The sequence below is a fragment of the Artibeus jamaicensis genome, unplaced genomic scaffold (assembly GCF_021234435.1).
Source record: "Artibeus jamaicensis isolate MK-2021 breed Jamaican fruit bat unplaced genomic scaffold, CSHL_Jam_final scaffold_1019, whole genome shotgun sequence".
Lineage (NCBI taxonomy): Eukaryota > Metazoa > Chordata > Mammalia > Chiroptera > Phyllostomidae > Artibeus > Artibeus jamaicensis.
In genome coordinates, this window is record NW_026522025.1 from 14142067 (window position 1) to 14384566 (window position 242500).

Below are 242500 nucleotides of genomic sequence, written 5' to 3' on the forward strand. Positions count from 1 at the left end.
TCATGGCCATGACCAACTGCAAGTCGGGCTAGGAAATTAGTCCAGCTGTGTGCCCAACACAGAGAGACACATACATGGATATGGGCGAGCACCAGCCTTCATCGTCACAAAGGTAAAATAATACCAAATACCATAATAAAAAATGCACAGCAAATAGAGGGGAGGTAAAGGCTCCAATTTTTACCATGATTATACCTCAACTCCCAAAGGGGAGTGAGTATACATTCTAAGTCTTGAAAGCATGCCCACTTTCTCCAAAGGAGCCACACTACGACCCTAACTATTGCAAAGGCGATCTCTAGTAGAAAAGGTGTGTGGGCTGCAGACCCAGATGGGAGGCTGGTTTGAGATGGCCATTGCTGTCCCATGCGGCTGCAGCTTGGCCCCTCCTGCAGCCCATCTTATTTCGATTTACCTGTCACCATCCATTGCACAGCCTCCTCAATGGAGTCTTCTCAGTGGACCTAAAACTTGACACTTAATTTTTTTTTTTTATTATACAAGTAAGATCCCCTCATAGAAAGCTTGAAGAAAAGAAAAGACAGACATGAAGAAAAAGATCATTTATCATCACTTAACTGGATTGTCATGTTCAAAAAGGAGATTGAAGAAGGAAGGGGAGGGACCCTCAGAGCATGCCCTGTCGGCCATTCCCGGGGTCCTGTCCTCCACAGTGAAGGCCTCTCAACCCCGTGTCTGTAACCACTCACCCTGTGTTCCAACCCCCATCCACTAAGGCACACAGTTATACTCTGAGCCATGTGACAAAAACATCCAGGAAGGTCCTCTGCCCTTTGCCAGGTCTCCCAGTGTCCACGTAACAGTTCCTGTCACCCTGGTCAGGTGGCTCAGTTAGTTGGAGTGCCATCCTATACACCAAAGGCTGAGGGTTTCATCCTCCACGAGACTGCATATGGGAGGCAGCCAATCGATAATTCTCATATCAGTGTTTCTCTCTCTCTCTCCCACTTCATCTCTCTCTAAAACCAATAAGCATTTCCTCAGGTGAGGGTTAAAAAAAGTAAAGTTCTTCTTTAATAGAGAAGAGTTGAATACAAAACCCTTTAGTTATGTTCTGTGTCATTTAAAAGGGGAAGAGGGAATTAGAGTCATTTGAACATTTGCTTTTTGCCAGGCAAGCTTAGATGCTTTATACATGTAATCTCATATTTTTTGTCTTTAAAATACCCTCTGAGACAGATATTAATTTCCCAACTTTACAGGGGCGAAAACTAAGTCACAGAGAAGCTAATAACTTGCTCAGCATTGCCCAGAAGGGGTCAATTCTGTGCCTTTAATCCGTCTTCTCAGTGCCCCTGAGCTCCAGATATGACAAGGAAGATGAGGGAGGAGGGTTTCTGGAAAAGCTCCTACGAAGTGGTTGGTGTCTGGGCCGTGTGAGGCTGCACGGTAAGTTTCAGGTCCAAAAACATTTTGAGGCAGAGCTGTGTCCTCTCCGAGGTATCCAGCGGGTGACCCACCCCGTGGACTGCTGCTGTAACCCCCTCTCCTTCTGCCCTTCCAGCTGAGAGCGGTAGTGACTTTCTGCTGTTGCTGTTTTCTCATGATCACCACTTCCCTGTGATAAGAAGTCTCTTTGTTCTGATTTAAGACACATGCAGAGTGCATACATTTTTATTGAGAGCCTCCTCTTTGCCAAATCCATTGCCAAGTGCAGAGAATCCTGTGATAAGCCGAGTGTCAGATGCGAGAATGGGGAGCTTTAGTCTGTGAAGGAAAGACAGATTTTCAAGCACGTATTTTTAATACAGTATGAAAGGAACGATGACAGAGCTATGTGTAAGGTTTTGTGGGAACACAAGGTCATGGTTAGTTGGCCAGGCAAGAGCAATGGCTCTCTCTCTGTATCTTCCATGACTTTAGGTCCTCTGTCCTCTGGAGACCAATGGACAATAGACCATTGTGTCTAGACCTTCGAGATTATTGATTCAATCTCTTCATTTTACAATGGAGGATATGCAGGCCACATTTATTCAGTCTTTGCTTTCCCCGCCCCTGTTTGCATCACCCCTCTATGCCCACCCCCAAACAAGAATTTGTAGGAAGATAATCCCAACGATTCATTTTAGTAGTTACATAACTTTGTGTGGTGACTGATCCTCTTTCTGCCCAGTTCATTCATTAGTAAGTGGGTTGGTAATGGTTCCCGTCATTGACCACCGGCTCCCATCTCACTCAGAGGGAAGTTGCAGCCTAGCAGTGTCCTACCAAGCTCTCCTCAACCCTCTACTCCTTCAACTCCCAGCCTCTTCTCCTGCAGCAGACCTCCTCGCTCTCTCTCTTCCATCCACTCCTGTCCCCACTGTCCCCTGCCTCGCCCTTCAGCCCTACCAGGCTCACTCTCAATGGAGTACCTTTAGTCCAACAGATCCAACACTTCCTTCTGCCTGGCACGCTTTTCCCTTGGGTCCCTGCACAGCTGACTTCTTTCTCTGTCTTTGTCTTTGCTCACATTTGTTCTCTCCACCGGATTGAACATGACCATCCTATTTCAAATTGTAAGCTGCCCTGGCTGGATAGCTCATTTGGTTAGAGCATCATCTCTATATGCTGAGGTTGAGGGTTCAATCCCTGGTCAGGGCACATACAAGCAATTAAGGAATGAATAAATAAGTGGAAAACAAATAGATATTTCTCTTTCTCTCCCTTTTTATAAAAATATCATAAAATTAAAAAACAAACAAAAATTGTAACCCGTCCCAGTTTCTCCTTCCTCCACCAGGATTTCTAGTCCCCTCACCCTGCTCTACTTTTTCTTTTATTCATAGTACTTATATCTTCTGTCAAACTTCCTGGCTTGTTTATTTTACCTACTGCTTACTGTCTGTCTCCTTCTCCCTCCCAGAAGAACGTGGGCCCCACAGAACAGGATCTGTCCCATGAATCCCAAGATCCTACGGTAGTATCTCAAAGGCGGCAGGTGCTTATTAGTTAATGCTCATAGGTTGTTGTAATAAATAAGTCATGTGTGTAAAGTTCTTAGCACAGTGCACATCATGAGGTATTAAAAAAAAGCAACAGCTCACATTTGCTCCTTGCCAGGTGCTGTTCCGAGTGTTTACACACATCTCATTAAGTTTTCATAACAGCCGCAGGAAGTGGGCACTTATTATCCCCATTTACAGATGAGAAACTGAGGTACAGAGATGTTAATGCGACTTTCTAATGTCACTGTGCCAGTAAACTAGAGTCAGGAAGAGTGTGGCACCAGGGCCTGTACTTTTAATAACTACGGCACTCTACCTCACTCAATAAACATCATGTATATGTTTAGGTCAACTGAAAAATGAATCGGCGTTTTTGAAGGCCTGAATTAGTGCTATGACAAAGCGCATTACAGTTACATTATAATGTATGAAGTGGGCCAGCAAACTCCATACTGGACTTTCTCTCTCTTCTTTCATCTTCCCACCTCACCCCCTCTTTGCACCTGACACCTGTGTTGACAAATCTGCATTGCAGACAACGGATTCAATCCGCTTCCATCCTCCCCACCAGCTGGCTTCACACACAGATTTGGCAGGAAGTAAGGCCCAGGGGTTTTGTTGCCTTTAAAGTTCTGAGATCTTACAAGTCGATGCATCATTTATTAGTACAACATTTACAAAGCAGTTGCTGGGATTATTGTCAACAGAGTACTGCCACACCAGTTTTCCCTGAAATCTCCCAGCATCCCAGGGTAATTGGAAATGCTCTGCTGTGCACACTCAGGGCAACTAGTATTATGCCCAATTTACAGATGAGGAAAGGGAAGCTCAGATAATGGAGTGACTTTGTGTAAGGACATTTCAATGGCAAGTAAACTAGATAGACTCAATGCAGCATTTTGATGCCAAGCCTCGTGTCCTGTTCACATCACTCAGTGGGAGAGAGAGGCACGATGTTTAGGGTGTGCACTGTAGGTGGTACTCAAAAAAGGTTTCTATGGTTTTAATTTGTGCTGTTATGATTTTGCCTTTGAATGACTGTCCCCCTTTTTGTGCCTCCATTTCCATTTAGTGGGCCTCTTGCAGAACCCCAGTTTTTATGAGGAGTGTTCATTCAGTACAGTGGTTCTGCTCCCTAATTCTGAGACCTGGGTGTAACCCCACATATTGCTGGTTGGGGTTATTCTTTGGCTGGTGGGAGGCTGTGGTAGCTAGTTCCTGAAGGCAATTTCACATTATTCTGCCTTCCTCTTGAGTGTATGTTACTCCTCCCTCTAAGAGGTGAAGCTTATGACTTCCCTTGAACAGCTGAGCCTATGACTGAGGTGATCAATAGAACATGCAGAAAGTACTTTTTGGGGACTTGAGCCAAGGCATCTGGGGACTTTTGAGCCAAGGCTTTAAGAAGCCTAGCAGTTTGCCTTTCCAGCACTGATGGCCACCCCACGACAACGCACCCCTCACTGAGGATCTCTTTCATCCCTCTCCAGAAGAGGAGAGGAGATAGGAGAGGAAGTGCCTGGTGCGGCAGAGCCCCGATTCCTACTTCAGCATGCTCAGGATGCTATCAAACCACCACCATCTTTAGCCGTGCATGAACGGTGGCTGTCTGTGTTGGCTGTTCTGCTGTCCTCCGTCAGCCTACAGGAGGAAAAGCCAGACTTCCAGGAGGATGTTTCTTCCGAAGGAAGCTGCACTAAAAGCACCCGAATCAAGACGAGCGAGGAACTGTCCCAATAAACACATTTTGTGTATATTTTAAAAAAGGAGTCTAGCAGTTTCAGCGTTCTTCTTTTGGGAACCCAGCCACACGCTGTCAGGAAGCCCAAGCAAGCATGTGGAGAAGAAGTGAGGCTCTTGGTGGAGCACCCAGCTGACAGCCAGCAGCGTACTGTGAGCTGTGTAACTGAGCCATCTTAGACATGGATCTTCAAGCCCAGAGCTACTGCAGCTCACATCCTGAGGAGCAGAGATGAGCTGTCCCCTCTGAGCCCTGCCTAAACTGCAAATCATTTGCCAACAAATAAAGTTGCTTTAAGCCACTAAGTTTGGGGGGTGATTTATTATGTAGCAAGAGATAATTGAAACAGATCTCTTAGAAGCCCCGAAAACACTGGACATGCCCAGTTTCCTCCTCTTTCACACTAGATACTACTGAAAATGTCAGGGTCGGGAGGCGTAGGTACTGCTTTTTGAATCCTGACTGGATCATAATCTTGTAAACTGGGAGAACTTCAGATAGAAAAATAAGCTTATAGAGGAGACTGCTGTTAATTGCTTCCTGTGCTAATAACAGTCCTATCGGCATTGCCACTGGGGGAACAAAACACTGGAAGGCACTGGAGACGACTTTAGGTTGTACAGCTGTGTTTACACTCTGGGACTCTGTAAGGAAACGTAGCTAACAGGACCGCTCCAGCATAATAGGAGACACAGAACTAAATCCTGAGGTTTGAAGAGTGTGATCTTCACTAAACATTGAGATTTTCCCATTTCTCTTTCTTTAGACACACACACATTTATTTGTGGCAAAAGCAGGTGCCGTTGCTTTTTCTCTCTCATTATCTCTCTAAAAGGACATAGTATTGTAATAAACGACCATTTATTGACTCTCTTCAATGCTTCTCAAATTGAATAGAATAGTAGAATGTCACAAACCTGTGAGGTGGGGGCTCTTGACTATCTCCATTTTGCGGATGGGGACCCCCAGACTTAGAGAATGTAAGGGAGCTGGGTGAGAGCTCATAGCTAGGAAGCGGCAGAGCGCCCTCTCCTACCTCTCACACATACACACACACACACACACACACACACACGTGTGCACACACGAGGACTCTGGTGTCCCATCGACTTTGACGACTGACAGTTTCATCTTTCTGGACCTAGCCTCAAAAGCACAATGACATAATGAAATTCAAGAGTTTTGTTTTTGTTTTCCGGTTATGCCCAGTGAGTCAGATGTACAAATAAGTGGGCTTGTTTCGCATTTTTGACATTTGAAAAGAAATTCCATGTTGCGAGTGCTCATGAATGTGCCTAAGGGCACTTGGGTGTTTCTGTTCGGGTGGCAGCTTCTCTGAGGCCGCATTCTTTCCCCATGGACTCCAAAGGCTGCAGAGAGGCTGCCCCCTGGATCTGCCTGGAGCGAGCTGTGACTGTGGGAGCCAGAGACTTCTGGCCTTGTGTTAGCTCCAGGCTGGAGCAGTGCCACGAAGTCACATGATGTTTGGACTAAAAGGGCAAGCCAAAGAATGTTTCTTTCATCCTTCCCTGACCATTGAAGTCTAAGCGGTGAGCAAGTGGGCCCCTCCCAGGACTCTTCTGGTCCACTGCATGTATCAGGACAACGGAAGAAAAGGTGAATCTCTGAGCCAGGCCCACTGGAGCTACTAACTCTTAGTGAAAGTCAGGACATACGGGAAAGGATGGTGGGAGACTCTGGGAGGATTTGTCTATGTCATCTTTTTAAATCCCCTCTATTAATGGAACTGGAGGTGATGGTGGTGATTAACAGAGGAAGCCATCAGGGGAAGGGACAGAACCAATATTTCACAGACAGTTTGGGTAACCAGTACTAGATTCCAGGTGTCCTAACCCCGAGTCCAGGTAAGAAGTCCCAGGAAGAGAACAAACCTTTGTCTAGGGCATTAGTTGGTGGTATGTGGCTGCTATTCCTGCGAGGCTTTGTTAATTAGATTATTTCCCCTAAAAGCCAATTTTTTTTCAGACTTCACTTTGGGTGCCATGGAGCATGAAGGCTGGTGCAGAAGAAAACTCAGTCTGCAGCCGACAGACAGAAGGGACACCTCTCAATTGTCACCCTCCTGACAGTCTCTCCCACCTCCCTTCTTTGTTTCATACTTATATCTTCCTATACTTCTGGATTAGAGAAAGAATAAAATAGGGCTGTCTTGTGCTTACTTTTAGAGTGTCACTTATCTGAACCACTGAGGGACTCATTCCAAACAGGAGAATAATGCAGCCAGCCCTCCCTGACTGTCCAGGGTCCCTGTGCCCCTGTGACCTTTTTTGAGTCCTTCATGCTTCCTCCCTGAGACCTGGCAGATGAGCCTTGGCCTCCCACGGTGAGCCAGGGGCTTCGGGAAAGGTAGCGGAGCCACAGAGGCATGGGTCTAGGTTGGATCTTGGCTCAACCCCATTTTAGATAATGGAGTGAACTGTACAAAATTATAGAGATGTAATTATTTTAAACGATTAAACTTTTAATTTTAAAAATAATTATAAATCCACATGTAGGTATAAAAAATAATAGAGAACCCATGTACACTCTTACCTATTTGCTCATAATGGTAACATTGTGCAAAGCTAATGTCAAGGCTATAGGCTAATATCAAGGCCAGTACATTGACATTGATACATTGATATAGGCAAGATACAGAACAGTTCCCAGATCCCTCCTGTGGTTCTTTTACAACCACTCTGCCTCCCTGTCAATCACTATCTGTCCTCTATTTCTTAATTTTGCCATTTCAACAATGTTCTGTAAAAGTATGTAAAAATTACATGTAGTATGTAACTTTTGAGATTGTCTTTTATACCCAACATAATTTCCTAGAGATGCATACAGTTGGTTGCCTGTGTCCAAAGTTTGTTACTTTTTGTTTTTATTTTTAATCCTCATCCAAGGTTATGATTTTATGGGTTTTCGGGGAGGGGGAGAGAAACACCAATGTGAGAGAGAAATATGGATCGGTCGCCCCCCTCCCCCACCACATCAGCCTTGACTGGGGATCAAACCCACAACCTAGTTATACGTCCTGACCAGGAACAAAACCTGCAACCTTTGGTACATGGTACAACGTTCCAACCAACTGAGCCACTTGGCCAGAGCAAAAATTTTTTACTTCTTATTGCTGAGTAGTAAAAAGTAATCCACGGGATGGATGTGCCACAGCTTGTTGAATCACTCACCCATTAAAGGACATCTGGGTTGTTCCCAGTTTGGGCTATTACAAAGTTGCTATCAGCATTTGTGAATAAGTTTTTTTTTCCTTTCTTTTTTTCCCCTCCCCTGGGGTAATTACCCAAGAATGCAATTTCTGGTTTTATAGTGGTTGTGTGTTTAGTTTGATAAGAAACTGGAAACTCCTCCAGAGTGTCTGCGCCATTTCCCATTCTACCAGCAAAGTATGAGTGATCCAGTTTTGCCAACCACATCCTCTCCAGCATTTTGGTCTTGTTACTCTTTTTCATATTAGCCATTCTGATAGGCGATATCTTATTGCAGCTTTAATGTGTATTTCCTTAACACTAAGGATGATGAGTATCTGTTCATGTGCTTATTTGCCATCCATATATTCTCTTTTGTGAAGTACCTATTCATGCCTTTTGCCTATTTTCTAACTGGGTTGTTTTTTAAATTTGAGTTTTGAGACTTCTTTATATATTCTAAATACAAGTTCTGTGGTGGGTGTGTGGTTCACAAGTATTTTTGCCTAGTCTATAGCTTTTCTCTTTCTCTTAACAGGGTCTTTCACAGAGTAAAAGTATTTAATTTTAATAAGGTCTAATTTATCAGTTTCCTCTTATGGATTGTGCTTTTGGTAACAAATCTAAGAACATTTTGCATAGCTTTAGGTCCTAGATTTTTTTCTAAAACTTTTTTACATTTAAGTCTGCAATCCATTTTGAGTTGAGTTTTATAGAAAGGGTGAGGTTTAGGACAGGGTTCTTTTTTGTTGTTGTTTCAATTGTTCTAGCACCATTTGTTGAAAAATCTATCCTTCCTCTATTGTACTGCTTTCACACCTTTATCAAATATTAGTTGGGCATGTTTGTGTGGGTCTATTTCTGGGTTATTTATTCTGTTTCATTGATTTCTGTATCGATTCTTCTGCCAATACCACACTGTTTTGATAACTATAGCTTTATAGTATGCCTTAATGTCAAGTAGCGTAATCCTTATCACTTCATTTTTTTCCTATGGAATTAATTTTTTTAATCCCTACCCAAGGACATGCTTATTGATTTCTAGAGAGAAGAGAATGGGGGTGGAGGCAGGGTGAGAAACATTGATGTGAGAGAGAAACTTTGATTGGTTGCCTCCTGCACATGTTCAGACAGGGAACAGAACTTGACACCTAGGCCTGTGCCCTGACTGGTTTGGAACCTACAACATTTTGGTTTAATGGGAGAAGGCTCCAACCGACTGAGCTATACTGCCAGGGCTTAAATTTTTTATTTTTATCGTTTTACTTGGGAATAAATTTTAAACTTACAGAAAAATTGTAAGAGTAAAAACAGCACAAGACATACTCATATACTCTTTATCTACAGTCACCTATTATTTATATTTTGCTGAAATTACTGTATTGTTTGAGCCCTCCCTCTTTTTTTCTGCTAAACCATTTAAAGAAAGCAGAGTTAAATGCATCATTCTTTTTTATCCTAAATACCTCAATGTGTACTTCTTAGAAACAGGGATTTTTAACATAACCACAATATAGTTATCAACTCTAATAAATTTATCATTGATAAACACTCTAATCTGCTATCCATATTTCAATTTTTTTTTGAAAATTGACTCAGTAATGTCCTTAAAGTGTTTAAAAACTCCATCACAAGGTCAGCCTAGAATCAGGCATCCCATTTAGTTGCCATGTTTCTTACCTTCCTTCAATAGCTAACATTCCCTCAGCCCTTTCTTCATCTTTTATGCCACTGACGCTTTTGAAGACTATGCGCCCCTCCCCCCTTAACCAACTTTTAATAGTTCAGGACTCATTTAGATTTCCCCATGACTAGATTCAGGTGGTGCATTCTTGGCCAAAGTATTACAAAAGCGGTGGGTCTTTCTCAGTGTGATGCACCTGGAGGCTCTCCATTTTCACCTGCCTCCACAGGTGCTGTTAATTTTGATCATCTGGCGAGGTTATTCACTGAGACTTGTTTGGGCCTACAAAGATGGCAATTTCATGATTCAGCCCAACATATAACCTTTATTAAGGTTTTACATGTGAAGCCTGATCGCCCTGATGCTCTGCTTCCTCCATTAATTAAGCGCGGCTATTAATGATTTCTCTCCCACGAGCATCACTGGGAGAGTTAAATAAGGTAACGTGTATAATTTGGTCCATGAAAAGCACTCCATAAACATTAGTTATTATTATTGCAGCAAGGCAGTGTTGAAGGAATCTTGGTTTTGATCTTCGTCTCAGATTCTCCCAGTTCCAAGCAAAATCAGGACAGAGACAAAACGGGGCAGCAGGGCATCTGTCATTCAGTCTCCTCCTCTGGTAAATGGGAAAAAAAATCCCTCCCACTCTACAGGTGTGCAATGAAGCTGAATGGCATGTATGTAAAAGTCCGCACATAGAATGTCTTCAAAAAAAATCAAGCGATTCGTAATCTGTTGTATGAGAAAAATAGAAATATCTGTCAGACAAAAAAAATCTCACAAAATGTGGGGCCATTCTGAGGCAGTAGCAAGGGATGACAAAATATAGTTAGAGCCCAGGACTTGAGAATCGCCACCATTTAGCAGTTGTGTAATCTCTGGGCAGACTACTGAGTCTCTCGGAGCTTCCCTTTTATCGTTGTAATCTGGGGACAAAATCAAGGGTACACCCCTTAAGAATTTTCTGTTAATCAACGACGCCTAACAGTACCCGGGCGCCCCATCGACACCTCCTGAACCAAGGACGAACGGCTGAAGACTCATCTGTAAACCGCCCAGCGCTAAGCTCTTCTGGGCCTTGCGCACCGCAGTAGCGCCCACGCCGGGCCGGGCCGCACCCCGCACGCACCGCCCCAGCAGCTGCCGCGCCCCCCACCCCGCCTCTTCCCCTCCCCCGCCCCTCCCCCGCCCCTCCCCCGCCCCCTCCGCGCCCCCTCCCCCGCCGGCCGCAAGCTCCTCCCCCGGCGGACGCGTCTGCTCCGGCGACTGCCCGGCACCTGTCAGACGCGCGGCAGCGGGGGAGGCAGGAGGCGACCCTCGGGCGGCGGCGTGGGAGGGGCGCGGGCGCACAGATGGGAGCAACTGAGAAGGGCGGCAAGAAGAGCCGGAGGCTGTTTTCTTCTCTGCGGCCGTGGAAGGCCACCCGGCGGCTGTGGAGGTCGCGCTCGGCTCCCAAGGCGGCACAGGGTGAGTGTGGGCGCGGCCAGAGACCTGTTACCGCGCGCGGCAGGCGCCGGCCACCGACTGCGGCGACTCTGGCGGACTTCTCCGCCCCTGGAGCCCGCGGGCGGGGGGGGGGGTGCGGCCTGTGGGTCTGGCCCCGCGACCCTGCACTGCGACCCTCGGCCGCGGGAACGAGACCCGTCCCCAAGCTCCCCCGGGCCGATCGACCAAAGTGCAGGGGCCGGTCTCAGCCCTGGATCCTGTAACCGTCTCCCGCGGGCCCAGGTGGTTTCATTTCATCTTCTGCAAAAGTCCTTGTCTGTCCTTTTGGCTGTGGACAGAAGCAATCCACGGTGCCTCGGGGACACAGTCTCACTCGGGTTTGCATCTGCCAGCCCCTGCCCCCAACACCTGGCGGGCACCTGCAATGCAGTACTGGTTGGGGGAATGAATCCGGACCCGATGCTACCTTCAAGGTCCTCCCCATCGGACCCACATCTTTCCAGCCCGTCCGGGGTGACTTCCCCTTATCTCCTAAGCTCTAGCCACAGTACACTATTTCCCAAACACAGCACCTGTCCTCATCAGAGCTTCAACTCACACTTCTTCGGTCACAGACGCACTCCATTCGTTCATTCCACAGTCTTTATCCAGGCCCCCTGTTTGCCAGGGCCTGGAGTGAATAAGGGAGGCAAGGCCCCTGCTCAGGACCACTTTTAGAGGAGGAAAGAAAATTACACACATCAAACAGGTAAAAATTCCCCTTAGAAACTGCTCTGTGCACTTAGAAGGCCTTAATCAGACAGGAGAGGAGAAAAGGTTTCCCTGCTGGTGGACAGGGAAGGGCCCCTGAGCAAATGCAATGTAAATTGAGACCTGAAGTGTGTTAGGAGTTACTCCAGCATGAAGCCGGGGAGAGCTTTCCTGCCAGAGGGAATAGCAAGTGGAAAGGTTCCCAGTGTGCAGAGGGAAAGTGAGGGACGCAGCTTGGATCAAGGTCTGGGGGGCCATGCCCAGGAGTTTGGATTTCATTCTCAGTGGGTTAGGAAGCCATTGAAGTATTCTGTGCAGGGACAGGACATGGTCTGCTGGCTCCCTGCCTCCTCCTCTGTATCTGCAATGGCCATGCCTTCAGCTTTCAGCCTGGCCAGTTCCTACACATCCATCAAGACTAGCACAAATGCCATCTCTGTAAAATCTTGCCTGGGGTTCCTGCCACCTGTGGCCTCTCTTTTAGTGTCTAGTCACCCATAGGACATTTGTTGCTGTTCATCTGGTATTGTAGATTCCACGTTCTCCTCCATTTCATCTTGGCATTTCACTCTAGTCAGGATTTGGTACTTTGTAGATATCTGTTTGCGTGTGTGTGTGTGTGTGTGTGTCCTCTCTTGTGCTTGTCATGTGTTTCCACCCTCTGAAGATCCTTCTGAGACACTAACATGCCTTGTTCTAAAATGGCTGATCGGATCCAGGGCAGAGGCCAGACTGCACGAGCCCTGCCGGTGATGCGGCTGGCTCCCTCCCACCCCAGGGTGTTTTGAGGATTAGATGGATTAATGAGTTAATAAATGTGAAGTGCTGGCACATAGTAAGCATTCTAAAAATAAATTTGACAAAGAGCAGTGATAATTATCTTTCAGACATTTATTGTGTTAGAAACAAGCTTTTCTGTTGTCGGTAGTCAGGGAGATTCTGTGGCTTGGCATTGTCCTCTTGGGGCTTTCAAAGATGTGTGATTACTTTTGTCAAAACACCAGTTAAATTCCTTCCCCACTGGCATCAGGAGCCGTTGGTGAAACTTAGTAGGGCCAAACCACCCATCTCTCCAGCTTGCCTGAGCAGTTGAATAGATTGGGCGCTGCAACAAGTACACCTGGAGTGATCATTTCATGCCCCGTGTTGTTCTAGGTGTTGTGTGAATATTTACAAAAGAGGAATAAATGGATATTGCCAGTGAACCAGATTGAGTTAGAATCAGTTTCCTAGTTTTATAATTTTAAACACCAGTTCTATACTGTACACACAGCCATCTTCTCCTCCTTCCTCTGCTCCTCTCCTAGACTTCACCCATTGCCACTCTATACGGCTCTTTACGCAGGAGCTCGGCTGCTCACTACATTTCTCTCCATCCCCATTTCCCGGTACAGCCTGGGGATGAGATCATTATAATGTCCGATGTTACATAATACTTTACAGTGTACAGAATAGGTCAACTACAAAAGCCCTGGAAGGAGGGAGAGAAGATGATTTGTTTCCTCATTTACAGTTGAGGAAGCTGAAACAAAAAGATAGAGTGACATGCAGGAGGTGACGTGACGGGGGAGTGGCAGGCTCAGACCTGAGTACCCATATAGCACCTTTTCTGCCACATCTCCACTATCTATACTCATGGAAGGGAGAAGTAAAATTAAAACATATCATGCAATGAAAGAAATCCACAGTCCAGTCTTGATTTTTTTAAAGGTAGCCTGAAACTCTCCTGAGGCTGTCACCATCACTTTGGACATCCAGAATCATATGCTTTGGTGTCAGACTGTGATCTGAATGTGCCACTAATAAATGACATGCTAATAAGCTGTGTGATCTTGGGCAGGGTGCGATACCTTTCTAAATTTAAAAATCCTTTGTATATCAAAGGAAAAATAAAGATGATAATGCCTGTGTCATAATGTTACTGTGATGAGTTAGTGTTTCTAAAATCCCTAGTACGTAGTACTGCACAGGTAGTGGTAGTCATTTTTATTAATATTAATTCGGATCTGCCACCATATGATCATACTCCAACTATGTTCAGTTGTGGGGCTGGAAAGTTCAATGAGCTATGGGAGAAAAACCACAGCTGGAAGGTCTTTTGGGACAGCTAATACCTTCTGAGCCAACCAGGGGGTCTTCCACATCAACATTCTCCTTTCCTTTTCCTTTTCCTTTTCCTTTTCCTTTTCCTTTTCCTTTCCTTTCCTTTCCTTTCCTTTCCTTTCCTTTCCTTTCCTTTCCTTTCCTTTCCTTTCCTTTCCTTTCCTTTCCTTTCCTTTCCTTTCCTTTCCTTTCCTTTCCTTTCCCTTTCCTTTCCTTTCCTTTCCTTTCCTTTCCTTTCCTTTCCTTTCCTTTCCTTTCCTTTCCTTCTTTCTTTTTTTCCCCTTTTTTTACAAAAGGCAGCAGTTTTGTGAGAAGTAACATACCTTCTGGGGACTCCTGGCATCTTTTCAGCTTAACAGTGTCCTGGACCATAGTGGACATTCAATATGTATGTTTGTTATGCATGAATCCTCTAGGAGATACGTGTATCTGCAAAGAGAATGAGTCTGAAATTTATAGTGTGAACACCAGTGACTAAGTATAGGAGAAATACCCAGGAGGACAGTTACTGGGTAAAAGGTATATGCTTCTTTAATTTTGAAAGGTATTGCTCAGTTTACTTCAGAATATTTGAGCTAATTTACCTCTTTCCAGTAGTGTGTGAGATTCCTACTGTCAGACTTTTTAATGCTTGCCAGTTTAATGCATGTGAAATGGTACTGCATGGTTTCATGTTGAATTTCCTAGACGAAGCTGAAGGTTTTTCACATGAAACCGGTCATGTGTGATCCACTCTGAAATGCCTGTTTGTGCCTTTTCCATTTTTTCCCTTGGTAGTTCGTCTTTTTCTTATCTACTTATAGGATTTCTTTGAATATTTCAGATACTAATCATTTGTTGGCTTATATGTCCAAACAATTTAAAACATATACCTCACTATGCAAGTGCTTCTAAATGGGAACACGAGCAAGCTGAGTCCACTGAAAGTTAACCCCTGTATGCCCCCATCCTTTCCCAAGAACCATATATTAGTCAAATATTGAAGCTTTTAGGTTATAGAAAAGGGAGCGAATAGCTGGCGGAACAATTTCGCGAGCAGTAGACTTGCCTAGCTCTTGAAGTGATGGTAGAAAATGGGTTCTCATTAGAAATTACCTCCCCCAAACCCTACTGGAGTGAAGAGCCCTTTCCTGAGCTGCGATATTCCCTGGGAAGACACAGATTGGAACTAGAGTCAGTCTCCATCACAAGATAATGCTTTCCAGGACAAGTTAGTTGGAGAAGGGGACAGCATTTGCCAGGAGATCTGTGGTTTCATCCCTCACTGTCATTTTCTGGCCATATGTCCCTAAAAACAAATCACATTGAGTGGAAATAATGATCCCTTCCTAGGGATATTGGAAAGGTCAAATGAGATCCTAAATATAAAAGGCTATGTAAATATAGGGTATATTTTCTAGGCTCTTGAAATAATGGCACTGCCTGAGTGGGAAAACCTTTTTGCTCTACAATCTTTGGCCTATCCCTTCCCCTACCACCTGTTCTGCATACAGGTGCATGGTTATAGAGTAGTAGTTTTTCCACTGTGGTGTCTGGGCCAGCAACATCTCCATCACCAGGAATTTGTTAGAAATGCAAATTGTTGGCCCCACACTAAGAGCTACTGAATCAGCCACTCTGGATGTGGGGCCCGGCCATCTGTTTTAACAAGCCCTGCAGCAATTCTGACATGTGATAAAGTTTGGGAACCACTGGCCTGGTGGGTGCAATGTGCCAAGGCTTTAAAATCAGCAGATGTGGGTTTTAAATCTTAACTCTCCCATTTGCCACCTAGTAACATGAGCAAGTTACTAGACGTAGCTTGGGCTTCCGAGCTCTCATCAATAAAAGGAAGATGATCTGTCCCTCCTGGGGTTGTTGTGAGAAGGAAATGACGGGAATAACCTTGGTTCCACTACTTTTTCATCTAAGTGTCCTTTTCATCTACGTGTTTTTCCTGCCTTTTTTTCTCATCTAAAAAGATGGAATGACAAGAGTTAACATGTACACACTGCTCACTATGTAACAGCCACTGTCCTAAACCTGTGCATATTTTTATTTTATTTAATTCTTACAATAACCCTGTTTTACAAGCTCTAATTTGCAAATGAGAAAACTGAAGCACAGAGAGGTTAAGTAACATTTCAAAAGTTACACAGCTAGTTAGCTGGAGTTCAGACCCAGGCAGTGTGCTGTAAAAGTCCTTGCTTATATTAAATTTAATTAAATAAATAATAGATATAACTTACATGTATTATTTATTTAATTAATTTATTGTTTATTATACTTATAATAAATAAAAATAATAAAAGTCCTTAAAGATAATGCTTGGGAAGAATAAATTCTTTATTAGTGCATGATAACCATAGGAAGATTGCCTGAACACAAGAGGTATTTCATGTGTTAATTCCCTTTCCCTAGTCCCATGGCCTGGCTTCCTGAGATCTTATCTAGCTTTTCTTAGAATCATGCCACCCTCTTCTGCCATGACTCTAATGACAAACCTCCACCCATCAGTAGGCAATTTTTCTCTATCACTTTATCACCTTTTTTATGGTCACTTGGATGCACTCACTGAGCAAAACAAACAGAGGCTTGGCTTGATGGGGGAAGACGGACTGTGGTGGTTCAGGTGAAGCTGCCCTCCTGTCAGACATGTTTTTGGAATGATGACTGAGCTAGGAGAGGTTCCAGGCAAGTGGTTGAAAGATCACTGGATCTGCTAGATTTGGGACATAGTCTCCTAGTTTCTTTTAAAATTTTTTTATTTATTGATTTGAGAGAGAGAGAGAGAGAGAGTGAGCACAAGCATGCAAGCTGGATTTGTTGTTCTACTTGCTTATGTATTCACTGGTTGCTGTTTGTATGTGCCCTGACCCGGGATCAAACTCACAACCTTGGTGTATCAGGATGATGCTCTAAACCAGCTGAGCTACCAGGCCAGAACGGCCTCCTAGTTTGTTTTGCTCTCAAATTTCTAAGGAAATGCAAAAGCCTTTTTTTCCCCTCAGTCTTTCTTCAGATTAAAATGTACAGCTGGGAAGTTTAACTTACTATATTACAGCAATGTTTTTTCTTTCATTTTTATTTTGCTGGGACAATAAAAAGCCTGTTCTCGTTCAATTCAGAAATCCACTGGTTGTTCTTGACGATTCTGTTTGGTTTTGCTCTCAAGATGGCCTCCTTCACTGGGCATGACTCACCAGTCTAGTGACTCATAAGTGGCATCTAACCAGACAAGGGCTGTGCAGAGCTGTGAAGAGACTTGGTGGGCTGTGGAGCCCACCTGAAGCTCTCCATAAACCAAGTTATTGAGATGGAGCATCATTTTATTTTTTGGAAAATTATATTTTATTGATTAAGCTATTACAGTTGTCTCAATCTCTTCTCCTTTGCCTCCCTCTGTCTGGTACTGCACCCTCCCCTCCAGCTATTTCCCCACCTTAGTTCATGTCCATGGATTGTGCATATAAGTTCTTTGGCTTCTCTATTTCCTATACTATTCTTAACATAACCCCTGTCATTTTTGTACCTACCAATTATGCTTAATTCCTGTATCTTTTTCCCCATTCTCCTTCTTTCTGCTCCCAACTGATAACCCTCCAAATTGTCTCCATATACATGATTCTGTTCCCATTCTGCTTGTTTGCTTAATTTGGTTTTTTAGATTCAGTTGTTGATAATAAAATGGCGATAAAGTGGTTTATTGCCATTTTAATGTTCATAGTTTTAATCTTCTTTTTCTTAAGTAAGTCCCTTTAACATTTTCTGTAATGAGAGCTTGGTGATGATGAACTCCTTTGGATTTACCTTGTCTGGGGAGCACTTTATCTGCCCTTCCATTCTAAATCATAGCTTCGCTGGGTAGAGTAATCTTGGTTGTAGGTCCTTGCTTTTCATCACTTCTAGTACTTCTTGCCAGCCCCTTCTTGTCAACAAAGTTTCTTTTGAGAAATCAGCTCATAGTCTTATAGGGATTCCTTTGTAGGTAACTCTGCTTTTCTCTTACTGCTTTTAGGATTCTTTCTTTATCTTTAACCCCTGGCATTTTAATTAGATGTGTCTTGGTGTGGTTCTCTTTGGGTCCCACTTGTTTGGGACTCTCTCTGCTTCCTGGACTTGTATGTCTATTTTCATCACCAAATTGGGGAAGTTTTCTTTCATCATTATTTCAAATAAGTTTTTAATTTCTTGCTCTTCCTCTTCTCCTTTTGGCACTCCTGTGATTGGGATGTTGGTACATTTAAAATTGTCCCAGAGGTTCCTAAGCCTATCCTCATTTTTTTTGAATTATTTTTTCTTTCTGCTGTTCTGATTGAATGTTTTTTCCTTCCTTGTATTCCAAACTGTTGGTTTAATTCTTGGCTTCATCCTCTCCACTGTTGGTTCCCTGTAGATTTTTCTTGATTTCACTCAGTGTAACCTTCCTTTCTTCCCTTATGTTGTGGCCGTACTCAGTGAGTTCTTTGAGCATCCTCATCATCACCATTGTGAACTCTCCATCTGATAGGTTGGTTATTTCCATTTTGTTTAGTTCTTTTTCTGGGATTTTGTTCTGTCCTGTCATTTGGGCCATGTTTCTTTGTCTCTTCAATTTGGCAGCCTCTCTGTGTTTGTTTCTGTGTAGTAAGTAGAGCTGCTTTTACTGCCTGTCTTAGTATTGTGACCTGTTGTAGAAAAGGTACCTGTAAATTATATGGGGTGGAGCCTTAGGTACTTGCCAGGGCAGGGAAACCCACTTCACCACTCTTTGGCTGTATGTGGCTCTATGTGGCTCTGAGTGGGTCACCTCACCTACACCTTGTATCAACTGACACCTTACCAGCTGTTGCTCTGTTGCTGAATCCCAGGGTGGGTGGGTCTGAGTAGGTTCTAAGACCATGTGGGCCCTTTAAGTGGAGTCTCCTGAAAATCTGGCATTTTTTTTTCACTGCTTTACCCCCTATTGTTTTTTACAGCCAGAAGTTATGGGGATTTATTTTCCCAGTGCCTGTCAGGATGAATGTGGCACCTTTAAACCCTTGGTTGTTGGACTTCCATATAGTTCAATCTGGGTGTTGTTTTGAGGTTTAGTTACAATTCTCTTTGTGGTTGTGTGAGGAGGTGATGTGTGTCTACCTACACTTCTATCTTGCCCAGAAGTAGAACATCATTTTCATTGATACATATTTATAATGGTCCTTGTTACCAGTTTATTTGAAGTATGGGGTCTACCAAAGACGTTGCCTTGTTCTGGAAAGCTCCAACGCTTGAGTCTGTCTAAGGAAGAAAAGTAAAGGCTCTTTTCTTTGAAGAGGTCTTCAAACCTCTTTTAACCTAATTTTTATTTTATTTTATTTTTAAGATTTTATTTGTTTATCTTTAGAGGGGAAGGGAAGGAGAGAGGGAGAGAAACATCAATGTATGGTTGCCTCTTGCATGTCCCCTGCTGGGAACTGGCCTTCAGGGAACCGGCCTGCAACCCAGGCATGTGCCCTGACTGGGAATCAAACCTCGATTGTCTGGTTCACAGGCCCGCGCTCAATCCACTGAGCTACACCAGCCATTAACCTAATTTTTAAAATAAACTATCAATTAAGGATGGACAGAACAATGGACAGATAGGCACTAAAGCAAATATAGCAAAATGTACTTGAAGATGGAGTTCACTGTGCAATTCTTACAGACTTTTTTATGTTTGAAACTTTTCAAAATACCATGTTGGGTAAAATGCAGGTGCCCTTAGAAATGACCACACTCTCAAAAAAACGACTTCCTCTTCAATATAAATAGCTGTCCTCCTCAGTCCTCCCAGCCTTAGACTTTCTTCCTGGGAAGCCTGCTTGATTAAAAAGGGCTTGGAGTGAGACTGGCAGGGAGTGAGGCAATCTTTTATGCCAAGGGCTTTATATTATTCCTGAGATGCAATGCTCACAGTAACACTGGCTAGTTATTATTCTCTGCATTTTATGAAGAAACTGAGGTGCAGAGGGGTAAATATGACCCAGGTCACAAGGCACTAATATTAGTTTGTAGCATTTATGGAGCCCTTGCTTTATGTGTCAGGCCATGTGTTAAATACTTTACATGATTAACCCCTATGAGCCTCACCCAGCCCTAGGAGGTGGGTACCATTATTGTCTTCAGCAAGAAATAGAGACTCAGAGAGGTGCAAAAACATGTCTCAGCTTACTGAAAGGACCGGTAAAGGGCAGAGCCCATGTTTGAACCCAGTCTCTCCTGCTTTAGAGCGCCTGCCTAACTATCCAGACCCAAGGCTTGGCATTCCTCTCCCTAATTCAGTGAGTCAGCATACCTTGTGGAACCCTCTTGCCCTGAGACCATAGCGCTTTGAGGACAGAGAATGTTTTGTTCAGCGCTGTCTTATTCCCAGTGTGCAGAGCAGTGCCTGGCACAATGCGTATTTATTGAATGAAAGAGTGAATGAATGGTGGCTTCTCACCACCTACTTCATCCTTCACCCTGCTAGTCTCTAAAGGTGCTCCTACTTGGTACACGGTTAGGCTGTCCTGGAGTTGGTCCTGGGAGAGAGAGATACCTGTTATTTTAATGTCACTAATGGGCCAATGTTGTCATTGGACTTTTATTGTCAAAGGGAGCAGAAAGGTATTATCCACTGCCAAGGAAAAATGGGAGCAAAAATTAAATACTTAAAATTTCCTTCAAATTTCAGGGAGTCTTTAAAGCGTGGCAGCTAGAAATCAACTCCAGGACACCTACTGGCCACAGTGGCTTTCATTCTGTAGCTGTTTTTAACTCTTGTGCTGTAGTAATGAACTGGTAAACACTAGTAATTAGTTCTCTTAAGTGTGCCCAAGCATGTTGATAATTGTACCTTACATTTATATAGGGCTTAGTTACAAAGTATTACAACTGTTCTCCCTTTTGATCTTCTGAACAACCTGGTACCTGCACAGGCAGGTATAATTAGCCCCCACACTACGGATGAGGAAACCCGTGCCAGAGAGGCCGAGTCAACTGCCCTGCACCGCTCAGTTAATACTGGTTGAGATAGGTCTTCAACCCCCTTGCCTCAGCTCCTCCTCCAGCAAATGTTCCAGCAACTTCTGAGGATGAGAGCAGTAGGTGGGTGTATTTCTTTTTGTTGCTCTTCATCCAACTTGGTGAAGTCCTGTATTGGGTCAGTTAATCTTTTTGGATATCTGTGTGCCAATCTCTATAATGGGGGAATAAACACCACCCATCAATGAGTGTTTTGGAGCTTGTGAGGATTCCAAACTTAAAAAACAACTTCAGAGTGAAGATGTTGGAAAGGGCCCATGTGATCCTGACCAGTTTTCCATGAAATAAGTGAACTATCACCTCTCCTGACCACCCTATCTAAAATGGCACCTCTGCTCCCCCATAACCATGCTTTTATTTTTCTTCACATTATTCATTGATATATATATTTATATTGGTTTGTTTATAGTTTATTTGAGTCCTCCCACAAGACTATAATAACCATGAGAGCATGGACTTGGTCTGTTTTCTGTGTTTCTAAATTCCCAACAAGTAGAATAGTGCCTGGTACAAATACTGTTTGGAAGAAGGGAGGGAGGAAGAAAGGGAGGGGGGAGGAAAGGAAGGAAGGAAAGAAGGAAGGAAGGAAGGAAGGAAGGAAGGAAGGAAGGAAGGAAGGAAGGAAGGAAGGAAGGAAGGAAGGAATGAATCTGAGCTGTATAATGATTGAAAGTAAGGTTGAATTGGATGATTGAAATATTTGCGTGAATCTTCCTTGCCCTTAACAGAGGGGTCTAATGGTCTGGTTCCCTCATATCTATTTCTGGCTTAGCCACTCAGTGGCTTGAAACCAATCACTAAAGCCTTCTTGAGTATCAACTTACACTTGGGTGAAATGGGCTCAATAGCCTATGTCCAAACAGCATTGATAAGTCATCATATTATGCTGTATGCCTCTGTATTGTAACAGCCTGTGAGCAGCTTGAGGACTGAGGTTGGTCCCCTTCACTGTTGTATCCCCAGTACTTAGCAGAGAGCCTGGTGTACATAGAGGTAAAAGAAATGTTTGCTGAATGAGTGAGTATGTAAGAGGAAACAAATCACGGGGGTCGCAATCCCCCTCCAAAGTTAAGGTCTCCATTTGAAAATAAGCCTGGTGCACGGCACATATATTCCCCTTTCAACTTGAACCACATCCCTTCAGAGACAAGGAGGTGCTAAACAATTGGCTCCCTACTTAAGGAAAGAAAAGGCATTCTTAGACTCCAGATCCAGTTCCATGCCACGTTTTGGAATTTGTGTTTACGTCTGCCTTCATCCCTGTCCTTTCCGCTCCAGTATAAGCAAAATTATAACCCTGCACACTGACTTGCATGCAATTATCAGAGACCCAGTGCTCCTCTGTTGAGGGACGTGGCCCCTGAGACTGCTGACTGTCTGTGAGTGACAAATCAAAAGTCAGGGTTGCAGAATCATCTGGACTTTCCTGCTCATTTGCAGCAGAGGGAGGAAGGAGAGAATGAAAGATTCTGAAAATAAAGGTAAGGGCCCAACTGCAGAGGGGAGGCAAAAAGATGCTGGAGATGAGATGGCACTCCATGACAGGCTTAGTTTGTATTAATGACTGATTTAGCATTACTGAGCATATATCATTTTAAGTCTAGTTATATAATAAACATGACTTTTTTTTTTAAAGACTGACTGGCTTCTAAAAATATGCAAAAATTAAAATGACTGTCTTCTGGTTTCCAAATATTGTGTCATTCAATTTTCCTTTTTTTGTGCTCCTGAATAGAACTGTATATTTGCATTCTTCATTTAATCTTAGCTGAGTAACACGTATTTCTATTTCATGGATTTTCTTATGATAGCTACCAGGGTTTTGGTAATTTTATATTGGGAGTATTCACAAGAATTAATATGTAGGTTTTCAGTGCATCATTGGAACTGGAATATCTGAAATACTTTGGCCTTAAAACAGTTTGGGTTCTCAAGAAAAGTGGTGACTGAGAATCCCTTAATGAACATTAATCTTTTTAGGAGGACTCAGTGGGGAGCTTTCACTGACCTTCAGAACTGTTTATCTTGTAGAGAGATATTCGGATACAAACTGCCCCCCCTCCCCATTCTTCTAGGGAGCCTGCACTCCCTAGGTCCCTGATATGTTAACATTCCCAAACCCCCACCCCCCAATCATTCTAATTCCTTTGGGGGTATGGTGGAGGAGGGAAACGATTTAAATGAAAACTCAGGAAAGAAGAGGGCTCACTGAAAATGAGCCAAGCAAATTTTAAGGTCAACCACAAGGATTATGGAGGATTCTGGGGTTTTATATTCTGAGACTCCTTAAATTTTCTGCCGCAACTCGGGGAGGAGAGTAGACCCCAAGGTCTTAGGAGGCTACACGTGCTCCCGATCGGATCTCCAGGACGGAGCCTTTCCTTTTCGCAGCGTTGGTCCAGCTCCTGGTCCGGAAGGAAGGCGCAGGGACCGCAGGCTCCCAGGGAAAGCTCCCGTGTGGCCGCCAGGGCAGAGGACGCCATCTCTGCCCCTGCATGGCCTGCTGCTGCTGCCTGAGTGCTAATTTTAGGGTTTGCCTGCTCCCGCTTTCCCAGCGCGCTTTCTCGGTTCTCTGCGCGTTTTCACAGTTCTCTTCCGGGAGCCACTGCGCATCAATTTGCACCTAACCTTCTCCCCCCACCTCACCCGTGCGCTCTGCGTTAAAGTAGGCCCCGGCACTTTGCCCTTGGGCATCGGGGCTTGGGTGCGCAGGTGGAGGCTGGCAAGCAGCACCAGGGCAGGTCACCGGCATCCGAGTGAAATTGTTTAGGTTATCTGTGAAACAACCCAGGCCCCAAACCTTGCTTCTTGTGCGCCTGGCTGCCGGCTTGGCTTTCTCCTGACCTAGTCAGTCTCTCTGGCTTGTTAGTAAGACTCCACCTTGTGATGGGCGGTAACGTTTATTGCAAATTAAAAATAAGAAAAGAAAACAAAACCCAAAAAACCACACGCAGCCTGATGTCAGTGGGGAGTCTGGTATTTCAAGCTACCAAGCTGTTTGTAATGAAGGCTCTTAAGCCACCTTACAGTCTGTAATTGAGACTTAAAAGGGGGCTGGGGTAGCTGGTGCTGGTAGTGGTAACATCTAATGGGCTGTGGATCATTCATATCCACATATTGCTCTCTGTGGTTTGGATGTTTAAATTTTGATGAAGCGAGCTTAGCAGAGAAGAAAACAGCTTTGCATGGGCCCGGTAGGTGGGAAGAGGGTCTATCCACTACTGTTTCTAAGCCAGCCTCTCATGGACAAATAAAACCTGTGTATGTAATCCAAGTATTTTAATGAACTCAAGGAAGACGTTAGCTTGTCCTGTCCCCCCTACCCCCAGCGGCTGGAGAAAGGATTTATGGAAAGAAAAAAAAATTGTTTATATGCCATGTTATGCTAGGCCAGTGGCATGATTTTGAACAAGCTAAGACTGCTCCAACTGGAGGCTCAGGTAATGGTTAATATTCACCATGGTTTGGAATCGAAACACTCCCAGTTTCTCAGTGTATCAGCACGTTGGAAGTTTCAAATCCCAGCTGCTTTTTGAAGTGAGTTAGTATTTAGAGTTTTTGTTTCACTTTGTTTTGGAAAGAGCCTTTTAGGTTCTGGCTTGTTCTGCCACGAACTCACTAAGTGACCTAGGACTATTTTTTTAGATCTCATTTTCCGTATCTCAGAAATGGAGACATGTTAGACTAGATCACTGTTATTCAGACAGTGGGTGGTAAGAAAGCCATTTTAGCAAATCTCAAGAAACCTTTAGAAAGATGAAATTGAATAGAAAATGGCAGAAATCATTGCCCATGGTAAGGGTAGATATTGTTCCCTGAAACTTATGTTCTAGGTACTTATGTTTGTTTTGGTATATAGGTATGGGCTGTATTGATGTCAGGTTCTGTTTTCCACTGTGAATCCCAGTCAGAAAATTTGAGAAACAATGAAATAAATGATAACTTTTTAATTTGGTTTGCAAGGAGTCTGTGAAATGCAATTTTATATGACTGTCTTTTTTTGCTTTTATATGAGAATAGCTATAGTTTTCCTTAGATTTTCAAAGGGGGTACAAGCCCCCGAACAGGTTATAAATTACTGTATTTCTCCCAACCCTCTTCCTAGCTAATTTCTTAGAGATTAAAGGATCCATTCAGGACTGGGAGGCGGTTAGGTGTTGACAGAGACCAGCTGAGAGTGTGATGTGAGGTGGTGGGGGGCGTGTGCAAGTTGAAGAGAGGATGTGACCATGGTAACTACACGCTGACAGTTCTTCATAGGTTCCACAGGATCGGTTGGTGACCTGGATGAGAAACATAAATATACTAAAAATCAGAGTCTTTGTGCTGAAAGGTACCACAGAAAAATTATTAAAATGTTGTGAATTGTTTGGAAGTCATTTCTCCTTGCAAAGACCAAAAATGAGTCAGGTAAAATTTTAAAAGGTTGACCGGCAAATAAATACTCAGGATGCTGGTCAGAGAAACTGAATTTCCATAAGCTGCCATCACATGACTCGTGTTCAGTAAATGTTAAACCGTAGTTTAATGAATGCCTTTCTTTCCCCTGTTTTTGGTATATGTTTCCCCTGTTTTTGGACTGTCTTAATTAAGACAGTCTGGCAAGGCTGTCTCATACAAGAGACATTGTGTAACATTTAGCCAGCGTAGCTCAAAATGCTTTGCAAGCCAGAAGAAACATGTATGAGACAACTAAGAAGAAAATAGTTGAATGAATTAATAAGTAGGTATTGGCAAACATGGCAGCTAATTCCAATAATAACCATAGCTCCTGTTTAATGAACCACTAGTATGTGAAAAGCTGTCTGCAAGGAGCTTTACATGTTGTCACAACTTTGCAAGGTAGTGGGTATTTTGCATGTAAAAGAAATGGATTACGAAGTTTGCACAGGGACGCAGTTAGTATGTGCAGAGCCAGGATTCAAACCCAGGTGATTTGACCTCCCAAACCATCCATTCACATGGCTGACAAGGGCTGGAAAATAAGTAGTGCGGTAAACTGGCCGAGTTTTGAATAAAATTTTCAACATCATTAATGTTAGAATTAGTTTAATTACTATAAAAGGAAATGTGAACCTTAGGAAATGACGGCTTTTGATTAATTTTCTAGATTGCATTTATTTGGAAACTAGACATCTTTAAGCTCAGCTCTGAATTTTCCTTTTATTTAGTAAGTATTTTATGCAACAAATCTTTAGAAACAGATGAAAGGACAGGAGTGGAAAAATTGAAAATTTGGGTGGAAATTTTTTTTTCTGCAAGAGTTCAAGGCAAATAGTTCTCTTTCCAATTTCTCTGTTGTTTTTCTGTATTTTATCTCAAAATAACAAACATGACATTTTATGAGCAATGAAGTTATGTGTAGCATGTTTTAATGTGGTAGAACTGGGATTAGAACATTGGTCTATGCTAGTGGTTCCTGAAAGAATTGGATTGTTTGAAATTTACTACAGAGTCTGACTGGGAGTTTGGGTGTGGTTAGGTGCAGACTTTTAGGGCCTAAATGGTAAAAAGACCTTAGTGTCCATCTCCCAGTCTGTAATGCAAAATACAGTACATGTAAAGAAATCCAAAAACACTGTGTTTTTTCTTAATCATCATGCTTACCTTGGTACTTTTAGAGAACAGATTCTTTCCAGGGTTTTTTGTTATTGCTTCTTGTGATTGTGTGGATTGGGGAAACGATGTTTTGGCTGGGGCGATCTGTAAAATGGCTGAGTGATTTTTCGGGTGTCAGGGCAAGCATGCGTGAAAGCTGGGTTTACAGACTGGTGTGTCTGTGGTTTGCAGTTGGGAATGGTACTGCTTCCCACGGGAAACTGGAAATATGCAGGGGACTGTAGAAGCATTCACTGGGCAGACACCAGAAATGCTCAATGTACGGTGATGCTCCAGACTCTTCTGTCCCGTGACAGAGTATCTCATGGTCTGTGCAACTTTCGAATGTTTTGCTGAAGAGGTAAGTAAAAACTTTCTGAACTTTTCTGAGCCGGGAACATAAATTGATTTTACATATACCCTACAATTTCCAGGATTAAAAATGATATGTAAATTAGGGAAAGATTGTACTTAATTTTATTCAGAACATCACTTACCCAAAGTGACACCACTTGTATGTGAGACTCCAATATAACACCCCTGTCTTTTTCAGTGTACTGAGGCACCCATATCTGACTACTTTTTTATGTCCTCTGATATAGTCCTGCTTCATCATTTACATATTGAAATCCATATTGTTTTATTATAATTTTTCTTCTCTTTTATATTATAGTTGATGTGAAAAAATTTTGTGTTAGGTAGGTTATTTTATCTTTGAATTTCATTTTGAGATACTAAACAGAGCTATAAAATATGTTTTATATTTATACACATTTGTGTTACTCCATTTATAAAATTACTTTGTCCTCCTTAATATTTTTCAAAAATTTGAGCCAACATTAAAACTTTTCAAGATTATGTATTTAACTCTGTACTTTTGGTTCCTTAACAAATTTTAGAACTACAGCAGTGACATTGAGCTGAGCATAAATTTCTCTCTTTAAGTGCAGAAATACTGGGATGTAGGCATTATAAATCTAAAAAAAGTCATCATTTAAAATTTTTTGTGATACTGTAACTGGTACTTTAAAATTTAATTTTCTTATTGTTGCTAGATATAGAAATATAATTGATTTTTTAAAAGATGTTTAAAAGATTGTATTTATTTATTTTTTGAGAGAGGGAAAGGGAAGGAAAGAGGGAGAAAAACATCAATGTGTGGCTGCCTCTCACACACTCCCTACTGGGGGCCTGGCCCACCACCTTAGGCATGTGCCCTGACTGGCAATCAACTGGAAACCCTTTGGTTCGCAGGCCGGTGCTCAATCCACTGAGCCACACCAGACAGCCAAAAATATAATTGACTTTTATTCATTGATTTGTTCAATGTCCTTGGTAAATTCACTTATTATTTTTAATAGCTTTTAGATTTTGGGGGTTTACTATGTAGTCATTTGTTTTTCTATGAACACTGATAGTTTTATTTCTTCCCTTCAAATCTTATACTTTTTATTTCTTACTGCACTAAGATCTCTCTTGCAATATTGAATAGAAGTAGCAACTGCAAGTATCTTGTTCCTCATCTCAGGAAAAACTATCGATCTTTTATCATTAAGTATACTCTTTGATGTAAGATTTGTAGAGATATCTTCTATTTCTACTGTGCTAAGTTTTAGAAATTGGTGCTGAGTTTTGTCCAATGTTTGTCTGTACTGTGATGATCATGTGGTTGTTCTAATTTATTCTGTTAATATGATGAATGACATTGATTTTGAGTGTTAAACCAACTTTGCATTTCTCAAATAAACTAAGCAGTTATGGTAAGTTTTCTTTTTTATATATTACTGGATTTGACTTGCTAATATTTTCTTGAGGAGTATCTTTGTGCATGGGAGATATTAACTTGTAATTTTTTATTGGTGTGGTCCCCTTTTCAGGTTTTGACATCAAGGTTTTGCTGAACTTATAAAACAAGTTAGAAAGTATTTTCTCAGTTTCTACTCCCAGGAGGAGGAGTTTAGAGAGATGGGAATCATTTAAAAATGTCTGGAGAATTCACTGGTTAAACCATATGGGCCTGGAAATTTTGTTCTGGGAAGGTTTTAAATTATGAATGCATTTACTTTAATAGATATAGATTTATTCCAATTTTCTATTTTTTTGTGTGTGTTTTAGTAGGTTGTATTTTTCTTGGAATTTGTTGATTTCATCTGAATTTTCAAATTTACTGGCATAAGGTTTTCTTTATATATACTCTCTTGTGATCTTTATAAATTCTTTAGGTTATGTGATCTTGTCCCTATTTTTTATTCCTGATGTCAACATTTTTCTTTTCTACTGGTAATTCTTATTTTTTTCAATATATTGATGAAGTTTTATGAATTTTATAATCTTTGCAGATGACTAGCATTTTTTACTTGTTTATGGTTTTTTGCATTATACAGGGGTAGGCAAATGTAGGTTTACAGTTGTAATGAAAATAAATAATACTATAATTGATAAATAATAATGCAAGAGTAAGCACTGTGTTTTGCAAACTCACAACTGTACACCTACTTTTGACAATCGCTACATATTTGTTTTCTGCCTCTAAAGTCTACTTATTTTAAATATAGTTTGGTTCTAAATTTCTGAAAACTTTTCTAGTTTTTTGAAGTGGAAGCTAAAGTTTTATTTTAACAAATGTTTTTACTTAAAGGCTATACATTTCCCCCTAAGCATAGCTTTAGCTGCATCCTGCAAATTTCATGGTGTATTCTTATTATCATTTAATATACTCCATAATTTTCATTGTGATTTTTTTTTGACCCACAGAGCAACATAGAAATTTACTTCTTGATTTTTAAGCAGTTGGGGAGTCTCTAGTTATCTTTTTGCTCTTGATTTCTAGCTTACTTTTAATGTGATTAGAGAACATAGTTGGTTGGCCAGAAAGTATGTATGGTTTTTACTATAAAATAAAATCCACATTTTTCACTTTCACCAATAACTTCATTTATTTGATATTTTGTAGATGTCGGCTATCTTCTGCTATTGGCTACTAGTGAGTAGAGGCCAGGGGTGCTGCCAAACACTTTCAAATATATAAGACAGTGCCACAGCAAAGAATTAGTGGACCAAAGTATCAGTAATACCAAGAAACTTTGCAAACCACTTTTGACATGTTTGATTAGTCACACCATCTTCTCCATACATGGCACAAATATTTTTTTTGCATTTCAGTTACCTTTTTTGAAATAATAAAGCATCATATGCTGAAAATGTTGCATATTTTCTTCCATCTTCAATATTAAAATGCACAAAAATTCAATTTTGATAAGTTTTTTTGTTCAGGAAATGCAATTCAATTAATAACAAATTTTTGAAAAGGAAATAGAAGTAGGAGACAGGGTGGTATATGTCAAATGGTATAAAATTTTGGTTATATAAAGGGAATATGTCCAAGAGATCTGCTGTACAATATGGGGCTTGTGGTTAACAGTAACACATTATAAAAAGTATTGTCACCATAAAGTGCTGTAACAATTAAGTATTATATATTTATTTTTAAATATAGTTTATTGATTATGCTATTATAGTTGTGACATTTTTCTCCCCTTTATTCACCCCTGCACCCCTCTCCCACCAGCATTCACCCCACCTTAGTTCATGTTCATAGGTGATACATAAAAGTTCTTTGGGTTCTCTGTGTCCTACCTCCCCCTATTTTATGCTTACCAATTAAATTTCTTATTCCCTGTACCTTCCTCTCCCATTTTCCCCTCCCCTCCCCCACTGATAACCCTGCATGTGATCTCCATTTATGTGATTCTGTTCCTGTTCTAGTTGTTTGCTTAGTTCATTTTTGTTTTTATTTTCTTAGATTCAGTCATTGATAGTTGTGTTTGTTGTCATTTTACTATTCGTATTTTTTATCTTATTTTTCTTAGATTATTCCCTTTAACATTTCATATAATACAGGCTTGGTGATGATGAACTCCTTTAACTTGACCTTATCTGGGAAGCACTTTATCTGCTCTCCCATTCTAAATGATATCTTTACTGGATAGAGTAATCTTGGATGTACGTCCTCACCTTTCATAACTTCAAATACTTCTTTCCAGCCCCTTCTTGCCTACAAGGTTTCTTTTGAGAAATCAGCTGATAGTCTTATGGGAACTCCTTTGTAGGTAACTGTCTCCTTTTCTCTTGCTGCTTTTCAGATTCTTTCCTTCTCTTTAATCTTGGGTAATATAATTATGATGTGTCTTAATGTGTGCTTCCTTGGGTCCAACTTCTTTGGGACTCTTTGAGCTTCCTGGACTTCCTGGAAGTGTATTTCCTTTGCCGGATTGGGGAAGTTCTCCTTCATTGTTTTTTCAGATAAGTTTTCAATTTCTTGCTCTTCCTCTTCTCCTTCTGATACCCCTATGATTCTATGATTTGGAAGTTGGAATGTTTAAAGTTGTCCCAGTTGGAATGAGGAGGTTCCTAAGCCTCTCCTAATTTTTTTTTTTTTCGAATTCTTTTTTCTTCATTCTATTCTAGTTGAATGTTTATTTCTTCCTTCTGCTCCAAATCATTGATATGAGTCCTGGTTTCCTTCTCATCACTGTTGGTTCACTGTATATTTTTCTTTATTTCACTTTGCATATTCTTCTTTTTTTCCTCTACCTTGTGACCATACTCACCATTTCTGTGAGCCTCCTGATTACCAGTGTTTTGAACTCTGCATCTGATAGGTTGGCTACCTCCTCATCGCTTAGTTCTGTTTTTTGAGGTTTGATCTATTCTTTCATTTAGGCCATATATATTTTTTTTTGTCTCGGCATACCTATTATGTTGCAAGGGGCAGAGCCTTAGGTATTCGCTAGGGTGGGGAAATCCACATCTCTAAGTTGTGCTGTATGTGGGGGAGAGGTCTGAGAAGGAACAATGCCGTTCACTTGGCTCTTGGCCAGCTTTCAATCACTTCCCCTCTAGCCACAAACAGATTGGGCCCTTCTGGTGCTGATTCCTGGGTGGGTGGGTTTGTTTACATTCTGGGACCCCATGAGTCTCTACAGTGAACTCTCCTGCGAGGCTGGGAGTTTCTCCCATTGCTGCAACCCTCAGAGGTCTTTACAGCCAGAGGTTTGAGGCTCTCTTTTTCCATGCTGGAACCCTGGGTTATACAGTCTGTCTCACTCCCCAGTTGTTCCTCCTGGTTTATCCTCCCCCATCTGCCAGCCACTGCCTTTCCCAGTCTACCAGCTGCCACCTTGCCATGAGTCCTCTCCACCCTGGCTCTGCCCCTCAACCAATCTGGATGAATGTTTCTTCTTGGTTGTCAGAGTTCCATACAGTTTGATTTCCTGGAAGTTCTGGTTGTTATTTGTCTTTAAATTTCTTGTCCTTCTTTTGGTTGTGTGAGGAGGCAAAGTGTGTTTACCTATACCGTCATCTTGGCCGGAAGTCTAAGTTTTTTAAAATTGCATGGCGATATGACAGCTGTCATAATACAGTTTAACAAAATTGCTTTGAGTGAAGTTAAAGGCAACTAAGCACTACTACAGCAATTGTATGGAAAAAATTGTATGAACTTTTTGGCCAGCAAAATACTTTGGATTATTTTAGTTCTTTGGGATTGGTTGCCACTTGCTTTGGGGCCCTGCTTATTATCAATTTGTATATATGTTGTATGTATTCTTTAGAAGGAGGGGCATACTTAGGTTGTTTAGTCCCATATTCTAATATGTCAGTTGTGTCGTTTTTATCATAGACAGATCTGCTTGTCCTTACTATTTTTTTCCTTATTCAATTGGTTCCCAGGAGAGGGTTAAACTCTCCCATTATGATTTTGAGTTTACCTGTTTTTCTTTTTATATTTGCTAACTTTTGCTTTATTTAACATTGAGGCTGTTATTAGGTGTGTATTATAGAAGTTTAGAATTGTTGTATCTTTATTATGAAATGTGTCTATCTCCAGTAATACTTTCTGCCTTGAAGTCTACCTTACTAATATTAATGTAGCCATACCTGGTTTCTCTGGGCTAATTTATACATGGTGTATCTTTTTCCATCTTTACACTTCAGTTTTTCTGTGTACACCAATTTGTTGCCTCTTGTATGCATCCCCACTGGGGACTGCACCCACAACATTAGCATGTGCTCCGACCAGGTATTGAACTGGTGACCTTTTGTTTTATGGGATGATGCCCAACCAACTAAGCCACACCAGTCAGGGCTCTTTTAGTACCTATTTACTATAAGAGAATAGCATCATTGTTTTTGGTCTGAAAATGAATTAATTTTCTCTTTGATTTTTAAGATAATTTTATTGGGTGCAGTAGAATTCTGGGGAAGCAGATTCCCTCTCCCCACTCCCATTACTGTAAAGATGTCTCCTTATTGTCTTCTGGTTTCATCCTTCCTTGGAAAAGTTGGCTGTCAGTCTTATTTTTGTCATTAATTTTTGTTATTTGATGTTGCATCTTTTGTCATTTGACTATTTTTAAAACTTCTCTATCTGCACTTGGCTTTCATCAATTTTCCTAACTGGTGGTTTTTCTTGTATTTATTATATTCTGTTTGCAGTGTCTGACCCTTCTTGCGTCTGTGTAGCTTGAATTTTTTTTTTGTAATTCTCATAGTTGTCTGCCACTATATTTGAACATATTATTTCTGCTTCATTTTCTTTTTTCTTTCTGGGATTCCTACTTTTAGGAACTTTTTACCCTCCCATGTATTTTCTGTATTTTTAGAACTTTTCTCTTTTTATCAGTTTGATTATTTTTTTACTATCTAAGGGTTCACTGGCTCTCTTTGCTGCATCTAATTTATTATTACACAATCTATTAATTTCTTGATTTTATTTTGTATTTTTTACTTCTAGAATTTTTATTTTATTTAAGAAAATAGATACTCCATATTGTCAATTATTTCCTCAAATATATTAATCAGTCATTTTATTTTATTGTTATCTTTTTAATAATGAAAAAAATTTTTAAAGATTTATTTATTTTTAGAGAAGGGAAGGGAAGGAGAAAGAGAGGGAGAAAAAAACATCAATGTGTGGTTGCCTCTTGAGTACCCCCTACTGGGGACCTGGCCTGCAACCCAGGCATGTGTTCTGACTGGAAATCAAATCAGCAACCCTCTGATTTGCAGGCTGGCACTCAGTCCCCTGAGCCACATCAGCCAGGGCCATTTTGTAGACTTTTAAAGTTTGCCTGCTCTGGTTTTCCCTAATCCTAGGTCCCAGGAGTACTGACTGAGAGCCTAAGATATTTCCCTTGGCAGCTCCTAACGTCCAGTTTTTGTCTTGTTAGTACTGTGGATTCACTGAAAACTCCACTCTGCAAAATGTTCATTCTGCTTCTCATCTCCTTTTTTTTTTTTTGCTTCTGAGCCCCTTGCCCTGTGCAGCTTCTGTTAGTAATACTGCAAGGTGAAAGCTCATGTCAGGCTGGCTTCTCTGATTCCCTGTAGGGTGTGATTTTTCAGTCCTGAACTTAACTTTTTGTCTCTGCAGCCCCGTAACAGTGTCTCAACTTCTGACTTGTACAGGCTGCTCTCTGCCTGTTTCTAACTTCTTACTACATACAAAAATCAGCAAATAGCCTATGTGGGTAAAATGGGCTTTCAGGGAGGTGGCTTACCTCAGGGAGCTTCTTGCCTCTCTGTGATCTGGCTCCCCAAATCCCGACTGATCAGTAGGTCTCCTGTTACTTCAAAGAGATGTTTCTGGGTTTTATTTGGCTTTTCTCACTGCCCTCCACAGAACTGTTGGTTTGCTATAATTCACTCTATTATAACTGGAAGTTAAATCACACCATGGTGTTTTTTAAAAGTGTGGACTATATTAAAAAATAAAAATAGCAGAACGAAGAACCCAGATACCAATGACATTTCAAACATTTTACATAAATAAAAAAGGCATGTATAATTGATTTCTAGCTACTGTTTCTTGCTTATTAAAGCTTGCCAATATTGTCTTTTCCCATATTTTCTCTGAAATGATTACAAAGTTGTGTTGCTTTTTCCCAGAGAATATGGACTTCTGCATTAGCAGTAGCCCTCCACCCACGTTTAATACTTTTGTGTCTTTATTTATCTGTGACTGTCAACTTTCACCTCCCAAGTTTAATACTGTTCTTAAAGTTAGGAAATAACTTGAATGATAAAGTTACAAAACATTCCAGAAAACTTGTTACCTTAGCTTTTACTCAACCTTTTCCCATAGCTGAGAATGTATCTTTTTAAACATCCTTCTCAGGATGCACGGTGATGTATAGTGCTAGTTGTACCCACGAGCTTCGTGTCATTGCCCATGTCCTTAGTCTCTCAAATGCAAGTTCAGGTCATTCATTCATTCATCTTATTTTTTAGCAATAGACTCTCCTTCTTTCTCAGATACACACTAGGATAGTTCTATGTTAGGACAATAAATAGCTCTACTCAAATGCGACCTAAAAGTGAAGGGTGGTCAGGTGATTGGTGCATTACCCAAATATGGAGCTATCACATTACCCAGATTTTTCTATTAAGGTTAAACAAACGAACACTTATTTTTCAGATGTGTTTCTCTACTCCAATGTTGGTAATGTTCTGGTACGTAATCTGGTTGCTGGTTTTTTAAGGTACTATTTGTGAAAATTCATTGAGCTAAAACACATGATTTGATCAGACTTCAGTGTGTCTATTACACTTCATTGGAAATTTTAAAATGAACTAATGTTGTTAAATACAAAAAAAGTGCCAAGGACAAAGCAGCTTGAGAACCACTGATCAGGTTCAGTGTCCGGTCTCAGAATGACTAGGGATGGGGAAACTGAAGCTTAGAGAGGGAAAATTATTTGGGGGTTGGAGGGAGAGTCACATATAGCAGGGACTGACTCTCAAGCCCGTGAGTAGTTCTGTCTTACTTTCCTAATGGGTTGACTCTGAAAGGGGATGGGGAAAAATTGGAGCTGGATGACATTCTCACAACCCCGAATGCATCTCGCATGAGTCATCATTAACTCCCAACTCTTTTTTGCCCTCTTAAACCTCTTCCCTGGTCATTTGAAAAGAGATACTTTTATCTCATGTGAACTTGGAGATGGTTATTTTAGTACCTAAGAATCATTTGACTGCATATGCTTAGAAAAAGGGTAATTTGTGCCTGTGAAATTCAACAACAGCCCAGCACAAGGTACTTTGTTTCCCTTTCTAAGCCATTTTTAGTTTGGTGCTGTATGGTTTAAATTTAGAATACTTTCTCCAAACTGGGGGTGGGGGTGTTGGTACAGAGAATGAACTGAGCTGTGACTCCTGCGGCTGCAAGTTAAATGGTGAAGTCTGGAAACCACTGTTACAGGAGAGGGCTCTCAAAAGAGGGGGATGCAGGAGAGCAGACTTACCTTAATTGGGGTGGTGGGCAGGGCGGGAGAAAGAAGCAGTGGGAGGTATCTCCTCTTTCCCTCCTGCCCCATGGGACTTGGCCTCCCAAGGATGTGGTGAGGGTATTTTGTACACACACACACGTATACAGACATGCACACACACAATGGCACACACATATAGCTTGGCTTTGAATTGGCGGTATGTCATTAAGTTATCCTGATTTGTTTCACTTCTTGAAAGGCTAGATTTTGAGTTTCCAACATTCGGTTTCTCCCACCTGGCATATTCCCCTCCCCCCTTTCAGTTCTCCTTTTTCAAATAGTAGTTTCCTCTGGAAGGATTTCTCCGATTACAGTCCCCTCCCTATGCCCTGCTTTATAACACACTCCTAACATGTTGTGCTTTCCCTTTCATGTCCTTTCCTATACTTTCAATTAGTAGATTAAATTTGGGCACATTGTAGGCCTTCGGTACTGTAAAATGGAGGGAGGAAGGAAAAAAGGGATGAAGAAAAGGAGAGTGGGAGAGGGAAACGTGGCAAGGGGCCCACGTTCGGACCCTTCCTCTTGAACTTAACAAGGCGGAGCCTCAGTTTCCTCATTTTCAAAATTGAAATAGTAATACCCAGCTTATAGGGTAGTTATGAGACTAAAAATAATATATTAAAAGAATCTAGCAAGTGCCTGACACATGGTAGGTACTCCATACATTGTAATTAAAAAGTGTATATGTTTCTGCCCTGGCTGGTGTAGCTCAGTGGATTGAGCGCGGGCCTGCAAACCAAACCACCGTGGTTGGATTCCCAGTCAGGGCACATGCCTGGGTTGCAGACCAGTTCCCAGCAGGGGATGCAAGAGACGCAACCACACATTGATAGTTCTCTCCATCTCTCCTTCCCCTACCCTCTAAAGATAAATAAAATAAAATCTTTAAAAAAAACCCTATAAGAACCATTTGTTATTCTATCCCTTGGAGATAATTGCTGTTAAAATTTGAGTGTGGGCCCTGGTTGGTATGGTTCCTTGGTTGGAGTGTCTTCCTGTACACCAAAAATTCGCCAGTTCAATTCCTGGTCAGGGCAGCTAGGTTGTAGATTCGGTCCCCAGTTGGGGCACGTGTGAGAGGCAACCTATCAATGTTTCTCTCTCACATCAATGTTTCATCCTCTCTCTCCCTCCCTTCCCCACTTCTCTAAAATCAATAAACATGTCCTCTCGCGAGGATAGAAAAAATTTGAGTGTATTCCCTCTCTGATAAACGTATATATCCATAAAAGTGCTTTACTTTGTTGAGCTCTGTTTTTGTCACTTAACATGACTACCTTCTTTCCACATTTTTAGTATCTGAAAAATACTACTAAATTAACAGTATTTTATAATACTACCTTGGCTTTCAGTTTTATTTAAAAGGAGATTTAGACACCGGTGCTTTTAACCAAACTCCACTTAGTAGGAAAATGTGTTTTGCTTTAGGAGGATAATTGATATTCCAGAGTAAATAAATAATATAGTAGATAGGGTACATCTTGACTTTTTCTTTTATTATTCTTTTTTTTTTTAAATGACATTGCTTGTTTATTTTGGTGGCCTGGAAGATTTTTTAGATTTTTAAAGAAATGAGGCAGCTAGGTGGAATGAAAAATTTGTTGTTCTAGAAGTTAAGAGATCTGAAATTTTCCTACTAATAGTCCAGTTATTGACTCACCTTAAGTTAGTCATTTCACGTTGCACTGTGCTTGTCACAAAGGTGATATCTGCCCCAGCTTGTGTGGCTCAGTGACTTGAGTGCCTCTTTGAACCAAAGGGTAGCCAGTTTGATCCCTAGTTGGGGCATATGCCTGGGTTGTGGGCCAGACCCCCAGTGAGGCATGCACGGGAGGCAACCACTCATTGATGTTTCTCTTCCTCTCTTTTCCCCTCCCTTCACCTCTCTCTAAAAAAATTAAATAAATAAAATCTTTAAAAAACCCCAAACAAAGGTGATGCCCATGATACATTTGTGGAATCATTTCATGTGTCCCCCAGCTGCCGCCTGGGGGACTGATGAGCATGGGCTGCATGAAACCGACTCTTACCGTGTGTGCGTTGTGCTCCCACAAAACCAGAACCTGATTTTCATTGTGTTAATTAGTACTCTGCATTAGTCATTTGAATAGCAAAATTCCAAATTGGCTAGAACAGTGGCCATCTGAGTTTGTTTTTGTGATCATCTACAGATCACTTCTTACGATTGAAAAACTCATGGACCATCTTTTTCATCTCGTTTGGTTAAGTGTGGGAAACTAGGGCGGAAATAATGAGAGGAATTGTGGGCTTAATGTAACTCCAGTGAGCCGATGCATACAGATTTAAAATCTTAACTACAGAAAGTAGGTTACTAATAAATTTAAGAAAGAAGTTACCGAGACTTCCAGTCAAAATGGTGGTGTAGGTAAACGTGGTACTTGCATCTTCCTACAACCACATCAGAATTACAACTGAACTATAGAACATTAATAGCCACCTGAAATCTGGCTGAACCTGGGATTTAAAGAAGAAGCCACATTAAGATAAGTAAGAGGGGGCTGAGACACCAAACAGATTTGTCCCATACGCACATGTGATGGCTAATAATCAAGAGATCTCGAATACAGAGGTCTCCCCTGAAAAGCAAGGGGTCCCAGCTCCACATGAGTCCCCCCAGCCCAGAGTTCCAGTGCCAGGAAGAGAAGTCCCCATAACTTCTGGCTGTAAAAACCAGCAGGGATTATGGCTGAGTGAGATGGAGGGCTTCTGGAGTCCCAGGCATTCTCTTAAAGGGGCCATGCATGGACTTGGACTCCCTCTGAGTGCCAGTGCTGGGAAAGACACCAGAGATACGTGGAACTATATTTTCTGGCATCCAGGCAAGAGCTGGGGGGACAGCTTTCAGCCAGACAAAAGTGCTGCCAGAGGATATTTTTCCTTTTCTGAGCTGCCTCCCCTATACACACAAAGAGCCAACAGGTGAGGGTCATATGTGAGTCTTCATCAACCAGGCTCACCCCAACCTGGTGGTTCCATTAGACCCTGTCCCTGTCAACCTGTGGGCCCACCCAACCTGTTTCCAGTAGCTTTTCCATACAAATGGCCTGTCTTGGCTCATGGTTTAGACCTTGCTAAAGTCTCTGAAGCAAGCAACCTTAGGCATCATAGTGCCTGATAACTCACTATAAGTGGCTTGGGCTCAGCACTAGCAGCATCTAGCCTTGGTTCACAGCTTGGCCTTGCCTAGGCACCTCCAAGCCCAGCACAAGTAGCAGCCATCTGAAGATCACTTTGCAGTTTATGTCTGGTGGCCCTGGGAAGAACATAGGCAGGGGCTGATCTTGGCTTGTGCCTCCCAGGAGGACCCAGAGCCAGCATACCCAGGGTGCCCCTGGGTGCTTCAGATCATGTCGAAGCATTACCCAATCATCTCCAAAAGAGACACTCAAGAGGTGGATTCAGCAGACACCGGAACCTTGCTGAAGTAAGTCTTGCTCTGTGGGTTGGGCCCCTGCACAGCTGATACTCCGTGATGATCGGTGGTTGGTGATTTCAGTTAGTCCTTGAAGCTAGTTGGCTGGGAATAAATCCCTCTCATAGATGTGCCAACAGCAATCAAAGCTCAACTACAAGAATAGGGTTCCACGGTCCACAAAGGGATGGGAGGGTGGTGCGTGTGGAGTGCCCAGCTCGGGTGATTGAAGAGGTGGTGCCACTGGACCCTACAGAACACCTACTACATTAGGCCACTCTACCAAGGCTGGGAGACATAGTAGCTCTACTAATACATAGACACAAACACAGGAAGGCTGCCAAATGAGGAGACAAAGAAATATATTCCAAATGAAAGAACTGAACAAAATTCTAGAAAAAACAACTAAATTAAAGGGAGACCAACAATCTATTAGAGGCAGAGTGCAGAAAACTGGTTATAAGAATGCTCAATGAATTTAGAACTTTAACAGCATTTTTAAAAAAGGGCATGGGAACTATAGAAAAGTCAGAAATGATGGATACACTAACTGAAATGAATAATCTACAGGGAATCAACAGTACAATAAATGAAGCAGAGAATCAAATCACTGATTTGGAATATAGGGAAGCAAACAAGACCCAATCAGAATAGAAAAAAGAGACTTCTGATCAAGATGGCAGCATAGGCAGACATGGCTCACCTCTTTGCACAATCACATCAACACTACAACTGAAAGAACAAACATTGCTCAGAACCATCAGAAATCCAGTTGAATAGAAGGCTGATAACTATGGAATTAATGAAACCACATTCATCCAGACTGGTAGGAGAGGCACAGGTGCAGAATGGGCTGGTCTGTCACCCACATGTGGTAGATGAAAACTTGGGAGGGATATCTCAGGAGCAAGGAGTCCCAATGACAAACCAGGGACCCCAGCCCAGGGTTCCAGTGCCAGAGACGTAAGTCCCATAACTTCTGGCTGCAAAACCCAGCAGGGATTGAGTCAGTAGAAAGAAACTGCTGGACTCTCAAGCAGTTCCTTTTAAAGAATCCACACGAGGATTCACCTACTCAGACTCACTCCCTCTGAGCTCCAGCACTGGGGTAGCAGCTTGAAAGGCACTACTGGCATGCAGGGAGAAACTGAAGTCTCTGGTATTCAGGCAAACAGAGGCCATTGTCTCTTTTCTTAACCCTCCCCTATAGAGCTGGCAAGCTGGTGCCCTGTCTGAGACTCATTAACCTGGCTAACACTGTTTGACCCACCTTGGAGATCCTTAGAGACTCCACCACACCCAGTTTATTGGTCTACCCAAGCTGCTGTTCTGTATGAATTGCTGGTCATGGTTCATACTTCACAACTTCCTAAGTCCTCTCAAACAAGCAACAACTGGCCTCAGTGAGCCCCAGGTCCAAAACTAGCCGCAGGCAGCCTAGATTCACAGCTTGGCTTTGCCTGGGAATCTCCAAGCCCAGGACAAGTAGCAGTCATCTCTGATAGATTTATAGCTCAGTCAGGGTGGGCCTAGGCAAAACACAGACCTTGGCCTGAGAGCCGACCTTGGCCTGCACCACCCAGGAAACCCTAGGGCCAGCACACTCAGTGGACAGATACACACCACATCAGAGCACCACCACCCTCCCCCGGCACAGCAGATCCTACAGAGGGTAGAGGTTGGTGATAAGTGATCACAGCCAATCCTTGCAGCTGACTGGCCTGGGTAAATCCCTCCCATTAATCTGCCAGTAGCAACCAAGGCTCAGCTACAAAAGGAGGGTGTACTGAGCCCACACAAAGGGCTCACATCGAGTACCCACCTGGGTAATAGGGGAGGCTGTGCCACTGGACCCTGCGGGACACCTGCTACATGAGGCCACACTACCAAGACACAGAGTCAAAGCAGCTCTACCTAATACATAGAAACAAACACAGAGAGGCTGCCAAAACAAGGAGGCGAAAATCCTGGCCCAAATGAAAGAACAGATCATGGCTCCAGAAAAGGAGATGAACAAAATGGAGATAAGCAGTTTACCAGCTGCAGCACTCAAAACACTGGTTGTAAAGATGCTCAAGGAACTTAGTGAGGACCTCTACAGCATAAAGTAGATCCAATCAGGAAGGAAGGATACACTAACTGAAATAACAATTTTTAGGGAAACAACAATAGAATGGATTAAGCTAAGAATCAAACTGATGATTTGGAATATAAGGAAGCAAAAACAACCAATCAGAACAACAAGAAGAAAAAAGATTAAAAAAAAAAAATGAGGGTCGTATAAGCAGCCTCTGGGACAACTTTGATTATTCCAGCATTCACATCATAGGGGTGAGAGAAGGAGAAGAGAAAAAGAGCAAGAAACTGGAAATCTATTTGAAAAAAAATGAAAGAAAGCTTCCCTAATTTGGTGAAGGAAATAGACATGCAAGTCCAGGAGGCAAAGAGTCCCAAACCAGATGCAAAGAGGCCTACTCCAAGACAAATCGATTAAAATGCTAAAGGTTAACAATAAAGAGAAAATTTGAAAAGCAACAAGAAAAAAGAAGTTAGTTAACTACTGAGAAGTCCCCATAAGACTGTCAGCTGACTCCTCAAAAGAAACTGAAGGCCAGAAGGGATTCATAAATATTCGGTCATGAAATGCAGACACAGCCAAGATTGCTCTACCTAGCAAAGATATCACTTAGAATCAAAGTATTGATAAAGAGCTTCCCAGACAAGAAAAAACGAAAGGAGTTCATCATCGCCAAACCATTATTATATGAAATGTTAAGGGGACTTATTTAAGAAAAAGAAGATCAAAACTGTGAGCAGTAAAATGGCAATAAATACATATCTATTAATAATTGAATCTAAAAAACAAACTGAGCAAGTAAAAGGAACAGATAGATTCATGGATATGGAGAACATTCTGATGGTTACTAGATTGGAGCAGGGTGTGGGGAAGGGCTGAAGAGGTGAGGGGATTAAGAAGTGCAAATAGGTAGTTACAGAATAGCCATGGAGATGTAAAGTACAATATAGGAAATGGTGTAGCCAAAGAACTTATACCTATGGACATGAACAATGGTCAGGGGATTGCCTGATGGAGCTGGGGAGGCTGGGTGGAGGGGACAAAGGGGGAAAATCAGGACAAATGTAATAGTGTAATCAATAAAATATAATTTAAAAAGATATCCAATAAATGAAGATAGAATAAGGAGCTTCTGAGACAACTTCAAGCATATCAACATTAGCATCATGAGGGTGCCAGAAAGAGAATAGAGAGACAAGAAATTGAAAACCTGTATGAAAAAATAATGATAGAAGACTTCCGTTACTTAGTGAAGAAAATAGATACATAAGCCCAGGAAGCGCAGAGAGTCCCAAACAAGATTAACCTAAAATGGCTCATACAAAGACACATTGTAATTAAAATGCAAAAGGTGAAAAACAAACAGAGGATCTTAAAAGCAGCAAGAGAAAAGCAGTTTGCTTCCTACAAGGGAACCCCTTCCTGATTTCTCAACAAGGGAACCTCCTTCCTGATTTCTCAACAGAAACTGCAGGCCAGAAGAGATTGGCTAGAAATATTCAAAGTGATAGAAAGCAAGGACCTACAACCAATATTACTCCAACAAGAAAAGCTATCATTCAGAATCAAAGGACATATGAAGAGCCTCCAGACAAGAAAAAACTAAAGGAGTTCATCACCACTAAATCAGTATTACATGAAATGTTAAAGGGTCTTCTAAGAGTTTGAAAAAAAATCAAGATAATGGCCAATAAAATGGCAATAAATACATATCTATCAGCAACTGCATGTGAAAAACAAAATAAGCAAAGCAGCAGAACAGAAACACTCATACATACAAAGAAGATTTTGACAGTTGCCAGATGGGGAGGAGTTTTTGGGGTGGGTGTAAAGGTGAAGGGATTAAGATATGCAAATTGGTTGGTATAGAATAGTCAAGGGGATGTAAAATACAGCATAGGGAATACAGTCAATGATATTCTTATAACTATGGATGATGTCAGATGGGCACAAGATTTATGAAGATGATCACTAGTAAATTGTGTAATCACTGGGGTGTACATCTGAACTAATATAATATTCTATGTTAACTGTAATGGAAAAATAAGTGATTTAAATAAAAAATAATTTGCTGCTTACTTATACTACGTACTAACATTATGCTAAATGCTTAGTATATTTTATCCAATTTGATACTAGTGGTAATTATGAGAGGCACGTATTAATGTACCCATTTTATTGATTAAAACATCGAAGATCAGAATCGGGAAATAATCTACTCAAAGCTAGTGGGTAGTAGATCCAGGATGTCAACACAGGTTTCTTGGATCCCACAACTTATGTTCTGTGTGCTGTTGTGTCTCTTTTGACAAAAGCAGAAACTGCCACACTGAGAGTTAACCCACAACTTATGTTCTGTGTGCTGTTGTGTCTCTTTTGACAAAAGCAGAAACTGCCACACTGAGAGTTAACGTCCACTTGAAAATTATATTTTGAGAGTTATCTTTAAATTATTCCTGTCTCATGTAAAAATGCAGAAACTGGTGAGTGAATGTATGAAATTTCGGGTGAAAGAGTGGATATTTTATCCAAGAGTGGATGGAGTGGAAGTACCATGTGTATTACTGTGACAGTTATACTAGTGCACTTAAAATCAGATATTTATAATGGTAGATTTGCTGGAAATTGAGCTTAAAAGAAATGAAAAGTCTATTCAAAAATTGCAGGCAAATGAGGGAGCACAATGTAAAAAATGGAGGGGATCATGAGCATGTGAACAACATAATTAAAAACTGATATTATATTATAGTTCCTAAATGAGTGGAGTAATGAGATACAATAATAGTTCGTTTTGGCCTCTCTCCCTTTCATCCTTACTTGAAGGTCCTTCCTCAGTGACTGTCCAGTAATGGTTATTTATTCCTGCTTGCAATGTATTTCCTTTTATTCATTTTATCTCTTTAATCCTTGGGGAAGAGGCTCATTTTATTAAGCTTCATAGTTTACGTGAAGAGTAAGTCCTTTCCTGTTTGCCTGCCCTCCCTCTGCTCTGCCATTTACTTTGAACAGGATGCAGACACATCTCATGAATGCTGGAGGTCTTAGCAGTCAGAATGTCAACATTTATTTTAATTCCTTAGCCTTAAACTGTGCCTGACGTTCCCTTGTCCAATGGGCCTCTTAATGCTCTCTCCACAGAATAAACCTCTGGTCTTCTGGGGTCAGGGAATGGTACCTGCCCAGTTGCCTGAGCGAGGGTTGGGGGGCACTGAGGCTCTGCCTTCACCCTGGGGTTCACCACATCACTCAGAGGTGGGGGTGCTGTCAGATCTTGAGTTCTTAGGAGATTCTCTATTTTAAGCCAGCTTGCGAGCTTAGGTTTTAGCTTTCTTGATTCTGTTTTTAGTCTTCCTATATTATTGCTAGGTTCCTCTGAACTCATTAAAAAAGGGTTAAAAAGTTTGAAGGAACAGCAAGATCCAGAAGCTTAACTCTAGCATGAGAAATTTATAACTAATGACAGCACTGGAAAAGGGCAGATTAGTGATACATAAAAGCAAATAAGAACACTACACAAATAGGCATATTTAATCTTCTCGGGAGATGAACTGGTATGTTTTGGCTTCAGAATTCTGCATATTGAGTTGTGAGTATGATTATGTCCTGAGAATATCAAACTTTTAAACAAACTTTTAAATTAAGTTCAAGTAAAAGTACATGCAGCTTCTAAGTGGACAGGTTGTTGATTTTTTGTAAAGTTAATACATTTGTGAAACAAGCTTCCAGATGAACTAACAGGACATTACTAGCAAGCCAGAATCCTCTTTCAGTCACTACCCATCCTCCCGCTCCTGCTAAGTGTAACTACTAATCTCAGGTCTAACAGTGCAGAGTTTTGCTTGTTTTTGAATTTTATGTAAAGGGAATCATTCCATATATAATTTTTTGTTCCAGTTTCTTTTTCCCAGTGCTGTTTTGTGTGGTACTTGTAGTTCATTCATTCTCATTGTTATAGAGTGCTCCTTTGAGTGAATTAATCATTATACTATTTTTATTTTAATTTTGACAGACATTTGGGTAATTTCTAGTTTTGGTGTATTATAAGAAAACACCACTATGAACACTCTCTAATATGTCTTTTGGTGCACATCTGTACATATTTTTGTTGGTTATATATGGAGTGAAACTACTAGGTCATAGAACGTGAGTACGTTATGCTTTAGTAGATAATGCCAGTTTTACAAAGTTGTTGTACCAGGTTTTACTCCCACCAGCCTTGTATGTGAAATCTACTTGCTCCATATCCTTACCAACATTTGATACTGTCAGTCTTTTGAATTTTAGCCATTTTGGCTGGTGTGTAGGAGTATATGGCACTGTAGTTTTAATTCAAGTTTCCATGGTAAATCTGAGATTAAAAACCTTTCTTAGAAGTTTATTAGTCATTTGTATGTTTTTTTTGTATGTGACAAAAACCTGATTATGACTTTTGCAAATTTTCTGTTGGATTGTCTATGTTTTTCTTATTGATTTGAAGATTTCTTATTGAATCATATATTCTAAATATGAGTCCTTTGGATATATGTATTGCAAAGTCTTCTCTCATATGGGGCATGTATTTCATTTTTTAAAGTGTCTTTTGATGACCAGAAAAATTTTAATGTAACACACTTTACTAATTTTTGCTTTATAACACTACTTTTTGGGTCCTGTTTAATAAATCTTGGCTTGCCCCAATGTCATAAAGATACTGTTTTCTGTATTTTCTTATAAAGACTTTATTATTTTAGAGTGTATGATTTTAAAAAAATTAAATGCGTAAGTTTACCTGTCAACCTGATCTATTGAAAATAGTTAAGTACTGAACAAGTTTAAATAATGGCTTTTCTACAGCTCCTTACTGTGTAATTGGCAAGGCCAATTAGCATTCTCAGCTTAATGTTTTCCTCTATAAATGGGAATAATAATATGTACCTCAAAGTATTGTAAGCATCATGTCTATTTAAATATAGGCTATTATTAAAGATCTGCTATTGTGACAGACATTTTTGGAACAACTGGGGATATCTGGGTGTACATGGGATATTAGACAGCCTTAGGGAATTATTATTATTCCGTGGTGTGTCAGAGACGTCCAGTACTGGGAGATGCACAGTGAAGAGCTGAGAGGTAAATATGTCACAGTTCATCTTTGGCAAGTTCAGCAAAAAAGAAAACCCCTCAAACATCTAGATACAGAAGACTGGTGAAATGTTTTCAATTGTTGAACCTAGGTATTAGATATGTGGATATTCTTCATGTGAAATTCTTTCAAATTTTTGGCATGGTTGAAATTTTTATCACTATCCAGGGAGTAGTTAGTTATAGCATTCCTTTATCTAAAGCAAAAGGTACATGAGGACATAATTAAATTGATTTTGAGTAACTTGGCTTAGTCTATCTGGGAAATGAGTTGAATATGAAAAAAGAATAAAAAGTGACCTATAGCATTACATGCTGGAGTGGGATAAATCTGAGCTATGTTGCTGGGAATATGAGGAAGGAGAACGTTAGGAAGGTATCTGGGATGAACTGAGTACCCATTAAGCTAACTGTGCTACATGGTGTAAGTATTATCACCTTCAATTTAAAAAGCATCTTTATGAGGTAGGTCATATTAGAAAAGTATGGTATGTTTTTGATAACTTGGCTAATACAGCAATTGGATGGTGGAGTCAGGATTTGGACCCAGATCTGTATTTTATCTATCTCCTTTCCTATTTACACCTAGATCTGTATTTTATCTATCTCCTTTCCTATTTACAAATGGAGTTAGTTGTTGTTGTTGTTGTTGTTGTTTAATTACACAAATGTTATGCTTTTCACTATAGAAACTTTGAAAAATACCTATGTATCAGGTTTGGGAAAATAGATATATATTAATTACGTTTGGTTGCGTAACAAACCACCCCAAAACTTAGTGGTTTAAGATCATGTACATTTAGTCAGCTCACAGTTCTGCAGACCAGTAGGTAGGCTCAGCTAGGTAGTTCTTCTAATTGGGGCCAAGCTCAGCTTTGGTCAGTAAGACTCACTCACAGGCCTGGGGTAACTGGGCCAGCTTCCCCATGTGTTCTCCCATCCTGGAGCAGAGTAGTTGGGGCTTGTCCTGGAGGAGAAGAGGAGCCAAAAGAGCAAGCAGAAGTCCAGCCAGCAGAAGTCCAGTGAGCAGAATTCTACAAGGCCTCTTGGGTGTAGACTCAGAACTGGTACTCAGAACTGGAAAAATAACACGTCCCCGTGTTCTATTATTCACAAACAGTATCCAGCCCCAAGAAAATATTCTTTTTTAAAAGATTTTATTTTTAATTTACTTTTAGAGAAAGGGGAAGGTGGGAGAAAGAGAGAGAGGGAAACACTGATGTGTGAGAGAAATGGCAGTGATTACTGCATGCCCCCAACAGGGGACCTGGCCTGCACCCGAGGCAGGTGCCCTGACTGGGAATCAAACCAGACACCTTTCAATTCACAGGCCTGCACTCAACCCACTGAACCACATCAGCCAGGGCAAAAAATATATATATTTTTAAATGCTTCCTTTTTTTCCCCCAAAATTTTAAAAATTCATTCTATAGGTAGGGGAAGGGAGGGAGAAAGAGAGGAAGAGAACACTGTTGTGAGAAAGAAGCATCAGTTGGTTGCCTTTTGCATGTGCTCCAGCTGCGGATTGAACGCACATGCACCCTGACTGGGAATCAGTGGTGACCTTTTGGTTTGTAGGATGATGCCCAACCAACTGAGCCATACCAGTCAGGGCCCAAAGGAAATATTCTCTTTATATAATAATATTTGATTGATTATGCTATTACTGTTTTCCCAGATTTTCCCACTTTGCCTCCCTCTGCCTGGTACCCCCGATTCCCTCCAACAATCCTCCCATTTAGTTCATGTCCCTGAGTCGCACATATTAGTTCTTTGGCTTCTCCATTTCCTATACTATTCTTAACCTCCCCCTGTCTCTCTTGTACCTATCATTTTATACTTCTTAATCCCTGTACCTTTTCCCACATTCTCCTCTTTCCCCCTCTCAACTGATAACTCTCCAAAGGATCTCCATATCTATGGTTCTGTTTTTGTTGTTCTTGTTTGCTTAGTTTGTTGTTTAGATTCAGTTGTTGGGATTTGTGAGTTTACTGCCATTTTCTTGTGTATAGTTTTGATCATTTTCTTTTTCTTAAATAAGTCTCTTTACCATTTTATATAATAATGGCTTGGTAATAGTGAATTCCTTTAGCTTTACCTTGTCTGGGAAGACTTTATCTGCCCTTCCATTCTAAATGATGGCTTTGCTGGATAGAGTAATTTAGGTTGTTGGTCCTTGCTTTTCATTACTTTGAATATTTCTTGCCAGTCCCTTCTTGCCTGCAAAATTGCTTTTGAGAAATTAGCTGATAGTCTTATGGGAACTCCTTTGTAGGTAACTCTCTGCTTTTCTCTTCCTGCTTTGAAGATTCTCTCTTTATCTTTAACCTTTGGCATTTTAATTAGATGTATCTTATTGTGGTCTTGTTTGGATCCAATTTATTTGGGACTGTGTACTTCCTGGCCTTGTATGTCTATTTCCTTCACCAAATTAGGGAAATATTCTTTCATTATGTTTTCAAATAAGGTTTCAATTTCTTGATTTTCCTCTTTTCCTTCTGGCACCCCTACGATTTGAATATTGGTACTTTTGAAGATGTCCCAGAGGCTCCTTACACTATCCTCATTTTTTTAAATTCTTTTTTCTTCTTGCTGTTCTGATTCAATATTTTCTCTTTCCCTATGTTCCAAATCATTGATTTGATTATTTGATTCATCCCTTCCACTGTTGACTTCCTGTAAATTTTTCTTTATTTCACTGAGTATAACCTTCATTTCTGCCTGAGTCTTTTTTTATGCTGTTGAAGTACCTAAATGAGTTCCTTGAGCATCCTGATCAACAGCGTTTTGAACTCTGCATCTGATAGGTTGCTTATCTCCATTGCATTTAGTTGTTTTTCTGGAGTTTTGTTCTATGCTTTCATTTGGGCCATATTTCTTTGTCTCCTCACTTTGGCAAGTTCCCTGTGTCGTTTCTGTGTGTTAGGTGGAGGTGCTTAGACTCCTTGTCTTAGTAGTGTGGTCTATTGTAGAAAAGTACACTAGTAAGTTGGATGGGGCGGAGCCTTAGGTAATTGCCAGGGCAGGGTAACCCGAGTTGCTGCTCTGTGGCTCATGGGGTGGGCCCAGAGAGGGGGCAGTGCCACTGCCTGGCCTCCGGGGTTTCGTCTGGGAGGAAGCTGTTTCCTGGCACTCACCCTGATGCCAGTTTCTGCACTTTCTCCCCGTGTGCCACTGGTGCCCTTCCAGCTGTTGCTGTGATGCTAAAGCCCAGAGGGAGTGAGTCTGCATAAGTCCTAAGTCTTTTGCAGGCCCTTTCAAGGGTACTCCTATGAATTCAAAGTTTTCTGTTGCCCCAACCCTTACCGGGTTTTATAGCCAGAAGTTATGGGCACTTACCTTCCTGGTGCTAGAGCTCTGTGCTGGGTGGTCTGGTGTGGGGCTGGGTGCCTTGCTCCTGAGGTGTCCGTCCTGATTTTTATCCTCCACACGTGGGTGTGGGACCACCCATGTCATGTCTCTTCATGCTTCTTTGAGCCTCTCTGTGTGTTTCTGCCCCTTCTGTCCACCTGGATGAACGTGGCTTCTTAAATCTGTGGGTGTTGGACTTCCATATAGTTCAATTTTCTGATGATTGTGGGTGAAATTTGTTTTGTAGTCTAGTTGTAATCTTTGCTGTGGTTGTGCAAGGAGGCAGGCCGTGTTTACCTTCTCCTTCACCTTGACTGAAGATTTTATTTATTTATATTTTTAGAGAGAGGGAAAGGGAGAGAGAAAGAAAGGGAGAGAAACATCGATGTGCCAGAAAATATTCTTTAAAAATGAAGATAGATAATTTATTTAGAAAAATTATCTGGAGTGTATGAATTTCCTACTCAGATCAAAAAGTAAAAAATTTGAAACTAAGGTGATTTCAACATATTACAATTCTGTGTGTTTTCCTTAACTCAGTAGAAGTGGTTTTATTTGCATAGGAAAATAACAGTGACCACTTTATTTACTGAACTCATATTCAGCAGTGTGGTGGAATGCTAAGAGCTCTGAAATGGATTGGGCAGAAAACCAGTCCCCGGTATGTGGTTGTAGCTCTGTGGCCTTATGCAGTTATAAATGTAGTAGTTAACCTTTGCTGGGTCCTAAACAATATACAGAGCAGTTTCCCATGTGTCTTTCATGGACTCTTCCCAGTGGCAGTAGTCATTCACTTGTTTGACAAGTATTTATCAGGTGTCTGCACTGTGTCAGATGGGGAGTTAGGTACCAGACGTGGCCCACACTCTGATGTGGGAAGTCATACATCTAGCAGGAAATCTCAGCATAGTGCATTGTAAGTGCGTGTTCAAATAGGTACAGTGTTGTATGGGACCACATGGAATTATTGTTGGGAACCGCCCTGCCTGGTTCCAGAAGCTGTAACCCCCCCATGGCTAAGGCTGAGTGAGAGACCTTGAGACCCTAAGCCACTGAGGAGATGAAGCTTATCTCCCTGGCACGCGCGCCACCTCTGCCCCTTTTAATTCACCCTGCCTGGCCCCCAGTGGATGACCGGTTAGCCAATGATGGGTAAGATTCCTCAAGGGAGGGATGACCTAAGATAGGCATGGTCACGAAGGGGCACTCAGGGAAGGACTTGGGAGGCTATAGAAAAAGGGGGTGATGGACCCTGGCCCCTCGGCTTTGACATAGCCTGAGTCCTCATTCTGTCTGCAAGAAGTCTCTTAATCTCTTGGCTGCCTTACTTCCCCTGCCTGACTTAAGCCTGAGACAAAGCTTTAAGCCTGAAACAATGCTGGAGGTGGGTGTAGACTGTGCTGGAAAGGGTGGGTTCCCTGGGGCTATCAGGCCTAAGAAAGAATGCATAAAATTCTATGAAGTCTACTTTTCTAATATGCTCAATTTAAATGATAAGGGTCCAAGCAGGAAGTGAGTTTGTTCCCCAAAGTTTTATGGCCCTTTAACCATCTGACCCTGACTCAGAATAAGCCCTCAGAGTTCTTTGAATGTTGTCTGTTTGATCATTACAGCCTGACAGTGATTGAGCTTTATGCATATACCCTGTATTCCTATGCAAATTAAGCCCAATAAAAACCTGTCAAGGGAAGGGTGGGGTGCTCTCCTCTTGAGAGAGTGGCTGTGCTGTCCCTTTTTCTCCACAGGACTTTGGTGGTCCACGTGAATTTGTCCTGTCTCATCCATAATGCTGTGGACACTGTGGACACTGTGGGCCGGTGTCTGCATCAAATTATATCTAACTTGGTTTGAGAACTTTGGTAGTTTCCTGGGGAAGTGCTGTCTATGCAGGGATCTAAAGGCAAGCAGGAATTGTTCGGGCAGGGGAGGGTAAAGAAGGTCTATGGACTTAGAGGCAGGATGGGGGAGGGGGAGAGGGAGAGTGGGCTGAGTCTCCAGAGGAATCCATCTGATCTTAGAATGTGAGGGGTCCATTATGTTAAATACCATAGAATGAGGATGATGGAAATCTTTGAATAGTTTTAAGCTGCTGAGTCACATAATTGGATCTGCATTTTTGAAAGCACAGATGTGAATCAGTTTGCTCACTTCTCTGTCTCAATTTTCTTATCTCCAAATTGAAAGGGAGCTACCCTTCACAACTCCTTCAGACTTTAATATACCATACATTCCTTCCGTTTGGGGGAAACTTAATTCCAGGCTGATTTCTAGATTTCTTGAGTAGCAAAGCTTCAGATCACAACTAGTGCTTGACGAGGTGAGTTTGTGGGGATGGTGGGGTGAGAGTGGGGACAGGAAGTTGAATGGACTGAACATTTCCACTGGAAAATATGAAAATATGCAGGTCTCTCTGGCAGTCTCCTGAAAGGCACCTGGTGAGTAGCTTTAAACTCTGAGCAGACAGATTAATGTCACTTTGCGCTGCTTGGTATTTTACAGAAATGAAAGTGCTAAGATACTTATTGATGAAATGATATGAAGTCTAGAATTTGCTTTAAAAATAGTGAGGTGTCTATACGTGTATGTAAAACATAACTGGCCATGACTTGGTAGTTGTTGATACTGAATGATGGGGACAGATGGGCCCATTATATAATTTTCTCTATTTTGTATATGTTTCAAAATTTCCATAATAGAAAGTAAAATGCTAAAATAATAAAATAAGATGCTCCAACCTATTGCTCAAGTTCCTCATTTACTTTTAGCACAAACGGAGTAATAGGCTCTTATTTGGCCATATTGAAATAAATAGACTCAGAACCACTATGGCATAGATGTTGACACTTTGCTTTAAGTTCTGGATCAACTTTGATGGCTTAACATGTTCCGGACTGCACTATTTTGGCAGATCAAAGAAAGACCGCATGCAGGGAGGGGGCAGCTCTCCTAGGGAGTTCACTGATGACATAAATCACTGGTCTGCAACCGTGGGCTGGGTGTGCCTCAGAAGGCAGTCCCTGGGTAGCAGGTGAGGTGGAGAGATCACTGGCTTCAGAGTTATGCACAGTAGACAGTGACAGGAAGTAACAAAGGTAACATTCATTGAAACTCTACCTGCCAAGCACTAAGCTAAGCTTTTTATATGTTTTATATCATGCAATTTAGTAGCTGCCCAAAGATGCTACTGTTTTACAGATGAGGAAACTGAGGCTCAGAGAAGTTATGTAATTTGTCCATGATCACACAGACTTATATCATTCCCAGTAAATGTTGTGATAAATAAATACCTAAAATCCAGTGGTTACCTTGCATTTTGTATCATAGTTAGGATTAGGTTTAGGCGCACATAACAGAAAAAGCAAAACAATAATGGCTTAAAACAAAATTGTTTCTTTTTCTTTCATTTTTATGAAGTCTAGAGTAATCAATATAGGACTGCCATGGTTCTCTGGGGATCAGGTTTCTCCTATCCTGTTGCTTCATTGCCGAAGTCTTCCATTTGCAAAGTTACCTCGTGGGTGGAGATACCTGTTGGAGCTCCATGTTTTACCCAGAAGAAAGGGGAAGGGGATGAAAGAAGAGCTTACCACCCACCCTCCCTTTTAAGGATGCATATTAGAAATCGCACTTACTCTTTTTGCTTATGATACAGTGACGAGAACTTCGTCCCATGTCCATACCTAGCAGATTTTAGAAAACTTGCATGTGACAGGCCTAAGACATGAAAGAAGACTGAGAAATATATATTCATACTGCATGACCCTGTGCCCAGATAAAGATCAAGGTTCTGTTGGCATAGAAGATGGAAAGGAATATCGGGGATCACGAAGGGTCCCTGCTTAGCCCCCACTCAGCTGCATTTCGGAGCTCTGATCTCCTTGGGTACGACATGGGCGTGGCAGTCCTTTTCAAAACACCTTTCACATTTCAGTGGGTAAATACATACATAAGAAACCCAGGCTCTTAATTTAGTGCTCAGGAAATTCTGGTTCCTTCTCTCCAGTTAGATACAGTCAAGTGGGCAGCAGGGGTTTGGTGCCTTAGGAACTGCTTGGAGACTGAACATTCCAAGAATTAGCTCTGTATTCACGTGGGGGTGACCACTGCCTTCCTCGTCACCATTTGCCACATGCTCTAGGGCTCAGAATCTTTCGGCACAAAGAGATGACAGAGAATAAGTATCCACATTTTAAGGATCTTTGCATAAAATCATATATAATGAGCTCAGGGTCAAACGTGGGAGTATCTAGGGTTTAGGAAAACTTTCACTTCCTAAAATAGTTTCCCAGAGTCAGATTTGTACCTGACTTTGGAAACTATTCACCCTACACAGTTTTTCATTCTGTTTTTCCCAGGAATGATGGTGATTGAGCACAGAGCCAACTTATGGTGGTTTGTTGGTACCTGTCCATTTGAGAAGCTGAAATTTCCCCGCTTGCAACATGACAGATGAGAGGGACAGGTGCTTTCAGGAGATACTCTTAAAATGGTAATGTAGGTATAACATTGTTACACCATGCGCCTGTCCTTGAAAAGTCAAGGGTACATTAAGTGTTACAAATGAAACTGTGTTTGAAGTGTGCTTACTGATGGTACCCAGGGACAGTGTTCCGTCAGCTAAAACGGCCTCCCAAGCAATTGTTTGTATTGTCATTCAATTAGCAGATACTGTTGAGGGTCTACTGCTTAGCAGCCACTGTGTCAAGCTGGCAAAACTTGATAAATACTGTCTTTACCTACTAGAGTTGCTCAAAATACCTGAATTGTAAGTAGACACTATTCTCAAGCTAACGTAGTCAAATAATAAAATGTGTTACATCAATTCTAAAAGTTTTTTCTCTGTTAACATTTATGTAGCTTGAAGCATCTTAAAATTGATAGCATGTCGTGTGTGTCACACTGCATCAGTAGGATAGTTCCCCTTTTTTAATGCTGTGATTGAAAATGGGTGATTTCACCCTGGCTGGTGTGGCTCAGTCAATTGAATGCCAGGCTGTGAACCAGAAGGTTGCTGGTTTGATTCCTGCTCAGGGTACACGACTGGGTTGCAGTCCAGGTCCCCAGTTGGGGGTGTGCCAGAGGTAACCATTGATGTATCTCTCACATGTCAACATTTCTTTCTCTTTCTTTCTCTCTCCCTTCCCTTCTCTGTAAAAATAAAGTAATAAGATCTTTAAAGAAAGAAAAAGAAAATGGATAATTTCTTAGACGTGATGGAATACAGTATTTGAGTAGGGCTTTAGTGTTTTTTACATGCTTACGTGTAACTTATTTCATTTGATTCTTCCTATGAGGGAGGAAACGTAGTTTTCTCAACTTTATAGAGAGGAGCTGTGGATACGAGTGGTGAACAGATTACAGAAAACTGGCATGTGGCAGGCCCAGAACGCAAACAGAGTTGTACTTTTTGCTCCAAAGCTAGAGTTTTTCCACCATGCCTTGATGTGTTTTTAGTTAGCATACACACATATTTATACATATACATGTGCGAACACAGAGGTCAAGCTTTTTTTACATCTAGAAGCTTGCTTTTAGTGTAAAAAAATGTTTTTTTCTTCTAGCGATTTAAAAGTAGGGCAAAAAGTAGCCAAGTATCAATTTTCAGGAGCTCAACATACAATTTCTCTAAAGCCAGATGTTTACAGAACAAGACCACCTGCTGGGAAGCCACATTAATGGAAAACTTTCAGGTTTCACTGAGCAGAACCTCCCACGCGAGTAGCAGAGCAAGGGTCGTTCCCATAATGTGCACAAACCATTTTTCACATCGACCACTGGAGTCACCTCTTCAGACTGGCCCGTGGCCAGAGCAGGAGTAGAAAGAGAGGAGTTGGAATCCTAACCGACTGGCAGCTGTGTGAGCCTGGACAAGTTACTCACCCTCTCCAGTATGCCTCAAAATAAGGATGAGAGCTTTGCAGGGCTGTTGGGAAGGTGAGAGTGAAGGTAGTTAAGGTACCTGGCAAATGGTAAGTAACCAACAGCAGTTATTTTTATTACTACTAGAGCTTCAAGGACACACAGGTTTCAGGGAATCATCTTAAAAAAATATATCCTTCCTGGAAAATTTGTCCTATTTTCTGGAAAACCTAGCACTCCTTCAGGCACCTGGAACAGACAATCTCATTCCTCAGGAATGTTGTAAGAATAGTTGAGATTTGTCTTCCATTAAGCACTGTCAGCTCACCTTGGCTGGTGTGGCTCAGTGCGCTGAGTGCTGGCCTGCGAACCAAAAGGCCACTGGTTTGATTCCCAGTCAGGGCACATGCCCGAGTTAATAGGGCAGATGCCTGGTTGGGAGTGTGTGAGAGGCAACCAATTGATGTTTTTCTCACACACTGATGTTTCTCTCCCTCTCTTTCTCCCTTCCTGCTCCTCTCTCTACAAATGAATAAAATCTTTTAAAAAATATCAGCTCACTCAGTTTTTTTCTAGCATACTTCCTTGTCTCTCTTATGTATTGCTCTGTCAGCAATTTTTAACCTATTCCATTTCATGGCACACAGAAACTAATTACTGAAATTCTGTGACACACCAAAAATATATATTTTTTTGCTGATCTGACAAAAATAAGTACAATTTTGATTGATTTACAAAACATAATATAATAGTAATTACCTACCCTTTTTTGCTCCACAGTTACTTTTTAAAAAGTCAGGTGCCTATATTTCTATATAAGGATTTCTGGCACCAACGATTAACCAATCAGACACAACCTTATTATGTAATGTGACCAACAAGATGTAACTCTTGTTACTTGACCTGTGTATTTACAGTTCAAGACAGGGCATTCACACCAGACAGATATTCTTCTGTTGTCTGTTGTGATGTTTTACTTTGGCGGTTTAAGGGAGAAGAGGTCAGTGCTCCTGACTAAATAGGTATTGCATGTCTTAAAAATTCTTGTGGCACACCGGTTGAAAATCACTGCTCTATGTGTTACTCTTGACAACTGCCACTATTTATGTGGATGTTCTATAGAAAGACCTTGATTAACTGGAATTTAGCTACTGGAACACTTAATGTGGTCATGATTTTCCCCTCTGGGCTTCATTTAGAGAAGGCAGAGAAAAATGACAACTAAAGATTTGAGAAAGATAGGAAAATCATGTAATTTAACACCTTTGATTTTATTGCTAAAAGAAAGAGAATGATTATTAGGGCCACTCTGCTGATTAATAATACAGGCAGCAGAGGATTCCCAGCCTAGTGTTCTTTCTTCTGGACTGTAACCTAAACATACGGCTTTTGGCATTTGTCTTGGTGTCGTTGCTCCTCTGGTTTTGGCCACTACACTGCAGGTCTCAAAGTCAAATGCTTGCAAGGGCTGACAGTGGGAATGAGTGGGACAGACTGGGTATCATACACTGGCAAGTGGCGATGAAATGTGGCTCTCACACTGAAGCCTGTCTACCTCCTATGAAGGCATCTAACCTAGATTCCTTTTTTTTTAAAGTACAGGACAAACAAAACGTGTGGGGACCAGTTTGAGTACTTTGGTCTCAGTTTCAGTACCTTGTGCCAACCATATCCACAGGCCGTATTCAATAAGGAGATAATCTGAATTATGTACCTCAGGCATGTTGCCAACAAAAGTTTCAATGCTATTCATTGATTTGTATTAGCTAAAGCAGAAAATTGAAGAAGTGCATTTTGGTTAACTAGTCATAATACGTTTTGCAACAGAAAGAACACAGCAGGAGCTCTGCCCTCCTTTACTGTCTGGTTAGCCAGAATTCTTTGGTGTCCAATTGTCCAAGTGAATTTAGAAATCACCGTATGTAGGTCATTAACAATTGGGAAAACTGGGATCTTTCAGTACTGGAGGTTCGGCCCTAAGTAGACATTCAAATATTTAATGTCAGGACCTGTAGTGAGAAATATATTTATATCTTCTTTTGAGCAGAAACACACACATGTACACATACAGCACAAACCCAAAATAAAATTTCAAGAAACAGTTTCTTACCATGTGCCTAAACTGATGTTTTCCTACCTGTTTCATATTTATTAAAATAATGGTCATGAATTGCCAACCACATGTAGTTTTAAAAAAAATCACTAGCCCTACCTGGGTAGCTCAGTTGGTTGGAGCATCGTCCCCAGGTTACCAAGGTTGTGGGTTCAATACCCAGTCAGAGCACGTGCAAGAATCAACAAATGAATGCATAAGTAGAGCAACAGATCTCTCTCCCTCTCTCTCTCTCTCTCTCTCTCTCTCTAATAATCAGTAATTTAAAAAAATTTAAAAAGTCACTAGAGTAGGTAATTCCAGTATATTTTAATTTATTCATTAACTTATTAATTCAATAGATATTTACTCAGTCTCCAGTGAGCATGAAGTGCTCCTTTGGGAATCATGGGATACACAGACATGACAAAACATGGATTTTTGTTCTCAAAGAGTCCAAAATCTAATGAGAAAGACATGTATGGAAAAAACAAGGCAGAACAAACACTTTTCTTTTTATATGACACTTTTATTATCATACATCATAATGATAACAAATTGTTTAAGTAGGCAGGACAGAATTTAGCCTAATTTTACAGATAGAAAATTGCATTTTTGAAAAAATGACTTACCCATATGAAAATAGCAGAACAGCCATGATAATCGCATTTGATAAGCACTTACTATTATTATTGTAGGTACTGATTTAGTTCTCACTCTACTCTTACTCTTATGGTACCGTTATCATGCTCATTTTACAGAGGAGAACAGTGATCTGGAGAGGTTAAGGAACGTGCCTGAGGTCACAGAACTGAGAGTCTCAGGAACTAGGGTTCGGTCCTAGAAAATATTATTTCAGAACCTCAATCTTAACCAATGTGTTATAGTTCCTGAAGTCAAAAAGCACAGATCATAATTCCAGAGAGGTCGTGTCGTATAGTCATCTTCTCCTATCCCGACCACAAAAGTAGTGTGCCATCTGAAGTGACAGGAGGGCGTTTCAGGGGTGGAGGAGATGGGGAGGAATAGAGGCTGGCTCCTGAGCATTCCTCAGTGTGGAGAATCTTCACCAGGTTAATAGGACAGAAGTCAGCATTCAAAAGGCAAAGGGAAAGAATGTTTTCCCCCAAAGAAGACATCTAATCCTTTGGCCCTGCCCATGTGTGATGGGATATTCTTGAGATAAGGTAAATTATGGAACAAACTTGATCTTGGGAAAACAGGAGAGTTTGGCTCTCAATGTTCACTTTGGGTTTTACCAGCACATCTCCCTTCTTTAAGCGCAAGTTCTCATTCAGAATCATACAGATAAGTTTCCACTGGTGTAGTCCCAGAAAAAAACACTTAGTCTTTGTTGAGTTCCTCCCATTCGAGGAATTGGGATTGTCAAGCACTGAGAGAGAGTTGTGTCCAAGCCAGATCGATACTCATAATGATAGAGAATATTTATGCAGTACTTACTATAGAGTAAGGTGTTAGGTACTTTTTATGATGCTGTATTTTATAGGGTAGAAAAATGGGATCTCCGTGGATAAGCAAACTCTTTATGAATTTGATCTTAGGATAGTAAGCAAAACTTTAGTGTTAAAATTGGCATATATTCCAATTTAAGCCCCATACTAATTTTTAGATTTTGTGAATTAAATCTAGCTATTGTATTTTCCTGCCTCGATATATTCTTTATGCCCCTAATTTTGTAGGGCTTTTAGTAGTTATTCTGATGGATTTTATTTATGTTAAATTAAGAGTAAAGATAAAAATAAGATGGTCTCTGTGGCCCATTCATGTTTTTTCCTCTAAATTTGAAAACTGAGGAGACAGATACCCAAAAATACAAAGGCATATGTTTCATCTAAGTTTCTTCCAGCAATATGTCTGCAACTCTGAAAACAGCTGAGCAAAAATAACTGAGTGTGCTCTTTTTGAAAATAATAATTTTCACTTTTCAAAAATAGTCTCTAAATTCCCTTAATCCAGTGATTATAAATCCAGAATTGGTCAAGGCACATGATGGACTCTGGGTTTATACTATCCCTGAGGGTCAGTAATAAATTAAAAGAGAGGGAAAGGTATAGAAAAAGATTATTTAAAATGTAATTGGAAAAGATTTATTTACTAGACTTTACAGAGTATTACTTCAGTCAAGTGACTAATGTAGCTCAACCTGACAGATTTGAAAAATTGAAAGTATAAAAGTTGTGTTTAAAATTCTATTAGAATTTTAACTGTCACCACTCAAGTTGTTTGATCTTGTAAATGAGTATCAACTGCTTTGTGATTCAGGTCAGACCCTGCCTTCCGTGGGCACTGCAGTTAGGAAAGCAGCTGGTCAGGAACTGGAGACAGAAGTCAGCAGTCTCGGTATCTCTTGATTCATCCTCTTATTGCAGGAATTTGCGTTTGAGTGATCCTTAAATGGAAAATGTATCCCAACCCAAATAATTTATTTTATGTAGAATTATGTACAGCTAGAGCTTCCAGAAAGCCCTTTGGGTCCCAAATGATCTGGACTGAAGTCTCTTCGATGATATAGTTTGATTTTGTGTCTGGAGGAGATCAAAGTCAGTCATAATAGCAGAAGAAAGTCATGAAAAGTGAGAAGAAGGCAAGGCTGACTTCGTGTCTGGGCTTAAGCAAATTTTACACACATGTGCTTTTTTTTGCTTGTTTTGGTGATGAAACTCTGTCATGACTTTTGAGAAGCTCACTTAGTCATGCCAATCCTAGCGGGGAAAAGGATCATTTTTAATCAAGATTTTCACCTGGCCTTCACCTGAAAGGATGAGAATGATGAATGTCTCTGCAGTCCTATTAATTCGGGTGAAAATGAACATTTGGTAATTACATTTTGAGACTCAGAGTTATACCCAGGTTCTGTAAGGCTTGAAACTTATACACTGTTGGGGTCCACTTTAAGAATAAGAATATGAAATCACAAATGTTGAGTTAGGTACATAGCCTTGAAAGGGGCTTCTGCAAAGAAGAGGCCCTGACCTGTAAGCTTCATTATCTTCATGATAAATTCTCCTCCAATAATGAGTGACTGCTTTCCTTGCCCCAAATTGTGAAAGAAAAAAATGGGAAGGGGCTAGAGAATGGAAAGAAAATCCTTGTTTAGCTTGCTTCCCAACCAACCCCTCAAGCCAGCTGAGTGGTTTGGTCCTTTCCCCAAGTCCCAAGGTAAATAATGTCAGATCTAAAATTGCGCCTGATGAAACTGTGCTTCTCACGCTTTCTCAATTTATTTCTTCAATGGATAGTTACTAAACATGTACTCACTAGGTGGAATGGACCCTAATTGCCTCCTAGCGTTAGAATAGCGAGATCTTTGATATCCACATAGGGATCCCCGTTATGTGAAATGTGCAAAAATACTGCTGTTTTTTTCTATTCTAGCATACATATAGCGTGACTTAAAATACGTTCTTTTTTCTGTTCAGTTGAGTTGCAAGTCCATCCTCCAGGACGGTAATCGTCGGAGTGGCTTTGACTTGCCGAATCTTCCAGCAAATATAGGTTAAGTTATACGAAATGGGCGTGCCTGGATCTTACCAAGAGACCCCCTCCTCCCCAAAGCTTAGCAGTCAGAGTCACCCAGCCCCTTTCTTCTTTACCTCACCCTCGAAAACACCCTCTACTCCAGTCGTAGCCGTCCCCTCCCCTTCCCACCCCGCCCCATTTTCCGCCTTCAGCCCACCTCCCTGAGAATCTCCCCTCCTTTACTCCCTCTTTTTTTCCTTCCCCGTGGGCCAGTGCTCTTGGAGCTGCCCTGCTGTGCGGTGGGGCGAGGTGGCGACACCCATAGGATTGCTTCTGGGCACTCTCCAGCCAGAGGGTGGCTAGCGCTGAGCCTGGAGCTCGGCAGGGCCCCGGGCAGCGCGCCTGCGGCCGCGGCCGCGTGCCCGCCCCCTCCGGCTCTCCCTGCCCCCTCCCTCCTCGGTTCTTCCCTCCCTCCCTCCCTCCCTCCCTCCCTCGCGCCGCTGGGCGCCGGGAGCCTCGGTCTGCCCAGGGCGGTGGCTTCGTGCACCCCGCACAGCGCCTCTACGGTGGCCGCTCCCTCTTTCCGTCCTCTTTGCGTCATGTCGGGCACTTGATAATTTTTTTCTTTCTTTCTTTGTTTTTTAAAAAAATTTCTCCTTTAGTCCTTTCCACCTTCCACCTCCTCATTCATTTCCCAGGTCGATTTTTTTTTTTCTCTTCTCTGGGTTTGCTCATGAGCCTCCTCGGGAGCTACCGGAAAAAGACCAGCAACGATGGTTACGAATCCTTGCAGCTGGTGGACAGTAACGGGGACTTAAGTGCGGGGAGCGGCGGGGGTGGCATCAAGCAGAGAGTGAATGTCGGGACGGCGGCGCGGAGTCCCGCCCGGCAGCTTCAGGACCGCGCCAGCACCATGGACAGCTCAGGTAGTGCCGCCCTCGGGGAGCGCCGGGCTGAACTCTGCGCGGCCCTCCCCAGGCTCCCACCCCAGCCACAGCCTGGGAGAGGCCGGATAGAGGCGAAGGCATCGAATACCACCAGGGTGTCGCGTCTCTAATTTCTCTAGTCCAGGGAGCTAGGAAACGTTAGAGCAGTCTGGAGGCCCAGTGACCTTAATGAGCACCTCTTAATCTTGCTAGGCTGCTGAATTCACCAGTCGGGAGCCGGGAGGGGAGGGTTGGAGAGGAGAGGGGAGGGGATGGCTCGAGGAGCGGCTGGGAAAAGGGCGGGGAGAGGCAGCTGCTTTCCTCTCGGTGCTGCTTGAGCGGGAGAGGTGAAAGCGCTAGTGCAGCCTGGGGACGGTATTTATTCCAATTGTTCTGGTGATGCTGATGTTATTTGCGGTTTTGTGAAGCTCTGCCTATTCTCAATTCTGCTGTCTAAGGTTAATGCTGATTCTTGAGCAGTTTTTACCTGGGATCTAGAGCCCTTTTACAAAGCTTTTATGATTTGCACAATGAAAGTTTTTTTTTTCTTCCTGTTGTTGGTTTTGATCTTGTTTATACTTTTGCATTGAGTATATTAATATTTCATAAACCTTTACATGTAAGGAAAATGGAAATGCCTCCAAACTTTGTATCTGGGCTTTCAACTGTCTTCTACAAAGCATTTTTAACACGTTGGATTTCACTCTTGAAAATTCTTTTAGTGATTTCCATAGCGAAACAGTCATTTAATATATCCATGTCGGACCAGGAGTATTATTATAGCTGCTTATTACTTTTTCAAGGAACTGGGATCTGAGGATTGTTTACATAGAGATAATATATAATTGAAGTGCTCAGTGGCTTCTACATTGATAAGTTTAATACTGGACAACTGAGGACTCCAGAGGGAAGGTTCATGTCGGGTTGTTTGGGAAGTAACAAATTTAATTCCTGCACTTTGCAAACAAAAGCTTGCTTCTGTTTAATTGTATAATGGCTCTCCTTGGGCTACCATTTTGTATTTTTCTCATCCCATAAGAGGGATTAAATGTTGTCAACAAATGTTCAAGTATTCTGACCTGGAAACGAATCTCACCCTTGCAAACTCTCTTTGAAGTTAGATAAGGCATCGGTGGGACGCTCTCTCAGGGTCTCAGCGTCACTTTAAAGCTAAGATGGGACAGATGGTTTCAGAAGCATTGGTATTGATGTTGTATGTGGTTATTTGATTTATGTTTTTCCAAATCTGTGATGTATCAAAGTCCAAACCATCTTCAGGCTGCATGTCATCTCCTTTAAATCTTAAAAAATTTCATGTACTCTGGATGATCCCACTGTAATTCTTCCTGGAACCCAGTGGGCATGTAAACAAATAACTGAAATGAAAATGAACAGTTTCCAAATGAGTGTGGAGGTGTCCCACTTCAGGGAAATGAAAAATTGGAGACATTTTGTGTGTTTAACTTTTATACGAATTTTCATTTTTTCAAATTGGAATTGGTGTTTAATGTAGGTTACACTCTAGAATAAATTCAGCACATTTCCTGGGCTTGTTATATGCCAGTTGCCGTGCTAAACACTGTAGGGAATACACTAGTGAATGAGAGACACTTCTGGCCTCCAGGAGGTGGCCATTTAAGAGGGCCAGTAAGTCAATCACATAGCAGCCTATGGTAAAATCCTGTCTCTTTAAAAAGTATCTTTTTCACTAAATGAGAGGTTTCGAATAGGTATAGAGAAGAAGAGTTCATTGTCTTGATGAACTATTGTAATGGGAAAGCATTGCTGTTAAGAATATTGTTATCTCTAAAGTGCTATTACTAAGAAAATTGATTATTCAACTTGATCACACTAGCACTATAGAAGAGGTTGCAGGGATTCCCCTTCTAGTTCGGGGAATGCTGTGGCTTTGTTGTGGCAATACTGTGTATATAATGACTATTTTGATGCGTATTTGCAATTGGAATGCAGTTTGGGAGGGTGCTCTTTGTTCAGTTTGAACGTGGGATTGCACCCTGAGAGTGGGGTTTCTTTTAGCAAGTTCCCTGGTTTATTTACTAGTGCAGCTATATCTGTCTTGTCTAATTATAGTTCTTTCTTCTAAGATTCTCAGTGAGTGGCCTTGCACAGTGTAAATGTATCCATTTGTTTAAGATATTTAATTAAACTCATGGATCATCTCTAAAGTAGCATTAATCTGCCCATTTATTTAACTGATTGCACTGTTACATACCGCAAAGGCTAGGTGGTTCATGGAGCTTTTGCTCTAACAGACATATTTATGAATGGAGAACATGAGTTGAGGTCCCTCTCACTTAGTCTTAATAGTACCTAGTGTGTTTATAGCTATTTGTAACAGATAGAACACTTGAACAGTAATCTTACTTCATTTCCCCAGAATTGTATTAGGTAGAGTAAGCAGCATGTGCCTGTGCCTAGAGATTTGGGATCAAACCTCTGCACTATTGTTACCAGCTGTAAAACCTAGAAAATATTTAAGCTAGTTCCCATTACAAAAGAAGAATCATATTAGAGCTTTAGTTGGAGGCTCAAAACAACATGAGAATATATTTGCATTTTTCTTCACCTTGCTGTCTGTGCCATTTCTATCAAATGAGGAAACTTATTCTTAGACGTGGTGGGGGACTTGTTCAAGGTAAAATAGCTATTTAGTGACAGCCAGATTTGGGTATCTGACTCTAAGGTCTAAGTTTTTCCCCAAAGAGACAGAACTAGACTGTCTTTTTGTGCAGGCATACTGACCGATTGCTGAAGTGGTATGCCTCTTTCCCCTCCATCTTTAGATGAGTGTTTTTAGAGGGACAGGTGCAGAGGAGTGTAATAACTGTCTAAGTCAACAGATTCTCAAGTGGTAGATTCCAAAGCAACCCCATAGCTGGGTATAACTTGCAAAGCTCTTTACCTGCTCTGGCTCACTTTCTCTTCATTTAGATTTGTTGCTAGAAAACATTGTCATTCAAAGGTCATCCTCTCATATCCTAGTGGCACTTCAGCTATCCCAATTCGTTAGCTCTGAAATCCCACATCTCTCTTGTGTGCATTTCACCTTCCATGGAAAGTAGAATTTGCAAAAGCAGAACTCCCAGTTTTTTAGTCACTGAAGTGTTCTAGCGGTAGGCTTTACTTACCAAATTCATAATGACAAGCCATAAAGCAGCAGGCCAATTAAAAGTAACAGGATAATGAAGGGTGCTGAAATCCTTTCATGTTTCATGTGGATCTGATTGGAAACAAAAATTACTTTTAACGAATACTATTCTAAGTAGTGTTCAAACACAGGCTTTAACTTAATGAAATCTTTATTTGGGTAACTTCATACATCATTGAAATATTATAATCATATATGTACTAATATTACATAGGAATAACTGCTCACTTTAAGGGTCTTGTAATTTGAAGGCAAAGTTGGTGCAGCTAAAGTTTAAATGTTACTGGATAACCGTGTACAGATGCACCTCTGTCAGATTTCAAACTCTTGGAGACTGCCAGGCATTTAAGACTTAGAAAGGGAATCACTTGAATCAAGCTTCTAAAAGGTGGCCATAGAGCCTGTGATGCACACCTGTCTGTGACAGTCTTCTGAGGCAGTGCCTTTGGACAGTTCACACTGGTATAGAGTTCTTCCTTTTATTTTGGCAAAATCTGTCTTTCAGCCCCCTAGGTACAAATGAATCCAATCCTGTATCCATATGGAAACCCTTTGAAAATCAGAGAATAGATTCTGTTTCTCCTCTTAGCCCAGTTCTCTTCTAGGCTAATCCCACCTAGGTTCTTCCCCTTTTTCCCCCTGCATAATAACTCTGTATAAAAAGTACTCCTCTAACCCAGGCTGGTGTAGCTCAGTGGATTGAGCGTGGGCCTGTGAACCAGAGGCCGTGGTTCGATTCCCAGTCAGGGCACATGCCTGGGTTGCAGGCCAGTTCCCAGCAGTGGACACACGAGAGGCAACCATACATTGAAATTTCTCTCCCTATCTCCTTCCCTTCCCCTCTAAAAATAAATAAATAAAATCTTTAAAAAAAATAAAAAAATAAAAATAAATAAAAAGTACTCCTCTCCTCTCCCTGATTCTTTAGGCTTTTGCCTCAGAGATAACCTCTATTGAAAGTGTATGTGGCCCTGGCTGGTATAGCTCAGTGGATTGAGCACGGGCCTGCGAACCAGACATTTGCAGTTTGATTACCAGTCAGGGCACATGCTTGGGTTGCAGGCCGGTTCCCTGTAGGCCAGTTCCCAGCAGGGGATGCACGAAAGGCAACCATACATTGAAAAAAAAGAAAAGAAAGTGTATGTGTGTGTATACATCATATACAAATGTTATATATATGCCATTAAAATTGTAATAAAATACAAATTCAAAGTTGTAACCGTGCACATTTACATATATTGTTCAGTAATGCTTAAAGATAACAGTAACTATAGTTTAATGATTGTAATCCATGCATTGTGCTAAACAGTGTACATAAGGCATTTTATTTAACCTTCATAAGAATTTTTGAAGGTAGGTGACAGTTACTTTCCTCTTACAGGTAAATAAACTAGGTTAGGCAAGTTGCTCTAGGTTACATAGGCTCTCCTTGTTCTGTACTGTGTAAAATGCCATAGAGAAATGCCCATAAGATTGCAAGTGAAGAATTTAGCGGCGAGTGTTTTTCTATTCGCTTCTTTCCCTGAGGTAAGGAGAAATAGGAGTGTCTCGGGTAACTGAAATGAGCGCAGTTGTTTTTCAGTTTGATCTCCTGCAATAAAACAAACATCTCTCTGGACTTAAACATAACAAAGAATTTCAAAGTGCTGGAAATGGAGGAGATAGAGAAAGAGCAGTGTGGACGGAGACCGATTGAATCCTGGTATGACACAGGGAGAGAAATACAGCTGGGGCAGAAGCAGGTTTGCAGTTGTGAATACACAAAATGCAGTTTATTCTTGTATTATTGTTTATTGGTTAGTGTATATTTTCCATATGAGAAACTGTAAACTTACTTTTGCCCCACCCTGTATAATTGGTTCAGCTTTCTAAATTTAGGGACCAATGTCAAGCCAATAAAAATGAGTACCTGCTGCTCCTAACATTAAAGTTCAAAGTATCTTTTTAAAATTTATTATTTTATTTTTATTTTTAATTTTTAATTGTTTTATTGTTGTTCAAGTACACTTGTCTGCATTTACCTCCCACCACTACCCCCCCCCACCCCAGCCATCCCCACCTCCCTCCCCTGTTTCCACTCTCCCTTGGTTTTGTTCATGCGTTCTTTATAGTTGTTCCTGAAAACCCACCCCCATCTTCCCCCCATCAGAGTATTCTTAACAGGACATCAAAGCCCATCCTGGTACCTCTTCAAGCCAGCCCAACAGAACTTCTTGACTTTTCTTCACTGATAGGTCCCCTTCCCCACTCTATCTCTGTGCTGTTGCAAACGCTCTTCCCTCAGCTTAACCAGCCTCTCCAATAGCCATCTAGATCTCTCTTTCCCAAGTTACCGCCTATTCATTCTTCAGGAGTTGGCTCTAGTATCTTTAAACCCTGTAGGCTGCGTGAGGCAGCCATTCTCCATACCCCTCAGCAGCCTGTGCATCCCTGCCATAGCTGTTATCTCTGTGAGTGCTGATATGCTGGCTGGCCCATCTCTCCCTCCAGACTGTGAGTAAAGTTCAGAGCAAAGCTGTGTCTTATTCACCTTTGCTTTCTCATCACTGCTTGGCATTTATTAGGAGCCTAATAAATACTTGTCGAATGAATGGAAGCATGAACAGATTTTGAATATTTTTAAAGGGCATTTATAATGAAATATGTCCATCCAAACTAAAAATAATCATACAGCTAGAATTTAACAGAAATGAGGCCAGAGTTGAAAGAAATGAAACCGTTGGCACAAAGCTAGACCAATTCATTAATGAGCATGTTTCATATGCAAGGACCCGAGAGGGGAGAGAAAGATGATTAATCCATAGTCGAGAACCCCAAGAGTTTTGTAATGTGGAAATGTAAAGAAATAATTAGCTTACCAAAAGAGTGGGCCCTCTTGACCAAAAAATGCAAACTACTGTATGATTCATCATCCAGGTACCACTTTTTTTTTTTATCAGAAAGAAAAAGAAACACTAAATGTATACAATTTCTTTTAAACAGGCTAACAGTAGACGACTTACCGTATTTTTTGGACTATAAGACATACTTCCCCCCAAATTTGGGAGGAAATGGGGGCACGTCTTATAATCCAAATATAGTTTTACATTTACACTGGTGAAATATTATTTATGTTATTAAATATTTGACTGCATTTTTTGCTTCAAAATTTTTTTCCTATTTTCCTCTAAAATTTAGGTGTGTCTTATGGTCTGAAAATATGGTAGTTACTGTAGATCTGTGTTTCTTCATTATTATCACCAAGTTGGACTCTTAGCTATTTTCAGGTTTAGTATTAAAAATTCTTTGTATACTCTTTGGCTATCTGCAGTCATATGTAAGTTTTATGGTGACCTACTGCTTTTTATAACCTGCACTCAACATCTTGAACCTCTGTAGGAAAGAATCTATAATTTCGAGGTGAATCGAAGAATCCCTGGAGTTGCCTTGGCTGGGTCGTTTGTTTGGTTGGAGCATTGTCCTGTGTAGCAAGGGTTGCAGGTTTGATTTCCGGTCAGGGCACAAACCTAGGTTGCAGTTTCAGTTCCCAGTCAGAGTGCATCTGGGAGGCAGCCAAATGATGTTTCTCTCTTAATAGTGATGTCTCTCTCCTCCCACTTCCTCTCTCTGTGAAATCAATGAACATATCCTCAGGTGAGGATTGAAAATAAAAAGGATCCTGGGGTTTATATTGTACATTTTCTTGTTGGCAAAACTTGTAGTTCAGGAAAAAAACTAAATTATAGTTATTGCATATTAACAACATCTCTTGACATTTACTTGGAAGCTTTTGACAGAAAGCTCAGTATCCAAGGAATAAGTCCTTCACAGCCCAAAGAATTAGAAAATTTCACGACATGCGCCAAGAGATCTGGCAGTGGTCACTACCTTTAACTGCTTTACCTGACATGTCACAGGCCGTAGCCTGGACCCAAAATATCATTTTATTTCAGTAATGCATCAGTGCATAATTTTAAGAGGTACCAGGGTTAGAAATTAAAATGCAACCAGGTGGGGTGTTAACAATGTACATAATCCCACCCAGGAAGCAGTCAGATGGCTCAGTGCAGAAAATTGCTTTGTGGTGTTGCAGTGTAGTTTCTACCTGGCGGCTGGGAAGTTTGTCTTGGCTTATGTTATAAGCTACTTCCTGATTTTAGAAATGTTAAGCTGTGAAAGAAGTGTCCATCTGAATTGGGTATATTTGGCCAACAACAGGACTATAAAGTCATATAGTAATAGATCTAATAAAATGCTTTGGAGATGGAGAGAAGGAGCCACAATTTCAACCAGAAGGACTAGGGAGGTCATAGTGGAAAGTGGTGCTTGAGCCAGAAGTTGGTAGGTGGAGAAGGAAAGAAGATTATTTGGGGCTGAGGGCTAAGGCACAGTGGAATCATCATGCATGATGTGTTGAGAGAAACTACATTTCAACCTTGACTCTGGAGCTCACAAAGGTGGGAAGTTCTACGGTGGGTGGTGCTGGGAAGAGAGACTGAATCCAGATCAGGGTGAGCCTGCAGAGGAGGTTGGCTTTATCTTGTAGGCAGTGGGAGGGCACGGAAGATTTGGGAGCAGGGGTGAGGCAGGGCCGAGTTATCCAGTAGGCGTAGTGCCTGGGGACCACCATAATCTTAAGGTGAACAAATATGTTTTAATTTTAATTTCTTTAAAAAACCAGAATTTCTAAAGTGAGTATATCATTTAGGAATTATTCTTTATACAAATGTAATTTGTATTTATATTTATTTTTATATTACTTACATTTATATTTATATGAATGGGCACTTGAAGGAAAAAGTACCCAGGACCTACAAAAGACTTACTGCAGGCGCAGGGAGAAGAGTGGAATGTGTGAGTCCTGGAGGTAATTTGCACGTATGTGAAGGTTGAAGCCCATCTGTGGTTGTCAGCTGTGTCTCATTTCCCTGGGAAGTCAGTTGAAAACACGGGCTCCTGGGCCCCGGGAATTTCTGGTTTAGTTAGGGGGGAGGGGTGCACTGCCCGGAGGACAGCGAGAATACTGTGGGACAGCAGGACAGTGACTGTGGGACCATGGAAGAAAAAGGCAGCTCTGGAAAACATCACACAGACGAATGGACAGACTGACAACTGACCGGATGTGGGGTGGGAGATTTGGGGAAGCTAGAAACATCTAACCTGGATGGCAAGAGAGGAGGGAATATTTCCAGCCTTGGCCAGAAAGGGAGAACGTGACCAGCTGGTTTCCTGTGCTGCAAAATGCACCATGGGCACACCTTGTGGAGGGCTGAATATGCTCTGTATGGTTGGCTCAAGGCTTTCAGCTTTTTGGTAGGCTGCCCATTAGGCTGTGCAGATCTTCAGGGGAGCGCCAAGGAGTGGGCGGGAGGCAGTGGCAGGCGCTGTGTTTGCCTGGGGGAGGGGTCAGGTAACCAGTGGAAATGCTAGAACTGAAGCTCTCTGGCCCTGGGCTGAGTCCAGGCCCGGGCCAGAGGCTAGCATGGTGTAGGGTGGCCAGCCTGCCTTTATGTCCATTCTCCCTGGGCAAGCCTCTGGTTCCTTGCCTGGTGATGTGGGCACAAGAAGAGAGCTCAAATGCCAGTGAAATTTGGAGGACAATTATTGATGCAGGAATTTTTGGTCTCTATGGAAACACACATGCCTGGAAAAAACCCCGACAAAACCTGACCCTAGGACTGCCTTGTACTAGCATTCGGCCACTTTAGCACTGCAGCAAAAATCTTAGCAGGACAGCAGTCCTCCTTCCTCCCTTTGTTCTTTCACTTTCTCCCTCTCCCACAGTCCCCCTTCCTGCTCTTCTTTCTCCTTCCCCTCCATCTGTGACTCCCTTGTCCCTCTCTCCTTTGTCTCTGCCACTCTTCTCTCTTCTCCTGCCCTTTCCTGTGCAGGATTCTCCCCTCGGCCCCTGCCAGTGAGTCAGCGTATTTGGGAGACTTGGTGCCCATGCCATAAGGTGTGTGGATGACTGTAGGTTTGGGGGTTGTGTGTGGGTGTGTGTATGACTTAGATCCCAGCTTGCTGTGTGCAGTACAATAGGTGTGAACACTGGTGTCACCTTCCAATTTGGGTAACTGTATCTGACCTACCTAAACTTTCACTTACTGTTTCAATTAGCAAAGTGTTTTACACTATGGCTTGGTGATGAGACGTTTCATAAGCCTCCATCCCAGAGGTAGCTGTGTTTCATTCAAGTGAAGGAAAGAATATTGCTTACTGATTTGCAACAAGGGAGTGCAAAATATTATAATAGCTTGCCATTTTACCCTTCCTGTATCTCCAGCCTCACTCCTGCAGATCCTTCTCTTCCTCTCCCCTGTTGCTGAAGCCCAGATAAATTGCTCTATTTTCAACCCTTCCAAGTCCGATTTTTGGATGCTTTTGAGCTATGTGGGTATCAGGGAATCATGAGTCAGAAACCCCAGATATAAGCTCTGGCTTTGTCATTTACAAACTGAGACCTTGGGCAGGTAATGCAAGTGAGAAAAATTATACTGACCTGCCTGTTTCACAGGCAAGGTGAAATGTGAGAATGTAGATGAAAGCACTCTGGGGTGAATAACTAACCTTTGATTTCATAAATGTCTCCCCACCGCCTGCTCTGCGCTGGCAGTGTTCGAGGCACCAGGGTACAGTGCAGGACGAGACAGATGAGACCTCAGCACTTTCCAGCTTGCATTGTTGTGCAGAAGATATACCATGAACCAGGAAACCAAGATAAAGGATTATGTCACATGCTAACTGCTGCGAGGGGACCGGAGTGAGGAGCGAAGCACTCAGGGTCTGGTGGGAGGAGGGTGGCCTGTTCTCCAGACCCTGATCAGGAAAGCTTTTCTGAGGAGGAAACATTCGAGCTGACACCTGAAAAAACAGAAACAGACAGGAAAAAAAGAACTGCGTGTAGAGCAAGCAAATGTGAAGACCTAGAAGAGAAAGAAACTTTTGTAGAAAGGAGTAGGTAAGTGGTGTAACTGGCATTTAGTGAGCCAGGAGGCAGTGGCTGCAAAGGAAGTCCGAGTTGTGTTTTTAATAGATGGTTCTGACTGCTTGCATTGAGAAATAATTTGAGGTGGCTGTATGGGCTGAATTTGAGGTTCCAGCTCATTGGCTGGATTTACATGGCACGGATGAAGTCAGCAGCAGTACTGCTCCACATTCATGGTCAGCCTTTATTTTTTTAATTTTTTTCTCAAGTTCAGGTGAACTAACATTTTCATGGCATCTTAGCTTTGGCAACATGCTTTATGATAGGCTATCATATCTGGTTGTTAACAATTAACCAGTGAAGTAGGGCCAGCAACAAAATGTTTTATAGATGAGAAGCTCGTTTAAGTTCAGTGAGCTGATACACAACCACGCCAGCAGCATGGCCCAGGTCTTCTGACATATTGCAGAGTGACAGAGCTGGCAAAGGAGGCGAACTGAGTCTGTGCACCCCATGGCCAAGATGTGTCAGCTCCTTTAGGAGGGGACCCGCTAGAGGAGCAGGACAGGAAAAAAATGGCTTTTAACTGCTAGGGAAATTAGCTGAGGTTTCCTAAAAAATATAGAAGGATTTCATTTAATTATTGGTCTTAAAATGCAGCCCTAATTCCCCTGGCAGAGTAGGGTAGGAGCCGGCTTTGTCTCTTGGTGTGCCAGGAAAGAGCTGTCTCCATTATGCCTGTCACTGGCACGTACAGCCTGTGAAGCTTTCACACACTGTCCTGTTTTGTGAGCCTTTGCAGTCGCAACAGAAGCCAGTTCTGTTTCATATGCTGCTTTGTTTTCAAACCGTTGCCTGAGAGCAGGGCTTCTTGGATCTTAAGAACCAAACCCAAACCCAAACCCAAACCCAAACAAAACCCCATTTTTGCTTATACCGTGATACATATTCATGAAAAAAATTTTAACAGAACAAAATTCAGAGAGTGATATAACAATGAAAGTAAAACTCCATTTCCTTTCTCCCCAGTTTTTAGTCCTGCTCTCTAGACATAATTAATATGAATGGTTTCTGGTACATACTTACAGAATCCTCAATGCATATGTAAGCTTATACATAGCCATATAGACATAAGCAGATTCCTGTACACCACATATACATATGTACACATTCATAAATAATGTATGCCTGTCTGTCCTGGAATCCTATTCATGCCAGTGTGTAACCTAGGTTTTACTCCACACCATGTCCCGGACAACTTTCTGCATTGGTACCTAGAGATGCACCTACCTCATTTTCTCTAATGACTGCTTTGAATTCCACTGTCTCAGTTCCTTTGTCAATAGGCAGTAAATGTCTGTGAGCATATTTTTCAGTAAACTGCCTATGTGGTACACTGCTGGGATAAATTCTTAGAAGTGGAACTGCTAGGAGAAAGAGTATGTGTGCTCCACATTATGATAGATCTTGCCAGTTTGCTGTCTTGGAGCCTATACAAACTTACATTCCTACTAACAGCGTATGAGACTACTTGCTTTCCACATCCATGTCAAAGCTGAGTATTATCAGACCTATTTATTTCTGGCAGTCTCATAAGTGAGAAATAGTGGTAATGGTTCATTTAAAAGTGGTATTAAATGTTGATACTCCCTGAGTTATTTTTGCTGTTGGATGAGTTTTAATTATTATTTTTTTAATTACAGAGGTAATGCATTTTTAGGACAATTTAGAAAATGCAGAAAAGGGCAAATAAAAAATGATTAATAAACTTATTTCCCATGGATGACCATTGTTAACATTTTGACATGTATCCTTTTGTCCCTCATCTGTGTGAAATTTTTTTCTGCCATAATTGTCTTGGCTCCTCAGTGATCGTGGCTACTATTTTTCGAGTAGAAAACTGCAACACAGGAGTGTAGAGAGCACTGGGATTGGCACTAGTGGTTGTTCTGGATTCAGGTTTTGGTGTCACTGACCAGCGCTGTAACCTGGGACAAGTCATTTTACCCCATGAGCTCCTCTGTAAAACAGATCATGCCTTTCTCGTTATATTGTTAGGAAAATCAAATGTGACAAGGTGTAGGAAGGTGCCTACTGCATTCCCTGCCCTAGAACAGGTGGTTGGTGTTGGCTGTATCAGGAGGTTGAAGCTAAGTGAGACCATGTTGGGAATATTTTATTATCCTGAAGTTTCTTTAAGGTGGATCATTTTTCTCTGCATTTTACTAGGTTCTGAGCATTTTTTTCATTATATTCATTCTGGGATTGTTCATAATCTTTAAGGCTATTTGTGGTCACCATAATGTGGTCTTCATAATGGTGTAGGATATTGATCACCAGTCAACAGCTTGATACATTATTGGTGCTCAGGCCAGTTTAAGGGCAATTTTGAAGATGCAGGATGAAACCTAGGAACATTCCAAGGATGAAGGAAAACTTGCATTTATGTTCTAAGCCTGATTAAGCATTGCTTATTTTTCTATCTTTATTTATTTTTTCCCAGTGTTCTTGTGAAAGCTAGTTCATATAAAGCAGTTGTTCTTAATGAGGGACTCTTTCATGTCCCCTGCACCACCCCCGGCAATGTCCAGAGACACATGTGATTGTCACAGTTGGTGATGGGGGGGATGTTACTGGCATCTAGTGAATAGAGGCCAGGGTGCTGCTAAACACAGCTCCACACAATAAAGAATTATGTGGCTCAAAATGTCAACAGTACAAAGATCGAGAAATCCTGTTATAAAAGGGATGGATGTATTGAATATGAGTTGAAAATAGCACAAGTGGCAAAGTGTGGGTCCATGCCCATCAAGTCGATGGTATGGTCAGTGCTACAAATTAAACCATATGTAAGAGGAATTTCCTCCTGGCTGCAGGAGAGATAGCATGGAAAAAGACTAAGTTGTAAAATGGCTCGGTTTAGGTACAGTTATTACTGGAGGCAGCCAAAGTATGAGAAAGTTTAAGTCCATGTCTCAGTTTCGGTGGAACCCAAGATAGACTTCCTGTGTCCATTCAAGCATTTATTCATTCAGCAAACACTATTAAGTGACAAATAGCCCAAGTACTGTGCTGTGAGATTAAAAAAGAAAAGAAATTAAAGCCCTGGTATCCTCCCTAGAGGAGCTTAGAAGACAGTATTATTGCAGTAAACAGCTCGCATCTGAATCTGTGTTTCTGGCCTCAAACCCTGCCTCCGCCACGTCCCTCATTTTAGGATAAGGTAAGGAGTATCTGCCTCACCTGATTGCTGGGATGATTCAGGGTCCACGTAGAGTGTTTAGAAGACTGTCTAGCTTAATATAATTTTAGTTGTTTTTGTTATTTCATTTCACTATTATTACTAGAATCCTGGAGCCATCTGAATGATCTGGTTTAAGGTTTTCCAATTGAATTAGTACTAGCCTCCATTTCTCAATAAACTCTTATCCAGAATGGCAATGTACGAAATCCACGAAAACAGAACAATGCTGGTTAAAATGAGGATGGGAGGCCAGACACTGCTTTCTTGGGAAAACTCACTTGTCTACCCCCAAAAGTGGTTTCTCGTGCATAACTGCAGGACATGCAGCTCTGTAGGGCCCCAGTTTGATAACTGCTGATTTCATCCAGTCTGTTCATATTAAGAGAGAGGAAGTCATTTAAAGGGGGGTGGATAAGGCAAGTACATGCATACCTCTGTGTGTGTGCCAAACGCAGAAATGATGCTCCATGAAGGAGTTCAGAGAAGGCAGCGACAGGCTCTTCCTTTTTAGGTCATATTTAGGGCTGGTTTTGAAGGATAGGTAGGATTTGAGCATTTCAGATGAAGCTGAAGCTGGAAAAAGTAATTTCAGAGGAAGAAATAGAATGATAAAGAGATGGAAGGAAAAGCATTGGGGTCTTTATGCAGGTCTTAGTAAATTATCTTTGGCTGCAAGTAATAAAGTTCTCTCTCAAACCATCTTAATTGAAAACCAGAGAGAGGGAGTTGTAAGTCACAGGGCACCTCTGGACCTCAGATCAGAACACGGAGCCTGGCTTCGCTGGGGCCTGGAACTCCCGAGCTGAGAGCCTCTGGGCCATCCCACTCTCTCTAGTGCTTGATGGTTCTTGTTTTGCTCTCTCTTATGCATTTGCTTTATTCTCTCTCTGGAAGTCAGCTTTCTTGTCTTCTCTGTGTACCTGGCTTCCCCGAAGTTCCCAAGTTTTCATGTCACCGATTCAAGCAGTCAGTCTTCATGGATCATCTGTCTCTGAATCCGAAACTCTAAATTCTACCCGGAAAGAATCCGATTGTCTCAATACGTGTTGCTTGTGCTCCTCTCATCCAATAGTCATAGCCAGAGTGGGGAGTGTGAGGAGCCTGTCTTGCCCTGTTCTCCCATCCAAGTACTAACCAGGCCCGACCCTGCTTAGCTTCCGAGATCAGACGAGATCAGGCGCGTTCAGGGTGGTATGGCCACAAACTATCTTGCCCTGTTAATATGGTTGGCAAAGCCCTACACAAAGTTGAAAAAGGAACAGACTGACCCTCAAGTTGCACTTAGTAGAGACAGGCATTTATGTATCTATAACAAAGTGGGGGGTAGATGATACAGGTGAAAAGTAAGCAGTGGCTTGATAAAGGCTTCTGTGAAGAGGGACATAAGTGCCCTGGCCAGTGTGGCTCTGTTGGTTGGAGCATCATCCTGTAACTGAAAGATCAAGGGTTCAACTCCCAGTCAGGGCACATGCCTGGGTTGTAGGTTGGATTCCTGGTCCAGGTGTATACAGGAAGGCAACTGCTGCTGCGCTCTCTCTCTCATCGATGTTTCTCTTTCTCTCCCTTCCTCTCTTTATTTGCAATGACAAAATGTCCTCAGATGAAGATTTTAAAAAAGGGGGAACACCCAGTGCTGGCCCTGAGGTGAAGAAGAGGATGAGGCAGGGCATTCCAAACAGGAGCTGACTGGAAAGGAGGGAGAACACTGAGCTTTGAGTAACAGTGAGCTGCCGAGTCCCTGTATGTGCTTCAGTCACTCGTTCAGATGACAAATATGTATTGAGGACCTGCTAGGAAAAGGATATGTTTACGGATGAAGAAACTAAATTCAAATAGTTCAGTTACTTCCCTAGTGTCAAGAGAATTAGAAATATGAATGAATATCGAGAATGTTTCCATCTTAAACCATTTTTTCTCTATAGTTTCTTCATTGTTGCTTTTTCTATTTGATTCTACAGGGCCAAAAGTGACTTCTTAGAACAAGGTTCATGGCTCATTGTTTCCCCTCTCCCCCACCTGAGGATATGTTTATTGATTTTGGAGAGAGGAAGGGAGAAAGAGAAACATCAATTGATTGCCTTCTGTACCCACCCTGACCGGGGATCACATCCGCAACCTAGGGATGTGCAGTGATGGGGAATTGAACCCCAAACTTTTGGTGCACAGGATGACGTTCCAACCAAAGGAGCAACCTGGTTGGTGCTGTTTCTTTCTTTTTTTCCCAATAGTTGTTGAAGTGGTACCTTGTCCTTGCCTCCCAAAGTGAGAATAGGCACACGTTGTCCCTAACCATGAAATGACTTATGTGTGGGTGTATATCTTATGAGGCTTGTTCGGTCAGATGATTTCCAAGATCTTTTCTAACTTTAACATTTTATTATTCAGTGACTTGTTCTCTTTCATCTTGGTAATGTCTGCAGCCAGTTAGATTTAATTTATTGCAGAATTACTTATAATAGTGACAAAGTTAAAGCTGCCTAAAGTGTTCCAAAATAAGAGATTGGTTCAGATAATTATGATATGCCTAATGGTATGATTAAATAGCCATCAGAAATAATTGTTTAATGACATTTTTAACATAATGGGAAGATCTTTGAAATACAAAATTTTGTAACAAATAAGAAACAAACTACATGCTGAATTAAGCTACATAAACACACATATACTTATATAATCACACAGGAAAACCATCGTAAGGATCTATAGTATTATAAAAATTAAGGAAGTAAATCAAAATAAAAAAGGATTTTGGGGCAGTAGGGTATGAATAACTTTAACATTTTATTTTTATGTGTTTTGCCACAGTTTCAATAATGAATTTGTATCTCATAACTGCAATTTTATATAACTATATTCTTTTTTTCTGTAGCTATTTATATAACTGAAATTTTTATTGAAATTATTATAGATTCACATGTATTGATGAGAAACAATAGAGAGATCCTTGTAAACTATGCTTGTTTCTCCCAATGGTAATATATTTCAAAACTGTAGTATAATATCCAGTCAAGCTATTGATGTTAATACGTTCCACCTCATCCCCCCCTGGTTTCATCTGTCTTCCTGCGTGTGTGCTCTCTACTGTTTATTGCCTGTGTGGGCTCGTCCATCCACCACCACAGTCAAGGTGCTGAGAAGTTCCGGCACCACACAGAGCCCTTATGTTGCCCTTTTATAACCATATCCACATCCACCACTATCTTTTTAAGAAATGTAGTGAATGCAAATGTGTAGGGCATTTAATTTATTTTGCTTTTTCCTTTGAGGCCATAATTGTAGAACCGGGGAGTTGGAAGAACATAGCAGTCTTATTGGTCACATCTAATGTGGGAATTTCAGAGGCAAGTGGGAGGAGAGGTTTAATGATTATCCGCCTTCTTGCAAACACCGTGCCAGCTTGAGCTCTCTCCTCGCCCTACACCCCAAACACGTTTGCTTCAGTTCTCACTTTCTCTGGAAAACCCTTATCTGACCCTCTAAATCTGGGTCAGCTGCTGCTTTTGTGGGCCTTGACTATATTCTGTATTTTCTTCTTTGTGCACTTTAAAAACATTTTATTGATTGATTTTAAAGAAAGAGAGGAAAAACGAAAGAGAGAAGGGGAGGAGAGAAACATCAGTTTGTTGTTCTACTTTTAATGTACTTATTGGTTGCTTCTTGTATGTGCCCAGACCAGGGATCACACCCACAGCCTTGGTGTATTGAGATGACACTCTAACCAACTAAGCTACCCGGCCAGGACTCACTCCTCTCACCTTGTAATTGCTCATAGATAAAACATATTGCGTGGGCAGATGAGCCTGCGCTAGTTCTTTCCAACCCTGTTTTTCGATGAGCCTCCAACTGCCAGCTCTCTGCCCTGACTCTTTGCCAGCACTTCACAGCATTTATGTGGCCAGCCGAGTTTATTTAGGCCGTGCAGCGACTTGGCCAGTCCACAGATTGCAGCCCTGTATCTGCTGGTACTTACGCTACGATAACTGACTCATAATGTTCTGAGCTCTTCACATTTTTTCTCTGTTCCTTCTCCATTTCTAAAGCTAATATGATACTGATGATGACTGACATAGGCAGCTATGAACCTAGCACTGTGCTACGCACTTGACATGCATTATCTCTTTTAACACGGTATGTCTCAACTTATACTTACTATCCTAGTTTTTAAAACGAGGAAATGGAGAGTTAAGAAAGGTAAATGCCATGTGGCCAAGTAAGTGACAGAACTGCATTGAAATCCAGGGTTGTGCACTGCCCAGTCTGTACGAAGGAGCTGAGCCTGTTTTAACTCCGTGGTCCTCCCAAAACTCAGCACTTCCTCTAAGAGCCTGTCTAGCCTCTGACTGAACTCTCCCAGTCAGGTAACTCAGGGCTTGGGAAGGTAGCCATTATATTTCAGGACAAGAAACATCGCTAGGAAGTTGTCTTTGATGTTCAGTGGAAATTTTCCCTTCACTCTCTCAGTACTATGTGTCACTGGGTTGTAGTTTTGTCTGTGGGGGTGACTTTTCTCACAAGTCCCCCCCGTCTGCAATGGATGAAAGTAAACAAGACAAGACATGATCTGCTTGGGGAGGAGAGGTGGCCAGTTTCTCAGAAGAAAAAGGCCTGGAGCAGCCAGTTTCTCTGAGGAAAAAGGGCCTTGAGCTCCCTCTTCCAGGACCTTTTATTGGGTTGTAATACACAGGAATACAGGGCGGCAAGGATCAAACAGTAGATAACATTTCAAAGAAATCTGAGGGCTTAGTCTGAGTCAGAGTCTATCAGGAAGAGAGTTTTGCAGAAACTTTAGGGTTTCCTGCTTGAACCCCTAACATATGAATGAAAGCACTCTTAGCAGAGAGGATTTCACAGGTTTTTCAGGAAGTCTTTGTGATGCCAGATTTGCCCCATCCTCCACTCTGGCAAGGCAAGGAGCTGCACCCCTCCCCATCAGGTATTCAGGCTTAAGGGGATTAGAGCCAGGGAGCACTTCTCCCAGAGGACGTGGGGACTTGGGCTATGTCACACTGGGCGGGGGGGGGGGTCTGGCTTAGGTTGCCCCTCCCGCTGTGAGGGGTCTTACCTGTCATTGACTTCCGACCAAGCTTTGGGGGCAGAGAGGAAACTGAGGCATCATTTGCTACCAGAGACAAGCTTTGTCTTCTGTGGCTCGAATTCCAGAGGTCACTCACTCTTCCTTAGCCATGGGGCGGGGTGGGGGGGGTGTAGAGTTACAATTCCTGAAACCAGGCAGAGTGGTCCCCAACATTTGTCCCATGGTGCCACACAAACCCCTCTGAATCTGTAGCTCCCCCATGTTATAGCTAGAAGGGGTTTGAATGATTTTCTGGTTTCTCTATTACAGATGAGGAAACTAGAGTGCAAAGAGAGGAGGCCTGTTCAACTTACTACTGTTGAGGTGGTTGAAACCTAATGCTATTACTCTGGCTTCCCTTTCTCCTTCTGGCTCTTACAGTCCTTGCTCATGAGGTGTTTTTTGGGATCTTTCTTTGCCCTAGTCATTCTGCTGTGGACACCTTCCAGCTGGCCACTGTCCCTCTTGTTTTTGGAGATGATCTCAATATTCCAAATTTAGGTTGATTGCCTGAAGTCCTAGAGAGGATACATAATTCTGCAAGGAACTATGAGAACCTATAATGTGCCAAGGTCTACCACATTCTGCCTTTTTTCTTCCTTTTTCCACATTATCCACAATATTTATGAAGCTATAGGTTTGGTCATGTGTAACAAAGGCCATCCAAATTATGGCTTAATTAGATGAAAGCTTATTTCTTGCTCATATAAAAGCCTGATCTGAATGGCACCTCTAATCTATAAAATAACTAGTTCCATGGCTCCTTCTGTCCTGTTTTATGCTCCATAGTGTGTTACTCTCTTTCTTGTTGTGTGAGATGGCCAACCAACACCTTTGTTTTCCAGCATACATTTTCCCTCTAAGCAGCACCCTGGAATTTGCACTCTCAGTTCCACTCACATCCCATTGGTGGGGACTTAATCACATGGTCACACTGTAGTGAAGAAGGGAAGCCTGGGAAGTGTAGTCTTTTATTCTGGGAAGCCACATGACCAGATAAAAAATATTTTTAAGGAAGAAGAAGGAGAGAATGGATATTTGTTTGACCAGTAGCAGTATCTGCCATACCCCTGTTTTTATTTCAGCACTAGGAAACAGGCCCCAGGTCGGTACTCTGGAACCAGTGGCCTGCCAGGCTCATAAAATTCCATTTTTAGGAAAGATGATGAAACAGGAACTCTCACTGAAGTCAAGAGAAATTCTCAAGACTTCGTGAAAGACTGAAACTCAGTCTTTGGTGAGGAGGTCAGAGTGGCAAAAACAGCTGTCATTTATTTGGGACTTACTATTTATTTGCCATTCATAAATTAAATATTTTTTTGTGGTTAGGATTTTTTAAAGGTATATTTTATTGATTATGCTATTACAGTTGCCCCCAATTTTTTTCCTTTATACCCCCTGCAACCCTCCTCCCTCCAGCATTCCCCCCCACTTAGTTCATGTCCATGGTTATACATGTAAGTTCTTTGGCTTCTCTATTTCCTGTACTATTCTTAACCTCCTCTGTCTATTTTATGCCTATCAGTGATGCTTAATCTCTGTCCTTCCCCTCACCATTCTCTCCCTTCCCTTCCCCACTGATAACCCTCCATGTGATCTCCATTTCTCTGTTTCTGTTCCTGTTATAGTTGTGTGCTTGGTTTTTGTTTTTAGTTTTTTAGGTTCAGTTGTTGATAGCTGTGAGTTTGTTGTCATTTTACTGTTAATAGTTTTTGATCTACTTCTATTTCTTAGATAAGTCCCTTTAACATTTTATATAATAAGGGCATGGTGATGATGAACTTCTTTAATTTGACCTTATCTGGGAAGCACTTTATCTTCCCTTCCATTCTAAATGATAGCTTTGTTGGGTAGAGTAATCTTGGACGTAGGTTCTTGCCTTTCATGACTTCAAATACTTCTTTCCAGCCCCATCTTGCGAAAAGGTTTCTTTTGAGAAATCAGCTGATAGTCTTATGGGCACTCCTTTGTAGGTAAATGTCTCCTTTTCTCTTGGTGCTTTTAAAGTTCTCTCCTTATCCTTAATCTTGGATAACTTAATTATGATGTGTCTTGGTGTATTCCTCCTTGGGTCCAACTTCTTTGGAACTCTCTGAGCTCCCTGGACTTCCTGGAAGTCTATTTCCTTCCTAAGATTGGGGAAATTTTCCTTCATCATTTGTTCAAATAAATTTTCAATTTCTTTCTCTTCTTCTGTCCTTCTGACACCCATATGATTAGTATGTTGGAGTGCTTAAAGTTGTCCCAGGGCTTCTTAAGCCTTTACCCATTGTTTTGAATTTTTGTTTCTTCATTCTGTTCTTGTTGGATGTTTATTTCTTCCTTTTGTTCCAAATTGTTGTTTTGAGTCCTGGTTTCCTTCCTGTCACTATTGGTTTCCTGTATATTTTCTTTTATTTCACTTTGTATAGCCTTCATATCTTCCTTCTTTTTGCAAGTGAACTCAGTCATTTCTGTGAGCATCCTGATTACCAGTGTTTTAACTCTGCATCTGACAGGTTGTTTATCTCTTCATTGCTCAGTTTATTTTTTCTGGAGTTTTGATCTGTTCTTTTATTTGGGCCATATTTTGCCTTGGGGTACCTGTTATATTATAAGAGGGTGGAGCCTTAGGTATTCACCATGGCAGGGCAACCCCTTTGCTTCATTGTGGTTCTGTCTGTGGGGGAGGGGTCAGGAGGGAACAATGCTGCTTGCTCACTGAGCTCTTGCCCCACTTTTGGTCACTTCCCTCACTTCCCACGAGCCAACTGTGCCCTTTCCAGTGCTGATTCCCAGGTGGGTGAGTTTGTGTACATTCTATGATCCTGTGGGCCTCTCCAACGAACTCTCCTGTGAGACTGGGAGTTTCACCCACCTTCACAACCCCATAGCATTTTACAGCCTGAGGTTTTGAATCTTTAGTTTTCTGGTCAGCCATGCCCTGCCTCGGCCAGGTGGTCCGCTGCCTTGATGTGAGTCCTCTCTGCCTGGCTTCCCATCCCCGCCCCTCCTACTGTTCTGGATGAGTGGTTCTTTCTTAACTCTTTGGTTGTCGGAGTTCCATGAAATTTGATTTTCTGGCAGTTCTGGTTGTTTTTTGTTTTTAAATTGGTTGTTATCCTTCTTTTGGTTGTGTGAGGAAGTGAAGCATGTCTACCTACACCTCCATCTTGATTGGAACTCTCGTGCATTACATATTTAATACGCATTTTAATATGCATTATCTTATTTAATTCTCAGAAGAATCCTAGGTGACAGGTACTATTATTAATCCCTAGTTTTACAGATCATGTTTTCCAGAGAGATGAAGTAACTTCCCCAAGGTCACATAGCAAATTCATGATGACACTGCCACTCATTTATCTGGGTGCCCTCATGTCCTGTCATTGCCTTCTCTACTTTGATGTCATACAAATCCAAGTTGCTAAGACTATACTTTCAGGGATCATTTCTATGGTTCATTACAAGTTGCTCATTAACACTTTATAAAGCACTCTCATGTCATGTAATAATCAGACACTTTTAAATATAACCTGAGCAGGAAGTGTTGTTTTTAATAGGTTATGAGCCCCAAGTTGAAGGGCTGGATCTTACATCCTGTTTGCTAACTCTGAGCTCAGATCAGAAAAAAATGTATGGTGACTAAACTAGGAAAGGCTGTTGTCCTTGAGCCACACCTTGCTGTCAGCCGTGCTCCTCGGGGTATTTTCTTTTGCACGAGGAAACAGGCGTGGAGACATCAAAGGACTTATTACACATGGCAGAGTTGAGATTTGACTCCACGTTAGTCTGATGCCAAACTGGAAATCTGAGTTTGCCCACCGCCTCATGTTCATTATTTCCCTGGGCCTGAACTCTGTTTCCTCGTGTTCCGGAGTCTCTCAGGATGTCCTTAGACTTGGTGCCAGGCCTGGGTCTGCCAGCCTTGCTGTGCCTGATTAGAGACCGTAGGCTCTGATTGATCACAGATCTTTCTCGACCCTGATTTAATGATAGCCTTGCTTTTTAACATTTCGGTTTTTTTCTCCCTCTTATAAGTATGATGAATGGGTTATACATTACAAATATTAACCATATGGCATTCTGTGAGAAGACCATATCTCTACGATCAAGTCCCTTTCCCAACCCCAAATCAGGATATATTGACCACAGGGTATTTCAGAATAACAAATACTTGGCAAATTATTTGTTTGTGGGGTGGTGAGGGGACACCTTTCAGAATAGGTAGCATTTACAGTAGGGCATTTGGGAGAATGAGAACAAATCAATCATGAAAAGAGCCTGAAAGAGGTTTCTCATAGAAGGAATAATAGAGGTTTTCTAACAAAAGCAAATGCCCTCATTGGGGAAAATGGAAAACAGGCAAGAAGTATCAGGCTGGAGCCTTATGTATCTTAGCGTCTGTTTGTTCCAGAAGGGGTGGCAGGACTCATTGTGAGTGGTGCCCCCACCCCATGCCCAGTGGAGAATTAGGGGTTATTTTTGGACAAGCCTCAGTGACACCTTCCTGCTTGTCAAATTCTCCCTTTCTTAGGTATATTTGGAAGAAAGAGCAACAATGTCCTTGATGAATCATTGTTATCTTTTGCTTTACTAAACTCACCTTTGAAAGTGGTCATATTGATGATGTTCCTTTCAGAATTCTTTTGTAATACCCCAGGGACTTTGAAACTAAGAAAGGAGCAATGTTTTTGATATCAGCAGTGGTTTATAAAAATATTCAGCTTACCCTTTCCTCTTAAAATTTATTTAAGCACTTAAAGGGATAGAAATCAGATGATTATATCAGCCTCAAACCTGGAATTGATAGAAAATTGGAGGCTGCTCAAAGGCTGTTCTGTGGGCAGAGCGGCTGAGCTGCTCTGAGAACAATGGCAGATTCTTTTATTTATAGTGACTGGAGCCCCACAGATGTGCAGCACCTGGCAGCAGCCCATCAGTCACTGGCAGATTTGCACATGGTTCCCGTTTGGGCACCTGGGTTCTTAATCTGATGTTAATTCAGCCATTCATTTTAAAGTTTATAACACACATACCAAGATGTTCTTTTTTTAAAAAGCAAGCAAAAGAACACAAATCCACTAATTAATTGTGGGGATTTGATAGTACATTCCGGGCTTATTCCTTATTTGCCCAGGCTCAGCAGAGATCTTTTGATGTACTTCCAATAAAAATAAAAATAACAGCTTGGTGAAATAAATGGGCTCTTAGGTAGAGAACTGAAGTCCTAGGAAGAGCTTATCTTCTAATTGCATTGCTCTTTAGCATTGACCACGAACACAAACCTTCAGTGCCTTATTTTTAGATTATAGAGCACTTCCATAACATCACTTCACTTCACAACTGCTGTATGAGTTTAATTATCTTCATTTTATGATTGAGGAGACTGAGGCTTAAGAGGGCTAAGTGACTTGCCCAAGGCCACAGCAAAGCCAGCAGGTGACAGAATTAGGGCTCCACCCCAGATGTGGTTGTGCGTACAGTTATAACTCCTGAAAAACACAGCAGCTTTAAAATCTTAAAAAACACCAGTGCCATCTTTAGGACAATGCCTTATAGATTGGGTATTGTTTTAAACATTTTAAGGAAATAACTGCAAATTCTGTTGCACACTAACCCTACATGCTTTCTATAATATCCCTGGGTCCAGAATTCCTCAAGACTATTTGACTTTCCCTCAAGCTTTACTCTTTAACATAACCTTGTGTTCGGTTGTATCGGATGGAATGCAGAGCCTGGAGAATCATTCTCAAGGATTTTAGGTTGTTTGCATGACCTTTTTAAAGAAGAAGCATGGATGATGCAGCCACTATAGAAAACAGCGTGGGATTCCTTAAAAAATTGAAAATAGACCTACTGTACGGCCTAGCAATTCTGCTTCTGGGTACTTATCTACAGAAATACAAAGCACTAAGTTGAAAAGATATATGCAGCCCTAGGTTCATTGCAGCCTTATCTGCAATAACCAAGATAACTGGTTATGGGAGCAACCCAAGTGTCCACTGATAGATGAATGAGTAAAGAAGGTGTGGGCTCTGGCCGGTGTGGCTCAGTTGGAGTGTCATCCCATAAACTGAAAGGTGGTGGGTTTGATTCCCAGTCAGGGCACAGGCCTAGGTTGCGGGTTTGGTCCCCAGTTGGGGCCTGTGTGAGAGGCAACTGATCGGTGTTTCTCTCTCACATCAGTGTTTCCCTCCCTCTCTCTCTGCTTCCCCCCCCACCTCTCTAGAATCAATAATCAAGTCCTCAGGTGAGGATTAAAAAAAGGAAGAAGAAAAAGGTGTGGCTCATATATATAGTGGCATATTACTCAATCATAAAAAGGAATGAAATCTTACCATATCCAGCAATGGATATGGACCTAGAGGGTATTTTGTTAGGTGAAAGAAGTTAGACAGAGAAAGACAAATAGTGTATGATTTTACATATATGTGGAATTAAGTAACTTATTTGAAAAATTTTTATTTATTTACTTTTAGAGAGGGGAAGGGAGGGAGAGAGAGAGAGAGAGAAACACCTCTGTGTGGCTGCCTCTCACGGGATCCCTGCGGGGGACCTGGTCCGCAGCCCAGGCATGTGCCCTGACTGGGAATTGAACTGGCAACCTTTGGGTTCACAGGCCGGTGCTCACTCCACTGAGCCACACCAGTCAGCGCCTATATGTGGAATTTAAAAAACAAAATAAATGAACAAATAAAAGAGAAACACACTTGTAGACCCAGAGAACATTTTGATGGTTGCCAGACGGGCAGAGGCTGGTAGATGGATGAAAAAGGTGAAGTGTAGAAGTACAAATTTCCAGTTACCAAAGTAGTGACGGGATGTGCAGTGCAGCATAGGGAATATAGTCAGTAACATTGTAACAGTTATGCGTGGTGTTAGATGGGGTAGCAGGCTGATGAAGTAATTACTTCATAAATTATATAAATGTATAATCGCTGTGTTGTACACCTGAAACTGTACGTCAGCTGTAATGGAAAAAATAAAATTTAAAAAGAAGCGTAGATATGAATAGAAATAAATAAAAAATCTATTTCACAAAGTAACATAGGCTTCAACCATGTCTATCTGATTCACTCATAAGAAATTCTTTTGAAGACATAGTTTTTTATCTCTTGGACGAGCTCATTGAGGACAAGATGGCAGTTTTGTTGTTAGGTAAATTCCACTACCCCTGCTTTGGGAGAGGGCCATGACAAAACTGTATCAAAATAAAAAGAAGACTCCCAAGAGATTATACTTTGCAAGATTTTGCAGGCAGACATGAACACTGCAAGTATAAGATGTATTCACGTTCAACACAAGAGCCAGGAGAACATAAATTACAAAAAAACCCTTAAACTGACAGCCTCTGGCAAGATGGTAAATAATATGAGGCCTTGTAGAATGGCTTTCCTTAGGATAAGGCACAGAATGTAACACATGGAGAATTGCTGCTGGAGGGAAGGCAACACAGATCCTCCAGACAGCTCAGGAAACCTAGGAACCTGAGTGCACGTGCAAAGTTCTCGAGAAAGCAGGAACCGGGGCTGCTGGGAGAACTGCCTGTGGTTCTTCCCGACGGGAACAAAGAGCTTGAGGACGGGGAGGCACACGGGAGGTGAGGCTGTAGAGGTAAGCAGCCCCCAGCTGATTCAAGGCTTTGAAAACCCAGTTACCTGGAGTCCCTGAAAGTTTCTAAGAAGGAGAATGATCAGATGACGTGTTCACTTGAGCAACATCCCTTTGGAGTAGAAGAGAAGGGCGCTAGGCTGGCAGTAAGATCAGTTTGCAGGACAGTTAGGAGACTGGAGGTGCAAGTGGCCTGAACTAAGGTGCCAACTAGCAGTGGGTGGGAGAAAGGTGGAGTGGATTTGGTGTTCGCCTGTACGAACTGCAGGAGGGGACAGGTGGTGCTCAGATTTCTTTGTATCACCCATTCTTGCCCCAGCCTCCTCTGTCATAAAACCTTTCTTGCCACCCGGGTACCAGATTCTTTCCTAGTAGCCACTCCCACCCCAAGTTGCTAATGCTTTGGGGGGGGTGGTTATTCAAAGAATTTTGTGGGCAAATAATTGCCTTTTGTGTATGTTCATATCTCTTTATGCGGGGACATTTTATTCTAATGCAGAAGGAAACAACTGTGTTAAGTGGCTAACCAGAAGTGTAGTGGTTCAGCTTCTTCAAATTAGAAGGGGATAGACCTTCTAATGTGTATCCATATAAACGCCAAAAATACCTGTGCTGCTTTTAATATGGTAGTGAAAGTGGTAAGAATGACTATAACTGAAATCCGAAGGCCCGTTCTGTATAGCTTGAGGCTCCCTATGACCTTCAAGGTAAAATTTGAGTATCTTAAAGGAGCATGCACACATTGCATAACTGGTTCCTACCTACCCCACCACTCTTCGCTCAGCACTCTGTGAGGTGTCACTGACTACTTCATAGCTCAGGATTCAAGGTCAAAATCAACCATATTTATTGAGCCAGACACTTTGGAAAGAGCAGTGCCACAACAAACCATATCTGTCCTTTCACAGAGCTCCTTTTCTAGTAGGTGGAGACAGAATAAAATTCAGTTTTCAAAAATATCATGAAGAAAAATAAAGTAGAATAAGGAGATGCAGGGGTGGGGGGAGCTACTTTATATAGGATGATCTAGAAAGCCTCTCTGAGAAAGAAACATTTAAGCAGACTTGTGTAGAAAGTCTGAGAGAAAACCAGCCATGTGGGGATCTGGGGAAGAGTGGGATGGTGAGTGCCAAGGCCCTGGGGCGGGAATGCACTGAGTACAGGAGTGCTGTGGCTGTTGAGGGGAGACAGGGAAGGAGAGGCAGGAGATAAGGCTGCAGAGGCATGCAGAGCACAACTCTTCTGGAGCCTTGTAGGCCATGATAAGAATTTTGATTTTTACTCAAGTGGGATGGGAAGCCATTTTAAGCAGAAGAGTAACATGATTTGCCTTATTTCTTAAAAGAACACTTTTGTTGCTCTCTATCTGACAGATTGCAGGGAGACAAGGGTGGAGGTGAAGACACCAGTTAAGTGGCTACTGCAGTAATTCAGGTGAGAAATGATGGTGACTTAGATCTATGGCTGGAAGTACTATAGGTAGTGAGAAAAGGTGGATTATATGTATCCCTGTGTGTACATAAAATCTATATGTTATATAGTATGATATATCATTTGTATACTATGCCAATATATGTAGCTTTCTAATTTCAAATACACACACATATGTATGAGGGAGAAACAGCATAAATAGAAAGCAGAAACCTATGTCTCTGTCACCTAGCTTCAACAATTTTCTACTCATGACCAATGACATTTCATCTGTACCTGCCTCTCTGGATTATTGTGAAGTAAATCCCAGATAAAATACTAATTTATTCTTAAATGTTCAGTGTGTCTCTACAATGCAAGGTTTCCTTTTAAAAACATTATTACAATATTCTCATCACATCTAGAATATTAATAGTAGTTCCTTTAAGTAATGAAATGTCCACCTTGTTCAAAACTTCCCAAGTCTTTTAACTGGGAGCCTTAATTTTCTCTGATTACAGTTTGTTTGAACAAGGATCTGAATCATGTTCATGCATTGGCAATGGGTAATGTTTCTTAATTCTCTTTATCTTTTAAAGTTTCCCTTTCATCTCTTTTTTGTCCCCGTGCAATTTCTTGGTTGAAAATCAGGTTACTTGCACTATAAAGACCCCCAGCATCTGGATTTGCTGAAGGCAATGCCTGTGGTGGCACTTAACTTACTTCTCTCTGTCCCCTGTGTTGCCTGGCAGTTAGATCTGGAGGCTTGATCAGATTTAGGTTCAGATTAGATTTTTGCAAGACTGCTTTGTAGATCGTGTTTTGTATTTCCATGGAGGGAGCATGGTGCATGTTCTGCTTTTGCGATCACTGCCTAATTTCATTATTTTATTAGGAGTTGCAAAGGCAGGAAAAGAGTTGATTCTTTCCCCTTACCAGGGGAAAAACATCAGAGATAAACATAAAATAAACTAACATATGAAATAGAACCAGGCTTATAGATACAGACAGATTGACAGTTGTGAGAAGGGAGAGGTGTTGCAGGGCTGGGTGAATAAAGTGAAGGGATTGAGCAAAAAACCCAGGACCCAAAGAACTCATAGACACAGACAGCAGTTTTCTTTTCTTTTTTAATTTATTTTTTATTGATTATGCTATTACAGTTGCCCTGATTTTTCCCCTTTGCCCCAACTTCCTTAGGCCATCCCCAAACCATTGTTTGTCTCCATGGGTCATGCATATTCTGTGCTTTACCTCCCCTTGTCTGTTCGAAACTACCTATTTGTGCTTCTTAATCCCCTCACCTCTTCACATTCCTTGATACCCCCTCCCATTTGGCAGCCATCAAAATGCTCTCCGTATCCATGATTATGTTTCTGTTCTTTTTGGCTTAGTTTGTTAGATTCAGTTGTTGATAGATATGTATTTATTGCCATTTTATTGCTTATAATTTTTATCTTCTTCCTAAATAAGTCCCTTTAACATTTCATGTAATAATGTTTTGGTGATGATGAACTCTTTTAGTTTTTCTTGTCTGGGATGCACATTATCTGTCCTTCAATTCTAAGCGATATCTTTGCTGGGTAGAACAATCTTGGCTGTAGGTCCCTGCTTTTCATGACTTGGAATATTTCTTGCCAATCCCTTCTAGGCTGCAAAGTTTCTTTTGAGAAATCAGCTGACAGTCTTCTGGGGATGCCTCTGTAGGTAACTAAATGCTTTTCTCTTGCTGGATTTAAGATTCTCTCTTTAACCTTTGGTGTTTTAATTATGATGTGTCTTGGTGTGGGCCTCTTTGCATCCATCTTGTTTGGGGTTCTCTGTGCTTCGTGGACTTGCATGTCTATTTCCTTCACCAAATTGGGGAGGTTTTCTGTCATTATTTTTTCAAATGGATTTCAAATTTCTTGCTCTTCCTCTTCTCTTTCCAGCACCCCCATGATGTAAATGTTGGACCTTTTGAAGTTGTCCCACAGGCTGCTTACACTATCCTTGTTTTTTCGGATTCTTTTTTCTTCTTCTTGTTCTGATTGTTGTTGTTGTTGTTGTTTTTGCTTCCTTATGTTCTGTATCATTGATTTTATTCTTGGCCTCATCCACTATACTGTTGTTTTCCTATAAATTGTTCATTATTTTAATTAGTGTATCCTTTGTTTCTGACTGGATCTGTTCTATGCTGGTAAGGTCTTCACTAAGTTCCTTGAGCATCCTATAACCACTGCATCTTATAGATTGCTTCTTTTCATTTTGTTTAGTTCTTTGTGTGGAGTTTTGATCCGTTCTTTCATTTGGGCTGTGTTTCTTTGTCTTTTGTTTTGGCAGCCTCTTTGTGTTTGTTTTTATGTATTAGGTAGAGCTGCCATGACTTCTTGTCTTGGTATCATGGCCTAATATAGCAGGTGTCCTGTGGGGTTTAGTGGCACAACCTCCCCTATCACCCAAGCTGGGTACTCAAGCAGTGCCCTCTGTGTGGGCTGAGTATACCATCCTCTTATAGTTGAGCCTTGATTGCCGTTGACAGATCAGTGAGAGAGATTTATCCCAACCAGTCAGCTGCAAGGACTGGCTGTGACCACTGACCACCAACCTTGGTCCTCTTTGGAGGATCCACTGTGTAGAGACATGGTGGTAGGGTGCTCTGATGTGGTCTGTATCTGTCCACTGGGTATGCAGGCTCTGGGATTTCCCAGGCGGTGCAGGCCAAGGTCAGCCCCCATCTGTGCTCTGCCATGGGCCATCCTGCATGAGCTATAAAGCAATCCGAGATGTGTGCTACTTGTGCTCAGTTTGGAGATTCCCAGCAAAGCCAAACTGTGAATCTAGTCTGGATTCTGCTAGAGCCAGGTCTGAGTCCACTTAGTAAGTAGTATGGGTGCTCAGGCATCACTGAGGCCGGCAGTTTCTTGTTTGATAGGATTTAGGAAGTTGTGAAGCATAAGCCAAGACCTGCCATTCATATGGAAAAGTCACAGTTAACAATTTGGGTGGAGCCCCAAGTTGGGTGAGACAGAGCCTCAGGGGATCTCCAGGGCAGGACCTACGGTGTCGGCCAGGTTAATAGTGTTTCAGATATGGCACTCACCTGGGGCTCTATGGCTTTATTGGGGTGGGCTCAGAAAGGGACAAGGGTCTCTGCCCAGCTTTCTATCTGGGAGAAAACTGGCCCTTTTCAGTGGATAGAATTAGAAGCAAATTTTTTAAAAAAGACAAATACCTCATGGATTTATAATGATACTTCCAACTCATATTCAGGAACTTTTTAAAAAACTTATTTCATCAATCTTTTACACCACTATCTCATATCTATAGCCCCTTCCTCCAATGCAAGAATCCTGGTTTTTAGTTACACCAATGTAGCTACTGGTTTGCTTGTGCCATAATACACAGCCACAGAATATCAGTACCAAAACTAGCACTAAAACAGTTTAAGGTTGTAGGGTTGGTTGTGTTTTTTGGTCTGCATATAGTTGTTGTTGTTGTTTTTAATTTTTAAAAAAGATTTTATTTATTTATCTTTAGAGGGAAAGGGAAGGAGACAGGGAAAGAAATATCAATATATGGTTGCCTCTCGTGCATCCCCTGCTGGGAACTGGCCTGCAATCCAGGCATGTGCCCTGACTGGAATCAAACTGTGGTCCTTTGGTTCGCAGGCCCACACTCAATCCACTGAACTACGCCAGCCAGGGCATATTTCTGTTTAAGATGGTTACTTTGTGCCTCAAAGTCACTTGAGATAATTCCTTAGTGTGGCTATATCATCAGTTTGATACTTAGCTGGATTCATTTGCCTCTCAGTTTGTAGGGGTTGCTTTTCAAGTTGTGTTTGTAGTTATGTAGCGTATTTACATAGTTCCAAGTTCAGCACTGTAAAATAAGTTGTATTAGAAGAAATCCAGCTCCTGTCTTTGCCTCTATGTCTCATTGGTAATTTTATATGCCACCCCCCCCCCCATGTCCATCCATTCCATCTTAGAGAAGCAGGAGTTCTACACACATTTTAGGTTCTGGATAAAATTTGAAGGGAGCACAGATAATATTTCCCAAAAGTGAGTGTGTGGTTTGAGACTAGGGTTAAGATCAGTACCCTGGGGTATGGCTCAATCAGCGAATGGAGTGGAACCCCCTGGCCCCGAGTGCCCTCGGGCATCATCCGTCTCGGTCAGCCTCACTCCTCCTCGCAGACTCTGTCCAGCTTGCCTTGCCCTCGGGTGCTCTTCTCTGTGTTGCAGTGATATCCGGTGCATAATAACATGGCCCTTCCCGAGTGGTATATATTTTTTCATTATGCTTGTCCAGTCAGTGGACTATGAGCAGTTTGAGGGCTGGGACAGTGCTTTCTTCTGTGTTGCTACCACCTAGCGCAGAGCCTGTAACTGAGTAGCAGTTCAGCGCATCCATCAGTAAATGACTAGGCCAGGTACAACACTAGGTTCTTTCATAGATGTTTATCTGTGGTCTTCAGCTTCTGCCACAGGTAGATGCTGTCAGTCCATTTTGAAGATGGAGAAATTGAGGCACAGAAAGGTTGAAGCAGCTTGTCTGAAGAAACAGCTAGTGAATTGTTGAGCTGGAGTTTTGACCCAGGTCTGATGCCAAAGGCACACAGCCCCAGCTGTTTTCTCCTGGTGTAGTCATTTAACAAGAGGTGTGAGAGACTCTCCACAGTGCCTTTATTAACTCCGTGACCTTAGAAAGTGAGGAAACCTCTCTATTTGTGTTTCCACATCTACAAAATATAAGCTAGTCATAATATATTCTTTGTAGGGTTGTAAAGCATTTAAAACAATGCCTGGCACATAGTAGGCACTCAAATGTTAGCTGATTGTTAATTTTATTATTTATTTATTTTTAAAATTATTTTTGTTTTTATTTTTATCCTCACCCAAGGACACACTTTTTGGTTTCAGAGAGAGGGGAAGGGAGGGAGAGACAGAGGGAGAGTAACATCAGTGTGAGACAAACATCGATTGGTTGCCTCTCGAATGTGCCCCAACAGGGGACCGAACCTGCAACCTAGACATGTGTCCTGACCAGAAATCAAACCCATGACTTGCAGTTTATAGGACAATGCTGAAACCAACTGACCCACTGCAGCCAGGGCATTCGCTGTTTTTAGTAGCAGAATACTGGGATGCTCTTACTATCAGTGTCTACAGCTCTGCACTCTGCACCATGTGTGCAGTGTTATCTAACCCTCCCAGCTTGCCTTTTGGGAGCACACTTTGAGTTAAAAAGGCAAGATGCAGATGTTAAAGGTTATAAAAATGGGCAACTGGTGAGTGGGGAGTGGTCATTCAATTTGAGAGTGATGCCCAGGTCAGTGAAAGAGGACAGAACAAGTTTGCAGCTGACCAGCCCGTTATATACCAGCCCCTCAGCAGGGCTTCACAGACAGAAATAGAAAGCAGAAGCCTTAATGGGGACTCGAATGCTTTTGTTTGACTGCTGCCACCCTTAGTGTCACTTAAAATGTCATGTCCTTTTGGGGAGACTCCTCCCCATACCTTGCCCTGTAGCAAATTGCATACATCAAAGTTTAGCTCACGTTTTATAGTCTGAGATTCATGAGTCACCTGGTATCGAGAGACCTTGGGGAATAGCTAATGCCACCTTCTCATTTTATAGACGAAGAGACTTGGCCCAGAGAGAGAAAGCCAGCTACTTAAGGGCACACAGGTATTTGGAACATAAACTTCTTTGGTTTCTCTCATGGGTCAGATCATGGAAATTCCCTAATGCCCGGGCTCATGCCCGGGAGGCAGTGGGCAGCAGTGAGGAAGTGCAAGGGGGAGAGGCACTCGTGCTGCCCCCACTTCCATGAAGAGCACAGTGACGGTGGCTGCTGCCCAGAGTTGGGTGCCCCCAGGGCATAGCCATTTGTGCTGCCCGGTTAGATCGGGTTAGGTCTCCTAGGTATTTCAAGGCCATCCGCCCATGCACATGCTATTGACGATCACACTGCAACCTCTGCTCTTCTCTCTGTCAAATGTGAAATTAGGGGCATAGGATTTAGTGAAGGGGCATAGGATTTAGAGCCAGGCAGACCTGGTTCATGTTCTGACCTGCTAATTTTTAGAAATGTGACCTTTTTAGAAGTATTTAACTTTCTTGAGCCTCAATTTCCTCCTTTGTAAAATGGCCATCATGATATCTTTTACATGATATTCGCCATTTTACTCTCTGGTTGTTTTAAGGATTAAATATGAACGCATACGTGAAACACCTGCCAGGTAAAAAGTGCTCCGTAAACGGTAGCTCCTCCCTCCCCCTCTCCCCAACCCTCACCTACCTTCACTTAAGATCACTTATTCTCAGTGAGGAAGTGCGGCATAGGGTCGGGTCTGTGTTGTTACACTGTTACTGAACAAGAGGTCCGAGGGAGGGGGCAATATCTGGCCCACCTAGGGATGCCAAATATTGCTACATAGCAGGGGCCCCTCCCAAGGACGGTATAGTAATATCTACTGAGCTCTTCTGTCCGCCGCTGATTGGAAAGACATCTCTCAATGCTAGAGATTTGTGAAAAGGAAACAAATGTTTATTTAATGCTATTCAGGCCTAACGCCTCCACTAAAATATCAAAGTCCTTTATGGTATACACCTACACCCACACAGCTCCCTTCTCCCACTGTCCCAACTCCAGGTACCGTAAATCAGGAAAAGAGCACACGTCTGTGTTGCAGGCCACTGGCACCGTCAGCTGTGTCACCATGCAGGAAGGATCTCTCTCTACTTAATCCAAAGTACTGTGGTACCCTCTCGTGGTCCACTGGCAAAGAGTTCTTTGTACCCAGTTCCAGTCAAAGTCTCTCTTGCTTTCCAAGCCACACGGCCAAAGGAGGCATCCCAAAGCCGCGTGGGCCTCTTCTACCAAAGCTGCAGGGGTTCGCACTCCACCAAAAAAGCATGTGGCTTTCTTCTTCACCTGGCTGCAGGGATCTCCATTCTGGCAAAGCTGCGTGGTTTTCCCTTTCACCTGGGCAGTTCTCCCCTCATGTCCTGGAGCCTGTCTTTTCCAAGCTCTCTTGCAGGCACCTCTCTCTCTCCCGGATGCAGGCACTCTCCCTCAGGAGTGCAGCCCCTAGTTCCATCCTGGGTCCCAGCCACTCCCTTCTCCCTGGCTCAGAACTTGGCCACAGCTATTTAACATATGTATGAAACCAGTTAAAGGTTATAGATATGTTAAATAGTCATTCCAGAGGTTAGCTGCAAAACCGTTGCTATGCAAAACAGCTCTCAATGGCCCTGCTCCATTTGTCCCTTCCCCCTGGAGGGGGGAGGGTGAGGACATCCTATATGTCTCTCCAAAATTCCTATATATTTTGAATTCTGGACATCATTCCAAATCTTTTTTGCCACCCCCCCCCCCCGCTGCACCCTATATCAACATTTCCATGTTTATCAGAAGCACCTGAGGGGTGATGAAAGATGCAGACTTTGGGCCCCACTCTCAGATATTCTGATTCAGAAAAAATATGTACTCTGCATTTTTAACAGCATCCCAAGGTATTTTGATCTGAGGTCTTGGCACCTCTGCATTCTGGAGTCAGACTTAGCATTGAATCCTGGGAACCTCTTCTACTACTGCTTGCTGGGCTTCTTAGTTGGTCAGGTTATGTAATCTCTGAGCCTCATTGTGGCATCTGTAAAGTGGGACCAACTTAGCCTTTTTTGCAGGGTCCTTGTAAGGGTGACATGAAGTGATACATGTGAAGCATCTTGCTTGGACCTGACACATAGGGGAGCCCAGTGAAAATTAATTTCTCCCAGAACTACTGCAATTTGCTTGTCCAGTTATGCTACACACAGACTGGCGTGTTTGAGAGGTTGAGTGTGGACTGAGATCAGATACCAAAGGGCCAGAGTGCCCTTTTCAGTCTGTACAAAGGTTCTGTATGAGCCAGCTGAAACCCTGTTTCCTCCTTTTAAAGAGGGAAACCATAGTTTTTTGATCCATTCATTTGCTGATGGGCATTTAGGTTGCTTCCAGCACTTGGCTGTTGTAAATTGTGCTGCTGTGAACCTTGGGGTGCATAGGTTCTTTTGGACTGGTGTTTCAGGACTCTTAGGGTATAATCCCAGTTGTGTAATTGTTGGGTTAAAAGGCAGTTCCATTTTTTTTTTCTCTGAGGAAAAAAACTATGGTACATTTACAGAATGGAATTCTACACAGCAGAGAGAAAGGAGGAGCTTATACCCTTTGCGACAGCAGGGATGGAACTGGAAAGCATTATGCTGAGTGAAATAAGCCAGGTGGTAAGGGACAAATACCATATGATCTCACCTTTAACTGCAACATAATCAAGAAAAGAAAAAAGCAAACAAAATATAACCAGAGACATTGAAATTAAGAACAATCTAACAATAGCCAGGGGTGGGGGGGACAGTGGGGGGAGGAGTTTTCAGGAACTACTATAAAGGACACATAGACAAAACCAGGGGGGAGAGTGGAAGCAAAAGAGGTAGGTGGGTTTGGATGGGGTGGGGGGAAAATGCAGACGACTGTAATTGAACAACAATAAAATAATTTAAGTTTAAAGAAAGAAAGGAGGAAACCAAATCTGTAAAATGCGTCTGCTAGCCCACTCTCACCATTCTTCGGGTTTTGCAGAGGATACGTTACTCGTGAAGGAAGGTGCTTTCAGCCTCTTTCAGCCTCTCGTGCTGTCCCTCCTTTACCAAGACCTTTCTGTGGTCATGCCCACCTTTGAAATCTCAGAGCCTAGGAGCTCTGATCTTGTTATCTGGGATCTAAAAGGCACCAAGGGAGACCAGACAGTGCTAATGTCTTATCAGCTCTGTCATACATAGCCTCGTCAAAGAAGGCCGTGACCCTGGCTTTGTCAGCACTAATATGATTTTATACCTTAAAGGGATTTGACAATGGGCAGGTCTGCAAAGTCCGTAGAATGGTTTCTGCAGGGAAGATGGAGAGCTCATTCACAGGCTGGTTCGAGCTCTTGCCCACCCCTTCTCCTGTGCTTTGCTGCCATCAGTGAAATGGTTCCGCACGTGGCTGGTGGACGTGAGAATCAAAGTCAGAGCAGCGGCTGCCGACCCTGAAGACAGTGTGTGCCTACAGGGCGGATGGCATTGGGCAGCAGGAAGAGGCTAATTTCAAGAGGCTAATTTCCATTCCCACACCCCTCCCCATAATTCTAAAAACTCTGTATACTTTTCAGAGTCAGTTTGAACTTCAAGCCTTTTGGGATTTTCTAATCTCCCTTCCCTCCCTCTCTAATTTCTAATTTAAGAAAGAACATCTTAAAAAATATATATATATATACACACACACATATGACATATGTTATGTAAATCTAAGGTGTACAACATGTTGATTTGATACATTTATATATTGTGGTGTGATTGCCATTACAGCAATACTTAGCACTTCTAGCATGTCACATAATTATAGTTTCTTTTTTTGTGGATTGAATAATTAAGATCTAGTCTCTTAGCAAGTTTTATTATTCAAGCTTGATTATTATAATTATTGTCTATAATAACTATATTGTACATTGGGTCTCTAGGATTTATTTACCGCTCATTGCAAGTTTGGACCCTTAAACATATTTCCTACCCCCTCACACTCCAGAACCTGGTTATCACCATTTTACTCTCTGGTTTGGCTTTTTCAGATTCCACACATGAGCAAAGAGCATCTTAAGCTGCTGCCAACAGCCCTTTGTGTGGCCAAGTCCACACGAGGGACTGTGAGCATAGCTAGGCCTTGGCTTTCCTTAGCTGCCTGTTACAGTTTCAGAAGGCCACTTTCTTCCCGTTGTGCCTTCCGAGCACCTGCTGGTTAGCAGTTTTTCTCTCCTTAGTGTCTGGTCTTAAACACATACTCGGATCATGTACAGAGCAGAACCTGATCGGGATCTGGGAATCTATTATCCAGCAGTGCTTTCTGGTTCGACTGTTTCCCTTCATGGTCGAAGCTTTTAACTAGTGCGAGTGTAGCAGGAAAATGTCATGAGAAGAACACAGGCTTTGGAATGAGACAGACCTGGGGAAGAGCCCTGGCTCTGTGTCCGTATTTGCCCCTCGGGTCCTCAGTTTGCGCATCTGAGGAAAGGGGATAATAGAACTTAACTTGGCAACATGATTGTGAGCATTAAATGAGATAATGGATATAAAGTTCATAGTCCCAGTTTCCAGTAATCAGAAGATGATTAATAAATGATAGCTACCACCATCATTACCTTGCAACATTTCAATGCAACTGTAATTGGTTTAAGGCCGAAATGGAGCTCATGGTTTTTAACATTTAATTCACTTTAGTTCAGTGTTCTATTTTGGACTGTTTACCCTGGTCGGTGTCCTGCTTGGTGCATGGTACAGATACCATGGTACGGTATAAATCAAGCCCTGTCTCTGTTCTCACTAAGCTCTTCATGCTCATTCTCAATTAATTTTGTCTTATTGCAGCTTCCAGGAAAAGCATTCCCACACCCCTCCCCATAATTCTAAAAACTCTGTATACTTTTCAGAGTCAGTTTGAACTTCAAGCCTTTTGGGATTTTCTAATCTCCCTTCCCTCCCTCTCTAACACATGACACACTCTCTCCATTCTCCCAATTCTCTGAGGAAACTGCATGCTATCCAGGTGCCAGTACCCTCTGTGAGCAGTGCCTTAGACAAATTGGTCACCATCGCAACATCCCCTCTTTCCTCCTCCAGTGGAGACTTACACCCATCTCTCTGTGCTGGGTGGGGATTCCTGCCTGCAGATCTCTGTCCCAAGAGCAGGTGGATCCGCACAGATCAGACTACGGGAACGAGAAGAGGCATAGAATCTTTATCTGCCAGATGCCAAGCAGAGGCAGAAACTGCCTTGAACTCAGGGAGTCTCTGGCTGTGCAGTGATTTGTCTGTGCTGTTTGTCTGTGATGCCTTTCTGCAGTCTGCAGAAGAGAAGCCACAGCTCTTTCCTGTTCCCCCCCTTCTGGCTCCTTATGGTAGTGGGTGATGCTGAAGATGAGATGATGATACGGCTACTTCTTATGGCACATTTCTTGAGTATTTATATATATGTTCATATAAATATATATATATTTCAGTTGAATGTATTAAAATTGTTTTATATATTGTATATAGGATATACAATAGCCTATATTTTATATATATATATATGTGTGTGTGTGTGTGTGTATATATATATATGTATGTATAAAAAACTTAACAGTTACTACCTCAAAACTGAGGTGCAGAGAGTTTATGAAGAACCCTTGAGCATGTGGAGGACAGGAGAGATCTGAAATGATGGTGAAGGGCTCTCCAAAGCATGACTTCAGACTCTTCTGAGAGTTGGGTAGCTAGTATGCCAGGGAAATAACCAATTACCTGTCTCCTCAGCAACAGCTAATGTTTGGCTTCTTTGTTATTGGTGTATTACCATCATTTTTCATGCGGGTGAAGAAATTTAATCCAGCTGGCAGTGCCATGCCCAAGATTCAATTAAGTCCATGATTTGCAATTAGTGGGCCCCCATGCCCAGTTTGAGGTCATAACATCAATCTTGCTTTTATTTTAGGATTTCCACTGTCATGATGTATAGCCAGTCTTGTCAGAGTTATTGGAGCATAATTAAGCCAGAAAGACAGCCTGAGCAGTGAGTTAACATGGAAACCGGGAAGGGACTCCCTTTCTTTGCTTGGGAAGCCTGCCTCAAGTAGCACTGTGAGGATTTCCCTCTGAGAACCATTTCTTGGCTGTCTCATCTGTGCAGTCGCAATCCCCCTATTTTGAAAAATCTCCAGGCAGGGAAAGCATTTGAGAGTCCCTGTTGGTGATCCATTGTGAGCAGTGTTTTACGTAATTCAGGTGACACCACATGCACCTCCACCTCAAGCTACCACTTTCTAAGTTGAGAATGTAGCAGACAGTATGCTCTTACAGATGGTGGAGTTAATCTTTGTGATGATCCTACGAGGAAGGTATCATAGTCTTCTCTTTGCATAAGGTTATAGATAGTAGGTGGCCTTTCCACTGAGTCAGTGGAAGAACATGGCGGTTCCTAGACGCAGACCTTCCCCACGTGCCTGCTTCTTTCCTTTTCTCATGGATGTTTTGCCCATAGGATCTCCTTTACTTTCCCATATGGGAATAAGGTAGGCATGCATAGGCTGATACTACTTATGATTGCCTTTCAGATGGCACATGCTTCTCTGTCATTGTGTCTTTTAAACCTCACCACGTTCTAGAAGGAAGATACTCTGCCTGTGTTACAATGGAGAAAGCTGAGACTCAGAGCGATTACACTGTTACAAAGGTAGTAAGGAAGGGCCAGTGCCATAAATCCAGGTGTGCTTATTTGCAAAGCTTCTGTTCTTTCACCCTTATCATGCTGGTGCCAAATGCTTCTTCTCTTTTTCTGGTTCTCCAGGAGTTTTTATTGTTGAGTTGAGGCTTTTGGCACAAGTAGCACATGGAGGGTCATTTTTTGAGTGGCAGGGTTTTGAAGAGAGGCTATGAACCAGTCTGCTCCCCAGCAGGGAAGGGTATGCCCTTGAGGTTTAGCACAGTCTGCCAGACTTGGGTATTCTCTAGCCCCGCCAACCCCCATTGTTGGCTTTGATTGAATTTTCTCAGTGGTTTTCCCCCTTGAGAAGGCAGTGGTCAGACCTCTATGAGAATGTCTCTACAACCCAAGTCCACACCAGACTTGTCCTGGAGACCAGTGGAGCTGAGGAGTTACAGGTTCTTTTTGCACTTAGGTAGCAGCTTTTCCTCCAAATGCTTGCTGTGGGTTTTTCTTTTTCTTTTGTTTTGTTTTTGTTTGTCCCAGGATTCCCCTTCAGAGTGTTTCTGCATTCTCTGTTTAGTTAGCATTACACATGTCCTCAGTTTGAGTTTGCTTTGCCTCATTGAGCATTTTAATGCTTGGCACAGCTTATTCACAGACCGCCTGTCGGGGGTTCCTACTAATGCATGTATCTGATAAATAGATACTGAAGGTACTGCCTTGAAATTTCCTTCAGGTGCGCTGAGATGGAGCTCTGGCTTTTGAAATGTGCCCTAAAGGGTGTACTCTTCCTGGGAAATTCCACTTGCCTGAGACAATATTAATCTGCTCTGTGAATAGCTTCTTGGAAGTCTCTTGATAACCATTTTTGTCATTTGTCATGTCAGTGTGACAACCAACCCCACAAGCGGTTTACTGAGAGCAGGGAAAAGTTCTTACTCTTTAGCTTGACCCTCAATCGTTCTGGGATCTGAGGACCACTCACCTTCTCAGTCTTGCCTCTCTTTCTCTCTAACGCACCTTCTACCTCTTCCTGGTTCCCTCAGGAAACAGCATGGTACTCAACTTGCAGTGTGGTGCCCTAGACAAATAACTTATCATCTGAGTCCCCTCCTTCCTCATCTGTTGAGTGGACACAGTGATGTCCAAATCTCAGTGTTCTAGCCTGGTCCCTGGTACGACTCTAACTGGTGCTCAGGTAGGCTCCTTTCCCTGTTTATGCCTGTGCTTGACTTGGTGGTCTCTTGACCTGTGCTTGCCCTCCCCCCTTAGTTTAAAATGACCTGTAACTTATTTCTGCCCGAACTGCAATTTAAATGCCACCTCTTTCATGAAGCTTTTCTCTTTCCTCTATCCAGTCACCTGCATCCGTCTCCTCAAGCTGGAAAGAAGCTCCTCTAAATTCCTGTCCACTTTATATGCCTGTATATGTATAATAATACTTGGTGAGTCCTTGCAAAGGAAACTAGTTACTAGTATGTCACAGCCCTATGAGAGATGTTAGAGAAAAAATATTAATGACTTTAAAAATACTTTTCAGCCCTGGCTGGTGTAGCTCAGTGGATTGAGCGCGGGCCTGTGAACCAGAGTATCGCGGTTCGATTCCCAGTCAGGGCACATGCCTGGGTTGCAGGCCAGTTCCCACAGGGGACACATAAGAGGCAACCATACATTGATATTTCTCTCCCACTCTTTCTCCTTCCCTTCCCCTCTCTCGAAAAATAAATTAAAAAAATATTTTTTAAAAAAAGAAAAACACTTTTTGGTACTAAGTGGGAAAAACAGCAGGTACAAAAGTATATATAATATGCTATTATTTCTGTGTATGTATATACAGAAAATATACGTATGTGCACATTGTCAACAGATGGTTGTTTGCAACAATTCAGCACCACCAGGAAGCCCCAAGTTGGTGTTCCGTGAAGGAGGAAGCTATGTTCAGTGAAAAGCTGCTCAATCGTGATGCTGCACGGCTGTGAGGTGACTTTGGGGGCCTGGCGGCTCTGGGCCCAGGCCCCTCTCTGGCTAGATAGCTCTGCTCTGCTCCTTGATGGTCTGTTTTGCTCTGCTCCCTGCTGGCCTGCTTTGCTTTGTGCTGTGTTGATCTACTCTACTCTGATCCAATAAAACATCTTCCATATTTCAGCTCTTCAGCCTAGCCTGGAAAACAGTTTTCAGTTTTTCGGTGGAAAGGGAAAGTACACTTTTAGAGCCAGAGGGAGCTGGATTATACAGACAGAATTCCCTGTCCCTGATCTCTTGGTTGTTTTGTCCTCATGCAGATGAGGACTCCAAATCCTCACTGGTTTGGCCCAACAGGCGCTGTCCTGATTGGTCAGAGTAGAGTTGCTCTGGCTGGTTAGAACTGCACAGCTTCTGTGGATGGGGAAAGCCTTAGTCCTACAGAATTCCAGGGGCTCCTTTATAGGGGCTGGCTCAGATGTCGGAAACACACTGCAGGTGGGCAGTTCGGGGCAGGCTTCTTCCTGCAGTGCCGTGTGTGAGAGGCCTCTGTGTGGAAATGGCTGCTGGGCTCTGTTTTTTCAAATTTGAGTCCGGTTAGCCCCCAGGAGCCCTTTAGGTGTCTTCTTTCTTGGGGTTTACAATATACAGAAAAACACAGAACTAAAATGCAAGGATATACACTTCTCTAACATGCTAACGGTGGTTACCTTTGTTCTCTCGTTTTAGTTTCTTCTCTGTTCCAATTTCTTTTCCTTTGGTTTTAGTGACCCTCGAGTGCACAGAGCTGTGGTAATCATACTACCTCGTGGTCTTTACACTGCACACGGCCACCCTCTGGTTTTAGTCTAGATTTTCTTTTTTTCTCCCTTCATCCCCAATCCCATCCTCTTTTCTAAGTCACTTGCTTTTTTTCTAGAATGATCTTGAAATATGTCTTTAGATGTGCCCAGATTTTCCATATTGAATATGAATGACCTCTGTATTATATATTTATACCATGACAGAATAAAGTTTATAGTATATATGATACGTAACAAAATATAACAAAAATAAATAAAATATAACATTTATTAATATAGGTATATACATCTGAATGAAAGCTTTTGTTAAAGTAGAAACCAACCCTGGCTGGTGTAGCTCAGTGGGTTGAGCTCAGTAGGCTATGAACCAAAGGGTCACTGGTTCGATTCCCAGTCAGGGCACATGCCTGGGTTGTGGGCCAGAGCCTCAGTGGGGGCCACCTGAGAGGCAACCACACACTGATGTTTCCCTCTTTTTCTCTCTCCCTTTCCCTCTCTCTAAAAATAAATAAAACTGTTAAAGTAGAAACCAGAATTGATATCTCTGTATTGTATCTCCTTTCATTCCCCTCCCCTCAACCTCACAATCTCTCTCTCTCTCTCTCTCTCTCTCTCTCTCACACACACACACACACACACACACACACACACACTTGCTGACAGGCACAACTGCACTTACAGCTTGAAGATCCCAGTATTCTTTATTGCTTACTGCTTGATCCCTCCCTTGAGCTCTGTGATATATCGTTATGCGTGGAGTTTTCGCTCTGACTTGTCTAAAATAAGTAAGCACAGTTTCTGTTTCTTAGCACAGCACAGAGCTTTGTAGAGAACGGCCGTGGCAAAGTAAATAGCTCTGTAGGGTCAAGGATGGCATTTTGTGGCGATCACTGTGTTTGTCTTATCTTCTCCCAGTCTGGGCACCCTATTCAGGGATACAGAGAGGGACACAGGCTTTAAAGAGATGTGTTTGCGTGTGTATACCCACAGGTATATATGTCAGAAATGATCAAATATTTGCATTCTAAATATGCGCAATTTCTTTTATGTCAATTTCATGTGTCAATAAAGCTGTTTTTATTTTATTAAAAATTCGTTTTGTTTATTTTTAGATAGAGGGGAAAGGAGGGAGAAAGAGAGGGAGAGAGATATTTATGTGAGAAAGAAACATTGATCAGCTGCCTTTCACACATTCCCTGCCTGGGGACCAATCCTGCAACCCAGGCATGTGCCCTGATGGGGAATTGACCTAGCGACCTTTCAGTTTGTGGGATGACACCCAACCAACTGAGCCATACCAGGCAGGGCATTATATCTGTTTTGTAAAAACATTAATCAGCAATAATTGGGGAAAGTCATTTTACCTTCCTGGTGTGTCCATTTGAGGCCCATTTCTGATGCCCATTAAGTAGTGAAATGTTATACATGTGTACAGCTTCCTCTCACGGGTCAAGCAGGACTTGCGCTGCTGTGATCATCTGTATCTGACCGTAGCTGAGCAAATGGAAAATGCATGGCATCATACTTAGCTATGTCCTAGCTAGTCTGCCTCTTTGAGACACAGCTTCCTTATCTAAAAAATAAGAGCAAAACTGTCTTTTAGTTTTATTGTGTGAATACTGTACATTCTTGCATAGCATTTAGCATGCGGTAAGGCTCCTTTGGTGTATGTGTAGCATATGTGTGGGTTATATGTAGTATATGGTATATGTACATTGATGCTGACGGTTTCTGTCCTATGGAGAGTAGTGATTGGATCTTTCTCGAAGAAGTCTGCCTGCATTGATAGCTCCAGAATTTCTTCCTAGGAGGAGCTAAGAGAAGAGAGTCTCATTGGAAGGAGACGGGGTTGAGGAACATCTCTTAGAGCTTAATTGGATAACAGACATTGTTTTCTTAAAATTCTATGTGTCTGAGGATTATTTGGGAGGACTGTTATTCTCTCTGTCACTCTTTGAGGCCTCTGTTGTGCCCCCTCTTTCTAGTAAATGGAACTGAATGAAATGTTGGAAAGAAGATTTCTGATTCATTTTTTTTCTTTGCAATATTCCTTAAGCAGGCCATGGGCCCTTTGTTATCACCGTCCTCCATCATGGACAGGGTCAGATAACAATGAGGATGTTTTCTCTGTTCCAGACAATGACACTAGTAATTAGAGGGAAAGTCATAGTCCATTTAATGCAGTTTAAGACCTGACCTTTTGGTTAGACTGAGGAGAAAAAAATTTTGATGGTCCCTCACTTCCTGACATGTGGTGGGCAGAACCCATTCTATTTCTTTAGAGTTCCTTTGGGGCTTCTGATCTCCTTAAGTAGATTTGATTGGATTTATTCATAATGATGGAGTGTTTGACATAACTATCTCTTACATAGAAATGTTTTCCTGACTTACTGTAAACGCTTAAAATATTTGTTGAATCATATTAAGCAATATCCATATATGTTTTATATGAGAGTTTATATTGGCTAGAGTTTGGATCGGCAACTCTGGCCTGATTCCAATGACCCATGACAATATTTTGCATTCACTTAGCTGGAACTTCCCTAGCACTGACAGCCTGCTAGTGGCCCTGTGCCCTGCCTTTATTCTACACAGAGTCAGTTTTAATCTTGATGTGGTCTTCACTTTGACTGCATTTTTTATTCTCTCTCTTTTTTTTACATCTTGGATTCTTTGGGGGAAGAGAAGTTAGTAATGATTACTTAATCAGCTCCTGTTGTCTGTCTGAAGGTAAAAATTTCTCCCTGATCTGCTCATTGAATATTAGTCTTCTATACAATAAAACTATTGTAGGGTTTCATGAAGTCCCTATCTCTTAAGCAGGCAAGCTTTGTGGGTGCTAGAAGATACAGGGCTGGAATCAGAAATTCAGAGATATGTGAGGAGACTTGGAAAGCATTTGATTATATTTGCCAGTTAAGCAAAGACCAGGTCTCTGCCAAGGTTTACCTGTTTGGTGTACCTGGCCACCCCTGCCATCTTCTTTCCGATTCTTGTATTCTATAGCAGCCCAGTTTTGCGTATATTTATTGAGTGATTACCGGGTACTCCGTTAAGATTTTAGACGGGTCTGAAGAAGCATGAAACATGGTCCCTGCTATTAAAAAGCCAGAGACAGTGGGGTAGTGGGTGGGGGCACACTCATTCACAAATAATTCTAACACAAGTCAGATTCTTCTGAATCCCAGGTTGGAGGCACAAAGTGAGGTGGGAAAATGGGGGCATGAAGAACAAAGTCCCTCATGAAAGAACACAGGATGGGGAGGTGGATAAAGGGAGAGGCTTGTGGTTCAGCCAAACGTAGGTCCAAGCTCATTCTCCTGTGATTGTTAGTTACTGCAGTTCACCAAAGCCTCAGTTTCCTCAGTGGGATGCCTGCCTGCCACTGTGCTTAGTTCTGAGGGTCTAATTTCATAGTTTCTGAAAACTGCTTAGCAGAGTGTATAGTCTGGAGTACACGTTCAACAGATGGCCTTTTTACAATGATGATTGTGTCAGAGGTTTTTAGAACTGGAGGGGACTTAGGGCATCATCTAATTTATTCCTGTTTTTATATTTTTTGAGTCCTTGAATGTCTGATTCTTCCATAGCCACTAAGCTGGGGCTGATCCTTCCACTAAGATTGTGAAAAATGGGTGTGGAAATACTGTACACACTGATTTGATGGTATCAGTAGTGATAATAAAATATTTTATAATTGATATGATAATGTAAATAAATATATAAGTATATAATGTAAAGTACAGCTCCATTTTATTCTCTAAACAAATATACACATGCATTTGTAACTGCTTACCAGGTGATAACATTTATAGAACAAAAGACTTACTTTAATTTTCAGTACTTTTGTTGATTTTGGACATTTTTTTAAAGCGTCCTTGTCGTTAGCTAAATGATGCCCATTTCCGAGTCATGCTTTGACATGAAATGGCATCAAGTCCTTCAATCAACTTCCCCATTAGACTGATTGTCTTTAAGGGCCCCGGCACCTTATTCCAGGTGAAGAAGGACTGAGCATGCGTCGACTTGTCAGGACTGTGATGCACTTGGATGCCAGGTCTTCACGGGGTTTGGACCCTTATCACCTGACTCACTGGCACCACCTGCTCAGTGGTCTGTGTCTGCAGTGCTGAGTTCCTTGGGAGCTGTTGGTGGGTGCTGCACATGCCCAGCTCTCTGCCCCCTTGGTCTGTTGAGCAGCTGCCAGACCTGTCCATGTCTAGGGCCACTGCGGTGCAATGTCATTAAGTGACTGGTAGTTTTAATAGTTCACACTCTACGTGGCAAATAGTCCTGCAGTAGTTCAGTATTTCAAAAACCAGTACCACCAGACTTGAATAGTAGTTGTACAGATAACACATAGCATACCAGTTCACTTCAAGATAGGAAAGGGAGACTCCAGAGCCATAAAGAGGTTCACCTCTACTCAATACTTGTGATTCTGAACTCTCAAAAGTCAAGAGTTCACGAGTGCTGTAGTGGGAATTCCAGGCCAGATTCTATCCTTGTTGTGCACATCTTCAGTTTGGCTTTGTTAACTCTGAAACTTAACAGCATGGCTTTTTTTCCCCCTGAGGCTGTCTAGCTTTGCTGGAGACAGCATGTTTTGTGGCTTTATTCTTTCCATTTCCCAGAGCCACCTGGAAGCTGTCATCCCCAAAGTGCTGACAACACCCCGGCACTGTGCTAAGGTTTACAGAACTTTGTCTTATGTAATGCTCACCTCAACCTTCTGTGATATTCCAGGAATTCGTCCATTTTACAGATAAGGAAACCAGAACTTTGATCAGTTACTTAACTTCTCTAGGCTGTGTATCCAGCTACTAGCAAAAGTTGAAGTCAAGTCAATTCTGGCTGATGTAAAGCCCATATTTGACTGTGGCAGTTTTGTCTCATGAGTAACCATTTGTTTGATGCAGAGCGTGTTGTTTTTCTGTGAAATTGTTATTTCCAGTTGGATTCCTGGGCATTCTGTGGTGGGTAGTCAATTGAATAACTCATCTGCATGACAGCTGGATTTCTAAGAATCAAAATTAAAATTCTTAATTGTTTTAGAAAATCTCACCACTTAAAAGTCACATTCATATGCATGATCTTATTTGTTCCTTTTGATGCCATGAGACATGTAGGAAAGTTTTCATTCTTAATTTGCTCCAATATATAAAGGGAGAGCAGACCTCAGAGGAATAACATATCGTGCTTAAGGTCACAGAGGTTTTAAGTGGAGAAACTATGTAAGTCTCCAGTGTAAGATCTCCCTCCTGAAGGGCCATCCTCTTTTCTCTAAGCCTCCTTTAAGTAGGTTGAATGGGGAGTGAGGTTTAAACCATCTTTGATTCTGGAAGCCAAGGCGTTGGGTTTTTCTATGATATATCTGGTTGTCGTCCCCATGTGACCACTTCTCTAATTGTGGGAAGCCAAGAGATGAAAAATCTGTTATAAACAAGGATGATGAAGCCTTCTGTGGTGATGACACTGGCCCCTTGACCCTCGCTAAGTGTCGTGGAAAAGAAACACCATTTTCCCAGGACAGAGAATAACAGTGCATTTCTTCAGGGTCTGTTTAGTTTTGGAAATTTCTATCTTGCAGTTGTAACTTCATATAAGCCAGGGAAGGACACTTGTAGCATCATGACACTTAAATGACCACAGAGGACAATGCCCCAATTGGTGAAAAGGAACACGAATATGAACATCATGCCAAAATTCAGATGATCAGTCATTCGTTGAACAGGCTGATCCTGAACACCATGGAATGATGATGATAATAATAACAACAACAACAACTCACAAGTACTAGAACTGTGTGATGGTGACTTTCTAGAAACAGGAAGTATTTGTGTGGTAGCCCAGAGGACCCACTGAGGAAGGTTGGTGTCCTAAGAACTTTAGTCATTGCCCAGAATTTTTTTCTGATGCAAATATTTTTCTTTTACAAAAAAGAGATTTTACTGTGCATGTTTTACATTCTGCTTGTTTTTTCTTAGCCCTTGTCATGAATGTCTGCACTCTTCTAAATAGTGATTTAATGGCTAAAGAAAAGAGTATTAAAATAAAAAGAACCAACTGTATGGGAAAACTTATTTGCCAATGATACCTCAGACAAGGTTTTAATCTCCAAAATATACAAAAAACTTACATGACCACTCTAAGAAGACAAGCAACCCAATTAAAAAATGGGCAAAGGACTTGAACAGACACTTCTCCAAGGAGGACATACAGAGGATCCAGAGACACATGAAAAGATGCACAGTATCACTAGCTATCAGAGAGATGCAAATTAAAACCACAATGAGATAGCACTTTACACCGGTCAGAATGGCCATCATAAACAAAGCAACAAACAGCAAGTGTTGGAGAGGTTGTGGAGAAAAGGAGACCCTAGTTCATTGTTGGTAAGATTGCAGACTGGTACAACCACTATGAAAAACAGTATGGAATTTTCTAAGAAAACTAAAAATGAATATGCCTTTTGACCCAGCAATTCCACTGCTAGGATTATATCCTAAGAACCCTGAAACACCAATCTAGAAGAACCTATGCACTCCAATGTTCATAGCAGCACAATTTACAATAGCCAAGAGTTGGAAGCAACCTAGGTGCCCATCAGTAAATGAATGGATCAAAAAAAAAAAAAAAAAAAAACCAAACCGGTACATACACAATGGAATTCTATGCAGCAGAAAGAAAGAAGGAGCTCCTACCCTTTGCAGCAGCATGGATGGAACTGGAAAGCATTATGCTGAGTGAAATAAGCCAGGCAGTGAAAGACAAATACCATATGATCTCACCTTTAACGGGAATCTAAACAACAAAACAAACAAACAAGCAAAACACAACCAAAGACACTGAAATAGAGAACAGATTGACAGTAACCAGAGGGGAAAGGGGAGGGAATTTCAGGGGAAAAGGGGAAAGATTTACAGGAACAAGTATAAAGGACACATGGATAAAAACTAGCGGGAGTGGAAATGGGAAGGGAGGTAGGAAGGACTGGGGGGATGGGCTGGGATGTGAGTAAAAGACAGAAAACTGTACTTAAACAACAATGAAAATAAACATTAAAAATAAAATATATTAAACAATAAGTAGTGATTTAATAGCTAATTATGTAGCATAATGCATCAGCTATAGTCTCTTGCCTCTGTGAACACTACCTCAATAAACAATGCTTCAGTGAGCATCTTTTTTTTTGCTAAATATTTGCATACAATCCTTTTCTTTTGATAACAGTACATTATGGGGGAGCACCTCTCCTTAGGGGTTACCCAGTAGAATTGTATGTGGCTTTGGGCGTCATGGGCACCTGTACTGTATGAGCAGTTGGAGTGTATGTGGGGCCTTGCACTGTGCATGAGAGACTCTCCAGGCAAGGCCTTTGTCAACATTTTCCTTCCTCTTTCAGTACTTCTCGTGGTGTTGGCTCAAGGCTGATAGCCAGTAAGATGTTTATGAAAAGTCACCACACTTAACTTTTCCTATATTTCTAGTTACCTTGAGACAATGAAGACTAGCCTTAACATTTGTACTGATCTCCTTACAAATATATTCTGCCCCAAAGAACTAGCAAATCACCTCAAATCATTTTTGTAGTGAAGTTTGATTTAAATAAATGAGCAAATAGCTAACTACCAGCCCAGTGGGAAGCAGATTCTCTTCCAGGAGATTCAAATTTTGTGTCACGGCACCAGTGAGAACTACTCAGGTTATACGTGTGGTGAGCTCCTGTGACTTGGGAAGGGTAGGATGCTGCTCGTAAACATTAGGAATCCCAAGAAAGATTGTTTCCTACACCCTTAGAAATGATGCTGAGGGCAAGGTGCGGTTCTCTGATGCGTGTTTCTGGGTGGGCTTCAGTTTTAAAATGACAAGATATCTCCTTGGACAAGAATCTCCTTGGAGCCTTAGGAGTGTGGATCTAGGTCTTGGTCTTGGGAGGGCACTCTCATGCTCTCTCAGTTCTGCCCTCCTCACTTCCACCGTCTGACATCCTCAAATCCCCGAGGACCGTTTATTAAGCCCAGGGTGAGTGCTTCCTCCCCCAGTGCCATTTTAGCCGAAGCATATAGAGAGGCATGTGAGAAGTGGCAAGCTCGTGGTCCCTAAGAATGGAAGTCTTTTCAGCCACCTAGTGCAGGGGTTAGAAAACTTCTGCAAAGGGGAAGATAGTGAATACTTTAGATTAGTGTGCCAGAAGGTCACTGTCAGAACTACGTAACTCTGCCATCATAGCATGGAAAAGCCAGAGAGAAGATGTAAAGGCATGAGTTTGGCTGTGTTCTAATAAAACTTTACTTACAGACTTTTGACCTTTGTATTGTTCTCACCTTATTAAGCTTTATTCTTTTGACTTTTTTCAATCATTGAAAGATGAAAAAGCCATTCTTATTTCCAAGACAGTGGACTGGATTTGTACCATGGACTGTAGTTTGTCAACTCCTAATCTGTAGCCATTGGTTTTCTTCTGCATTACTTTCCGTTATGTCATTTTTTGAAACCTCCCTGTTCTTTCTTTCAAGTAGCTGAGGTGCAAATATCCTCTGGAGCTTCTGGCCTCCATGTAGCTTATCAGGGAGAGCCAGAATCCCTACCTAGAAGGACCATTAGGCCCAAATCAGATAACATCCCTCCTCTCTTTTTAGTGTCCTGGCTAGTTTGACATATAATTTGGGAAAATGAAGCTTACAGATGTACTGTGATCGGTGGTTCTGGTTTCTGCAGGGTTTCAAGGCTCTAACGAAAAGAGTGTGCTGCCCAAATGATGGTGAGAATGATTTTTAGATAATCAAGGATATTTATATCTTTTAATACGTTGGTGCCTTGGAGTTCTGTTCCAGCATGAAATTGAGAATCAGGTCTGGATAATCAATTTGGTGTCATCTCTTAGAACAATAGTAAATGAGAAGGGCATTCAGGCTGGAGTGGTAACTTGCCTGCAGTGGAAACGGGGGAATTATAAACATTTTATACTGCTTTATCTTTGCTATATTTAAAAAGAAAACATGATACTGATTTTTATGCAGGGCGTGTTTAAAAGGAGATCATGTGCTCTGTATGACAGGGGAACAGACCCAAGGGCACATTCTCAGATTTGTAGCTTTAGCTGTTGCCTGTGGAGCTGTCCAGCAGATCAGCGCCTGGCATTTTGCTCAGGGACCTGAAGCCATGGAAGCGACAGAGACTCAGGCCGCCTACAGAAAGAGATTGGTCTGACAGATGCAGTGATTTATGAGAGTGCTTGTTAAGGGACATCTGCTGCTGAGAGCCACCAGATGAAAGGCACACAGGAGGTGGGTGAAGGAGACCAAGGACTAGGAGAGGGAGGGCTCTCTTTAAGGCAGGTAAGGATCATCCTAATTACAGCTGTTAGAATTGTGAGTTGGTATGCAGCTGTGGAAGGGTGCAAAATAGTAGAAGTAGCATGGGCTTTGGAACTGCACAGATATGAATTTGAATCCCTGGCTCTCCTGCTCATTAGCTGAGGTCTTAGGTGAGCTGCTTCCCTTTGTTTGAGCCTCCAGTTCTTCATCTGTAAAATGGGTAAAATAAACACTCTCCCCTCTCCCATTATGTGAAATTGTACTAACATAAAAGTCCAAGCACAGTTTCTGGTGCATAGGGGAGCTCTGTAAGCAGTAGACATTACTAATGTGTGTCCATTCACATGCTTATTCATAGCATTGATTGTTCTTTGTGATTTCAAGTAGAGCCTTCTTTTCAAATAGATGCTGAATGGTAACTGAGACAGCAGTAGCTCTCGTGATCAGAAAGGAAGCATATAACAGTCAACATGCATTTATAGGTATGTGTATGGGCATCTAAATAGCACATAGGAGTATGGTAGGTACCTCAAGTATGATTTAAAATACAGTTCCCTGGCCAATAAATACAAGAAAAGATATACCACCTCAGTAATAACTGGGAAATCACAAAGACAGACCAAAATGAGATAGTGCTTTATACTTACAGGATTTGCAAACATTTTAAAGTTTGACAATATCAAGTGCTAAGGAAAAATAGAATGAGGGAGCTCATATACACTACTAGTAGGAATTTAAGCTGACATAACTACTTTGGAAAATGATTTGTCAATATCTAAAAATTTGAAGATGTGCACCTGCTATGTACTAGCACATTTCACTCTTAGGTATAACCAAGAGAGGATCTCCTATATGTAATCAAGTGGATGTGTCTATAACTGCATTGTTTTAGCAGTATAACCTCCTTGTCCATCTTAGTGGGTAACTCAGTGTCCGGCCTTAACGGGTAGTGGATGCAGCATACCTTAAGTGAGCCAGAGTCACATGTGGTACCAGCATACATGAATTTTAAACAATGGTGAGTGAAAAAAATAAAGTTGCAAACAGAAAAGCATTTTTATATAGCTTGAAAGCATGGAGAACAATTTTAATATATCGCCTATAGATACCCGCATGTGTAATAAAAATTTAAAGAAGTTATTTGGAATAATAAATATTTAATTCAGGGTAATATTAAGAGATGAATGAGGGATGTGGTTGGAAATGTTGCCTAGGGCTCAAGTCCCAACTCTGCCATTTACTTATTAGCTATATACCCTCAGACAAGTTTCGGATTTGTAAAATGAAATAACATCACCTACCTCATAGGTATGCTACGGGTTGAGTGAATATAGGTAAAGTATTTAGAATAATACCTAGCAGATAGTAAGTGCTAAATCGTAGTGCATAATCATAGCTACAGTCTCTTACCCCTAGATATATTAGGAACTCTGCCAATAGCTTTATGTGCATTCATTTAACCGTTTCCTACTCCCCAGCAAAGAAGTTCTTTGGCTCCAAATGTCAATGTTACCAAGGCTGAGAAACTCTGAGCTACCTGCACAGGGCCAGCAGGTACAATTTTATGAAGCTGGAAGGGATCAGAACCCAAAATATTGACAAACAACACTAATGACCACCATGCATCCTGAGGCTTAAAAGCTGCCATAAAGGCCCTTCAGAAGATATTTTCCATGATGGAGGCAAACTGTTACTTTGAGGGATAGCCATGGAATGGGGCTCCTAACACAGTCACCTGCGTCAAAGGACGGAGGAGACCCAGGACTCACTGATAAGCTGCCCGCTGCTCCCCGTCAGCAGTCTTTCTGGAGCAGCGTTGTCCGAAAGACGTATAATGCAGGCTACACATATAGTGTAAAATTTCCTAGTACGTCCACATACAAAAAGTTAAAAGGAACAAGTGAAATTAGTTAACTAGTATAATCTATTTAATTCGGTATATCCAAAATACTATAATTTCAACATGTAATCAATGTAAAGAATACTGAAATATTTTACATTCCTTTCTTTCCCCCACTTTGAAATTCAGTGTGTATTTTATGTTCGAAGGAGCCATGTTTCAAGTGCTCAGTTGGCACATGTGACTCGTGGTTGCAATACTGGTCGTACTGCTCTGAGATTTCTGTTCCTGGAACTTTGTGAGGGACTCACTTGGTCTCTGAGAGCCAGTGACACCGCTGTCACCCAGAGTCGGTAAGCTGAGAGCAAGATGTAACATCCAGGGACGTCTGTCCCAGGCTGCCAAAGGAGGCCTGCTGTTTTAGGAACTAAGAGGGACTGATTTTCTGCGCAGCCTGTAGCCTCAACTCTTCTGTTTCTCCTCGGCAGGTGCCTCATCACCAGACATGGAGCCCAGCTATGGGGGCGGCCTCTTTGACATGGTGAAAGGAGGTGCGGGGAGGCTCTTCAGTAACCTAAAGGACAACTTGAAAGACACCCTCAAGGACACCTCTTCCAGAGTTATACAATCTGTCACCAGGTACGTGTGCTCCTCCTGGTTGAGTTAACAGACCACTGCATCCCCAAAGGACCTGGTTACCTGCCAACTGCTTGTCTGGCTCAAAGACTGACAGTTTTGTGATGCAGTTTCGTGGGATCTGACTGACTGAGCAGTGTCGCTAAAACCATGAAGTTGAGTCCTTCAGAAGCTACAAGCACAGGCTGGGAAGACTCAGCTCATAGATACATGGCAGTACAGTGTGTTGCCAACCTGGGGTTTCGAATCCAGCATTCTGGATTCTAATGCATTATCTGCCCTTGTTAACCATGTGACCGAATGCAAGTTAATTAAGCTCTCTGAGCTGTGCTTTTTCACCCTGGTAGCATTTGTGCCTTTGGGTGTTGAGAATTAAATGAGCTAATCATGTTTATGCAGTCTGCATAAGCAATGCTCATGGATTGCAATCAAAACAGAATTTTGTTTTTGTATTTTAATAACCCATTAAAATTTATTTAGTGGGAGAAGTTTCTACCCTTTCACTATATGAAACTTTTACAGGTAGAACATAATGAATTTTTTTATTCTTAGTTATAAGATTTTAGGTTCACTTTAAGTTACAATGTATAGTTTTAAATCATAAATTCAAATGGCAAATTTAATGTATTAATTCATATTTTAATCCCCAGCTAGGGCCTGATAGGCAGGAAGAGGATGTCCTTTGTTCATTCTCCATCACTTCCCTCCCTGTGCCCTAGCTGCTAACACCTGTGGGTGATAGTGCTCTGTAGGCAAAGAGCCTGAGTTAACAAATAAGCATTGTTTTCTAAGTGGATTCTGCTCCTAAAGTGGCATCTGTTTTTAAAGACTATTGGGGTGATCTGGTGGCAGTGGTAGATTGAAGCTCCTTGGGGTGTGGGCTCTCTTCTCTCAACAATGCTCCCTTGTTAGAGAAAAGGCCTTGAGGGAAGTCAAAATGTGCCAGCTAGAGGGAAGTGCCCCAGGTGGGTGAGAGAGAGAAGGCTTGGCATATTTGGATCATTTTAATGAGTGGCCTTTCTTGTCTCACTTTTAGCTACACAAAGGGAGATTTAGACTTCACTTATGTTACCTCCAGAATTATTGGTAAGTTTCTCATGTTTACACACTGCTCCGACTCGATTTCTAGTTGCTAATCCTCATGACAGCAGACCTGTTGAACCTGTTTTCTTTCTGTGTCACCCTCCCAGTGATGTCCTTTCCTCTGGACAACGTTGACATAGGATTCAGGAATCAGGTGGATGACATTCGAAGCTTTTTGGACTCCAGACATCTTGACCACTACACGGTGTACAATCTGTCACCCAAGTCTTACCGAACTGCCAAGTTTCACAGCAGGGTAAGGAATTTTAGCTGTGGGGTCACATGGTTGAAGATATAAGAGGGTATTTTTCTTTTACTCAGCTATCTTCAAAGCCTATGCCCCCAAAGTTGAAAAACTACACCCTCTAGATACTTCTAGCCACAAAATATTCATTAGGCTTTAATGAGATTTTCTTTGGGTGAAGACATTTGTAGGAAAATCTCTCTGTCAATGAAATGCCATCCAAGTTGGGGGCCCAAACCAGCTGTGGTTTGTTACTCAGTTGTTAGGGTGTGTTGCTGTGAGGATCAGTTGGAGATTGAACTGCTATGTAAGGCATTTGGCTGCCTTTATTCTATAACATTAATCGTGCCTTTAACTCTTCCTTATTGCTCCTTGGGCATCATCATGAGGCAGTGTAGCTAGTCCAGTACAGACACACTAGTATTAACTTGAAATAGCTTTCTGACCTACAGTAAAAAAGCTTCTCTCATAAGAGAAGATAGCACATACATAGTCTGCCCTGTAGGCTTGGTAGTACTATTACTAATATTAGTAGCAGTGAGAGCAGCGGCCAACACTTACAGAGCATATCCATTGTGCTGGAAACTATATGCAGTATCGTTAAATTCTTTCAACAGTCCTCTGAGGTAGATGGAGGAGCTGAGTCACAAAGAGCTAAGGTAACTTGCCCAAGACCCAGCTAGTAAGTGGCCTTAAGCTTGTGTTCTTAACCATTACCCTAGACAGACAGTATTACCTGGAAAAGTTGGATTGTACTCTTAAGGGGCTTTTGGAACGCAACAAATATTCCTAGTTTAGCCGCTCTGAGACCTGGCTTTGGTTTGAATCTAATGTCAAGGCTGATATTCCTGGTCACTGAATTTTTAAAATTACACTTATTGGGGTAACATTAGTTAATAACATTATATAAGTTTCAAGTGTACAATTCTAGAACACATCATCTGTCTATTGCATGGTGTGCTCACCTCCAAAAGTCTAGTCTCCTTCTGTGGCTAAATTCCTTTTTTTTTTTCAGGATTTCATTTATTTATCTTCAGAGGGGAAGGGACGGAGAGAGGGAGAGAACTATCAATGTGTGGTTGCATTTTGTGCGTCCCCTGCTGGGAACTGGCCTGCACCCCAGGCATGTGCCCTGACTGGGAATCGAACCGTGGTTGTTTGGTCCGCAGGCCCACGCTCAATCCACTGAGCTACCCCAGCCAGGGTTAAATTCTTGATTTACTCACCAAAATAAGATTTTTTCTCTCTCTCAAGAATATCTTTAAATATTTTGACTCACCCTTTAGATATTATTGTTTCCGTAACTACATTTGGATATATGAATAAACAGAAAGGGTTTTCTATACATTGGCCCCTTTAAAAGTGAAACTTGATTTCAAATACATAAAATGGTAGCAGGCTGCCTGGGCCATGTGTCTGGGATTTCAGCTTTGAGGCCAGAACACATTTTGCTCCAGATTCCAATTGCCATTGATAACCTCTGGGCCTCAGTTTCCAGGCTGTAGAAAACCCAGGAAGGGTGATCTGCATGTTGCGATTCCTGCCCTAATGTTCAGTCTGCTAAGGGAGGGTTTTGTTATGGACCCTCTCTCCTCAGGGTGTTCCCCCAGCAGGTAACCCAGTGGTTCTCAAACTTCAGTGCGGCCCAGAATCACCCGGAGGGCTTGTTAACACCAGGCCCAGCATTGCTGCCCCAGCAGGACAAGGGGGCTGTGAGAATCTGGGTTAGTAACAGTGCCTGGGTACCACTCCTCTATGGCCCTGCACCAGTCTGAGAAGTGAGGATGAAACCAATTCCGAAGTGGTTTGGTCCAAATTGCCACTCTGCAATGGAGATTTTAAATGCAGCTCCTTAAAATTCCCTGTAATTAACTGCCCTTCCAACTCTTATTCCATCTATTACCTAATTCAGAACAAGTGAATTAACAGCCAAACAACAATGTGAGTAGGTATTTTTGTTTCTAACTCAGATGCACATCTTTTGAATTTTTTTTTCTTGTTTGGAGACTAAATCAGTGCCATCATTTTTAAAACTGAAGGACAGTGGAATATCCTGCATGATATTTCATAGAAATTTTATTTGATCTTGAAAGATCTGTGATAGTCTGGAACATTTTCCTTCTGAAACTAAATAAAAATATAATATCATTATAGAAGCATTCATACATATGCAGATGTCTCTTGGGATAGTATTTATAAAAGCAGCTGCTATAAAGATATTTCCAGAAAGGTATCTATTAGTGTCCCTACAAATTTTGTGACCAGTCTTAACAATCTTACCAAAAGAACCAGGAATTGCATAATGAATTACATCTGCCACAGGCTGCTCTCACTTTCCTTAGAAGGGCAGGAAGCATGTTTATTTTATTTGCTACCTAGTGCCTGGAATGGCTACAAGTTTATCAGACAAATGAAAGTGTCAAGGACTGTTAAACACACAGATCATACAATAAATATTTGGCTCTGGTTCTCAAGGCACTTAAGCCTAGTTGGAGAGAAAACCCAGGACATTCTAAAGACAAATGCAAACAATATGTACAGTACCTACTGAGAGGGATTAATGAAGGGAGACAGCAGTGGGGACGAAACTTGAAGTGTGAATAAATCTTGTACAAGTGAAAGATGTGGGGTTGTTTCTTTTCCATGCAAACTGTAGAAGGTGTCTTATGCAGTTCTTCACGTTCTGGCTTCTGCCCACCTCTCCAGATTCATCTCTGACTGTTCCCATGCCCAGGAACCCACGTTTCACCCAGGGGACAACACACACTGTCTCTTTGCGTGAGCTGCTCCCTCGCCTTAAAAAGCTACCCTTTGCTATACCTATAACTCCACGCCTTCTTTGTTAGCCTAACTTCACGACGGGGAGGATTTCCACAAGGCTTTTCCAATTCTTTCTCCCTAAAACACAGGATTGCGTGATGCCTTCACAGATAGTTCCTGGACTCTGTAGAATGGAACTAGATCCTCGGGTGAGCTCCTGCAACCCTCACATATCCGGTATACAGTCCCAAAAACCTTACTATATTCACCTTAGCTCTCTGTTTGATGTGGCTTTTATCAAGCTCCTACTCTTCTCTCTCTCCAGTTCTAACACTGAATTGATTTGCATCTCACTGTTGCATTATTTAGAAAAGTTCTCTTGCTTCTCATCTTCCCTTCTGTGAAGATTAGAACAATTTCTTCCTCCTTTTAGGTCAGCGAAGTGCTAGGACGGCAGTCAAACATTATTTTAATAAGTGTATATGGCAGAGTGTTCCATAAATACCAGTGCTGAAAAAGGAGACTGGTTTTATTTATGGACTCACAGGAGTCCAGCTCTGTCTTTACCTCTGTGCCTTCAAACCTGAACTCAGTCGCTGTACATTTTTATTGGTTGGTATGTGTTCGGGGATATGGGTGGCAGTGAAAAAAGACAGGCTGTTTCTAGGAAGAATTCACTTGCCTAAAGGTCTCATTCTATATTTTGATTAGCTTTTATGCTTAGAAGCCACCTGGGTTCACAGGAATCCTATGCAATAATCAAAAACCATTTTCTGAGTATTTATACATGTAACAAAATTAAAAATAGGATTCTGTGTTTAGTATCAATTTTAGCAGAAGATTCAACTCTAAACATCATATGCCAGATAGTCCTATGTTCGAAGTGAGGTGCCAGCGTACCTGTTCAGAACCACAGAGGAGGTATTGAAGGTCAGGTTTTTTATTCTTCTTAGCCAGCACCCACCTGGAGGAAGTAAAAAGCACCAACGTTGACAATAAAGTCCTGGGAGCTAATGAGATGCATCATCTGACCAGATGTTCTTTGATCTGAGTTAAAAAGACAGGGGTCCACTGTGTATTTAGATTCATGTATGAGCTTCAGGAAATTTAAGCATCTGCTTTCACTTCATCTTTAAAATTATTATTGTGGAAAAATATACAGACCATAAACATTTCATTTTAACCATTTCTAAGTGTACCAATCAGTGGCATTAAATACAGTCACTATGTTGTGTAATCACAGCCACAGCTTTTCCCCGTCACCCCGTCCACTCTGGGAGTGTGTGCACGTGCGTGTACCCGGGTTCAGTTCCTGCGCAGAGGGTTTCTGTGCCCAGGAACGTCAGGAACCACCGCTTCATGCATCAGGCTGTTGTGAATAAATGGAGACCTGGATGAATGGCCGCCAAATCTGCTCTGAAGCTCTAACACTGATTAGTGCTACTCCAGTGCCACGTGGAGGCTGTTTCTCCCTCTGCCAACCAGGAAGGGGAGGTATGTTGTTAGTAACACGGAGAAAATAAACCCAGCTGGTTCTTTTAGATTCTTCCTTCATTTTGACTCCTTCCAAACCACATGGTCCTGTAGGATTGCTTCCCTTTTGGGAACAACTTGATTTGAGAGGTCATGATTGTTTGTAGGTGAACCTTTTTTTTCCTTTCCTTCCAGAGTTCACTGAAGTGCCCCATTGCGTCTGCTTTGGTGTGCGTCTAGGAAGGGGTGGGCCGCAGGGGGTGATGCGTCATCTTTCCCTCTGCCACCAGGCATCAGTGCAAAGCAGGAGATAATGGGGAAGAAAGAAAGCCCAGCCTGGGGGCAGAGGGCCGTGGTCCCCCCCACACTGTAGCTCTGTAAGCTTCGGCTAATTGTCTTAACTGTGGTGACGTGGCCATGACGTGAAACTCCACAAATGTAAGATGGAATTGCAGTAAATATTCATCAGACAGTGTGGTATAATAGAAAGTACACAAATTTACTATTTTTATTAAGGTAAAATTTATACACAAGTTTTAAACTTTAGAAATTATCTTAGGCTCCTATCTCAGCTGCTCCTCTTCTTGGGTAAGTTACTTCACCTCACTCGAGACTCTGTGTTCTGCTGTGTAAAATGGGGGTGACAATAAGCATACCTATCTCATTGATACTTAGAACACAACTTCTGTAAGTGTGCTTAAGAAATAGGTTTCATATCCATGCCTGTCATGGAACAAGCATTCAGTGAATGGTAGCCATGATTAACACTGGTAATAACACTCCCGTGGTAAATGACTGGCTGAAATGCCCGTCCTCCAAAAATGGTTTCGGATTCTGAAAACACTGGATTTGGCTCTTTAGGCCAATTTTCCATAGCACCTTTTGCTCTTAGGCTCAGCAAATGGGATGCTTGTGCCATCTTATCTCGTGCCTGGGGAGACAGACAGATAAAAATTGAACGGCATCCAACCCTGGTTCTGTTTTCACCTCTTTTCGCACTAGGTGATACCATGGCAGCCTTGTAACCCATATGGCATCCTCTGATGCTCCACGGCTCCCAGGGGTGTGCAGAGGGACTGGAGATGGCACAGTGAAGTGTCACTTGGCCCTATGACAGTGCTTACTGTGTGAAACTGTGAACCCCAGAGAGAGACAGACAGAGAGAGAAATAGCTTGAGTGATTACATTCCTTTTAAAATGTTTTGGTTTGTTTATGCCTTAAAGCATTTTCCCTTTTAGACAGAGCACATGCTTTTAAAAAATTCTAATTGTATGTTTGCTTAATGATTATAATTATATATATCAAGTAAATATGTAATTATAGAGCAGTTTGAAATTAATATTATTTACTTGATTGATTTAATTATTCTGAAGCTATTAGCCTATTGTGCTAAGAATAATCCAGTCAACTTTTAGCAGAGACTCATTACAGATGTTGACACTCAGTGTTTGTGTGGGTGACGTACAGTTTCTAACAGGCTTAAAATGTGGCAATACTGCCTAGGAAAGCAAATTTCCCACACTTTTACATAGTTGTGATCTGAAAACACAACAATATTGATTCACCTGTTTCTTTCCCCAAGTAGTGCACATGGAGACCAATCTTATTACAAGAAGAGATTGCCAAATGGGGTTCATTCTTTCACTCATTAGCTCAGCAAATACCTATTGAGCACCTGCCATTCAACTGGCAGGTGCATCCTGGGTTTGAGTTGCAAAAATGCATAAGTGATGGTCTGCCTTCTCTGCAGCTTAGCCTCTAGATGGGAGACAGACAGAAACAGCTATTTTAACGTAGCTTGACAATAAGCTGGCACTTACTATATTTACCTTTCTGTAGTACTGAATTCTGACAGCAATCTTGTAATGCCCATTTGCTCTTTCCACACAGGAGAATTGTGGCGTGGAGGGGTTAGTAACTTGCCTAAGGTTCACCAGGTAGGAAGTGGTGAGGCCGAGGTGAAAACCCAGCCTGTGGGCTCATCCATGTTGCTCTAGTGATAAAAGGTGTAATAGATGAAAATAGACAAGAGCCTGGGCACAAAGATGACTAAGTCACTAAACATTTCTGCCTGTGGGGGTGTTAGAGAAACTGTCCGAGATAAGAGAACACTTGAACTTGGGTTTTGAAAGACGAATAGGGATTTACCAGGGAAGAAAAAACATCAAAGACAGGAAGCAGCCTGTGCAAATGTACATTTTGTATTGCCTTTGATGGCAAAAATTTATCTTCCCAATTATTTTTTAAATTGGTATATTATCTCCTTTTTCTGAGAAGACATCAATGGGAAATATATTTGGGGGATAAATACGGTCCAGAAACAGCCCTGAATCGTGTTGGATAAAAGGGACCACATGTTATGGAATTTAAAGTAACAAAGGCCCAATACTGGGTGACCCTGCATTGTTTGGTAGCTATGGCAAGTATTTCACCTACTTTGTTTAATAAACCACATCTGTACCTTTGCAAAGATATAGAAAAAAGGGTAACCGGAAAAGTTCCCTGCCACTACCCCATAATCATCTTGCAGAAAAAAAGTTACAGACTGAAAAAGAGAATGGGCTTTCTTGGCAGCCCCGGAGAGAGGAACATCATGTGTTTGCTTTTAGATGTCACACGTAGACACCACACGTAATTTACCATTTATCTTTGACTGGTTATTATCTGGTTTCCAGAAAAGGGCAAGCCAAGCAGATTGCTCCTACCTCCCTTGCCACACTGTTAAATATTAGAGATTTGAGACGTTTGTAATTTTCTTGGGCCAGTGTTACTGGTGTTGTAGAGTACTTTCTGATGACACCATCCACACAAAACCTGTTCTTTCTGTAGAATTCCCTATGTCAGCAAATGGCATCTGCTCCCGTTCTTTTATCCAGCCAGTCACGCTGGAAACCTGGACTGTTTCTCCCTCGTCTCTCTGTTAAGTACACCACTCCACTCTCAGGCACTGCCACTGTGTGGTCAATCACCCACTCCTGTGTACATACATTCTACTTTTCTCTTTAATTCTTAATCCCTCGGGCCTTTTTGCACCCCAGTGCTACCCGTCTAAGCCTAAGCCACCACCATCCCTTGCTTAGACTGCTCAGCGGCCTCCACACTGGTCTCCCAACTACTCTCATGTATCCACGTCCATTCCCTACACTGGGTCTCGAGAGCTCTTTGGAAAATGCAGATCCGAGAGTCACTCTTTTTCTTAAAAACTTTTCCCAGTTCCTAACAGGGCCTTGTATGAATGATCTGACCCCCCTCAGTCTATACTCTAGCCATATATTTTCAAGACATTCTTGGCTCTATCTGACTTTAGGGCTTTGCACTGGCAGTCACCTGATACAATAATGATAATAGCTACATTTATTGATCCCTTTGTGTGTGTCAGATACTGATCTAAGCCCTGAAATGCATTCTCATGTAGTACCTACAGCCCTGTCAGGTAGGCGGGTAGGTATCATTTACCACATTGTATGAAGAAAAACTTGAATATAATTTTGTCAACCAATGTCACCCCAATAAATTCAATTAAAAAGTTTTTTAAAAGGCTTAATGAGATCCCAAAGTTTGCCTAAGTCTAAGCTTCTCTTCATTATTAGTTAAATTAGTGAATATCTAATCAATTGAGGCTGATGCCTAGTTGCCACGCTGGGACTGACCCGCAGTATGATTTTAGACAAGACAACCTCTGAGAATTGGTTTCCTCGTTGCAAAATGGGGATCATACCTGTCTTATATGATTGCTGTACAGATTAGAGCCAAGCAGAAGTCTTGGAACATAGTTGGTACTCTATAATGTGTTAAAAGAATATGTGTGTTAGATGAATGAAAATGCTGAAGGTTGGCCCCATGGAGTTGTGGGCTCCTTCATGAAAAGAGGGAAGAGCCCGAACAAGGCTCGGCTCCTCCGTTGTGCCTCTCACGCGATCACGACAGCTGGTATAGAATTTGGGCTAGTGTGGAATCTACAAGACAAACCTATAATTAAACATCTAGTAGGCAGATCAAAGCAGTTTATATATAATAGAATTAAATTTGGAGCTTTGTGTAGTGAGTAGTATTATAGCCAATGAGGTATATCTGAGACATAATTATTGCTAATTGAAGTAAAATTTGGGGTACCCTCACAGAATTAAAAAAAAGCCCCAGTATGTAGTTTAAATGGCCTAGCTGAATTTAAAATGTATTTTACAATGTTTTTTATACCTTACCGAGACAGAACTTTTTAATGAAAAAATTGCTGGATTAAGTTAATTCTTCTTTCTGTGTCTGGACTACTCTCAACTGTTCCTGGCTATATTGAAAGAGACTAGAGTATCACTTCTGGAAGCAGTTATGTGGTCTAACACCTGTGAAAGGAGAGGAAGTCACCAGGGGAATCCATTTCCTTTTCCTGTGTTCCTCTAGGTTTCGGAGTGCAGTTGGCCTATTAGACAGGCCCCCAGTCTGCACAACCTCTTCGCCGTGTGTCGGAATATGTATAACTGGCTACTGCAGAATCCCAAAAACGTCTGTGTTGTCCACTGCTTGGTGAGTAACCTTTATTGTTGTTGTCATTGTCTGTGGTAGTGTGGTGTAGTTTAGTCAAACACAGCTGGCCCTGTGCAAACTGATACACAGGTAACATTTAAGTTGAATTATCACTTTACTGAACTCCTACTTAGGAATTAGGTGACCTAAGGGATATGAAAATGAGAAATGACCTTATTATTCTTGCCTTAAAATTTGAGTACTAGTGGGAGAGGCAGGTGTGTACACAACCCACTTCATACGGGGCCTGTGGAGTGTGGTGAATGTTACCAAAGGTAGAAATGAGCCACGGTGTGCAGAAAAAAATGCCATTCAGCTGGTATGCCATAAACACATTGGAATATTAATTTCTTCTTACTCTTTTAAAATACTTTTTTTTATGTTTTGCAATTACAGTTGATATACGATATATTTTAGTATATTTTATTGATTTTGCTCTTACAGTTGTCCTACTTCTGCTCCCCTTTACCTCCCTCTGCCTTGCAACCCCTCCCTCTGGGCATTCCCCTCCTCAGTTTGTGTCCGTGGGTCGTACGTGTAAGTTCTTTGGCTTCTCCATTTCCCATACTGTTCTTAACTTTCCCTTGTCTGTTTTTGTATTTACCAGTTATGCTTCTTATTCCCTGTACTTTTTCCTCTGTTCACCTCTGCCCACTGATCTCCCTCCATGTGATCTCCATTTCGGTGATTCTCTTCCTGTCCTAGTTGTTTGCTTAGTTTGTTTTTATTTTTGTTTTTATGTTCCATTGTTGAAAGTTGTGTGTTTGTTGTCATACATACAATATTTTATTAGTTTCAGGTGTACAACATTAGTCTAGTACCCAGCTGAACCATAGTTATTACATTATTGACTATACTTCCTATGCTTTCTTTACTTTTTATGTTTGAATAAAAATGAAAAGAAGACACCTATGCTTTATAAGCAATCACATAAAACATGACTATTTCATAGCAATGCCAGTGGGACTGATGATTTTTCTGATAACTGACTTAGAGTCCCTTTCCCTATTCCTTTTTCTGGAGGCCTCTTACCTATTGTTTAAAACTCAACCTTCAGACTTCCGCCAAGATGGAGGCGTAGGTGGAAACACTTTGCCTTCTCGCACAACCAAGTTTAAAAACAACAAAGTTTTAGCAACAAAAACACAGCCAAACCACAGAAAATTGAACTACATGGAAGTCTGACAACAACGAACCCTTCAGCCAAACCAGTAAGAGGGGCAGAGCCAGCAGCAGAGCAGGGTCAGGCAGGAAAGATCCACCGGACCAACCCTGGCCTGTGACCCAGGTGTGTCAGCAGCTGTGGGCAGATCTCAGGTGTGGAATAGCAGTGGGCGAACCCACTGAGGGTGCAAGGCAGTGGACTCACTGAGGGCTGACCACGGTTACACATTCGAGCGCAGATAAACTGGTGAAGGAGCAAGTGGTGAGATAGACCGTGCAGGCCCCAGTGGTGGGAAGCCGCAGAGGGGACCGCCATTGTCCCTCTCTGACTACACTCCCACATACAGTGTCACAAACCAGCGACCTGGGTGGCCCCGCCCTGGTGAACACCTAAGGCTCTGCTCCTCATACATAACAGGCACAAACAGATCAAAACATGGCTCAAGAACAACTCAGAGCCCCAGAGCCGATAAATCTAAGCAATGAAGAAATAGCCAAACTTTCAGATGCACAGTTCAAAACACTGGTGATCAGGATGCTCACAGAACTGGTTGATTTTAGTCACAAATTAGAGGAACATATGAAGGCTAAACTAATTAAAATGAGTGGAAATGTACAGGAAATCAGTAGTAATGGAAAGGAAACTGGGATTCAAATGAAAGGAGCAGACCAGAAGGAGGAAAAAAATGACCAAACAGAAAAGGATGAAGAAACAAGAATTCAAAAAAATGAGGAGAGGCTTAGGAACCTTCAGGACATCTTTAAATGTTCCAACATCCAAATTATAGGAGTACCAGAAGGGGAAGAGGAACAGCCACAAGTGGAAAACTTATTTGAACAAATAATAAAGGAGAATTTTCCCAATCTGGCAAAGGAAGTAGACTTCCAGGAAATCCAGGAAGCTCAGAGAGTCCCAAAGAAGTTGGACCCAAGAAGGAACACACCAAGGCACATCATCATTACATTAGCCAAGATTAAAATGAAGGAGAGAATCCTAGAAGCAGCAAGAGATAAGGGGACAGTCACCTACAAAGGAGTTCCCATCAGACTGTCAGCTGACTTCTCAAAAGAGACCTTACAGGCAAGAAGGGGCTGGGAAGAAGTATTCCAAATCATGAAAGCCAAGGACCTACAACCAAGATTGCTCCATCCAGCAAAGCTTTCATTTAGAATGGAAGGGCAGATAAAGTGCTTCTCAGATAAGATCAAATTCAAGGAGTTCATCATCACCAAGCCCTTATATGAAATGTTAAAGGGACTTACCTAAGAAAAAGAAGAGAAACAAGATGAACAGTGAAAGGACAGCAAACTCACAGTTATTAACAACCACACCTAAAACAAAAGCAAACTAAGAGGACAGCTAGATCAGGAGCAGAACCATAGAAATGAAGATCACATGGAGGGTCAGCAACAGGGGAGTGGGAGAAGGAGAAGGGGGGAGAAGGTACAGAAAATAAGTAGCATTGACGGTAGGTAGAAAATAGATGGGGGGAGGGCAAGAATAGTAGGGGAAATATAGAATCTACAGAACTTGAGACACGTCATAAACCAAAGGGAGGAATGGTGGGGGAGGGGGTGTCCAGGGTGGAGGGGAATGAAGGGGGGAAATAGAACAACTGTAATGGCATAATCAATAAAATATACTAAAAAAACCGCAACCTTCAGTAAAATATTTTGGATGCTTCTGAGTATTTTCACAGTAGGGACATTTTCACTGTCCCTCCACTGCATCATCATATTGGTGGCAAACTGACTGTTGTCCCCCTAGACTGGGAGCAGATTACAGTCGAGAACTGTGTCTTCTTCCCCTCGCGCCACAGGTATGAAAGATTTGGAAACGGGGTTGCCAACATGAACAAATGAACACACAAATGGGATCTGAGCGTAAATACTGGAAACATTCACTGCTTCTATAAATTGCAGGGTGTGTGTGTGTATATATATATATATATTAATACTATGATCTTACTTGATGATTCTCCCCCTTCTTCTTGATAGCCAACTGGATAAGAAGGGAAAAAAGCAGAGCATTTTTTCTTATTTTCACTTCAAATAATCAACTTTTAATATAAAAACGAATAAAATTTTTTAAAAGACCTGTATGGCAGTTAAAATGAGGGGATGCATACCTAAGCACCTTGAGCATGTTAAAGGGGTGTCTGGAGGACTAAATTCTGAAAAGAATTGAGAAAACTATTTTTTTGAAAAAGAAAAAATGTCTTTGGAATAAGGACAACAGCAAATACTTGAGACACATGTCATAGCCTTAACTCCTTTATTCTGTTCCTTTGTCGTGGAGACAAATGTCAAGTTAGAAAGGGAGTAGCAACAAGAAAGACAAAGCTGACAGGTAGTAATGTCTAAGAGAGACTCACAGTACCGAACAGTAATCTACTCTCCAGACTTACATTATGGGGCCAAATGCCAAAAGCCCTAGGAAAAGCAGTTATCGATCCCTTATGGAATATGAGGAAACTGGAAGAGGGGCCAGGCAAGCAAAGATAGATTGTTTCCAGAAGAGAGGGAGTTGATCGTGGGAAGCTGCAGGATGGTGAACCTGGTAGCAATTCAGGTGAAATCCTCATATAAATTTTTACACAAGTGATTTTCAACTCTTAGGAAGAACACTAAAAATTGGTTCACGATGAACACACATATCAAACCAACCAAATTTTTTGCAAGAGGACTAACAGATTAGTAGAGAATAGTTTATTGGATTTCTGCAAGGTATTTATCTGTTTCTTATAATCAAGAAGGAGAGACTTGGGCTAGGTTGTTACACGTTTAGGAAAATACTGGTTGAATATCTGCTTTCAAAGGTAGGTGGCTAATGGATCAACAGCCTCCCAAGTTTATTTTGGTTGCTCTTTTAATCAACATTTTTTATGACAATATGGAGGTCAAACTGATCAATTTTCTCAGAATGGGAGATTCACTATGAATGAATCTGGAGTTTAAAAGCTTTTGGAGATTGGTCATTTAACAGAAGCTATGTGAAATTAAACACAAGATAAATATAAACTCTTGACTTCTGATTTTAAAAGATTGAAATATATACGTCTACACATCATCTGAAAAAGAGCTAGGGGTTTTAATAGATAGAAAGATCACGGCTTATGGTATGACTTAGCATTTAAACTAGCTTGGCCTGGGCATATGTTGGGAAAAGCATTGAGTCCAAACTGTGGAAGATGATATTTCCTCTCTAGTGTAGTTAGATCACATTTCATAGCTTGCATCTCACATCTGGGCAGCACATTTAAGGTTGTTCTAAAACTGGAGTCTTATTCAGAGGAAATACACCAAATGATGATGTCTCTTAAAATGGAATATTAAATGAGGAAGAACTGAAGGGATTGTGTATTAGTCAGGGCTTTGCAGAGAAACAGAACCAGTAGGATGTGTAGAGAGGAATATGCATAAGAAATTTATTATAGGGATAGGCTGAAAAGTTCCACAGTCTGCCTGCCCTCTGCAAGCTGGAGAACTAGGAAAGCCAATGGTATAATTTAGTCTGTGTCTGAAGGCCTCACAACCAAGGGGGCCACCAGTGCGAGTCCAGGAGTCTGAAGGTCCCCAAAGCAGCAGCTCTGATGTCTGAAGGCAGGAAAAGATGGAGGGTCCAGCACAAGAAGAGAGAAAATTTGCCTTTCCTTCACCTTTCTGTTCCAGTTGGGCCCTCGACAGATTAGATAATGCCTCCTCCCTTTTGATGAAGATGGATCTTTTTACTAAGTCTGCTGATTCAAATGCTGATCTCTTCCAGAAACACCCTCTCTCGCGCACACACACACACACACACACAGAAATGATCTTACCATCTGGGCAAGACAGATGCCCAGATGGGTATCCCTTCACCTGGCCAACTTGACACATAAAATTAACCATCACAGATTGGATGTGTTTTTAACCTGGAAAATAAAAGTATTCATGGAAAGGGAGGGCTGTCACAGAGGGAAAGAAGTCAGTTCACTCTTGGTGCTCCCAGAAGGAAGAATGAGGATCACCCAGTGGCGTAGACTTCAACCCAACATATCAGTGTAAGGAAGACCTTCATAAAGGGACTGGCCTACTTCAAGGAGCAGTAACCTCCCTGTAACTTCCAGTGTTCCAGAAGAGGTTGGGTCACCATCTGTCAGGATTGTTATTGTATGTATTCCTCCCCTGAGTGAGGTTGAGTCTTCTTTTATAAGATTTTATATGAATCGAGAAATATATATTGAATGAATTACAGACATAACATATTCTACAATAAAATGCAGTATTTACCTGACCTGTGAAGTCTACTTCCAGCCCCAAACCCAGATACCTCAGCTGTTAGTTCTGATGCCCCAAGTCCAAAGTTACGTTGAAGGTTAGATTATTTTTTAGTAAATACACACAAATCAAACTTATATTGGCTCGGTTTCTTAGGTTAGTAGAGAGTCAGTTTCATCCTAAGAATAAATCTTTTCTTTCTGCTTGGTGATTTCAATAGCTGGGACCGAGTTTGGTTTTTGAGTAAACTTTTTGAACTGACAGGCATGCCAGCCTGGGAGGGGGAGAGAAAAGGATTTCTCTCCTCTCCCCCTACCCCACCCCCAACTCATCTCTTTTAGTGGTGAGTGGCTGATTGGACTCTGTTTATGACAAGTTTATGCATTTCCTTTGGCAGGATGGACGGGCAGCATCGTCAATTCTGGTTGGTGCTATGTTCATTTTCTGTAATCTCTACTCTACTCCTGGACCAGCTGTTCGATTGTTATATGCAAAGCGGCCAGGCATAGGACTTTCGCCTTCCCACAGGAGGTAAAGTAAGCTAGATGCAGGGTAGGCACAGACATGCAGACATAATCAAATTGGTGTCATGCACTTAAAAAACAACAAACAACTTTTTAGATAATTGACATTATTTTTCTCTTTTTTAAATTGCATCTCCTTGCCATTTTTGGGGGGGGGATTAAAAGTGTTTCTAATGATAAAATTCTAAAACGTTTTCAATGCCAACCTCTAACTGACAAATTTTATAGGTTAGATCAAATAGGAGTAGTTGTTCCAATACTGTGCTAGTATAAAGCTCCCAGAAGTTTTTTCATTTAATAAATACTCCTTATCGGTGCTTAGGGGGGAGTACGGCAGTGTCTCTAGATAAAAGCTTTCCTCAACTATCGGCTGCATTCTCTTTTGCTAGTTCATGTTAAAGAAAGTAACATAGTAAATTTTTATTGTAAGTTAATAATTTACAAAAATAAACATCTTAACAAAGATCAGTTGCTTCTTTTTCCTGGTGTGGTGGGCACCAACAGAATGACCTGGTCTTCTGTTTCAGATACCTGGGCTACATGTGTGACCTCCTAGCAGACAAGCCCTACCGCCCTCACTTCAAACCTCTCACAATTAAGTCGATCACTGTCAGTCCAGTCCCTTTTTTTAACAAACAGAGAAATGGATGTCGCCCTTACTGTGATGTGCTGATTGGAGAAACCAAAATATATACAACCTGTGCAGATTTTGAACGAATGAAGTAAGTCATAATACTTTGTTTCTTCTTGTGAACTGTTCAATTCCTCTGTAAGCTGGATCATGGCTGATACTTTTAAAATTAGTTAATCATTGGTGGTAAAGGTAGGAAAGCACAACCAGGTCAAGGGAAGTCCTAGGCCCCTTTCGAATGAAGGCAAGCTAAGGAGACTAACCTGAGCTGTGATGAGGGTTAAGATTCTGCTGTGGGAAAGAGGACCTGACCTTGAAGAGATTTGGTGAGTATAATGGAGGAGTCAGAGATAATGAGGTTTCTAGGTGAACAGCTAGGTAGATGCTGATGTAATTAAAGACATTCCAGAATCTGTAAGAAAGAGCAGCTGCCGGTGGGAAGTGTTAGGGGAAGGGAGTAGAGAGTAGGGAGTGGATGGCAGCTGAAATTATTTGAACTGAAATATATTTTGGAATATATTGAATTGGAGGATTAGTATCCAGGGTCCTCACGAACATTTCTTTGCTGTTTCTGTACTGACCGCAGTTGAACTTTTTGTTCTTTCTGTCTTTGTTTTTACCATTAATTTAAAGTTAGGGAAAGGCAGATACATCAGGGCTAGATGTATTTGAAGAAAATGAGATCTGCAAAGTAGGGACGGGTGATTGTGTGTCTGGAAGTGCAAATGGGATGGCAAGAGAGGCCGAGGCACCGGACCAGCGCCTGCCATGGCGGAACCACTGTGCACCCAGCTGGCACTGGCTGTGCTCCTACTTTGCTCAGATAGGACATGATTTCTGGATCTAGTCCTGGGCGAACAATAGGTCCCTCGGCCAAAAGCACAGAGGACTATACCTGTGATTGTACCAAACTGGGCTCTCTTTCATGTATGTTCTTGTCTGTTTAAAGAGAATACCGTGTCCAAGATGGGAAAATCTTCATTCCGTTGAGCATCACTGTGCAAGGAGATGTGGTGGTTTCCATGTATCACCTGAGATCAACCATCGGGAGCCGGCTACAGGCCAAGGTATGGTCTCAGGAAGGGTCACGGCGGAAGTTCCTTTGAGCTTTCAGTGGGAGTGTTTCAGAGTTTTCCTTCAGTATCACTTTGGGCTTGAGTGGCTTATGGATTTAGACCCAGAAGGAGCCTTTAGAGATTGCTTATGTCCATCTCCCTCATTTTACAGGGGAGGGGACTAAGGCTCAGAGAAGCTATGATCTACCCAGCTTGAACACTAATAGAGTTAGTCACCCTTGTGAGGGTGGCTATCTCTATTGGGGAATGTGGGATTAAGTAATGATATTTAAAAAAATTTTTTATTACAATAAAATTCACCCTTTTAAAGTGTATAATTCCCTTTGTATTTAGTATTTTCAAAGGGTTGTGCAGCTGTAAGCTCTGTCTGAATCCAGAACATTTTCATCACCCCCAAAAGAAGCCCTGCACCCATTAGCAGTCACCGCCTATTTCCCCTTCCCTATCCTCTGGGCAACCACTGATCTATTTTTTGTCTCTAAGGATTTGTCTGTTTTGGATATTTCATATAAATGGAATTATACAATATATGGTCTTTGGTGACTGGCTCTTTTTACCTAGCATAATGTTTTTGAGATTCATTTATGTTGTATGTGTATTAGTATTTCATTTCTTTATACAGTCAAGTAATATTCCATTGTATGCAATACTGCCTCTTATTAATCTCTTCATCCGTTGGTGGATATATGAATGATTGCCACTTTTTGGATATTACAAATAATGCTACAAGTAATTGCAGTTTAAATTGCTCTGTGCCATTCATTGCGTAGTTCAGGGCTGACCAGAATAAGACTGTATCCTTGTCTTTAACACACTTAGACTAGCAGGGGACACACACATGTACGAATGCGCACTGCCTCCTAGAGACCAGATTAGATGTTCTAATGGGAGCGGTTTGTTTTAGCCAGTGGTGGCCCAGAAAGGCTACGGAGGGAGGGGCTATGACCTTACAAGGTGGGGGTGAGCTTATCAGGTTGGAACAGGGGCATTCTAGATGGGAGGGATGGAATGAGTCAAAATATAGCAGTGCATAAGAACATGGACGTTGGCAGGTGAGGAAATGGCTTGCCGAGGCAGAGTTCATGGAGGGGGAAGGCCAGAACAAAGCTCAGCCTGTTTCAAGTAGGGGGTTTATTTAATGTTCATCATAAGCAAAGGCTCAGACTTAGAAACAATTGGAGGTTCATGGCTCCCCAAAATATAATCTTTTGATCTGATTCCCTCTTCACGGATTGATTTTAATGTGCTTCTCTCCTGTGTTTTTAGGTGACCAACACTCAAATATTCCAGCTGCAGTTTCATACTGGATTCATACCAGTGGAAACAACAGTTTTAAAGTTCACCAAGTGAGTGCTGCTAGGGCCGAAAACCCTTTTCAATCAGAACAGCTGGGATTTTCTGGGAGCCAGTCGTTCAAGGCTCATTAGTGCTGTGCGGTAGCATCCCCGAGTCTGCTGCAGGCCTGGGAATGTAGCTTAGCAACAGAGAGGCTGGTTTTGATTTGTCTTGAACACAAATGGTTCAAAGGACTTGAAACAGAAAGGCCTAGATCCCTAAAATTCCATGCGCAGCAGCAAGAGGGAACAAAGTGTCAGTGCTGTGATCCTTTGCATCTGTGTATCCCTTTGTGGGGCGGCACTTTGGTCAGTCGTGCGATGTGAGCACTGGCCCTTCAGAGTGGATTCCAGGCCATAGCATTGAGCAGGATCCTGGGAGACCCCCTTTCATCAGACATTAACCCTCTGTTGCTGTATTTTAGTGTGGTCTGGAGAACTCAGGGAGGCGGCTGGCTCTGGGGTGATGAGTGGGAGTTGCTGGATCAGGGTCGGGGTAGACATCTGAGAGCTCAGGGTGGTGGCCTTGGGCCTATTTCACTATATTAATAACTGATTTGGCTATGCTGGTACATATTGGCTGCATGTATCACCCCTGCTTTCTAGAATACTTTCATGTGTAGTAGTGTCCAAGTTCTCTGAGTAGGCATTATTCTCCTCTTTACTCTAGAGGAGTGAACTGAGGCTTAGACCAGTAAAGTAATTTATCTGGTTAATGATCGCCTTTTCCCTAGAAAATGCATCTCAGAGTTAACCTAGGAGTCAGCCTCCAATGGTTCCTGTGCTGAACACTGTACTGATTCCATTGTTTTTCACTGATCATATTCTTTTACTTTCCTATTTAGGCCTGAGTTGGATGCATGTGATGTACCAGAAAAATATCCTCAGCTATTTCAGGTGACTCTGGATGTAGAACTACAGCCCCACGACAAAGTGGTAGACTTGACCCCACCATGGGAACATTATTGCACAAAAGATATCAATCCCAGCATCCTCTTTTCTTCTCACCAAGAGCAACAAGATACTATAGCCTTAGGAGGTAAGAATCACCTGATGGTTGTGTTTTTAGCTGGAAGCCTCTGTGTTGTTAATAAGTCACACTGACTTACTTCCTGTGTTTTTTTGACACTGCATGGCCTCTTGTCTTGCAGGACAGGCTCCGATAGATATCCCTCCAGACAACCCCAGGCATTTTGGGCAAGGCGGCTTCTTTTCCACTCTCTGTTGGCAAGGTACTTCCGAGCATATCTTTACGTTATAGTTGGTTAAATCACATGGTTCTTTCATAAAGGTGATTGGTTCTCAAAGCAGCCTAAAGTAAAGCAGCACTTAGAAGTCATCACATTCCCCCTTACTTGTCACTCTCTTGGCTCATTCCTTTTTCAAATTAAGCAGCCTCCTACTTTCAAGTCCATAACTGCTGTTAGACTGATGCAGAGGCTATTTTAAGCTGAATGCTTCCTTTTCTCTCTGCGTGGTATATTTTAGATTACATTTTTCCTGAGTTTACAAATACGCATGATATTTATTAGGATCTTCCTTTACACCAACGACAAACAAATGAACTCTATCTCCTGCCCTCAGCTAAATATTCTGAAAATGTAAAATCTGGCAGAGCTGAGCTTCCCTCGCCGCAGAGAAGGCAAACACCGGCCCTGTGCCTCTGCTGCTCGCTTTAACAGCTGCGGCCGAAATCAGGCTCTGTCTCAGGGTCCTTTTCTGCTAAACCTGGTAATGTTTCACGATCTTTCTAACATAATACTTCCAGTTGCTGCCATCAGTAGACTGGCACTGGCATTCTAATGGATACCCACCTGCCATCCTGTCACCAAGGATTGGGGCCATGGGTTTCTCAAGTTGGAAATCGAAAAGAACCACCCAAGATGTTTCCAGACAAATTTTATTGGACTTAAGCAAGTGTGAGGGAGATAGCATGCAAGGACAGGGTTCCTGACTCGCTCCTTGAGTGGCTTTGTTAGGTTGTTTTTAATAGGCTGTGGATAAAGCAGGGATGATTAAAAGTTGGGCAAGACATGGATTTTTTCTGGGTTAGGTCTGGACCACTTCCTCTGTCCTTTGAGTTGCTTAGCAACAATCTCTACACCTGCACTGTGAGGGCAAGATGGCCGTGTGGCTCATCACTGCTGCCCTAGGAAGGTTGTATTGCAGGCAAACCTTAATTGTGCATGTGGAACAGTAGTTACCACACCTGGAAATGGAGGGGTGGTTGCATTCCTGCCGTTATTTTATCTGGTGTTTCTTCTGGCTATCCGGTATTCCTTTGGCCCCAGGCCCAAGTCCCTATGCTGTCTCAATCCTTGCTTCAGAGTTTGCTGAAGTTAACTGCAGGGTTCAATGTAGAATTTAAGAATAAAGACGTCCTCTGTGAAAGAGATAGGACACTGGCTCTGGCAATGGTCTGCTTACCATTTTCTTGATGGACCTTCCACAGCTGTGTGAACATAAGACAGTATTCCCATGGCCTACACAGAATTTCCTGTGTTGGCAAAAGAAACTGTTCATAGAATTCCTTTGAACTGAAAGGCCTACACTCAGAAATAGGACCAATAACATCTAAAAAAATGGGAAACTTGGGAAATCTTGTCTTTCCCACACAGGGCTTTCAACAAAACTTCATGTTTATCTCTTACTGTGATTTTAGTAAGTGATTCAGAAATCATTCCTGTTAATCTCTGAAACAGGTTTTAGTGCAAATGCACAGTTTCCTACCCTACTTCACTGAGCCAGTTGTGTTTAGGAATGCAGATTTTTATTTGTTTGGAAAGGTGATGTGGGACAGACTGTGTGTGAATTAGCATCCCCAAGGTCATGTCCGGCAGCCTGTACTCAGACACATTTCTGCAGTGAAACATAGAAGTTGTAACCCCGAGTAAAATTCTTGGAGACTGTAAGTATTTTCACATTAGCTCTGGTCAGATTATTCTGCCTACTTGGTTTGCACCAACCTTAGGAGAACCTTTACCTTTCCATAGCTTTTTGCATTTCAGAATTGGGGACCAGGAATGTGGGTCTGTATTTGATTTGGAACGTGGCTCTTTCTGACATTAAATAATAAAGTTCCGTAGGAGGGGCTGTCTCAAGGAGGGCCTGGGAAAATCACTGAGCAGCTTCTCTGTTCCTTCTCAGAAGTCGCCTCTTTCCTGATCCCTATTTTATGCTGAAAGTATCTCCTTTCACCAGCCTAAGCAGAGCCATTCCCTCTATTTACGTACTAGGTGTGTGGTTCACTTCGGTTCCAGACTGTGGGAGAAAGCCTTGTTTTTGGCTACAGGCCACACGGAAAAATAAAACAGTGAGAGGAGTCAGCAAAGGGATAGGAAATAATGGTTTTCTAAAGCACCCAGCATTGTGCCTGGAAGATAACAACAACAATAATAATGATCATTATTAATAAAGAGACATAAATACTTCACTTCTTGCTACTTATCTGAGCATCCCCTACGTCCCGTCTCCTGTAATGCCCAAGCAGCCCTGTGAGTTAGGTTCGGTAGTGCGCATTGGCCCTGTTTCGAGGGGGAGCACACTGGGGCACTGAGAGGTAAAGTAACTTAGGTCGTGGAGCTGGGATTCAAGCCCAGGTTATCTGGCTCCAGGTCTTCTGCTCTTTTCCCCTATGCTGTAGTGACTCTCAGATGTTCAACAAATGCTGATCGAATGCAAAGTGAAATACATCAAGTTTTCCATGGGAAAGGTTCTGAGAGCATTGTTTGCTCAGGACCACTCCTTCTGTCTTTCTGGGGTGTGTGCGTGTGTTTACCTATACACACGTAATTTTAAAAACTATGCTGTGGCCAGTAGCTAACATTTATTGGCATCCTGACCTTTCTTAGATCAGAAATCGGAGAAATCATTCTGTGAGGAAGACCATGCTGCCCTAGTGAATCAAGAAAGTGAGCAATCGGACGATGAACTTCTGACCCTTTCCAGTCCACACGGCAGTGCCACTGATGACAGACATCATGGAACCAAGAAGCCCAGCAAAAGGCAGCAGGAGCCAGCTGCCCCTCCACCCCCCGAGGATGTGGACCTTCTGGGCTTGGAAGGGTCTACAGTGAGTAAGAACTTCTCTGCACCAGTGGCTCCTCCCACCAACTCCGAACTGCTCAGTGACCTGTTTGGGGGTGCAGGTGCAGCCAGCCCTGCCCAGGCTGGACAGTCCACGGTGGAAGACGTGTTTCATCCAAGTGGACCTGCATCTGCCCAGTCAACACCACGCCGGTCTGCCACGTCCACCTCTGCGTCTCCAACTCTGAGGGCGGGGGAAGGTAATTTTTCCATGCTGCTCTGTACTTCTCAGTTTTGGCATAGAACCTTTGGGCCAAGCAGGTAGAATTGACCCTTCCTAATAAGCTAGACTTTTCTGGTCTCTCTGAAAGTCCCTCAGAAGTCTATATTTTTATTTAAATGGGGAACACAAGAGGAAATAGAATGTAGGACAGAGTAAAAGTGAATATTTGAGCTTCTCATCCTTACTTTAATTTTTTTTTCAGGGCTTTGGTACCTGAGCTTAGAGATGTAGACTGATGAATTATTATTAATAATGACATCTGATATTTGTGGGGTTTTGACTATTTGGCGCACATGGAATTTCATGCCAAACATTCGGTTTTTATAATACCCCATTAAATAGGTGCAATCATAGTTAAGGAAATAGAGGCTTAGAGTCAAATTAGTAGCATACTGTTCATACAGTTAGAAATTGATGGGGCCAGTTTCCAAAAGTAGGCCATTTGACTTCAAGCTTTCCCTTGCTTTTTCCTGTAACACCTTCCTGGAATTATAGTTTTCTGAATACACTTTGACTGTGCAGAGAAGTACTTGGTTACATCAAGATGTATTTAGGGGACTCATTCTGGCAGCACTGCTGACCACAGCAGAGCTGTTGGTGCCAGGCAAGGAGCTGGAGCTGCATGTGACTCAGTGAGCTTCATCTTGCTAGAGACTCAACCCTTCCCATGGCCGGACATCCACAGTTTTTTGATATTTGCAAGACAGTGTTGCTGAGTAAACAAAAGCCTATTAGAGCTTCTAAGAATTAGTTGCTTCTTGTTATCAAGATAACATCACATTAGAAAGAATAAAGAGAATTGTCTCAGCGTTCCAGGTATATGGTAACCTGTAGGAACTTTTTTCCCCAAGTTTATTCTTCACTTCTCAGAAGGCCTTGGCTCGCGCTGATTCATGGTAGCTCAACTGGAGGCGTTCTTTGTAAGAGTGAGTCTCAGAATCCTTGAATGTAGGTGCTGGAGCTCAAGCTGCTACATGTTGCTGGTGGAGCCAGGATGTGAGGGGCCCTGGATCCCAGGATATCTCCTCTTCTTCACTTCCTTCCATCTAGTTCTTACTCACCAAAGTGAATAAAAACTCTATCATGAAATTAAAAATCCCCAGGATCCAAGATAGCATAGCACTCTGTGGTCACCTGTTAAGACCATGCACCCCGAGTGACTTTGGATGATTTAATCCATGATAATTCTGTGTACATAGTTCTGTTCCAGTGTCAGAACTGGAAGGACCCTCTGAGACATTAGATAAAATCCGTGCCTCAGGTTACAGACAATAAAATTGAGGCCTAGATATACTGATTGACTTGTCCAAGGATGCATAGCTGGTTGGTGGCAAACCCAGATCTAGAACTCTCCTCTAGAATTCTGTCTCCCAAGAGGAAGAATATTTAATAACCTGTGACCCGGCTCCACCACCACCCCTGCCCCCCACAGTGAACCAGGTAAACTACTTTGAGACTATAAGATGCAACCCCATTTACTCCCAAATGGGGGGTGGTGTGTCTTATAGTCCAAAAAATATGGTAGAAAGAACATAGTCCAGAATTAAAGGCCTGGACTTGAATCCCAGGATCAACACTTAACTATCTGTGTAGCCTTGTTGATAAAACCTTAATCTTCTCTGTTGTAAAAGGGGATAATATTTACCTGTCAGCATTGTTATAAAGACTAAATTTTGAGCTCTTACCTTTGGTATTGGGAAGTTCACTTTTAATTATTGGAGAATGCCTCTAATTTAACATAAGTTGATATGTTAAGTGTACCAAGCAATAGAAGATTTTAGCTTCCTCCACTAGTTGGCATCAAACTTAAATGTAGTATCCTCTTATACTCTGTAAATCTCAGTGTTGTCATTTGACAGAAGGGATAAAATTTTGTGAGTTCTAAATGATAAGGGATATACTTTGTGTAATAGAGTGCCTGACAGGTAGTTGATTTACTAGTGCTGCACGAGGCTAATTCATTGCCCCGTGGATTGTAGGAGAGCACTGTGGCAATGAAGTTGCAGCGGAACACATTAAACCATATGTCCTACCTGGGCTTTGAGAGCGGGGTTCATTCATTAACTTTTTTATTCTAATTGTCTATTCCTAAATAGGTCAGTCCCACTACAGGAGGCAATCAACTCATTAGTTGATTACTTAGTAGGAAGTGCCATCTCACTATAAAGAGCTGAAGGAGTTTCGTTTCTTGCCCAATAATGAGATATTAAAGGGCAATTACATGCATGCCATTCTGTGTGGTTTTCTTCACATTCATTTCACACCTTGAGAAATATGAGGTGCTTTTGGGAAGTTCCTGGAATTTGGAGTCAGAAGACTTGAGCACAAATTTCAGCCCTATTAATTACTTGATGTTGGGCAAGCGACTTGTCTTTTTCAACTTCAATTTCATTGTAGAATGAAAATAATACCACTTCTGAGGTATTCTTTATGAAAGGCAATGTTAACCCTAAGGAAGGATACAATGCTAGTGTTGCTGCATTGTTGCTGGAAACCTCAGCAGCCCACTTAGTTCTGGTCTTCTTAGTTCATTCACAATCTTGCTAGCCCTGGAGGAAATTGAAGGGTAAGATGGGCCCAGGAGGCAGACATCATCCTAATTTTTCAGGTATTTGGGCGAGGGCCTGGCAATAGTGACAACTCTTCGATATTTAGTGAATGAATGAACTCGTAGGACAAAGAAATCCATTTTCCCTTTGTTTTCTAGGTACCGCCTTTGACCCATTTGGAGCACCTTCTAAACCATCGGGTCAGGATCTGCTGGGCTCTTTTCTGAACACATCCAGTGCTTCCAGCGACCCTTTTCTTCAGCCTACGAGAAGTCCTTCACCTACAGTGCATGGTGAGGAGTATTTTACATTATGTTCAGTGGAACATAGATTTCCACAAGTTATCAGTAGGTACTTAGATTTAAAGGCATCCTGTAGGTGTATTGGGTGGGGCGGGGGAGAAGCTATATAAGGCATCTCTCTCTTTTGGAAATTAACATTTCCTACTAATGTATTAAAAAGTCTATCCAGACCATAAACAAATCTGCTTAACTTTATTTTACTCAGCTTTTCTAAACCTTATTTGACTGTGGAATTCTTTTTTTGCATTACAGCTACATACACAGAATTATGACACCATTGGTTACAGGATGTTTCTTTTTTTTTAAGTACTAATAAGGAAGAAAAAAATGCTGTCACTTTTAGTTGATTAGAAGATACATCCTAGTTGGGGAAATCTTTGGAATGTGAAAAATATGAGTCCAGTTAATAAAATGTGATATGAGAATTTCACAAAATTAGTTTTCTACAGGACAGACTTTAGAATACAACACCATGCCCTGCTGTGTGTAGCTTAGTGGACTGAGCACTGGCTTGCGAACCAAAGGGTCATGGGTTGGGTTACTGGTCAGGGAACATGCCTGGGTTGAAGACCTGGTTGGGGACGTGTGAAAGGCAACTGATCGATGTTTTTCCCCCTCTCTTTCTTCCTCTCTTTCCCTGTCTCTGAAAATAAATAAATAAACCCTTAAAAAAAAAAGGAATACAACACTGTGATGAATTAGAGCTATTCTGTCTAATAGGAAGTGGCCACTTAGTACAAAGAATATAAAATATCTCATTAATGTTTTTATATCGGTCACTTGTTAATAGTTTGAATATATTGAACTAAATAAAATACATCCCTAAAATTAATTTTACTGATGCCTAAATTTTTACCATTTTCAGTGTGACAACTATGAAATTTTAAATTACATATGCAACCCACATTTTAGTTTTATGTTAGAGACTTTAGGTCGTGTGGAAAGAATAGCAATCACATCCATTTGTAAGCAATAGGATATCATGTAGGTAACAGATTAAAACTAGAGCCTTTCAGTGAAGAACAAATGGCTTTGAGCTAGAGAATTGTGTCCCATTCTTGATGTTGAAGACTATGGAACTTTATTGGCCTCAACCTAGAGAGTGACATATTGTTGAAGGCACCCTGAGCTTGTCTGGAGTCTGCCATCCACTCATCAGCTTGACCTCATGGAAGTTTTGCAAATGCAAAAGGAAGATTTGTTACACAACACTGGTCAAACTGTAACTTGACTAAAAATATCAATCAATTTCAGAATAACCTTTATAGGTAATTTCCAGTTAGTCTTATATATCAAATGATTTGAGGAAGACCCACAGGATGACATACAAGAAATGTTCCTCTCACCCTTGAGTAGTGCCTGCCTAAGAGAATCTCCTGACTGGAAGTTGTTTTCCCTGGAGAGAAAGACGCGGGGATAGAGGTTAGAGCTACTGGTTTGCTCACTTACTTAAAACGTAAGTTACATCGGTGGTCTACTCAAAAGAGCTCCTGATTTCACTCAGCACGGGAGCCAAAGTCCTCAAAATGTCCCACGTAGGCCCTATGTGCCCTGGAACCCCAGTGACCTCATTTCCCCTTCTCTCCCTCTTGTTCCCTCCATTCCCGCCCTGCTGGCCCACTTGCTATTGCTCTGGCTGATCCGTTTTTGACCTTTGCCCAACTGTCACCTTCTCAGTGGGGTCTGCTCTGGCTGCTCCATTTCACGTCACAATTTATCCCCCTGCCCCTACTCTGCATTTTCCTTTCCATGTTAGTTATCAACTTCAACATATTTAATAGTTTACTTAGTGATATGTTTATTTTTTGTTGTCTCTTCCAGCAAAGCAGGCATTTTGTTTGTTTTGTTCATTAATGCTGCCCTTGTGCTTGGAAGAATTACTGGCACACAATAGGCGCTATCTAGCTATCTTTCTGATATATAAATATAAAATTAACTAACTCATTTTTCCTACCTAAGCCTCTTAGATGCATAATGATAGAATTAATGAGGCTATGTATTTTCCTGATTTTTTAAAAAAAGATTTCATTTATTTATTTTTAAGGAGGAGGAAAGGAGGGAGAAAGAGAAAGAGAGAAATACTGATAGGTTGCCTTTCATACACCCACAACTAGAGACCTGGCCTGCAACCCAGGCATGCACCCGACCAGAAATCAAACCATACACCCTTTGGTTTGCAGGCCAGTGCTCCATCCACTGAGCCACAACAGTCAGGGCTGTTTTCCTGATTTTAATACTTTGAATTTATCATTTCCATAAGAGAACCACCTTTCATGTCCCATGGGTGTTGATGTTCGTACTTTAGCCTGGCAGTTCTGGGTCTGGTTCTCTGTGTCTTATGAGCTGGTTAGAACCTGGTCATTACCCAGTGCAGGCCAGTTAATGCCCCTTCCTTTGGGAGCCACGCTTCTCATTTTGGCCTGTGTCTTGCCAGTGAGTGAAAAGAATTTTCCACCCTTCTTGCTTGGAAATCAATGATCATCCCACTGTTAGTGGGTCAGCTGCATATTCTTCATATAGGATAACGTATATGTGAGCCCCCGATGTCAGACTGGGAGGTCAGAATTGCCCGCCTCCAGCTTTCCCTACCTCGGCAAAAGGTGCCTGTTCCCATTCTTCATCCGGCTCTGCAAGTGGAAACCTGGAGTCATTTTCCTCAGATTCCCCAAAGCACCACCATCTTTTGTTAAAACCAGGAAATATTACCTTTGCACTCTACAAATATTTAGTGAACATTTACTCTAAAGAGGATAAGCACCTGAGGCACAGTGTTAGAAGGGAAAAAATAACCGTAACAAAAGGCAGGGAGAATACAAGTGTTAGGTAATTACCTTTCAATTTGTGTGTCCCCCTCTCCAACAGATTTTGAGTTTTTTGAAAACAGGCAATATGTCTTTTAGTTCTCTGTTCCCTGGCAGGGTACCTTGCATATGGCAAGTAGTCATAATGATTTTGGGTTTGATTAGTTATAACATTGAACTTATTGGCCTTACTATGAACTTACTAGTTCATCCTAGTAAGATATCAGAGTAAAGTCAGAGTGTAAAGAAAGTCAGACAGCAAATGTTAGTTAAAAAAAAAAAGGGTCTAATTTACACCTCAGGTTTCAGGAATTACTGTGGAATAAGAATAGAAAATTACTATTACTCATAATAGCATGTTCTTTTTAAACTTAATGGTGGGAAGGTCAAGATGTCTTGGTTTGTACTAAGCAAAGAAAACAAATATAAGGCTCAGGAATGCTAATCTTGGTGAATTAATGATCCTTTGGTTGGTGGTGGCAATCAGTATGTGTATGTTTCAAATTCCACTTTAATATTCAGTATTTGCTCAGTATTTTACTCAGTGATTTTATGGACAGAACTTAGAGGTCCCTTAGAAATTCTTTCTTATGACATCCTATTTATTACTTGCATTTCAATGTATATTATCCTTATACAGCTGATTCTCCTTAGCTAAACATCATAGAAGGAATAGCTATATGAACTTAGAAAAGTGGGCTCTAAGCTATCTTGTTTTGATTCTCTGTTTCTCCTAATTTTTAGCTTCGAGTACACCTGCTGTGAACATTCAGCCAGATGTTTCAGGAGGTTGGGACTGGCATGCTAAACCAGGTAAAGGTCAGCAGGGTATTTTTCCATGCACACTTAGCCAGTTGTTAAAGCATGACCATTCATCCAAGATAAGTGAGTGCTTACAGAGTGTCATAGCCCCACCCATGTAGTTTGTGTTGATGTTTCCTAAAGACGTGTTCTGGTAGGACTTCCCCATTGCATTTGATGACATGGCAATGCCGTAACATAATATGTTATACATTATTTTATTTTTCTCAGTCTCATTTGCTGAATATGTGTTTTGACACTAGAACGAGGTGGATCTGGATATATATCTAACTGTGCCACTTAGAAGCTCTTGGCTGTTGTTTTACAAGTTTGAATCTCAGTTTTGTTTTCTACTAAGTGGTGATCATAATTCTTGTCCCACACAGTTGTACAGTTTAAGTGAAATCACATGACAGTTTCTAGCGTAGAGTAGGTGCTATATAATGTGGATGGTCCTCCTCCTTAACAAAGGACTTGGGTTAAGGCTGGATTTGTCTCTGATAAGTAAGTTGTCTTCCTCATGCTAGACGGTACTTGTCGAGAGCCATGTGTGTGACCATATCTCCTGCACTGTGCACATGACACACATATGCACACAGTGTGCTCATCACAGCAACTTTCTGAAGCAGTTCCTGTTTCTTTACTGAACCAATAAGAAAATGTTGGAACTCAGAGAAGTTACACAATGTGCCCAGGGCTACTCATCCAAGAAACAGCAGAGCCAGAATTCAGATGCAGGCTTAGTGCAAATTCCATAGAAAGAATGAAGTCAGGTGACAGGAGAGGTAACCTGGGCAGTAGCTCACAGGTGTGGCCAGGAAACAACGTATGCCTTCTTTGTGCCCTGCCCCTGCCGCAAGCCACTCTCCACTTACGTCAGAAAAGTGAGGTCTAGCGAACTTGTAATGTATTTCCAAATCCTGTCCTCATTTGCGGTTGGAGACAAGATGAGCAGTATGTTTGAGTTTCTGAATTTCAGCCTTTAGCCTTGGGCAGCTGACTCATTTTCAATGATCTTATTTCCTTTCCAGGAGGTTTTGGAATGGGAAGCAAGTCAGCTGCCACCAGCCCAACGGGATCCTCGCATGGCACTCCCACCCATCAAAACAAACCCCAGACTCTGGATCCTTTTGCTGACCTTGGGGCACTAGGTACAAGCCTAACAGGTTAAGATATTCACTTATGGCTACAAAACCTCAAATCTAAATCTTTAGTGTTATAATCAGCTGGAACCTAAAGTCTTATATCATCTTAAGCTATATGTACTCTAAATCCTGTGACTGATTAAAAACAACAACAGGTTTCAAATAAGGGGTTGGCATGTACCCCCATTAATCTATTTCTCCAATGCCTAATTTTGGGTTAGTAGCATGAATAAAGTTAGAACTTCCAGAAGCATCTGACAACAGAGTTTGGCCGCAGCAAAAGTAACGAACATGTAGGGAATCGCTGAGAGACGAGGCTGGTCAGACAGACGTGAGCCACAGCTGTGCACAGGCCTTCTTCCGACGTTACCCGCGAGGTCCTCACGCGGGCATCCCCCTTCTCGTCACTGACTGCAGCGCTCCCCGGTCAGCTTGCGAAACTGCACACACGCGTGCTCACTCTCTGTGCGGTGTTTTCACCACATGTTAATTTTCGTTAGAGAGTAAGTGTCACTTGAATGGGCGGTTCGGGAATCACTGGGTTTGGTGGACTCTGACTGCAGCAGACATGTCAGAATAGTCACGGTGATGCTTTCCAAAAGGGACAGAGTTTGCCGTGTTCTCAAACTATTTCACCAAGAAAACATCTTTTAAGGACTAGTTCATTGGGTCTTTTGAAGCCTTGTCTTCCTCCTGTTCGCATCCTCCTCTGGGTGGTGTGGAGTTGTTCAATAGTGGGGGGGGGTGGGCCCTGACGCCAAGGTTTAAATTAGCCACATTGGTAGTTCAGGTTCTCAGAAACGCCTGAAGTATTTAGAGCCAAACTGTGTACAGGGAAGGAGAGAATGCTACCATTTTTCACAGTAATTGTGTCGGAATCTTGACCTTTCCTTACACATGTTTTAGAATTTTTTTCTTTGAAGAACTCTGAAAATTATTTTCCATTCTTTGTATTTTCATGTAAGCCGAAAAATTTTAAATAACATCAGGTGAGTTTCTACTTCAAATAAAACCTCATTGATGGGTTATTTTTTTAAATCTATTTATTCATTTTACAACTATTTAGTAAGTACCTTCAAGGTGCTAATAAAAACCAACCAACCAGAAAAAAAAACACAAAATAAAATTCCTCTCTTCTAAAGCTTATATTCTAGAAAGGAAAACAAATAGTAAATGAATAAATTTATAATCTAATAACAATATTTATTAGGGGATTTACTATGTGCCAGGCACTATTTTAAGTGTTTTACACATATAAATTTATTTAATCTTCCAATAAGCTCTCAAAGTAGAGACTATTATAATCTTCCTCTTGTAGATGAAGCAACTGGGGCACAAAAGGCAAAGTAACATTACCAAGTAATAAGCTTTCAATACTGAGGTTCTAACTCTAAAGCTTGTGCTTGTAACCCCTGTGCAATAAGATGAGTGATGGCTGGACTGGGGTGTTATTTTAGATTCAAGTGGTAATGGAAGGCCTCTTTGAAGAGTGACCTTTACAGAACGTTTGTTTTTAAAATTCAGCATTATATTTTACATTTTGTTCTCATGTCCTTTTAGACACCATTAATCTGGAATCATTCTTCAACCTTTCATTGCCTTTTATGAAATTGATACTTGAGGGATACAGGCCAGTTAAGAAAGTATCAATTTGTTCATTTTTATCACCTGCTTAAGGTGATGTCTGCCAGTTTCCTTCATTGTAAAGTTAATGTATTTCTCTTTGTAATTAATGAGTAACCTGGAGGAGATAATTTGAGACTATTCTATTTGAGACAGACCTTTTGGAGAATATTTTATTCTCCATCTGACTTTTACCCACTGATTTTAGCATTCATTAATATTTCTTGCCTGAAGTAGTCATTACTATGATGTTTGCAAAACTGTGGTTTTTCTGATTCTTTCCTTCTTTCTACATTTATTAATTAGCATTTCACTGTAAGGAAAAAATCTTTTCTTTCTCCCTCCCTCCCTCTTCCTCACATCAGATGGACTGATGATTTTTTTTTTGACTCAGTGGGTTATCATTCATTACTGTCCTTATTGTCCCAGATTTGATTTGTGAAAGTCCCTTTGTTCTGCTTTCTGTATCCATTTCACTGGATTTTGTTAGGCAGGGTAGGTAGTAAACTGAGGCAGGAGGAGGAGGGAGACATCACTAACTCAGCAGTCCTGAGCCTGGTCCGATAATATCGCCAGGTGTTCCAACATCACAAGAAACACCATGGGGAGCCCTTGAAATTCTGTGTATCGTTTCCACCATCTGGAAAAGAAAGCCTTTGAAACTGTATTCATCCCAAGGTCTAGACTGGGGAAGAGGAGGGGGTCCACAGTGCCCAAAGAAGAAGCCCATAAAACCACTTTGATTAATTGCCTACCTCTGGTCACTGTCTGTTTTAGAAGGGGGTCCCTAGTGCTAACAGAAAGAGCCATAAATAACTTTGGATAGCTGCCTCAACTCTAATGAACTGTCTCCTGTCACATATCTCTTTTATAACAAGATGAACAAGTGGAGTCTGGAGCAAGATAAAAATTTGGGCTAACAGACACCCACACATACGTATGTTTGTCCCCCCCGGGAAATGGGCACCACCTTTACCCACCAGTCAACATGTAACTCCCTCACCCCATCCCACCAACAATATTAGTCCTCAGGACAAGGGACTGGATGCCCTTGCTGCCCTTACTTTGTCCTGCCCTGAACCTGTCTCTCCCACCTCAGCATGGCCCAGTCTCTTCCCTGAGAACATGCCACTAATAAGCACTGCATGCAAGCTAATAGACTTGCTGGTCTATAATTCTTTACTGCATTGGCAGTAAAGAAGAAGAAGCAAGTTTCTCCCTGAACAACTCCATCTTTTGAGACTTTTTTAGTACAACAAGATGTTTCAGATTTGTCTTGAAATTTTTATACCCTAGTCCTGGAAACAGTTCTTCTCCATCCAAAGTATCCTCACTTCCTTTTGTGGGGAATGGTATTTAGAAATCCAAATCTGTACACTAAGTATGTTCACTGGTACTGGGCGGGGGTTGTTGCTCTATGTTTTAGGAGATAGAGATATGAGGTGATGGAGTGTTAATACCTAGATTTCCATCCAATACCACAGGGTTCTTTCTTGCCTTCCCATATGACATGTGTGTATCTTCCTATTCCCTGTGTGGCAACAACATTAATAGTCAGACAACAAAAGTAGTTTCAGAATAGCTAGACCCATATCACTATAAGAAATCTACTAGGGGGAGTTCAAGTGTTCTTTGCCATTTTTGAAATGCAGTGATTTTTACAAATGCTGGAAAATTAGTTCTGTAAATTTCTCTACTTTTTCTAGTCACATAACTTAGGAGAGTTAAGTGACTTTCCTAAAGCCACACAATGGAAAGGAGTATGAGCAAGGGCTACAAGCTAGAATTTTCAACTCCTTGGTAGGTGCTTCACAGTAAAAATTGTGCTTCCAAATTATGTAGCATGAGGTTTAGGAAAGACGAAAGGCGGTGTTCTTCTCTTTAAGGTATTTGCACATTGAACAGTTCCAGTACAAACATTCATGCCTTAGTTCTTCCCACAGCTACTTTGATTTAATTGATATGCCTGTGGCTTGGAAATAGGGAGTTTTAAAACTCCCCCCACTGGCTCTATTGCAGCCAAGGCTGTGAACGTGTTCAGAGTTGTCAGAGTGTTGGCTGCATCTGCTCTCCTGCAATGAATGCAAGTAGTGTGAAATTGAAACCTACTTGTGAGATTTCAAGACATATCTGTTTACTCCTGAGCATTAAGCACACTTGTGCTTATAACAAACAATGATAAACCTGATCATTGAAGTTTAAATAGCACCTTAATGAGTGACTATATCTTATTTCCTATTATGATTTGGTGGTTTTTACTCTATTGAAGAAATAGAAACTTCTTAGAAGATGGAAGGAGGGATGGCACAGGGGGAAGAGCCAGGGCTCTTCTAGTTCAGAGTCAAAGTCTTGGATTCAAGTCCCAGTTCTGTCACTTGCTGGCTGTGTGACTTTGAGAAAATCACTTAACTGCTCTGAGCTGCTGTTTGTTTATCTAAAGAAAGGATAGGCTATTAATACATACTTAAAAATATCATTGCAAGGGTTAAAGGAAATATATACCTGCAATTTTTTAACTATTAGGAAGGTTAATAGTGCTATTAATCACTAAGGCAATTTCCACTAAAGTTACTGCAAACAATAACTCAGGATACAAAAGTTAGAGGCTACTCAAAAATAGCATTACCTTCTTTCTCCCTCTTTTTCTATAGGTAGTTCCTCATTTGCCAGCAAACCCACCACACCAACTGGATTGGGTGGGGGATTTCCACCTCTCAGCTCACCACAGAAAGCTTCTCCGCAGCCTATGGGTGGAGGGTGGCAGCAGGGAGGTGGCTACAACTGGCAGCAGACGCAGTCCAAGCCACAGCCCAGCATGCCACACTCCTCCCCCCAAAACCGGCCCAACTACAACGTGAGCTTCTCAGCCATGCCTGGGGCCCAGAATGAACGTGGGAAAGGACCAACCAACTTGGGTAAGGATGATGGTGTGGAGCCTGGTGTGGGGTGGCCTGTGTTGTCATGCTACCTGTATGGACATATGTCTGTAGAAGGAGACAGAAAACACCTCTGATGGAAACCATATGATGGTTTCTTGTCATTGCAGAGCTACAACATGATCCCTGCCTCCAACTCTGTGCCTGGAGTACCTGCATTTACCATGCTCTTAACACGTAGCATTTGGGACTGTTGGCTCACTTGTGTGTTTCTCCCCACACTGAGACCAGGTGGAGGGCAGGGACTCTGTGGGCTTTTGCCATGTTATCATTAGCACTTAGCATAGTGCTTGGCACATCTAAGCACTAAATGAGTGAGTGGATGAGGGAAGGGGTGGATGGATCTTGAAACTGTCATTCCTTTGGAAGAGGTAGCACAGCTCTTCCAAAGAGGGAGTAGAAGAGAAAGCTTGGGAACCTTGGGAACCTTTTAAGAACTGTGTTCACATTTGCCCTTGGATCCTGATGAGAGTGTGCATGTTTTAGACATTTAGTCTTTCTTATGCTCTGGTTGGTGAATGTTCCTGAGACCATTGAGTTTCCTGTGATGTGTTTTTTCTCTCTTCTGAGAAGAAAGTTAAAAGAACACAAAAGTAGTGTAAGGCTAGAGGATAATCTGGATGGTGTTCTTTTTTATTTTTATTTATTATTTTTTAAATAAAATAAAAAGGTTTATTTTTAATTCTGTGGTTGTATCCCAGATTTGGCCTTCATATGTATATGGAATTTTTTAAAATTTTTATTTTCTGAATGGCATTTTGGACATGTAACACACATTTTGCTCACCCTGGCTGCTGTGGCTCTGTAGATAGAGTGCAAACTTGTGAACCGAAATGTCACAGGTTCGATTTCCTATCAGGGCACATGCCTGGGCTGTGGGTCAGGTCCCTGGTTGGGGCGTATGAAAAGCAATCAACTGAAGTTTCTCTCCCTCCCTCTCTAAAAATAAATTAATTAAATCTTTAAAAATAATTAAAAAACCCACATTTTGCATAGCAGGGATGGTTCCATTTGAGTTTGTTAGAAGGCCCGGTACGATACATTTTTGCATTCCGGGTGTTCCGATCCTATCCAAGAATTAAATGTATAGGTGTGTGATGGGGAAACAGGGCTCGCCCTCTGCGGAGTCCATGGGGAGGGAGCGGGCTCCAAGGAAAGTCTGTTTTCTATTCGCAGTAGTAACATTTTCTGAGTACATACTTACTCGATTGACATCTGGTGCTATTCTAAACAATTTTCATGTGTTATTTAATATACTCCTCTAAACGATCCCCATGTTGTAGATGAGGCATCTGCGACAGAGATCGATAAAGTAATTTCTTAAATGCAAACAGCTTGTAACAGAGCTAAGATTTGAACCCAGGCAGTTTGGCCCCAGAAAGCCTCCTCTTAACTGCCACACTGTACCAGCTGTGCCGTGGGCGCCTTTTCGCACTGCTAACATGATAGGGGTTCTTTTGTTGGGAATGTGTCATATCATCATTTGTGGTTAGCAGTGGATATTCCTTGGACAAATCCATGAGTCTTGTGGCTTCTTTTTGTCTTTATTTTGAGTAGATGTAGGGTGAGTGTCTTTAGTCAGCAAATATTTATGGAGCATCTTCAGTGTAGAAAACGCTGGGGACACAGCAGCGAAGAAGGCAGACGAAATCCCAATCCCAGTGTGTGCTCGTGTGAGTGTGTGTGGTGCACCTGACAGTGTAGAGGTGGCAAACGGGTTTCGGTTCAGACACCAGCTTTGGGTGATGGGCCTGCTGGCATGGACTGCTGTGTTTTGGTTCTGTTTGTTTTAATTTAACAAACATTTAAATAGCCGTGTACTGTTCTACACACTTTAAAATGTTAATGTCCACTGTCATAACAACCCTGTAAGGTAAGTAGTGTCATTAACACTGTCCCCATTGTACAGATGAGGCCATTGAGGCACGGAGATAAGTCACTTGCCACAAGGTAACATTGCTAATAAGTAGCAGAGCTGGAATTCAGACCCCAGGGAGGTCTGTCTGCAGAGTGTCTGCTCTTTACCACCATGCTAAGCTGCCTTTCCTAACAGCCTGAAATTGAGACCACAGCCAGACTTGGAGAAAAAGGCCACTATGAGGGACTGAAACTGTCAGCTGGGTGTAGGGAGGAAAGCAGTGGCATGCGTGTGGATTTCAAGTACCAAAACCCAGTCCTTCGTTCCACCACTGATGCTAACTAGTTGTATGACTGGGGCAGGGGTGGCAGAGAATCATGAGTATCCTCATCTATTAATAGGTCGTGCTGTGGAAATGCAATTATGGAATTGCATTTAGCCTACCGATCTAGCCTCATGTCCTAGCTTTGCCGTGGATGTGGTACGTGATTCTGGACAAACCTCTTAAGTTCTCTAGACTTTATTTTCCTCACTTATAAAATGGGTGTAGCAGTCTCTTACTCTACCCACAGGGTAAATATGAGGATTAAGGGGATTAATGCATGTGAAAGCACCTTGAAGACTCTAAGTGTTATGAGACATGGTATGATATTATGTTTAAGAACGAAAACTATAATGATTTTTAAAAACTATATTGCAGAAGGAAAACAAAAAGCAGCTGACTTTGAAGACCTACTTTCTGGTCAAGGTTTCAATGCGCACAAAGACAAAAAGGGGCCTCGAACAATAGCTGAGATGAGAAAGGAAGAAATGGCGAAGGAAATGGATCCTGAGAAATTAAAGGTGAGGGAGCCCCTGACTCAGTATCGTTATCCTGTATGACAAGGTCACGTGTGTGGAGCCATTGGCCTTCCTCATTCCTGGCCTCCTCACTGCTTTCCTCCGTGTTTAACCAGAGCAATTTTGTTTTTAGCTGTTTTTGATTCTGGAAGTCCAGGTAAGAATCGACTTGGAGAAAAAGAATGTTTCTCCATTTTTTTTTAAGTGTGTAAACCAGATACTCTCAGCCCATTTTTCACAAATGAGGAAGCAGGTGATACTTCATATATGAGGATGTTGTGTGGACAGGCTAGCTTGGAAACAAAAGTGTGGTTATGCTGGTGAGTTGTGTGAGGTAGTGGGTGAGGTTGCAAACCTGCAGAGAATAGGAATGCCCTTTGCAGAGGGGGAGGTCATACTGCTGTGTGACCAAATCCTAAGCACGCTGCCACTGGAGCAGACTGGAAGACCAGTGTCTCATCTGTCACTGCGTCAAAGCCTCTCCCAAACCAGGGCTCGTGCAGGCAGTCATTCATTTTGAAATATGACACATTTCTGGATAGATTCAAACGTTTTTGAAGATGTATAGATATTTTGATACTTTTGTGTGTTTAAAAAAAGATCCTTTGTTTGCGTTTGCTTTTCACTTCATGTAATATCAGAGGCTTTATATTCCTTCCCAAAACTTGGTGCTTCATTTGGTGACTTTTATTCATTAGGCAAACTCTGGCAGTTTTCTATCAAAGAAGGCATGTATGCCTTTAAACCGTGCTTGGTTATGTAGTAGGTACAGATGTATTTACTTGTTTGGGAGAGCAGCCATCACTAACCTCGACTGAACCATCCATCAGCAAGCACGCGCAGAGCTCCTGTCCTGACCTCAGTCACGTGCAGTGTTACAAGTGGTTAATGTTACAGTGGTTAATGTTACTACCATTAACTTAATCGCCTCATTTGTTCAAAATATGAAGATCCAAACTACAAATAGTTTGAATGAGTGACTTAATGGGTGAATTCATTTAATAAACCTTTTGTGAGCTCTATTCTGTGGCGGGAGAGGTATTTGGTTTCTGAGATACAACATTATAGAAGGAGCGGCACCTTTCCTCAGGCAGCTCGGCCTCATGGCAGGGAAGGACAAGCACATGGACAATTACAGTCAAGTGTGGCACATATTATGAGAGAAACATGTTTAAGGGCATGGCCCAGAAAATTCTTTCTTTTCTCCAAGGAGTATTTATTTTTATGTCTGTGTGCCAGATACTATACTAGACAGAATCAGATAGTAGAGACCAAAATAGACATGATATGTGTCTCCAGGGGGCCCATACTCCAGGAGTGAACAATGAACTCTGGAGTTGCACAGAGAGGAAGAAATTCAGACTCCCAAAGGGGAACAATATGAAATTCCTGAGCAGGCTTTTGAAGGATAGTGAAGAGTCAACCAGAAAGAGAAGGCAGGACATGGAGGTGGAAAAGCATTACCGGGAGAGGAAACAGCTGGGAGTATGCAGGGAGCCTCAAGTCCTTTGAAGTGGCTGGAGCAGAATCCCAACAGAGACCTTCTGAATTTCTTAATTCCCATGTATTACAGATTCTGGAGTGGATTGAAGGCAAAGAGAGGAACATCAGAGCACTTCTGTCCACGATGCACACCGTGCTGTGGGCCGGGGAGACCAAGTGGAAGCCGGTGGGCATGGCAGACCTGGTAACGCCAGAGCAGGTGAAGAAGGTGTACAGGAAGGCTGTGCTGGTGGTGCACCCGGATAAAGTGAGCATAACCCGCCCTCCTGTATGGCCTGTTTGGTCCTCATTTCATTAGTTTATAAACATGTATTAAAAAAGCATACTTTCTATTTGCTGGTTATGAGGCACTTTATATGATAAAGTCCGTGGGCTAAAATCAGGTATTTAAGCAAACACTTATATTTTATTAAGTGGATGGGGAAAAATCAAACTATATATTACAAATAACAGAATGGGAGCTTTTAAGAGAGGTAAGATTTACCAGTGACTAATTTTTAGTGGCTGGAAGAACTTAGCTGCTTTTTAGAAATGGGAAAATGAGAGTCTAGAAATATAGTCAATTGGAGATAGGCTGTCATAAATCTTTGTCATTTGGTAAGTGCTTCTGGAGAATAGAGAAGAATCTTTTGCAGCCTAATAGGTTCTCTGTTATCTATTCATTGACCTATTACTACTACCATAAGGGAATTTCTAGGGGCAGGGCATTCTGGGGAGGTTATAGTAATCAGGGTCAGGTAGATTGGGCTGTAAGAAGAGAAATGGCCTAATAGAAAAGCATTTCAATAATGTAGAGCCCACTTTTAGCTGTGAAAATTTAATATAAATAAAATCTTGGTCTCTGGTGTCTAATGTATGTTTTCTTTTCTTCTGTAGGCTACTGGGCAACCCTATGAACAGTATGCAAAGATGATTTTCATGGAGCTCAATGATGCCTGGTCTGAATTTGAAAATCAAGGCCAAAAGCCCTTGTATTAATTTTCCATCTCTGCTGCAGACCTGTGCAAATGCTTAGTGTGTGTCATAATTCTGAGGTTTTCAAAGATGAACCAAAAACTCCGGTAACACATATCAGTACTAAACTGTTCAATTACTTGTGAGTTAATTCCTCATTGATAAGGAATGTGGATGTTTGTTTTCTCAAGTCCCCGCCATCAAAGGTCCAAAGCAGGACAGGACCTTTTAGTTAGATGACCTTGCACAGTTACGACGTTCCAGCCTGCCCTTTGCGGAGCCCACTTAGCATACTGTGGGGAAATGGGAAATAGAGGCCACCAAAAGCATAACCCATCTCATTTTCTGGGGATAGGATTAATGAACAAAGTTATGGTAATAGGATTACATGATGGATTTTAACTCATGGTTATTAGATTTTTGTGGAAAGATATAATTTGAGCAACTGCTTTAGACTCCAGGAATATAACCACCAAGTATTTTTTTTTAATGGAAATTTACTATGGTCTTTAGAATAACACTGTATACTTCTTTTGGTCAAGAGGACTAACACATGCAAAAGAACTTGACTTGTGGGAAGTGACTGTACTGTAATCCAGTGATGACCACCAACTCTTCCTGAATAAGCTAAAAATTAGTGAAAATACTGGTTAGAGAAGAGAGGGACTCTGAGGAGGTAGAAATCTTTATTCCTGGTCAGAAAGTTGGGCTGCTGCCTTCCCTTTCCTTTAGAAAACTGGTTGCTCAGTGAAAAAAGTCTTAACTCCATAGCAACAACCTGATTCGAAAGAAATGTCTAAATCGCCATCAGGCTTTAATGCTCTTTCTTTCGCTTAGCCAAGAAAATGTCCTTAGCTTGTTGTGAAGCAGTTTGGCGCATTCACATGTGATCGAGACGGGTATCTGGTGTGGACTGAGAGTCCTCTAGGTGTGCGAGTGACTGTGGCGAGAGAAGGGAAGACACACTGAGCGTGAGCAGCAGTCAGGCATAGCCACAGGGGGAGAGAGCTGTGCTACCTGCAGACGGAGGCAGGCGGCTTGTCAGGATTTCCATGTTCCTCTCCCACCAGGTGAAACTGGACCCTTTGGATCACTTCAGTGGGGTTTGTTGCTTTAAAAGTTGTTGGGAATCCTCCGGAACAACACCTTAGACAGGGACGTCTGCAAAAGCAAAGCGAGAGGGAAACGGTTGCAGAATTCATACCAGTTGGATTTTAGTTCAGTGTTGGGCTGTTTCCGGTTTTGAGGGTAAGCCGCTGTTATCGGTGACTTCAGCAGGTCTCTCTGGCGCGCGTGCACTCAGTGCGTACAGTACGCATGTGCAGAGCAGAAGGGCAGGAGGATTGCCATGCTGACTTTCAAAGGTTCATGCTCAGCATTGGGAAAAGCTTTCAAACATTGTTTTTCAAAGACAATCATTTTTTTGTTTCTATTTTAATTTTCTTATGGCAAACTCTACTAGAAAAGCAGCATGTTAAAAAGGCTTTATGTTCCAAATGAGAAAAAAGAAAAAATATGCTTTACGTTCTATATAGAATTTTCTTTTTTTCATTAAAAGTGTTCTTTTTTTATTTCAATTTTTATTCACAAAGTGAAACTCGCAGAAAAATGTTCTTTTAAAATCTACAGCTGTCAACTCTTCAAGGTAACCATAACAAACTAGGTGTTATTTATTAACGTATTATAAAATAATATTTGATCCAGTATGTGCTTGTCTTATTTAAAATTGGAATGTGAGACATGTTGCTGTGACTCGTTTTTTTTCTTCATTCACAATTGTAGATATTGTGTGAACTACAGTATATAATGATGATAATTAAAAGGATATTATGTGAATGTCACATACATTCTGAAATGATAGAACTATATTAGCTTTGAATCATGTTTGAATCATGAATAATTCATCAATGTCCACAGTTTAAAACGTCATTAAACATTACATAATTAGCAATGAGAAAGAATCTTAACTAACTTAACTTTGGGTTCACCCATCTCTTTTCTGGATACATTATAACTCTGGGCCCCTGTTTATCTCAAAACCCTTAGCATACGCAGGCCAACAGGTTTTTGCATTCGTTTTAAATATCTGGTCGTGACAGAGTTTCTTGTTGATCAAATTCACTGTTTCATTCGTATTTATTGTAATATATTTTTGTTTTGTAAATATGTTACACACAACAAAATGTGATTGGTCTAAAATATTTGTAATGTATATTAAAAGGCTCAAAAATATTTGTAGAAATCTAAGTTATTTTTGCACTCATAGGAATATAATGACAAACTTAAATTATACCTCCTGACATGATCACATTTAAGAAAAGTTATGGGGAAAGAATATGAAAAGCACATGCACATTTGTACCAAAATGTAATCTGACAGTATTTCCGGATTTATGCTCTAACCGTCCCCACTGCCATCCTTGCCCCGTAGGCCCACAGAGTTGGGTCATGCTGCATGACGACTGTGTTTCAAAAAGACTCGGCCTAGAAATCCCGATCTCCTAACTAGAATATTAACGGTCTTACTGAGCTTCCTTCGGGTACTGAAGCAGAGGCATCGATCCCAGGAGTCTGAGACTTCGTCATAGAAAACATAGTTTAGTTCTTTTCAGACAGAAGCAGCATGTTCATTTGAAAGCAAATGCTGCCAATCAAAAGCATTGGAACCATCACTGTATTGTCTGTGTCTGCAAGAAAACCCAAGCCGAGTCCTAATGCTGCTGAAAAACACCACTGTTTAAGGAATGAACACAGAGGTTGAATTCCAGAAATAGTTCTCACAGCAACAGGACAGTTTCCCCCAGTGGAAACATCTGTCAGGGAATTTAGGTCAAGTAAACACGTTTTGGTTGTTCTAAAGCTAAACCATGGTGTGTGCATAATGGTACAGTATTGATTTGAGACCAGAAGACTGAGTTTGAATCTGATTTTTTCACTTAAGACTGTTATTTTGGGCAAGTTTCTTAAAAGTCTCTAAGTCTTAATCTTATCATCTGTAAAATAGAGATAATCCCAACAGCCCTGTAACGGCGGAATTAGAGACTGTACAAATAAACTGTTATTAAATGGGTGCTCACTAAACAGTAGTTGCTGTTGTAAAGAGTCCGTAAGTGCATTGCTGCAGGTCAGTCTTGAAGTTGGAGTTACACTGAAACCTCAGGTTGTGGGAAGTGGATAACATGAGTAGGAACAGGCAACCAATTTGCTCTTTTTTGTTTAAAAAGTTTTTATTGATCGATTAGAGAGAGAAACATCAATTTGCTGTTCCACTTATTTACGCATTCCTTGGTTGATTTTTGATGTGCCCTAACTAGGGATGGAACCCACAACCTGGGGGTATCAGGGTGATGCTCTAACCAGCTGACCGACCCCACCAGGGCCTTGCTCTTATTTGTCTCCTTGGCCTGACAGAGATCTGTCTGCATATAATGGCCGAGACGTGCCTTGTTAATTTTGTGAAGGGGCTGACTATGAAAAGAGTAGTTGTTGAGACTTAGGAAAGAAAACTAACATCAACTGATTTCAACAGTGTTGCACCGTAGTTGCATTTAACTTATGCGTGGACTTGGGAGCCCACCCCAGAGCAGTACCATTACATCTGTCTTTCATGCATGGCCCTGTGTGCTATTACATAGATACATACACTCTTTCTCATTTCATCCTCAACAATGAGAGGATGGTTTGTAAATCCTACACCAGGAAATGGATGCATGAAGAGGTTTACTCAGCACTGGAGTTTGAGGATAGATCTTTTCTGTAGGATAGGGAGAGATGCTATAATATATAAGGTTAACTTTATTAGTTTCTGTTATTCTGCCATTAGCTTGTGTATGCTTTATGCAAGATACAAATGGACATATAAGGGAAAATCAAATTAATGAACAGATTTTATTGCTCTGTTAAATATAAGGGGCTGTTGTTTCTAGTTACTATGACATTTCCTGCCTTATTTGTGTGCAAGATCCATTGCACAAGTGCTGACTATATGACTTCAGAGTTGAACTGGGGCTTGACCTCAGCTTCCCTACTCACTACTTACTAATATCTGAGGCTTCGTTTTCCGATCTGTAAAATGGAGATAATAAGATGTAGTTTATAATGTGAGAGAACCGAATGCAAGCAGAAAATAGAAACATATTTCCAAAGATGATCACTATAGTTCTGCACAGTGTGACAGAGGGCACAATCTTACATATCTGAATAACGCATTAATGGCAAGTCTGCGAGAGGGTTCAAGCTTCCAAGGTTTTACTTTCTGTTTTTGGTGACACTTATTCTAGAAGAAACATGGAATGGGTAAGTAAAAGACCAATTTTTCAGTGCAGCATCTGGCAAGAGAGAAGCAGAATGGTTAAAGCCTCGAGCAAGATGGCTAATTTTCTCTCTAAGTGCTTAGTAAGCTGGGAAGGACAGCTGCTGTGGGCAGGAAACCTGGAGACCAATCCTTGCTCTGCAATTTTCTACATCTTGACATTACCCTGGGGCGAACACCTCATCTTTTTGCTCCTCAAACAGCCTTCTAGTTTCATACTGCTAAGCTTAAGGCACTCAAACCAAGCTGTACCTCTGAAGAAATGTCACTTTTCTCCAAAATAATTTCTTCCTGTGGGGCTAGCCTGAGGTTGACATGGAAGGCTCTAGAGAACATATATGGCTTTCCAGATACTTGCTGAGTGGTTGGCAATAAAAGGGGAAACAGATTTGATCAATTAGGAAATCCTCATCAATTTAGGAGAACAAAATCTTAACTTCCTCTTGAGAGCACCATGGCATTACAGTAAGTGAGCTAAAAAAGACAGACTGTGGGTGTTTGGGCGATAGGTAGTTTCCCCTGAGCACTTTTAACAGGTATTAGAAAGAATAGGATACCCAAAACAGGGAAAGAGTTCTCAACTGTCTTGACTAGATTGTAGCTACAAAGTAGAGTGCAGTATAATTCTGGATCTTCAGGGATCTGCAGGGGCCAGGTATTAGCAAAACCGTGTTTTAAATAAATGTACCTTCCATCTTTGAGGAGACATGAAGGGAACCAGAAGAATAAAGTCACAGGTAATTGCACGTGCGGAGACAATAATATGCTGTATACAGTTTTTGCAAAAGTAAACGGAGCAGGAATCGGAAACGTGGTGGTGAGGATTTGTACTTCTCCAGGTAGCCAGGGGAACCTGAGTTCCCATGAACCCGTTTATCTTTGTTTCATTAGAAAGTTAAAAAAAAAAAAAGCAATAGAGGGAAGGAAAGCACCATACTGTGAAGTGGTTCTTGGTTAGAATGAGAGGATATATGGCCCCTAATCCAACCTCCAAAGAGCTGAGGTTCCTAAACCTTTTTGAGTCTATTTCCGTAAAGGTCAAATGAAGTACTCTTCCAGATTGCCCCAACAAGCAAAACTTGCCATTCCCTTGAAGAAAGTTAAGTACAACATGGCCCTCTGAGGTGGGCTCAGGACATAGCAGTTGGGCTCCCAGAGCAAGGTCAAGGTTACTGGCAGCATGTGGGTTTGCTGGGATGGCCCAGGATCTGGATTGGGAGACTGGAGCCGAGCTCTGCAGATGGGGGCTTGGCTCTGAGAGATGGGGGCGGGGTTATGGACGAGTTGGGGCGGGGCTGTGAGGGGCAGGCCTGTGAGTGGGGGGAGGGGGCGGGCTCGGGCCCGTGGTCCAGCCCCCGGCCGGGCAAGGGCGGGGTCTGTGGCAGGAAGCCGGAAGCAGCTGCGCCTCAGCCCCTCAGCTCTGGAGACATGGCGGGGATTAAAGGTATATCCGCGGACCCCAGCTCGCTGGCCCTGCGGTGGGGTCAGCGCTTCCGCTGCGGCCTGGCTTGGGAGCTGCGCTTTCAGCGCGTAGGCAGGCAGCGACCTCCCCCAGACTCACTACGCTTCCCGCCCTCCTGGGTGGAAAGCACTCGCTCACTCCCTTCGTTTCGTGGGGTGCGGGTGGAAGGATGTTTGGGGAACCTCAGCCCTTTTGTTGTTGTTGTTGTTGCCAGGCCACTGGCCTTCACGCTCTCCCCTGGCCCTCCGGACCTTCAAGGAGGCACCCTCGCGGGGAGCGGTGCCTGCCTGGGAGACCGGATCCCGACCCCGGGGCATCACTGCACCGGCTGCAGTGCCTAGGAGCTGCCCTCCACCCTCACCCCCACCCGCGTCTGCCTTGTTATTGAGGAGGTTTCCACTTCCTGACAAGTGCACCCTAACAACTCTGTCTTTTCCTGACATCCCGCACTTTCCAGTTTCTTCCAGAGGAGCTATTGTCTCCATCGTTCTCAGATTTGGGGCACTTAATCCTCCTGTTCCTGGTAGTTTTTCCTATTGGGCGGAGTTGACGGCAGGCGGGTGTTAATGGGAAGCGCCCAGAAGAGCTATATTTCTCATAGTCGTGGAAAGCACATTAGGTGAAATTTTATTGCTACTTTCATCTTTGGACAAACAAGAAAGTGGTATTTGTGCAGATATGTGTTTTTGAATGGTGCTTGATAAAAAGGGGGTACCAAGAACACCTCTTCCCTTATCTATGCCTTCTGGGGAATGGGGGATGCCAGCCGAGGGAGAGGTTACTGGAAGGCTTCCTGTTATTTTTGGGTGGAAACCGTTAGATTTCTAATCTTTTGAATAGAGTAGCATGACTTGTTTTTTTTGTTGGAGTTCTATTCTCTTTGAAATGTGTACCCAAAGATCTCCCCACCTGCTATAAACCTGTATAAAGTGTATTTACACACGTGTATGTTCACTGTGAAATATATCAGTAGGTGATCTATTAGCAGCAGACATATTTTATCATTATTTCTGGATGGCTTATTTCAACATCAGTTTAGTAAACATGATTTATTTGGACAGTTTCCTGTGAGTAATACAGCCATTTGAAGCCAGTGCAGAAAATAGGCAACAAGTAACATCTCAGAATTGTACTGCATTTAGTCATGCCCAGAAACTATCAAATAATAATGTTTATGTGGGAATGTGTTAGAAATTGTGAAGGAAGCTAGGTTGTGAAATAGAAAGGGATTGAGGGAAGGACATATTTTCTGGTAGTTCAACCCTTGAGGGATTACTGTGTACATGAGGTTTGGGATTAAAAGATAAATTACTACTGGACGACAGAGTTGTAAGTGGTTATTATTTAATTGACTGAGGTGTGCTTAGATACAGTGGGAGCACAGATGATGTTGTGCGTTGAACTATGTTCCTAACTCCCCTGGATCTGTCCGTGTGACCTTATCTGGAAATAGGGTTTTTGCAGATGTAGTCAAGTTTAAGATGCTATTGAATTAGATTGGACCCTACCCCAACGACTAGCGTCCTTATAAGCAAAGAGGAATGTGGACATAGAGACATATAGGGACACCTTGTGGAGACACCATGTGAAGATGGAGGTAGAAAGTAGAATGAGGCAGCTGCAAGCCAAAGAGCACCAAAGAAACCACCAGGAGTGAGGAAGAGGCAGGAAGGATTCTTTCCTTGGAAACTTCAGAGAGAGCATGGTCTTGCTGACACCGTGAAGCCTCCAGAACTGTGAGAAAATAAATTTCTGTTCTAAGCCACCGGTTGGTACATTGTTAATAGCAGCTGAAGTAACACAGCTGGGGTCACTTAACATTGCTCAAAGGACCAAGAGGACCACTTCTACACAAGAAGTAATCCTTGAATTGAAGCTAAAAGGATTGATAAGGCTTCACCTGGCAAAGCATGGGGTGATGGCAGCATGTAACCTAGGGCAGGGGGCATGAAAGAGCACACCTTGTTCTCTCCAGGAGCTTAAACTATCTTATTGAGACTGGAATGTAGTGGGAGAGTGGTGAGGGAGGTAGTCAGGGGCTAGGCCATGTTGAGCCTCAAGTGCCAGAACAGCTTGTAGGCTTGAAAGCAGCTGCGAAGGGGTGACACCAGCTTTATCTGTTTGCAACATCACTGTCTGCTGTGTGGAGGGTGGAGTGGAAGGGATGACTAGAGCCAGGCCTGAGATGATAAGGGCCTACACCAGGGCGGCAGCAGAGGGACGGTTCAAGAGAACAGTGCTGCCATGAACTGGATGACTTAAACCAAAAATTTATTAGTTCTGGAGATTGGGAAGCCCGAGATCAAGTTGTTGGCAGATTTGATGTCTGATGAGGGCCTGCTTTCTGGTTCATAGAAAACTGTCTTCTTGCTGTACCTTCATATGGTGGAAGGGGTGAGGGATCTCTCTGAGGTCTCTTATAAGGTCACTAATCCCATCCATGAGAACTCTGCCCTCCTGGCCTAGTCACCTCCCAAAGCCTCACCTCCCAATACTGTCACACAGGCATTAGGATATAACTCGAATTGTTGAGGGGTTGGGGGTGGGATACAAGCTTTCAATCTGTAGCAGTGAGGTCTGGGAGATTGATCTCCTTGATTTGCTGTTTTTCTGTAAAGTGGAGTGCAACGATGGTATTGGTATTTCAAGATAGAACCTTCCTTCAAAGGGGAGACGTGTTTTGTGAGGAGGTGGCCTGGGATGCTTCAGTTTTTTACATGTGAATGTGAGGTCCTTGTTGGCTGCTCAGGCAGAGAAGTCAAGATTGGAGTTGGACGTGCAGCATTCGTGTGGCCAGGCCCTTGTGGTACCGGGGAACTTTGAGTTGAAGGTAATGTCACAGCAGGAGTGTAGAGTGGAAAGAGATGAAGTTGGAATCTGGTCAGCTCCATCTTTAAGAGACGTAGAGGATGCAATTCCTAAAAAAGGAAAAAGGGCTAAAAGGAATCTACTGGAGATACAAGGTTGTGAACCTGGAGAGGCTGGTGTCACAGACTAGAAGGAAGACGGCTACGGTTCCCAGCTGCAGCGGCTGTGCCGGAGAGTGATGGTCAGGCGTAGGGTGGGAACAAACTAACGAGGAAGAGATGCTCTCTAATGAAACAACATGAAAACTTACTTTTATACTGCTTTCTTTAAAAAGTGACATCGACTAAATGGAAAAATATGTATAAATTAGAATTGAAGTTCTTCCTTGTCCTTTAATATCTGTATACTTCTAAATGTTTTGTAAAAGCACCTTGGCATCTTCCTATAGAACAGTGCCCCGCTTCCCCAAATCTCCTTGTTGCAACAGGAAGCAATCTGAACGCTAACTAGTGTAGTCAGTGAGGAATTTTGAGTGCTCCGTACAGGGTCCAGCAGAAGTAACAGCTGCTTGAGTGTGGTTGGTAAGGTAATAATATGAGTGCAATAGTTTCTAGTTTTAATTCGAATGTTTCACCTAACATGTCATATAGTGTGCTTGAGTGTGATATTGTTATGTTACAGAATTACATGCTTATGATTTTGTAATCAAAGACTTTGTATTTTAAAAGGGGTGTTATTTGTGCTGGATCTTGTATTTTTTTTTTTCAGAAGCAAATTTGGGTAATATAGTGTCCGATGCTTCTAATTTATTTCTTTATTCAAAGAACATTGCTAAAATGAACAGATACCTACATCAATCAATATTTACTTACTGGGCTCCTCCTTTCACCCAGTACTTTCCACAGATTTATCTCATGTAATTACCATGAGCTTCCTAATGAAGTTACACTGTTATTACTATTTTACAGAAGAGAAATCAGATTTAAAGAGGTTCACACAAGCAGTTGGAGGCAGAGGAGATTTGAACCCATGTTAGTGACTCAGAACTCAAGAATTTTAACAAGTCAGCAGTGTAAGGAGAGACACAGATGCCAGGAATACATATTTTATTCAGTAGTTGAGAATCTAGGAAGACATGAAGGCAATTTGCAAATATTTAAAAGTACTAAGTTTCGGGGAGGCAAAAATGATCAAAGTGTGTATATTTCAGGGAAGCCGTGTTGCATATAATTTAAGGAAAGAGGATTTCAACATTTAGAAACTGTCAGATGCAGTGACCTGCCTCAGGAGATGATGAGGCCCCCTTCGCTGGAGTTGTAGAGGTTGGCTGGCCGGCTGCTTGTGACAGAAATAGAGGGGATTCGTGCCTTAGATGGAAGCCGGGCACTGGAACTTCTTGAGACTAATACTGTAATTTAAAAGAGACAGATGTAGGCACTGATTTGCTAGTCAAATATAACATCAGCTAATAAGTGAATTGCTACATCTGCTTAATTGGGGACCTTTTATTTTTTAATTAAAAAATTTTTTGAGATGTAATTCACATACCACAAAATTGACCCTTTTAAAGTATTAAATTCTGTGGTGTTTAGTACATTCACAAGGTTGTGTAACCATCATCATTATCTAATTCTAAAACATCTCCTTACCCCCAGGGGACACTCCATACCCATTAATAAGTCACTCCCCACTTTGCCCCTCCTCCTCCAGCCCTTGGCACCCAGTGATCTGGAACCTATAACTCTTGGTTTTATTTTTCACAGCTCTTGTGTTATTATCCTTCAGTGGGGCCATTGGACTGACTTTTCTTATGCTGGGATGTGCCTTAGAAGATTATGGGTAAGTTATTTAAAAAAACCCTATTCTTCATTTTGTGTCTTTGTCACTATTTGTTTGTGTGTGTGTGTGTGTGTGTGTGTAATGGCTGTTAGGGAGTTTGGTCAATTTAGCACCAAGCTCTAACCAAAGAATTAGTGAAGCCCAAATTATGAACTCAGTCCCCTCATGGGTCAGCTGTACTTGTGTAGAGAAACACTCATTTTACAGTTGATATAGTCATTTAATAAGCATTTATTGAATATCTTCTCTGGATCAGCTGGGGCTACAAAAATGAAGAGACGTAGTCCTGTCCTCAAGGAGCTCATCGTTCTAGTCCCGAGGGAGAGACCGGCAAACAGTGCCATTAGGAAGACGGCCCCTGTCGTGGGGATGTGTGAAAAGTACAGTGAGAGCTTCTGGAAAATGCATCAGGGTTTCCCCAGGAGAGTCAGGAAGGGCTGCATAGAAGTCGTCTTTAAGCCGAGACCTCGTGGATAAGCTAGATTATTGGGCCAAGTCAGGGGAGGGCATTTCAGGCAGAGGGAACATTCAACAAATTTCTTTATTCAGCAACTGTTGTTTGAGTGCTTACTGTGTATCAGCTACAGTTAATGGGAACTGGAGATTCAGAAATAAGAAAACAAAAGTCCTGCCCTGCTTGGAGTCTGTATTTCAGTGGGGGAGACAGACAAGAAACAGATTTTAAAATGTACATGCTGTCAGAGGTAGAAGTGTTATGAAGAGTAAAGGGTAATGGGCAGAGGGGCTCAGGGGAGGGTGGTCATCTTGTTGAAATGGTGGATCAGTGGGAGCGGGGCAATACAGTAACCCTGAGATGTGGGTTGGGGCCGAATTTTCCCTAAAGGGAAGGGCAGGTAAATGGAAGGTGGTCAGGTGTTGTGGGCCTTCATTACGAAGAACACTCTGGGTCATTTCTGCCCTATAAACTCTCATGATCTGAGTCTTGCCATCTGTTTCATTTTTCGGTGTTTTGCATCTAGTATTACATTTATATGGCTATTAAAACTATTAAGTTTTGTACTTATAAACAGTTGAACTGTGAGCAAAACCCAAAGAACAAGTATATCATTATAACTAATATCATGAGCATACAAGTAAAGACAGTCAAGCAAATTGGTTTCTGAGTTCAGCATCAATCTCTAGAAACACAGGCCTCGTTCGTCAGTGTCTTGGGAGAGTGGTCAGCCTCCATCAGCAGCTTCTTATCCTAGAGGAGGCTTCGTTGTCTGGTGTAGGCAGAGGCGAGTGTCCGAGATGGGGGTGGTTGTCCATTCGTGGTTAGGTGCCTGTTCCCGTGAGGTTGGAGAGTGCCTCTATTTGATATTCTTTCCAGTAAACAAAATCACAAGGCGATAGTTGATAATTCTTAAAGTCTTGTCTCCTGATTGCTTCCCAGGAAAGGAGGCAGTTACCTATTTAGCGTTTTCTTGAAGTGACTCCATCAAACCTTCCCAGTGCTGTAAAATGTCTCCTTTCAATAGTGTTAGCTCCTAAGTTCCTTCATCTCGTCTAAGCGCATTTGAATGCACTATGACACGTGAAGGAACGTAAACACCGAGTAAAAAATGGGGTTTGCCAGGGGCCTCGAGGAACCAAGCAGCCGTGTTGAGTTTCCCACACCCCAACTACTCGTTTAATTTACAGCCATCGTTTTCCCGCAGGACACGCCCTAGCGTCCTCCGTCACTTTACAGCGCTGCCCATGCAGCTTAACATTTAAAAAATGCCTGAATAGCTTAAAATTTCTCTTTTGTAAGGAGAGAAAACAAGCCTTTTTGCGTTGTTCCAGGGTCCCTCCAGCAGCACAGCAAAGTTATTCCAACGTATATTGAGGTTTTAACTCTTACAACCTCAATTTCTAATGAAAACTAAGAAGTTATGTATACGAAGACATTTTGTAACCTCTAGAAACATTTCATAGACATCAAAGTCAATTATTAACATGGACTTATTTTTATAAAACCCCAAGTAAAATGTAATATAAATATATTATGTCTAAAATATCAACTTAAAAGACATGTCTTCTACTTAAACCAACAAACTTAAACTAGCTTTTATTTACTAAGGATTAATCTTAGATCGTGTGAACTTAAAAAGCATTTGAGCTAGTTTCTGTATATCTGAGGATTTTAAAATACCCAGTTCTTACAAGTGCTTGCCTTTAAATTAATTTCAGTCATGCCATCTTGGAGGTTGAGAAGTGTCTCGCATTTTCAGCATTCCTATGTGGACATAAACAGACACACACAGAGACCTCTGGCCCTGAGAAAAACTCACTAGTGTATAAAAGAACAGTTGGGTCCAAATTTTGTTTTGGAAGCTTTTACAATTTATATTGTTGATGTAAGAAATGTCCAAACCTGTAGAAAATGTTTATGAGTTTATTTGAGCCAAAACTGACCACAGTTGCTTGGAAACAAGATCTCAAATGCTTGGGAGAGTGACAGTTTTGTCATTTCTTTTACACATTTGACGTCAAGGAGGGCGTGTCAGGGAGGTCCCACGAAGGTGGAGAAAGCAAGATGCAGGACAGTTAAGGTTATATACTCTCCTGAGGGTGATTATTCTTGTTTCAGAGGGGCGCTAACCTCAATACGCGCGCGCGCACACACACACACACACACACACACACACACACACAACAGATAGGGCTGGCCTAAGACAAAGAAAAATCTTTTACTAAAGAAGTCACATGCCTGGGTGTCACTACCCACTGTGACCTGCTCATTAGGAACGTAAGGCCAGATCATGCTGTTAGGTTATTTTCCGTCACTGAACGTGTACATACCCCCACCCCTGCTTTTGACCACGATAACTAACTGTGAATGGGAGCATAGTCAGATTTTCTTTAGAAAACTTACTGTGTTCTAGGAAGAATTAAGAGCTCTTGGCCGTGGGTATGTCAGGCAACAGTTGGGTCTGTTCCAGACCTCTTCTCCGGTGTCTTTCCTCACTGGTACTAAAAAGGCCTTGAACTAGAGAATTTGTAGAAACCCCTCCCCTCCCCTCCCCTCCCCTCCCCTCCCCTCCCCTCCCTCCCCTCCCCTCCCCTCCCCTCCCCTCCCCTCCCCTCCCCTCCCCTCCCCCCCCTCCCCTCCCTCCCCTCCCCTCCCCTCCCCTCCCCTCCCCTCCCCTCCCCTCCCCTCCCCACAATATTGTTTGGTGATTCTTGAAATACACTATAATTCCTATAGTGTAAAACTAGAAGTCCCAACTCAGAGTTTCTGTCCTGAGTCTCCTAAGGGCACTTTCCTTTTTTGCTTTTTGGTTAACTATCCTGCCCTCCTAGGTGTGTGGTAGAAATGGGAAGCTTTCGTTACAGAGTGGCTTCACACCAACTCCTGCGTGGAGGTGTTGGCTGTCCTGGTAGATCTGTGTTCATCAAGGCATTGTGGTGATCTGTATTATTATGGTGTATGTATGTATGTGTGTGTATGTGTGTGTATGGGTGTGTATGAGTAGAAGCTATGCCTATATCCCCCTCCCATGGAATAAAATATAATAAATGTCTAACTGATGGAGAAAAATACTTATGAAGTATTTATAGAGGAAATGTAATTGGAAAGCAGATGGCAATTTTTATACGTTCAAAACATTGAAATTTGAGAATAGTGTTTATGTTTTGCATTACAGAATTATTGTGACCTCTTATAATAAAGATTAGAGTATATCTTAAGTTTTTACTAATAAGCATATCTATTTTCATGTCTTCCAAAGTTAAAATCTATTTGTTATTTTGTTCATTCAATAAATGTTAATGAAGCACTTCATTCTGGGCCCTGGACATAAGTGGTGATCGGTAGACATAAGTCAGATTCCTGTTCTCATGAGCAAGAGAATACCAGGTAGGAATAAGTGCTGGGTAGAAAGTTCAGAGGGGGATGTGCTCAAAGGGTGACTTGAGGTGTTTCAAATGGATGCTCTGGTTAAACCATCATTAGGAGACCTCTCAGGTTAGGTTGCATGATAAGAAGGAGCCAGCCAATGAGGGGATCAGGGGGAGGAGCATTCCAAGCAAAGGCCATACAAAGGCCGGAGAGGAAGGATGGGGTCGTTTAAGGAGCAGAAAGAAGGCTAGTGTGGCTACAAATGCAGGGAAGACGGCACAAAATAAAGTCAGTTGATCCACTCGTGTAAGACTGTAGGTCAGGGCAAGGAATCTCGGTTTTATTTTGACTCACTGAAAGGTTTCCAGCGTGCAAGCACTAAAACAAGTGTTTATTGAACTAGCGTGTGCAAGCCACTGTGCTGTGTTCTATAGGGAAAGCAAAGATGTCAATTAAGCTTCTGGGTTTTTTTTTTTAAAGCTTCTGCTCTTCAATTACAGCTCAGTAGTTACAGAAAACAGTAAAGATTCTAGATGATACATATATGTAGTTTCTTTTAAAATTGAATTTATGGGGGTGACATTGGTTAATAAAATTTTATAGGTTTCATGTATGCAGTCATGCAGTTTCTTAACACAGTGTCATTTATCTATATATTAATGACTAGTAATTTTTAATGACCAGTAATTTTTAATGACCATTATTTCTTCTGTGTTCCTGGTAGAAATTTTCTTAAGTGCTAATACTGACAATTGAATAAATAATTTTGGGGCCTAGACATTTAAAATAATATTAACCTTGAAACAGTAGAATGTCTTAACCGTAACTTTTCCTTTTGCATTTCTTCTGGGTCCACCCGACAGTGTGTACTGGCCCCTGTTCGTCCTGGTATTTCACGTCATCTCTCCCATTCCCTATTTCATTGCCAAGAGAGCCACGTATGACTCGGATGCAACAAGCAGTGCCTGTCGGGAGCTGGCCTATTTTTTCACCACTGGAATCGTTGTCTCTGCCTTTGGATTTCCTGTTATTCTTGCTCGTGTGGCTGTGGTGAGTTTTGTTCTCAGTCGTTTTGCCCGTTTGTCTCTGAGTTTACTTCAGAGGCCTGCATCTGGAACCTCAATTTCTTTTTTATTGCCCAGACTTAATATTCAAGGCCAGGTATACTTTTAGTTAATCTAGTCTACATTTTAGATCTGTCAATATCTTGGCCATGTTTTCAGGATGTTTTCTTAGTTCTTACAACTTTTAGCATGATCAAGTGATTTTTTGTTTTTTTATATTGTACTTTATTCCACAGTTTTCTGGAACTGTTCTTAAATCCTTGCCTCTTAGCATAGGGCAATCCACAGTGACTACAATAGCAGTACTCTTCTAGCTTCAAAGTAAACGTCTAATTGGCTCCTGATCACCCAGTTTCAGTGTGTGTGGAACGGGGTCCCCACACCGCCAGCAAGCAGTTCTACACCAGCTCGGTGTTCTTCTGTTCAACTCAGTCCTGACGCTGTCTACCCAGAGAGAGCATCAGATCTACGTGTGAAGGGTTTAGTCCCACAAGACTGTCCTCTGTTTCAGTTGCCAGTCAACTTGTGCACTTGTGCTTCTGACTGATTGGCTGTGTAGATCAGAAGTCCCCATAACCCTAATCTTGGGTTTGATTGACTTATTCACAGAACTCAGGAAACCCGTTTACTCACTAGATTCCTACTTTGTTATGAAAGGAACAGCCAGATGTAAGAGATGCATAGGGCAAGGCATGGGGAGGGGCAAGGAGCTCCCTTGTCTTCTTGGAGTACAGTCTGCTCATATCACCAAATTGCCAACCCAGACGCTCTCCAAATCCCTTCCTTTTGGTGCTTTTTGGAATGATCAATAAAATCATTGATCATTGGTGACTGATTTAATCTCTAGCTCCTCTCCCTTCCCCAGAGGTGGGCAGGGTAGGAGGGGCGACCAAAAGTTCTAACCCCTCTAATCACATGGTTAACCTCTCTGGGCACCAGCCCTCATCCGTAGGTGCTTCCTAAAAGTCACCTCATTAACAAAATAAAAGTCACATTTATCACTGTTATCACTTAGAAGTTCCAAGTGTTTTAGGTCTCTGTGCCAGAGAGGAGAAGAAGACCAAGTATTTGTTAAAAATCACAGTACCACAGCATCATATCAGATTCTTCTCCTGGAGGAACATGGACACAGTCCTCAAATCAACACAATAGGCATATGTTGAGGGGCAACTATATAGCTCTTTGAAGATACAGTGAATAAAAAACACATTGTGGGTATAATTTATTCCTTTCTTTGACATTCACTGTCTTTCATACTCTTTGTTCTTATTCCCCCAATTACATACGGTTTCAATTTCATGAAACTTATTGGGGGCATTGAATATAAGATATGTACAAGTCTTGTTTATTCATTTAGTAAATATTTTTTGTAACATTTGCTATTTGTAAGATACCAGGAATAAGAGTCAGGTGCTGTCTCTGTTCCCAAAGAGGACAGAAACTAGCCTGATAGGTAAGCATATGATAAGTGGGGTCATTGAAACAGGATCACAATGCCTTGGGAACACAGCGAAATTCCAACTGGCATTTGATGCGGTTTTTGATAAATAGGGTTTTGATTGAAGTAGGGAACGCTATTAAATCGAATGGCACCCGAGTGAGAAAATGCAATCAATTTGTGGAAAAAAGAGCAGTATTCCAATATGATGGAAGTAAAAAGGAGTGATCGAGATTGAGGTTAGGAAGGTTGGTGAAGCACATCACAGAGAGGGTCTCGGATGTGGCGCCTGTTTGCACTCTGTCTAGGTAACAAGGGAGCTTTGATGGCATTTGAACACAAGATTGTCATGACCTTATTCTCTTTATATCTCAGACTAAGTACTTCCTAAATTTTGTTCTAAAAATGTCTCTTTTATTTCCCTTTCAATACTGCATGTTTTGTGAAGGAACTTTCATTGATGTTTTCTGTTAGTTAAATTGAAACAAAAAATGCCCACTAGAGGGTGCTGTCGTCCCCAGCTGTGCCTCCGAAACCCTGGGCCACTCCAGAAGGCTGTTTTCCTTTGCATGCAGATTTTTTTTGGTCTTTTCTTGCCTAGAAAAGAAACAGATCAGTCCTTAACTCTCCAATTCCTATTTTCATGACAAAAGGCAGTGTGCACAGAAGTTTCAGTGCCCACTGTGCGGTGGGACCCTTTGTCATCTGCCTGTGTTTTACTCAGGGCCGTCATTGTCTACTGAAAACAAGTGGAGAGATAGGTATGTCTAATGGGGGAAATGTTAAGGATGATAGTGCCCTTAATTAACAGGCCTCATGAAGTAATTACACTAATTACTGAGTAAATTCACTGCCTCCGCCTGTACATTAAGCCTTTTAGCAGTTTTAGGTAATATTTCATTGGATGTTTCTAATGAAGAAAATAATAGATTTTCAAAGAATACATTATGAAGCAAGCAAAGATTTAATCCTCTTTTTTTGTTTCAGATTAAATGGGGAGCCTGTGGTCTTGTGCTGGCTGGCAATGCGGTCATTTTCCTGACGATTCAAGGTTTTTTCCTTGTGTTTGGAAGAGGAGATGATTTTAGCTGGGAGCAGTGGTAGCACTGCATTCTGATAATATGCATTTAGTTCCTTAAAACTCATACGATGTGTATGTATGTGCACATGTGGCCTTTTACTATGAAATTTAATATGCTGGGTTTTTTTATACTTTATATCCTGTTCACTTTAAGTAGGACTACATATTTTATTACCAGCAAATAGATCATTCCATTTACTCGAGTTGAATCATGCTGTCTGGCTGTTCACATAGTCATGGTGCTCTCAGAAAACACAGTAACACAGTCTCATAGACAGTTGCCTATGTAAGCAGCACATCTACACCTTTTACCTGGGGATGTGCTTGGATAGGAGCAGGTCTCAGTTCTGCTCAGGACTTCCAAGATACACCTGTGGCCTAGAGAGACAGCAGTGGCCCCTCTTCGTGTGGTGGACCCTCGCTTCACAAAGTGTTGTCCATACACCAAGAACACGGGCATCGCCTAGGTGCTTATTACAAACGCAGAACCTGAGGCCCCACCCCAGACCCAAAGGGATTGGATGAGACGTGCTGTCGTAGAGGACTAAGCATTACATACAGTTTCCTTTTCTTTCCCGTTGCTGTGCCCCTTAACCTCTCTGGGTGTTAGCTGCTCATTTGTAATTGTTCCACCTGCCCTTATGTTGAGGCCTAGTTCAGACTCTGGTGTTTGCGAAATGTCCAAACCTGTAATACATAGGCTGTTCCTCGTATTTATGAATTGCTCTCAGTAAGGAACAGCTAGGCATGCCTTCACCTTGTCTGAAAACGGCAGTGGCTGTTGTCCCAGTGCTGGGGGACACGATAGCCCCAGAGCTCCCCGGGACACAGGGAGGGAGGCCAAGCTGGAACCAGTGCCTGCTTTAGTAGGATGAGGAAGACTAGCGAGGTAATTTGTTCAATTTCCCTTTATAATCCGACACTTCTACCCCACTCCTTCCTGTGCTGCACCTCCCCCACCCTCAAACACACACTCCCAGCAGTTCTGATTCACCCTTCTTCATGACTCTGGTTCCTCCTTTCTATAGAGACATGGAACCAAGTGAGCAAACAGGGCAAGCTGCTTAATTTTACTTAGATGTTAATGTACTCGTCGTTTATGTCCCATGGGACTTTTTATATATATAGCACTTTTGGCCACTTTTGATGAATCATTAGGAATACATGTCATTCTGGATCCTGTAATCACAGTTTTCTTGTTTAACTTTATGTCCAAGACCTATTGGGAAGGGAAAATATGGGAATTAGAACCACTTGATCAGAGTAGTATAAGCAGTGATTTTAGAAGACTGTTAATGTGTGATAACTGATGTATATTTAACACACCGAGCCCTTTAAGTTTGTATCTGAGTAATTAGCATACCCCTTCATATTCTGGAATCATACTAGAGAGAAGTGATACCTAAAAGGACAATATGCAAAGTTATATTTTGACCTTGTGCATGATTTTATGTTTTCAATGTTCTATGTATATACAGAATTGTTGAAGTTATTTCTAATATTTATATTAGAAAAATTATATAGATACTTTATAATTTCAACCAGCATTTTAATAACACTTGCATTTATTGTATTGTAATAAATTTTACTTTAAACACAAAAGAAAAGTTTATTTTTAAAAGTCTTTATTCTGATGTAGCCTAAACTAATTCTGAAAGGGGCAATTTGGAGTGCTGATCTGTCCTGCAATAGGGTAATAGCAATAAGATTCAAGATTCCATTTTAAATGTCTAGTTGGCTTATAATAGCCTTTTTCTAAGATGGAAATAGTGTTTAATTTATACTGCCTTTTGAAAAAATGTCTTTGTTGCTTATACACATTTCAAATAACCAAGGTAGCCTTAACCTGTAGCCTTAAAGCATTGCCTCTTGATAATATAAAATACTTTCATATAGAATATTTGTAGCTCTTCCCTAATAATGTAATGGATTGTGGAAGTGGTAGGTTACTGGATTTGCTCTATGTCTGAAAACAGAGACATTTATTCTGAAGTGCCTGCCTATCACTTAAGTAGTAAATGTCAATAGGAAGTTTTGCTCTGGATGAATGTGCAATACAACAGTTTCATCTTGGTGACAGAAATGTTGGGCATTTTTCCTTAAAAATGTTTTTTTTGTATATATCATAGAATATGTCTTAGAGATTCGAAGCATGTTGATTACATTCTAGAAGAGTATACATAAAGAATTGCCTGTAGGTAATCTCATAATAAAAGGATTCTCTGTCACATTCCAAACTATTGGCTTACAGGTATGTTTTGGAACACTTTTCCCACAGAAACAATGGCAGGCATTAGTGATGGAGTCCCCAGGCCAAGCCTTCAGTGTTGGAGTAAACCCTAAAGGAGCTAGCTGACCTTGGTACCTGCCTGAGATTTGGGTCCAGGTAACAGGAGTAGTTTGGAGGCAGGAAAGTACAAATTTCTCTCTCTTTTCCAAAGAACAAGGCCTGTCTTCTGTTTCTGCAGCCCTTTCCAATCCCTGACACCTTTAGGGGCCAGGTGAACCCCTGTGAGGTTTGCTGGCCTCCTTTCCCAGACCAGGGCCCTCCTCCTAGCCTGCCCCGCCTCTTAAGGTTTTTGCATATTCCAGAATTACCCGCTTCTTACAACCAATCAGTTTTCTCAGTATAACTGATATCGTGGTGATAAGGAGAAAATCATGTGATCCAACTCCTTCCCAGAAAGAATGAATGACTTGGGATCAACTTCCCCACATCCGAAACTCAGGAATACCTGCACTGTGCAGTTGCCACACATGGTGCTGCTGCCGCATTCTTACAAGGGCATGCCTCGGGACCCGTGACTTCCACAGGACATGGCGATGCTCCCAAGTCCAGTGGAGAAAGCATTCCCACAGTTTGTAGAAGGACAGTAATGTTTGGGGTCAGGGCAACTGGTCATATCTCATCTCTTCCTCAGGGTGAGTTCTCAGCTCGTCCTACTTTTCATACTTGTTTCTTTTCCTCTACTTATGAACCCACAGATTTTTCTTACCATCTCAAGGTATCTTCTTCATGGAGATTCTTCCAGAGTGTAGCTGAAGTGTTTCATTACATGAATAACATTCCTATGCCCTCAAGGAAATGCTTAGATGTCACAAAAATGTGCTTTTTCAAAGTTTACAAAATTTAGATTTTGCACCATGTATCCAAAATATTTATGAGGATGCTAGCATTTTCCAAGCCCAGTAATTGGTTTACAACTGGGAAATAGTAATTTTGTAGGTGAATATAAATCGTGCAATTGAATTTTCTTGCCATTCCTCCTCATGAGTACCTTATTTACAAAAATTCTGGTATTAAACAGCTGATGACTTAACACTCTGCTTGTAAGTGGCCGTGCCGCTGGAGGAGAGCAATCATACTTGTGACCCCACACATGATGTGAAAGATTCCCAAGACTGCTTTTTGTTTTAAATCAGTAGTTTGCCCTGCCAAATACATAGGTCAGAGGAGGTTATTTCTGATAATCTCTTATTGGGGGCAAGGCTTCTAATTCAAATTCTTTTAGGTATTTGAGGGAAGGGGGCAGACATTTCTTTATCCTTCAGGGTCTCAGTTAACTTTAGTTCAAAATCCACATGCCTCGAGGCACACCTCGGGGCAACTCATTCTGAACCCTTACAATATAAACCCAAGACTGCTTTAGAATGCATTATTGTGTATGTATGATGAGGATGATTACTTTTTAAATAAACTTGGCATTTATACTTTAACCAAGACTTTTATGTGCATTGTTACACTGTTTGTATTTCACTGTAATTGAAGTGAAACAGTCTGGGACTGTTAACTGATAGCTTTGCTGCCGCTGACACTCTCCGGGGATAGAGGTGGGTGTGGGGGGCATGGCTGATAAAGTTGGATGTATTGCAAAAAAGAGAAAATCTCATACTTTAAAAAAGTCCTGTACGTGCTCTGAAGACTTTTTGTACACTACAGGGGAAAAAAAGCACTGATATAAAATACTACTTAAGAAAAGTAGTACATAAGGACACTTTATGCATAAAGTGGACTACTTTGTGCATGAAGTGTCCTTATGCACAAGCATTTATGAAACATTTGATGTCTTACAGGTAGATTTATGCAGCTAGATTAGAAAGAAACTATTTCTTTGTGTTGCCCAACCAAGTATAAAGTTAAATACTTACAGCGATTTAATATTACCAACATAACTAGAAAATGCCCATAAGAAAAAACAGTTCCTAAGGAAGCAGCTCCGGTCCAGGGGTTTGTACATACGCACTATCATTAGGAAAAACATGCAGGATGTATTGACATACTTCATCTGGGCCGGGAGTGAATGTGGAGAGAAAGCATATTCCTATGTGCTATTTAACAACATCTCCTGTGTGTGCGTATGTGTGTCTGTGTGTGTGTATGAGGTCTGTCCAGAAGGTATCCATGTAATATGAAAAATAGAGACATTTATTGAAGAAGATACAAGAAACATTGTACATAGGACAATGACGCCTCAGTTCCTTCAAAGTAGGCTCTTTGGAACCCCACACAGTTCTCCCAATCACCATCACCTGCCCTGATGTATTTCTCTGAATGTTATCAGCAATCTAAAATCTCTTCCTTTTCAAAGGTGATTTTTAGTTTTGGGAAAAGCCAGAAGTCACAGGGCACCAAATCTGGGCTGTGAAGTGGCTGAATTACTTGAGTGATTTGATGTTTTGTCAAAAATCTCTGCTCAAGACAGGATGCATGAGTGGGTGTGTTGTTATGATGAAGCTACCAGTCACCAGTTGCCCATAACTGCAGCCTTCTGAATCATCCAAATAGTTTCCATGGAGGAATGTTCAAGCTTAATGCAAAATTTGATGCAGATTTGTTGCTCTACTTGCTCAATCATTTTGAATGCGATAGCCGCACAGTGCACATGCTCACTCAGCAGCATCTACCACTCCCACTGACTGGTACAGTGAAGTCATCATTGTTCACACATGTGCATTCCAGTCCACTCCCTGGCTGCCAGTTTACGTTGATATTGCACAAACTTTTTGTGATACTAACAATGGCCCAACTTTTTCTGGACAGACCATGTATGTGTATGTGTATAATTTTTGAGGGGGTCTGTGAAATGTAAATAAAAAGACCTTGTTCAGTAATATAATTGGGAAGTTATTATTTTGTGATTTCTTTGTGGTTCTTAAAATTTTCCATTTCAGTTAGTCAAGTTTTATCTTTTGTTTTTGCAGAAGTAGAAAACAAATGTCTATTTAAAAAAAAGAAGTAAAGTTAGCGAGGAATTTACATTTCAAGCCTTTCCTCATGTTTTTAAAAAGTAGAAAATTTCAATTTTTTAAATTTCCCTGTAATCACTAGGCATAGGGCAAAATTAGGTGATCATTTGAAACAATTATTCATCTTTAATATTGGGTGTATAGATAAAGTGGCCCTAGTCTTAAGACTGCTCACTTGGGGGACACATTTGAAGGCTTTGCACAGTATGTCTTTACTGTTGATTATCTCTATCAAAACTGGATAATTACAGTTGTCTTACACACTACCAAATTAATTTCTAGGTGCCATTAAATAAAAAGTTGTGATTTGTTTCTTTGTCCTTAAAATAATAATAAAACCTCAGTTCAACCTTTGCTAAGTAATTATTTCACTTAATAATCTACAGCATAAATGCACCTGTGCTTTTGCCTCAATGTTTTCATGTCCTCTGAGTTGAAAAATAAATTTTATCATCACGTTCTGTAAAGTGTCATGACTTTTACAGCTCTCCCAACAAAGCTTTATGGTTGTTTCCCTGACGAATCCAGAGTTCTTTAGCATTTCTAGCTATTACTGTTGCAAACTCTGGTTCCCTGATGATGCTTTTACTAAAATCCACTTACTGGTGATGGGAAAGAGTCAAGTGAGTTTAAAAACAGGTTTTACTCTGACGCTTGATTTATTCGAGATACCACACTAAGTATTTGCTGAGTCTCACAGTTGCACCTAAGCCAACATGTGACAGCCCAAATCCTAACAATGTGCTTTTCAGTTGTAATCTACAGTAATCTACTCACTTCTGGAACACTAATCTCAATGTGTGTAAGCACGGAGTTTCCTATTATGGAGGTTTTCTGTCACCCTGAGACAGTCGACCTGAGGCCTGAAACAGAGGGGCCCTACCGAAAAATGGCACCAGCATTCTCCTCCTCTTTTCCTGTAGCTCATCAATAAGGAGAAGTTGAAGGCTGTGGGGAAGGTACACAGGCAGTTTGAAGATGGGACTTTTCCGACCCATCAGAAAGACATGAATGCAGGGTGTCACATAAAAGGTTTACGAGGGCTAGTGAGTAGCTACAGAATGAATGGTCTGGGGAGCAAGACCTCAAATGGTCCTGAGAAGTTTTGCAGCTTCTTTTATGCATTTGAAATTCAGTAGAGAATGTAAGATTACATGAGGTGGAAAAAAGCAGGGATTGGAGAATAAGATAGTTAGCAAGATTGTGTGCTTTCTTTAGGGTGGTTATTTCAAAGGTGTGTTGACCCAAGTGCAAAGAAATAGTAGATGGAGCTTGCTGAAGACAAAGATAATTTTTTAATTCCCTATGCTTTACTTTATGTCCCCATGACAATACTATAATAACTATCAATGGTGCCAGGTGGGTACCTGAATTATTTGAGGGAACACTTTTAAACCTATATAAATGTCTATCCTCTGTGCTGTACACTTGAAACTAATACAAATTCAAACCGCAATCCAAAAATAAAGTGCAAATGTAATAAAAAATAAATTAAGAAATAAAAATAAAGGCAAACTATGCACAAGTTCAAGAAACAAAGGAGAGGAACATCTTTTATAGACTCAGGGAAGGGCTGTTGTAAACCAAGAGTCCATTGTAGGAAATTGAGCATTCAAAGTACAGTGACTTTTCATTGGCTGAGTTCTGGCAGTATCCCATTGGCTGAGCTGTTGCTGGGCAAGACGAAATCTTCCACCTGCTGAGGTGGTAATGGAGTATCACTTCCTGTGGGAAATGCAAGGTACTCTCTTCCTGTTGGGGTCAGTAGTGTGAGTGGATAGGTGCATGAGGGTTCTGTCTTCAAGCTTCCTGACTCAATTTTAAATAAAGTGTCTTTTTATTAATTTTTACACTTTCTGTATTACTAACTTTGGAGAAGACAATTCATTTTGGTTATGGAAATTTTACAAATTCCTATATTTGTAACCTATATTCCAAACCTATTTCTAAAGTCAGATTATTAGAACATTTTGTGTTTTCTTTGTTATCCCAAAGATTCTCAACCAGACAGTTTGGGAACCAGTTTATTCCTATTCTTCTGAGAGTATGTGTAATTTCCTGACCACATTGGGTTTTTTCCTAAGCTCTTAAAATAAATTGTGAGATTTGTTACTGCTGCTTATTTTAAGCCCCCCTTTGGTGATTGCAGAAAACTATACCACAGTTTTTCTTTTTGCTTCTCTTTACAGTTTTAAGAAGTATACTGTGTTCATTATTTTCATGCCCAGCTCTAAGGTAATTGCTTCTTTCACGTGTTCTCTCTCAGCCCTCTCTGACCCCTCTTCCCCCTTCCTTTGTCTTCTGCAGACTCCTTTGACTTTGTCTCCCTTAACCTTTGCTTGTCTTTAAAAACAGGAACTATATGTGCCCTGTTTCCTCTTGTGTTTTGGGGGAAAAAAAAAAGCTCTCTGTAATTGTCTAAAGCTCTTAAAAAAATAGAATCATCCAATTGAAGCAAAGGAAAAAAGAAGGTAAACCTTTTACTAAAAAGTTATATTCATGATCGGCCTAGTTAGGAATTTGTGATCAGAGCACTTCATAAAGTTACTTTCCATAGAATCCCCCTTTTTTGTTCACATATTAATCTCTAGCCCAGACTTGTAATCTCTACACCCCCAACTTGTATATCCTATGGCCAGTATAACCTCACTACTTGGATGCCTAATAGGCATTTCAAAGTTGCCTTGTCCAAAATCAAACTCCTGACACTCCCTATCATTCCATTTCTCAGAACAAAAGTGTTTGAGAACACCTCACTATTGCATACCCAATGCAAGTCATCAGGAAATCTTTTCACTTCTACCTTCATAATGTATTCAGAATCAAAATACTTCTCATACCTTCACTGCTTCTATTGGTTCAAGATACATTGTGACTTCTCTGGGTTATTGCATTAGCCTCCTACCTGGTCTCCCTGCTTTTGACCTTTTCCTCCTTCAGACTAGTCTCAGCACAGCAGTGAGCCTGTAAACTGTAAAGCAGATCATGTCACTCCTCTGCTCCAAAGGGATCCCACCTAATTTCAGTAATAAAAAGGCAAATAACCCAGTTATTTTTTAAAAAATGGATAAAGGATTTGCATAGGTATCTTTCCAAAGACATGTAAGTGGACAATATGTATGTGAAAAGATGCTCAACATTATTAGACATCACAGAAATGCAAATCAAAATCACTATCAAAATCACATCCACTGGGATGGCTGAAATAGAAAAGACAGACAATAACAATGCTGACAAGGATATGAAAAATGGGAGGCCTCATAAGTTGCTGGTGGGAATGTAAAATGCTCTCACCACTGTAGAAGAGTTTGGCGATTCCTCATAATGTTAAACATTGAGCTAACCAGAGGACCCTTCCTAGGCATATACCAAAAGGAGATGAAAACATACATCACACAAAAACTTGTAAATGAATGTTCATAGCAGCATTATTCATAGTAGCCACAAAGTGACAACAATCCAGATATCTGTCAACTGATGAATGAATAATGTGGTCTGTTTTCCAGCCATAAAAAGAGAAGCAGTGCTGATACATGCTACTACATTGGCGACCCTTGAAAACATTGTGTTAAGTGAAAATAAAAGTCCGTCACAAAGGCCCACATACTGCATAATGTCCTTTATCTGAAATGTCCAGAATAAGCAACTCCATAGAAAAAGACTATAACATAGTTTCCAGAGGCTGAGGGAAAGAGAAGTGAGGAATGGCTGCTGATGAGCACAGGGTTTCTTTGGGGGATGAAGAAAGTGTTCTGAAGTTAGTGGTGATAGTTGTACAGCTCTTTAAATATTCTAAAGGACATTGGACTGTACACTTAAAAAGGTGAGTTGTGTAGTATATGAATTTAATCTTAAGGTTTTATTTATTTCTTGAGAGAGGGGAAGGGAAAGAGAAAGAGAGGAAGAGAAACATTGATTAGTTGCCTCTGGAACACCCCCAAATGGGGACCTGGCCCACAACCCAGGCATGTGCCCTGACTGGGAATTGAACTGGTGACTTTTCGATCCGGAGGCCGGCGTTCCAACCACTGAGCCACACCAGCCAGGGTGTGAATTTTATCTCAATGAAAAATAAATAAATAAAAAGAACAAAATGTTAAAAAAGTAGAAACAACCCAAATATCGAATTAACTGATGAGTGTGGTGTAAACTTAGGGGTGATAAAATTGCTCTAAATTGATTGTGGTGCTATTTGCAGAACTCTGTACTAAAACCCATTGAATCGTATGCTTTAAATGGGCAATTTTGGGGGTATGTTGATTTATATCTCAATAAATCTGTAAAACAGAATAAATGAATGAATGAACTCTAAACTACAAAAAATATATATCAGTTATTCCAGGCTTTGTGGGACAATATCTTCAGAAATCCAGCCAATACCAAAAATACTGAAAAATTTAAGGGGGTTTTAATTTACTTGCCTTGTCATATTTATAGATTTTGTAATATTTGCCTTATTTCTCAGATTTTTTAAAATTTGAAAAATTTAACTATATCTAACAGCAGTTTTTTTAAAGAAAGTCCCTAAAATTGTACAATATAAATGTCAGGCTCCCCAAATCTAACACTGTCCATTAGGAGTCTTAGCATAGCAGTGATCAACACACATAAATGCACGAGCCACAGAGAATTTATATTTCAGTAGGAGAAAAAAATAGATAAAAAAGTAAAATAATATCGCATGGCAACTGTAACTGCAAAATAAAGTACAAAATAAAATAGGTGACCTGATAGGTGGCGTGGGAGAAAACTATAGCAGGGAAGGGCGTAGACAGGATGTGGGGCCTTGCAGCCATAGAAAAGGCGGCCCTGTGGGTCTCCCGTGAAGGAGCCAATTGAGGTCAGACCCAGAAGGGCGAGAAAGAGAGCTATGTGGATTTCTGAGGTAAATGTCAGTCTTTGTGAACATCCTTACTTAGTTCTTTAAGGTGCTTTTCTAGAAGAGCGAAGGTGGGTGGAAGAATATCCACACTTTCCATTGTGCCAAGTCACTTCCTGCGCAGCAATTCTGAGAATGCTCTTTCCCTACCACAATATGTGACTTCATATTTTAAAAGAATTGCTAATTCAGGACAGAGACCTAACTTCACTGTCATTTTAAATGGTTATTTAAAACACTGATCAAATTAAAAAAATAAAAGTCAAAACTGGTAATAGTGAATTTTTTATACTTGTTTTTCTCTCTCTTGTGAATTGCCTAAATGTCTTTTAGAACATTTATCTTCTTATCCATTTGGAAGAGTTCTCTACATACTAGGATTGTATTTTTCAAATATATATTTTATTAGATAATAGACTAGCAAAAGTAGTCCTATAATTTTAAACTTTGTTTCTGTCATTTTCCTACATACAGAATTTTCTGAGTTTTGTGTAGCCCAATACGTTAGTTTCCACCATACCCCTCCAAATCGGAATTTGTATGTATTCTTCTTTTTAAAGTATTTTATTGATCATGCTACTATAGTTGTCCCATTTTTTCCTTCCCCTTTATTTCCCTCTGCCATGTACCTCACCACCATCATTCCACAACCTTAGTTCATGTCCATGGGTTGTACATATAAACTCTTTGGCCTCCCCATTTCCCCTACTATTCTTAACCTCCCTCTTTCTATTTTGTACCTACCATTTATGCTTCTTATTTCCTGTACCTTTTCCCCCATTTTCCCCCTCTCCCTCCCCACTGATAACCCTCCATGTGATTTCTATTTCTGTGAATTTGTTCCTATTGTAGTTTGCTTAGTTTGTTTTTGTTTTTTGGGCAGGGGGATTCTGTGGGGGGACCCCATCCTACAGAGTCCCCTGGAGTCACAGATGAAATGAGGCTATCAATGCAAAATCTGCTTGGGGAGAAAAGGCTAGCTAATCTCTCAGAGGAGAAGAGCCCTGAGGTCCTTTCTCCTGAGACTTACTGAGAATGATATGTGCACGGGTGTACAGCATGTATGCATAGCTCATTAATCAGTGTTAGAGGGCTACAGTTAATGCAAAACAGATATTATTTACAGGTAATAATAAAAGGAACACAGAGATTAGCCTAAGATTAGGGTCTGTTAGACATACTGACACCAGACGGCCATTAAGGCAGGACTCAGGAGTCTTCTTTCCTGCCTTGAAGTTAAACACCTGGTTATCCATTATGAGGGCTGTAGCAGAGCAAACTTCAGTGGATGCAATGCATTCTTTAGGCCAGATTTCCTACGGGAACCCTTGGTGCTAGCTAGCATCACGTCATACCTGCCTCCCAGCATTTCCAGCGTTCTGGTCAAGAATTACAGGCCCTTATTCGAGGCCTGGCTTGTGCAGGGGCTATAATTCCTGATACCTCACAAAGTAGTCCCCAACAAGGTTTGGTTCTTGATAGTTGTGAGTTCATTATCATTTTACTGTTCCTATTTTTGATCTTCTTTTTCTTAGATAAGTCCACTTAACATTTCATGTAATAAGGGCTTGGTGATGATGAACTCCTTGAACTTGACCTTATTTGAGAAGCATTTTATCTACCCTGCCATTCTAAATGAAAGCTTTGCTGGATAGAGCAATCTTGGATGTAGGTCCTTGCCTTTCATGACTTGGAATACTTCTTTTCAGCCCCTTCTTGCCTGCAAGGTTTCTTTTGAGGAATCAGCTGATAGTCTTATGGGAACTCCTTTGTAGGTAACTGTCTCCTTTTCTCTTGCTGCTTTTAAAATTCTCTACTTATCTTTAATCTTGGATAATGTAATTATGATGTGCCTTGGTGTGTGCTTCCTTGGGTCCAACTTCTTTGGGATTCTCTGAACTCCTGGACTTCCTGGAAGTCTATTTCCTTTGCCAGATTGGGGAAGTTCTCCTTCATTATTTTTTCAAATAAGTTTTCAATTTCTTGCTCTTTCTCTTCTCCTTCTGGCACTCCTATGATTCGGATGTTGGAATGTTTAAAGTTGACATGGAGGTTCCTAAGCCTCTCCTCATTTTTTTGAATTCTTGTTTCTTCATTCTGTTCCAGTTGAATGTTTATTTCTTCCTTCTGCTCCAAACTGTTGATTTGAGTCCCTATTTACTTCTGTTCACTGTTGGTTGCCTTTATTTCACTTTGCATAGCCTTCATTTTTCCTCTACCTTGTGATGATACTCAATTCTGTGAGCGTCCTGATTATGAGTGTTTTGAACTCTTCATCTGATAGGTTTGGCTATCTCTTCATTGCTTAGTTGTATTGTTTCTGGAGCTTTAATCTGTTCTTTCATTTGAAGCATATTTTTTTTGTCTTGGTGCACCTGTTATGTAGCAAGGGACCAAGCCTTAGGTGTTCACCAGGGTGGGGCAACCCATGTTGCTGCGTTGCGGTGCTGTATGTTGGGAGGGGTCTGAGAAGTAACAATGCTACTTGTTCGGCTTTTGGCTGGCTTTCAGCCACTTTGTCCTCTTCCCACAAGCAAATTGGGCCCGTCTGGTGCTGATTCCTGGGTGGGTGGGCTTCAGTACATTCTAGGAGCCCATGGGTCTCTCCAATAAACTCTCCTGTGAGGCCAGGAGTTTCTCTTGCCACCTCAAGCCCCACAGGTTTTTTTAGTTGAGGTTTTGAGGCTTTATTTCCCTGTGCTGGGACCCTGGGTTGCACGGTCTGTCTCACTCCTCAGTTGTTACTCCCATTTTATTTGCAAACAAATGTGTGACTGCCCTGTCCACCAGCTGCCGCCTTGCCTGTCCTGGTCCTCCAGCTGCCGCCTTGCCTCGAGTCCTCTCCACCCTGACCGCCCGTCTCTGCCCCTCCTACCAGTCTGGATGAGTGTTTCTTCTTTAACTCCTTGGCTGTCAGACTTCCATACAGTTCGATTTTCTGGGAGTTCTGGTTATTTTTTGTTTTTAAATTTATTGTTGTCTTTCTTTTGGTTGTGCAAGGAGGCAAAGCGTATCTACTGATGGCCTCCTTCCGGCCTCCATCTTGGCCGGAAGTTTTGTGTGTGCGCTCTTACAAAGGTCTCTATTCAAAGAAAAGAAAATTTTTAGCATTTTTTAATGTCTTTAAAAATACATTTATCTTTAGTTCAGCTAGAATTTACTTTGTTAAATGACATCAGATAAGAGTATTTCTTCTGATATCTTTAGCTGAGTATCTCAGGAAGTTAGAGTGAGCCAGTTAAATAATGTATTTAATTTCAAATATCACCTTTAACATATATCAAACATTTATATCCACATAGTTTGTTTCTGGATGTTCTCTTCTATTCTCCTTGATTTATGTATTCCTGAAATGGTACTGCATTTTAAAAAATGTGTGTAGCTTCACAATATGCTTTTAAATTTGGTAGAATAATTCTGCACTAATTTTTCTTCCTCTTTTATTAAAAAATATTCCAATTAGCTTTGGACATCTATAGCTTGACAAATAAAAATTATAAAGGGAGCAGCTTTTAATCTAGGAAGTGAAGTCATGTGCTAGTTGGGGCTCAGGCCAGATCACTACCAGAAAGGAGGGTCGAGTTGGAGAGTAAGTAAAGTAGCCCTCATAGATGGTGTCTGAATTTTAGCAGTTGTTAACTTTGAGGACTAATTAAGGCAATGTCAGGGAAATTGTTGGTTTTCTTTTTCTATTTTTCTAAAGACTTTTTCTTTATTATCTGAAATTATTCTCATGCAGGTTGGAAACTGCCCACAGCAGCCAATTCTTATGGGCTTTTTTTATTCTAATCCAAATCAATACAATGACAAACCCCATTGTTTTCTGAGATAAAGTAAGTGATTATCCAGGTTCAAAAGCTTTTAGAGAACTGTTGAATCTCATGTAATTCTGGGCAGCATTAGCAATTAGAAGTGTTTCATTTCGCATGTTTTATCAGGTGAAATTGACTTTGGTTTGGATTTCTTCTTCTTTTTTTTTGGAGTGAGAAATACAGTATTTTAATCATGTCAAATACAGCTAGCCCATAATGGGAACTCTGAATGGGAAACTGCAATTTAATTGATGTGGAGTTTCTTAGAGAAGGGTTAGTGTAGTAAGATTAAAATAGCTTTAGCTAAACATATGTTTATTTTGTTTACAGAGATTCCATTGTGATGTATATTTTAGCCTCTGTTTTTTAATATGTAGTAATTTAGGACTATGTGCTGTCTTCTTAAAGGTTTCTTTATTTTCAAGTTTGTCTGTTTTAACACAGTGAGTCATTCTCAATTTCTTCCTTTGTCGCTTGTTTGGGTATGATGCAACCCTTATTAACATGTGAGTAAAGAGTGTTTGAGCCAATTCCTGAATTATATTAACTCACAGTTCACCTGGTATATTTATATGCTTCATTGTGCTATCTTGTTAATAGTTTAAAATGCATATTCTCTTACCTTTGGCACTGTTTGTGAAAAGCTTCTACAACTTCCTTCCTTCTCCTGTATACTAGGTTGTGGATATATGTCCTCCTGAACAGAGTTAGAAAAGTGATTCTATGACCATAAGCATAAATTGTAGTCTAGAAATTTGGGTACAATAATTATCTCCTGTAATGGTTTGGTCAACGGGCTATGGGGTGCCCACATATTTGGTTAAATATTTTTCTGGGTGTGTCTATGAGAGTGTTTCTGGATATGATTAACTTTCTAACTGGCAGACTGAATAAAGCAGATTGCCTTTCCCCATGTGGCTGGGCCTCATCTGATCGTTAGTGGACTTAGTAGAACAGAAAAGGCTCAGCAAGGGAGAATTCTCTTTTCTCTCTCTCTCTCACTCTCTCTCTCTCTCCCCACATCCCTCTTGCCCCAACACCCAGCCTGACTTGAACTGAAACATACTAGCTCTCCTAATTCTCAGACATTTGGCTCTCAGTTATCTCAGTTTGCTAACTGCAAATTTTGGGACTTCTTAACCTCCATATTCACATCAGCCAATTCCTTAAAGATATCTCTACGTATCCCTATCTTTGTTTCTATCTCTATCCTATTGGTTCTGTTTTTCTGGAGAACCCAGACTAATATATTTAATTTTTTTCTCTTACCAACTTCTACTCTATGCTTCCCACATCATTCGACTGTTGAGAAATTCAACTCCAGTTTTCTTGGAGTTGAAATCTAGAGTAGCACAGAGAACTCAGACCTTCAGCCAATGAGCAAGTGTTCTGCCTCGCCCATCATTGATCCTTACCCATCCTCAACCACTGCCGAGATACTCATTGCCTCCAATTACACGATCTCTTTAGGATCTTTGGGGCCACCATTGGCGGGAGGGCATCTGATGAGGCTTAAGAGTGTAAAGCCCCTTTCCTTTCAGGCCTTCCCAAGTTCCCAGAGTGCTGCCAGGGACCAGGGCCTGGTCTATATTGCCTATGGGATCTTCTGATACACATTCCTGATTGGCTTGAATTAAATACTGGTAAGAAGTCAGCTCTCTCTAAACTGACTGTAAATTCAATACAATCTGAATCAAAATCCCAGTAAGATTTTTGGAAAAAATTAACATATGACCTGATTTCCAGACTGATTCTAAAGTTGCACATTAGTTCAGACAATGTGACACTGGAGTGAGGACACTTGTATAAATCAGTGGAAGAGCATCACGGGTTCAGAAATAGAACCACACATATGTGGCCAAATGATTTTTGATTTTTTAAAAAAGGAAGCTGAGGAGACATAATGGGAAACACATGAACAGGAAAAAGTCTTTGCCCTTGGCCTCATGGAGTTTACCTTCAAATGGGCAAGACAAATAGTTAATTCTTTAAAGTAAACAAATATCTGAGTAATAAAATTTGACAGTAGTGAATGCTATGAAGAAATAAATTGGAACAAAGGCATTGTGATGTGGCTCAGTGAATTGAGTGCCAGCCTGCAAACCAAAGGGTTGGTGGTTGGATTGCAAGTCAGGGCACATGCCTGGGTTTTGGGCCGGGTCCAAGATTCGGGTCATGTGAGAGGCAACCAGTCGATGTGTTTCTCACACATCAATGTTTCTCTCCCTCTCTCCCTCCCTTCCTATTTCTCTAAAAATAAATTAATAAAATCTTAAAAAAATAAAATATTTTTTAAAAGAGAATGACTTGCAGGAAGGGCTACTCTAATACGGTGGGTAGACATGATTGTTGAGAAGAGATTTGAGTAATAAGAAGGAAGGAGCATGATGATGGGACTTACTTTTAGGGTGCAATTAATTTTTTCAATAAATTTCTGTTGTACATCTACTATGTGCCAGATATTATTCTAGGAGCTGGTGATATAGCAATGAATGATATAGATTAAAAACCCTGCCCCCATATAGCTTATTTTTTGTAGCGAAGCAAAGAATAAACTACATAAATAAGTAAAATGTATGGCATGTTAGTGGAAATACAAAAGCAAAAAAAAATAACCCCACAAAAAAGAAAGGAGGGGATAGGGAGTGTGTATGCGGGTGTGGGCAGGCGATAGTGCTTTCCATTTCAGATGGAAAGAGAAGGTGGCCAGAGAAGGTTTACTTTGATGTCTGAAGGAAGTAAATGAAGATGTATGCAGTTATGGGGGTGGCAGTGGGTGAAGATGATCCAAGAAGAGGAACAAGCAGGGGCAAAGACCCTAAGGTGGAGCATATACCTGGTGCCTAGCCAGGAGCACCCTGGGGGGAGCGTAGGGAGACAGTGGGTAGAGGGGCTAAACAGACCCAATGGGCCTTGTATGTAGTGATCGTAAGACTTTGACTTTTGCTTAGAGATGCGAAGCTATGAGAGGGATCTGAACAGTAGCATGATGGGACTTAACTCTCAGTGAGTCTCCTTTCATTGTGTTTTAGTTAAAACTACTTTATAAAGAAAAAGAGGGGGAGAAACAATTTTGCTTATCCAAATTAACTGTGTTTGTCTTTGAAAGAAGGGACAAAGAGGACAAAAAAAACACAAAACAAAAATAAATGCATTTTAGTCAGTGCCAGAAAGATGAACAATGAGAGTGATTCACAGTTACAGAAAATGTCTTTCTCCCCTACGTAATCAAGCTCATTCCGTTTTGTAACTATAAAGTAGAAAAAAATGATTCCCCAAATATCTGGTGGACTTTGGGGCTCTGAGCAGGAGTAACCAAAGGTGGTAATCCTTTGGTTACATGGTCGCACTTGGCTACCTCCAAGAATTTGGAACTCTGACGTAAAAAAAATTGTGTTAAAAATATTGCTTAAAATTTCATGAAATTTTTAGCAGCACTATTTATAAGAGCTCAGACCTGGAAGCCATATAAATGCTCATCAATAGTAAAATGGATAAGTAAATTGTGGAAATTTCATGTGCCAGCAAGAAGACTAAATGATTTGTAACCACATGCAAAGATCTGAATAAATCTCACAAACGTAACTTAGAGTGACTGTGAAACCAGATCCAAATGGGTACATATCAAATGATTTCATTACAGATTCATTTGATGTATATTTCATTTACAAACAGCACAAAAACAGGCAGAACTCATGCTGTTTATTCTGGGGGCTATGGTTACAGTAGGAGAGTACGAAGGGGCCTCTCAGAATCCTGGAATGTTTGATTTCTTTATCTAGTGATAGTTACAGAGCAGTTTTAAGCTCATTAAAGTTTACCAAGTTGTACACTTATAATATACACTCTTACAATTTTCCATGCATGTGTGCAAAGGAAACCTCACATCTGTGTTTCTTCTGTCAACGTGGGAACATCCAAACCTGTCAAGAACTTTTTATTAGACTTTATTTGAGCCAAAACCCGACAACAATTGCCAGGAAGCAAGATTTCAAATGCTTGGGTTTGTAGTTTCTTTTGTGCATTTGAAATCAAGGAGGGAGTGTCAGGAGGAATACAGGAAGGTAGGGAGAAGGCAAGGCGGAGACTGGATTATAGGATAGTTAGGCTTATATGCTCTCCTGAGGGTGGTTACATTTTAGGAGGTGTCTGAAAGCAAGCATTTCAAAGGTGTGTTTACCTAGATGTACAAAAATAATGGACAGTGTTTAGGGTAAAGATAAACCTTTTACTCAAGAAGTTATAAGCTTGGGGTGTAACTACCCAGCATGACCTGCCCAGTTAGGAATTTGTGATTTATTATAGCACCCCCTTTTCACCCACAGAATTAACCCACCTTATGAGCAGCATAGGTTAAAAGCCCTTTACCAAGCTGCAGAGATTGTAAATGTTGCCCCTGGCTGTATTTCCTATATTATTTTTTGTTTGTTGTTAAATCAAAGCCAATAGTAAATAACTTAATAAAGATGAACTCAGTTGAAGTTTGCTCTGTGTAAAAAGAATGTCACTTGTTTAGACAAAGGTTAATATGCTGCGTGTGTGGAGCAGAGTTGTTGCTGAATAACGTTCTTCCCTTTGTCCTTCTCTTCCCAAATGGCGTTTCCCAATACAGTGTGAGGAGGTAACGTTGGGAGCTGGCTGTAATTTTACCCTCCTTCGTGCAGTCTCTCATAATGTGAAGACAATGAATAGATCTGTGGTTAAACTCATTACCAGGAACGGTCGATATTTGTTTTCCTGTGTAGCTTCCAGGGATTACATTAACTGAACAGAGAATTTTCTTTCACTGCAAATCTTTCAATATATTAGCAGATTTAAGGTTAAAGATCTCTCACCTGTAAAGATTTGAACTTAGTGTTTTTTTAAGTGTCCCATTTCTGCAAACAAGAAAATTTCAACTTAAAATAGAAGACTAAATCAATTGCTCAATTACATATTTTAAATTAACTGCTAACTCTATTTGTGAAACTCGCAGGACTATATGTACATAAAGTACCAAATATGAAAACTTAATACAAAAGCATTAATATTACAGGGTTTAAATCTTTCTGAGGATAAAGTTGGTTTGTGAGGTTTAATAAGGATTCATAGTCCTTAGCAGCGTTCACGGTTATGATTTATCACAGCACAAGGATATAGATTAAGTTCGGGAGCGATCGCATACAGAGTTTCAAATTTCCTCTCCCGGCCGAGCCGTGTGGACATTTGTTTTTCCCAGTCACAGTATGTACAGTGTGCAGAGCACTGCCGACCAGGGAAGTTAACCAAGCTGTGGCATTCGGAGTTTTACTGGGAATTGGCCACATAGTCACGGCTGATGGCCTGTGCGGCTGACTTTCGTCTCCGATCCCTCCAGAGGATGAGCTGACACTGTGCGGCCCAAGACTCCCATCTTACTGTCCCAGCACGGACGCCTGGCACAGCTGAAGGCCCCACCCTAAGAAACCTAGGCTCTCTGGCCTGGCCAAGGCTCTAAGCACACAAAGACACTTGTATCAGGCAGAGCATCCAAAGTTACCCAGGGGTTGGAGGCAAAGAGACAGAATATATTTGATTAGCTAGTTAATCCTGACTAGCTAATCAAATCAAACATCTTTTCATGTGCTTATTAGGCATTTGCATATTTTCTTTGGAGAAATGTCTATTAGATACATGCTCATTTTAAAATTGGTTTGTCTTTTTATTGTTGAGTTATGATTTTTTTTGTTTTTATTATAGTCTAGATACAAGTCTATTGTCAGATGATTGCTTTGCAAATATTTTCTCAAATTCTGTGTGTTGTCTTTTCACTTCCCGGATGATGTCCTGAAAAACGAAGTTTTAAATGTTGCAGTACAGCTGATCTATTTTCTTTTATTTCTTGTGTGTTTTAAATTATAAATTTAATTTACTTAATAGGTTGAGGTCTGTTTGAGTAATCTCGTTTTGAATGAGTTTTGCCATTTAGTGTCTTTCAAAATTTTATCTAAATTGTAAACTGCATAGGATTGAAATTGTCTGTAGGATTTCCATATTCTTATTTAATGCCTGTAGGATATATAATGATATCCTTTATTTTATTCCTTTTTTCTAGGCCAGTTCATTTACAGGTTTATTATTTTTTCTGCCTAAACTTATTTAATAGGTGATTTCCTATTGCTCCCATATAAATTTGTCTATTTTAGATAACACAGGGTTTTTTTTTTTCAGTATTGACTAATAGAACAGAATCCAAATCCATAGATAAAGAAACTACCACTTACATAGTTACAAAACCGAGGTTGATGGTACATTTGTACCTAATTTGAGGGGCTCTCAGCAGAATGGGTTTTGAGTTCTCACAGGCCAGTAGTTTCCTTTTTCTTCCGTGGGCCTTGGATACGCCTGGGTGTAGTGTAAATGCCTGATACTAAGCTTCTGATCACCAAGGCATCTATCCTGAAAGACATCCATCTCAAATAAACGTATTGCCAGCTGAATGACACAATGACACAGGAACCAGCAAAACAACCAGAGTAAAAATAAGCCTTTTACTAAAGAAGTTATAAGCCTGGTTGTGTCTCAGAGAGGTTTGAAAAAGAGGATGTCGTTTTGAAGGTGTGTTAACCTAGATGCACAGACAATAGGCAGAGAGAAACCTTTCACTCAAGAAGCTCTTTGCCTGGGGCGTGACTGCCCCCTCTGACCTGCCCGCTTGGGAATGTATGATTAGATCGCCCTGTGAGGTTTACTTTCCATAGAACCCCCTTCCCACCACCGATAGCTAGGTGTTTTTCTCCATTCTAGCTTCTTCCAACATTTTCTCTTCGTCTTTGATTCTCTACAGTTTGTATACGTTATGCCTACATGTAGATTTTTAAAAGTATTTATCTGCTTTCTTGGATCTTTGAATTGGTATATGACATTAATTTTGGGAAATTCTCAGCCAGTGTTATTTTAATATTTCTTCTGTTCCTTTTTCTCTTTCTTCTCCTTTTGTTATTTTCTTTAAACCTATGTTATACCTTCTTTTTTAAAAATTTATTTAATTATTGTTCAAGTACAGTTTTCTGTTTTTTACTCCCATCCCAGCACCCCCTCCCCCACTACATTATACCTTCTGTAATTGTCCCAGAGTTCTTGGATATCGGTTCTCTTTTTTTCTTCAGTCTTTTTCTTTTTGCTTTTCAATTTGGGATGTTTCTATTAACATATCTTCAAGGTCACGTATTCTTTCCCCGGCTGTGTTCAGTCTGCCAAGTTCATCAAGGCATTCTTCATGTCTGCTAGCTAGACAATTAATCAGAAAAAAGGAACTGGTATAAATATATATTTCCCACTGGTAGTGTGAAGTTTTATGTTTATCTGGTTAGGAGGTCAGCACGTATACCTGCCCCTTCCTCAGGCCTGTCGAATGCTGAATTTTGCTGAGATGTCTGCAAGTAGAAAATTACCAGCTGTATTGCTGGCGATCTTTGCTGGGAAAGCCCACTGGGGTTGCAGTGACATTTCCTGGGAAGCTGACCTCTGAGAGTCACTGTCTAGGTTACTGGCACAACCTGCTGGGAAGTCATCTGCAGGGATGTCACTGAAATTCACTTGAAGGTTGCCTTGTGGGTAGCTGGCCAAACTGACTAGGAATTAACCCTTTGGAATGGCAGCAAGACTCACTGAGAAGTATCCTGTGCCTAACTTGCTACTGACAGTTGTGTGAAGCAGTAACAAAACAAAACAAAACAAAACAAAAAGCCCTTGGAGTGCTTTTTGGCCCTCCTTCCTGCAGGGTCCTTCCACTGCCCATTACTGACAAAGCTTAACATTGTGTGACTATCAAAGGAAAAGGTTCAGAGGACCCAGCCCTGGTATTACAACTCAGGGCGAAAAGGTGCACTTGGAGCTGAAAGGCAATAAGTGATAACTGTCACAAGTTTCTATTACACATAGAATATATTTCAATTCTTCACCAAGGTCTATAAGCCCCTACCATGATCTGCCCTCTGCCTATTTCTTCACCCTTATTGGCAGCCTACTACTCTGCCTGCTTTACACTGCTCCAGCTGCTCTCTGTTACTTGAACGTATCAAGCGCTTCTTACCTTAGAGCCCCTGCCTTTGCTACACCCCCTGCTTGGAACAATCTTCCCTCATATCTTTGTATAAAACTAGCTCACCATTAATATTTGAGCCTTTGTTAAATGCCACCTCCTCATTGGGTTTTCTTTGACCATATTATCTAAGATAGAGCCCAAATAGATCCAATGCCTTCTACTGTCTTTCTGTTTTGTTTCTTCACAGTACTTACCACAGTTGCCTTTTCTTTTTTCACTATGTTCCTTCATCCCTGAACATGTAGTATAAACCAAATTAGAATAGGACCCCGATCCATGTTACACACCAGCAACAGGAGCGCCTAGTATGTAGTAGGTACGTAACAGGTGCTGAATGAATGAATGGCCTTCATTTCATAGCTGAAGACATGGAGGCTCGGGGAGATGAAGCAACTTCCCCAGGGACACATCCAACAAGTGGCAGAGCCAGGACTCATCTCAGCTTTGCCTGGTGAGAGCTTGGGAATAGAAAAAGAGCATTAGGTAAAAACTGAAAATACCTGAATAAAATATGGACTTTAGTTAATAATCATGTATTAATACTAGTTTGTAATTGTCACAACTAAAACATAGTAAGGTAAGACGTTCACAGAAAATTAATTATGGGGTATATAGAAACAACTTTAGCAAATTTCTGTGAATCTGGAACTATTTTACAATAAAAAATACTTACTAAAATAATAGATAGCTAAATTGAAGTGAACAGTTTGTCACAACCTTGGAAAAAGGAGAGAGCAAAATTCGCAAAGTCCTGGGACCTATAGCCTCTCTGGTGTAAGAAGGACATGACATTTGGTTGAGAAGGGCTGAGCCACGTTAGGGTGTCCAGCTGTTTCTGCTCCCCTGTCTCATGGTTCTTCCTGGGAAGAGCTGGAGCTCTGCAGAGCCTCACGTACTGCAGGGTGAGCTTTGACAAGCCCTCAGTGTGTGCGCCCGGTGGGGCAGTGGTATGCAAATTCCAATGTCCATAGCATCCAGTTATACAGTCTAAATGAATAAAACAAGTTAGGTATAAGACACATGGGGTTGCTGGGCCCTGTGGCAAATAGGAGAGGACAGCCTCAGATGAAAGGACAGCTGCTAGCTGATTTTTGCTAGGCAGAGATGCCATACTTTCTGATATTTCAAAAGAACCTGGAAACCTAGATTTTAAAAAAATAACGTGGAATATTCTGCTTTTAAAACATGGGCAACTATTTCAGAAAGTTTGTTAAACATCAAGCATACCTAAACCAAGTCAAAAAAATCCTTCTGTGACGTGGTCTTCACACTGCCCGTGTGCAACTGCTCTTTACGAACCTGGGCTCTGAGGAGCGGGGGCTGGGGCAGTCTCGGGGAGCCAGAGCTTTGTGTGTGTGGCAAAAGCATGGAGTCACTCAGTGTGCCCTGGTCCACGACCACAGCACTCTGCAGGAGTGAATGTCTCAGCCACTTCTTGAAAGTATAGGGAAGAGCTGGAGGATATCATTGGTGAGCAAGTGTTCAGAGTGGAACGTCACAGGGTGTATTTAGGGGACTAGATAACTGGGGTAAGGATTATTGAGGAGGATAATTTATGGAGCTAGAAAGTTAGGCTGCAGCCAGATTATGATGTACCTGGGCACTTGAACTTCGTGCTGTTTGCAATAGGTGACTAGTCCCTCGGTTCTCTTGAAGGAACATAAGAAAGAAACCAGGAGATATACTGAGAAATGTGGCATTAACTCCTGGACTTAACAACAAGAAAGAGTGAGATAGAGAATATTAACGTACTGTGCCTACTCAGAATAATTGGGTTCAAGTGAGAGTAACCATTAATAATAATTAGCCGAAGAGTACATATGCACATGCCCTGTATAGTTATTTGATCTATAACAACCTTTCTAACTGGGCTATAGGCTGATCTCTCTGGGCCCAGTCAACAGCTCCCAGGGGCACCCCAACTTTATACCAGTAAGCAAGCACTGTATTCATTCTCATTCTCCTTCCTCTCTGAGACCCCCAAGGGTTATTTGCACTGATCCAGAGCTGCCGAAATGGAGAGACCCATGCCTGACCTGTGTGCTCAGCACACAGCAGTGATATTTGATATGAGATTAGGTCAGAGCCAGCCAGGAAATCTTCGTAAGTGTGGCATACGGCCAATAAAATGAAAAAGTTTATTTGGTGCTGGTGGGGGTGGAATTTTGCCCTTTCTGTCTGGCTGTCCCTTTTTACCTTCCCAGACATCCTTTTTCCTAAATTCTAGACCATAGTTTTTGTTTGAAACTCTTCAAATTTCACTGAACCACTAAATATGGCATATACCTCTCTGAACAATAGCATTATTTTTCAAACTCTTATTGTTCTAATGTAGGCATTTTGTATAATAGCCCAAGAGAAGCTACAAAAACTACCCCCACCTCACCACCGTTGCCAAGTAAATCACATATCATTTCTAGGATGTGCGATAGGCCCTCATGGTGAAAGCACAAAAATCAGAGGTAAAAAAACTGGCATCTACATATTTCAAGCAGGACATTGCTTATGATTGGCTGGTTCTTTCTATTTTTTAAAAAGATATTATTTATTTTTTTAGAGAGAGGGGAAGAAACATGGATGTGTGAGAGAATCATTGATCAGCTGCCTCTCGCATGCTGTTGACCAGGGGACCTGGCCCATGACCCAGGCATGTGCCCTGACTGGGAATTGAACCAATGACCTTTCAGTCGACAGGCCAGCACTCAGTCCTCTGAACCACACCAGTAACAGGTGTTTTGTTGCTTACACCTGTTGTTCCTAATTCTGCCCAGAGAGGCACTCAGAGAAGCTCTAATCTTATTTCTATTATATGAAGGAGCATTTATTAATAATGGCAACTATTAGCAAACTTGATAAAGTTGTACACCAGTAGCGTAAATCCCATGTGAAGTCCTTTCCAATCACGTGTTTACTTCCCAAATAAGCAAACAGAGGAAAATTTCTCATTTTAGTCCTGATGACGTACCACTGATAACCCAAGTTGCTTATGGCTTTCCCATTAATATTTATAAGGAAAATTCTTTTGTGTATATGTGATAGGAACTAAACTCCCTGTGAAAACTGAAACAATGAGCGTTCTTGATATTTGAAGATTTTATTTTTTTTAGAGCTTGGCGAAGGGAGGGAGAGAGGGATACATCAATGTGTGGTTGCCTCTTCCATGCCCCCTACTGGAGACCTGGCTTGCAACCCAAGCATGTGTCCTGACTGGGAACGGAACCAGCGACCCTTTGGCTCTCAGGCCGGCACTCAGTCCACTGAGCCACATCAGCCAGGGCAACAGTCTTGATATTTGAATGAGCATTTTCTCTGTTGAAGCAATAGCATGAGAGAAGGGTCTTACCTTTTTTTCAAAAATGTTCAAAATTTTTTGTAATAACTAAATTATTTAACACACTTATCAAGGACTATTTGAAGTCAAGTCTGGTAAGTAAAGTGTATGATTAAGACATTTGATTTGTTTGGGGACAATAAATTTGGTATGAATGAGAATCAAGACGATCTTCATAAATATGGCTTAAAAACAGATTCAGAGAGCAATTCACACAGAGGAGCTCAGAAGGTGTTCTTGTAAGTGGCAGTAGTGAAGACAGTATTCATGTTGATTGGTAAGCAGGGAGTGCTGGATTAAAGAGCTACCTACTTTATAATCAAACTTTGCCTGCTGATATAAAAGTTTTTAGCCCTGGCCAGGTAGCTCAATTGGTTAGAGCATTGTCCTAATATGCCTAAATTGTGGATTTGATTCCCAATCAGGGCACAGGCAGGAGTCAACCAATGAATGCATAAATAAGTGGAACAACAAATCTGTCTCTCTGAAATCAATCAATAAAAAATTAAAGAGACAGAAAAAGTGCCTATTGAGTGCTCTTTTACCATGTGAGGGCACAGCAAGAAGGTGCTGGCTTACAAACTGCGGAGAGGGCCTTTGCGGGGACGCTCCCATGCTGGTGACTTGATCTTGGACTGCCCAGTCTCCGGAAATGTGAGAAATACATTTCTGTCAAAAAGGTTTCTATTTATTTATTGTTTTGATCACCCTTAACCTACCTCTATGTAAACAGAACCACACTTTAAGCAGGATCCGCTAATTTACTTAATGATTGTTTGTTGAGCACCCCGCCTGTGCCAGGCACTGAGGGCAGTTGTGGAAGAGGTGGACCTGCGCCCGGCCCTAATGGATCTCTGGGTGGTTAGCAGTGGGGTTATGAGTTCAGAGTATGGAAAAAACAAAAAACAAATCTTTGAGGCAAACTGATTGAAAAACACTGCTATTGGTTAAATATGCCCTCATTTTTAGTTAAATTTTTACTTTTTCCAAAACATTATCTTGACAACATCATAGTCCCAGAAGTATTAGGAAATGCAGTACTACAAACTGTGGCAGGACTTGTGCCTTTATAAGTTTACATTGCTCATGGCCTTTGTGCGCGAGGGCTCTTGCCCACTTGGCCAGTCAAAGAGTGTACTGGTTGACCTGTTTTTCTGAAAGAGCTTTGAAAGAATCTTTGATGGAAAAACAGAGAATCATGCCTGCAGAACGGTCTACTTACAAACAAAATTCTATAGTGTCATACTTTTTAAGCAAGAAATATGGAGCTAAGTTGGAAAAAAAGTGAGGCAATGTGTTGAACTTTTAACTTTTAGAGAAAACTTCCCATAGTAGGAATTTAACATTGCACTATTTTTCTTTGATTTAATGTCATAAAAAGTTAGAATGCATGTGTTCATTCATCCAATATTTATTGAGCACCTCTCATACCCCAAACACTGTGCTAAGTGTTAAGGTAGAATAGAAGACAAGATGGAATGGTCTGTTATAATTTAATTTATAACTACAAATTGCGAGGAAATACAGAGGAAAAATGGAGGAGTGCTATGAAAGCATGGAACATAGAAACCTAATGCAAAACAGCCAGGAGAGACTCTATGAAGAAACCTAACGGTTGAGTAGAGACCTAAAGGATGAGTAGAGACCTAAAGGATGAGTAGAAAATGGTCTGGAGAAGAGTGAAGGGAAGAGATTTCAAGGCAGGAGGAGCAACATTTGGGACAGAATATATTCTGACTTCAATACATTTCACATTGTGAAAGTTTCCCAAAGTCCAAATTAGAAATTCAGCATCCCAAGATATTATAAAACCTCATCACTTCATTTTATGCTGTGAAGAAATGTGTAGGGAAGAAAACTTGAAAGAGGTAGATTTGGCTTGTAAAAAAATGCCCCCAATTCTTCCTTAGTGCTTGAGGTCAGTTTGTAATTGCTCTTTTTCATTATCCCAGATGACCTTCCAGATGTTAATAATGTAGTAAAACTTTTCTTCTGCCTTTGGAAATAAGTGCATTACTATGAAATCCAATAAAGCAAGAGCAACTCAGGTCTTCAAAATAGCATGTAATATGAGGTATTACCAAACACTCATTTTAGAAAAAGAAATAAAATCAATACACCAGTGGTGTGCTAGCTGAGGTAGTAAAGTGATGCAAGTCAGACCAGTTGCTGCAATCCGTAAACAGGGCTGTTATTTGAGAGAAAGGGCAAAGGGGTGCGGCAACAAAGAGAGGTAATGTGTGGTCATGCAGTCTTTCCATTTCCCTTCTATTCAACTCTCTTCCTCTGGGCCATTTACCTGGGGCATGACTGGATGTCAAGGTTACCTTTTTACTTAACAATATTAAGAGTACCCACCAACCTGGGATTACAAATAGTCTCTTATCAAGCTTCTGGATAAGTTGATGAAGGCATCTCTGCCCACTCATCTGACTGCTGTGGATTGAAACATGGTCCCCCCTGCTGTTCAGTCTGCATCTTTTATAGATGAAAAAAAATGTATTTGTTCTTATTCAGAATCTCAACTTTGAAAGGTATTTATTCCCAAACTCATCTAATGCAATATAATATTTCCCTGAAGCAAATATATAAAATGAGTAAGTGCCTGCAGGGATGGAAGTTCATTATCTCAAAAGGCTGCTAATTCTCTCTCTGACAACTGTCATTTTTAAAGATTCTTGTTCGATCAAGGTAAGGTCCATTCTTCTTAACTTCCTCAAAAAGCGGTAATACAACTACCTCTTGAGCACCTCTGTGCTCCTGAGCTGTGCCAAAGGGCTTCACACGCACTGTTTCAAGTGCTCCCAGCCACAGGACAGGAAGCTTGTCGGTAAGCATTGCAGGGGTGAGGAAACTGAGGTGAGGTCACACAGCGAAGGGGGTGGATCCCATCTGGCTAAATCCCATGTCTAGGCCACTTCCTCAACACCATGCATAATCCTTCTTTCAAATTTGTATATTTGAAGGCATTTCTTAAACTCTTCCTCTCAGTTTCCTCATTCATTTCTACGAGGATAGATATCTATGGCATGCTTTCCAATGCTTTCAGGATGAATGGTGACCATCTGTCTCTAAAAGGCATATATAAGTAAGTATAAAAGTTATCAATGCCCAGATAACTGCATACAACAATCCAAATGAGAAGTGGGTGTTGTAAAGAGACTTCCTTGAGTTCTTACTAATGGCATTTTTAAAATCACCAACGGTAGCGTAATCAGTTAAGACATGGATTGAGGTAGATTTCAACCCTGGGTTCAACACTGAATAGTTATTGACCTCTGGGCATTTTCCTTCCAAAATTGTTAGTTTTCTTACCTATAATATGTGGATGATGATATGTTCACTTTTGAGAAATGTTGTGAGAATGAACACACCACATATAAAGAACTTAGTATGGTGCTGAGCATTAGTCTCAGTGAATGGTATTATTACTATTAGTGTTATTATTATTTCTGTATTTGCAGTAAGCCAAAATCCCTGTGACTGTTGTTAAGCCAGGCTTCCCTTTTACCATGTGTATAAATTTGAATTTTAGATATAAACATGAGAAAAATTCTATGTTAAATATCACCATGGTTAAGTCCAACCAAGAGTTCCAGCTTGAATCTTGCTTCTGTCATTTGGCATATTTTTAATCATTCTCAATTTTGTGTCACCTGAAAATTGGTAAACACATTTTCAGTATTTTATTCAAGTTGTGGCTAAAAGTGATTCCATGACGAAATTTAGGTTGTTCCCATTTAGTTAACTTACATTGTTCCATTTGTCCCCATTTATTTACTTACACTGTTCTCAGGATTCTGTGCATGTTCAACAACCACATACAGAATTTTCTCCATGCTTCTCTGTTTGTATGAAACATTTATTATATCCCTTAGCAATTCCTTGAATTTTAAGCTGCCTCTGACCTATGATTCTGTAGATCTCATGGTATTGACGTAGGTGAATCTATTACCTAACTTTGAGAGTGAAACTGGACGCCTGGTGCTTAGCATTAACCTTTCCTTTCACATACTTCAAATTCTCCACAGCTCCGCTTTTATACTTGCAAAACTGAGCAAATGTTTGCCCTTCCTTTCAGTGCTGTGTTAAAGGTGAATTAAGAAATAATTATGATACCACTCATAAAAATGAACTTTAATTCAAAGTAAATTAAAGATTTAAATGTGAGACCTGACACCATGAAACTCTTAGAAGAAAACAAGAATACAGCCCCTTGACCTGGCTGTTGGTAATGATTTTTGGCATACAGCACTTAATGTACAAGCAACACAATTAAAAATGAACAGTGGGACTATATCGAACTAGAAAGCTTCTGCAAAGCAGAAGAAACCATCAACAAAGTGAAGAAAACTATGGAGTGGGAAAAAATATTTTCCAACCATATATCTCATAAAGGTTAATACCCAAAATATATAAAGAACTCATATAACTCAATAGCAAAAAACCCCAAATAACCCAATTTTAAAAAATGGGGAAAAACCCTAAATACATATTCCTCCAAAGAAGATAGTATACAAAAAGCAAACAGGTACATGAAAAGATGTTCATCATTGCTAGTCATTAAGGAAATACAAATTAAAACCACAAAGAGGTCCACCTCACACCCATGAGAGTGACCAACACCCGAGGGACGAGAGGATAACAAAGGCTGGTGTGGGTGTGAAGAGACCAGAACCCTCATGCACTGTTGGTGGGATCATAAATTGATTCGGCCACTACGGAAATCAGTATGGAGAATTCTCAAAAAATTGAAAATAAAATTACCATATGATCCAACAACTTCCCTTCTGGGAATAAATCCAAAGGCAATGAAGCCACTAACCGAGAAAGATATCCGCAGCCCCATGTCATAGCAGCGTTATTTAGAACAGCCAAGATGTAGAATGACCCGAGTGTCCTTGGGCGGATAAACAAATGAAGAAGTTGCGACATGTTGCTCAGTCATAAAAAACAAGGAACTTCGACTGTTGGTAACAACATGAATGCATCTCGATGGCATTATATTAAATGAAATAAGACAGAGAAAGGCAAATACTATATTATCTAACTTATATGTGGCATCTAAAAAAAACCACCCTCGAACTGATGGAAAAAAAGATCAGATCTGTGGTTGCCAGAGGTGGGTGAGAAGGGGAAATTGAATGAAGGTTGTCAAAAGGTGCAAACTTCCAGTTATAAGGTAAAGATTAGGGATGTAAAGTACAACATGATAACTATAAGTAACTGCTGTAGGATATATAGGCAAGCTGTCTAGAGAGTAAATCCTAAGAGTTCTCATCAAAAGGAGAAAATTTTTTTTCTCTTTCTTTTTTCTTTTTATATTCTTTAGTATAACTATATGAGAAGGTGGATGTTAGCTGAACCTATTGTGGTAATCATTTCACAATATATGTAAATTGAACTATCATGCTATATGCCTTAAATTTACACAGTGATGTATGTCAATAAACCTAGAAAAAGAATTGTAAGAGAATATAGTGTCGTTTAAAAAAATGACAGCACACCAGAGAAGTTCCTCATCTAGATACTATCTAGCTAAACAAGTGTGAGCCAGAGAAGTCTGTGAGCAGCAGTGTGGATGACAGCAAATTTACCTCTCACCTGCATTTTACTCATAGACCCATACTCATTTAAAGTATCATTATAAACATATTTCTAACATGCTTGAGTCTTTCATTTCCTTGCCTGTAGTCATGTAGAGGATGTAGGTAAATTGAAAGTAGAGAGGTAGGTAAATTGAAAACCAAAGTAGGCAAATTGAAAGTAGCAAGAAACAAATAATCATTTTAAAAGAAAACAGAGCCTATAAAATGAGAAACTCAAGAAGTACAGAAGTATGAGACCGTTTAAGTAAAGGGGGACAGTAGCCTTGAGTGGCTGAGAGGAATAGCACTGGGTTATAAATTTGCACTACGCTTGACCAGCTTTCATTCTTCTCCCTTTTGGAAAGCAGCCCTGTGATTTTTCTTGGGAAAACTACCCTCTCCAAGCTGTACTCAGTTCCAGTGGAACCATCACTTGAAGTGTTCTTTTCTATCCTGGACAAAGTTGGGCGTATGGTCCAAGCCAGTCACTGTCTTGTAGGAGTTTGGGTGTTGGAGCAGAGTGACACACAGCTGTTGGGGGCTGCTTCATCCAGGTGGCACTTGAACAGGTGTTCAGTGTTTTTCTTCCACATAGACCCTTGGTACTGCGTGACCCCTGCCCTTTCAAGAATGGTTGTCCTTTTCCTTTAACTTGGGGACTTCTCTAAAATACTCCAATAAAATATTTTGTTTGCATAAGTTAACCAAAGATATTTTGGTCACAACTTGGAATCCATAACTGGCACAGATTCAATAAAGGAATGGCTCATGTTTTTTTTCTATGTACAGTGTTTTAAAGCCACAGATTTTTAGTAAAAAGGGAAAATAATTCCACCCACCATTGTAAAAATAAAACAAAAATTTTAGCATTAAAGCAACATTTTGATTCTAAAGAATTGACTAATTTCCTAGCCGCACCAGATAGATAGATTGTTATTGCATACAATGCAACAGATGATTACATTTTATTTTTAAAGCTTGAGTGTGTCTTGGTTAACTTCTTTTCTGAGCATGGCTCTGGTTAGCATCTTATTAAAATGATGAGTCATGTTGTAGAAATTGCTTGAGGACACATCTCAAATGGACACCTTTTACCTATAGTCAAAATAGTTTGAATATGTAACAAATACACATCTCTTTTGTATAAAGTGCTGTGTGCTAAGTTCTGGGATGAAGCAGTGAATGAAATGGACGTAGTCCCAGCACTCAGGGTGCTTCTGGTTTAACAGTCCAGGAAAAAGAAGGAGGAGTTGCCTTTGCTCATGATGAGCTCATTCCCCATGACTTCTATCAGGCACATCCTTTGCCTAAAATCCAATGTCTGACCTTTATTTTACATCCTTTACTCATATCCCTTTTCTTTTTCCAAGTCCAGATCAAATAGTTTTCCTCCATTAAGCCTTTCACAATAATAGCAATAGTGATGGTAGCTAAACATTTATTGAACAGGATGCTAACCTCTTCTTTTGGGTTACATCATTAATTTCTCACAGTGTACTATGAAGTATTTAGACTCTTTATTCTCATTGGTGAGACTTTCAGGAAGATTTAAAATATATATAACTCAAAATGTTGAATTCAATGTGACCAGAACTATTGGGCTCTTTTTGACCACAGAATCTAAACTATAAGGTGTGAAGGAAACAATTTTATATCTGACTGTGCATCATCATTGAGTGGGGGAGCTCTTAAAAACTAGAGATGTCTGCGTACATTCTCAAAAATTCTAATTAATTGAATGCACAAGCACGCACATATAGTTCATAGCACAGAAAAAATGAGCCCAGATCATATCTTCTAAAGCTAATAACAAATAGCAGTTTGTGACTTTCCATTCAGTCTTTCTTTTTATAGCTATAAACTTTTAACCATATTATTGGGATAAATGCTGCCTTTTCATTGAAATCTTCCCTGACCACCTCATTTAAAACTATAAGTGACTTCCATTCCTGGTCCCCGTTATTTAAATTTTCTGCACAGAAGTTTCTACCTTTTATTTATTAATAATTACATTTTAGCCTGGGTTGGTGTTGCTAAGTGGATTGAATGTGTCAGCCTGTGAACCAGTGGGTCTCTGGTTCCCAATCAGGGCACATGCCTGGGTTTCAGGCCAGGTCCCCAGTAGGGGGCATGCAAGAGGCAACCACACTCTGATGTTTCTCTCCCTCTTTTTCTCCCTACCTCCCCCTCTGTCTAAAAACAAGTAAATAAAATCTTTCGAAGAAATTACATTTTAATGAATGACTTACACTGTAATTAATTTTCTCTCTCAGACAAACTTATATTCCTCCTGCTTCACCCGAGTCCCCCCACCCCCCGCCATACACACTCACTAGACTATGAGCTCCAGAGGGGTCTGCTTTATGTGCTGTGGTGTCTGTAGCTCCTAGAAGATTGTGTGACCCAGAGAGGTGGCTTAATACCTCTTTGCTAAATGATGAATAAATGAATGAAACTGGCAAAGTGCCCTTCAGAAATACTGTACTTTCTTCACTCATACAAAAACGGTAGGTCGGTGTTCATATCAGAGAAATATTTCTGATACGTAGGACTTGGAGGCATCGCCTGAACACTTCCCAGGTTCTCCGGGAAGGGCAGTGGGAGTCGGGAGCCTTCAGCCCTGGGAGTGCCCGGGGCTAACACCAGGTGCCACCCATGAGAGCAGTGCCATACTGAAGCCCCACCTGCCCCCAAACAGGTTCAATAGGAATGTTTTAAAAACCGTGCCCAGCTACTGGTTTCAGAACTTAAGCACATAACTCATCCACATTATAAATTCTGGGATGTGTTCAGAGCTATGTCCTGGTTTTTCTAGTTCACATCTTTCTACCACCCCAATTGCCTACTTGTTGAACATTTTAATAGCTGAGTGCTGCTTGCAGTGCTATTTAGTCATTTTCCACAGCTCTCTATACCTTTAGAGCAGCTTTTAAAGTTGCCTGAGCCATTTGGGGTAAAGGACATTGGATGAGTATTTTTGTGCAACTAAATAAATGGAAAGTTTCTTTGTATTATTAATGTTCAAAACATATAACCCACACTTATATTATTCAACTGGAGATTGCTTGGAAGTCATTCTTTAATTACAGACTTGCCAAATCAGAAAGTATATCCAAAAATAGAAATTTAGAAGTAAATACACAGATGAGCACACAGGGCTTTTTATAAAACTTGTGAGGGCAGTGAAGCTGAGTGGAAACGCACCAGGACCGGGGCTCAGGGGACCTGGGTTCACATGCATCTCTGGCGTTGCTTTCCCCGGCAGAGTGGCTGCTCATCCCAGCCCCCAGGGTTGTGAGGAAATATAAATATGTGAATCTCCATGAAAACCGTAAAGAAAATCTATAAAGCTGCACTAATTTCTTAAACATTGAAGAATGATGGTAGGTTGGTAGAAACAGGGATTTTTGAAGTACCATAGAGCATGTTTATACATAGACATGGCCAATAATGATATCATTCGTGTTCAGAATAAATAGCATTTCTACAAATCAATAAGAGAAAGACAAACAAAACCATGAAAATGTACTCAAACTCATTAGTCATCTTGGAATTGCAAATTAAAACCACAATGAGATACCATTTCAGGCAGAAGCTTGATCTTAAAGATGCCAGGAAGAGAGGGAGCACTTGAAACAGAGCTATCTATATTCAGTAGTTAGAAACTACTCGGTTGAAACTCTTGGTTTAAAACGGCCTGGATTGAAATTTCAGCTCTGCCACATGCTGTTTGATCTGGAACAACTTACTTAATAATTTTCTTATCTATAGAATAGAGACAAATAATGAGAAAATACATAGAAAGCAGTCAGTACAGCCTGCTTTGGTGTTGTCCTGCAAACCAAAAGTTCATAGGTTCAATTTCCAGTCAGGGCACATGCCTGGATTGTGGGTTTGGTCCCCAGTAGGGGCACATGTAAGAGGCAATGGATTGATGTTTCTTTTTCACATTGATATTTCTCTCCCTGTCTTTCTGCTTCCCTCCTCCTCTCTCTGAAATCAATAAAGAAGAAAGCAAGCAAGCAAGCAAGCAAGCAAGCAAGCAAGAAAGAAAGAAAGAAAGAAAGAAAGAAAGAAAGAAAGAAAGAAAGAAAAAGAGAAAAAGAAAAAGAGAAAGAAAGAGAGAAAGAGAAGGAAGGAAGGAAGGAAGGAAGGAAGGAAGGAAGGAAGGAAGGAAGGAAGGAAGGAAGGAAGGAAGGAAGGAAGGAAGAAAGGAAAGAAGAAAAAAGAAAGAGAGAGAGAGAGAAAGAAAGCAGTTAGCATGTTGTCTGGCTTTTAAAAGTTACCCTCACCTTATGCTCACTGTTATATAAATTTTGTAAGTATTGTATGTTGCATGATCACTTACAAGCCAGGCATTTTACTGGGTGGGCTAACTGCCTCATGTGTATTATTATCTCTTTTAATATGTGTTGTGCTTATATCCATTGTACAAATGAAGAAACAGGTGAGGGAGTCAGGACCCAAACCTAGGTCTGGAGGGTTCCAAAGTCTGCATTTAATTTTCTTGGCTTTATTGCCTTCAATATAGCCATAGAGAGCATTGCATCTTAGATGGATACAGATAATCTCGAAGGTCACTTACATAAATCCTTTGTCTCCATCACATGTATACACACACACATACACATACACTCAGATCAACCTATTTCCATTTTCGGTTAGAAATTGTGTCATTTTTTAGTATTGTTCTGAAAACAGATTAGTAACAATAGACTCTGTAGTGCTGCAATTACCAGTTTGTACAGTCAGCCTACAACATCACTTATAAAAATGTTATTTTGGAGCCACTGTGGGTCTCTTTGAACATTTCTGCAACATCATCAAAGGTACAGAGAGTACATTCGGGAAGAATGAAGATGGGGAATAACGTAATTAAGCTTGTTACAAAGCTGTCTCTCTGAGGTAAACGGGAGGTGGATATTATGTTTCTAAACTCCATTCTCCGAAGCTCTGTTTTGAAATTTAGAGTAAAAAAGTGATTTTAGCAACAGTATATTAAGCAACTACTCTATGTGACTGTACTTTCATAGTTTCACTGTTTGCCTGTCAGCTGTCACTTTCTGCCTCTAATAATCTTCCCTTTTTATTTATTTCTTATTGGCAGTGGAATGCAAAGCAAATGGGTTACCAAACACAGAGATCATGAGCAATAATAAGATAAAGGTTCCTGACCTCTGCCTGAGAGTGCGCCTGTGCAGGGATGATGCAGTTCTCCAAGTACATCTTGTTTACAGTATCTGTTATGGGTGCAAAGGGAACATTCTGCTAGCTCTGTTTTCCTCTTAGGTCGTGGATTGTGGAAGGTGTAGTAAATAAATATTGGGTCGCTGGTAGTTTATACATACACAATACACATATTTTATATAAGTTTCTAAATATACATGCTATTTCTATCTATAGCGATATATATATAGTAAGATTTCTACCAGAATGCAACAGTAATATTTGATTACAGAGGATTTGATTACACTTAAATAAATAAAATTGGCTACATTTACAGACCAGCAGATGTACTTGACACTTTTTATCTCCGATTATACGTCTTGAATGAAAACAAATGTTAACTTTGGCCGTTCACTGGGTTTTTTAATTCAGGTCTTCCATCCCACTCTTTACTTCAACCAAATTAACCAGCATGTAAGCACCCATTTCCAAGCCGTTTTTCCGCAATCCCAATTTCAGTGGAACCCTTTGGCCCTCACTACCTGTGGGTTCAGTTTTATGGGTGGGAGACCGTGAGAAAGAAGACACTTTTTTCAATAGTCCAAATGCCGATGCAATAGCCAAGTTTATACTTGGTCTAGCCTTCATTTTCATCAGCAATAAAAACTGTATAATACTTAGAAAAGGGATTTGAATCTTGGCTCTTCTACTTGTCAGCCAATACAAGCTTTCTGCAATTCTCTAAATTTATTTGTACCTAAAATGAGGTTAATATTACCAACTTACAGGAATTGCTTTGAGGGTTAAAATAATGTCTATAGAATGCTTATCATACTGTGTGGCACCTGGTACTGTTCAGTGAATAATAGCTTTTATTTTTTTGTGAGAAACTGCTGTCCATACCCCCAAAGAGAAATATGGAAAAAGACACGCAAGTAGAAGACTGAGAGAAACACTTTATAAGAGCACAGCACATTTTCTGGTAGTCCTGATGTTAGTTTAAAAAATCTTAAAAATTTGTCAGTGGTAACACAATTTATTTTAAGGCCTTTCCTGGGGATAATATGAATTTTCCTCTCAAGACTCAGCTTCTTTTTTCTTTGAGGACAAATTCCCTTATGCTTCTTAAATTTCTGTTTTCATAGTAGAGTTTGTTTTCCCTAATGCACAGTGGGTTTTCTCAACTTTCCCCCTCTCGATCCTATTAGTTTCCATCTGGGCTGGGGAAAGAATGATTATTTAGGGCAAAGAGACATGGGACGTGGCCATTCTCCACAATCAACACTGGGGTTTTAAGAACCCCAGATAATTCTACAATAACTTTTTGCCCTTCTCAGACATTTTATGTGAAATGGCCTATCCTGTTTTTAAAAAAAATTTTCTTTGGGTCTAAGGAAGAGTTCTTACTAGCCAACTCCATGCTCTTGCAGGCTGAAGTGCTTGTTTTGTTCTTCATCCTCTTGGGTGACTTGTGGAAGTATCCTGAATGACTTTCCTCAGATTTAAACTAAAAGTTAGAAAGCACTGTGACCATATTCCGGAAATGTAAATAATTGGTCAAGTTCATGGAACACTGGGAAAAACTTACAGGGAGGCTGAGGCATCCAGATGCCCATTGATTTTAAGTGATTGGAGAGAACACTCTGTGGAAAGCAAGGGATTGGATAGACCTAACTGATGCAGACGCCGACCCACAGGGTCTGCATCATTATGGATGAAATGAGACATTCACACAGACGACTGAATTTCGTGGAGAAAAAGGGACGGCGTGGCTTTTCTCTCAGGGGGTGCAAAAGCTGTGCCCTCCACCATGACCGGCCTTTATTGGGTTTCTCAGCACATTATATGATGGTCCTCATTTACTATGCACTGGTTGCTTTAGATGGTTACCTTTTACAGAAAACAAAGGAGCCAGTGCCACTAATCACATCACGGAAGAGGGATATTTGCAAATGAAAAGGGTACAAGTGGTTGGACATTTACCTCCTCCTAGGAAGGTTTAGCATGGATTTTAGGAAGTTATTTTGCAGTAAATGTTTGCCACAAATCCAGGTGAGGGAGTTTTTAGCCAAAAGCAAGACTCAAAGCAGCCTAGGCACATTGTAGGCCTGATTCCCCACAGGAGAACCTATCCATGGAAGTGGGTCCTGTGCACCTCCAAGTTGGAGCTGGGCCCACACCACGCAGAACGGTTTCCTACACCAAATGACCATGAAGTTATGCCTCCAGGATAAAAATCTGTTGGCTGAGCAATATACGATGGTACATATCGTTGTATAATGTACTTCCATTTCCTTACCTCAAATAAGTCCTTGTTGGTGGCAGTGAGGTCATCTTGGTCTTATAACTGCTGCTGCTAGTTCAGATGTGAAGTGATTGGTGTTTGTCATATACTTAAAATCTCTTTATGGTAAATAGCTTAGGTGATTATTTTCTTATATACACAGGATGTATCAAGGGAGCCAAAGATCACTAAGAAAAGCCTCCATTTCCAGCTAACGGGTTGTCTGTGTTTAGATTGTAACACTTAGAAAAATCTCTAATACTCATTTTACTCTGAAGAAAGAAATGAGATTTTTTTAGTGAATATTTTAGAAAGTAACTCACTAATGCTAAGTAACAGACTCTTAAGCTAACCAAATATCATCCATTACCTGTGCTTTTCGTTTAAGATTTCAAAGAGAGGTGTGTTCAGAATTATTAATGAGATTCACTCTCTACCATCTCCTTTGTTAAGAAAGAGCCCTTTCTCCTGTGATTGACTGCTGAGGGGAACCTCAAGGTATCTCTGGTGTAAATAACAAACATCCTTTTTAGCAAATAGCCAGACATTACAGCAAGAGGTATGTAGATCATCTTGCTCATTCTACTACCCATCAGGGCGAAGATGGAAACACTGTGAGCTGGGAACATTAAGTTTCACTTTCCAAGTGTGCCTTTTACAAGATATCTTTTAGGAGCACTTAAAGTAAAATGGATTGCTTCTGAAACTGTGAGAGGAGCCATAAGGCAGCATTTCTATTTAATTAGCTTTTATTCTTTTTTGTATTTCGTGCTGAGAAAAACAGAGTGGAACCTAAGCTCTTTAGTCATGAAGCATCCAGGTTGCTTAGAATTCTTTTAGGTAGCTAAGAGCACCTTATGGCCATCCCCCAAAAGTATGTCTAGATAATTTGTAAATTCAATTTCCTGTCAGTTATAGTCTACTGTCATGCTCCTTTCTATACTGCGGGTACTTACCAGACTCAACCATAGTTTATGCTGCTAATGAGAAATATTCACAGTAAAAAATCTTTTCTGTACACAGGTGGGAGTGGGAGACTCATCATTTTCTCCACCCATTTCCAAAGCACCCAGGTTCCAAGCTTCAAAATTTTTCTCCCTTTTAATTTTAATATTAAATTGTGTTGATTGTGTCTTAATTTTTTCTATTTGTTCCCCATTTTATCATCATCATTATTTTAGCCCAGGCCCTCTTATTTCATTTATTAAATGTTCCTTTATTATGCAAAATGTATTCTTCAACAAACATTTATTATTCACCTACTACGTACTAGATATTAGCAGCTAGGAATTTATACTGTACTGGTAATAATAATTATTAAGTAATAACAATGAAGATGAAACCTTATGTTTCATTAGTCTTACCTGAGTCACTGCAAAAGCCTTTAAATAGATTTTTTATCTATGCTCTCTCCCTACATCACATTAAAAATGCTATTGCCAATTTAATGATGTTTAATGCTTGATTCTGGCTTAATAGTATGGCCCTACCCTTCTCACTAGGGTTACCTCACATTATTCTCTACATTTTAGATAATTCATACACTGGGTGTGTTACCAGGATCCCTGGCCCCTCCTAGCTTCAGTGGTCATGTTGTTCTTTGCATGTGGAAATATACTGTGCTTCCACCATCCCACGGGACAAAATCCACCGTCTTAGAAAGCTCATTTTAATGGTCGCTTTCTTCAGAGTTTGCCCTGGTCTCCCTCCTCCTTCCTCTTCGGCAGATCCTTGGCATTTGTTCCTCAGCACTGGCCCTTACTATTTGGCTCTCTAGACTCTCTCACTACACATTCACATTCTGAATTGCTTGCCCACAACCTGGAAGGGGAGCTAGCGATGCCCAAAGCAGTTGCTGGCAATTGCTCCAGTGTTTTTTCAATTTCTGGTACACTCTTATACTCTGCCAGTTCTTCTTGGACTCTGTCTGTTCTTTGCCTATCTCTGTCCTTTTCTCTTGCACATACACACCAATTCTGTTTTTTAAAAAATATTGCAACTCGTTCTCTTAGCATCTGAGAAGCCCAAATCAATGCTAGCCTCCCCTCTCTATTCTCCCGTGGTGGGGGGAGAGTGGGGCTGGGGGGGAGGGTGGAGGATGGGATGGGGAGTGGAAGGGTAGTGGTCAGTCAATTATCTTTATTTACATTGTTCTCCTTTTTAAAATTAAAAAACTAATTGTGGTAAAATACACATAACATAGAATGCACCATCTTCAGCATTTTTAGTGTCCAGCTCAGTGGTGTTAAGTGTATTCACGGTGTTGTGCAGCCAATCTCTAGGGCTTTTTTTAGCTTGCAGTCTTATGTTTTCAAATGGCCATTTATTCGCTGGATTTAGCTTGCCTATTAGATTCAAAGTTTCTTGAGGATAGGGCTATGTTACTGACTTTTGTATTCCTTATCAAACTGGTATAATCAATTAAATTGCTTCATGAAGTTGAATTGATGCTAGTTTTCCGTATGTTCTTATGTGCCATTCTCAACCCCCTACTTTACTAACAGACCTGGATTTTACTATCAATGAAATAGTGTGCATCTTTAAAAAAATTTTTTCTAAAGATTTAATTTATTTATTTTTAGAGATAGGGGAAGGGAAGGAGAAAGAGAGGGAGAGAAACGTCAATATGTGGTTGCCTCACAAGCACCTCCCACTAGGGACCTGGCCTGCATCGCAGGCATGTGCCCTCACTGGGAATCGAACCAGTGACCCTTTTGGTTTGGAGGCTAGTAGCCACACCAGCCAGGGCAAAATAGTGTGTGTCTTGAAAACATTGCCACTTAAATAAGCAAGGGAGATGAACATCAACAGAGTTAGTAGCTGGTCTATGGGGTTGATTGCTTCTGCTTTAGAGGTTTACTTTTTGTCTTGTTACATGGTGCTGTTGTTTTTGTTCTGGGAAGTGGGACTGTACTGTTTTATCTATTTTGAGAAGGCAGAAGGCCAGGAAAACATAATGGAAAGGAAGTTGCCGTGCTGGCATATTATATTCTCACTAGGATGGTAACAAATAAATTGCAACTTCCTTTTGTTTAAAGTGGTCCATGTGAACTGGAGTTTAACATTTGACATTCATGAAATTGCCCAGTGCCAAATACTTACATGATTCCTGTTTTAATATAGGCCCATAAGTTTACACCGTACTGGTCATGGGTTTTTTTACATAAAAGTCTCACAGAATTATACTGTACATGATCCTCATGTTCTCCAGACTTAAGGGAAACCATGATCTCTCCCTCCCCCACATTTCTGAGGGTTCTCAGAGAGCTTACAAAGTTTACACAATAATAAAAATGCCTAATGACACATTTCTCAGAACCTATCTCATCATTAAGGAATGCATGAGTGCAGCATGATACTATTTTCCTTTTTCTCTGAGAACTTATTTCAACATTGCTTGCAATGGATATCCAGTTCCGCTGAGATGAATTTATTCCATTTTTTGTTTGAGAAGGTTTTTATTCCTTTTTCACTTTTGAAGACTAATCCACAGAATGTAGAATTTTAGGTTCTTGATTATTTTTCCTCTTTCAACACTAAAATATTTTATTTTACTCTTTTCTTACTTCTATGATTTCTGATGAGAAGTTCTTTGTGATTTGTATCCTTGTTCCATCATAGATAAACCGGTTTTTTCCTCCTTGGCTTTTTTCAAGATTTTATCTTTGTTTTTTGATGGTCTGCAGTTTCAATACAACATGCCTAAATTTTTTTCAAAAAAATTCATTCCACTTGCCGTGACAGGTATAGCTCAGTGGGCTTGGCGCCATCCCGCAGACTGAAAGGTCATCCGGTTGGATTTCTAGTCAGGGAACATGCCTGGGTTGCAGACCAGGGCCCAGGTTAGGGGAGTGAGAGAGGCAACTGATTGACGTTTTTCTCCCTCTCTTTCCCTCTCTCTAAAAATAAATAAATAAAATCTTAAAAAATATACATTCTGCTTGGTGTTTTCTGAACTTCCTGAATTTGTGGTTTGATAGCTTCCATTAATTTGAAAAATTTTCATTCTTTATTATAATACTTCGGATGTTTTCTGCTCTATTATGTCTTTCTTATCCATCATTATAATTATATATGTATATGAGTGGAGACCCCAAAAAACAGAATTTATTTATAAAAAGTTGTGTATTTATTCTCGCATGTTTAAACTTCAGTCACCTTCAAAGTGCTCTCCATTTGATGCAATGCACCCATTGAGATGTTTTTCCCACTGTTCAAAACAGTCTTTGAACTTACTACTTTTGACGACTTTTAGTGCTTTTGCTGTTTTTTTGTTTTACCTCTTCCACATCAGCAAAACGTTTCCCTTTGAGGACTTTTTTCACTGGGCAAACAAAAAAACAATGTCACTTGGGGCAAGATCAGGTGAATAGGGAAGGGTGGGCATGAGGGTCGTGCCAGTTTTGGTCAAAAACTGCTGAACACTCAGTGCCATGTGGGCAGGTGTGCTTATCAATCGCCCATCATGAAATAAATGGGCAAACGCGTTGAGAGGGTCTTCAGAAAAAAGTTCACTGAAGCTGAAGGCAGCCTTTCACAACATCAGCTGGTACACGGATTTGGGCGGGTTCCTAGAATACTCGCCTAGCCAGGGAAGCCTGCAATGCAATCCAAGGGGCCCAACCTCCTAAAGATAATTCCCGTTTTTTGGGTCCCCCCTCATGTTACCTGTTAAAAATTGTCCCACAGATCTCAGATGTTCTGTTTTTCATTTTTCCACTTCTTTGAACTTCAGTTTAGGTAGTTTCTCTTGACCTATATTTCAGCTCATTTTTTTCCCTGGCTTGTTCTACTGTCTGCTGGTGTGTCCTTTGAAGGCATTTTCTCTCATTTCTGCTACAGTGTTTTTTTTTTTTTTTCAGTCTTTCATTTTGATTCTTTTTTAGATTTTTCATCTTTCCACTTCCATTACTGATTTTACGTGTTGGGTGCTTTTGCCATTATCACCCTTCATACAGTATTTCTAGTTGTTTTAAATTGCTGGTCTGATCATTTGAACATTTGTGTCATATTTGAATCTAGTTCTGATCATTGCTTTCCTTCTTCAAATTGTGCTTTTTTTTCTTGCTATTTGTTACACCTTGCACTTTTTTATTGAAAGCTGGTCATATTGAGCAATAAGAAGTAAAGTAAATAGGTTTTCAAGTGTGAATATTTACATTAATTTAGGTAAGAGTTGGGGTGTGTTTAATCTCTGCTGTAGCAATAGGTACCAGAGACTTCCAATTCCTCTAACATTCTCGTTTTTGTCTACTATCTTTACTTTAGGGTTCTTTAACTCCTTCACCTTATAAAGAGTATTTTGTAGCCATGTTTCTGGGAGACCTGCCAATTACTTGAAGGCAAGTTGGTTATATAGGACTTCTTTTTCCCTGGATGGAGAGCAATTACATATTTGCTACAACTGACACACAATCCAGGTATTACTTTGCCTTTCTTACCTATAGAGGGTCAGTCAATGTCACTGAATGAGAGCTTTATGGTACCCAGCCACCCACAATGACTTTGGTGGCATTAGTTCTTTCCCCTAATCTGTTACCCAGAAGCTGACAGAATGATGAAATGGCCTTTTAAGGGGCATCTGTGCTGATGGCTTAGACATGATACCCTGAAAGGATGGAGTGCCATTCTCCAGGACGAAGTACACATCCTAAGCCTGTGGCTGTTATGTACTGCCATGTCCCCATTCACCATCACTTCCCATGATCCCTTTTCTGTGCTTTTACAGAGCTAGAGTTCATGCATTTCAGAAGAGGAACAGAATGAAATGAAACAAATATAGAAGGGGAACAATTTCTTAGCAAGAGTTCTGTTAAACATTATGCTTCAGTTAACATCAGTCACTTTAGGCTCCACATTCTAGGAGACAAGCAGCAAAAAAGAGACACTAATCTGGCATAGTGTTGACTCTTGGAACTGATAGGGCTGCTCTTATGTGGTGACATCAGGGCACAATATATTTAGCATCCAGATAATCCACTGGGTTGTCCTTTGACACTTACCTGGCTAAGTTGACAGTAAATGTATAAGTGACATAGCCATGGCCTGAGAAGAAGGTCATGGTAACCAGAGGATCATACATCTCAAGAATGTGAGTCTAGGTCACCCACAAGTTAAGCTACCTAGAGTGGCAGAAATGCAAGCAGAGTAAAGGGGATTTAGAATAGGAAATAGAGAACTGTGGCGGTAGAATCGGCGATGGTCCAGAGACTAGCTACAGTGGTAGAAGCTTCAGTTTGTCTCACTAATCTTCAACTTAAAAGTTCTCCCAGGAGAAAAGGCTAATCACAATTATGGAAGGGCTCCTCCCAGATGACGTGAGTTTATTATATGATGCAAATGGAGTCAAGCAGTAGATGAGGTGGACTGTAGTATTTGCTGTGTGGTGTGGTTGCTTAGATTGTACCCGAAGAACCAAGACTCTTGTTTCTCCAGCTGCCAGGAGTGCTGACATCTTATACCTAAGTGCAGCTCTAGAACTAAGCATTGGAGAAAGAGAGAAAACTTACTGAGATTATGCCCCCAGCTCAACTCAACCTACATCTCCCTGATCCATGTAGGCAGTATACAAAGCCCTCTCCCCTTGCCTCAAATAGGGACAACTTGTAAGGGTCATCCCATCTTCAGAGTTCCATGTGAAATTGTATTAGGCATCTGTGATAGCTGATTTGCCTTTTTTCTTTACCAGCTATCTAATCTTGCTTCCCTCACTTGCTTGCACTTGGTGTTCTTTGGATCACTCCCCAATAAATAATATGCATGCAAATCTCCATGTCGGTGTCTGCTTCTCAGAGAACCCAACCTTTGACACACAATGAGGGGGCCTGAAAACATAAAGATAGTTCAACTTATTTCAACTTTCTCTCTGAGGCATGAGCTTACCTCTTAAATAAGAAAAATAGCAGGTTGAAGGAAAGAAAATAAAGATGGTATAGGAAAATGATATAGAGATTGGAACCTTATAGTAAGTCTGAGACAGAAGTCAAAGGACGTTAATCCACAATGGGCCTAACGCTGTCCTGAGTCTTTGAAAAACAGATGAAATATGACGGAGATCAGCTGGAGAATTAGTGAGGGGCTTGAAAAAATTTAATAGTGGCATATTGCATGGACCAGATTGCTAAAGAAAGAAAGAAAAATCTGGGTTAACTTTACACCAAAACTGAACATAAAAGTGCTAATCAGCCTGCAGTATCTTTCTGGGTTTTAATTTCTGCCATGGTTTCAATCTGCCTTACAACCCCTGCCTCCTGCCTGCAGCACTGCCCCCCCCGCCCTCACCCCCATGACCCTATGAAGGATTCTAGAAGATCTAATAAGAGGTCTCTGTCCCATTCTACAAAATTGGATTTGGGAAGGGCAGGCCATCTGGCAGGAAGGTGAGTAGATGGGGTTTTCAGAGTGTTTGTTTTGTTTGTAAGCATTGAGATGCTTTAATCCTTGTCAACGTCACACTTTCTTGGAGTGGAGTGAAAAGTTGCATTGTTAAAGTGCCAGAGTCATGTTGTCCATCCCACAGCAGTGCTTTTCCTTGGAACATGACACTTCAAATGATAAATTCTCTTCCCCAAATGTCACTGTTTTTTAAAAAAAATTATTTAATTATATATTGTTCAAGTACAGTTTTCTGTCTTATACTCCCATCCCAGCCCACCCCCTTTTTAAAAAATTTATTTAATTACTGTTCAATTTCTTTTCTTTCTTTTTTTCAAATCTCACTGTTATTGTAATCAGATTTTCCTAATCCTAGAGTCTTTGACAATTTAATGTGCTAATAATAGCAAAGGAGATTTATCACAAAGGTGTGTTGTAGGCTGTTTGGGTAGAGTGTGATTTTTGGAAAACAGGGCCCCTTTTCTGTTTTGTTCCCTGCTGAATGTCCAGGTCTGCCTGGGCCAGATTTAGGCTAAGAGTAGTTGCTCAATAAACTCATTATATGACATAGTGAATTTGGGGCAAGTCACTTAGAGCATAAGATCTTCTGTTTCCACATCTATGGAAGTAGGAAGAAAAATCTCACTTTACTTGCTTCATTTTCTATGTGCAAGTATTTTAATATTTAAAAGAAGCAAGAACATGTACAATGACTTTTCTTATACAGAACTCTGCATCAAATCAGCTCGATTTGGAAGGGACCATGTAGTCCACTGTCACATGTAGTACAGAAATCCCTTCTGTTGTATTCCTGACGAACAGTTGTTCCGCTTTTGCCTAAAGAGTTCCAGCGACCGGCAACCCAGCACATCCTCGTGAGCTTATTGTCAGGCGATTGGAGAGAGTAGTAATATATGGGCTGTAGTCCTAGGACCAATAGCATCAGTACAACCTGTGATGTTATCTGAAATGAAGAATCCTAGGCCCCACACAGGACCTCAATAATGTACATTTCACAGGATCCCCCAGTGCTTCACCTGCACGTTAAAATTTGCAAGTTTTTTGGTCATTGATTTGAAAGCTTGTTCTTTATAGTATCTTGCAACCTTGAATAAGTTGTCTACTCCTTGTTCCACATAGAAACTGTTTAAATATTTGAAGGTAGAATCCAGGTTGTTCATTTGCTAGACTCTTCTTAGATTGTGCCAGGCTGAAACTCTGGCTGTCCTGAGCTTTCCCGCAATACCTTTGTCCTGTAGGGTTGTTTTCAACCCTAGGAGGGGGCTTAGGGGACTGCGAAAAAAGGTGAAGGGGTTAAGAAGTATAGATCGGTAGTTACAAAACAGTCATGGGAATTTAAAGTATAGCATAGGGAATACAGTCAATGACATTGCAATGATGATGTACAGTGCCAGGTGGGTACCGGAAATAGCGGGACACTATGTAAAGTCTGTAACTGTCTAACCACTATGCTGTCCACCTGAAACTAATTCTAAATAATATTGAGTGACAACTGTAATTGAAGAAAAGGAATATGAGATTCTGTAACTGAAGTATTTATGAAAGGAAGGGTTACCTCATCCCTTTGCCCTTGTGAATGGCAGAATGGGAATAAAAGAAAGAATGTCTGAGCTGATTGGAGACTCAAGCCCTTGGGTGATATACATACAATGAAACTACTTATCTCACCCTTACCAATTGTTTCTCACAGATGGTGGCATCTTCCTACCTTTGCTGTCTTCTCAGAAACAGTTCTCCAAACTCAGTCTTCTTTTTTCTTAACTAAAACATCTGGTGCATTCACTTGTCTCCTGCATGGCAGGATTGGAATGTGAACTTTCTTAGAGATGTTTATTATTTTTTTTGTTTTTGTTTGTTTTTAATTTCAAGTTAGATCATTGCTTAGCACTTCACATGCTCTTAATAAATCTATTTTGAATACACGAACGAACGAATGAGTGGGGAATCATGGTTGCCAGCTCTTGGTCGCTGTCTTTGGAAAACGCATTAGAGTGTTGCTGTAGCGGCATAATCGGCTCCCTGTACTGAGCTCCCTACACTGAGCGGAATACGTTGTGCACCCTATGAGTAGTATAGATACTCAGATTATTAGTTGCCCTAATTTAGACTTTATGCTTTGATGAGCTCAGCCTAATGATGGCAAAGAGAACATGACCTCCATCACTATGATTATCTGTGTTTGGACACCTAAAATAGACCTCTACAAAGCTGATTTAACTTATCGACAAGGTTGAATTTATTTTAAATGGCACTTTGAGAGTGTTTTCCTTTTGGATCTGAGGGGCTTTCTAAAACTAGAAAGGTCCTCCTGGCTGAGTAACTGCTGAGGTCGTTTCTCCTCACCTCTTTTCCATCATCCTTTGTTTCCTGGTCCCACCGACAGTATCTGAAGCCATTTCCCTCACCTGAAATTACTTCTCCAAGTAAGTATTACCATGAAAAAGGCTGTGGAAGAGAGTAGTAAATGCAGAGTAGACCAATAAATGTAACTATCCAAGGAAGACAGTGGTAGAATATGGCATATTATGGTGTTGGATGTAGTAAAATGGACAGAAACAGAGGAATAAGAAAAACAGACTGGCTCCTTTGCCATGGCAACAGTAAGTGCATTTATGACATAAACAGAAGCAATTGTTTGGTCCCTGAGCTTTTCTTTCCTAATCTTTCGGTTTTCCTGCTCTTAGTTCGGTTTAAATTCTCAAAAGATGGCAGCCACTTACCTAGCAACGATACTTCCTTAAATGCTCAATGTGGAGGTATACATTTGACTTCACCATGTTTCATGAATTAAAAATAAATAAATCAAGGGTTTCTTTGAAAGTTTATCACAGATGAGCTTGTGTCCTATCTCATCAAGCACAGAAGAGTGCCCTCTGTAAAATTTTGTATCTTTATTTTGATATAATAAACTTACAAAAAGGAATAAAGGTACCGTTTTCCTCCAATTCAGTGTCATTTAAAAATTGTCTGATTCATTCATGTATGTCTCAAGGGTAAACGGTCATCCGTGAGGGTCTGACAGAGAAACACTAAGTGATTCTATTTTAAAAGGAAAGCCAATGTGTACTGAGTAGTGGCACTTCATAGATAGTTCAAAAGACTACTTTTATTTATTATGTCAACATGCACCTGATGTCCTCTGGTTCCAATGGGGAAAGGAAAGCTATTAAATGCTTATGATAGTGAAACATTGTGTTTTAGGAGATAGGAAAAATTGGGGGTAATATAAGGCAAGCCAACTGCAAGCCAAGAATGCAGTAGGTTTTCCAAAAAAAATTGCTGGGTTTTTACAGTGTGCTTTCCACTTTGGAGGGAGTGGTACCAAAATAAAAAGTCTGTAGTCTCATTTACTGAGTTTTCCAAATAATCCAAAACTGCAGCATGTCCTGTAGGGTGGGTTGGGGTAAACTGATGAATAAAGAGCCTAAAAATATACCAAATTTCTTGGTACAAGTATCAGCCCCACTCCTTATAAGCTATGTGACTTTGGGCAAAATACCTAGTACCTCTGAGTCACAGTCTCTGCCCATGTACGGTTAGGATAACAAATTCTGCCACAGAAGGTGTGGTCAGGTTTAGTGCAGTAACATGTAGAATGCAGGCAGTAGGGGACCTGGCATATGGCAGAGCTTCAAAACTAGGAATACATTCTCATTGTCACTTTAGTTCAGATCTTCAGAATCTCTCCTTGGGGCATTCTAATAGTTTCTTGTTTTCCTTGTCCACAGCCTCCCAGTGTTTTTCCATTTTCCTTACCTACAAGCATTTATACATCTTTCACACAGTCCTCCTAACATAATATTGTTCTAGGTCCCATTTTCCAGAGGAGTTGAAACTTCTTATCACAGTATTTAAGGATACCCACGGTCTGACTCCAAATAACATTTTCTTTATAAAGACCTTGTTTTCTGTTGGCCATTTCCTCAACATGTCCTGATTTTTCTCAGTAATTTCATTCAGTGACACCCCCAATGCAATACTCTCCATTTCTGCGTACTGAAATCCTACTTGTGCTTTAAATGCCAGCTTTAATACCATGTTCTTTATGAAATCTTTCTTACTCTTTAGATAGAAGTGATCTCTCTACTTTCGAAAATGCCTAACAATTCCTTATAATGTTAATAATGAATGCCATACAGTTACATAATGCTAAACACAGGATACTTTATAATTTATATTTTATCTAAAGCGTTTAAAGTAATTGAGTATTACTCAAGAGTATTACAAATAACTCTCTATCTGTTTTCTGCCTCTTACTTAGAAATGCTAGATTTCTTACCATCTATCTGGCTTCTCAGTGTGTATATTAGTTTTGCTGGGTTGCCTTAAAAATGTATGACAAACTGGATGGCTTAAAACAACCTAAGTTTATTGCTTCAAAAACCTGCTCATGAAAGTTTGTAGCAGCCTGACTCATAATCATCAAAATCTGCAAACAAGTAAAGTGTCTTCCAGTAGGTGAATGTATAGCCAAACTGTGGCACGTACATATAATAAAATATTATTTAGCAATAAAAAAGAGCTATCAAGACACAACAGACATGGCTGACTGGTAAAAGAATATTTCCAGGTGAAAAAAGCCAGTCTGAAAAGGCTGCCTACTGTATGACTACATTAATAGGGGATTTTAGAAAGGCAAAACTATAGAGCCAATAAATAAATCACTCATTTCTGGAGTTAGGAGAAAGGAAAGGTTGAATAGGTGAAACAGAGGATAATGGTGGTGAAATCATTCTGTATGATATAGTAAAGCTAGGTACCTGACAGTGTGCATTTGTCAAAAACCATCAAACTCTACTGCACAAAGAGTGGAATACAGTATGTTACAGAACAATGTAACTATGCTACAAATATATGAATAGAAAACTCACTGCAAGGATTAGGGGAAAAGTTGGCTGACCAAAATAACTGGCAATGAGTGAAGACCCTAAGACGAAAGGAAAAAGGAATTGTACATAAATGTTATATTCTTGTTGATTAAGTCTTCCATGGGACCATGGACTAACAATTCTGAAACCACTATATATGTATACTGGAACTAAATGACTAAGTAAATGAGTGTCAGATAGTGAAAGCCAGGTTTCTCACTGTTGAAGTGGAAGCTTATATGTAAGCAAGGGGAGGAGGCAGGTATAATTCCTGTCGTTATGGATTAAAGATGGAGACATCAGTATAAACTCATGCTTACCTTTCTTTAGATAGAGATATTTACATTTAGAAATATTTATAGATATGTGTATATTCAGGGATTAATTTATGCACATATATGTATGTATATATTACTCTGTGGGCTGAAAAGGATTAGAAGCAAGAAAACTTCTAGCACCCATTCATTTGTTTCTAATACTATTCTCCAATAAAAGGAAGTAGGAATCCTTGGAAAAACTGCTGATTATACAGGAAACATACAAGATGGGCCTGGAGCATCTTATAATGCCAGAAATTACGGAAGTGCAAAAAACCCCAAAAGGAAGATAAAAAACATGTACAGTAAAAAGAGAGCAAACTCAATTATTAACAACCACACCTAAAACAAAAGCAAACTAAGGAAATAACTAGAACAGGAACAGAACCGCAGAAATGGAGATCACATGGAAGGTTAGCAACAGGGGAGTGGGAGGAGGGGAGTGGGGAGAAGGTACAGAGAACAAGTAGCATAGCTGGTAGGTAGAAAATAGACAGAGGGAGGGCAAGAGCAGTGTGGGAAATGTAAAAGCTAAAGAATTTATGACCCATGGACATGAACTAAAGGGGGTAATGTGGGTGGGAGGGGTGTATTGGGTAGAGGGGAATGAAAGGGGGGAAATGGGACAACTGTAATGGCATAACCAATAAAATATATTAAAAATGTATTGGGATGACATTGGTTAATAAGATTATATAGGTTTCAAACATACACTACTAAGTTCCATGATCTTCATGTTGCATTGTGTGCCCACCACCCAAAGTCAAGTCATCTTTTGTCATCATATATGGGTCTCCCTTTACTATCTCCCATCCCTCTTACCTCTGGTAATCACATACTGTTGTCTGTGTCTACGAGTTTTTGTTTGTTTGTTTCCCTTGCTCATTTATTTGTTGTTTTCAGTTTTATAACCCATATACGAGTGAAATCACATCTACAGCATTTCTTTAAATCTAAAACTTCTAAAATAAAAAGTGTGTCAAAAAATTTGTATGCTGATTTTCAATCCATACCAATTAAATCAGAAGTCTGGAGTCTGAACTAGTCATTATTATTTTTTTTTAAAGAACCCAGATGATATCAATGTACAGCAGAATTTGGGAACCTCAGGTGTAAATGTCTGAGGCATGGAGGCTGTTGTATTTTGGCATTCGTTACTTCACTCGAAGTGTTCCAAACTGATGACATTGTTGAGTGTTGCTTCTATTTTACACCTATGCAAGGTCAAATTACTAATGAGTGTGATAAAATGAAAGAACTGGAACAAGCTGCCCATTTGAGTACCACTTGATGTAACACTATTAGGTATTGAGCTACTAACAGAAAAATATTTCAAGCATATAATTACAACCACTATTATACCTTTTTAAAAGATTTTACTTATTTATTTTTAGAGAGAGGGGAAGGGAGGGAGAAAGAGAGGAAGAGAAACATCGATTGGCTACCTCTCACACGTGCCCCAAACAGGAAAGGGCCACAGCCATGTGTCCTGATGGGGAGTCAAACCAGTGATTCCTTTTGCTTTGTGGGACGATGCCCAACCCACTAAGCCATGCCTGTCAAGGCATGCCATTATATTTTAATATACAAGTTCTTGTCTAATTTTCCTGCAACTGAAATGTGAAAGACATTGATAAACACACCCTTTCTTTCATCAGGTCCCAGATCCCCTCGCCAGAGTACATCAGTGTGTTCCAGTGGACCCCCACCCTGGATCTGCTTTTCACCCTTTTTGGACTTGCACTCCAGGAAGCTGGCTCTATGGACTCCAACACCTCAGCCCCTTTGCCCTCTGGTTTCCAGGTGGGCTCAAGCAGGATGGAAGAGGCAGACATGCTGTTTTCAGCTCCTCTCTCTCCCTTCCCCGTCATGGTTCTGGCTGTTGCTGTGTTTGTCCCAGCTCCCGTTCCGGGGACTCCAGCAGTCACTTGGCTCTGGAGACACTGTTCCCTTTCCTAAAGTTCCGCATCTTTAGGCCTAAGAAATGTAAAGGCTTCCTGCCGTGGCATGTCTCTGGTAACTCACCATCCCTTGTAGGATTTTTCAAATTTTTGCCTGTACCTCTATAAATAGTCTTTTCACTGTAATGTTTTTAATTTAACCCTCTGAGGGTGCCACCTGTTCCCTGTCAGAATCTTGACTGATTCGGTGTAGAGTTGTCTACTTTCTGTTCTCAGAGACAAATACCCTCTCCTGTTTGTTTTTTTTTTTAACTTGAGCAAATGTCCTGCCTACCTCATTGGCCTTAAAAATGTCCTCAATTTTGTGAAATGATGCTGAAAGCAGAGAACACTATTTTCCCTAAACCCTTACTTGGCAAAAGCAAAACTTGGCAAACCTATGCTGTTCACCACACATTTTTTAAATTTCACTTTTGAAATCCAGAATCTGGGAACCATTGATATAAATAAGTATTTGACTTTGAAACATTAAGGGAATTCAGCTGTAATTCATTTTACCACAAGAATCTTACAAATTTGGTGAAAGTTGCCAATGTACAATTTGTCATAGTAGGTACTCAAGTCACTAGGGTTCAGTTGTTTGCACAATTTATTGTCCCACTCCTGGTAAAAAGGAAAATAGTATCAGGGGAAAACAGAGGGAACTATAAAAATTAAAGTGGTTTTTTTTTTCTGTATTTTTCAGTATTACAATTCATTGGAGATTGGAGGGGGAAGGGCGAGAAGAAGAGGATATAAGTGCATCTGGAAGTCTTAGCAAGAAGTTGAAAGGACTCATCTATGAAGTATGGATGTTTGGCGATAGTGACTTAAAACTTCTGTGTTCCAGAAATGTTTGTATTTGTACTATTCCAAGTATTTTTATTATGAATTATTACAAAAGTTCATTTGTAGATGAATTCATTATTAAGCATCACACATTAAAATTGAATGTGTTTCATAATGTCAAGTACAGTGACTCTGTACTTGAAATAAAAATTTTAGAGTATCCTATACTTGGATAGGGTAGAGAACTTAAAGTATGTATTTATCATGGTTCAGTCTCCTGTTTTTTAAAATTCTTCTTTGTTGGAAAAGTAACATCCTTTTTTGTCATGTTACCTCACCTTTAATGTTGACTGCAAAGCCATCAACACTTGATTGCTTTTGTTTTCATCTGTTTAAGACTTTTTTACTATTTTTATTCTTAGGACTTACCCTGCTCAGCACTTAGCTAAAGAAAATGCACCAAGCAATCTTTTAAAATTCATTCCTTCTTTTAGACTCTTTTAAAGGGAACTTTGGAAGGGCCAAATAGCTTAGTCCCTGAGTGGAGGGGATTTTTTTTTTTTTACAGTTGTAATCCAAACACAAGCTATTATCAACATAGCATGGAAGAAGAATTGGTAAACTCAAGAATTTTCTTTCTCTTTACATTTCTCCTGAAACTTGAAACACTGATTTATTTCCTCCTTTATCTGGTGGTAGAGGCCAATTGATGGAAAACCTGGGAATGGTCAATAGCCATATTTCCCACCATATGGAGAGCGTTAGTAAGAGGGAATGAAACCCACTTATGTTAGGAAGGTGAGACAAGAGATGGAGAAGGTTACTGGTGTCTGGGGGGTTCCTGAAGACCAGCCTGCACATCTGCTATTCCTTTTATTTGGATGTTTAAATTTTCCTGACTCCAAGAAATAAAAATTCTTCTTTTTTGGCTAAGCTTTAGGTTAGGTTAGCTATGTGTGGCTTGAATTAATTTAAATGAAAAGAGGACACTGAAGAAAGATCGTGAGGTAGCTTCCAGAATTAAAGAAAGAGTTGTTGATCAACCAAGCTACAAGGAGGCGGGAGCAGACAGTCTAGGAATAACTCAGCCTGGGAGCGGGAGTTAGGTGCTGTCAGGACCTCCTCATCCCTAATGTTCCTTTCATAAAAAAATATTCTGATATATTACCTGCTATGTTTTCCCCCCGTACTTTCATTTATTTAGCCCATAATCCTCTTTCATTCATGGGCATTTTTGTATCCATTGCCACAGACAAAGGTGTTATAGCAGGCTGTGTTTTGAATCTCGAAAGCACAGACCTGAAGTGAATTCAGGTTCTGAAGACTAACAGAGCCATCCCAAGCTAGGGGAAAAAGAAGAAAGTCGAGGGGGAAGCAAAGAGAGCTAAGTTCATGTACCATTCGAAAAAGAGGTTGTGCATGAAGATGACTCCATCACCAAGCAAAAAACAGTGGGCATTTGTGTTTATTGCTGTTTTAAATTGAATGTATTTCATAACATCAGGTACAGTAGTCAGTAGTCCCCTGTATCCACTGTTTGCTTTCAGCTGTTTTGGTTTCCCAAGGTCATTGGTGGTCCAAAATATTAAATGAAAAATTCCGGAAATAAACAATGCATAGCTTTCAAACTGCGTGCAGTTCTGAGTAATGAGATAAAATCTTGCACCATTTTGTTCTGCCCTGACTGGACATGAATCATTCCTTTGTCCAGCATATATGGGCTGCATCCCCTACCTGTCCATTAGTACATAGTAGCAGTCTTGGTTAAATGGACTGTTACAGTATCACAGTACTTATGTTCAAGTAACCTTTATAGGAGTCTAATGCTTGATGTCACAATATCTACGTCATTCATCTCACTTCCTCTCATCATGTGGGTATTGTATCGTCACAAGAAGAAGGGTGAGTACAGCACAGAAGGATATTTTGAGAGAGAGAGAGACCATATTCATATAAGTTTTATTACAGTAACCATTATAATTGTTTCCTTCTATTAGTTGTTGTTAATCTTTCACTGTGCCTAATTGATAAATTAAACTTTATCATAGGTATGTATGTGTGGAAAAAACATAGTATATATAGGGTTTGGTACTATCTGCAACCTCAGGCATCCACTGGGGGGTCATGGAATGTATCCCTACAGATAAGGGGGACTAGTGTACAGCCAATTTACAACTGAAACAAAAATTTTAAAGTAACCTATAAAGTTTATGTCCAAGGACTGAACCTATAGAGGAACAGAAACAGATGCCCCTGAAAAGTTGGGGGTGGGGATCCACAAGAGCTGGAAAATCACAGAGTAGAAAGAGCCATTGTCCCTTATCCTAGCAAGACATAGGGGTGGAGAGAAGCCCCTGGTGTTCTTGGCATTTGCAGTGGCATGGGGCAGCACGTAATAGAGATTGTGTGATGGAGGTGGTCAATTCTGAAGCCGCTTTGTAGAATTCCACCTTGATTCAGAAAGATGTAGGAACAATAGACTAATTCTTGAGTGAAGCATTGGTAGGGTGCTGAGCCTCACCAAGCTGCTTACAGACCAGAGAAGTGTGGGTAGAACATTACTCGGTGCATTTCAGAAAAGAATCAGGGGCAAGCAAGGGGAGTCATTCATCCTGAAGTAACCTTCAGCACGGACCCATATAGATCAACACCTGAAAAACAGACAGGATGAGGAGTCAGATGACAAATTCAACAGATAACCAAAGGTGAAAACCTTCGCTTATCCTGGGCCCTGCCCGCCTTCCTGCCCTACTGCCCACTGCTGAGAAGTTAGCGAACTTAAGGAAAAGAAACAGGAAACTGAATCCATGGATGTGTATTTTCTGTTGATAAAACACGGTGCCTGTGAAGAAATTAAGTTCAGTTGCGTAATGAATGGTCACACTGTCTGAACACCTGCTTATATGGCCTAAAATTCAAATTCTGTCTTTTACCGCAGACTGTGCTCTCCTGTGTGGCAGAGAACCTGGCTGCTGGCAGTCACAGCTCACAAGCACATATATCCACCATCTGAGTGGAAGGGGCTATTTGCCCCTTGCCTTCCGCCCCGTGGTCCTCCACCCTAGATCCTGTTTGAAAAGGTTCATAGAACAATCTTTTTATTTTTACTATCTATTTATTTTTCCAGTTATACTTTACATTAAATATTAGTCTGTATTAGTGTCAGATGGACAGCAAAATGCATCTGTACTTTACAAAGTGGGTCTCCCATTGCTTCAAGTGCCAACCTGGTCCCACACTCATTTACATTGGATTATTGACTCTATTTCTGCACAGAACAATCTTGACTGGCCTTATTCTATTCACGTTCCCACTCCTGGGACCAATCACAGAGTCAACAGTGTGAGATGCTATGATAGATATGGCTCGGACCACGTGCTTGTGGCCTCTGAAGCCAGGATGCTGTAACTTGCAGCCCTTCCCCCAGCCCACATTCGTGTGCTTGAATTTGCAGAAGGAGTATTTTCTCTGCCAGAAACAAACAAACAAAAGCTAACAAACAAAACAAAACACCCAAAATCTTGATCAGAAGAAGAGGAGAAGAGAAGCTAGCTGATAAAATAGTAAGTGTCCTGTACAACCTGTTTGAATCAGGTATCTATGTGGTAGAACAATTATTAAGAAAGGTCTCCTTAATGTCATATTGATATTGTTAAGCCAAGTAACTAAAATAATTAAGAGATACTGACTATGTCTTTTATGACCCATACAGTCAGAACCAGAGCCTGGGCTCTGGGGAAACAAACAATCAGATAAACAAATTTCATTGTAAATTTGTAAACTACACAGCAGCTGAACTACGAGACTTGGCTTACAGGCCAGTGAATAGATTTGGTCCTCTTTGCTCTCCAATCCCATTATAGTCCTGCAGAGAACAAAGTGCTTTGTGCTATGTGAAAACTGACTGATAGTATCTGTGCACCAATCACCAGGATTACCAGAAATATTGGCCACTACCCTTTAAGGTTCACCGGGACTTAAATCTAAAACGCATTTCTCTGAAAACTTCATTTAGCTGCATAATTCTGAAATGATTCTAGCCAACTGTTTATTTATAGCAGCATTTTTTGGCAAACAAACAATTCAATTGACTTGTCTTTCAACTCTGATGATCACAGTTTAAATAGCTGCTGTGAGTTTCATTGCTGTTATGTAGTTTTTAGGCAGTCAGAATAATACACGTCTCCTACATCCATGCCAGTACCACGGCGAAGGGCGAGAAAAGATGTTCCAATGAATTAGGAGCCTAAATGAGTTGCAAGTTGGGTTAGCTTGCCAATGAATAGTACACAGCAGTAACCGGGCTGCCTTAGGGAGGGTCAGAATGGTTCTAGGTCCCAGAATTAGTTTCAGAAAACACATGATCTTACATAGCTATTTTCAAATAACTTTAAAAATTTTTCTGACTATAAAAGTAACATATGATCACTGTAGATAACTTGGAATGATAAAAATGAATGACTAAACGAACTCATCTCTTATTTCCCAATCCAAAAATAGCCATTGTTAACATTTTGATGTATTTCTCATCATTTTTTCTAGTGCATGTATATATTTTCTTGTTTTTTAAAATTTTTATTTAGTTATTTTTCAAGTACAGTTTTCTGTTTATTTCTGCATGTATATTTTAAAAATCCATCAAGATTGTGTTGCATATAGGATTTGTATACAGTCTGTGGAAATTTAAAATAAAAATCTCTTTTTGGTATGGGAATTTTGAATAATACTGCAGGTAAATAATCATTGTAAAGTAATTACTTCTAAAATAAAATGTTTTTTGTTTTTCTTAATTATACAAATGGGAAACCACAGGATATATCTTTCATACTTTGGTCCAATGAATATTAACTGAGCAATTTCTATATCCAGGATACTGTGATAAAAAGTTGATTATATATATTCATATCCACTAGGTGAACCAGAGAACATTTTATTATAAAATAGATACAAAATGAATCTCCAAATTATCGTAGCCCATAGATAGCATAGCTCCAATCTGGGAAATTCAGTTGGATCTTGGTACATTGGCTTGATTTCAACCATGATGACAGAGGGGGGTGATGGTTAAAGGAAGGGTGTTGTGAAATAGAGGAATCTTCAGGGTGGAATCGCATGCTGAACAAAAGCAAAAAGTGAAAAATAAAAAAAGGAAAGGTATGTTTAGATAACTATAGGTTGTCTTCGGTAGTAGAAGAAAACACTGGAGAGTTAAATCTCAAACAATACACTGAGAATGAATTTGAATGCTACACTGAGTTTAAACTTTACTTTGTAGGCAGTAGATACTTCTACTAGAGCCACAGATACTTCTGAGTACCAGAATGAAATGATCAGGACTGTACTTTAAGAATATTATATGGGACCTAAAATTCCTAACAGGAATGATATGCCCATTTGTGTGTGGGTAAGTATTCCTATAACTGTTTTCTAAATATCTCTTTATTTTATTATATAAATAGTATAATATATTTTTGTTTTTCTTTCTGAACCCCAAGAATATCTTTTTTAGAACTTCTTTGGTACGCATAAAAATTTCCTAAAATATTTTAATGTCTAAGCTTTCTTGTCATTAGTATTTATTTTTTATTATTTATAACTTGACAATGAAGTGTTCATTTTTTTGTGCATTTATTTGTCCCCTTTGTCTTTCTTTCAGAAAATGCTCATTCCCTCGAAAAGGGGTTATGGAGTAACTATATGGGTAGAATGTTCTCTATAGGAACCCTGTCTCTTGGGCAATTTTGATTAAGTTCTGGGCCTGGAGGTAACAGTTTAGTAAGAGCAATTCGGAGTATCATTCTTTTAAGGAAAAAATTGCTAGAAAGTATTTAGGATAGCCACATTTTATAGCTGATACAAATTTGTTTATTCTGTTTATTAAATATTTGGAAACTCAGATTTTCTTTATTTATTCTTTGATTTTCTCTCTAAATTTTTTAAGTGTTTTTTTTTCATTGCTTCTTAACTACTTCATTTAACTGTGAACAGGTAAAACCTTTTGAAGAAATGAAGTGTATTTTAGGAGTACTGTTTGTGTTTAATGTAGAAAATTGATTCTAGGTTTCGATTAAATTAGCTTTACATTATCTGCTCTAAATTTACCACTGTTAAACATATTTCTGGTGTACTCAGCAGAACTGGCTCTCATTTACCCAGTCAAAGATGTTGACCTGCTAATTATCTGCAAACAGCAAGTCAAGTAACCCCAAAGTTTAAATACCCTTATGTAAAAGCCTTTTAATGTTTTCTTTGATTTCAGAATCCATTACTTAGTTAAACAGTATATTCTTTACACAACTAATGTAATTCAGTACAATTAAATACAAGAGGGCATTTACTCATATGCAAGGATATACTTGAATATTTATGGTAATTAGTTATATTGATTATTATTTTTTACCATAGCACCTTTTAAGTTTGCAAATGCAACTCTTTTATTATTAGAGCCAAATGCCTGTGTTAGATCTAAACACAAACCCTCATGACATATTTGAGATTCCATTTTTGCTACTCCATGACTCTTTTCCCTTCCAAAGGCGAGAATAAATCAGAGCAATTATAGCAACATAAAATCACAAAATAAGACTGCGCTTCATGGTGCTTTTTAGTATCATGAAAACCAAAGAGTCTGACATTCTCTCATGACATCTTAACACTTGAGTAATCTCCCATAGTTTTGAGGCACTAAGAGTAATGTCTTTTCACTGCTGGTTTCTGCAGAGTATTGGTGCCCTGACCTAGACCGATCCATACACAGTCTAGAAGTCACAGCAGAGCACATACATCACAAGCTGTTAAATTACTCAGTGCCCTTTTGGTTGCTTGACTGAACTGGTTAAAGTCAAAGCCTGTGTATGTACATTTAGATAACAATCTGCATCAATTAATCTTCCTGTTTAAGATTTACTGATTTACCCCAACTGTCTAGGAAATAAGATATGCATGTGTGTGCACACACATGCATGAGCTTGCACACACACCCCTAATTTATTTATTACAATGGAGAACAGATGAGAGCAAAGTAACTACAGCAATCATCACTTTTGGAGAGAAAAAAATTGTTCATGTTATATAAATGGTGAATCAATTCTTCTGCGAATAGAGGTCACATATAATTTATGGTTGATACCCCCAAACATCTTCATATAAACACTCCAAAGTTGTAGTACCGAGTCGTAGATTCTTTGATGTGGTGGGGCCCTTAATTACCACCATTCTGTCTAGCCTCTTTCCCACTCAGTGTCATCCTATGGCATTCCCGGTGAACACTCCTTTAGTCTGTTGAAAAATATCTAATGATGAAGTGCTTACCCAGTAGCCCACTCCATTTCTATGGCTGTGAGAGGTAGGAAGTTATTCCTTTGATTTGTTTAAACCTGGCTACCTGTGTTTCCCACTTGCTGAGTTTAGTATGGTAGAAAAATTTACCACCTCTTCTTTATGATTGTCTTTACAGTGTTTCAAGTAAACTATCATTCTTGCCTTCCTCCAAAAGTGAATTTTCTCCAACGGATTTCTGTTTCCCCGTCTCCAGAGGCTTTTATTCATTCAGTCTTTGATGGACCCCAGGAATTTTGCCTGTTTTTGTGTGAGTATGAGCTGTGGTTGTAGCTGCGCAGCTTTGTCAGCCTGTTCTCTGCATGTAGAATTTTGGGGCTCCAGTGACTTTCTTCCATTTTTAATGCCATCCCTTTAACTCCAAGCTTGCAGTGTTTCTCTTGGTATAAAATTCTCAAGGACCTTGTAGGAGTCCTGTGTATGTTAAAAGAATTCACTCCTGAAGACATGAGGCTTGCCCATTCATCTTCCATAGATAATTCCATGTCTATTTTGGGCTCTGAGGAGATCTATGAGTTACATACATAATCTATTCAAAAAGCCTTTTTTTGTGTGTTTGTGTGCTTGTGACTGGATACTTTATAATTTTTTAGTCTTTCTAAAATATTAGCAAAAGACTGACCAGCTGCATTCTTGGCTTTCTGTTGACAGCAAGTTTTTTTGGCAATGAATCTCTTAATTCCTACTTATTTTGAAAACTGGATAAACTGAGAACTTCCCAAGTCATTAAATCCTGGTTCCTTTGCCTTTAATAATTATTTCCTCAATTTATCTCTCTCTCCTTGTATTCTACTCTAGGCAACAAGCAGCCAGGATGTATCTTCAACACTTTGCTTGCAAATCTCCTCAGCTATTTGTCCCATTCCACTGTGTACAAGTTGTATTTTCCGCATAGCTGCATGGTGCAATTCTACTAAGCTCTCTGTCACTATGTAACCAGGAACTTTCTTCCTCAAATGTCCAGCATGTATTCCTCACTTACTTCTGAATCCTTACCGCCAGCCACTCAAATGCCCGTATTTCTACCAACAGTCTGTTTGTGATGACTTAGGTACCCTATGAGGTGATTTTTGTTTCCATGCCATTCTCCCCACTTCCTTGAGTCCTCACAGAGTTGTTAACGTCCGTAGTTCTATTAACAGTCTGTTTAAGACATGATAGGCCTTTCCCAACATGTTCTGCAAAATTCTTCCAGTTTTTAGCCATTGTCCAATTCTAAAGCTATTCCCACATTTTTGGGTCTTTGTTTCAGCAATACTCCACTTCTACTTAACCAAAGTCTGTTAGGGTTCAACCACAGAAGCAGAACTAGTAGGAGGTATAGTAAGATATCTACTGTATCTTGTAACGCAGGGGTACCCAACCTCTGGGCTCCAGACTGGTACCAGTCCGGGCCTGTTAGGAACCAGGCTGTACAGCCGGAAGTGAACTTGAATGTCATGCACTTGAATCATCCCAAAACTATCCCCCCCCCCCCCGAGCCACAGGACTGTGGGAAAATTGTCTTCCGTGAAACCAGTCCCTGGTGCCAAGCAGGTTGGGGACTGCTGTTGTAAGGCTTATGTGATTGTAGGGACTGGTCCCAGCAGCAGTGATGTCACCTGAGAGCCTATTAGAAATGCAGAGTCCCGGGCCCTAACCTAGGACTCCTGAATCTGATCCATGCTTTAGATATGGATTCAGTTGCACATTGAAGTTTGAGAAGCACTATGATTGCTTCATTTCTCTTGTTACCCTGGCTCTTGGCTTACCTTTTCTGTCATCCTTCATACTTTCCTTCCTACAAATCTGAAAATGTAATTCTTGAATATAAATGTTTTCAACATTTTATTGTGAACAGAGGTGAAACTCTCAATGATCTTCAAATTTCACATGACTTTCAAAGCTCCTCCTACTAGAGTTCTGTGTGCTTTTCTAGTTACTCTTTTCTGAACCCACCCTGTCCTCTCACTACATTACTTGCAGTTCCCTGTGGTGCTGTGCCTTTTCCTCTCTGTGCCCTTCTTTCCACACTCTGCTCCCCCGCTGGGGTGTCCTGCACTGACCTGGCTGAACTATGGGAATCCTCACTTGACTCCTCATGGATATGAAGGACCCAGTGCCATTTATCTTGGTTAACTGTGCTGGATATGTAATAGCTACTGCTTATTGCTAAAGAAACAGTAAATGATCAGAATATGACAACCCAAAAGGTCTTCAGGAAATTTGTGAAGATTAAATGAGATAATAAGAAGCAAATGTATTGAAGTACTAGGTAAAAAATACTATTTTGAAAGCATTATCTCATGACTTTCATGACATTTCAGACAGGTTATTATTATTATCATCTCCGTTTTACAAAAAAGGAAAAACAGAAAGGGTAGGAGCTAATTAACACATGCATATAAAAGAATACTGCAAGTCCTTTACAAATGTACATTTTAAGATTTGCGTGGTAGTTGCACAAATAATCAATAGTTATAATTATCACTTCACTTTAAAAGATTTTACAGAATACATTTAGAACCCCATAGACCGGGAGAAGTACTGTTTAACTTAAATTATATTCCAACAGACCTTTTTGGGTGCCTATTGTAGTGGATATCTGTGCTTTTTTCCCTCACTTCCCCTTTGATATGATGACCCTACCACTTTTTGGGGGGACCACCTTTCCCTCGCTCTAAGTTATTTGGTTAGGGTAAAATCAACTCTTACCATTCTCTAGTTTCCTCAAGTGCACAGGTGACTCACACCGGAATAGTCATCATATTTCAACTCATTGGCCATCGACAGTGTGAACCAGGGATGGGCTCATGATCCACGTAAGTCAATAACTGAGACTGGGTTCAGTAGTTATTACCACATTGGTTGATTGTTTAAGATCATCAGAGTGGAAGAGTGAGAAGGAAAGACAAATGGGGAAGAAGTGAACTGGGAGACAGTGGGGTCCTTAAAATCACTGTAGAGTTTCAATCAGTGTTGTGTTGATATTATGAAATTAATACTTGGATAAGGTTTATGTTTTTAAAACTAATAACTAAAATACTTGGCAAAATATTTTAAGTAACTACAGTTTCAGCCATGATTGACTATTCTCAGCAGGAATTGTATCTGTGTAAATGGGCATATTATTGATTTTTTTTAAAGGATAGGTGATTTCATTATTTTCTCTTTTAAATCAAAGGTTTCCTTTAGTGATTTTTTTCCTCACTCAAGACAATACCGAACTAGTAAGGGTGTGAGTCTGTTTTGCTCTAGTCAATCCTATCTTCTTGCTGTAGAGATCTTTTTCAATGTGGTAATAATTGCCTGTTTGGTGGTGATTTATTTTTACTTACCTACTCACTCAACAACACTTTGTCTTGTGTCAGAGGGCATGAGATTCAAAGGTGTCCCAGAGCCTAGAACATAAATTCCGTGGAATCTCCTGACTCAGAGCCTGGTATCTAGCAGAGGTTCCATATTATCAGGAATTTGTGCACTCAGATAGACGTGGAGTGCATTTCTGTGTTAATCTGACAACGGTAGCTTCCAAGGAGCCATGTTTGGCCTTCAAGTATTGCCTGTGGATTGAAGGCTTGGGTTTCTAATTCTTTTCTTTATGGAAGTTATTTCTCATAATGCGTAGGTTTAATAATACTTATTTTAGTAGTTCACAATGAAATAATTAATTAGATTTAGTTTTGAATACTGACACTGGAATGACCCTGATTCCACAGTAGACAATTATTTTGGTTCCTATTAGTTTGCTAACTTAGTGGGTTGAGTGGTGGCTTCCCTCCAAAATATGTCCACATCCCAAACCCGAGAACCTGTTAATTGGACTGTAATCCACCCCTCTATTTTTTTAGTATTGTTTCCTGTAATAACAATAATCAGGGTCTGGTAGCCCGACACCACCCTCTAGGCAGAATTCCAGAGGCAAAGGTTTTGTGATAAAGAAAAGGAGTCTTTATTCAAAAGCTTCACAATTTTGGAATAACAGCTTTCCACAAGAATTAGTGACTTAAGCCTATGGATTAAGGTGAAAATCTTTAACTTTTTAGTTACAGCTTTAATCATTTAAATGTATCAATTAAGGCTAAACTCTAACACCTGAGTTTTCTTATTGTTTCCACCTGTCAGTTTTAACTATCTTATTTCTATAGTGTTAGTTTATAAACTAAAACAACATAAGATATAAAAACTACACAATTTTTGAAGAATGGCAGGATTCTGCCTCCGAGGTCATCCCCTCTAGAACACCCAAAGAAAAATAATCCTGCTACCCTCTGCCAGGCCAGCTGGACTCTAGGCTGTGCCCAGATTTTCTTCCCATCCAAAATACTGTCTGATGGGAAACACAGGCAGCTGCGGCACGATCATCCAGACATTCTTGAGGAAGAAGAGAGCCCGAGAGCCAGAGAAAGCCTGTGCCTGCCTATCTGAGCGCCCTTCATGTCAAATCTCACCCATAATTCCCTGTGCTTTGGAGGCATTCAACTCTCAGCCAGTCCTGACCTACACTATTTACCATTGCCTCAGGCAAACTCCTCCTACGGCGGCACCCTACTCCTTCCCAGTGATATGATCAGATCTCTTTGTATCAATATTGTTTCTGTTAAAAGTGTTTTTGTAAAAGATGACTTGTTAACTACTCATATTTTGCCACATATAATGTGCACTTTTTGTCCAAATTTATGAGGGAAAAATAAGGATGCATGTTATACATGGGTATAATGATTACATGCATAGATATAATAATGGGTATAATAATCCCATGTATAATGCACACAAAAATGTGAGTGCACATCATACATGGCAAAATATGGTAATATGTAGCCTATGGGTAAGCAGAATGGACTGTGTTGTCTTACATGTAGAGAACTTTCAACCACCTACCCTCTGATTTCCTTGTTCTGCTTTCCATCTCCCTCCTAATAAAGCCCCTTACTGCACTGAGATGTTAAGATGGTCTTTGGGATGGAGGTCTGCCATATTCTCAGGCTGCTGGTGCTTGAATAAACCATCTTTCCTTGCACCACACCTGTCTCTTGAATATTGGCTTTTGAAATGGCAGGCAGCCAAACCTGAGTTCAGTATGAGAAACTTACTTGGAAAAAAAGAAAAGGTCGTTGCAGATGTAATTAAGTAAGAATCTTGAGTTGAGATCATCCTGGATTATCTGGATGGTCCCAAATCCTTCTCTTCTGTAAGGACAAGTGTACTTACAGAAGAGAAGACAGACACAGAGGCGAAGGCCATGTGAAGATGGAATCAGAGATTGTAGTGATGCAACCTCGAGTCCGTGCGTTCCTGGAACTGACAGGAGCTGGGTGACGCAAGGGAGGATTCTCCCATAGGGTCTCGGGACGGAATGCAGACCTGACGACACTTTGGCTTTGGACTTCTGGCCTCCAGATCAGTGTGAGAATAAATTAAGGTTGTGGTCATTTCTTAAGGCAGGCCCAGGAAACTAATATGCTATTTTATACCAATTATCTAAGTAAGGATTCTGCTGTGTTTTACTTCATAATAATCTTGGAAGGTTAGTGTTTCTACTCAAATTCTTGTCTCCACCCAATGGAGACATTATCTGTTCTGTGAGGTTTGATGAAAACCAAAAGGTGAGTGCTTCTGGGTCATTTTTACCTCCCATAGATGCCCCAGAAAGTCCATTCAGTGCACAAATATGAAATTTCTGAGTCAAGTAGCCTCAACAAGTGGTCTGAAGAGTCAAACTTTCTTTAAGAAAAGTGGCGCTTGTCCTGGCACGATATTTCTATGGGAGAAAAGTTCCACTTACAATGTCCCACAAGTCAGCAAAGTAACTGGGTCAGGGAGCTGGGATACCTTGCTTATGGCCCCGTCTATCTCTGGGCTACTTTGTCTCTGATGCCTCTTCCTATGAGGGTGTTAGGCAAGTTCGTTTCTAGGAACCTTTTGAAATGAACTATTCACCGAGCCTAGAGTATGTCTGTCCCCTGTATTCATTCTTCCTCACCCTATTGGTTTCCTGAGTATCACACATCATAATTGGTGGTTATATGAATACTTGCTTCTCTGTCTGCCACAACTACAAGTTCAAAGAACATAAAAACTCACTTAGCATGTTGTCTGATACATAGTATGTCCTCAATAAAAATGCATTAATGAATAAACAAATCCATGGGTGAATGTTCGGAGCAGAGAGCAAGAAAATGTCTATGAGCTACTTTGGGGTTGAAATCAGATTGTTCAAGGACGCTTTTTTTTTTTTTTTTTATCCCTACGTCAAAAGCCATTGGATTTCAAGATTGAGAGATAAGTGGTCATTTAGTTTAACTCCCCACTTGATGCACAAGTGCCCTTTTCAACCTTCCGTACCAGCATGACCAAAGGGTTGGCTGAAACGTCCGTGGTTACAGAAAACTCACTATCTCACAACTTCTGGGCTTTTCCATTGGCTTTCTTTCCCTACTCTTCCCAATCCCTGCGATCTTTTTGGTAGCATTTTCCACACCTAATGGAGCAGAGGCCTGGAAGTCTGGAGGTGGGATGAACAGGGGGACTCCCAGAGTCTGGGAACCAGCGGCTTCAGGAGGGCGCGCTGTGGCTGACTGCGGGATGCAGTAGTGGCGCCACCTTCCTGCTGGGTTCGTCTCCGGGCAC

The 242500-nt window shown here is 41.0% G+C and overlaps 2 protein-coding genes and 2 pseudogenes across 5 annotated transcripts; 3 read left to right on the forward strand and 1 right to left on the reverse strand.

The window, feature by feature from the left end:
- The first annotated feature begins 4392 nt into the window (after positions 1–4392).
- Positions 4393–4663, forward strand: LOC119048200 (40S ribosomal protein S27-like; annotated as a pseudogene).
- Positions 4664–10821: 6158 nt separating this feature from the next.
- Positions 10822–159267, forward strand: DNAJC6 (DnaJ heat shock protein family (Hsp40) member C6). 4 transcript variants are annotated; one of them, XM_037143752.2, is made up of 20 exons: positions 10977–11052; positions 89510–89570; positions 116207–116357; positions 117391–117440; positions 117545–117693; positions 126314–126436; positions 132255–132388; positions 132909–133103; positions 133962–134079; positions 135355–135434; positions 136268–136461; positions 136574–136654; positions 139274–139708; positions 142439–142573; positions 146128–146196; positions 147216–147350; positions 151604–151867; positions 154447–154589; positions 156160–156336; positions 156966–159267. In XM_037143752.2, the coding sequence occupies exons 3-20, from the start codon at positions 116224–116226 to the stop codon at positions 157065–157067; spliced, it is 2718 nt and encodes a 905-aa protein (XP_036999647.2). In that variant the 5' UTR covers positions 10977–11052; positions 89510–89570; positions 116207–116223; the 3' UTR covers positions 157068–159267. The 4 variants fall into 4 exon arrangements, with proteins under 4 accessions (XP_036999643.2, XP_036999645.2, XP_036999647.2 ...); XM_037143748.2 differs by lacking the exon at positions 89510–89570 and having other exon boundaries at positions 10822–11052; XM_037143750.2 differs by lacking the exon at positions 89510–89570 and having other exon boundaries at positions 10822–11052; positions 147216–147335.
- Positions 76559–76674, reverse strand: LOC119048203 (uncharacterized; annotated as a pseudogene).
- Positions 159268–162722: 3455 nt separating the features above from the next.
- Positions 162723–178596, forward strand: LEPROT (leptin receptor overlapping transcript). The gene is made up of 4 exons (XM_037143747.2): positions 162723–162798; positions 167388–167463; positions 172153–172339; positions 174779–178596. Exons 1-4 carry the CDS (start codon positions 162783–162785, stop codon positions 174893–174895), a joined length of 396 nt encoding a protein of 131 aa, XP_036999642.1. The 5' UTR covers positions 162723–162782; the 3' UTR covers positions 174896–178596.
- Positions 178597–242500: the final 63904 nt, after the last annotated feature.

What these genes read in the sequence shown, in the direction of transcription:
- DNAJC6 (XM_037143748.2), top strand. Translation starts at nt 10,938, where the DNA reads ATGGGAGCAACTGAGAAGGGCGGCAAGAAGAGCCGGAGGCTGTTTTCT. An exon ending in ACAGTTTTAAAGTTCACCAA is followed by an intron (nt 135,435 to 136,267) that starts GTGAGTGCTGCT and finishes TTTCCTATTTAG; the next exon opens with GCCTGAGTTGGATGCATGTG. An exon ending in TTCCACTCTCTGTTGGCAAG is followed by an intron (nt 136,655 to 139,273) that starts GTACTTCCGAGC and finishes GACCTTTCTTAG; the next exon opens with ATCAGAAATCGGAGAAATCA.
- LEPROT (XM_037143747.2), top strand. An exon ending in TGTGCCTTAGAAGATTATGG is followed by an intron (nt 167,464 to 172,152) that starts GTAAGTTATTTA and finishes TCCACCCGACAG; the next exon opens with TGTGTACTGGCCCCTGTTCG. An exon ending in TTCTTGCTCGTGTGGCTGTG is followed by an intron (nt 172,340 to 174,778) that starts GTGAGTTTTGTT and finishes TTTTTGTTTCAG; the next exon opens with ATTAAATGGGGAGCCTGTGG.